Here is a 281912-nt window from a genome sequence, read left to right as displayed (position 1 = left end):
CTGAGGAATTCATGTGGAAGGCCCAAAAGCCAAAGAGGTGGACCTCTTCACAGAGCTCCAGGGCAGCAGTCACCAGGATCAGTCCCGTGCTAATCTGCTTGGCCTGTACCCCTTGGCCAAGCCAGTAGCGTGAGACATTGATGAGATACTGGGGATGAAAGTAGTAAACAGCTTGCTGAGATTCAAAATCATCCAGGACGTATTTGACCCGGATTGAGACGTCCGTGTTGCGAGTGTTGTAGAAAGCTGGCAGCAGCACAGAAGCGTTTTCATAGACCTGGAGCATGTCATAGAAAGGCTTCCTCCATTTCTCCAGCTTATGAAATCTAAAGGGAAAAGGATGCAAGCAACAGTCAAACCAGTACAAACTCAGTTTGGACCAGCAGATAAGAAACCCACAGCGGACTTTTACTGAAAAATTTCTGATACAGAGATAATTGAAATAATGTTTCAGTTAACAAGGGGAATATATTTAAATCTGTAGCTAAAACACCAGTATGAAATGTAGGGCAAAAATGCAGGGGATAAAAAAAACCACACATATTCTCCCCTTTTTTGACAATACACTCATTACAGTGGATGAACTTTGTAGACATTTCTGATTATGTCTCATTTCTCCTTTTATTATGAGAAGTATGTATTTTTTCCAAGGCTTGGTCAACTGTATAATGCACTATGCAGTGTAGGACAGTTCAAAAAACTGGCAAACACCAAAGCAGAAGAAAAACATTTCTAAATTAGAATGTCTATTTGTAACATTTAAAAGAAAACTGCAGTGCAAGCAAATGATGAAAAAATTAAATACATTTCCCCACCAAGAAAGGTCAACAGGAATGGGCCCCATGGTCCCAAACCTGTCAGCAAGGTGGTGTGAAGATATTAACAAATTTAAAACTGAAATCACCAGGTCAATCACCTGGCTCCAAAGTTTAACTGGCATTTTTGTAAAAACATATGATGATGTGTGTTTATTTAAGCATTTAGGGTGGGATCAAGTCAATTCCAACCTAATGAGTCTTAGACATTTTCCTGGGGCTTGCCAGAACCACACAGGAATTCTGGGGGAAGGATGGCTCTGCTGTTATAAATTTAGCTCATCGGCTTCCCACTTTCTATCATCAATGTGAAGGTTTAAATGTTTAACGCATTTCTTTAAGTTGTTACTGATTCCAAATAATTTCACTTCAGAATGGAATGTATGATTCCTAGTGTCAGTTCTAATTAATATTGGGATAAAAATCCTCTTTAACAGTTAGCATTTAATGAAAGGTAGATTTGGAAAAGCAATAGGAGATGAAAACACAAAGAAGTGAAATGACCTCTCTGTAATTATACTGGGATTGACAGTCACGACATCCGTCTTTACCCCAATGTCTGTGAAGTATTTCTCAGATATAGGAGGCAAATTGCATCTATAAAGGAAAAAATAGTAAGAAAGTTAAACAATTCCTTACACCTTTTCACCACTAGAAATTAGAATTGATTTAAGCATTTCTTCAACAAATCTAGAAACACTTTGAGAATTTAAAATTGTATCAAAACACATTGATACCTGGACTGTGCATTGAAGTAGCAAGTTCTTAGGGGCTGCATAAAGACCTCTGTTCTCCCCCAAGTCTGTCAGAGATGTCCTCTTTTGGCAGATGTAACCAATGTTCACTCATTTTGCTCCCTTAGTAGCAATTCAGCTATTTACTTTGGTAATTTAGAACCAGAATTGGGATGAAGCTCCAAGGACAATCACCCTCTAAAATCAAAGACTTCCTCAGCAACAGCTCAATTGTATTCCATAATTAATACATAAGCTACACTTCTAACATTGTGTTTAACGTTTTGTTTTATACCCAAGAGAATTTAGGGGATATGCTCCACAAGAGAGAAATCAATCCAGTCCCTAATTAATCCAAAACAACCTGCTTCCCCTCCCCTTCCCTTTGTAAGTATCTCCCAGCACAGTGTAAGAGCAGCAATTCTGACTGTACAGATTTGACAGTGGATGTCAGAGCTATTAGGAGCAAACGTGAACATTTGCAAAACTTGACCTTACCCTGGCCTTGACCTAGATTCATCACCTTACAAAATTTAGAGCATATTTCAAGAGATGCTGAAGTTACTGAAAAACACATTTGCACAGAAGTTTCACTCCCATAGGAAACCCAGCTAAAAAAACAAACTGCAGCATGTGTTGTCAGAGGCAACATAAGTTCTTACAGCTGGTCTTATGCTCAATTCAAGCTAATGTTAGCTATCTGCTGACATTTTCAAAATTTTTGAAGTGATCTACAAGCCAGAATAAAAGTCATCACTGTTTAGATCCTCATATCTCAAAACTACTGCTGTGCCTAATTCCCAAACACCTCCATACTTTTGAAGATCAGGGCTGAGTAGTAGAAAACCATGAAGGCATCTAGGGTAAGCAATTCTCAGTGTTTTCACAATGTTACAGTGCAGTTTCAAGCTCTCAATATATAATTTCTGTCACAGGGAGAGAGCAAGTATAGGGGAGCAGAGGAATGCATGAAAATCCTTCAAAGTCCTTTTCAGACTCAGGAGGTTCATATCTACCTCCCAGAGAGTCCTCCTTTATCAGGTCAGACATTTTTTTTTTTAAACCACCTTGTCCTCCTCATGGGCAATGTTATTTCCAGCACTTTTCTCTGCTAGGTCATGCAACATCCTTCTGAAGTTCTCTAGCATTCTCAGTTCCACCTAGCACTGAGCACTGTATTCATTAGATTATATTTGAATGAGGTTTTCAAATATTTAGCTTTAGTATTTTTAAACAGTCAACTCACAGCAGGATTAAGAAATGTTAAATTTGTTGAAGGTGATAATTCCTTATAAAAACTATACAATCTGCATAAACTACTTTTGCTCTAGAACTCCAAAAATTCATCCCTGCAAAAAGAATAGTCACATTGCAGCATGCATCCAACATTTCATCACAGATCTCCACTCTGGCCAGTAGATGGAGATAGACAATAACAACTAGTAAATGCAATTGGTGTGTGTGCATTTTATATATTCTCTTGTAGTATAACTAATTGCTATCAGAATTCATTTCATGGTGATGACCACCAGCTCCCTGATAATATAAAGACTTTCCCAGGTGTCCTGAAGGTATCGTTGAATGTTAGCAGTGCTCCATAGGCAGTGTTTGCTATTTTAAATAATCTTTTTGTTGCTGACCAAGATGGAGATTCCCAACAGTTTGGAGAACTGGTGTCAGACTGGAAAGTGGATCTGTTAAGTGGATTAAGGACACCTGTCTTTAAACACAAGCTCTACTTTAAAATTGATGACAGTAGACTTAAACTCTTAAACTCTAACACAGCTTTGTGCATAACACTGGTCCCATATGTTTTGGAGATGGTGAACCATTTTTTTTGTTGCGTGAGTACTTATGTACTTATTCATATTTCAGTTCTACTTAAGTCTCTAATAAATTCCTGATACCAAAAAAATCAAATTTCTATGTTCTGTACTGATCTGATCTGCTTTCTTTAAGCAGGTGTGGTACTGTCCAAGAAAGAGTAACAGCGGTAAGAAGGGACCTCCGCTGAAAGTTCTTATACATAAACGATGACATTTGCTGCCCATATTTCCAGTTCCACTCAACAGTTTGTCATCTCCAAGTGTAACATGTGTCCTTCATTTCAATCATACTAATAGCAGCGATCCAACACAGTAGAAAGGAATCTACCATACTTAATTAATGTATACAGTGTAAAGCAGGCTTTTAAACTGAAACAGATTATGTGAAGCCCAGACTGTTTCACAGAATAGAATTAGGACAATAGTTTAATATAAAGGGGGAACGGGAGGCAGAGACAAGGGGTCTGAAATTAATGAATAGTGAAGGTAGGGCCTGTAAAAAGTTATTTTTCATTTGATGCCAAATTAAGAATACAATGAGGCAAAATTTGGACTAATTGGTATGGTATGAAATCAGAGAAATTCATTGATTTATGAACAGTTATTTTAATCTTACAAAAATATACCTAAGATCAAAAAATGGGCCAACAGAAGTAAAAAAGATTATTTTCTATAAAACAGGTCATGAATCTATGAGCTAGCTGTCATACGCCATGACCCAAGCAAAGAACTTAATAGGATTCTGAGAAGGATTAAACATGCATATGAATAATTGTAGCGGGTTTACGTGGCAAGGTTTTGGTAGCAGGGGGCCATAGGGGTGGCTTCTGTGAGAAGAAGCTAGAAGCTGCCCCATGTTTTGTAAGGGCCCCACTGCTGACCAGAGCTGAGACAATAAGCGATGTTGTTTTCCGCCTCTCTGAGAGCATATTTAAGATGGGAAAAAAAAAAACGCTGCACCACACAGCAGCTGGGAGAGTGAGAGGAGTGAGAAACAGCCTTGCAGGCGCCAAGGTCAGTGAAGAAGGAGGGGGAGAGGTGCTCCAGGCGCCGGAGCAGAAGTCCCCTGTGGCCTGTGGTGAGGACCATGGTGAAGTAGGTTGTCCCCCTGCAGCCCACAGAGTACGACAGTGGAGCAGGGTTCCACGCTGCAGCCCATGGAGGAGACCACAGTGGAGCAGGTGGACCTGCACCGTGGCGACTGAGGCCTGCGGAGAACCCCTGCCGGAGCAGATTCTGGGCCAGACCTGTACCTGTGGAGAGGAGACCACGCAGGAGCAGGTGACCTGGCAGGAGCTGCTGCCTGTGGGGGACCCAGGTTGGAGCAGTTTGCTCCTGAGGGATGGACCCCGTGGTATGGACCTATATCTGGAGCAGTTCTTGAAGAGCTGCTGCCTGTGGGAAGCCCACGCTGGATCAGTTCAGCAAGGACTGCATCCCGTGGGAGGGACCCCACAGCACAGGGGACGAGAGTGACCGAGAAGGAGCGGCGGCGAAGAAGCGCTGTAGACTGACCATAACCCCCATTCCCCTGTTCCCCTGCGCCGCTCGGGGGGGAGGAGGTGGAAGAGGGTGGATGGGGGGGAAGGTGCTTTTGGTTTCTTTCCTTTGTTTCTCACTTCTCTAGCTTGTTAGTAATAGGCAATAAATCTTACTATCTCCCAATGCTGAGTCTGTTTTGCCCCTCACGATAATTACTGTGCGATCTCCTCGTCCTTATCTCACCCCTTGAGCCCTTTTCATCGTATTTTCTCCCCGTTCCTCTTTGAGGAGGGGGAGTGATAGAGCGGTTGTGGTGGAGCTTGGCCACCCACCCGACTAAAACCACCACAATAATAAAAAAATCTTTCCTTCATATTAAGGATGATGAAAATAGTGCTAAATTCTGTTATCCCTGATGCAAGTAATGAGACAACCCTGACCATACAACACCAGAGTAACTCCAGATACAGTGGGGAGTGCAGTGTAAAGACACCGACGCTTCAAAGTCACTTGGGTGTCTCTGCACAACCTGGAATCTATGCTACGGATCAGCAAAACATGCATTATGCAACACTTGAGCTCTGCATCCAAAGAGACTGCACCACTTCACAAACACACCTCCGAGGCACGTGAGCTGTGCGGTGTGGAGCTGTTAAGGTCTCGCCAAGATGCTTCTTATGCAGAAGAGGTCCAGAAATGTACCAGAAAATCATGGCCATGTTCACAGGACACTACGCCTGGGCTAATGTCCACAGAAGGATAAATCCACAACTTGAGTAACAGGGCAGGCTGAATGAGGACATTAAACTTTGTCAATAAATCAGTGATTAACTACATGAAGTTCAGGAGAAATAATCCTTCAAAGTGTAAGTTTAAAATAAACATTATACAGTGCAGTGTTTTCTTTGAAATATCACCACTTTGCGCAAGAAGCAGACTTGACCAGTTTGTAAATCCCAGGTTTGCATGATAGAGAGAATAACTTAGCAATCTTTTATTTGTTATTAAAGCAGAAAACAGGCAAAACAAACAAACAAAACGGTGCTGTGGTGATTACCGAAACATGAAGTCTGCGCTGTCAATCTCTCGGCCACATCTGCTGTTCTTCAGAATTCCTCCATTCCCGACCACTGCACATTTCTTAAACTGGGAGCGGTGGTAGTGCATATCCTGCAACATCACAGCAAGGAAAGTCATTCTCCTGAACCATGGAGAGAAGAAGGGATTTTTTTTCCTTTTTTTTTTGGTGCAGATGCACTAATCATAGGAAGTTGACACTGGTTCTGGCTCGTGGTATTCCCATGGTGTACATAAGCAGACAGCTTATAAGCTTTCTGTGCAATAAGAGATGCTGTGAGCAGCTAACTCAGAAAGAAAAATGCAGTAACCTCTTTTGGTCCAGACTTAATAATGGAAGAAGTCACCTAGAAGCCTGCTTTCCCTTCTGACTTTCACATGGGGACATGAACCATAAAATCAGTGCACCCAAGGCATCGCCTCCCTAGCTGCCTGCAAACTGCTGGCTGCCCAGGTGCCAATGTCCTGCTTTGGAGAAGTCTGCACGTAATCTCAGAGCAGCTAGTAAAGCCCAGGAGGTATCTCTAAATCAGATGGCACATCAGAGCTATTTATCAAAATCTAGGTCAAACTTTAGTGCTTGCCACTACTGCCTGTACTAATAGTATCGATGATTATTAAATAGCACTTGTACCACCAGCAGTGCCTAGAGCCTTTGGTAAGGCATCTTTAAGGTCTTGGATATGACTCATCTTTCTGTAATCTTTAGGCAAAATTCTGTCATAATATGCACATATGCAGCTGCTGCAGAAGCCAGAAAGAGTGAAAAAATAACATCTCAGAGAGCAGAACTGTGCCGCTGGTGCGAGAGGGCTGTGATGCAGCACTGAGCTGCACTGCACCTTATGAATATGTAGAGATGCGCTTATGTAAGCATGAGCGCTCTTTTTTGTACATACATATTTTATCAATAACTTCATACTGCAAACTACAGAGAGATGCGGTAACAGTGTGACATTTCTAGGTGATTATTTCCAGGATCTTCCCATAGCATTCATAAATCATGAGGCAAAAGGGTATGCACTTATGCCTGTTGGACAAAAGCAGCACCTGTCTAACAGAGAGGCATGACAGAGTTGTCTGTGCTTTATCCAGTGATTTCTTAACATGAAATGCCTCAGCAGTCCTGAAAGGGGATCAAAAGCCAGGTGTCCACTTTCAGCACCGAGCTTTGGCCCTTATGCTCTTGCTCCCTTGCTTTCAGCCTTGTATCTCCTATACTTGCCATGCAGCAGCCCTGCTCCTAGGCAGAGAGTGGCTTTGGCCATACAGCTGCTGCCCAGTAAATCCCAAAGGCATTTTGGCACGTGATAAACCCTGCAAAGCATCCTCGAAGCATACTTGGTGTGCTGTGTCTGGCTGGGATGGAGTTAACTTTCCCTGCAGCAGCCCATACAGTGCTGTGCTCTGCACTTGTAGCTAGAACAGCACTGGTATCACTCCAGTGTTGTGTCTATTGCTGCATAATACTGGCACCGCATCAGGACTCCCTCCAAGCCCCCAGGAGCCAGCAGGCTGGGGGTGGGCAAGTGATGGGGAGGGGACATCACCAGGGCAGCTGACCTAAACCGACCAAAGGGATATTCCATGCCATATGATGTCACACTCAGCAATAAAAGGTCGGAAAGGGGAAGGGGAGGGGGGAGGGGGGGGCTCTCGTTGTGGAAGCGTCTGTCCTCCCGAACAACCGCTGCGCTTAGTGAGGCCCTGCTTCCCAGGACGTGGCCGAACATCGCTCATTGATGGGAAGTAGAGAGCAACTGCTTTTGCTCTCTCTGTGCTTCCATGTGGCCTTTGCTTTTTTTTTTCTTTCCTTTTTTTTTTCCCCCCTCTCCCTTTTCCCTTTAATTAAATCATCCTTATCTCAACCCTTGAGCTCTTTGTGTCGTATTTTCTCCCCCTTCCTCTTTGAGAAGGGGGAATGAGAGAGTGGCCGTGGTGGAACTTGGCTGCCCACCTGAGTAAAACCACCACACCTGGATAAATACAACAACAGCTACAGGACACTCCCAGTCAAAGCACAGGCATCTTTTAGTCTTTCATGCATTCATCTGCGCAATTAGGCAGGGTTTTGAGGATCATACTCCTGGACATAGATGTACCCATTCTTTGCATATCTCCAGATGCCAAAACACTTTCCTGGATCTCAGTCCTTCCCCTGCTCTGCCCTAGTTTCCCATGTGCACATTTAGAAAACAGCACTGCCCTACCTTTTAGTTGTGATCAGAAAGCAAACAGATTAAAAGTTGTTAGACCCTCAAGGTCAACATTAATGACAGAATCCTGTGTACTGAAATTGAGTATTTTCCTCCCTTTCTGAAAGGGACAAATTGCAGTTATCCCTTACAAATACACCATTTTAAATTCATGACGTGTGCCTCATGATAAATCAGTAGTCACATAAGACCATTTCTGCACATCAGTCACAAAGTGCAGTGGGATTTACCCACCAGTTACAACATGTGCACTTTGGCCCTCAGGTCAAGGCTGAAAAGGTTTTGAATAATCTTTATGATGGATACATTTGAAAATTCTGCAGTCTGTTCACAGATAAGCTGCAAGTAGGAATAAGGATAAAAATAGTCAGTCACTGTGAATATGAATTATAAAATAATCATGCCCTGAAAAGGCAGACCTACCCCAAATTTTGGATTTATTTTATGTGAATATTGTACTTTAAAAAGTTCTGTTCACTAACTGTCTTTTTTATTCAGCTTTATTAAGTTACTTCATCAGCCACTTTGCAGATAGGTTGCTAATATTCTGCAGGAAAAGGCATGTACATTGCATACTAGACTAGATGACCATTAGAAAATAGGATAATCAATTGAAATATTGTATCAAAACTAAACATATTAAAAGTATAAGCAATGATGTCTGCAGAAATGTCAAACTGCTAATTGCTAAATGCTTGGCTATAGGATATAATCTAATGCAGCAAGTACAGTGAAGTTAAATCTGCAAATGGATAGAGGCATAAGGCACCTTTGGAAACATTTTGAAGATTTCTTGGTTGATATGGAAGATTCCACTAGTATCCACTTCATATTTCAGTTTAGTTCCCAAGGGAGTATTTTTCTGGGTGGTGAACAGAAAGGCAGGGGCATTGCAACACCTCAACAAAGTAGACCTGCAAAATGAAAAAGAGATCAATAAGATCTAGGAGCTGAGAGCATGCTTTAGGATTTGCAATTACTATTACTCCTAAGAAGGCATTTTTCAGAAGAAAAAAAAAAAGAAAAAAAAAAAGAAAAAAAACGCTATTTTTAACAATAGGTGGGGCAAAATGGTGGTTTGCTGGGTTTTCCTTTAGAAAATGTCAGGTTCAGTGAAATTTTCCTTGACTGATGAATTTATGGTTAAAAAAATAAATAAATAAACAGAAGAAATGAGACCCCTGTACCTGTCCCTCTTCTAGGCTGCAGGAAAACCATGTGAAAACTCTGCTCTGCTCTATACCCTAAATCTGAGCTTCTGCCCCCATATCCTGTGGAAACCATCCTCATGAATTAGTCCCTCTCTGCCTTAGAGGTCTTCCACTTTTTGTAAATTATTTACTCGTCAGTGGGCAGGAAACACAGGGGCTAGTCTTTGGGGATGTGGAAGCTTGGCGGAGCAGGGACACAGCAATACCTAAAGTCACTACCACACTTACTAGACTACTGTGGAGCATGGCACATTTCAATTACACAAAAACTTTAAAAGGTCTTAGTTTTGCTTTTGACCTCACATATGCACATCAGGGAGATGGTGCAGCCCTGACAAATGGGTGCCAGGCAGTCTGGTCACGGCTACAACTCCAGAATTTCAGATAAATGGCCAAAATTTCTTTGTCACTGGGATAAAATAGCAGATATTTCAATGCCAACAAGAACAGTTTTGAAATCTCAAAAATGGGATTCATGACATGAGAAAAATTCCATTCAGCTCTGATCCCCTTACCATAAGTTTCATAAGAAATGTAAATAGGAGGAGTAGCTTTCCAAATAGGGATCCATTTCCATGAAGCTTTTCTCCTTTCACTGGTGAAACTGAAAACCCTGACTTAAACTCACTCTCATGAAGACAAAGCCAAATGGCTAGATTAAGTACCTTGCCTCTGGGGTATGTGGCCTCACTAGGAATTGGAAAAATAAGCCACTCTTCTGGAAAAATAAACCACTCTTCTCTAGGGGTTTTATTACAAGAATCAGAAAGCAAATACGGAATTATGCAAGCATTTCAGTGATGTCCAGTTACTATTACATACTTGACTGAAACAGAATGACATCGTATGATGATCAGATCAAGGCAGCAACTGAGACTGAATGAGCCAATGAGTAATTTCAAGTAACTAAATCATTAAATAATGAAAAGCAGGTAGTGGGACTGAATTGTGATATTTGAGATATGAATACATTCTTCATTAGATCTGCATTAAGGAATTTGAAGAGATGTTCTTTAATCTATTGTCCAAATAGTTTTCCTGACACACATTCCTTAATGTAAATGTCTGACATCTGATGGAGGAAGACCATCCAGGAAATTGTTTGCCTTAGCCTACAGATACAAAAATCAGTGTGATTTTCATTCTTCCTCCCTCTCTACTGCTTAAGTAGCTTCCACTTGATTTTTTCTGGTTTCTCCCCATCTCACATGGTGGCCCAGAACTCACACAGTTTGAAAGCCCACAATTTAATGTTGTTAAACCATGTCCTTTTTAACATCAGAGGCACCTATTAAACTACCTCCAAACTCAGAGACTTTTTTCTGCTTTTAGGGACTACAGTATCTCCACACATCCACATACTGAAATTCTTGTCCCAAGTGACAAAACTGAAACAGATGTTGAGCTTTTTTTTTTTTTTTTCATGATTTGCAGGATTATTGTTCCTGAAGCCAGCTAATAAAAGTTAGGTTCCACAGAGGTGCCAGTGGGATTTTCTTAAGCAGTGATGAATCAGCCAGACTGGTATATCCAGTGCCAGGAGTTTGTCATCCCTTCTTTCTCTCAGTGCACTGTGTAGGATGGAGAGGGAGGTTCTTTGCTTAAAGTGCTGGTGTTACTGGCCTGAGAGTGACGGTCCTCCAGATGGTCTCTAGATGGTCATTTCTCATCGCTCCCAACTCTCAGCTGGCCTCTGTACTTCTATGTGCTCCTTGCACTCTGGGCACAATCATTAGGACACAGTTCTCTCACTCCAAGGAGTCTTTACGATAGAAGGCTCTAATCCCGCATGGCTCTTTTTTTTTTTTTTTCCCAGAATGGGCTTTGATAATTGCTCATCAAATATTTTACAGAAAAATACATTAAAAACATATGTGTGGAGCTCACATTGGAAAAAAATGTTATGAGCCTGGGACTAACAATTAGTTATTTTTAAAGATGTTAGTGACTAACTCAGCACATGCATTCTCAAATTCTCTCATTAACTCGTGCCAGCTTTTTCCTGTAATCATGAAACAGAATTTGGGAGAAATCTGTGGGGCCTTATTCTAAACAACAGATCTGAATCATTGCAGTGACTTACAGAATTAATTAGTCTATATTCCACTTTGAAATAATGCATTTTCCATAGACCTACTCAAATATGGCCCCTGAATATGCTAACACACAACATTCAAGTATTGTTTTGGCTTCATTCTATTGCCTTCACAAGACCAGTTTCACAAGCTGTATCTTGAAAGGACCATGAAGGACCTTCAGCAAAGATGAGGTCACATGAAGGAAGACAAAGTACTACAGAAACAAACTGCAGAGGTCTCAGTACCAGAAGAAACATCTGAAGATAGTTGGGGAGTAATAGCTGAGAAGCCATTAAAAAGAACTGATAAACAAGGTCTGGCAGTACCTAATACACCATAGAAAAAATCCAGTTTGAGTATTTTGTAGGCCAAATTTGCAGTATCACCATTGATACTACTATTTTACACCACCAGAGTTTGGTTGATGCATTATATATAGCTTTTAACTCTTTGCTCCAGCCTCATTTCTGCCCAAATCATACCCGGAAAAGTCTTTCCCATACCAAATTCCCTGCCTTTGTTGGGAAGACTGTCCCATATGCCACAAGAGCTCTCTTTCACCCTCCCTGCTGACCTTTTTAAAGCAGAAAAAAGTCAATATTTATTCAGAAGGATGGTACTCCAACAGTTACAGTGCTTACTCTTGCTATCCATATTGAAGGTTTGGAACAGCTAACAGGAAGCTAAACTCAAACTAAAGCAAATCTTACTCAGTCCCATTAATGCGAACCATTCGTACTTGAATAGGTTAGCTTCTGTGACATTCATCTCCTATTTGCACATCTGTAGGCTCTTCCACCTGTCAAACAATTCAGTTTGTTTCACCCTAAAAGATAAAAAGAAAGAAAAGCAAAATTCTTTATTACATGGCATTTATCTCATTCAACTGCTGTAGACAGGGTACCATGAATCAGGTGTTTGATAGGACAAACTATTCAGTCTATTTAGTGCAAAACTTAGGTGTTTTTTGTTTGTTTGTTTGTTTATTTTCCTACTCAGAGATAGCAATGCTAAGCCATATATATACAGGTACTGATATGGGGGTACTGAAGGCCAGCGAGGCCTAAAGCAAACAGCTGAAACAAGCAACTTGGGCACAACACAGGGGAATGCAGAGATGGGACTCGTCCCAGTAAGTGGTGTGGACATCTTTCTGGAAGCAAGATGGAAAGAAGCAGGGAATGAGCTGGTTTTATTGCCATAAACCCCCCGAAGATCCCTGGGGGGGTGATGTGGAGGCTGGTGGTCCTGCATCCACCCATGGCCATGCTCCCAAGCCTGGCTGCAGGGATGGCAGGACTGCAGGCAGGAGAGGATGCTCCAGGAAAGAAACTCTGGTCAGAGGAATTCGAGAAGGGGTCCAACCTCCAGTCAGGTCCTCTCTTTCCCTTTAATGAGCTATTAATGAGCTCCTGGTGTCACCGGGCAAAGGGGAGAACACAGAGATCAGATTTCTAGATATTCACACATTTTTCACCTACCGTATAATGTTCTCCGCTCCTTTACCTGCTGTTTTATAATGTGCTATTGGAAAGCTGAATCCTGCCCCTTTTTCCTTTTGGCTTTTCTTCCTCTTTCCCATCCTTTAGCAGGATGAACGTCAGTGCTCTCAGCAAGGCCAGTCTCTCATCCCCATAACAGCTAATGTCTTAACAAGAGACTTAAACTCCAGGCTGGAGAATGACTTTGAGAAGCTCTGGTCTTTGTAGCTCCTGATCCTGAGTAAAAAGCATGATGAAATGAGATATAATTAAGGGACTTTAATACGGATCTCTGGGGTAATTATTTTTATTTTAGGATTAATATGATGATTAAAAATCCACTGCATTGATCTGTTAAAGTAGGTTAAATGCTGTGGACTTCTGCTTAAATCCAGAGCTGCTTCTTGCTTTTGTATTGACTCATCTTTCCAGTGCACGGCTTTCATCTGAATTTGCCTTTGAATCAGATGCTCAGTTGAGGGCTGGCCTTTTTTTTTTCTTTTGTGAGCTCTTGTTTGGCCAGCAGGGAATAATCCTGGATTACATCAGGAAACTGCCACTATGGTAAAAGCTGTTGAAATGGTCCCGGTCCTCAGCTTCCAACCTGTTGCATGGAAGAAATCAGTAGGATTGTCCTTGCCTGCTTTGGCAAGGGAAAAATATCAGAGTAATACTTTGCTATATGCCTATATTGTGTTGGCAGAGTTCACTAAATATTGTTTTTCTAACAGCCTGACTTCCTCCCAGAGTGAGAGTCAGCTGAAGAGGTGAATTTAAAAACACTTTTGAGCCAAGAAGAACACATTTTCAAAGCTATTGAAAACTTAAACAAAGATTACTCTAGGGTCTGTCAGAGGGGGCATGTACAAAACCTCAAAGACTAACTCAGCAAGAAAGAGCAAACCTTCCTGTGCAGGCAGACTGCATTATTTGAGACCATCCTGAGACCATGTATCCCAGGTTAAAAGTTTCTTCCCATTTAAATATTTTCCCCAAGAGACAAGCTGAAGTTCACCTAATGAATCATCTCTCTGATAATACAGCTCTGTGCCCCCTCCACTTCTACCCAGAAACATTACACCAGCAAAATGACATGAATCAATCCTCGCTGAAGGGTTGTGGAGCCTGTCTTGGTTGTGGTTATTGTTTTTTCTTAGAGATGAAGAGCACTGAAAACTTCAGGAGACAGCAAAATCTTGAAGCTATATAGACAACTAAGTGTATATATGGCAAACCCACATGGGATATGGCCATCATCTGGTTGCTTGTGTAGGTTGCAATCAATGGTTGGCTTGTGTAGGGTTGGGATCATGTTGAGCTGTAGGAGCTCTGCAGAAACTTCGTGCCCTGCAGTGGTGGATTGTAGGTGTCCCGTTTACCAGCCAAGAGGTGACCATCACCCTCACTGGTGAACAGAGGTGATTAAATCCTGATTCTGATCCACAGGACACCCAGCAGCAGCTTGCGTCAGTCAGGGATCTAGGCCTATTTTTGTCCATTCAAACAGCTCTTTTTGAATATTTGGCTTAATATCTAGGCTGACTCTGCTTTCTGTACTTTATACACAACTGTTGACTCTGTATGACAAAGTCATGGTAGAGTTTTCCTAATGCCCAGCATAAAACACCTATGAAGCAAACTCTTCATCCAAAGGGGCTTGCAACCTGTGACTTATCTTTCAAAAGCACCTCTGTTATAACCTGCCATCAACTTGTTTTATCTCATTTTGAAAAAATTGGGTGCTTCCTTCTACATGTGTGGGCAGGTACAAAGCTCAGACTTCCCTGTGTTTCTAGAACAAAGTTTCTGCCAAACCCAAAACTTCTGCTTGGAGTTGTGCTACACCTGTGTTCTTGCAGAGCTCTGGCTGTGAGCGATCTCATCAGGGCCACTGCTCACCTCGGTGGCCACTGTTGTCCTGGTAATTTGGTCTTTAATTTTTGAACTGATAGGAGTTTCCTGATTTTTCTTACACTTGCTGAATGCTGTTCAGATGAAATTGCCGTGCAAAGCTTTGTATTTTCATACTTTCACTGTGCCTCATTCTTACCCTTAATTGCTTTTTCATTTCATTTCTTGTTTCTTAATTCAAGTGTACTCATTGCTCAGCAGTCCATGCCTCCCTCAGGCAAATTATGGACTTAACCTCTCATTTCTTTGAGGTGTCCTTGCCCTCCATTGCTTGCATCCATTTTGCATTTTCATCAGCCCTGCAGATAGCCACTGTCCTTCCGCGCCCTCTTTATGCAGTTAGTTTTATGCTTTAGCTCTTGTGATGGAAACCTTAAAAACAATGTCCGTCACTGTAGCTTCATGGCACTTCCCATAAGAACAAATACAGACAAGCTTTTCACAGTCCCAGATGAAAATCTTGACCATTCAACAGCATGGAAGGCTTGCACACATGGAGAGAGGGAATCTTGCCTACTCGCGTGGCTGACACAGAGTACAAACACAGTGCCTTTATCAAGCATTTTGCTTGTCATCTTCCACCCAAGCCCTTAGCACAACTGGGGCTTGGTGGTTATGTTTACACTGACGAATATAGCACAGTGTAGGGATACTTGACCCGGTAGTAAATATATCAGCTTTGGAAACTTGAGATGCAAAGGAATTAGCTTAGTCAGGTCTTTAGTGCCCTGGTGAGATTGCTTGTGGTACCCATGCTGTGTCAGGTATCTTTGCACTGTGCTATAGTCTCAAGTGTCAGAATTTGCTGGCATCTTAAAATATTTGGGATTTCCTGTGAGACTCTGCCTGGGACTTGAGCAGTCCTTTATCTTGATAAGTTCACAACCTGCTTCAGTCAACTGTTGTGGGTTTTGTGCTTCCCCTAATTGTTACAAATAATAATATTTTAATTATGAATAATTATTACAAAATGCTGATTTTCTATCACTCCTTGGATGTTTATTGTCCAGCCACAGATCAGAAAAGGAATGTTCATATTGTTTTATCTTTCTTGGGAAGTAATTTTAGATCGGGTTTTTCAGAAGTTGAATGTGAATATCTGATACAAAATTTATCCCAAATGTGAAATGTGCTGTATGAAACAAAACCTTTTTTCTCTATAATAGTGGTTACAATCCAGAAGCTTCCCACCTATGTTTCCAATTTTGCTCTTTGTGCTAGTCAAAATATACTCCTCCACCACGTTATTACTAGCATTTCCCTCCGACATGTAGAGCCAGGCTTGTCCCCAGGATAGTGCAGTATGGGCCAATGTGTGATGTAACCACACGTGCCCATTTCCAGCATCCTCCATCCATATTTACTCTTCATGGGACCCATATTATATCATATTGCTCTCTATTAATACAGTGAGTAGAAATATGAACATTTTGCTCATTTTACTGGAGAAATAAGTATTTTTTGCAGCTTGACAACTCAGATTCAAATCTGCTTCCACTGAATGCAAATGTGAGTTTTAATAAACTGTTCAAATAAGTGTTTGCCTTTCACTTCTCAGCTAATTTCACTGTCTTTAGTGACCAAGTCTTGCTCTTTGGTCAGCAAATGAGAGTTTTTGGACTCAGAGGCTAGCATACCTTGACTCTGCTGGTTTGGGTTTGATCTCAGGGTCTCATTGCTTCCTAGTGGATGCTTTACCCCTTGATATCTAGGGATTTTTGAGCGCCTCTGATGTCTTTTCAGGTGCTGGGTAAATAATCTTGCTATTTCTGGCTTGCACAGAAGACAGATTAAGATCCTTGATTTTCCTCCCAGACTCCACTTACTATCTCCATTGGCTCTTATCTTTTTCTTCATGACTGCAGCAGTCTGTCACCTTGCTGAATCCTGATATTCCCCCTTTTTTCCAACCTCCTCTACTCTCTGATCCATTTTAGTGACTGTTTTCAATCATTCTAATCTACAGGTCATTCATGCATACCACCAGTTTTGTTTTATCTTCCATCCACCCTGTGGACACAGTGAGTCACATTTTCCTTATTTTGCAGGAAAGAAGGAACTGGATCTTCAGCATGATTAATCATCTGACTTTCCTATCTCTGTGACATCCATGTTAATAGTCCAGGGGGATCACTTTCCAGTTGCAAGGAGAGTAGCAAGATCATTTAACACTGAAGTCTTCAGTTCCTCTTCTCAAGGGCACAAGGATTATGAAGTGGGGAAACTGAGGTAGATTGAAAGTAAGTGATTTTCCACTGACTTTGGGAAGCCAGTACATGGCCTTGTTTGTCAGGGCAGGGCCTGCATATGGCTTCTGTGTTTGGGGGACATGTAACAGTGTAGTGTAGCACCGTGACCAAACCTGAAGAAATATGATTGTAAAATTATTAATGGAATTAATGGAATGAAATTAAAATTATTTAATGAAATTAAATTAAAACTATCATATGGAATTAATGTATATATTATTAATTTATAACTGAAAGAGGAACCAAAATCAAAAAAGCTGGGCTTCCTGTCATGTCCCAATACTGTCTTTGCTAAGGAAAATGTATACAGGGAAGGAATGTGAGAATTGTTAGAAAGAAAGAACAGGGAAAGTAAAGACAAATAACAGAGGGGGTTCCAAAAGAAAATGCAGTAATTTGCCTTGCTCATGGGAACATTCCTGTCTTCCTCTCACCCCTTCAGAGAAGGTGCCCATAGACGACTCTGCTTCCCCTTGCCTGCCCATCTGTGGTAGACCAGCAAGCTGAGTCAGATTTCGGCTTTGCTTCACCGGTATAAAATGACATTGGTTTCTGTCCATTTTTGCTTGCCTCTGGGTTTAGTCTGCCTCTGGTAGACACAGGATGAGGGTAGTGGTAGCTATCACCTTGGAAGATGAGTGGAAATTGCCTGCTGGCTGGGATAAAATGAGATGAACTGGTGGTTTGGGGGAGTGAGTTGGCTCTGGAGTACAAGGTGCTGCTCCGTGCCCTCGCCTCACACTGCTCGTGTGATGTCCTAGACAGGCTCTAACAGGCCCAGCCATGCATAGTCTTTTGGGTCCTCTCCATTTATTTGCTGCATATATTTTGGTGAGGGTATGTTAATCCATGAGATCCTACAGAACAGCACTGTTGGTAAATTCATTGTATAAACTGCAATTGCACATGTGCAGGGATAAGCATGTGTGAGGAGAAGAGAACACAAAAAGCTCTTTACATAAGGAGCTCTCCCTCCCCCTCTGTTAATAAATATACTTTTAGCTACATCAAGCAGTGATGCTCCTAATTCCAGTAGGCTAGCAAAGGGTGACACATTTTAGGTGGTATCAATTCCAACTACTTCTACCTAACAGTTCATACACACTTTTCTGCATTTGGACAATGGATATAACAAAAGCCTTACAAACACCTAGAGGTACGCAGCAATGTTATAATATGGCTGGGAAATTTTGAAGTCTGAGAATTATTCAAGACTGATAGGTATTAATGAGTTCTCTTCAACTTTGGGGGCTTTGAATGTTCTAATAAAACAAAGACTTTTAAGAGAATTATATATTTAAAGTGAGTAGAACTTAGGATTTCCCAGGCTGTGGAAGTTAGAGGAAGGAATTAGGTCATATTGTACTTTCTGTAGCCCACCAGAGCATATTAACTTGGAAATCTTCCATTACCATAAGGGCTGACTTAGGAAATGCACCCCATCAGAAGGAAGCACATCAGAAGAATCCAGCATAGTAAAAGAGCTTAATGTCAAATGGCATCTATCACAGAAGTAAGGCTAACTATCCAACTGAGCAGGAGTCCACTGCCTTCTATGTACCATTGGAAAAGATGAAGAGAAATGAGTAATTCTTTGTACCATATAACGAGTATGCAGAAAAGCAATTCAAAACTCACCATCTTCAGCGGAACATAGGCAGAAGTGTCACATTCTCACCCCTTCTATTTATTTTAAGCACTACAAGTCAGCAGGCAGTGCAAAGTTGCTACTTGTGTTCCTTCATCCAGTACCAAATACAGAAGACAAGGACATAACCTACATTTTTTGGTGCACAAAGTCAGCAAGGGAGACATGCTCAAAATTCATGCAGACCTAGAGCAACAACTTCTATTTGCTGTGGCCTTGATCGCTTAAAGCTGTGCTCTTATACAGCTGCACTTTCAGCTGAGACCATCAGTGCACTTCACAGACCTTAACAAACCTTATGGATTGGAGGTAAGATAACTACACCACTGGTTGTAGATACAGTAAGGGACTACACATAATGTAAGCACCTAAATACAATGTGATGCTGAAAATGCAGGACAACACAAAACCATCCTGCTTTGCTTTGTCCAATCAGCTCCATGGGCAACCTTTTTTGCCTGACTTCAGCTCTATAGCTTCATGGCTACATCTCAGTCAACTCATTAGTTTCCTGATGTACATATAGCACCAAAAAAGACAAAATACAGATATTTTATGATTTCTCAGAAATGTATTTCCATACTTTTTACTGAGTGCTATTACTGAAACTCACTGCTGCAGGAAATTATTGCAGTGGGCTCAAAAGTACAAATGGGCTCAAAAAAGATCTAAACAAATTAACAAAGAGGTTTGTTGTCCACTCTGACTACTGGAGTCTAGACACCATCTACCGCTCAGAGAGACCCCATGCCAGTATTTGTTATCAGGTAGGGCTAACCATTTGGCCTCATTTCTTAGCCTTCACTACTGTCCACCGTCAACGACAGGGCATGAGTCAGTCATGAGTCAGTCTCTCTGTTCTTACTCTTCAATTACCTTCAGTAGAGGGCTTGGAATATAATATTACACATAATATTGCAAACACTATTTAATTCCAAACTGGGAATACTGGTCCTGAACAAAATGTCGCAATGTATTTAAAAGCCTCCATTTTTTTTTTCAAATAGATCTCAGATCAAATCCAAATGTCACTACTTGCCTCAGGAATCCCCGATGAGATCCCTATTGAAAGAATCTCTTGCACCTTACAACTTTCATAATTTCATCATGTTATCATTTCCATCCTGCCTGAAAAGTAACCTTTTTAGCAAACATTTATTCATACTTACATAGACAAAACCTTCACCTCAATGATGTCCTGTCGTAATTCCAGGCATTTGGTGGAGTTGTATTCCAAAGGCCCTTCATAAAACTCAAAATACCTGAAGAAGAACAAAGATTATCAATAACCCTTATACTAGAACACTTCTCTTACACTTCAACAGAAATGTGCTATAAGTTGTCATTTGTGATCGCTACCTAATGTGAGACTACAACATTTGTCCCAAGAGCAGGTTATTACTTCACAGGAAAATTGGGGCCCAGCACAAGAAGGACATGGAAGTATTAGAATGAGTCCAAAGGAGGGCCACGAGGATGATCAAGGGACTGAAGCACCTGGAGCACTGGCACAGGTTGCCCAGAGAAGCTGTGGATGCCCCATCCCTGGAAGTGTTCAAGGCCAGGCTGGATGGGGTTTTGAGCAATCAGGTGTAGTGGGAGGTGTACCTGCCCATGGCAGGGGGGTTGGAACTGTATCTTCTTTAAGGTCCCTTCCAACCCAACCCATTCTATGATTGTATGATTCAGTGATTCTGTGATTATATGAAAATACAGATGTCATTGCAAATTTTAGAACAGCCACCTATGTCCAGTTTTGTGGGGAAGGAATTCACAGGTGGCTTTGCGCTGGTTTTTTTTTTTTTTTATAAGAGGGATTTGGCTTGTATTGTCAAGAGTTTCTTCAGACCCAGCTTTTTTAAATACATGTGAAATTTCTACCCAACTATAGGTGGAGTTTCCAGAAGACTGCAGGCATCATGAGACTTGCAATGAGTTTGTGAAAGTTTGTGTCAGTCTTGTGGACTTGCAGTGAGCCACAGTCCTATGAGCCGTGTAATGTGTCTTCTATGGTATGTTTTGTGTATATATGTCTGTATGGTGCTAAACTCTGTAGCACCCGCTCATTGGAAGAAGGGCACTGGATAGTCCCTTTTTCCTGTCTCATTCAAGATCAGACACTTGTCTTGCTCCTAACCCTAAGCTCAGCTCACCACCTTGTGTTTTCCCCTTACCATGTAGAGGAAGAAGCGTCATACCCGGCCCCCTGCTTGCCCTCATCAGATATTTCTGTACCTCAGGTCCCCCGGTCTACCATTTAAAAGCTGAGTATTTTAAGCTGTTCCTCATGAGACATACCTACCATTCCTCACCGTTAGTCTTCCTGATCTCCTCTTGGATCTTACCTAACATTTGCGTGTCCTCTTGTAAATTTGGTGCCTCAGCGACAGTACGCAGTGATCCCAAAAAGGCTTGATGAGTTGGGAGGATTAGAGAGTGTTTTTATCATTTCTTTTGCTTTAGATCCCCACTCTACCTTTAAGAATTTCCTTCCAGCTGTTACATGCAGAGTGAAGATGTACAAAGGGAAAGGGGCTTTACCAAATGTTTTATTCTTCATTTCATCTCCCTGAATTTTGGCTACACTTTAGGAGAGTTAACCTCTGAGGTTACCTGCATTGATACCTGCTACTTATCAAGACTGATGCTATTTTAGTTTGTAAGTTAGTATCCAAGCTCAAAATAGCCAATTTAAATCCAATTAAAAAATTCAATTCCAACTTGGTTTTCCCACACTTCTACTCCCTCTCTCCATGCATCATTCACTGCTGCCCTTAGCAGTTAAAACATATTTTTAAGGCCATACAATTATTTTACAAGGACATTTACACTATTCTACCAGAGTCATAAAGTGCAGCAAAAAAAGTGTTAGACTATGATGCTTGGGGACAATCACAGGTGTTTATTTCAACAAGCCTGAAAGTGAAGGTGTCTTAGTCAAAGTGGGAATTTTCTCATATTTTCTTCACACCCAACTTCTACTTAGAAGTCATCACCTTGGGCAACCTCGGCTGATTAAAAACTGTCAGAGCAGTGTCGAAGGTATGGGACTCCCTGGTAAGCCACAGCACTGCATTAGCCTATAGGCATTACAGTAGAACCTACACACCCTTTGATGTCATTTTCCAAGCTGAGGGGGCAGTTTAGGATGCCAGCTCTTTCTTCAGTTCATAGTGTTTAAACCACTCCCTACCTCCCTCAGAATTCCTTCTCACCCAAAATGCCTTTACCAGAAAGTTTGTTTTCAATATAAAAAAAAAAACAAACATAAAGGTTAAAAGACACAAAACATACAAGAATAACCATCATAAAGCCTTTCACAATTTGTCATTTTTAGGTCAGAAAAACATTTGTGGTGACATGCATTGCACAATTTGGGTGGTGGGATGCTTCTGTCACATGTGCCCACACTACAAGCAACCCTGGGCTGCCTGTGCTGCTGATGGAGGGAGGCTTTGCAGCAGGGATCAGCCTCCCCTAGGGGAAGGCCAGCCTTTGATCAGGTGAATCCTTCACAAAACTAACTGTATTGAGCCAATCTACTGATTTTTAAGGACCAAGACAGTTAGCTCAGGTGGAAATGCCTGCACTGAAGATATTTGGACAATGTTGTCTTAAAAAGCTATGACAACAAGGAAGTTATGTGCACATTTCCACGGTACAGAACAAAGAAATACCTCCTGCATGCTTTGGGAGCCCTGTAGAGCTACTCCACTTTTCTGCTGTGGGAAGCAGGAGCCTTTTTTTAATGCCCCATATCTGTCCTTCTGTTGTGGTTTAACCCGGCTGGCATGGGGGAGAGAAACGGGAAAGTGAAGCCTGTGAGTTGAGATAAAGACAGTTTATTAAGACAGGAAAATAATAATGACAACAATAATAATAATAATAATGATAATAGTATTAATAATAATAATGTGTACGAAACAAGTGATGCACAATGCAATTGCTCACCACCCGCTGACCGATGCCCAGCCTATCCCCGAGCAGCTGGCCCCCCACCCCGGCCAGCCACCCCTATATATTGTTTAGCATGACGTTAGATGGTATGGAATACCCCTTTGGCCAGTTTGGGTCAGCTGTCCTGGGTCTGTCCCCTCCCAGCTCCTGCTGCACCCCTAGCCTGCTCGCTGGCAGGACAGAGCGAGAAGCCGAAAAGTCCTTGGCTTGGTGTAAGCACTGCTCTGCAACAATTAAAACATCAGCATGTTATCAGCACTCTTCTCATCCTAATCCAAAACATAGCACCCTACCAGCTACTAGGAGGAAAATTAACTCTGTCCTAACTGGAACCAGGACACCTTCTTAACTTCCTGGGCTGATAACTGCTGCCAATTGGAGTAGGGGATGGACGTGGTCTGAGAGATGCTCCAGTCCCTGTAATCAGCCAGCTGACCAAGAAACCTAGTGGGGTCCTGGATGCCCTTTCTTCTGAGCAGAGCAGGAGGGCAGATTGTTTCCTGGCTGTTCCCACACAGCCCAGCCAAGAAGTTAACTTTCGGTATTGGCAGCACCTAATGTTCACAACTCAGCTGCCAGGCTTCTGAAAACATAAAATTGGGTTAAAACGGAAAAGCTTAAAAATAACAATCAGCAAGATTCTTTTTTGTTGACTTCTGAGCTATAGGAGGGATTTGGCTTGTATTGTCAAGTGTTTCTTCAGGCCCAGCTTTTTTAAATACATGTGAAATTTCTACCCAACTATAGGTGGAGTTTCCAGAAGACTGCAGGCATCATGAGACTTGCAATGAGTTTGTGAAAGTTTAGAAGACAGGGAGTTGTGTTGGTTGTGATTTGCATTTGCTTAAAAAATATCGTCTTCCCAAATAGGGAGAAGCAGCAATATGGAGTGGTTTAGAGAAGTCATCAAATATGATAAATGATAAATCCTTTGCTAGCATGGCCAACAAATCAGAGGAAAGATCCAGTGCCCACCACATTTAACAACTATGGGAGATGTGAGGGGAAGGAATTCGCAAGTAGCCTTGCGTTGTTTGACACATCCCTGAACTAGAGATAATGAGGAAGTAAGCAGTACAAACAAGAACTTGAGCAAGGTCGAGATAAACAACTTGGCTGCAGTGTTAAAGATGAGCTTTGTGCAGTGGCCAACTGCTGGCTGGCTTGAGGTGCGTGTCCGAGGCTCTCTGACCAAGTGTATGACAGATACGGGCGTGTGAACAGCATATGGGGCTACGGGGAAAGTATATGTAGTGGAGAAAAAATGGCAATAAAGGCCTTCTGTTCAAGAACCATCGGGAGTCCGTGTCTTTCATCCCTTGGTGACCCCGACATGATCGGGAAGAGAGCAATGCTGAGAGAAGCATCTGAAGGGACCCCAGCCAAATGACTCAAGCTGACGGCAGGACTGCGGCTTTAATACCGGGACATCACCTCAAGAAGCAGGTGAGCAACTGGGGCATTAACTATGGGAGCTAATCTATCGGCTGAGGAGGAGGCAATAGCTAAGTTACTGACTCAACTCCTGGTAAAAAGAGGAGTGAAATATGACCCGTATAAAGTGAAACTACTGCTAAAGTTCTTACAAAAGAATGGGGCCCCGTCGACAGTTTTGGCGGTGTTTCATTTAAAAACTTGGGAAAATGCTGGGACAACTATATGGGACGCTGGCTTGCAGAAAACGGACTCCACAACCAGTAAGATTGTGAAGTAGGTATGTTTATTCAGCGCTGGGCAGCACAGGGGGTAGTCCTGCCAAAGTCGTGCACACCTGACGCGGCAATTTGCCTTGGTTATATGCAGCAAAGAGTTACATATGCATGACGTTTCACAATACGCCTATACATATTCATAACCTGTCCCCGCTTCATATTAAAATTAGTTCCAAGGAGTCATTTCCATAAACTCCCATCTGCGCTTGTGCAGTGTGTTCTGGTGGTGGTCGTCAGGGGTCGTGGGGATGAAGGTTGATGACTCTTCCTCATCACCGCTAGTTGACCTCTTGTCTTTGCGCAGACTCAGTTGCTCCATGGCTCTTTTCCATCCCCAGGACCAGTTTCTTAAGATAGGCTCACTCTCTTATTAGGAGACAGACCTTGGTAAGGGGCCCAAGGCTTCTTGCTTTAGTTAATTTGCACAATGCACCATAGTTAGCAAAGACACTAAGTAGCATCCTAGTTTAATGCCATCGGCACTCTGTCTCTACTTGATAAGATTCTCCTAACTCCCTCACAACGCTGCCTTGCGGGGAGATAGATACAACAGCTGCTGAGGTGATGACGACCTGGCACTTAGCGACTGAGACATTGAGATCATGGCAAGTGGATAAAAGGGAAACGACAGTGGCCACTCAGGCTATGCAGGTGGGTAAAATAAAAAGCGATGACTGCATACCGCCAGAGAAAGCAAACCTGATAGACTTGGGAATAGAGGCAGAGGCAATATCCCCACCCATGGCGGCCACTCCGCGCTCGACGTCAGCTGTCAGCTTCGGGCACCAGCCCACCGGCCCCGCCGCCGGCTGCTGCGTTTCTCAGGTTTGAGCGCCCGCCCGCCCGCACCGGACGCTGCCACGTTCCGTCCCCGCTCGCCGCCGCCCGCCGCCCGCCGCCGCCGCCGCTGCTGCCCCTCCCCCCCGGGCCGGCCTCCCCTCAGCCCGCCGGCCTCTCTGCCGCCGGCAGCTCGGCCAAGGATGTGGGTGGATCCCCTGAAAAGGCAGCCACAGATCTCAGCAGTGAAAACAAGAAACTCAATAAATTCCAGCAGCTGAAAAAGTTTTCAAAGAATGTGGTGCTGTAGGGGTTTCATTCCATGTTGGAATGTCATTAGTATCTCCAGGAACCTTCTACCTGGCTGCGTCAAGTGGTGTGGATATGACTGCAGTTCTCTTCAAACTTGGTTTCAGTGAATCATCGCTGCAATCTAAAAGGGCTGCTGGTACAAGCGCATTGGTGTTGGCATATGCTATTCACAAATTGTTTGCTCCAGTACGACTCAGCATTACTATAGTTTCTGTGCCATTTATTGTCCGATACTGCTGGAAGATTGGTTTCTTCAAACCTCCTACCCCAAATCTGTGGTAACGTCTTATTGGTTTTTACTGGCCCAACATGGGGCTCAAGGAATTTGAGATAAGGATGACAGTTGAGAGAAGTTCGGGCAAAACATGGACTGGATGTTTTTATGAACGTAAAAGTTGTGAAGAATTCAAGAAAGTTGTAATTGTGAGTGTTGTGGTTTAACCCGGCTGGCAGCTAAACACCACACAGCCGTTCGCTCACCCTCCCCCCTCCCTCTCTGGGATGGGGGAGAGAAACGGGAAAGTGAAGCCTGTGAGTTGAGATAAAGACAGTTTATTAAGACAGGAAAATAATAATAACAATAATAATAATAGTGATAATGATAATAGTATTAATAATAATAATGTGTAAAAAACAAGTGATGCACAATGCAATTGCTCACCACCCACTGACCGATGCCCAGCCTATCCCCGAGCAGCCCAGCCCCCCACCCCGGCCAGCCACCCCTATATATTGTTTAGCATGACGTCAGATGGTATGGAATACCCCTTTGGCCAGTTTGGGTCAGCTGTCCTGGGTCTGTCCCCTCCCAGCTCCTGCTGCACCCCCAGCCTGCTCGCTGGCAGGACAGAGCGAGAAGCCGAAAAGTCCTTGGCCTGGTGTAAGCACTGCTCTGCAACAATTAAAACATCAGCATGTTATCAGCGCTCTTCTCATCCTAATCCAAAACATAGCACCCTACCAGCTACTATGAGGGAAAATTAACTCTGTCCTAACTGGAACCAGGACAGTGAGGAATATGTTTCATGTTAGTGTGGTGAAGGGACGAGGGGTGGGGTGTGTGTAAATTGTCCACCTCGTTGGTGTTGTGATGATGTTATGTTTATTTTGGTGTGGGGAATTCTTTTTTTGATGTAAGTGAAGTTTGTGAAGATTGAGATAACTGTAAAGTAAAAGTATATTGTGATTATTCTTAAATATGCTTTTCACAGAGGCGAGGGGTGGAATGTAGTGGGTTTATGTGGCAAGGTTTTGGTAGCAGGGAGCCATAGGGGTGGCTTCTGTGAGAAGAATCTAGAAGCTGCCCCATGTTAGGTAAGGGCCCCGGTGCTGACCAGAGCCGAGCCAATAAGCGATGTTGTTTGAGCCTCTTTGAGAGCATATTTAAGAAAGAGGAAAAAACAACAACAAAAAAAAACAACATGCTGTGCCACACAGCAGCTGGGAGAGTGAAAGGAGTGAGAAACAGCCTTGCAGGTGCCAAGGTCAGTGAAGGAGGAGGGGGAGAGGTGCTCCAGGCGCCAGAGCAGAAGTCCTCTGCGGCCTGTGGTGAGGACCATGGTGAAGCAGGCTGTCCCCCTGCACCCCATGGAGTACCACAGTGGAGCAGGGTTCTGCGCTGCAGCCCCGCTGCCACGGTTACCACCGTGGACACCCTTTCAGCAAGAACCAGAGGGAGTGCCGGAGTGGATGCCTCCACAGTAACAGACGCCACTTTGTGGGGTACTCACGTTCATAAAATTCCATTGAACGTCAAAGGACCAAATGGGAATGACTGTAGTGTATTGCTGCTAGGACGATCAAGTACAACTTTGACCGGATTGTTTGTTTTGCCGGGGATAATTGATGCCGATTATAATGGACAAATCCAAGCTATGGCTTGGACACCGTCTCCACCATTGTCAATACCAAAGGGAACTAGAATTGCTCAGTTGATTCTTTTCTGAGCAGTAGTCTGCAGGACTTGGTTCAAGAACAACTTGAACAAGGACATATTGTTCCGACAAACAGCCATGGAATTCACCAGTGTTTGTCATCAAGAAGAACAGGAAATGGAGATTACTGCATGATTTGCGACGAATCAATGCAGTGATCGAGGACATGGGCTCCTTGCAGCCAGAAAAAAAAAAAAGAGAAAAAAAAAGAAAAAAAAGGAAAAAAAGAAAAAAGAGAAAAAAATAACAAAAGAAAAACGAGAAAAAAAAACAGTACCTTTGAAAATTGTATCGGACTCGCAATATGCTGTAAGTGTCGCTCAGCGCATTGAGAGGGCACATCTGAGACATATCCCAAAGGAAAACTTGTTTCTAAAATTTAAAGAGCTGACCCTGACTGCCCCAGTGCCTAAGGTGCTGGAGCAAGCACGGTTATCATAGAATCATAGAATCATAGAATCATAGAATATCCTGAGTTGGAAGGGACCCTTAAGGATCATCAAGTCCAACTCTTGATACCGCACAGGTCTACCCAAAAGTTCAGACCATGTGACTAAGTGCACAGTCCAATCTCTTCTTAAATTCAGACAGGCTCGGTGCAGTGACCACTTCCCTGGGGAGCCTGTTCCAGTGTGCAACCACCCTCTCTGTGAAGAACCCCCTCCTGATGTCGAGCCTAAATTTCCCCTGCCTCAGCTTAACCCCGTTCCCGCGGGTCCTGTCACTGGTGTTAATGGAGAAAAGGTCTCCTGCCTCTCGACACCCCCTTACGAGGAAGTTGTAGACTGTGATGAGGTCTCCCCTCAGCCTCCTCTTCTCCAGGCTGAACAGGCCCAGTGACCTCAGCCGTTCCTCGTACGTCTTCCCCTCCAGGCCTTTCACCATCTTCGCAGCCCTCCTCTGTACACTCTCCAACAGTTTCATGTCCTTTTTATACTGTGGTGCCCAGAACTGCACACAGTACTCGAGGTGAGGCCGCACCAGCGCAGAGTAGAGCGGGACAATCACCTCCCTTGACCTACTAGCGATGCCGTGCTTGATGCACCCCAGGACACGGTTGGCCCTCCTGGCCGCCAGGGCACACTGCTGGCTCATATTCAACTTGCTGTCTACCACGACCCCCAGATCCCTCTCTTCTAGGCTGCTCTCCAGCGTCTCATCGCCCAGTCTGTATGTGCAGCCAGGGTTTCCCCGTCCCAGGTGCAGGACCCGGCACTTGCTCTTATTGAACTTCATGCGGTTGGTGATTGCCCAGCTCTCCAACCTATCCAGATCCCTCTGCAAGGCCTTTCCACCCTCATTCGAGTCCACAACTCCTCCAAGTTTGGTGTCATCAGCAAACTTGCTCAAAATACCTTCTATTCCTACATCCAGATCGTTTATAAAAATATTGAAAAGTACCGGCCCTAAAATGGAGCCTTGAGGGACCCCACTGGTGACCGCCCGCCAGCCTGACGCAGCCCCATTTACCATAACCCTTTGGGCCCTGCCCGTTAGCCAATTGCTCACCCATCGTATGATGTTTTTATTTAGCTGTATGGTGGACATTTTGTCCAGTAGGATCCTATGGGAAACCGTGTCAAAAGCCTTGCTGAAGTCCAAAAAAATCACATCAGCTGGTTTCCCTTGGTCCATCATACGGGTGATCTTATCATAAAAGGAAATCAGGTTAGTTAGGCAGGACCTACCCTTCACAAACCCATGCTGGCTGGGACCAATGACTGCTTTGTCCCCCAGGTGAGCCTCAATAAGTTCGAGAACCATCTTCTCCATGATTTTACCAGGCACTGACGTGAGACTGACAGGCCTGTAATCCCATGCCTTTTTCCATCAATCCGCCAAAGTCTTGGCAGAACAATTCGCTATATCGATCATTGACACCAAACTGATTGTCCAAACATGTCCTGACTGTCAACAACATGTTTCGACCCAGTCTTTAATGGTAAACCATAGAGGTCTATTGTCCCTTTAGTTATGGCAGACCGACGTAACGCATATTCCAGAATTTGGTCGCTTGAAATATGTTCACGTATTGGTAGACACTTTCTCTCATGCTATTTGGGCGACGCTGTGGCGGGTGAAACTAGTCACCACGTCCAGGCTCACTTCCGTGTCGCTTTCACAGCGCTAGGCATCCCAAAGGAAATAAAAACCAACAATGGCCCCGCCTATGGTAGTCACTTCCTTCAAACCTTTTTTCAAACTTTGGATATCCGACACATCACAGGCATTCCTCATTCCCCCACGGGTCAAGCCACTGTTGAGCGCACACATCGCACCTTGAAAACACTGCCAAATAAACAAAAAGGGGAAGACACCCAGGAAACACCACAGAACAGGTTGGGAAAGGCACTTCATGTAATGAATCACCTATCATTACCCTTTCCTCACAAAGAGGTACCGCCTATAATAAAACATTACAAAAGTATGAATTCCACGCTGTCACAGGTGCCACAGTCAGTGCAGGCCTTAGTAATGGTAAAAAATTTAAATACAGGTCTTTGGGAGGGACCCCAGCCTCTAATAACTTGGGGTCGAGGGCATGCTTGTGTCTCCACAGGTCACGGACCAAGGTGGGTACCAGCAAGGGGGGTAACGCCATGGTTGGTCTCCTCCTCACAATCGCCGCTGTCATCGGTTATTGCCAGCCCTGGGTCTCCATCCAACCACGCCGCAACATCTGGGTCACCCTCGCCAACATGACAGGACAAGAAGCGATGTGCCTGTCCCGGGCTAGTGCTAACGACCCATTCACGACATGTCTGGTGTGGAACCCGGCAGATAACAAAGACTGGACTGTCTACTTACCGCAAGCGCCCCTAGAGCCACAGGAATTAGATATCCTGGGAAGTGTAACAGCAACAGCATGTGTAAGGTTCAATTACACGGGCAAAAACCAAATCATGAAACAAATGGTCAACGCCACACTTGCTCCTTATTGCAATGCATCTCTTTGCTGTAATTATACAAAACTATAATAGCATCCTTCCTTGCGCCAGGAGCCGCTCTGCTCGGCTGTAGGATCGACTGTGGAGCGGACGCCCCTAGGTGCACCCCGAGCATTTTCCTCGGAGGGGTCTCCACTCTCAGCCGCTCACCGCGGGAGTAAACAAGGACCTCCTGAAGCCACGGACAAACAGTATGTTTTACAGTTCATTAAGGGCCTGTAAGTTGTATGCGTGGCCGGGGCAGCTGGTAAATGGCGCAGAGACGTCTGGCGTGCAGCATAGTCCCTGTAAGGTAGGAGGCTTTGAGACAAAGTATTGCTGTGAAGTGAGTTACTCCACGAGGAACACGGCCAGAGATGATACAAGCAAGTTTGGTTATTTTTTTAAGTGATATAGTCTTGTGGTATGAATGAGAAGTGCAAGGGGCCTCTGCATGATTATGTGATTGTGCTGTGCAAGTGAGATGCAGCATCGCTGCGAAGCAACACCCCTAGCGCTTAGTGGCTTGTTGACTGATGGTGATTCTATTAGGCACCCTACTTTACAATCGTAATTCTGCATGTGATTTTCACTTTGTTGCTTATTGTACCTTGCTTATTGCAATGTCTTCAGTGCTTGATAGAAGAATCTATAAAAAGCGTTTGGTTGGTTGAAAATAAAAAAGGGGGAATTGAGGGGAAGGAATTTGCAGGTGGCTTCGCGCTGTTTCACATGTCCCTGAATTAGAGATAATGAGGAAGTAAGCGGTAGAAACAAAAACTTGAGCAAGGTCGAGATAAAGTAAATTGGCTGCAGTGTTAAAGATGAGCTTTGGGCAGTGGCCAATTGCTGGCTGGCTCGAGGCGTGTCTCTAACCAATTGTATGACCGATTCGGGCGCGTGAACAGCATATGGGGCTACGGGGAAAGTATATGTAGTGGAGAAAAATGTCAAATAAAGGCCTTCTGTTCAAGAGCCATCAGGAGTCTGTGTCTTTCATCCCTTCACAGTTTGTCAGTCCCTACATAGACTCAAATGCTAATTCTGAGATGTTCAAGAGGAAGCACTCAGCAGTTTCCATTTAGCTGATTTAAACTAAGTGGACAGGTATTCAAACAGCATCCAACACAATTCTCGCTTGCTTAGGCATTAATTGGCTGTGATTTCAGAAGAGTTCACCTCTCTTGTAGGCATGGTAGCTGCCACTGGAAGTCAGAGGAAAAGCACTGATTACTTAAGGTATATTGTTCCCATCCTTTGGGTGTCTGAATGTGCTGAGAATTTTAAAAACAGTTCCTTAAAAAGCTTTTCTTTGAGATGGCTTTGAGAACAAAAGGATTTGGATGCTCAGACAAATCAGATATAACAATGCTATTCTTAATTAAAATCTGACATAAATATGTGCTTTTTTAGTTGAACTCCTCTACCTCCACCATCAGACTGGAGTTAAGGAGAAATAAAACACAATGGTAGCAACCCATGTTAGGGGCCAGAGAAAGCCCAGCCTGTCCAACGAATTCTATGAGACTGTATTGAAATGACAAAGATGATTTAGCATATAAACCAAGCTCTGTACCGCTTTCATCCCATCACTGTTAGTCTGTATTAAAACCCAATACCTAAGAACGGCACATACCCATACAGCAGTTATGGGCATAATGGAGAAACACGAGTTGATGACCTGGGGGAATGGGTATCTGTCCTGGTTCCAGTTAGGACAGAGTTAATTTTCCCTCATAGTAGCTGGTAGGGTGCTATGTTTTGGATTAGGATGAGAAGAGCGCTGATAACATGCTGATGTTTTAATTGTTGCAGAGCAGTGCTTACACCAGGCCAAGGACTTTTCGGCTTCTCGCTCTGTCCTGCCAGCGAGCAGGCTGGGGGTGCAGCAGGAGCTGGGAGGGGACAGACCCAGGACAGCTGACCCAAACTGGCCAAAGGGGTATTCCATACCATCTGACGTCATGCTAAACAATATATAGGGGTGGCTGGCCGGGGTGGGGGGCCGGCTGCTCGGGAATAGGCTGGGCATCGGTCAGCGGGTGGTGAGCAATTGCATTGTGCATCACTTGTTTTCTTACACATTATTATTATTAATACTATTATCATTATCACTATTATTATTATTATTGTTATTATTATATTCCTGTCTTAATAAACTGTCTTTATCTCAACTCACCGGCTTCACTTTCCCGTTTCTCTCCCCCATCCCAGAGAGGGAGGGGGGAGGGTGAGCGAACGGCTGTGTGGTGTTTAGTTGCCAGCCGGGTTAAACCACAACATGTTGTAATACTGTTGTGGTTTAACCCGGCTGGCAGCTAAACACCACACAGCCGTTCGCTCACCCTCCCCCCTCCCTCTCTGGGATGGGGGAGAGAAACGGGAAAGTGAAGCCGGTGAGTTGAGATAAAGACAGTTTATTAAGACAGGAATATAATAATAACAATAATAATAATAATAGTGATAATGATAATAGTATTAATAATAATAATGTGTAAGAAAACAAGTGATGCACAATGCAATTGCTCACCACCCGCTGACCGATGCCCAGCCTATTCCCGAGCAGCCGGCCCCCCACCCCGGCCAGCCACCCCTATATATTGTTTAGCATGACGTCAGATGGTATGGAATACCCCTTTGGCCAGTTTGGGTCAGCTGTCCTGGGTCTGTCCCCTCCCAGCTCCTGCTGCACCCCCAGCCTGCTCGCTGGCAGGACAGAGCGAGAAGCCGAAAAGTCCTTGGCCTGGTGTAAGCACTGCTCTGCAACAATTAAAACATCAGCATGTTATCAGCGCTCTTCTCATCCTAATCCAAAACATAGCACCCTACCAGCTACTATGAGGGAAAATTAACTCTGTCCTAACTGGAACCAGGACAGATATCCACCCCTTATTCCATACCATTTATGTCATGCTCAGGTTACACTCTTTCCAATACATTCTAATTAATCACCATTTTCATCTATGATATATAGCAATTATGGTAGTGATGACATACAGTATTATATAATAATTAACATACTACAATTCAACTCATGGGCTATTCTCACCCAGTATCAAATCCCCTTGAGGTACACACCGGACTTCCCCATTCTTTTGCATTACCCACCAAGTGCATCCAGGTCCCTGAGCAAAAGCAATTCCACGAATGGGTTTAGCCCAGACTGTTTTACCCAGCATGTTTCTTACGTGCACTACAGGAACTTTATCCCCTTCTACAGTGCGTAACAGGTTTGATTGGGCAGGTCCAGCTCGGTTGGCAGATCCCCTGGTATTGACTAACCAGGTGGCCTTTGCCAAATGTGTATCCCAATTTTTGAATGTCCCAGCACCCATTGCTTTCAGTGTAGTCTTCAACAGTCCATTGTATCGTTCAACTTTTCCAGAGGCTGGTGCATGATAGGGGATGTGATACACCCACTCAATACCATGTTCTTTGGCCCAAGTGTCTATAAGGTTGTTTCGGAAATGAGTCCCGTTGTCTGACTCAATTCTCTCTGGGGTGCCATGTCGCCATAGGACTTGCATTTCAAGGCCCAGGATAGTGTTCCGGGCGGTGGCATGGGGCACAGGATATGTTTCCAGCCATCCGGTGGTTGCTTCCACCATTGTAAGTACGTGGCGCTTGCCGTTGCGGGTTTGAGGGAGTGTGATGTAATCAATCTGCCAGGCCTCTCCATATTTATATTTCAGCCATCGTCCTCCATACCAAAGAGGTTTTGACCGTTTGGCTTGCTTGATTGCAGCACATGTTTCACAGTCATGAATAACCTGTGCTATAGTGTCCATGGTCAGGTCCACCCCTCGATCACGAGCCCATCTGTAGGTTGCATCTCTACCTTGATGGCCTGAGGTGTCATGGGCCCATCGGGCTATAAATAATTCACCTTTATGTTGCCAGTCCAGGTCCACCTGAGCCACTTCAATCTTAGCAGCCTGATCCACCTGCTGGTTGTTTTGATGTTCTTCAGTAGCCCGATTCTTGGGCACATGAGCATCTACATGGCGTACCTTTACAACCAGGTTCTCTACCCGGGCAGCGATATCTTGCCACAATGCCGCAGCCCAGATGGGCTTGCCCCTACGCTGCCAGTTGTTCTGCTTCCATTGCTGTAACCACCCCCACAGGGCATTTGCTACCATCCATGAATCAGTATAGAGATAGAGAACTGGCCACTTTTCTCGTTCAGCAATATCTAAAGCCAGCTGAATGGCTTTTACTTCTGCAAACTGACTCGATTCACCTTCTCCCTCAGCAGCTTCTGCAACTCGTTGTGTAGGACTCCATACAGCAGCTTTCCATCTCTGATGCTTTCCCACAATACAGGACTGACAGGACCCATCAGTGAACAGGGCATATTTCTTCTCATTTTCCGGTAGCTTGTTGTACAGTGGGGCTTCTTCAGCACGGACCACCTCCTCCTCTGATGATATCCCAAAGTATTTGCCTTCTGGCCAGTCCATAATCACTTCCAAGATTCCTGGGCAACTGGGGTTTCCTATTCGAGCCCGCTGAGTAATCAGTGCAACCCACTTGCTCCATGTAGCATCAGTTGCATGATGTGTAGAGGGGACCCTTCCTTTGAACATCCAGCCTAGTACCGGCAGTCGGGGTGCCAGGAGGAGCTGCGCTTCAGTACCGACCACTTCCGAAGCAGATCAAACTCCTTCATATGCTGCCAATATCTCCTTTTCGGTTGGAGTATAGCGGGCCTCAGATCCTCTGCATCCCCGACTCCAAAACCCCAGGGGTCGACCTCGAGTTTCCCCAGGCTCTTTCTGCCAGAGGCTCCAGGTGGGACCATTCTCCCCGGCTGCGGTTTAGAGCACATTCTTTACATCTGGTCCTGTTCGGACTGGCCCGAGGGCTACTGCATGAACTATTTCCTGCTTAATTTGTTCAAAGGCTTGTCGTTGCTCAGGGCCCCGTTCAAAAGCATTCTTCTTACGGATTACTTGGTAGAGCGGGTTTACAATCAGACTGTAATTTGGAATATGCATTCTCCAAAACGCCACGATACCTAGGAAAGTTTGTGTTTCTTTTTGGCTAGTTGGTGGAGACATAGCTGTTATTTTGTTGATCACATCCATTGGGATTTGACGACGTCCATCTTGCCATTTTATTCCTAAAAACTGGATCTCTCGTGCAGGTCCTTTGACTTTATTCTGTTTTATGGCAAAACCGGCCTTCAGAAGGATTTGGACTATTTTCTTCCCTTTCTCGAAAACTTCTTCTGCAGTGTCACCCCACACAGTGATGTCATCGATGTACTGCAGGTGTTCAGGAGCTTCCCCCTGCTCCAGCGCAGACTGGATCAGTCCATGGCAAATGGTAGGGCTGTGTTTCCACCCCTGGGGCAGCCGATTCCAAGTATATTGGACTCCCCTCCAAGTGAAAGCAAACTGTGGCCTGCACTGTGCTGCTAGAGGGATGGAGAAAAATGCATTAGCGATATCAATTGTGGCATACCAATTGGCTGCCTTTGATTCCAGTTCATACTGGAGTTCTAGCATGTCCGGCACTGCAGCACTCAGCGGAGGCGTGACTTCATTCAGGCCACGATAGTCCACTGTTAGTCTCCACTCACCATTAGACTTGTGCACTGGCCATATGGGACTATTAAAAGGTGAATGAGTCTTGCTGATCACTCCTTGGCTCTCCAGTTGACGAATTAGCTTATGGATGGGACTCAGGGAGTCTCGGTTGGTGCGATATTGCCGCCGGTGCACAGTTGTGGTAGCGATCGGCACCTGCTGTTCTTCAACCCTCAGCAACCCCACAACAGAAGGGTCCTCTGAGAGACCGGGCAAGGTAGACAACTGTTTAATGTCCTCTGTCTCCAAGGCAGCTATGCCAAAAGCCCAGCGGAACCCTTTTGGGTCCTTGAAATATCCTCTTCTAAGATAGTCTATGCCAAGGATGCACGGAGCATCTGGGCCAGTCACAATACGGTGCTTTCGCCACTCATTACCGGTTAGACTCACTTCAGCCTCCAATACAGTTAACTGCTGGGATCCCCCCATCACACCATAAATACAGATGGGCTCTGGCCCTTTATGGCTTGATGGCATTAGAGTACATTGTGCACCGGTGTCTACCAAAGCCTTATACTTCTGTGCGTCTGACGTGCCAGGCCATCGAATCCACACAGTCCAATAAACTTGATTGTCCCTTTCCTCCCCCTGGCTGGAGGCAGGGCCCCTCTAGTCCTGGTCAGAATCTTCGTTTCTGTGTTTAAAGGACTGCCTGCTGGAAGTTGGAGCAGCAAACTTTTCAGAGAACCCCTTTTTCCCAATTGTTTTCCTTTGCAATTCACGTACCCGTGCCTCTAGGGTCGCAGTAGATTTTCCATCCCATTTTCTCATGTCCTCTCCATGGTCACGTAGGTAAAACCACAGGGTGGCGCGGTGTGTGTGCCCACCATATTGTCTTCCTTGCATAGATGAACGTTTACCCCTAATAGCTGAGACACTGGTTTGTACAGGTGGGGAGGAAAATAATCTCTCTTCAAGTTGGTGGATCTTTTCAGAAAGTTTCTCCAAAGCATTCTCTTTTAGCTGGTGGACACTGGTTCGTTCAGGTGGAGGGGAAGATAAATTCTCTTTAAGTTGGTGGACCTCTTCAGAGAGTTTCTCCACAGCCGAGACACAGGCCTGTAGGGAAGAGGAGAGATTTCCTTCGTACTGCCGGAGTAATTTAGCCACGTCATTCACTGGGGGATTCTCCTCCGCTTTCCAGGCTACTATTGCCAATGAGCTGGCATATGATGATGGTGCACTCCGTACAAACTTCCGCCACATGGGTTGTGTACACCGGACTGCATCTGGATCTGCGGATGTTTGTGCGTCGTCCAGGTCCTTATAAATGACTTCCCGTGCGGCCAATTCCCTCAGGTACTGAATTCCCTTCTCCATGGTGGTCCATTTGCCTGGTAGACATACAAGTTCTTCCTTGAAGGGATACCTTTCCTGCACAGCTGACAGGAGACGCCTCCAGAGGCTGTGAGATCGTGCTCCAACTCCAATTGCTTTGTCAATGCATGCGTCCCTAGCAAGGGATCCCAGCCGCCTGGCTTCCTTGCCCTCTAATTCCACATAATTGGCTCCCGTGTCCCAGCACCGGAGCAGCCAGGTGACAAGCTGCTCACCTATACAGCGACCAAAATCTTTTCGCACATCTCGTAGCTCACGCTGGTATAGAGTCCGGGTAGTTACTGTTGATTTTTCGACATCCTCATCCTCATCTTCAGTCTCCTGCACCTTTGATGGCCCAGCCTCGTCTTCACTATGCCCAGACTTAGCAGAAGACTGTCTGCGTTCTAAACGACCTGAGCCTCTATACCATTTTTTCACCTTGTCTACAGGGGCAACTTGCACTGCTACAGCTCGTTTCTCTGACCCAGCCACAGGGTCTGCCACAGGGGTTGGAATACCCTCTGTGGGGTCAACTTTCACTGCTACAGCTCGTTTCTCTAACCCAGACACAGGGTCTGCCACAGGGGTTGGAATACCCTCTGCGGGGTCAACTTGCACTGCTACAGCTCATTTCTCTGACCCAGACACAGGAGTGGGAGCAGCTGCAGGAGCTGGAGCTGTTGCAGGGGCTGGAGTGGCTGCGGGAGCTGGAGCTGGAGCGGCTGCAGGAGCTGGAGCGGCTGCAGGAGGTGGGGCTGGATCGGCTGCAGGAGCTGGAGCTGGAGCGGCTGCAGGAGCTGGAGCGGCTGCAGGAGCTGGAGCTGGAGCGGCTGCAGGAGCTGGAACTGGAGTGGCTGCAGGAACTGGAGCGGCTGCAGGAGCAGGAGCTGGAGTGGCTGCAGGAGCTGGAGCTGGAGCGGCTGCAGGAGCTGGAACTGGAGCGGCTGCAGGAGCTGGAGCTGGAGCGGAGGCAGGAGCTGGAGCGGCTACAGGAGCTGGAGCGGCTGCAGGACCTGGAGCTGGAGCGGCTGCAGGAGCTGGAGCGGCTGCAGGAGCAGGAGCGGCTGCAGGAGCTGGAGCTGGAGTGGCTGCAGGAGCTGGAGCTGGAGCGGCTGCAGGAGCTGGAGCGGCTGCAGGAGCTGGAGCGGCTGCAGGAGCTGGAGCTGGAGCGGCTGCAGGAGCTGGAGCGGCTGCAGGAGCTGGAGCGGCTGCAGGAGCTGGAGCTGGAGTGGCTGCAGGAGCTGGAGCTGGAGCAGCTGCAGGGGCTGGAGCGGCTGCAGGAGCTGGAGCGGCTGCAGGAGCTGGGGCTGGATCGGCTGCAGGAGCTGGAGCTGGAGCGGCTGCAGGAGCTGGAGCGGCTGCAGGAGCTGGGGCTGGATCGGCTGCAGGAGCTGGAGCTGGAGCGGCTGCAGGAGCTGGAGCGGCTGCAGGGGCTGGAGCGGCTGCAGGAGCTGGAGCTGGAGCGGCTGCAGGAGCTGGAGCTGGAGTGGCTGCAGGAACTGGAGCGGCTGCAGAAGCTGGAGCTGGAGTGGCTGCAGGAACTGGAGCTGGAGCGGCTGCAGGAGCTGGAACTGGAGCGGCTGCAGGAGCTGGAGCTGGAGCGGAGGCAGGAGCTGGAGCGGCTACAGGAGCTGGAGCGGCTGCAGGAGCTGGAGCTGGAGCGGCTGCAGGAGCTGGAGCGGCTGCAGGAGCTGGAGTGGCTGCAGGAGCTGGAGCTGGAGCGGCTGCAGGAGCTGGAGCTGGAGTGGCTGCAGGAGCTGGAGCGGCTGCAGGAGCTGGAGCTGGAGCGGCTGCAGGAGCTGGAGCTGGAGCGGCTGCAGGAGCTGGAGCGGCTGCAGGAGCTGGAGCTAGGTTGCTAGTAGCATCAATTGCAGCTCGATAGGCACAAGCCAGACCCCAGCACGCTACAGTGATTTGTGTCACTTTGGAACTGCCAGAGTCATGACACCTTTTTTTCAAGCATTCTGCCAGCTTTTTAGGATTTTGCAGTTGTTCAGGGGTGAATGTCCAAAACACTGGAGGTGACCACTGCTCTAGAAACCTGCCCATATCCTCCCACACTCCCTGCCACTCACAACTATCCCGCCTCAAGACAGATCTCTGGATGAGATTCCTAAGTAGTTGTTTAACCCTCAACAAAACCTGAAGCGCATTCAGGAGACATAACAACAAGAGCAGGCTGGTCTGAGTATCCCAAGGACATTCAACATCTCGGAGAACCACCGTAACTAGCTCGGGGGATAAGAGGGTGGTGAAGGAGAAAGGGAGAGTGAACAGGTAGGGAAACATGTCTTCCCCTGTCCCCTTCACAGATTGGCTCCCTAACGAAAACAGGCAATAGGTGTAATTGCTAATAGTTTCCGAGATATGGGTTCCAAAGTATAGAGTCGACGTCAGTGCTGAGTACAAATACCAGGTTAAAGTCGTGACCAGATATTTCATCATTTCATAAGCCATTGTTACACCGCACAGTACCATAACAATCTTAAACCAGGGCTCGGAAAGGATAAACAGTGCAACAGGGAGCACATACAGAAAGTAACGCACTATAAAACTCAATTTGGAATACAGGTACAGCAGACTGGAGATTAAGGCAATCAACATCGTGACTAGCAACTATTAAGCAGGTCCAATAGTTATACCAATTTTAGTTTAACACACTCTGGTCAAATTTGTCGATATCTCAACCCTTCGTGCCCCACGTTGGGCGCCAAAAGGACTGTTGTGGTTTAACCCGGCTGGCAGCTAAACACCACACAGCCGTTCGCTCACCCTCCCCCCTCCCTCTCTGGGATGGGGGAGAGAAACGGGAAAGTGAAGCCGGTGAGTTGAGATAAAGACAGTTTATTAAGACAGGAATATAATAATAACAATAATAATAATAATAGTGATAATGATAATAGTATTAATAATAATAATGTGTAAGAAAACAAGTGATGCACAACGCAATTGCTCACCACCCGCTGACCGATGCCCAGCCTATCCCCGAGCAGCCGGCCCCCCACCCCGGCCAGCCACCCCTATATATTGTTTAGCATGACGTCAGATGGTATGGAATACCCCTTTGGCCAGTTTGGGTCAGCTGTCCTGGGTCTGTCCCCTCCCAGCTCCTGCTGCACCCCCAGCCTGCTCGCTGGCAGGACAGAGCGAGAAGCCGAAAAGTCCTTGGCCTGGTGTAAACACTGCTCTGCAACAATTAAAACATCAGCATGTTATCAGCACTCTTCTCATCCTAATCCAAAACATAGCACCCTACCAGCTACTATGAGGGAAAATTAACTCTGTCCTAACTGGAACCAGGACATATCTCTACACAATATAAGCGGGGTACTGCAACAGAAGGCAGAGAAATGGATCACTGACGCCACATTATTAAAATATGAAGGAATTTTGATTTCCTCTCCAAAATTAACATTAGATACAACCTCCCTACAGAACCCTGCTCAATTTCTTTATGGGGAACCAAATGAGTCCTTAGGACATGATTGCCTCCGAAATATAGAAGAGCAAACGAAATGAGACCTGATCTAGAGGAGGTGGAATTACCCATCGGTGAACAGATATATGTGGATGGTTCCTCGAGAGTAGTCGAGGGAAAGCGAAAATCAGGATACGCGTTAGTAAACAGGAAAACATTTGGGATAGTGGAATCTGGACCTTTGAGCCCTAGCTGGTCTGACCAAGCTTGCGAGCTATATGCCATATTGCGGGCCCTAAAATTGTTGAAAAAGTAAAAGCGGTACAATATATACAGATTCAAAATATGCTTATGGGGTAGTACATACATTTGGTAAAATATGGGAAGAAAGGGGGCTCATCAGTTCACAAGGAAAGGGTTTAATACATCAGGAATTGATTACCCAGGTTTTACAAGCTATCAGAGAGCCCAAAGAAATTGCCGTAGTACATATAAAAGGGCATCAAAAAGGCCTCACCCCTCAGGTTAGGGGTAATAATCTAGCAGATCAGGAGGCAAAAAGGGCATCATTAATGAGTATAAGAATTATAAGAATGAGGGAAGATTGCCCAGACTGTGGGAAATACTTAATACTTATACTTAATATATAATAATTAATATAATAATTAATAATATAATAATATATAAATAATATATAATAATGCTTAATTTAATACTTAATACTATGGGAAAGACTTAAAGGAATTTCCATGTTATGATTGCTGGAAGGATTTTGGTTTTGATGCCATACAATGTAGTTGCCCGTTCTGGGAAAAGGAGGAAGGGAAAAATCTGCATTGCTACTTGCACGGGCCCATATATACATTGCTCTGCTTTACGCAGCCAGAAAAGGATAAAATGGCTCAAATGGGTATTGCCCGATGGACGGGAGATGCTCCCTAAGTCTGCAGCTTTAACAGTGCTACGGAGGTTTCATGAAAACACTCATTGGGGAGCTCAAGCACTAGTGGATCAATTTGCTACAAGGTATATGTGTACTGGAATATACAATGTAGCAAAATGAGTTGTGAATGATTGCCTTGTCTGTAGGAGAGTGAACGCCCGACAAATGAGAAAAAGAGTGTTAGGAGGTCGAGAATTTGAGCACGGACCTTTTGCCAAAATCCAGCTGGATTTCACAGAGCTTACGAAAGAAGGAAGGTACAAATACTTATCAGTGATTGTAGACCATCTCACGCACTTTGTCGAAGCTTTCCCAACAACGAGGACAACGGCCCATGCCGTGGTGAAAGTACTATTAGAAAATATTGTCCCGAGACACGGGATTATAGAAACAATTGATTCTGACCGAGGTCCGCACTTTGTATCGAAAGTGTCCCGAGAGGCTATGAAAGCTTTGGGGACAGATTGGGAATATCATACTCCGTGGCACCCTCAAAGCTCTGGAAAGGTGGAATGAATGGTGAAATTAAAAAGCAATTAACAAAGCTTATGATGGAGACAAATACCTCCTGGGTGAAATGTTTACCGCTTGCGCTATTGAATATCCGGACACAGCCCCGAGCCGATGTCGGAATCTCACCTTCTGAAAGGCTGTATGGTATGCCTTATGATTTAGAGATGCCATCTGATCACCCCCAGGTACAGGATATCCAATTAACACCTTATTTAATACAGCTTAACCGACGGAGGGAGTTACAAGCAAAAGGCTTGGTGGCTAGATATAGCAATCCATAGGATACAACCTGGAGATAGGGTTCTAATTAAGACATGGAAAGAAACGTCTTTAACACCGCGGTGGGGAGGCCCCCATGTTGTTTTACTTATCACAGAGACGGCTATCCGGACGGCTGAGAAGGGGTGAACGCATGCCAGTCGCGTGAAAGGACCGATCCAGAAAAGCGAATGGGAAGCGGTCGCAGGCCCTGATGACTTAAAGCTCACGTTGAAACGAACTTGATAAGTATGGTCTAACTGTCTATGTATCGTAAAAAAAGGGGGAGAGGGGACCCTGTTTGATCAGAAAAAGGTCGCGGTTACCCGAGAAACTCCCCTGAAGAACACTGCTGCTGCCGAGAAGAACCTGCACCTTGTAGTTCGCTGCAACCGAACTGACAAGCGAGGCAGAGAGTGAAACGGTGGGGAATTACGTGGCCAGGTAAAGAACTCCGGAAAATGGGCCCTAGCCATTTTTTTGCGATACATAGTAACGGGTGCGATTGTTTACACTGTTCCTGGGTCTGCGCACCCTCACAAACCTTTTAAATGGAGCCTGAATAGATGGGAAGATCACCAAGTTGTTCAGCAGATAACTACTGCTGGGGGACTGATCGGGGAGGCATCATCAATATAAAGAAGGAAGAGACTAAGTCCCCAACGGGTGGGACCAAATCAGAAACTGTCGGGGAGTGTTTTGAGGATTCAGCCTACACAAGCTTTTAGAATGCTAACTCCTAATAGCCCTAAACCACTGGAGGTTGCTAATAAATCAGTAAACCCGGAGTACGGGATTAGAAATGAAGGGGTGACCGGGAATAACATATGGAGAATCATGAATGCTAGTTATCAGTTGTTGAATCAAACAAATCCAGACGTGCCTAGACCTTGCTGGTTATGTCTTGATATAAGGCCCCCATATTACGACGCCATTGGGGATCTGGGAGAGACCACCCGTTCAAACGAAACCGATCCCCCACAATGCAATTGGGGAAGGGATGTAGGAATAACGTTAACGGAAGTAACTGGGAATGGCAGGTGTGTAGGCACGGTCCCTGGTGAGAAGTTCCATCTATGCAATATTACAGAAAATGTTACACAATTAGACAAAGAAAAATGGTTAATACCAGCAGATAACACTAGATGGGTCTGTTCATCGATGGGTGTTACTCCTTGCTTATCACTCAAACTCTTTAATGTGTCTCAAGATTTCTGTATACAGGTAACAATTGCGAGGATCTAAGTGAAGTAGTAATTTATTCGCGATTGCAATGGTGGGCGTCCCACAAGCAGGAGCGCACCTACTGGTTCCAAAACACAGTTTATATACTTTTTGATGACAGGACCCTCCCCTGTTTCCCCACTGAGTGGGTAATCCAGGTTCACAATCTATCTGACGCTTCACAGACAATGCATGACCTTCAGTTGCCGGCCTGTTAAATTTCAAATTTCTTTTGACTTTTTTACTGTTTGAAGTGGTAATGTTTCTTCACTTATCTGACTTGACTTAACACCGTGATTTTCACCTAATTGTTCTAAGGAGTCTGGCTGTCTGCATTTTACAAGGTCGCCTGCTAAGTTTTCTTATCACTGCAAGCATATCTCAATACCCCATTCCTTACCTTTAAACAATGTAACTCTGCAAAAACAACATTTTTATTCCCACAATTCCCCCCTTTTCTTTTTTTTATAAATTCTTGATTTTTGCAAAACTTTTCTCTAAGGTGTAATTTGGTAGATATCTTCCTCTTCTTCACCTTCTTTGCTTTCCATCTCCTCTAATATCATCACCTTATCTGAGTAAGGTGGTGGCTTCATGGTCATTTGTTTCAATAGTGCAGTTTCAATTAACCGCTGTACTAGTTCTCTTACACAGGGGATAATGCAACAACCAACGGCTGTCAAAACTCCTGCTACTACGATCAAGGATGTAAATATGCCTAATTTTTCTGCCAATTCACTGGCAAGGGTGGTAAACCCTTGCAATGCTCTAGTTACTATGCCATCTGGGGCAGTATTGTTGGGTATAAAAGTGCAACAATGGTTGCTCAGTATCACACACACACACACCTCCTTTCTCCGCAAGCATCATATCTAATGCTATTCTGTTTCCCTAAGCCATTTTGCTGGTGGCATCTAGTTGTTCAGCGATTCCTCTTATCGCATCCCTTGTATAATTTATGAATCTCTGCTGATTATACTAAATATAATTAATCCAATCCACATTTTTATTGATCATTACCCATCAGAGCAGTGACTCAAACCCTGCAGCAATTTGATTCCTGGCTTCCTGTTCATCGGGAACTCCTCTAGGCACCCCAATAGAATCTATGTACGCTCTATCATCAAATGATACTCCTAAGCTTCTTTTACTTCTTCTGGGTATTTGTGATGTTTCTCTTTCAAATGCCAGGGTGAAGGGTATAGCTAATTGAACAAGTGCACAAGTGCCACCCCAGTTAGATGGCAGGGTGGACCGTAAGATCTTCCCTCCACAGTACCACCAGAGATCTGCCCTGGAGATCTCAAGTCTTGAGCAGTTTCCCATCAAGTCCTTGGTAGCATTCAAGGTCCTCATGCACAAGGCAAATTCTCCCAGATGCCGGGTAGCACTCACACCCTGCCGTGAGAGGCAAGCTGTATGGTTACCTATAGCTGTAGAGAATGCAGGGGGAACCCTGATACTGCTATCACGCAAGGAAGGGAGCAGCAAAGAGAGAGACTTACAGGCCTCATTTCCCCAGGCAGTCTTTTCTTGGTACAATGCAATCATACATCGCATCCCCTGGGAATCCTTGGTCCACCCCAATGGGCAGGGCACTATCTGGGCAATCGGTCATCCCAAGGCACAAGCATAGCAATTGCTATGGTTGAGACTCTAGACAGTATATTTGACCCATTCTATCCAGGCATTCACATCCCCATACCCTGTTTCAATCTCAAATGTTTAAACTGCCGCATTTCAAAGAGGGCCTCCTGTTTTCTCTCCTGTTTTCTCCTTGAGTTTCTCCCTTTCTCTGATGGCAATAGAGGATCGTTTCCATACAGCTATTCTCAATCTGGCTGTTGGGTCTCTCCCAGTTATTTGTTCTCTCTGCTCAATTGTCGTTGGGCATTTTAAATCTCCACAAGCTAACACCTCACAAGCATCAAACATGACAGATTGTGGTACATAACCCTCTGTCACATTCACCCATATTTTTACGGGGTATCCCATCTTACTATTATCTGGTCATGCCTTTCCAAGTTGCCAATTGACCAAGGCTTTCTCTGAGGCCTGTTATAAGCGAGACGACGCAATTTTCTGGTCAAAGATAATTTATTAGTTAGGTAAGCAGGTACAAGCAAAACAGCGCTGGGCGGCTGGGGGGTCTCTGCTCCACCACAGCACGCAACTTTCCCTTTTCATTGTCGCCGTTTTATAGCATCCAAGTTTCGGCTTGTCAGGACTTGTTGAACCTTCTGAAGCTGCGCAGTTCCTTGTTGGGGGTCGTTGTTTTTCTTTCAATGATCATGCATTGTGCTCGTGTTCAAGGGGGAGGGTAGTGAAGCGGCAAACAGTATTTCACAGAGTCTTTGTTTTACCAAGGATGTTTATCCAATACCCCCTCCCCACTATCTACTTGCTTAGTCTTCCCCCTTAACAAGGTCGTAAATTGCAAAACCTTATCTTCTCAGCAGATTCTCTGAATTCCTTTTAAAGACAATGAACAAACACCCGCTAATTTATCACAAGGCCTACAATCACTAGAAACAAAATTAATAATTGATTTTTCCCTGTCATTATTTTTAAACCTCAGGTTTCCAAATAATTATCGATACAAAGAATAAGATGTATGTACACTACTACTATAACAAATCCCCCTTGGGAGCACTTCAATTCACTATAAGTCTGTCCTTTCTCTCAATCGCAAGTCACACTCATTAGTTACCTGTGAAAATAAAAGGTTAGTTTACAATTGTAAACCTTTAATTCTGCTCAGAGTCCACTATGAGATTTTTCTCTTCGATTTCAGCTTCCAACATTAGATGCGTTAAATACCTGACTTCTCTTTCTACATATTGTAATTTATTTTTCAATACTCCCAAGCCCTGCTTTCCCAGAAAGTTGAATAGCTTGTTAGTAGCTTCCTTCACAACTGTTTTCTCCTGTCCTGACAATAAACGATCATCCACATTTTGTAACAGTAATTCCTCCTCGGGAGGTTGGAATTGCTCCAAAATCTGTTCTAGAACTTTGCCCAAATAAATAGGTGGCCCTGTAAACCCCTGAGGTAAAACTGTCCATCTGTATTGTTGCTTCCGCCCCCACTTCAGAGTCTTTCCAGTCAGAGGTGAGTATATCTTTGCTCTCAGTGTTAGCGTAGCAACCACATAACCACCAAGTGATTATATGAACGTGCTTTATTCAGCGCTGGAAGCCGGGGCAGGTGCCCAAATCTGGCTTCAAGTCCCGTTACTTCCCAGCCATTATTTATACATTCAACATTACGTAAGGCATACATATTCATTACAGGTGGTAACATCAGCCTCGCATTCCATTCTAATTAGCTCCCCTCCCCTTTTACACATGCGTGGCGCTCTCTGGTGGTCGTCCAGATGAAGTAAGGAGTCTTCCTCTCCGCTAAACTTTTCACCTTTCTCACTCGACGCATGCTCCCTCCGCTCCTTGGTTCTGCTTCAACTCATTTCAGCACTTCCAGGCCCTTATCCAAGGTCAGGTTGTATCTGTTCCCTCCCAGGGTTCCCCTTCAAAGATTCATTTGACTGTTCAGTATACTCCCTAAGTTTCCCAGTATACATAGATTAATTGATAATATACTCCCTAAACTTCCCACTATACATAAATTAATTGATAATGTAAGTACATTTGGCAATGCTTAATTATACTGTATGACCCATCACCTAAGAGACATTAATAAAACATCCATTCGATTCTCCCCAACACTAACATTTCCCCCCTTTGAAAATACTTCACTCATACCAAGAGCAAGTATTTTCATTACTATTAGGTTGAATCAGGTTAGTAGAGGTTAGTGAGTATAACTTGATATAGAGATTAGTAAGTATAATCTTAACGCATCTTCATTAGTCTACTATCTTATTGATTCCTCTATGCCTGCTTGTTAACGCTAGTACTATAGGATGGGGGTGGAGTAAGTGGGATAGGGTGTTCTGGGTGATTCCCAGTAAGGACTCTCATTATTCGGCGATTCCATGCACTACTCCTAAGTATTTCACCCTTCACACACGAGAACATTACTCCCATTGCAAGGAATACAATTAGCAGCAGCACAATGCTTTGTAGGAGGGACTTGAGCCATCCTTCCAGATGAAGGCCTAGTCCCTCAAAAGTTGCTCCCAAGCAATTTTGCTCAGCTTCTTGCTTTTCTTCCTCTAGCTCATGTTCCACATGAGCTCATGTTCCACATGAGCTAGTTCCACATGAGCTAGTTGGGATATGTCATTTTCCACATCTGTAGTTACATTTGGAATATGTACACAGCAATGATCAATTCTGCCTTTCAAATATTCACACACCCCATGCTCTTTTAACAAAAGCATGTCCAGAGCCATTCTGTTTTGCAGGGTCATTTTGGTTGTAGCCTGTAATTGTAAGTTTAAATCTTTGAACCCCTTCTTGGTTACCTTTGCCAACCTGTTAACTTGGCCCATTAAGCTATATATTATTTCCCTATTCTGGTATGTTGCTATTGAGGCAAATAGTGATTCTATCACCCATCCTATCCTGATTGCAGTTGAGGGGTCTTGCCAATCATCATCTTGGTCTACCTCCCTTCTTATTCTAATTCGCAACTTTGTCGAACTCCCTTTAAAAGGAGATTTCTTCCAGAGCGGACACAAGGTGGGCAAGCCTAGTGTTATTTCTTTCGCTGGACCATCTAGTTCCAGGTGTGTTGTCCAAGTTCCATCATTAGCAGCCCATACGAAGTGTCCCATACTCCGTATTGTTGAATATTTGCAATTTACCTTGATTATCTTGTTGCTTTTCTGACTGGTTATATTTCCGTTGACTCGCAGTCCCCTACATGCACATCCGGTCGCTAAAGCTATTTTTACTGGGAGTAAAGGTATGGTTTTCAGGTCCGTATCGCAATTCAGGATCTGGGTGCAGTTCCACCATGGGACTGCCTTCACTCGTTCTCGACTACTAGTTTCCCTCTGATCTGCCATATATTATTGGTCCCTTTGGCTATCATTTGTCTTACCAGTCCACTGTATGCACCAGGGAGTATTTCCTCCATATTGATATCTCTGCAGTATGCTCATGGTCCATGCGCTATCCCAGCCTTCTAATTCTCCTGATTCATTTACTTCTTCGCATACCCATTTAACTTTTTCTTGTGATTTTGTACGTTGCTCATCATACTCACACCATCCTAGTCGTCTGCTCATGGTGTTTAAATTCGTGAATTGATAGTTTCTTTTCTTTTCGCATTGTGAGTAGTAGGCAATTACCTTTTCCCTATAATATCCCTCGACCTTCTCCGTTTCCACAGTCTTTTCTGCTTTGCATTGAATTGTTTTATTCCGCTCAATTTGGGGCAATGAAGATGTTATTATGCCCCATGGTATAGGGTCCCCTGCTGACTTGGGTATAGGTAAACAAGCAGTTATTTGACTCACATTCTGCATTTTTGCAAAATCCCTAATCAAACCTATCATCAGATTTTCTTCTCGATCCTTTACTACCCATTGCATTCCTGGTGTTGTAGGCTGAATTGATCTTTTCCTTCTGGTTTCGGAGACTGTAATCTTACTAAATCCTCCAGCAGTTCCATTATTATACGAACATTGATATTCTTCTAAGTTCTCCCTGGTAACTCCTCTAATTGTTAGGGTCATCTGGCCTCCCAATCCTGTATCTGTCTTGTGTTTCTCATCCTCCTCAACTGGATCGTTGTTCCTTGTCCAGCTGGTATTGGCTCTACTGTTACCCTGTAACCTACAACAATGACCAGGCCTAATTCCATAGCCCTCTTTTCCTCTCAAATTCTCACCACTTCTCACCAAGCACCTATACTTTCCTTGGTCTTCGAGAGTCAGGTTCCGGGGGTGCAGCTCTACACTTCCTTCCTTTCCTTGACATTTTTCATTTACCCACCCTTTCTTTTTCCAGCGTTCCCATAATCCCTCATGCCTGCACTTGTTGTCGTAAATTGTATCGGGGTCTTGCGGGGGGTCTCGAATCTTTTCCCATACAATCCGGGCTTTCGACAGATCTATCGGGGAATCACTTTTGACCCTGCAGATCAGAGTGGCATTATTTCCGACATATACGGTCTTATTCTCTTTCTTCTGAGGTATTTTCAGAGAAGCAGCATTTGTCTCACTATAATACGATAGTACCCACCAACCCCAAACCACTCCCAACATTTGATAAACAATCATATCAAATACTCTGGATCTTTAATTTTGTAGGGCCCAGTGGCTGTGCCTCCCAAAGTCTCGGTACTCGTTTCACTCGAGTATAATGTATCCAAGCATCTACCCCTTCTACCTTGACAGCAGTGAAGGTTACCAGTAGAACTTGGTAAGGCCCATCCCACCGTTCTTTCAAGGGTTCCTCGTTCCAATTTTTGATGTAGACTCTGTCTCCTGGCTGTATATCATGCACTGGATTCTCCAAGGCCAAGGGTCGGTTCCACACCAGAACGCTGCGTAGTTGAGCTAAAGTCTTACCAAGGGATAAAACATAATTATATACATCCTGTTTACCGGTAACATGCATATTCGGGTTCGGTTCAGGAGACTCATAAGGTTTTCCATACATGATTTCATAGGGACTTACTGACATCCCACTTCTTGGCTTTATTCTAATTCTTAGCAAGGCTATTGGTAAGGCCTGTGGCCACTGTATCTTAGCTTCCTGACAGATTTTGCTTAATTGTCCTTTTAAAGTTTGGTTCATCCTCTCTACCTGACCACTAGATTGAGGCCTCCATGGGGTATGTAAGTTCCAGGTAATTCCCAGTAACCTACTAACCTCCTTAACCACATTGGCAATGAAATGTAGTCCCCTGTCTGAAGAAATACCCAATGGTACACCAAATCTAGGGATTATTTCCCGTAGTAACCATTTTACCGTTTCCTTTGCTTGGTTGGTGCGACAGGGAAGGGCCTCCGGCCATCCTGAAAAAGTATCAACCCCTACCAATAGGTATTTATAACCTCTTGCTTTAGGCAGTTCCACAAAGTCTATTTGCCAGTAATCTCCAGGCTCTATCCCAGCTCTAGTTCTTCCCATCTCAGCATGTTTCCTTGCTACCGGATTATTCTTTAAGCAAAGCTCACATTTTGACATTACTGACTTTGCCATTGTTAACATGTGTACCGAGATGACACCTCGTTTCAAATAGGTCACCATTGCTCCTGCACCCCAGTGACATTCATTATGTTTTATTTGTAAGATTTCTCGCATTACTATAGGAGGCACTATGAGTTGTCCTGTCGTAGTCACATACCATCCGTCAGGATTCTTCTGGGCCTTCATCAAATTCGCAAGTCTCTCATCTTCTGCTGAATACTTTGGGTCTTTAGGTAATTTAAAACAAGAGAGGCCTACCTTTGATGGAATTAGAGCCATTACTTTCCATACTTCGCGCGCAACCTTCCGGGCCGTCAAATCTGCCAATCTGTTACCTTCTGCAATCTCTGACATCCCTCCTTGATGAGCTTTACAATGCATTATGGCCACCTGTTGGGGTTTCTGTACAGCTGTTATTAATTTCAATATTTCTTCCTGGTATTTTATATTAGTCCCTTGTGAGGATAGCATTCCCCTTTCTTTCCATAATGCCCCATGTACGTGGACTACCCCGAATGCATATTTTGAATCTGTCCAAATATTCACGTTCTTACCCTCGCTTAGTTCCAGGGCTCATGTCAGGGCAATTATTTCTGCTCGTTGGGCTGAAGTTCCCGGAGGTAGGGAATTTGCCTCAATCACTACCTTTGATGTAGTTACCGCGTATCCTGCGTAACGAGTCCCATTTTCCACAAAGCTGCTTCCATCCGTGAAAAGTTCCCAATCCGGTCTCCCCAGAGGCTGATCCTTTAAGTCTGTTCTGCTGGCATAGGTATGTTCACAGTATCACAGTATCACAGATTTCTAGGTTGGAAGAGACCTCAAGATCATCGAGTCCAACCTCCGACCTAACACTAAGTACTCCACTAAACCATAACGCTAAGCTCTACATCTAAACGTCTTTTAAAGACCTCCAGGGATGGTGACTCCACCACCTCCCTGGGCAGCCCATTCCAATGCCTAACAACCCTTTCAGTAAAGAAGTTCTTCCTAATATCCAACCTAAACCTCCCCTGGCGCAACTTTAGCCCATTCCCCCTCGTCCTGTCACCGGGCACGTGGGAGAACAGACCAATCCCCACCTCTCTACAGCCTCCTTTAAGGTAACTGTAGAGAGCGATAAGGTCGCCCCTGAGCCTCCTCTTCTCCAGGCTGAACAAGCCCAGCTCCCTCAGCCGCTCCTCGTAAGACTTGTTCTCCAGACCCCTCACCAGCTTCGTTGCCCTTCTCTGGACTCGCTCCAGCACTTTGATGTCCTTCTTGTAGTGAGGGGCCCAAAACTGAACACAGTACTCGAGGTGCGGCCTCACCAGAGCCGAGTACAGGGGCACAATCACTTCCTTAGACCTGCTGGCCACACTGCTTCTTATACAGGCCAGGATGCTGTTGGCCTTCTTGGCCACCTGGGCACACTGCTGGCTCATATTCAGCCAACTATCAACCAATACTCCCAGGTCCTTCTCGGCCAGGCAGCTTTCCAGCCACTCATCTCCCAGCCTGTAGCTCTGCTTGGGGTTGTTGCGCCCCAGGTGCAGGACCCGGCACTTGGCCTTGTTGAACTTCATACAGTTGACCTCAGCCCATCGCTCCAGCCTATCCAGATCCTCCTGCAGAGCCTTCCTGCCCTCGAGCAGATCGACACACGCACTTAGCTTGGTGTCATCTGCGAACTTACTGAGGGTGCACTCAATCCCCTCATTCGATGATTTCCACACAATCGTGACTGAGGTCTCCTTCCTCCGTAGTTGTTCCTAGAAACACTGCTGGGTTCAATAAGTTAGTAGTTTTTAGAATTACATCATCTTGCTCAGTTAGTATAGCTTGATATTTCATCATTCGGCTGGGCGATAGCCAATGGCCCCCCTTTTGCTCCAATACCATAGTCACCATATGTGGCACGAACACCTCAATTCGTTTCCCTAATGTGAGCTTCCTGGCTTCCTGTATTAAAAGGACTGTGGCTGCCACGGCCCTTAAACACGAGGGCCATCCAGTGCTTACCGCATCCAATTGTTTAGAAAAATACCCCACAGGTCTTTTCCAGCTCCCAAGTCGCTGGGTCAGTACTCCTAATGCCAATTGTTGTCTCTCATGCACAAACAGTTGGAAGTCCTTTGATAAGTCCGGCAAGCCCAAGGCAGGCGCCTTTATCAGGGCTTCTTTTAATTTCTTAAAGGCCTCTTGTTGTGGCTTTCCCCAGGTAAATGTACAGGCCTTTTGGGTTTCATAGAGGGGCTTTGCTATGAGTCCATTACCCACAGTCTACACCACCCGGCCATACCTAGGAAAGCCCGTCGTTCATGCAGATTTCGCGGCTCGGGGATTTCACAAATAGCTTGTATTCGGTTAACTCCCAATTTTCTTTGTCCTTGAGAAATTTCACATCCCAAATAAATTACTGTTGTGCACGCGATTTGTGCCTTTTGTTTAGAAACCTTGTACCCATTTAGTCCCAATTGATTCAAAATATCAATAGTTACCTGAATACATTCTGACTCTCCTTCGGTAGCTGTTAATATATCGTCCACATATTGTAACAGCAGGTATCGATTCTGCAAATGTATTGCCCTCTGCTCTTGGGAGTAGAAAGCCAAAGTCTACCAACAAGTTAGTTAATCACATTAAGGTGTTTAAATTGTTATCATAACAAGGCCCATCCTGTCACACTAGTACTGTTAATAAATGAACCTCATGGTTGTAGTAAATGACAAAAGGAAAAAAAATCTGCAGTTTGAAGTAAAATACATGGAAGCACAGATGAGAGTTTCCTTGGAGTTAATGTTTGTGTCCAGTTCCAGACTGAAACTGAGGGAAAATGCTAACCCTGAAAGGAATGAGATTTAGGAGAGATGAGTTAAACCTACAGGAGGCTGAAATTGAGATGAAGTAAAGAAAGGAATGAAGGGCTGTGTATCTCCAAGGCTGTTACTGTGTTGTAGGAGCCAAGCATGAGTGCGAATGGGACAATTCACAGCTCTGGAATTATTTATGTAGTTATATATCCACCCTAGGCATACAAGGGAGACTTACAGACACCTTTAATTTTAGTGGGGAAAAAAATACCCTGGCTACTGCCTCTCTTTCCCCCTTTCTGGGAAGCACAGTCAATTGCCTCACTTGCCTCTTGCCTCCTGTGCAGATGGATTTGTTCACCATCAAAGCCATTGATCTGGGCGAGCTGAAGAAGCTGCGGATCCGCCACGACAACTCTGGTGGTAGCCCAAGATGGTTCCTGGAGAGGGTAGAGATTGTTGACCTCAAGGACAGCACCATGTGAGCAGCCTGTAGCACCTTTTCTGTATGGTCAAAGAAGGGGGCACTTTCTCAGGAGACTGCAGAACTGTGGGAAGGCAGAGGAGATGCAGAAGGTCATCACCATAGCTCCTCACCAACTCACAGGGAGCAGGCATCCTACGGGAGTCTTGTGTTGTTGTGCAGTTACAGGGAGCATAGGGCCTTTCTGGGGAACCTCTGTGTGGGGTTTTGCTGTCCCAGCATCTCTGCAGTTTGGGAACCAGCTGTGTTCTGAAGGAAACCTCACTTTTTCTGTTTTTTCCTGGGAGGGATTCTCCCTCCTGAAGAGGTTCCCTCACAGAGCCTGCAGCTGCATTCCTCCTTCCAAGGCTCTGCTCTGGAAATTTCTCACCTCACATTTCCTTTCTATTTTGTACCTAATGCAAAGAGCTGGGTCACAACCAAGTGAGCAATCTAAGCAAACTCCCATGATTTTCACAGACAGAGCTTAAGCTGTTAGAAACCTTAAATACATGCTTGCCTTTGAGCTGGAACTTATTTAAAAGTTGCACAATGTGCTGGTGGGTGGGACTTCCCATAAGGACCTCATGATGGGTCCACTCTTCATAAGTATAAAATGCTTGGGAGACTGCAGTTTTCCTTGAGTTACTTAACTTCTGGAAGTGAAAAGTAAAAGGATTCGGTCATATTGGGCTGGAAACTCAGAAACAGCACTTTTCAGTAAATGCTCACTAACCTGTTTATGGATTAAGTTCCCAGTAAATAATAAACAATACCAAAGCTCAAGGATGGAAACAGATGTATTATTCAGCTCTGAGCAATCTCTTTTTTTTTTTTTAATAACCTCTTATCTGTGCATATTTCTGTTAATAAAGCCTGTGAAGTCCTGTGTAAGTGCTGGGTGCTGCTGTCATTCTTGTAGGTATTTTCCATGCCAGCGGTGGTTAGCAGTTGAGGAAGATGACGGTCAGATTGTCAGGGAGCTGGTCCCAGTGGATGAAGCATTTGTAAAGAAAGATTCAGAAAATGATAGCCAGTCTCTTGCAACGCTGGGCCTGGAACAGAAAGGTCTGTGTTAGCCTTGTATTTCTTCCAGTATGGGGTTGAAAAGGAACCAAAGTATTAGTAGTGCTAAGGGCATTGCTGGTTAGCATTCACTGGGCTGTGAGTAATTCAGCCCCAACCATGAAGTTTCCAGGTGTGAATGAAGTGTGAAGTGCATGTCAGCCAGTGAAGAGTGGACACTCCTCATTTTTAGGTGATTTAATCATCTTGCAAGATTGGACCCAAAGTGAGAAAGCTAGGAAGATGGATAACATGTTTAGTCATCATCTCTCAACTGAAATGTACGTTAGTTGTTAATATCTAAGGCATAATTCCCAGCTATTTCACATGGTGGACTGGAACAGTTAAATATTTTAACAAGAAACTAAGCAGAGAGCAAGCACAATCAGGGAAAGGGAAGAGACCTAAGTTTGTTTCATTTTCTATCTTTCATCTGTTGTCCTCCAAAATAAATTTGTCTCTATTGTACAAAATTTTACACAGAAACCACAGAACAATGATAACCTTCCTGGGTCTGATGTGGCAAGGTGCTGAGTGCCCAGCACTTCCACTGGCTTCACTGCCTGCAAAAGCTCTTAAGCTCTCCCTTAGCTTTCCCTCCAAAGGCTTTTGAATACATGAATAATTTCTACAAATTGCATAGGACCTGCTGGCTGAGCAGCATCTTGGAAAACACATATCTCACTATGGCAGAAAGGTGCTGTTTTGGAAATCTTGAGTAGGTTTTTGTAGTTCAGTGAAGGCTATATTAGACTTTTCCATATTTTGTATTAATTTACTGCACTTGCTAGATGATGGTGCAGTAGGAACCTCCCTAATGATGCTGTTGTAAAGGATGTGTTTGTGAATATGAGCTGTGTATGTCAAAGTGCGCATATGTTCTGGTATGTGTTATATGCACTTAAATTATTTGGTGCTATTAGAATAAACAGACTTCCCCCCTGCCCCTGAAATATTATTGTAGATAAAGGCAGCTTTGAGGAATCTTAGAGATGCCCAGGGAGCAAATAGGAAGGGTGAACACATTTCTCATCTGTAAATATGCAGACAATGTTCTGAATGACTGGAGCAGTAGAAGACTGTGCAACCAGATAGCCCTGCTCACAGCATATGGCAGAAATTAGAGATTACAACATGGCTGCAATCAGTCAAAATAAAACTCAAACCAAACACACATATGCAGTAAAAGTAGAATGAATTCCTGTTCAGACTTCACACTCTTAAATTAAGAAATTTTATCTGACAGCTAAATCAACTACATACACCGTGAAAGTGAAAACCAGGGACAAGAAGAATGCTGGGACAGATGCCAATGTCAATGTTCCGCACCTCTAGTACTGTGTTCAGTTTTGGGCCCTTCACTACAAGAAGGACATCGAGGGGCTCGAGAGAGTCCAGAGAAGGGCAACGAAGCTGGTGAGGGGTCTGGAGAACAAGTCTTACGAGGAGCGGCTGAGGGAGCTGGGCTTGTTCAGCCTGGAGAAGAGGAGGCTCAGGGGAGACCTCATCGCTCTCTACAGGTACCTTAAAGGAGGCTGTAGAGAGGTGGGGATTGGTCTGTTCTCCCACGTGCCCGGTGACAGGACGAGGGGGAATGGGCTAAAGTTGCGCCAGGGGAGGTTTAGGTTGGATATTAGGAAGAACTTCTTTACTGAAAGGGTTGTTAGGCATTGGAATAGGCTGCCCAGGGAAGTGGTGGAGTCACCATCCCTGGAGGTCTTTAAAAGACGTTTAGATGTAGAGCCTAGTGCTGTGGTTTAGTGGAGGACTTGTTAGAATTAGGTCACAGGTTGGACTAGGTGATCTTGGAGGTCTCTTCCAACCTAGATGATTCTGTGATTCTGTCTTCATCACTCTCTGTGGAAGTAAAGATGATACATGTATGGCTCTGTGTGATGGAAAGGGATGGCACCTCACTGATATTGTTATAAATTACTCTTTTAGCCAGAAAGAATTAGTTTATTGAGTAAGCGATCAGCAAGCAAAACAGCGCTGGGCGGCCTGGGAGTCCATGCTCCTCCAAACGGCCCGCACCCCCCCCCTTTTCACAGTCCTTATATCACTGAGTTCTTCCGGGGTTACGTAGCCCCCCTTCCTGCTACTGCGGCTGCGTCGACTGTTTCTAGGGGGTCGTCTCTGGTCCCTCTGGTGGTCGCACGGATAAAGGCCGTAGTCTTCCTCTGCTTGGTACGTGATGTTTTCCCTCCGTAGCCGGTCATGCTGTTTTGTCTTCAGATAGGACAGGTGGGTTATCAAATTTTGCAGTTATAGTATTTACACAAAGTTCTCTCAACTATCCGCCCGAGACAGCAACAGGCAGGGAGCCTCAAGGTCCTTACAGCCACCTGGCGACTCCCTTTGTTCCTTCTTAATATAGCCATGGGAAATAATGAACAAACATGCCTCAGACACCACAATCCCTCCTTTTTCTTCTAGTTAGCTATTTTGTTCATTAATTCCTGGTATGCCAGTCTGCTGAGTGTTAGAGATTCAGCATCTTCATTCGTGGTTATGGATTCGCATTTGGCACTAATATGCATCAAATGTGCTGCCTCTAAACGGTTTTTTTACAATCGCAATTACACGATTAAGAATACATGGTCCAAAAGTTAGGCTCATGTTGTGGTTTAACCCGGCTGGCAGCTAAACACCACACAGCCGTTCGCTCACCCTCCCCCCTCCCTCTCTGGGATGGGGGAGAGAAATGGGAAAGTGAAGCCGGTGAGTTGAGATAAAGACAGTTTATTAAGACAGGAATATAATAATAACAATAATAATAATAATAGTGATAATGATAATAGTATTAATAATAATAATGTGTAAGAAAACAAGTGATGCACAATGCAATTGCTCACCACCCGCTGACCGATGCCCAGCCTATCCCCGAGCAGCCGGCCCCCCACCCCGGCCAGCCACCCCTATATATTGTTTAGCATGACGCCAGATGGTATGGAATACCCCTTTGGCCAGTTTGGGTCAGCTGTCCTGGGTCTGTCCCCTCCCAGCTCCTGCTGCACCCCCAGCCTGCTCGCTGGCAGGACAGAGCGAGAAGCCGAAAAGTCCTTGGCCTGGTGTAAACACTGCTCTGCAACAATTAAAACATCAGCATGTTATCAGCGCTCTTCTCATCCTAATCCAAAACATAGCACCCTACCAGCTACTATGAGGAAAAATTAGCTCTGTCCTAACTGGAACCAGGACAGCTCAATATTAGTAACAATAAGGGTCCCGCTACTGTCGACAGTAAAGTTGTAAGCCAGGGTGAATAATTAAACCCAGATTCGTACCAATTCTGTTTAGCCTCATATTCTCGTTTTCTTTTCTCTAATCCTTCTCTGAGCTTCATCATTGTATCCCTCACTACTCCAGTATGGTCTGCATATACACAGCATTCTTCTTTCAAGGCGGCACATAATCCACCATGTTGTAAATACACCAGATCCAATCCTCTACGATTTTGTAAAACAACCTCTGATAGTGACCGTACCGATTTTTCCAGGGCAGTAATTGACTGTTCAATTCGAGTTAAGTCCTCATCTACGGCCACACGTAGGGAGGTAAACTGCTGACTCTGTCTGACCAGAGAGGCAACTCCAGTGCCCACCCCGGTACCTCCCAAAATTATTAACGTTGCCAATGTTATAGCCGTGATTGGTTCTCTTTTTGTTAAGTGGTTTTCTGTTACTGTGTGCTGTGTATATTATCACTTGTATACAGAAATCTTGGGATACATTAAAGAGTTCAAGTGATAAACAAGGAGTAACACCTATCGATGAGCATACCCATCTAGCATTGTTTGCAGGTATTAACCACCTTTCTCTACTTCCTGGTGTAACCTTCTCTATACTGCTGCATAGATGGAGCTTTTCCCTAGGGATTGTACCTACACATCTTCCATTCCCAGTTACTTCCGTCAATGTTATTCCTACATCTTTTCCCCAATTGCATTGTGGAGGGTTGGGGTGACGTGAACGGGTGGCTTCTCCCAGATCCCCAATAGCGTCATAATATGGAGGCCTTATATCAAGGCATAACCAACAAGGTTTAGGGATGTTGGGATTTGTTTGATTTAGTAAGAAATAACTAGCATCCATGATTTTCCACATGCTATTCTCAGTCATCCCTTCATTTTTGTCATATTTTTGGTCCACTGATTTGTTAATGGCCTCTAGTAGCTTAGGGCTATTTGTAGTTTGCATTTCAGAGGCTTTTGTCAAAACATTTCCTGATAGTTCTTGGTTTGGCCCCACCTGTTGGGGGTTCTTAATTTCTTCTCTCCTTATATGTAGTATCCCCCCTCTATCCGCTCTGGATTCATGCAACCTAATTCCCCAACGTAGTCCTAGGGTCCACCTTTGGTCTTCCGGATGGGTTACATTGATGTATATGAACCTGCAATTACGGTTACATCCTGGTGGCCCGTACCCCACCTTCACATACTTGTCTGCTCCAGCTCCAGGAGTCCAGTCTGTAGCAATAGTTTCACAACCCCAATAGGCACAAAAGTATTCATGTGGATCGTTACAATGCGGTCTTCCCGGGTTAAAGCTTGGGCACATATAGAAGCTCAGTTGACCAGAGCATATGTTTGCATTTTTGCCCCATGTCACAAGGTCACACAGAGCGACTTTAAAACTAGGGCCTCCGGCGGTGATTATTTGCTGTACCAGACGGTGTTCTCCCCATCTGATTAGGCTCCAACTAAAAGGTTTATGAGGGTACGCAGACCCAGGAACAGTACAAATACATACACTTATTACTATGTATCGCAAAAAGTGGATGGAGATAGGGCCCATCTCTAGGGTTTTTACCTGGTCACGCAGATCCCCACCGTTTCACTCTCTGCCTCGCTTGTCAGTTCGGTTGCGGCGAACTACAAGGTGTGGGTTCTTCTCGGCAGCAGTAGTGCTCTTCAGGGGAGTTTCTCGGTCACTGACCTCGTACCTGTTACCAATCACACAGAGCCTCCCTCCTCCCCCTTTTTACGATACATAGACAGTGACAGTATATACTTATCGAGTCCGTTTCAGAGTGAGCTTTAAGTCATCTGGGCCTGCAACCGCTTCCCATTCGCTTGTCTGGATTGGTCCCTTCACACGACTGGCATGCGTCCACCCCTTCTCAGCCGTCCGGATAGCAGTCTCTGTAGTAAGTAAAACAACATAGGGGCCTTCCCACCGTGGTGTTAAAGATGTTTCTTTCCATGTCTTAATTAGAACCCTATCTCCAGGCTGTATTCTATGGATTGCTATATCTAACGGGGGACGCTGTGCCACCAACCCTTTCGCTCGCAATTCCCTCTGTCTATTCATGAGCTGTATTAAATAAGGTGTTAATTATATGTCCTGTACCTGGGGATGATCAGCTGGTATCTCTAGATCATAAGGCATACCGTATAGCATTTCAAAAGGTGAGATTCCAACATCGGCTCGAGGCTGTGTTCGAATATTCAATAGTGCAAGCGGTAAACATTTCACCCAGGAGGTTTTTGTCTCCATCATAAGCTTCGTTAGTTGCTTTTTAATTTCCCCATTCATTCGTTCTACCTTTCCAGAGCTCTGAGGGTGCCACGGTGTATGATATTCCCAACTCGTCCCCAGGGCTCTCATAGCCTCTTTGGACACCTTTGATATAAAGTGCGGGCCTCGGTCAGAATCAATTGTTTCTACAATCCCGTACCTCGAGATAATGTTTTCTAATAGTATTTTTACCACAGCTTGGGCCGTTGTCCTCGCTGTTGGGAAAGCCTCGACAAAATGCGTGAGATGGTCTACAATTACTAATAAATATTTGTACCTTCCCACTTTTGGAAGTTCTGTGAAATCCAATTGAATTCTAGCAAAAGGTCGGTGTGCTAATTCCCGAACCCCTAATACTCTTTCCCTCATTTGTCGGGCATTCACTCTCTTACAAACAAGACAATCATGCACAATTCGTTTTGCTACATTGTATATTCCAATACACATATATTTTGTGGCGAATTGGTCCACTAGTGCTTGAGCTCCCCAGTGGGTGTTCTCATGAAACCTCCGTAGCACTCGCAGAGCTGCAGATTTAGGAAGCATTTCCCTTCCATCAGGCAATATCCATTTACCCCCATCTATTTCTTTTATGCCCATTTGAGCCATTTTATCCTTTTCTGGATGTGTAAAATACAGTAATGTATATATAGGTCCGTGTAAATAACAATAACAATGTGGCTTTTTCCCCTCCTCCTTTTCCCAGGACAAGCAACTACATTGTATAGCATCAAAGCCGAAATCCTTCCAACAGGCATCACATGGAAATTCTTTTAAGTTTTTGCCCCAGTTTGGGCAATCTTCCCTTGTTCTTGTGGTTCTCATACTCATTAATGATGCTCTTTTTGCCTCCTGATCTGCCAGGTTATTACCCCTAACCTGAGGGGTGAGGCCCCTCTGATGTCCTTTTATATGTACTACTGCAATTTCCTTGGGTTCCCTAATAGCTTGTAAAACCTGGGCAATTAATTCCTGATGTATTAAACCCTTTCCTTGTGAATTGATGAGACCTCTTTCTTCCCATATTTTACCAAATGTATGTATTACCCCATAAGCATATTTGGAATCTGTATATATTGTGCCACTTTTATTCCTTAACAACTTTAGGGCCCGCAAGATGGCATATAGTTCACAAGCTTGGGCCGACCAGCTAGGGCTCAGGGGTCCGGATTCTACTATCTCAAATGTTTTCCCATTTACCAGCGCATACCCTGATTTTCGTTTCCCCTCAACTATTCTTGAGGAACCGTCCACATATATTTGCTCACCGACAGGTAATTCTACTTCTTCTAAATCAGGTCTTAATTTTGTTTGCTCTTCTATATTTCGGAAGCAATTATGACCTAAGGGCCCATCTGGTTCTCCATAAAGAAATTGAGCAGGGTTCTGCAGTGAGGTTGTTTCTAGTGTTAATTTCGGAGACGAGATTAATATTCCTTCATATTTCAATAACCTGGCATCAGTGATCCATTTTTCTGCCTTTTGTTGCAGTACTCCACGTATATTATGTGGAGATATTACTTTAATTTCCCCTCCGAAGGTGATTTTTTGTGCTTCCTCTACCAGTAAGGCGGCAGCCACCACTACTTGCAAACAATTTGGCCACCCCCGGCTAACTGGGTCTAATAATTTAGACAAATAGGCCACAGGTTTTTTACTCCCTGCCCATTCTTGGGCCAGCACTCCGTATGCCGTGCCGTCTGCGCTGTTCACAAACAAAAAAACGGCCTCTTTAAATCTGGCAAACTTAACACTGGAGGGCGTGCTAGTTCTTCCTTTAGCTTATTTAGTCGCTCCTCGTCTTCCTTAGTCCATTTCAGCAACCCGTCTCTAGTCAGTTTTTCATAGAGAAATTTTACCTTTCCACTATAATCCTCTATCCATTGTCTGCAATAGCCTATTAGTCCCAACAGTTGCCGCACCTGTCTTTTAGTTTGCGGGGGCGTTAATGCTAATATTCCACTGATTCTGTCAGGGTCCAGCTTCTTAGTGCCTTTACTTAACTGGTGCCCCAGGTACTTTACTTCTTGTTCTACGAATTGTAATTTTGATTTTGTAACCTTTAATCCCTGTAAGCAAAGAAAATTTAACAGCCTTATGCTCGTTTGTCTAACAGCAGTTTCATCCTTTCCTGCTAGTAATAAATCATCTACGTATTGCACTAAGGTTACCCCTGGTATTCTGTCATAACCCTGCAGAATCCTTTCTAATGCTTGTCCAAACAAATTGGGGGATTCGGTAAACCCCTGGGGAAGTACTGTCCACCGTAATTGTTGTCTCCGGTGGGTATCCGGATCCTCCCATTCGAAAGCGAAATAATCTCTGCTCTTTTCCTCCAGGCGACATGCCCAAAATGCATCTTTCAAATCTATCACACTATACCATCGATCCTCCGGGTGCAAATGGCCTAGCAGGGTATGAGGGTTAGCTACCACGGGAAATCTGGTTACTGTTCTTTTATTAATTTCCCTTAAATCATGAACCAACCGGTATTTACCATCCTTTTTCTTTATTGGCAAAATTGGGGTATTAAAGGGGGACATACAGGGTTCTAATAACCCTTGTTGTAGCAATCGTTCGATCTCAGGCTTTAACCCTCGCCTGCCTTCCTCAGACAGGGGGTATTGTTTAATTCGTATCGGCATACTTGGGTTGGTTATAGTCACTTTAAAAGGTGCAATATCCAGTTTTCCCACACTGTCAGGAGTATACCAAACTTCTGGATTTATATCTTGCTCATCCTCTACTCTCAGAGGACATAATTTGACTTTCAATTCCTTATCTACTACTTCTAGACTTATACCTAATTCTACTATTAAATCCCTACCTAATAAATTATAATCTGCCTTGTGATAAATTAGCGGGTGTTTGTTCATTGTCTTTAAAAGGAATTCAGAGGATCTGCTGAGAAGATAAGGTTTTGCAATTTACGACCTTGTTAAGGGGGAAGACTAAGCAAGTAGATAGTGGGGTGGGGGTGTTGGATAAACATCCTTGGTAAAACAAAGACTCTGTGAAATACTGTTTCCCGCTTCACTACCCTCCCCCTTGAACACGAGCACAATGCATGATCATTGAAAGAAAAACAACGACCCCCAACAACGAACTGCACAGCTTCAGAAGGTCCAACAAGTCCTGACAAGCCGAAACTTGGATGCTATAAAACGGCGACACTGAAAAGGGAAAGTTGCGTGCTGTGGTGGAGCGGAGACTCCCCAGCCGCCCAGCGCTGTTTTGCTTGTGCCTGCTTACTTAATTAATAAAATATTTCTGATAGACCAAGAAATTTGTATGGTCTCACTTATAACAAATTTGGTGCCGTGACTCGGATGAAGACGGATTGACTGGGAATCCCTCTAGGGGAGGCGCCCCGCCGATTCTGGCGGCCCCGGGAACGGGAAATCCCGCTCGAGCCCTTCACCGACGAACCCAAAATTAGGCACAAGCAAATAAAACCGGTAACCCCAAGCAATCTTTGTGCATGAAGACCGAAGGAAGACCCACGGGGTGGGTAAGTATAGGCCGGTGATCCGTTCGGTTGGGGTTGGTGATCCCGGAGTGCGTCTGTGTGAGACGTCCAATTGCGGACGAAGTGAGTGCGGACTCCTCAGTAGTGCGGTTCCCACATCCCGCGAGGGACTGGGCCACGACCAGGGGGAAGCGGCTGTGTGTGTGTGAAGGCACTCCGGAAGATGGGACAGAAGAAGAGTAAGCCTTCTGGTCCCATTGTTAGTGTTGGGGAGAATCGAATGGATGTTCTATTAATGTTTCTCAGGTGATGGATTATACGGTATAATTAAATATCATTAAATGTACTTACATTATCGAGTAATCTAGGTACACTGGAAACTTAGGGAGTACATTGAATAATCAAAAGAATCGTTGGAGGGGAACCCCGGGAGGGAATAGGTGCAACCTGACCTTGGATAAGGGCCTGGAGATGATGAAATGAGTTGAAGCAGAACCAAGGAGCGAAGGGAGCATGCGTCGAGTGAGAAAGGTGAAAGAGTTCAGCGGAGAGGAAGACTCCTTACTTCATCTGGACGACCACCTGGACGACCACCAGAGTGCGCCACGCATGTGCAAAGGGGAGGGGAGCTAATTAGAATGAAAAGCGAGGCTGATGTTGCAACCTGTAATGAATATGTATACCTGACACAATATTGTATGTATAAATAATGGCTGGGAAGTAACGGGACTTGAAGCCAGATTTGGGCACCTGCCCCGGCTTCCAGCGCTGAATAAAGCACCTTCATAGAATCACTTGGTGGTTATGTGGTTGCTACGCTAACATTTTGGCGACCCAGATGGGACTGCGTGGGCACTGCTGAGGCGGATCGTGTCTCGGTTTCGCTCCAGCCGGCACCGAGGGATTCTCGGGGAGCAGTCGACCACGACCGACCTCCGCTGCTCACGACGTACCACTGGAGCGGTAAGCAAAGGTGCTTTTAACTTTGGGTATTCGGTACCGATTTGGTTGGGAAAGCCTGCCGGTCAGACGCGGCGAAAGCCACGCTCGGTTGGGCAGGGAGCTCCCGGGGTAAGCCTAGGCGCCGTCCGTTAGACAGAGCGAAAGCTCTGCAGGTTCGGCATTGGTAATTGTATTGGTTTGTGCTGAAGGGTCAGCACCAGGTATTATTGGTATGTAGAAAGCGTGCTGCTGCTGCTCCGGCAGCTTTTGGGAAAGCACGCTGCTGCTCCGGCAGCTTTTGGAAAAGCACGCTGCTGCTCCGGCAGCTTCTGGAAAGTGTGCTGTTGCTGCTCCGGCAGCTTTCGGGAGAGTGTGTTGCTGCTCCGGCAGCTTCCGGGAGAGTGTGTTGCTGCTCCGACAGCTTTTGGGTCCGTATCATAAGCTCAAAATGAAAAAGATTAAAGAAATTCTGGGAAAAGATGTACCTATCCCGCGAACATCCCCACTGGGGTGTTTGCTAGCACACTGGAAAGAGGGAGGTTTTGGTCAAGAAATGCGGAAAGGAAAGCTGATTGATTATTGTAACATTTGGTGGCCACAGTATAAACTAGAGGACCAAGAAACTTGGCCTGAGAATGGGACATTGCAATATAATACAATTTTACAATTGATGCTATTTTGTAAGCGGGAAGGAAAATATGATGAACTGCCGTATGTGGAATTATTCTTTTATTTGCGCCGAAAGCCTGAATGGCAGCATGCTTGTGGAATAATGGTGCTTGAGGTTTCAACTGAGGAACGTTGTTGTGCATGTACTAAGGAGGGACGCTGTATACAGCATCAGGCAATAGAGAATAATAAGTATTATGGGAAATGAATAATGGAAATATTGATCTGGAAGTTGCGCCGTCGGCTCCGCCGGAAGAGCCAGGACAGGGAGGGAAAAGAGAAAAGGAAGATAGCAGTAGTGATGGAGAATCCCCGACTTTAGCCTCCCCTGTGTCACATAGGACCCGGCAACAGCGAAGGGCAGGAGAAACTATAAATGAACAGGGAGGGAAAATAATCGCTCCCCTCAGGCAAGGAGTGGGGACAGAAGGACCGGTATATGTTAAGGTGCCTTTTTCAGCTGGGGATTTAATGATATGGAAACAAGCAGCCGGCACCTACAGGGAAAACCCAAATAAAGTAGCTAGGGTAATGAAAATGATAATTAAAACCCAAAATCCCGATTGGGATGATCTCCAGGTGATCCTGGATACTTTGATGGACTCGACAGAAAAAGACATGGTATTGCGGGCAGCCGGAGAGAGAGCCCGAGAAGATATACGAAATGGATTAGTGCTTGGAAATCTAGATCAAAACTTCCCCACCGAGGATCCCCAATGGGATTATAACACAGGGGATGGAATAAGGAGGCTGAAGAGATATCAAGATTGGGTACAAGTCGGGGTACAGAATGCCATGCCCCGGACCATAAATTGGTCAAAATTGTATAATGTCAGGCAAGAAAAAGCGGAATCACCTTCCGCCTTTTTAGAGAGATTGAAAGAAACTGCTAAGAAACATACAGATTTAGACATAGAGACTGAGCAAGCTAAAGCTCAATTAGCACTCATTTTCCTGGGACAAGCCCAAGAGGATATTAGGAAGAAATTGCAAAAGTTGGAAGGTGCAGATTTGAGAAATTTGGATAGGCTGTTGGAAATAGCCTGGAAAGTGTATAATAACAGAGAAAAAGAAATGACAAAAAGGCAACAACAGAACTTATTAGCAGTAATTCAAGGGAGAGAACATGCAGGATTAAGGGGCAGGGGAAGAGGAAATATTAACGGTCGGGGTAGAGGAACAAGGAGAGGCTACCCGAGCTCAGGGGGAAACCGGCTGGGTTTTAACCAATGTGCCCATTGTAAGGAGGAGGGTCATTGGAAAAACGAGTGCCCTCTCCGTGGACAGCTAACTATTGGTGGGGGAAATTTGTTCCGAAACCAAGAAGCAGCTAGGGCAATGGTTCTGGGGGAGTATAGCAGCTGACTAGGAGATCCGGTAGTAGAAACTAAAGAGCCCTTGGTAAAAATTCAAATAGGAAATAAGGAAGTAAAATTTCTAATTGATACAGGGGCCACATATTCAGTGCTCAATAGATTAAGTGGTAAAATAGGGGAAAAGAAGACTACTATTGTAGGTGTCACCGGGAAGGAGGAAATACGGCCGTTCTTACAACCCCTTGATTTACGGTTTGGAGGCAAAGAAATTACGCATGAATTTTTATATGTACCTGAGTGCCCTATTCCTCTTTTGGGACGGGATTTGCTAACTAAACTAAACGCTACCATAATGTTTGAAGATGGAGAATTGATTATGAAAATCCCGGAATCAAAAGTGGGACAAATATTAATGATTAAAGAGAAGGCTGTTCCTCATATACCAAAAGAGGTAGAAAATGCAGTAATGCCTGCTGTCTGGGAAACGGACGTGCCTGGAAAATCAAAACTAGCCCAGCCAGTAAAAATTGAACTTAAGGAAGGGGCCCGACCGGTACGGATTAAACAGTACCCGTTGAAGCTAGAAGCTAGGCTAGGGATAGTAAAGATTATAGATAAATTTCTTAGCTACCACATTCTGGAGGAATGCAAATCTGAATATAATACCCCAATTTTCCCGGTAAAGAAACCTAATGGGGAATACAGGCTAGTGCAGGACCTTAGGGCAATAAACGAAATAACAAAAGATATTCACCCAGTGGTGGCTAATCCTTATACATTGTTAACATCTGTAAAAGAGAAATATAAGTGGTTTACGGTAATTGATTTAAAAGACGCCTTCTTCTGCATACCCATTGACAAGGAAAGTAGAAAGCTTTTTGCTTTTGAATGGGAAAATCCACGGAACGGACGAAAGATGCAACTAACCTGGACAAGGTTGCCTCAAGGATTCAAGAATAGCCCGACCCTCTTCGGCAGTCAACTAGCTAAAGAAATAGAAGACTGGATTAACCAAGAACAGATCCAGGTACCAAAGGACCGATACTTGCTGCTACAATATGCGGACGATATATTAATAGCTACCGAAGGAGAGTCGGAATGTATTCAGGTAACTATTGATATTTTGAATCAATTGGGACTAAATGGGTATAAGGTTTCTAAACAAAAGGCACAAATCGCGTGCACAACAGTAATTTATTTGGGATGTGAAATTTCTCAAGGACAAAGAAAATTGGGAGTTAACCGAATACAAGCTATTTGTGAAATCCCCGAGCCGCGAAATCTGCATGAACTACGGGCTTTCCTAGGTATGGCCGGGTGGTGTAGACTGTGGGTAATGGACTATGGACTCATAGCAAAGCCCCTCTATGAAACCCAAAAGGCCTGTACATTTACCTGGGGAAAGCCACAACAAGAGGCCTTTAAGAAATTAAAAGAAGCCCTGATAAAGGCGCCTGCCTTGGGCTTGCCGGACTTATCAAAGGACTTTCAGCTGTTTGTGCATGAGAGACAACGATTGGCATTAGGAGTACTGACCCAGCGACTTGGGAGCTGGAAAAGACCTGTGGGGTATTTTTCTAAACAACTGGATGCGGTAAGCGCCGGATGGCCCTCGTGTTTAAGGGCCGTGGCAGCCACAGTCCTTTTAATACAGGAAGCCAGGAAGCTCACATTAGGGAAACGAATTGAAGTGTTCGTGCCACATATGGTGACTACGGTATTGGAGCAAAAGGGGGGCCATTGGCTATCGCCCAGCCGAATGATGAAATATCAAGCTATACTAACTGAGCAAGATGATGTAATCTTAAGTACTACTAACCTATTGAACCCAGCAGTGTTTCTAGGAACAACTGCGGAGGAAGGAGACCTCAGTCATGATTGCGTGGAGATCATCGAACATACCTATGCCAGCAGAACAGACTTAAAGGATCAGCCTCTGGGGAGACCGGATTGGGAACTTTTCACGGATGGAAGCAGCTTTGTGGAAAATGGGACTCGTTATGCAGGATACGCGGTAACTACATCAAAGGTAGTGATTGAGGCAAATTCCCTACCTCCGGGGACTTCAGCCCAACGAGCAGAAATAGTCGCCCTGACACGAGCCCTGGAACTAAGCGAGGGTAAGAACGTGAATATTTGGACAGATTCAAAATATGCATTCGGGGTAGTTCATGTACATGGGGCATTATGGAAAGGAAGGGGAATGCTATCCTCACAAGGGACTAATATAAAATATCAGGAAGAAATATTGAAATTAATAACAGCTGTACAGAAACCCCAACAGGTGGCCATAATGCATTGTAAAGCTCATCAAGGAGGGATGTCAGAGATTGCAGAAGGTAACAGATTGGCAGATTTGACGGCCCGGAAGGTCGCGCGTGAAGTACGGAAAGTAATGGCTCTAATTCCATCGAAGGTAGGCCTCTCTTGTTTCAAATTACCTAAAAACCCAAGGTATTCCGCAGAAGATGAGAGACTTGCAAATTTGGTGAAGGCCCAGAAGAATCCTGACGGGTGGTATGTGACTACGACAGGACAACTCATAGTGCCTCCTATAATAATGCGAGAAATTTTACAAATAAAACATAACGAATGTCACTGGGGTGCAGAAGCAATGGTGACCTATTTGAAACGAGGTGTCATCTCGGTACACATGTTAACAATGGCAAAATCAGTAATGTCAAAATGTGAGCTTTGCTTAAAGAATAACCCGGTAGCAAGGAAACATGCTGAGATGGGGAGAATTAGAGCTGGAATAGAGCCTGGAGATTACTGGCAAATAGACTTTGTGGAACTGCCTAAAGCAAGAGGTTATAAATACCTATTGGTAGGGGTTGATACTTTTTCAGGATGGCCGGAGGCCCTTCCCTGTCGCACCAACCAAGCAAAGGAAACGGTAAAATGGTTACTACGGGAAATAGTCCCTAGATTTGGTGTACCACTGGGTATTTCTTCAGACAGGGGACCACATTTCACTGCCAATGTGGTTAAGGAGGTTAGTAGGTTACTAGGAATTACCTGGAACTTACATACCCCATGGAGGCCTCAATCTAGTGGTCAAGTAGAAAGGATGAACCAAACTTTAAAAGGTCAATTAAGCAAAATCTGTCAGGAGGCTAAGATACAGTGGCCACAGGCCTTACCGATAGCTTTGCTAAGAATTAGAATAAAGCCAAGAAGTGGGATGTCAGTAAGTCCTTATGAAATCATGTATGGAAAACCTTACGAGTCTCCTGAACCGAACCCAAATATGCATGTTACCGGTAAACAGGATATATATAACTATGTTCTATCCCTTGGTAAAACTTTAGCTCGACTACGCAGCGTTCTGGTGTGGAACCGACCCCTGGCCTTGGAGAACCCAGTGCATGATATACAGCCAGGAGACAAAGTCTACATTAAAAATTGGAACGAAGAACCCTTGAAAGAACGGTGGGACGGACCTTACCAAGTTCTACTGGTAACCTTCACCGCTGTTAAGGTGGAAGGGGTAGATACCTGGATACATTATACTCGGGTAAAACGAGTACCGAGACTGTGGGAGGCGCAACCACTGGGCCCTACAAAGTTAAAGATTCAGAGTATTTGATATGATTATTTATCAAATTTTGGGAGTGTTTGGGGGTTGGTGGGTACTATCGTATTATGGCGAGATAAATGCTGCTTCTCTGAAAATACCTCAGAAGAAAGAGAATAAGACCACATATGTTGGAAATAATGCCACTCTGATTTGCAGGGTCAAAAGTGATTCCCCGATAGATCTGTCTAAAGCCCGGATTATACAGGAAAAGACTCGAGACCCCCCGCAAGACCCCGATGCGATTTACAACAAGGGCGGGCATGAGGGATTATGGGAACGCTGGAGAACGAAAAGGTGGGTAAATGAAAAGTGTCAAGGGAGAGAAGGAGGTGTAAAGCTGCACTCCCGGAACCTGACTCTTGAAGATCAAGGAGAGTATAGGTGCTTGGTAAGAATTGGTGAGAATTTGAGAAGAAAAGAGGGCTATGAAATTAGGCCTGGTCATTGTTGTAGGTTACAGGGTAACAGTAGAGCCAGAAGGAAAAGATCAATTCAGCCTACAACACCAGGAATGCCATGGGTAGTAAGGAATCGAGAAGAAAATCTGATGATAGGTTTGATTAGGGATTTTGCAATAATGCAGAATGTGAGTCAGGTAACTGCTTGTTTACCTGTACCCAAGTCAGCAGGAGACCCTATACCATGGGGCATAATAACATCTTCATTGCCCCAAATTGAGCGGAATAAAACAATTCAATGTAGAGCAGAAAAGACGGTGGAAACGGAGAAGGTCGAGGGATATTATAGGGAGAGGATAGTTGCCTACTACTCAGAATGTGAAAAGAAAAGAAACTATCAATTCACAAATTTAAACACCATGAGCGGACGACTAGGATGGTGTGAGTATGATGAGCAACGTACAAAATCACAAGAAAAAGTTAAATGGGTATGCGAAGAAGTAAATGAATCAGGAGAATTAGAAGGCTGGGATAGCGCATGGACCATGAGCATACTGCAGAGATATCAATATGGAGGAAATACTCCCTGGTGCATACAATGGACTGGTGAAAGAAATGATAGTCAAAGGGACCAAGAATATATGGCAGATCAAAGGGAAACCAGTAGTCGAGAACGAGTGAAGGCAATCCCGTGGTGGAACTGCACCCAGATACTGAACTGCGATACGGACCTGAAAACCATACCTTTACTCCCAGTAAAAATAGCTTTAGCAACCGGATGTGCATGTAGGGGACTGCGAGTCAACGGAAATATAACCAGTCAGAAGAGCAACAAGAGAATCAAGGTAAATTGCAAATATTCAACAATACAGAGTATGGGATACTTCGTATGGGCCGCTAATGATGGAACCTGGACAACGCACCTGGGACTAGATGGTCCGGCAAAAGAAATAACACTAGGCTTACCCACCTTGTGTCCGCTTTGGAAGAAATCTCCTTTTAAAGGGAGTCCGATAAAATTGCAAACTAGAATAAGAAGAGAGGTAGACCAAGATGATGATTGGCAAGATCCCTCAACCGCAATCAGGATAGGATGGGTGATAGAATCACTATTTGCCCCAATAGCAACATACCGGAATAGGGAAATAATATATAGCTTAATGGGCCAAGTAAACAGGTTGGCAAAGGTGACCAGGAAGGGGTTCAAAGATTTAAATTTACAACTACAGGCCACAACCAGGGGGAAGCGGCTGTGTGTGTGTGAAGGCACTCCGGAAGATGGGACAGAAGAAGAGTAAGCCTTCTGGTCCCATTGTTAGTGTTGGGGAGAATCGAATGGATGTTCTATTAATGTTTCTCAGGTGATGGATTATACGGTATAATTAAATATCATTAAATGTACTTACATTATCGAGTAATCTAGGTACACTGGAAACTTAGGGAGTACATTGAATAATCAAAAGAATCGTTGGAGGGGAACCCCGGGAGGGAATAGGTGCAACCTGACCTTGGATAAGGGCCTGGAGATGATGAAATGAGTTGAAGCAGAACCAAGGAGCGAAGGGAGCATGCGTCGAGTGAGAAAGGTGAAAGAGTTCAGCGGAGAGGAAGACTCCTTACTTCATCTGGACGACCACCTGGACGACCACCAGAGTGCGCCACGCATGTGCAAAGGGGAGGGGAGCTAATTAGAATGAAAAGCGAGGCTGATGTTGCAACCTGTAATGAATATGTATACCTGACGCAATATTGTATGTATAAATAATGGCTGGGAAGTAACGGGACTTGAAGCCAGATTTGGGCACCTGCCCCGGCTTCCAGCGCTGAATAAAGCACCTTCATATAATCACTTGGTGGTTATGTGGTTGCTACACTAACACCATGGGTGGGGTAATGCCTAGTGCTAGGTTGCCCCCTATTCCCCCAGATAGTCCACTGGGGTTAATGATTAAGAATTGGAGTGATTCCCCTTTTAGGCGGGGAAAGGATAAAGTAAAAATGATTCATTATTGTGTTGAAGTTTGGGGAGGTAGGCAAATTATTGGCCCATATTTGGGTCGTTTGAAGACTGGGTTTGCCAAGCCTTAAACATTTATGTAAATACAAAGGAACCTTTTTGTTTAGAGGGGAGCGAATATTGTTTATTTGTTTAGAGGGGAGCCTTTGGATTGGCTCAGAGAATCGAGTTAATCTGTACCCTCTGTACCCTTTAAAAGAAAAAGGAGGGGCAAAATTACAAATTGTGGAGCAAGAGATAAAGTACCTGGGTCACCAGTTAAGTAAGGGGACTAAGAAGTTAGACCCAGGCAGAATCAGTGGAATATTGGCTTTAGCGTCCCCGCGAACTAAAAGGCAGGTACGGCAACTGTTAGGGTTGACCGGATACTGTAGACAATGGATAGAAGATTATAGTGGAAAGGTTAAATTTTTATATAACAAGCTGAATAAGGATGGATTACTCAAATGGACAAAAGAAGATGAGGAACGACTGAACAAGTTAAAGGAGGAACTAGTACGCCCCCCCCAGTGTTAAGCTTACCAGATTTAAGGAGGCTGTTTTGTTTTTTTTTTTGTGAACAGCGCAGAAGGCACGGCATACGGAGTGCTGGCCCAAGAATGGGCAAGGAGTTAAAAAAAAAAACAAACCTGTGGCCTATTTGTCTAAATTATTGGATCCGGTTAGCCGGGGTTGGCCAAACTGTTTGCAGGTAGTGGTAGCTGCTGCCTTGTTAGCGGAAGAAGCACAGAAGATCACTTTTGGGGGGGAAATCAAAGTAATATCTCTACACAATATATGCGGGGTACTGCAACAGAAGGCAGAGAAATGGATCACTGACGCCAGATTATTAAAATATGAAGGAATTTTGATTTCCTCTCCAAAATTAACATTAGGAACAACCTCCCTACAGAACCCTGCTCAATTTCTTTATGGGGAACCAAATGAGTCCTTAGGACACGATTGCCTCCGAAATATAGAAGAGCAAACGAAATTGAGACCTGATCTAGAGGAGGTGGAATTACCCATCGGTGAACAGATATATGTGGATGGTTCCTCGAGAGTAGTCGAGGGAAAGCAAAAATCAGGATACGCGTTAGTAAACGGGAAAACATTTGAGATAGTGGAATCTGGACCTTTGAGTCCTAGCTGGTCCGCCCAAGCTTGCGAGCTATATGCCATATTGCGGGCCCTAAAATTGTTGAAAAATAAAAGCGGTACAATATATACAGATTCAAAATATGCTTATGGGGTAGTACATACATTTGGTAAAATATGGGAAGAAAGGGGGCTCATCAGTTCACAAGGAAAGGGTTTAATACATCAGGAATTGATTACCCAGGTTTTACAAGCTATCAGAGAGCCCAAAGAAATTGCCGTAGTACATATAAAAGGGCATCAAAAAGGCCTCACCCCTCAGGTTAGGGGTAATAATCTAGCAGATCAGGAGGCAAAAAGGGCAGCATTAATGAGTATAAGAATTAGAAGAACGAGGGAAGATTGCCCAGACTGTGGGAAATACTTAATACTTATACTTAAGATATAGTAATTAATATAATAATAATATAATAATATATAATAATGCTTAATATAATACTTAATACTGTGGGAAAGACTTAAAGGAATTTCCATGTTATGATTGCTGGAGTGAATGGGGAGTTGATGGGATTGAATGCAATTGTTCTGAGGAAGAAAGCCCGCCTTATAAAAACTGCTACAAGTGCGGGCCGACTAACTCCCTGTGGTCGAATGGACCCATTCCCCTCCCCTTACTCTGTTTCACTATTACAGAAGAAGACAAGATGACACAAATGGGGGTTCGAAAAAAACCGATAAAGGGAAATGGGTACTGCCTGATGGACGGGAAGTGTTACCAAAATCAGTAGCTATGAGGGTGCTACGGAGATTTCATGAACAGACGCACTGGGGTACTCAGGCGTTGGTGGATCAATTTGCCACATATTATATGTGTATAGGGATTTATAATATAGCAAAGAGGATCGTAAATGATTGCATAACTTGTCCCGGGAGGAGGACGAGAATTGGCACATCGACCTTTTGCAAAGATTCAATTAGATTTTACTGAACTTCCAAAAACGGGGCGATATAGATACTTGTTAGTTATTGTAGACCACCTCACAAACTTTGTTGAAGCATTCCCTACGGCAAGGGCCACAGCTCAAACCGTGGTAAAGATATTATTAGAAAGCATCATACCCAGATACGGGGTAATAGAAGCAATTGACTCTGATCGAGGCCCACACTTTGTGTCAAAGGTATCCCGAGACACGATGAAGGCTCTGGGAATTAAATGGGAATATCACACTCCCTGGCATCCTCAGAGTTCGGGAAAGGTAGAACGAATGAATGGTGAAATTAAAAAGCAACTAACAAAGCTTATGATAGAGACTAAAACCTCCTGGGTGAAATGTTTACCGCTTGCACTATTGAATATCCGGACACAGCCCCGAGCCGATGTCGGAATCTCACCTTCTGAAAGGCTGTATGGTATGCCTTATGATTTAGAGATGCCATCTGATCACCCCCAGGTACAGGATATCCAATTAAAACCTTATTTAATACAGCTTATGAACCAACGGAGGGAGTTGCAAGCGAAAGGCTTGGTGGCTAGATATAGCAATCCATAGGATACAACCTGGAGATAGGGTTCTAATTAAGACATGGAAAGAAACGTCTTTAACACCACGGTGGGGAGGCCCCTATGTTGTTTTACTTATCACAGAGACGGCTATCCGGACGGCTGAGAAGGGGTGAACGCATGCCAGTCGCGTGAAAGGACCGATCCAGAAAAGCGAATGGGAAGCGGTCGCAGGCCCTGATGACTTAAAGCTCACGTTGAAACGAACTCGATAAGTATGGTCTAACTGTCTATGTATCGTAAAAAAAAAAAGGAGGAGAGGGGACCCTGTTTGATCAGAAAAAGGTCGCGGTTACCTGAGAAACTCCCCTGAAGAACACTGCTGCTGCCGAGAAGAACCTGCACCTTGTAGTTCGCTGCAACCGAACTGACAAGCGAGGCAGAGAGTGAAACGGTGGGGAATTACGTGGCCAGGTAAAGAACTCTGGAAAATGGGCCCTAGCCATTTTATTTTTTTGCGATACATAGTAATGGGTACGATTGTTTACACTGTTCCTGGGTCTGCGCACCCTCACAAACCTTTTAAATGGAGCCTGATTAGATGGGAAGATCACCATGTTGTTCAGCAGATAACTACTGCTGGGGGACTGATAGGGGAGGCATCATCTATATAAAGAAGGAAGAGACTAAGAGTCCCCAACGGGTGGGACCAAATCAGAAACTGTCGGGGAGTGTTTTGAGGATTCAGCCTACACAAGCTTTTAGAATGCTAACTCCTAATAGCCCTAAACCACTGGAGGTTGCTAATAAATCAGTAAACCCGGAGTATGGGATTAGAAATGAAGGGGTGACCGGGAATAACATATGGAGAATCATGAATGCTAGTTATCAGTTGTTGAATCAACCAAATCCAGACGTGCCTAGACCTTGCTGGTTATGTCTTGATATAAGGCCCTCATATTACGACGCCATTGGGGATCTGGGAGAGACCACCCGTTCAAACGAAACCGATCCCCCACAATGCAATTGGGGAAGGGATGTAGGAATAACGTTAACGGAAGTAACTGGGAATGGCAGGTGCGTAGGCACGGTCCCTGGTGATGTGGGAATAGAAATGTTGTTTTTGCAGTGTTACATTGTTTAGAAGGAAGGAATGTGGTATTGAGATATGCTTACAGTGATAAGAAAGCTCAGCAGGTGACCTCCTAAAATGCAGACAACCAGACTCCTTAGAGCAATCAGGTGAAAATCACTATGTTAAGTCAAGCCAGATAAGGGGAGAAAACATTACCATCTCAAAAACAGGCCGGCAACTGAAGGCCAGGCATTGTCTGTGAAGCATCAGATAGATTGTGAACCTGGATTACCCACTCCAGTGGGGAAACAGGGGAGGGTCCTGTCATCAAAAAGTATATAAACTGTGTTTTTGGAGATGGTAGGTGCGCTCTCCTGCTTGTGGGGCGCCCGCCATTGCAATCGCGAATGGATTGCTACTTCACTGAGATCCCCGCCTGGGCCTGGGTTGTTGGCTACGGAGTGTTTCTCACAGTAAGAAGTTCCATCTATGCAATATTACAGAAAATGTTACACAATTAGACAAAGAAAAATGGTTAATACCAGCAGATAACACCAGATGGGTATGTTCGTCTCTGGGGGTAACTCCATGCTTATCTTTGAAATTGTTCAACTCGTCTCATGATTTTTGTGTACAGGTAGTAATTATACCTAGGATTCTTTACCATTCTGAGGAGTATATGTACATCCAACATGCTATGGCAAAAAAACACTTAAGGAAGAGAGAGCCTATTACGGCTGTCACTTTAGCCACTCTGATGATTCTGGGGGCTGCAGGAGCCGGAACTGAAATTACCTCTCTGGTAAAACAAAGCCAAGAATTTACCTCTCTACGCATTGCTGTAGATGAGGATTTGGCCCGTATCGAGCAATCTGTATCAGCTTTAGAGAAATCTGTACGACAAAATCGTAGGGGATTAGATGTGATTTTTCTACAACAAGGAGGATTGTGTGCAGCCCTACGAGAGGAGTGTTGTGTATATGCAGATCATACTGGAGTAGTAAGGGATACAATGACTAAATTGAGAGAAGGGTTAGAAAAACGAAAAATAGAAAATGAAGCCCACCAGAACTGGTATGAATCCTGGTTTAATTACTCACTTTGGCTCACTACACTGCTATCAACTATAGCAGGACCTTTGTTGCTGCTCATATTAACACTAACTTTTGTACCATGTATATTCAATCGAATAATCGCGATTGTAAAAAAACCGATTAGAGGCAGCTCACCTTATGCTTGTGCGTGCGAAATATGAATCTCTTGAACAGGAGGAGGATGACGCAGAAACTTTAATATTGAGCAAACAAGTGCTTCAAAAATTCATCAATGAACAAAATATGTTAGAAAAAGAAAAAGGAGGGATTGTGATAAATTAGCGGGTGTTTGTTCATTGTCTTTAAAAGGAATTCAGAGGATCTGCTGAGAAGATAAGGTTTTGCAATTTACGACCTTGTTAAGGGGGAAGACTAAGCAAGTAGATAGTGGGGTGGGGGTGTTGGATAAACATCCTTGGTAAAACAAAGACTCTGTGAAATACTGTTTCCCGCTTCACTACCCTCCCCCTTGAACACGAGCACAATGCATGATCATTGAAAGAAAAACAACGACCCCCAACAACGAACTGCACAGCTTCAGAAGGTCCAACAAGTCCTGACAAGCCGAAACTTGGATGCTATAAAACGGCGACACTGAAAAGGGAAAGTTGCGTGCTGTGGTGGAGCGGAGACTCCCCAGCCGCCCAGCGCTGTTTTGCTTGTGCCTGCTTACTTAATTAATAAAATATTTCTGATAGACCAAGAAATTTGTATGGTCTCACTTATAACATGCCTCAGGTACCAAAAGCAAAGACCCTATCCCCAATTTCGAATTAGATTCAATCAGCATTTCTTTTATAACGGGGACCCCAAACAGTTCCCCTTTAGCCCCAATCACCTGTACCTTCTCAGTCGATATATTACACCCCGGAGGCAGAACTTGGACTGTAGATCTTTCAGCCCCTGTATCTATGAGAAACTCCACCTCCTTTCGCTGGGGACCTACTTTTAATTTTATCAAGGGTTCAGTGGTATTCCAGGTCCCCAGCAAATAGAGCCCCTGACACCCCTAATCTTCCTTGAACATTTTCTCATCAGCCAACCTCTGTCGACATTCCCTTTTCATGTGACCCTTTCTATTACAGTAAAAGCAAGTCACGTCTCTCGGTCTGCGAGCAATTGACCTGTCCCCCCCCTTGCTTCCGATAAGCCACTCCAGACCCTTGTTTATGCTCAATCATCCTCTGTCCTTCTCTGACCGCTGCCACCATCATTCGCACTTGTTTTTTCTCCTTCTCATTCTCTCTCCTGACAAACACTTTCTGTGCTTCCCTTAACAACTCGTCCAGACCCCGAGCCTGCCAATCTTCTATCTTCTCTAATTTCTTCCTAATATCCGGCCAAGATTTTGCCACGAATTGAGTTTTCAGTAGGGCCTCCCCCACAGGAGTCCCCGGATCCACCCCCGAATACAGCTGCAGACTTTTACGCAGCCTCTCTAGCCACTCCGTCGGGGTTTCATCTTTTTTTTGCTGTTCGCTAAAGGCCCTATTAATGTTGTGACCTCTCGGGACTGATTCCCTAATCCCTTGTATAATAATGATTCTTAGATCCTGCATATGACCACGGTGTACGGGGTCCTGATTATTCCAATTAGGTCTCTGCAGTGGCCATTTGTGGGAATAGAAATGTTGTTTTTGCAGTGTTACATTGTATAGAAGGAAGGAATGTGGTATTGAGATATGCTTACAGTGATAAGAAAGCTCAGCAGGTGACCTCCTAAAATGCAGACAACCAGACTCCTTAGAGCGATCAGGTGAAAATCACTATGTTAAGTCAAGCCAGATAAGGGGAGAAAACATTACCATCTCAAAAACAGGCCGGCAGCTGAAGGCCAGGCATTGTCTGTGAAGCATCAGATAGATTGTGAACCTGGATTACCCACTCCAGTGGGGAAACAGGGGAGGGTCCTGTCATCAAAAAGTATATAAACTATGTTTTTGGAACCAGTAGGTGCACTCTCCTGCTTGTGGGGCGCCCGCCATTGCAATCGCGAATAAATTACTACTTCACTGAGATCCTCGCCTGAGCCTAAGTTATTGGCTATGGAGTGTTTCTCACAATTTGGGGGCTCGTCCGGGATCCAGTCACCTACCGGGGAGCCCCACCGCCGCAGCAGCAGGAAGGCATGCCGCGCTGATTTCAGTGGTCCTGTGCATCGACGGTGGCGGTTCTGCGGAGAGCTGACAGAGGGCCCGAGACTGATTAAAGAGGCAGGATCCGTGAAGTAGTGGGGAAAGGAAGAAGGTAGGCACTCCGGGTTTTAAGAATTGATCCGGTAACTCTGTGCACAGACCAAGGTAAGAAATATTAAGTATTGCCTTGGGGGTCGGGTGAGACTCTGTGTGATGTGTGATTGAGACGTACTTTTGTACGGAGCGAGTGTGGAGTCCTGATCTGCGGTTCCGTAACTCCGCGAGGGGCGCGGCCAGAGACGGATGAAGCGTGAGATAAGGGAGAGAAACGAAGAGTCTCGGGAAATTTGGTGTATGATAAGCCCTTGCACAGGGAAGTGCTTGGCAGTACACCAGGGAAATTTGGTGTGCGGTAAGCCTCGCACGGGGAAGTGCTTGGCAGTACACCAGGGAAATTTGGTGTACATTAATCCTTGCACGGGGAAGTGCTCGGAAGTACACCAGGGAATCTGGTAAACTCATAGGTGTGCGGTATCCCTTGCACGGGGAAGTGCTTGGCAGTACACCCCAATTTTCCTGAATAGGAAAAATGGGAAATATGAGTTCCAGGGGACAGGGAGATATCCCTGGGGGAGTGCCTACCGAAAGTTCTTCCTGAAGAATTATAAGAAATTGGAAAAATAATCTCAAAATTAGAGGAGATGGTAAAAAAAAAAAATGAATATGGTTAAATATTGTGTATTAGTCTGGACAAAAGAACCAATTAAGGAAACAGCAGTATTTTGGCCAAAATACAGGCCTGATGAAAATTCAGGCTTTAAATTTATGTGTAAACAATAAGATTCCTTTTTTTTTGGAGGAAGAGCCAAGTTATGCTCCCTATAATCCTAATATTGCACCGGTGGCAGCAGCAGTCGCTCCAGGAAAGGAGACAGGGACTGCAATTAACACTGTCCCTAGAGAAGAGCGTACTCTAGGCTCTGGCAAGAATTAGAACAAGGTAGAAGAGGTACTGAGAATTTTGCCTTCCCTGATACTAACAGTACTAACACTAACTGTGTATCCTCTTAAGTGAACTTCCCCCCCCTCCTTACCAGCAGAGAGGTTAGGAGTTTCCTAGGACCTAACTTATACTCTTGGGGAGGGGGAATTATGTATATAAATATGTTGTTTACAGGGAAAGAAATGGGAATGATCAGGAGGAGAGATGCTATACAAAAATGGGAAAGAGCTCATCCTCCAGGACCAGGGGTAATACCGGCATGGCAGAAATAACCACTTGCCGATCCTGGCTGGAATAATAATAGTGTGCAACACAGAAATCATATGAGAGACTTGGGGTCAAAATGAGAAAGTACTTGGGGATGAATCCTGAGGCCCTGAGAGCAAAGATATATTCACCTCTGACTGGAAAGACTCTGAAGTGGGGGCGGAAGCAACAATACATATGGACAGTTTTACCTCAGGGGTTTACAGGGCCACCGATTAATTTGGGCAAAGTTCTAGAACAGATTTTGGAGCAATTCCAACCTCCCGAGGAGGAATTTCTATTACAAAATGTGTATGATCGTTTATCGTCAGGACAGGAGAAAACAGTTGTGAAGGAAGCTACTAACAAGCTATTCAACTTTCTGGGAAAGCAGGGCTTGGGAGTATTGAAAAATAAATTACAATATGTAGAAAGAGAAGTCAGGTATTTAAGGCATCTAATGTCTGAGGGAAAACGGAGAATAAATCCAGAGAGGATTCAGGGAATTGTTGAAAACTAAGAAAGAACTAAAAAGTTTTTAAGAGAGATTTCTTTAAGGAATCAGGAGCCACGAAGTCTGAGGGAAAATGGATACTCCCTGATGGGAGAGAAATGCTGAATAAAGCACCAATGAGGCAAATATTAATCATTTTACATCAAGAGAGTCATTGGGAGGTGCAAGCAATGTGTGATGTTGTGCTAAGACAGTATGTCTGTGTAGGAATATACACTTTAGTGAAGCAAATATGCAGAGGATGTACCATATGTCAAAGGGTAAATAAAAAGGTCATCCGTAACTCACCTAGAGGGGGACGGGAGCCAGGGATTCGACCTTTCCAAAGTATACAGGTAGACTTTACTGAGTTACCTAAAGGAGGGAGATTTAAGTACTTGTTTGTCCTAGTTGACCACGTGACTGGATGGGTGTAAGCTTTCCCCTCCGTATCTGCCACTGCAAACACGGTGGCTAAGGTATCACTGGAGCAAATAGTCCCTAGATATGGGATAGCTGAAAACATTGATTCAGATCAAGGAAGTCATTTCACTTCACAAGTACTGCAAGGGTTAATGCAGGCCTTAGAGATTGAGTGGGATTTTCACACCCCCTGTCACCCCTCCTCTTCTGGGAAGGTAAAGCGAATTAACCAGACATTAAAGAAGAAATTAACTAAATTAGCGTTAAAAACCCAACTTCCTTGGGTAAAATGTTTACCTTTAGCACTCCTACAGGTTCAAACAGCACCAAGAAACGATATAGGAATTTCACCGTATGAGATGCTGTTCGGATTACCCTATCTGGGCAGAAGGGATGAGATACCACAATTCGAAACAAGAGAGTTTTCTTAAGAACTGTATTCTGGGGTTGTCCTCTTCTTTGTCATTTCTCAGGACCCGTGGGAAATTGGGTCCTGATTCAGACCTGGAAAGGATCAACTCCGGCCTGAATGGGAAGGACACTTCCAAGTACTACTAACCACTGAAACAGCCATAGGAACTGCGGAAAAAGGTTGGACTCACTATACTCGAGTGAAGGCATCTGTCGACCCTAGTACCGGGAAAGTTGTTCCTACAGAAGACTTGTTGAAAAATAAAATCAAAAAGAAAAACGTCATAGTGGACTCTGAGCAGGATAAGAGCTTGCAATTGTAAACTAACCTTTTATTTTCACAGGTAACTAATGAGTGTGACTTGTGATTGAGAGAAAGGACAGACCTATAGTGAATTGAAGTGTTCCCAAGGGGGGTTTGTTATAGTAGTAGTGTATATCTTATTCTTTGTATTGATAATTATTTGGAAACCTAAGGTTTAAAAATAATGACAGGGAAAAATCAATTATTAATTTTGCTTTTAGTGATTGTAGGCCTCAGAGAAAGCCTTGGTCAATCGGCAACTTGGAAAAGGCATGACCAGATAATAGTAAGATGGGATACCCCATAAAAATATGGGTGAATGTGACAGAGGGTTATGTACCACAATCTGTCACGTTTGATGCTTGTGAGGTGTCAGGTTGTGGAGATTTAAATGCCCAACGACAATTGAGCAGAGGGAACAAATAACTGGTAGAGACCCAACAGCCAGATTGAGAATAGCTGTATGGAAACGATCCTCTATTGCCATCAGAGAAAGGGAGAAACTCAAGGAGAAAACAGGAGAGAAAACAGGAGGCCCTCTTTGAAATGCAGCAGTTCAAACATTTGAGATTGAAACAGCGTATGGGGATGTGAATGCCTGGATAGAATGGGTCAAATATACTGTCCAGAGTCTCAACCATAGCAATTGCTATGCTTGTGCCTCGGGATGACCGATTGCCCAGATAGTGCCCTGCCCATTGGGGTGGACCAAGGATTCCCAGGGGATGCGATGTATGATTGCATTGTACCAAGAAAAGACTGCCTGGGGAAATGAGGCCTGTAAGTCTCTCTCTTTGCTATTCCCTTCCTTGCGTGATAGCAGTATCAGGGCTCCCCCTGTATTCTCCACAGCTATAGGTAACCATACAGCTTGCCTCTCACGGCAGGGTGTGAGTGCTACCCGGCATCTGGGAGAATTTGCCTTGTGCACGAGGACCTTGAATGCTACCGAGGACTTGATGGGAAACTATTCAAGACTTGAGATCCCCAGGGCAAATCTCTGGTGGTACTGTGGAGGGAAGATCTTACGGTCCATCCTGCCATCTAACTGGGGAGACACTTGTGCACTTGTTCAATTAGCTATACCCTTCACCCTGGCATTTGAAAGAGAAACATCACAAATACCCAGAAGAAGTAAAAGAAGCTTAGGAGTATCATTTGATGATAGAGCGTACATAGATTCTATTGGGGTGCCTAGAGGAGTTCCCAATGAACAGGAAGCCAGGAATCAAATTGCTGCAGGGTTTGAGTCACTGTTCTGGTGGGTAACAATTAATAAAAATGTGGGTTGGATTAATTATATCTATTATAATCAGCAGAGATTCATAAACTATACAAGAGATGCGATAAGAGGAATCGCTGAACAACTAGATGCCACCAGCAAAATGGCTTGGGAAAACAGAATAACATTAGATATGATTCTTGCGGAGAAAGGTGGTGTGCGCGTGATGCTGGGCAACCGTTGTTGTACTTTTATCCCTAACAATACTGCCCCGGATGGCACAGTAACTAGAGCATTGCAAGGGCTTACCACCCTTGCCAATGAATTGGCAGAAAACTCAGGAGCAGACACTTCCATCACAGGATGGTTGGAATCTTGGTTTGGTAAATGGAAAGGGATGGTAGTGTCCATATTTACATCCTTGATTGTAGTAGCAGGAGTTTTGACAGCCATTGGTTGTTGCATTATCCCCTGTGTAAGGGGACTTGTCCAGCGGTTAATTGAAACTGCACTTTCGAAACAAATGACCATGGATCCACCACCCTACTCAGATAAGATGATGATATTAGAGGAAATAGAAAGCAAAGAAAGTGAAGAAGAGGAAGACATCTACCAAATTACACCTTAGAGAAAAATTTTGCAAAAATCAACAAATTATAAAAAGAAAAAAGGGGGGAATTGTGGGAATAGAAATGTTGTTTTTGCAGTGTTACATTGTATAGAAGGAAGGAATGTGGTATTGAGATATGCTTACAGTGATAAGAAAGCTCAGCAGGTGACCTCCTAAAATGCAGACAACCAGACTCCTTAGAGCGATCAGGTGAAAATCACTATGTTAAGTCAAGCCAGATAAGGGGAGAAAACATTACCATCTCAAAAACAGGCTGGCAACTGAAGGCCAGGCATTGTCTGTGAAGCATCAGATAGATTATGAACCTGGATTACCCACTCCAGTGGGGAAACAGGGGAGGGTCCTGTCATCAAAAAGTATATAAACTGGGTTTTGGAACCAGTAGGTGCGCTCCTGCTTGTGGGGCACCCGCCATTGCAATCGCGAATAAATTACTACTTCACTGAGATCCTCGCCTGAGCCTAAGTTATTGGCTACGGAGTGTTTCTCACACTGGCATACACTAAAAAGCAGTTCTGCTGTCCTCTGTTCCTGCCTCTGTAACTTTGGTGCTGGCAAAGCATCCACACCATAAACCACAAAAGCTGTTTTTTCCAGCTTCTTTCAGACAGAGCCCTAACCCAATTTGGCAGGCAGATGTATTTGTACAGTGGAGAAAATTTACAGCCACGGCAAGCTGGAAGGATTTTGATGATAATTTGCTGCTTCTGAAGTTAACTCTCTCTGTACTGAGCACCTTGCTCAAAAGACAACACTGTGGTTTAGAACGTTGCCATCAAAATAAGCAGGGTCTTTAAAAAGAGCTTGTCCCCATAAAAATGCATGCGAGTAGGGGTAATAAACCAATAAACCAATGCAGAAGAAATCTAATGTTTTAACATATTCCCTTCATCACTACAAGAATGTTCTTTGGCAGCCAGTTTTGACAACAAGGCAGCATTACCATGGAGATAGAATTACACCAACCACTTCATTGTGCTGGAATTCCCCTTCATGGTGCATTCTCACTATTGCGGAGCACATGGCGCTCTCACCTTCTCCTCTGAACACTGATGCATTTCCAAAGCTGCTTCAACAAGAAGTGGATCAAAGCCCTTCTCGCAAAGCTGTCCGTGTGCAAACAGGTAATCCAAAACCTGCAGGGAACAAAACAAAGAAGTTTGCAGAGCTGCATTCACAGCACAGAGTCGTGCACCTCAATACGTGCAGAGGAACTGAGCACAACTCTGTCCCAGGCTTCACCAGGAACCGAGACAAAGCTCTTCCTACTCTATCTTGAGACGCTCTTTGTGCAAGAGCTTGTTCAAAAAAACAGCAAACAAGTCCTTCTGTCTTTGTGCTCTCCCATCAGCTTCATCTTTCACTCCAGTCAAACAGCCTTCCTTCTCTAGCCTTCCATTCTGAATCACTCAGGAGGCAGAAATTTAAGATTAACAGTGCTTTTTATACTGTGAATTTTTAAGGTGGTACCGTAGGCCAGCAATCAAGCTACATCAGCTTTTAGTTTCCTCTCAGCCAGAAGACCTAACGCAATCTGAAAGCAGTCAGCTTCTTAAGATCACCTCAGCATACTGCTGAGCAAGCTGCAGATCCCAGCTTACATGCCCAGAAACTACTGCCACATTTCTTATTCATTCTCAGCTTTGAGAGGTAGGGGTGAAAGTCTGACAGGTAGGAGAAAGGTAGTGCTAGGAATGAGATAGAAAGCAGCATGCAAATACTGCAGGATTTGAAACTGCCCTCCGAAGGGACATTCCTTCTGTTTGGCACTACAGCTCCTCACACAGATTAAAGTGCTCTTGATTTATAGGCAGGGGGCAAGCAGAGCAGCTCTACCAGCAGCCAAATCCTACACAGCACAGGAGCTACCGGAATGCTCCTCCTGCCGAGGCAACGCTCTGCGCAGTGCACAGGGAGCACGGGGCCAGCACAGAAAGCCTGGCCACGCTCCTCTGGCTTCAAAACGTTGCTTTGTTTGAAGCTGATCCAAGACCCAGAGCCACACTTCACCCTGCCACACTTTATGCTCCGTGACATGGTTTTAGCAAGCGTTTGAGGCAACACATGGCAGGAAGCACCACAGTCAGAGCACACAAAAAGTCAGTCACTGGTGCCTCACGAGCCTTTCGTGGCTGTAGTAAGCCTGCAGGGGCCCATCTCTCTACAGGGAGAGGCATCATCAGAGTAACCCCTTGTGCTCAGAACAGGGAAGGTGCTTTGCTTTTTGGTCACGCAGCACTAAAGGCATGGATCCATACCAAGCTTCCCAAGGATTGTTCTGTGACTCCTAGGAAGACTGTGCTGACTGAAGCAGATTAACGGAAAGTTATGCAGATGTTCTTTGGTTTGGGAAGACTTTTCTGCCAGGTGAAAACTTCTGGGGCAGTTCTGCAATTCACTGTTAGAATAAAGTGCCCTCCCCCTCCATTTTGCAAAGCTAAGGCTGTTTCTCAGCAGAATCAGCACCCACTCAAAGGTTTCTCTCTTCCTGCAAAAGCTCTTACCTGGTCTATGTTCTGTCCCTTCTTCTTCATGGCTTTCAGGACGTTCTCAGGCGAGTACCCCATGTTGACGACGGTCTCTACACACTGCCTCTCGCTAGCGGAGAGGGCCTGCTGTATGTCAGGAGCAGGGCCACATGACCGCTTTGCGCAGCTGGTGTTGTTGGGCACTTGAGACGCTGGGAAGTTTTGGTGCATTACCTACAAGGGAAAACCCAGAGGCTTAGGTGATGGTCATCTTTTGCATCCATGTCCCCATTCCTGGCTACTGCAGGACTAGGACACCCCACAAAATTAGGTAACTGGAGACTTCCAAGGCTGTGCTGGGGAAGTTGCTCACTGGTAGGATGAAACCAAGCACTTTATGTAGTCTGACTCCTACCACACCCTTTTTACCCTCAAAAAGACATTTGATTACCCAGATTTCTTGTTACATACCCTCTCTTACTGGCAGGACTGAAACTTTCTCACACCCAACCTTTCCAACAGTAAAGGTCCTTATGATATGGGAAAGCCCTTTACCCTGGAAGAAGCAAGGGATTGCTTCCCTCACCCTGCAGTTCACTCATCACCTATGATTTTCTGTACTCAGAGGAATGTTACCTCTGGAAACACCCCAGCAGCATTTTACAAATACCACGCAATGCAAGCACACAGCAAGGTGGGAACTTACCATAGGCATTTCTGTTTCCTTGTTGTCTGGGTGTACCTGTTGGACAACACATGAACAAGGTGATGAACATTACACACAAGCAGAGTTTGCTACAGCTGGAGAAAAAGGTTTCAGGGAAGAGACTGGGGACTGTGTCTACTGTACTGGAGAGACCTGTGGCCTGATCAGTAATCCACATGAGATGCAGAGGTTATGCAGTTGTGTGTAGTTATAACATAATCATAAGGATTGTTTGTTCTGCTCTCAAAGCACTGCATTTCGCATGCTGTATATGAGCAAAACGGCACAACGGCTAAACGCACGTGGTTTCCCACCAGCATCCAATACTGTCCCATCCCCAGCATAGGGCTAACAACACCTATCTCTGACAGTAAAAATTTGTCATGGTTTCAGCTAGGATGGAGTTAATTTTCCTCCTAGTAGATGGTAGGGTGCTATGTTTTGGATTTAGGATGAGAAGAGTGCTGATAACATGCTGATGTTTTAATTGTTGCAGAGCAGTGCTTACACCAAGCCAAGGACTTTTCAGCTTCTCGCTCTGTCCTGCCAGCGAGCAGGCTAGGGGTGCAGCAGGAGCTGGGAGGGGACAGACCCAGGACAGCTGACCCAAACTGGCCAAAGGGGTATTCCATACCATCTGACGTCATGCTGAACAATTAATATGGGGTGGCTGGCCGGGGTGGGGGGGCCGGCTGCTCAAGGATAGGCTGGGTATTGGTTAGCGGGTGGTGAGCAATTGCATTGTGCATCACTTGTTTGTACACATTGTTAGTAGTAGTACTATTATCATTATTATTATTTTCCTTTCTTTTCTGTCCTAATAAACTGTCTTTATCTCAATCCACAGGCTTCATTTTCCTGATTCTCTCCCCCATCCCAGAGAGGGAGGGGGGAGGGTGAGCGAACGGCTGTGTGGTGCTTAGCTGTCGGCCAGGTTAAACCACAACAGTCCTTTTGGCGCCCAACGTGGGGCACGAAAGGTTGAGATAACAACAGATCTGACTAGAGCATGTTAAAACAAGATTCTTATAAGCATTACATCAGTTTAACAGTTGCTAATCACAATGCCGATTTTTGTGATCTCAAGTCTGCTGTACCTGCTTTCCGAACTGAGTTATATAGCACATTATGTAGTGTATGCATTCCCTGTCGTGTTGCTTATCACTTCTGGGGGTTGGTATAGGGTTATTATTTTGCTGTGCTGTGTAACACTGGCTTACGATATGATAAAATTACCGGCCATGAGACTAATCCGGTATTTGTACTCAGCATTGCCATCAACTCCATGCTTTGGGAACCCTACCCTAGAAACTATTAATAATTACACCTTTCATGCTTTTTCTTCAGGGAGCCAATCATAGAATCATAGAATTGCCTGGGTTGAAAAGGACCTTAAAGATCATCTAGCTTCAACCCCCCCTGCTCTGGGCAGGGTTGCCAACCACTGGAGCAGGCTGCCCAGAGCCGCATCCAGCCTGGCCTTGAATGCCTCCAGGGATGGGGCATCCACAACCTCCCTGGGCAACCTGTTCCAGTGCCTCACCACCCTCTGAGTGAAAAACTTCCTCCTAATATCTAACCTAAATCTCCCCTGTCTTAGTTTAAAACCATTCCCCTTGTCCTATCACTACCAACACACGTAAACAGGCGTTCCCGCTCCTGTTTATACTCTCCCTTCAAGTACTGGAAGGCCGCAATGAGGTCTCCCCAGAGCCTTCTCTTCTCCAAGCTAAACAAGCCCAGTTCCCTCAACCTTTCTTCATAGGAGAGGTGCTCCAGCCCTCTGATCATCTTAGGGGCCCTCCTCTGGACTGTTCCAAGAGCTCTACATCCTTCTTGTGCTGGGGACCCCAGGCCTGCATGCAGTATTCCAGGTGGGGTCTCACAAGAGCAGAGTAGAGGGGGACAATCACCTCCCTCTCCCTGCTGGCCACCCCTTTTTTGATGCAGCCCAGGACATAGTTGGCCTTCCGGGCTGCAAGCGCACACTGCCAACTCATGTCCAGCTTCTCATCCATCAGGACCCCCAAGTCCTTCTCTGCAGGACTGCTCTCAAGTAATTCTTCGCCCAGTCTATATAAATACCTGGGATTGCCCCAGCCCAAGTGCAACACCTTGCACTTGGCCTTGTTGAACCTCATTAGGTTCACATGGGCACACCTCTCCAGCCTGTCCAGGTCCCTCTGGATGGCATCCCTTCCCTCTATTGTATCGACTGCACCGCTCAGCTTGGTGTCATCTGCAAACTTGCTGAGGGTGCATTCGATTCCATCTATGTCATTGATAAAAATGTTGAAGAGCACCGGTCCCAAGACCGACCCCTGAGGGACACCGCTTGTGACTGGCCTCCACCCAGACATAGAACCATTGACCACAACCCTTTGGCTGCGACCAGCCAACCAATTCTTTATTCACCTAACAGTCCATCGTTCAAATCCATACCTCTCCAATTCAGAGAGAAGATTGTGGTGAGGGACAGTATCAAAGGCTTTGCTCAAGTCCAGGTAGATGATATCCATCACCCTTCCTTTGTCCACCGATGCCATCACTCCATCATAGAAGGCCACCAGATTGGTTAGGCAAGATCTGCCTTTGGTGAAGCTGTGCTGGCTGTCTCGGATCACCTCTTTATCTCGTGCATGCCTTAACATGTCTTCCAGGAGGATCTGCTCCATGATTTTCCCAGGCACAGAGGTGAGGCTCACTGGCCTGTAGTTCCCTGGGTCTTCCTTTCTCCCTTTCTTAAAAATGAGAGTAATGTTTCCCTTTTTCCAGTCACCGGGGACTTCACCCGACAGCCATGATTTTTCAAATATCACAGAATATCACAGAATCGTCTAGGTTGGAAGAGACCTCCAAGATCACCTAGTCCAACCTCTGACCTAACACTAACGAGTCCTCCACTAAACCATATCACTAAGGGCTACATCTAAACGTCTCTTAAAGACCTCCAGGGATGGTGACTCAACCACCTCCCTGGGCAGCCCATTCCAATGCCTAACAACCCTTTCAGTAAAGAAGTTCTTCCTAATATCCAACCTAAACCTCCCCTGGCGCAACTTTAGCCCATTCCCCCTCGTCCTGTCACTAGGCACGTGGGAGAATAGACCAACCCCCACCTCCCTACAGCCTCCTTTAAGGTACCTGTAGAGAGCGATGAGGTCTCCCCTGAGCCTCCTCTTCTCCAGGCTAAACAACCCCATCTCCCTCAGCCGCTCCTCGTAAGACTTGTTCTCCAGACCCCACACCAGCTTCGTTGCCCTTCTCTGGACTCTCTCAAGCACCTCCATGTCCTTCTTGTAGCGAGGGGCCCAAAATATGATGGAGAGCGGCTCAGCAACCACATCAGCCATCTCTCTCAGCACCCTGGGATGTATACCATCTCGCCCCATGGACTTATACACATCCAATTTCCTTATGTAGTCCCAGACTTGTTCCACTGTCACAGTGGGACGGAATCTGCTCCTCTCACCCTCTCCTCGAGGTTCAGGGTCCTGACAGACATAGGAAACTTGACCACCAGTGAAGACTGAGACAAAGCACTTATTGAGTACCTCAGCTTTTTCCATGTCTGAGGAAGCCAGTTCTCCTGTCTCGTTTATCAGAGGGGGAACACTCTCCTTGGCCTGTCTCCTCCTGCCTATTTATCTGTAGAACCCCTTCTTGTTATTCTTCACATCCCTTGCCAAGTTCAGCTCCATCTGTGCCTTGACTTTCCTGATCCTGTCTCTACACATCCGGACGACACCCCTGTATTCCTCCCAGGCTACACAACCCTGCTTCCACTTCCTGTACATTTCCCTCTTTTCCCTCAGTTTAAGCTGCAGGTCCTTGCTCAGCCATGCCGGTCGCCCGTCTCCTCTGCTCGATTTCTTCTGCTGGGGGATGGAGAGCTCTTGCGCTCTCAGAAGGGTGTCCTGAAAGATCTGCCAGCTCTGTTCTGTTCCTATGCCCTCAAGGACAGTTTCCCGGGGGATCCCAGCCAGTAATTCCTTGAGCAGCCGGAAGTTTGCTCTCCTCAAGTTCAGGGTCCTGACTCTGCTTTTTGCCAGACCCATATTCCTCAAGATCACAAACTCCACCAGGGCATGTTCGCTACAGCCCAGGCAGCCTCCAGTCTTAACCTCTCTAATGCTCTCTTCCACGTTGGTGAGCACCTGGTCTAGTAAGGCTTCACGTCAGGTCGGTCCGTCTATTACCTGGACCAGGAAGTTATCTTCAACAGACTCCAGGAATCTCCTGGATTGCCTGGAACCTGCAGTGCCGCTACCCCCAGCAGATACCCAGGTGGTTGAAATCCCCCATCAGGACAAGAGCTTGTGAGTGTGACAGTTCTTGCAGCTGAAGCAAGAAGGCCTCGTCAACAGACTTCCCCTGATCAGGTGGCCTGTAGCAGACCCCAACCACTAGATGTCCTTTACTGGACGGATCCTTGATTTTCACCCACAGGCTCTCGACCTGGTCATGGCTGTTTCTCAGGCACAGCTCTTCACAATCTATCCACTTCCTAACACAGAGGGCAACTCCTCTTCCCCTCCTTCCTTGCCTATCACTTCTGAACAGTTTGTAGCCATCAACGGCCACACTCCAGTCATGGGAATCATCCCACCAGGTTTCCATGATGGCAACTACATCATAGTTTCCTACTAGCACAGTGGCTTCCAGCTCCTCCTGTTTGTTACCCATACTGCATGCATTAGTGTAAATGCACCTCAGCTGGGCCACCTTTTGGGAGGGAGAAACCCTAATACCCTCCTGACCACACTCAGGTGTTTCCATAGTTACCAACCTCTCACCAACCCTTGTGTCCTTCTTGCGAAATGTTCTGTCATCCTCATCCTTCACAAAGACACAAGACTGCGAGGTCTTGCTAGCATATTCCTCACCCAGAAGAACTGGCATGTCACATTCAGGCTCCTTTCTAGTGTCCCTGGTTCCACCCCCACCCCCCTTCATAAATCAATCAATGCAGGGGTCAGGGGAAGATGTTTTTTCCCATTTGTTCACTCTCCCTTTCTTCTCCTCCAGGCGAGTTATGGTAGCTTACCAAAACTTTGAATATCCTTGGGATGTCCAGACCAGCATGTTCTCATTGTTATGTCTCCTGAATGCACTTCAGGTTTTGTCTAAGGTTAAACAAATACTTAAGAGTGTCATCCAGAGATCTGTCCTGAGGCAGGATAGTTATGAGTGGCAGGGAGAGTGGGGGGATATGGGCAGGCATCTAGAGCAGTGTGCACCTTCATGTGCTTTGGAAATTTACCCCCGAACAACTGCAAAATCCTAAAAAACTGGTAGAGTGCTTGAAAAAGGTGTGTCATCGCCCTGGCAGCACCAGACATACACAAATCACTGCAACGTGCTGGGGCTTGGCCTATGCTTACTGAGCTGCACTCAATGCCAATATAACCCCAGTGACAGACCGTGCTGCCACTTCAACCCCTGAGACAGGCCCAGCAGTCACTCCAAGCCCTACATTGGGCCCCAAGGGTGAGCCAGGGAAACAAACTGTACCAGTGTCAGTTGCACCGGTAACCAAGATGAAAAAATGGTTCAGAGAGTCACATTGTTTAGAACACAGAAAAACTCCTGCTAAGACTAAGCATGGAGAAGACGAGGCCGGGCCATCAGAGGACCAGGAGGATGAAGATGAGGATGTCGCAAAAACAACAGTAACTACCAGAACCCTATACCAGTGTCAGCTACGAGATGTGCGAAAAGATTTTGGTCGCTGCATAGGTGAGCAGCTTGTCACCTGGCTGCTCCGGTGCTGGGACACCGGAGCCAATTGTGTGGAATTAGAGGGCAGGGAAGCCAGGCGGCTGGGATCCCTTGCTAGAGACGCAGGCATTGACAAAGCAATTGGAGATGGAGCATGATCTCACAGCCTCTGGAGGTGCCTCCTGTCAGCTGTGAAGGAAAGGTATCCCTTCAAGGAAGAACTTGCATGTCTTCCAGGCAAGTGGACCACTATGGAGAAGGGAATCCAGTACCTGAGGGAATTAGCCGTACGGGAGGTGATTTATAGGGACCTAGACAACGAACAAATATCCACAGATCCAGATGCAGTCCAGTGTACACGACCCATGTGGCGGAAGTTTGTACGGAGTGCACCATCATCATATGCCAGCTCATTGGCAGTAATGGCCTGGAAAGATGATGAGGAACCCACAGTGGATGAAGTGGCTAAACAACTCCGGCAGTACGAAGAAAGTCTCTCCTCTTCCCTACAGGCCTGCGTCTCGGCTGTGGATAAACCTTTGGAAGAGGACCACCAACTTAAAGAGAATTTATCTTCCTCCCCACCTGAATGAACCAGTGTCTCAGCTATTAGGGGTAAACGTCCATCTGTGCAAGGAAGACGATATAATGGGTACACACCCCGTGCCACCCTGTGGTTTTACCTACGTGACCATGGAGAGGACATGAGAAAATGGGATGGAAAATCTACCTTGACCCTAGAGGCACGGGTACGTGAGTTGCAAGGAAAAACAGTCACAAAAGAGGGGGTTCTCTGAGAAACTTGCTGCTCCTATTTCCAGCCAGGGGGAGGAAAGGGACAATCGAGTTTATTGGACTGTGTGGATTCGATGACCTGGCATGTCAGACGCACTGAAATATAAGGCTTTAGTAGACACCGGTGCGCAGTGTACTGTAATGCCATCAAGCTATAAAGGGCCAGAGCCCATCTGTATTTATGGAGTGATGGGGGGATCCCAGCAGTTAACTGTATTGGAGGCTGAAGTGAGTCTAACCGGTAATGAGTGGCGAAAGCACCGTATTGTGACTGGCCCAGATGCTCCGTGCATCCTTGGCATAGACTATCTTAGAAGAGGATATTTCAAGGACCCAAAAGGGTTCCGCTGGGCTTTTGGCATAGCTGCCTGTTGTGGTTTAACCCGGCTGGCAGCTAAACACCACACAGCCGTTCGCTCACCCTCCCCCCTCCCTCTCTGGGATGGGGGAGAGAAACGGGAAAGTGAAGCCGGTGAGTTGAGATAAAGACAGTTTATTAAGACAGGAATATAATAATAACAATAATAATAATAATAGTGATAATGATAATAGTATTAATAATAATAATGTGTAAGAAAACAAGTGATGCACAATGCAATTGCTCACCACCCCCTGACCGATGCCCAGCCTATCCCCGAGCAGCCCGCCCCCCACCCCAGCCAGCCACCCCTATATATTGTTTAGCATGACGTCAGATGGTATGGAATACCCCTTTGGCCAGTTTGGGTCAGCTGTCCTGGGTCTGTCCCCTCCCAGCTCCTGCTGCACCCCCAGCCTGCTCGCTGGCAGGACAGAGCGAGAAGCCGAAAAGTCCTTGGCCTGGTGTAAGCACTGCTCTGCAACAATTAAAACATCAGCATGTTATCAGCGCTCTTCTCATCCTAATCCAAAACATAGCACCCTACCAGCTACTATGAGGGAAAATTAACTCTGTCCTAACTGGAACCAGGACACTGCCTTAGAGACAGAGGACATTAAACAGTTGTCTACCTTGCCCGGTCTCTCGGAGGACCCTTCTGTTGTGGGGTTGCTGAGGGTTGAAGAACAGCAGGTGCCAATCGCCACCACAACTGTGCACCGGCGGCAATATCGCACCAACCGAGACTCCCTGATTCCCATCCATAAGCTAATTTGTCAACTGGAGAGCCAAGGAGTGATCAGCAAGACTCATTCACCTTTTAATAGTTCCATATGGCCAGTGCGAAAGTCTAATGGTGAGTGGAGACTAACAGTGGACTATCGTGGCCTGAACGAAGTCACGCCACCACTGAGTGCTGCAGTGCCGGACATGCTAGAACTCCAGTAGAACTGGAATCAAAGGCAGCCAAGTGGTACGCCAAAATTGATATCGCTAATGCATTTTTCTCCATCCCTCTAGCAGCACAGTGCAGGCCACAATTCGCTTTTACTTGGAGGGGTGTCCAATACACCTGGAATCGGCTGCCCCAGGGGTGGAAACACAGCCCTACCATTTGCCATGGACTGATCCAGTCTGTGCTGGAGCAGGGGGAAGCTCCTGAACACCTGCAATACATCGATGACATCATTGTGTGGGGTGACACTGCAGAGGAAGTTTTCGAGAAAGGGAAGAAAATAGTCCAAATCCTTCTGAAGGATGGTTTTGCCATAAAACAAAATAAAGTCAAAGGACCTGCACGAGAAATCCAGTTTTTAGGAATAAAATGGCAAGATGGACATCATCAAATCCCAATGGATGTGATCAACAAAATAACAGCTATGTCTCCACCAACTAGCAAAAAAGAAACACAAACTTTCCTAGGTGTCGTGGGGTTTTGGAGAATGCACATTCCAAATTACAGTCTGATTGTAAACCCGCTCTACCAAGTAACCCGTAAGAAGAATGATTTCAAACGGGGCCCCGAGCAATGACAAGACTTTGAACGAATTAAACGGGAGATAGTTCATGCCCTTGGGCCAGTCCGAACAGGACCAGATGGAAGGAATGTGCTCTACACCGCAGCCGGGGAGAATGGCCCCACCTGGAGCCTCTGGCAGAAAGAACCTGGGGAAACTCGAGGTCGACCCCTGGGGTTTTGGAGTTGGGCATACAGAGGATCTGAGGCCCGCTACACTCCAACCAAAAAAGAGATATTGGCAGCATATGAAGGAGTTCGATCTGCTTCGGAAGTGGTCGGTACTGAAGCACAGCACCTCCTGGCACCCCGACTGCCGGTACTAGGCTGGATGTTCAAAGGAAGCACACATCATGCAACTGATGCTACATGGGTTGCAGTGATTACTCAGTGGGTTCGAATAGGGAACCCCAGTCGCCCAGGAATCTTGGAAGTTATGATGAAATGGCCTGAAGGCAAATACTTTTGGATATCACCAGAGGAGGAGGTGGCCCGTGCTGAAGAAGCCCCACTGTACAACAAGCTACCGGAAAATGAGAAGAAATATGCCCTGTTCACTGATGGGTCCTGTCGTATTGTGGGAAAGCATCGGAGATGGAAAGCTGCTGTATGGAGTCCTACACGACGAGTTGCAGAAGCTGCTGAGGGAGAAGGAGAATCGAGTCAGTTTGCAGAAGTGAAAGCCATCCACCTGGCTTTAGATATTACTGAACAAGAAAAGTGGCCAGTTCTCTATCTCTATACTGATTCATGGATGGTAGCAAATGCCCTGTGGGGGTGGTTACAGCAATGGAAGCAGAACAACTGGCAGCGCAGGGGCAAACCCATCTGGGCTGCTGCACTGTGGCAAGATATTGCTGCCCGGGTCGAGAACCTGGTTGTAAAGGTACGCCATGTAGATGCTCACGTGCCCAAGAATCAGGCTACTGAAGAACATCAAAACAACCAGCAGGTGGATCAGGCTGCTAAGATTGAAGTGGCTCAGGTGGACCTGGACTGGCAACATAAAGGTGAATTATTTATAGCCCGATGGGCCCATGACACCTCAGGCCATCAAGGTAGAGATGCAACCTACAGATGGGCTCGTGATCGAGGGGTGGACCTGACCATGGACACTATAGCACAGGTTATTCATGATTGTGAAACATGTGCTGCAATCAAGCAAGCCAAACGGTCAAAGCCTCTTTGGTATGGAGGACGATGGCTGAAATATAAATATGGAGAGGCCTGGCAGATTGATTACATCACACTCCCTCAAACCCGCAACGGCAAGCGCCACGTACTTACAATGGTGGAAGCAACCACCGGATGGCTGGAAACATATCCTGTGCCCCATGCCACCGCCCGGAACACTATCCTGGGCCTTGAAAAGCAAGTCCTATGGCGACATGGCACCCCAGAGAGAATTGAGTCAGACAACGGGACTCATTTCCGAAACAACCTTATAGACACTTGGGCCAAAGAACATGGTATTGAGTGGGTGTATCACATCCCCTATCATGCACCAGCCTCCGGGAAAGTTGAACGATACAATGGACTGTTAAAGACTACACTGAAGGCAATGGGTGCTGGGACATTCAAAAATTGGGATACGCATTTGGCAAAGGCCACCTGGTTAGTCAATACTAGGGGATCTGCCAACCGAGCTGGACCTGCCCAATCAAACCTGCTACGTACTGTAAAAGGGGATAAAGTTCCTGTAGTGCACGTAAGAAACATGCTGGGGAAGACAGTCTGGGCTACTGCCTCAGGAAAAGGCAAACCCATTCGTGGTATTGCTTTTGCTCAGGGACCTGGATGCACTTGGTGGGTGATGCAAAAGAATGGGAAGGTCCGGTGTGTACCTCAAGGGGATTTAATACTGGGTGAGAATAGCCCATGAGTTGTAGTATGTTAATTATTATATAATACTGTATGTCATCACCATTGTGATTGCTATATGCCAATGTCCCATTAATGGTATCACAGTAACAGCCACGCAGATAATGATGAATGAATTTTGATAGAATTGGACAAGCACAGTGGTGTGATGGAACGAGAACGGGCTTCAGCATGCAACGATCCAACACCACACACCATCTCTTCTGCCCTGAAAGACTGCTGTGACAGATGGAGCCCAAAGTCAGTCATGGACTACACAAACTCTGTGGACATTGTATATACGTATCATTATTATTATTGTTTTCCTTTCTTTTCTGTCCTAATAAACTGTCTCTATCTCAACCCACAGGCTTCATTTTCCTGATTCTCTCCCCCATCCCGGAGAGGGAGGGGGGAGGGTGAGCAAACAGCTGTGTGGTGCTTAGCTGCTGGCCGGGTTAAACCACATTTCCCTTAGTAAACTTTTTGCTGGGTTGAAAAGGAGCTAAGTGCTCTTACTTCAAGAGGAACCTTAAAGTAGCCACCTCAAAGGGCTGTTTCACATCACTCATATCAAACTTCTCATATCCAACTTGGGCTGTTAATTGTTAATTAAACAGCTGGCAGAAGAAAAATAAGCAATTGGGAGCAGGCCCTTCTTTGAGAAGTTCCAGCCAGACAGCACAGAAATTACCCATTTTCAGTAGCACATCTATTTCAGAGAGGCCTCCTCTGTCCTGCCTGTTCAGTTTCCAAAACAGCCTGGCAAGGAAACCCACCTGTGTCAGGGCTGTACACCTGCTCCATTTCTGCAGAACTGGTCTGCCAAGGGGCACAACCAACCAACAACTCTATTTTACTTTGCCCAAGGTCTGCACATTTAAAATGCAGGAAGACTTAAATAGAATCGAATAAATAGAATTAGAAGAAGCTGCAAGAAATCACATCGCCAAAACCCTCAGTATATGGCCTTTCTTAATATTTTTCAGCCAACATCAATTGCTTGAAAACTTGGCCACTTCTTTCAGAAAGTCCTTCTTTGGGCCCCAAGAAGGACTGGGGGAGGCGAGGGGGTTTGTTCTACATTGCCACTCAATTTCTCTTCCAGGAGACAAAGCACAAGAAATCACATGCAGTTTGATAGACTGGTTTACCTAAGAACCTGGTCCTGATGGTCGTAAGAGGGGTTTGAAAGCTCTTCAAATTCCACCCTTCTCCAGACTCTTTTGGCAGAGCATAAAGCACTAGAATATGGGATACAGTGAAATAGGGGTCTGGAATAGCCCTAAAATCAGCTGGTTATCAAATACTCCAAATGAACGATGCTCTGTTATTAATGCAACAGCGAGAAGAACCCAAACTGTTTCTGACACCAGGGATTCAAGTCATGGTAAAGCAGCTCCTTGATCTACTTGAGCTTGATAACCTGTGCTCATGATCAAAGGACTTCCAGTGGAGGACAGAATCACCTAAAGGAACTGCAGGAGACAAAGCCAGAGCTGGCGGCCACTCAGAAGCTGTGCTCCCTTAAGACTCAAGCCTGCATTTCAGTGCCTTTCAAGAAGGCATGCAGTGCTTTCAGCCCATGCTTGCACACTGTTCCTACTTTTAGGGACTTTGTACACTATCTGGGAGCGTGTCCATTCTGAATGGTCCATCGGGAGTGTCCATCCTCCCATAACCAAATATTTCCACAAATAAGACATTCCATACAAATTCAGGTCTCTAAACGATTGTTTAATTTCAACTGGTTGTCTTCGCTAGTCATTTCTTCCTCTGCCAAAGTTGCAAAAAGTAAACCCGTGAGCTTCAAGAAATACCGCGAGGAAAAAGGGAACCACCCAGGCCAGAATCACTGCAGCAGAGAAATCACAAGTTTATTTGCATCCAAAAAACCCTTAGATCCAATTTACTGGTAAAACATGCTCCAGTGGTAACTCCAAATCCAAAAGTTATGATTTCTGAACTTGTGAGGGAAAAAACATGTATGTAAACAGCACTGTGCAACACACTGGGACAGAAGTATATTGAAGCTTTATAAAATCACCAGGCTTCTTCTCGTGCAATCTTGCAGTAGGAGGATTGTGTCCTCCTTCTGTCGGCCACATGGTTTACTCTGATTTCCTTCTCTATCCTTTTCATACTCCGAGGATTTTTGTTACGGTCCTTGCCTATACTTCAACTTCTTGCAACTCTGCTGTCCTTTTCCAGCCACTGGGACCTTATTGTGGAAATAGGAAACAAGCATATTCAGAAGCCTTGGAAATTCAATAGAAAGAACTAGTTCTGTCAACATACCTATTTCTTGGCTTGCTACTTACAAAACACACAGTTTCAAGTGATGATTTTTATTACATCTCCTAGTAAGTCTATTTGTTAATTCCTTTTTTAGTTTTTAAAACCTTTTGTACCTTCCCTTACAGCATTGTCGAGAACACACCTCCCCTCTCGGTCTTCGCTAGGATTTAATCTAGCACAGAGATTTAAGTACTTGCAGTGAGAATTTGGTTATCTTAAGGCCCATCTACCTAGTGGTAAGTGATCTTTCATGTTAATCCCTAGAGACGTCATGCTCCAAGGCTTCACCTCTGAGCCTCATACAATGAGGCAATCTCCCCTCAAACCTGTGATTTGTAACAGCAAGCACTTGCTCAGCACACCGCTGCTCCTGCCAAAGCTTACAGCATTGAATTTGCTCTAGTGATCCATAAGCACCTATTCTGCTATGCTCTGAGGGATATGCTAGTTGCCAGAATACTGCATTTCTCAAATAATACTGCATTTACTTAAGCCTGAAGAGAGATGAAAGAACAGTGGGAAGAGAAGGACCATCACCAGTTTTAGAGCACATGGTGTCACAAAAACCTACAGTACACCAGCAAGAACGCAAAACCACCGCGCACAGGACAGAAGCAGCCTTCCAAATCTCACATTTTAGAGCTAATTAGAAGATTTGGCTATACAGTTTCCATTAGAATTCATAAGTATTGGTGTCCAGATCTTAGGTTCTTTGGAAAAAAGTGCCCAAGTTCACTCAAATCTGGACTCCCACTCACAAAGCCACAACAGATGGCATCAAGTTAGGTGTCCCCGAAGTACTCTCAGAACTTGCTATAAGTTAGAAGCAACAAAGCTTCAAACTCCTGTCTCAGAGCTGTACAGCAACCAAAATCTGTAAATCTGAGATGGTCTTCAAAACTGCTTTTGGTATCCAAAAAGCAATCCTCCCATCCTCACAGGTAAGAAACCATGGAAGAAATCTTACAGTTAGCTCAAAAGGCATGCAGCTATGTATAACTATGAACAACAAGAGCTGAGAAGCTGAAAAAAGTCACCAGAATTGGTTTCAGAGATGGGAGGGGAGCAGGGAGAAGCCTGTGAGCAGTAGCCTGAGGTTCACAACTGTCAGCATGAAGACCTGTTGGGCTGATGATTTTGCCACATAAAAGAATTACTGTACATGACCTGTCCTATCTACACACCACACATTAAATGAAATTAAATACAAAGCCACGGGACATTTTAGAATCAACATTTGCCTCCACACCTCCACATCTCCCCCACAAACTCAGTTTTAATCCACCGCGTGTTTACCGTGGTCGCTGTGCTTTGAGACGATTCTTCTTCCGTACGAACTGTTGACACAGCCAGGGAAGGCAGCCTGGTTGAAGAGGATAACGTTGATGTCTCCATGCCACTGTCCTCGTTTAAAGCAGAAAGACCAACCACATGGTGTCCGTTCAGTTTGCTAGCTTTAGTCTGAGCACAGGCCTGCAAAGAGCTGAGAAAAGTGCCGTTGTGGAGACAGGTAGTGCTGTGAAAAGTGCTCATGAGCTTTGGTGATTTTTGATCACTCTCATCGGAGTCGAGTTTAGGAAAGGATAGGGATTTGATATTGCTCACTGAAGTGATGGGGGACAGGGACACTTTGGAAGACAAGGACATCTTTTCACAGTTTCCCAACTGTGGCAAAGTGATAAAGCCATTGGGTTTGTGAAGGGGCTTGAAGTCCAACGTGGCCCTTTCTATGAATGCCAGAACCTCCTGATCTTGCAACACAGACTCAGACCCTCCTTTGGGCAAACTGCTATCTAACAGCTGGGCAACAACCGGCCCAGTAGTACCGACATGGATTTCCAGAATGTTTTTTAACTCCTCCTTATCATTGATAGTTTTTAATTCCAGTTTGTCAAATGGGTCTTCTTCACTTTCAAAATCAGCTGGGTTGAAGTCTGCTTTGGGGCGAGGTGGACTAAGAACTTTCTGCTTCACAGCACTGCTGTCGGCTGGCGTGGGAGTAAGAATGTTATTGTGCTGCAGACCAGCGAGGATGGGGTTAATAGGAGGAGGCATGGCCTCAGGGCAAGGTCCCTCTGAGAACCCCATTCTGTTGCTGTCCTCTGGGGCTGCTTTTGAGTTTGCTATTGCTTCTTCTGCCTTGCGTTCAGCTTCTTTCTGGGCAGCTTGAATTTTTTTGATATCTTCAGCCCACTCGATTGTTTTCTTTTCCAGGGAGAAGTCATACTGACCAGTGGTAGAGAAGGAAAGAGGGAAAAAAATAAAGACAAGTTATAAGAATCACAGCTACTACTTTACAGCAGAAGTAACACAAGTAACACAGAGCAAGAACTACATGATTCATCACAGACAGACAATTTTTCCCCAGCATCTCTTATAACCTACAGAATGGCAAAACTAGGAGACACCAGCAGTAGTTCATTTTACCTCTTGCAGCAAAATCTGGCTATAGTCTGGATCAGAATCTCATATTTTGTGTCCATCCTACATTTAGTTTTGTTTAGAGCTACTGATGATCACAAGATCAATTTCACAACTCTCTCCCCCTCTTCCAACAAGAAAATAGATGCAGTCAGTGGAAGCCTGAAGTGTCAGTGACAGCGATGTCACACATGATGGACAGTCACACCCAGATCTGGCACCACTGAACAAGGCATTCAATACTACAGAAGAGTAATTTTTGCATCCAAAGAGCAATAAGGTATTTATCAGTTCCCCCTAAAAGATTCCTAAGGGACCTGACACTAGTTTTAGACCCACTGGTTGGAGAGGTATCAGCATTCTCATACCTGTGCTAAGGACTCATCAGCCAAAGGGGATGTGCTGGCTACTCTGACAACAACTTCCTGTAGTAGCAGATTTTGCCACTGTTCTTGGCATGACTGGATCCCACAAGCTTTTCTCATTTGACATCAGCTCCTTCAGGGTTGGGTTAGCACATAAGACATTTAGATAAGCTACTCACTACCAGCGCACAGGCCACTGTGGTAGCCTGATTGAGAGGACAAAATTCTGAACACACTAAATACATGTGAAGCTTTAATATCTTACAGAGACCAGATGCCCTTAGCGCCCTCCATATCATGACAAAACATTCAGAGAACACAGCCTACAAAGCTAAGTCCAGGGTGTAACCTACCTGTGACTCACAAGAATTACAGCCTGCTTGCCAGGATGATGTCACATAACCAAAGGGGTAATAAGACATCCTAGCTCTGAAGAGCAACAAGTCAGGAAGGTTTGCTACGCCTCTGCTGGGCTTTTCTGGGACTCACACTGTGCTATCCATCCCATAGCAGGCTCCAGAGAGAACCTGGAGACCTATCTCAACTCTATACTAAGTAGTTTTCCCTTCCTTTAGCTCTAAGAGATGGGACATATAATTTATCAGCAAGGTGATTTTGAAACACAACTCACTGGCAGAAGTGCTGGGCACTATTCATTCCACACTTTGCCATCTGAGCAGAGCTATCATAGCTGTATACATACAAACACACGTTTAGACACATGAAATACTAAGTACATGGCTTTGGTCAATTTAGCCTCAATGCACTGTTACTACTTTGAATAGCTCCCACCAGAACTGTAAAAAAGCCAAGTAGTTCTGTGCAAGGCATAGCCTACATGATCACATCATTTTATTCGAGGCGTTGCAATCCAACCAGGCGTACTGTATTTGAACCCCAGCTTGGCTGGAAAACAGAGAGAGCACAGAATATGGTCATACTTGTAGAACCCTGTTTGACGGTATGCCACAGCATGGGTGTTTCAATTATTACCATCTTTCCTCTTAGTTTAGCAACTTAGTTTACAACTTAGTTTAGCAATGTCAGGGTAGCATTTAAACCCTTACCTGTTACACAAAAACACTGTGGGTTTTTTGGAGTAGATACACTAAAATAAATGCCATCAGACTTTTTATAGTGACAAGTAGTACAAACTTTTTGCATGGCTTACAATATTATCTTCCTCTACATTCTAGCAGACTATGAAATAACAGTATAGCACAGTGAAGATATATATATATATATATAAAATATAGTTCACAGCATCGCACGTTGAAGACCTAGGGTCACAGAGGAAAGAGCAGAAGTGCACAAACCATCCTTACCTGGGCTTCTCTGACAAGCTGAGAAGAATCAGGCAGGCAGAAACCAATGGGTAATCCAACCTTCGAAGGGGTTTTAAATTTGTCTCCTATCTTAAATGGGATGTCATCGAGATAACTGAAAGGCCCTAAGATCACAAGAAGAAATTGTATCAAAAACCATACAAATTTGATGCATTCAGTTAAGTCTCATGTTTCTGTATTTGGCAGCTACTCTTTCTCTGCTACCCCAACCACACAATGTGACTCAATACAAAGGAAGTTGCGTGATAAGAAACACACTGAATATGCCTAGACTTCATTGCTTCAGTTTTGTTCTTTTTAAAAGAATATTCTAGTCCATAACTATATTTTACAACACTCCAATCGCTGAGCAGATTTTGAAGTTAATATTCCAGCATCTTAGCTTCCCTCATGACAACACTATGCCTACACAACCAGAAATTGAAGCTCTCCTGAATGTTGCGTTCTGTTAAGCCTCTATAGAAGGAGCCATCAGCTTTTGTTATATTCAAAGCAAGTTTTAAAATGACCCAGCTGTAGAGCAGCTAAGAAAAAAAAAAAGGTTTGACATACAAGTGGAAAGTAACATTTGGACAGAAGGGGTCACAAGGACAAAGTAGCCCCAAGTCCAGGAGATCTGCTTTAAACAAAACACGGTGAAATAGCTCAAGAACATTCAGTGTAGCAATTCTGACTTTCCAAACAAGGCAATCTAACTGGATCCAGTCTGATTTGTGATCACTCCAGTGAGAGGCCACAGACTTATTCCATGGTCCTCCATCTGTGCTTTACATCTGTCACTTACGTGTAGTATTTATAGTGTTTTAGGACAAAAACTTTTCAAGCACCCTGCAAACTCACTAGGCAGAATCACCAACAACTCAAGCTCCTCCAAGAAGCCAGACTAAAGTTTTTTTTTTCCATGAGCTGCTGTGAAGAAGTGCGAGAAAACCCATAACATAAATTGTAGTCAGTTTCTAGATTAACTGGTCTAACCTTCTGGAATTACATACAAGGTTTTTGACTGTATATTACTAGACAAACACTCCAAATTTTTGTTATCATTTGCAACTTTGCTCCGAATGCTACAGATCCAACAAGACATTAGTGGCAATGTAAGATGTTTGGTGACTAACCTCTTGCTCAGTGAGCTGTGACTTGCCATTTTTATGTGACCCATTTTCATACTTGGATGACAGTTTAAGTACTATTTGTGCTCCTTCACTGTTAACTCATCTACAACAACGCAGCCACAAGCTCCAAGAGGACAAGCAGCTTTTGAGAACAGGAATATCCTGTTAATTTGGAATCAAATGTTTATGTGCTGTCATCAGTTGACCTCTTGTGCTATAAACTGCATTGGCTGGTCCCAGAGCCCTGTTGGGACACAGAGGGCATTTCCTCTAGCCCTGACACCCTCAGGCTGAACAACCTACATGGCACCCATACTACCAAAACAAAAGAGCGCTCCAGGCAGAATATAATAGTATTTTCACTGGTCCTTACTGAGAAGCAGTACACAGCACAGCACTCAAACTGCACCTTGCTGGCCACCAACACCACGACACCCAAATAGCATTTGAGCTGGCAGTGTGAGAACTTGGATACAACAGTGCGTGTTTATGCAGAAGTAGCAATTGTGGCAGCCTTTGTGCTTACACTTACATCATGGCCAGGTCAGAGACAGCCTTATCTCCTCCTAAAGGCTCAGAGTCAAGCTTGCCTGCTGCTACCATGCCCTGGTTAGTCCCGCTGCTACAAGTCCAGCTCTAACTGGGATGATCCAAGCACACAAGCCAAGCACAATTACCTCTTTGCACCAATCTCACAGCCCAAATTGCTCAGTATGCAAATACTTGTCTTATTAGACCTATTGACACAGTAAGTGGGAGACACCTCCCCTTCCACAGCCTTCTTGTTTGCCTGAAATACACACTAGCCATAGAACACACTCTGTGGTATTTACAGAAAAACATCCCTTGTTTTGGGACAGTAAAAAACCTAAGTGCACCCAGACTAGATGAGCTGAACTGATGGCTGTCAGTTTAACCTCAGCACCTAGACTAAGGAATAAAAACTTTCTTGGTTCTTTCCAGTATGTTAATTTTCTAATACAATGCTATTCTATTTCTAATACAATGCTTCTCTTGAATACAATCCTGCTACAAAAACATCAAGCATGTGCTAAGAGACACCAACTGTTTTAGGACAGTTAATAGAAAAAAAAAGTGTTTCTGAAGCAAAACACTGATGCTCATAGCATTCAGCCCAATCACAACAGTACTAGTCTAGGAAAACTTGAAAACTGACCCAGAAAGTAAAGAATCCTTCACTTTTTTTTTTTTTAAATAGATGACCTTACTACCTGAATACTCAAATAGATAAAGACTCAATTTGTCTTCTAACAGTAAATTCAATACAAAAAGCAAAACCAACATATACAAAGTAACATCCAAGCCACTGTTTCGATGGTAACGTGGTGGTTTTACTCAGGTGGGCGGCTGAGCTCCACCTCAGCCACTCTCTCATAAGAGAGGGGCAGGGATGATGGGGGATAGTCATAGGCTGAACTTCAGTTTAACCAGAGAACAGGCACAGCGTTAGCAAGCAGATATGCAAGAAGGAAGCCAAGGCACTTTGTTCCTAACAAAAAAGCCAGTCAGGGGCTGAACAGATTAGTCTCGATGGCCAGGACATTACTCAGCAGCAACAGTAAGATTCATCCTACTGATAGGACAAGGATACCAAATTCCACTTACCATGAGAGTCAGACCCCAACTTCTTAGAAGCCATTTAGAACCTGAAAAACATTTTAAAATTGATTTAGCAACTTAATACATATAGCATTGCATAAGCCTACAGTCTTATCTCTGTAGTATGGGACACGCTGCTGACACTTGCTATGTTAGACAGCAAAATGTATTTTACAGCGCCAAGAATTGACCAAGTGAATAAATAACTTTGCTCAGAGTCTGACAATCCAAATAGCCAAGAAGCAGCCAGGTTGATTAGGAAAGCCATGCTGTAGATCACAGCACTCCAAGACTGCTCCTTCCCAGCCCCACTGAGCACATCCTGCCTCCTCTGGCATTAATAGCCCTTCCCACTGGAAATACCACACTGATCCTCTTCAGTTTAATCCCTGTTGCTCTAAAAAGGGATACTATGATATTGGGTATGCACAGCCAGCATGGCACTTGTCTAGATGTGCTGGGTAGTACACTGATAACAATACACAATGCTGGTACACAGTAACTGGTAGGAAGACCTCAAGTTTTCGGATATGCACAAGGAAACAATGCTAACCAGAGCCTTCATCCAGCAACCACAGAATTTAATCAACAACTTCTTTGTGTGTGTGTGTGTGTGTTTTTTTGTTTGTTTGTTTGTTTAATTTGAGAAGTCAATGCAAATCCTACATGGCTAAGATGTTAAATGCATGATTATTCAGGCAGCTCTTAACACAGAGGGCCTTCTCAGGGCTATCCTGAGAAGAGAGCTGTTTTGAAACTAGAGCGAGCTGGAGAATATTTGTTGATTGATCAGCTAAAACCCCACTACAGGATGCTTGTGGCGCACTCAATAACCTAGTCTAGCAGCTAAAGCAGGTACAAGAGCATCACAAGATCTTCCTTAGAACACCACAGCCTATTTCCCTGAATAACTCCATCTGTAAGCCCCCCTTTGACGTTATGCATAACAAAGACTCAGAGTTGCCCTTTGTTTCTGGAGCCCTCCAGCTGATTGCCTGTTGGGCAGGGCAGTCTATCTTCACACTCATGAAATTATCTGCTACACACCCACCAGCAGCAGTCAGTGCTCAAAGCACAATTTGGAGCCAATCTAACTTTCAAACCCATCACTCCCCAAATGAGGTCTTATTCTTCAGCCTCGGTGTTTCCACTGTGAATTCCAGAGGCAAATGTTACCTTCAAGGAAGGGTGTCCAGAGCCTAGGACTACATAGACAGCTTCGCTGTCCTTCCTGGCAGCAGCTGACATGGTGGGGATCAGGAAGAGAGTTTCAAGTACTTTTGGAAACTACCTTTTGCTGGGCAAAGGTCGTTTTCACCATTACATCAGAGTCAATAGCTCAATCAACACCAATGGCTAATGGGAATTAACACAGCCAAAGCTGCAAGATTTACCCAGATGCAGCCCAACTTCCTGAGGCAAAGCAAGCAGGCACTAGGCTGTGGGGAAGTGAGTCATGCTGGGCAACTCTGGACACACCTGTGAGAAACGCTCTGTAGCCAATAACATAGGCTCAGGCGAGGATCTCAGTGAAGTAGCATTTTTATTCGCGATTACAATGGCGGGTGTCCTACAAGCGCACCTACTAGTCACATAGTACAGTTTATATACTTTATTGCTCGATGACCGGGACCCTCCCCTGTTTCCCCATTGACTGGGTAATCCAGGTTCACAACCTATCCGATGCTTCACAGATAATACATGGCTTTCAGTTGCCAGCCTGTTATTTTTCAAATTTCTTTTGACTTTTTTACTGTTTGAGGTGGTAATGTTTCTTCCCTTATCTGACTCAACACTGTGATTTTCGCCTAATTGCTCTAAGGAGTCTGGTTGTCTGCATTTTACAAGGTCATCTGTTAAGCTTTCTTATCACTGCAAACATATCAATACCACATTCCTTCCCTCTAAACAATGTAACTCTGTGCAAAAACAACATTTTTGTTGCCACACACCTTACACAGAAGAGCTGCACATCACTCTGCTTGGTGTTTGTCAGGTTCCTCGCTGCATGTCTCACCCTCTCTCTCTCTCGGCATTGGACGTATGCCCCAAAGCGCTCCTCTCGGCCACTGAGCTGGCTTTGGCACCAGCCAACAGCTGCTTCTCAGAAGGAAACAATACATGGAGCCTTCAAAGAGGGAAGGAGACGGAACAGTGTTGAATTTGCCTCTCAGAGGGCATTCAGGAAGGCTGAGGGCAAAGCCACAAGACCAGACAGTACAGTTGTACGTGAACTACTGGAGTTGAAAGGGCTTTACTGGTCACAGCACCACAGAGGAGGAGATCACACTGCAGAGCATGAAGCCAGCTGCACCTTTTGGGCCCGGATCACAGGGTCAGACAAGCTGCTGCTTTGCTAGATCTCTGTGGGAGTAGCAATTAAGATGTCAACTTGATCTGCTGTTACTGAGACAGCCAGGCCACCTGTGAAGTCACACAGTTTTCACATACTGCAAGCATGTGCTGCGGCCACTTGTCCACGATGAACTGGGGCAGGGTCTCTGTGCACTTCCTTGCATTTCTCTCAACTCTGCTTTATTCTAGCTACTACCTCAGACTGAAAGCCAAGTGCTCCTCTCCTTAAGGATTTTAAAACTTGTGATGCACAGAAAAGTAGCTTCCTCACTCAGTTATCTGAGGGCAATACAGTTTATATTGCCTACCTCATTTATGAGAAGCAACTTACTCCAGACTGTACCAGTATAAGTGTGGGAATAAAAATGTTGTTATTGCAGAGTTACATTGTTTAAAGGTAAGGAATGGGGTATTGAGATATGCTTGCAGTGATAAGAAAACTTAGCAGGGGACCTTGTAAAATGCAGACAACCAGACTCCTTAGAACAATTAGGTGAAAGTCACGGTGTCAAGTCAGAGAAGTGAAGAAACATTACCACTTCAAACAGTAAAAAAGTCAAAAGAAATTTGAAATTTAACAGGCCGGCAACTGAAGGCCAGGCATTGTCTGTGAAGCATCAGATAGGTTGTGAACCTGGATTACCCACTCAGTGGGGAAACAGGGGAGGGTCCTGTCATCAAACAGTATATAAACTGTGTTTTGGAACTAGTGGGTGCGCTCTCCTGCTTGTGGGGCGCCCGCCATTGCAATCGCGAATAAATTACTACTTCACTGAGAGCCTCGCCTGAGCCTAAGTTACTGACTACGGAGTGTTTCTCACAATTTGGGGGCTCGTCCGGGAGCCAGTCACCTACCGGGGAGCCCCACCGCCGCAGCAGCAGGAAGGCATGCCCCGCTGATTTCAGGGTCCTGTGCATCGGCGGTGGCGGTTCTGCGGAGAGCTGACAGAGGGCCCGAGACTGATTAAAGAGGCAGGATCCGTGAAGTAGTGGGGAAGGGAAGAAGGTAGGCACTCCGGGTTTAAGAATTGATCCGGTAACTCTGTGCACAGACCAAGGTAAGAAATATTAAGTATTGCCTTGGGGGTCGGGTGAGACTCTGTGTGACTTGTGATTGAGACGTACTTTTGTACGGAGCGAGTGTAGAGTCCTGATCTGCGGTTCTGTAGCTCCGCGAGGGGCGCGGCCGTGTGATAAATTAGCGGGTGTTTGTTCATTGTCTTTAAAAGGAATTCAGAGAATCTGCTGAGAAGATAAGGTTTTGCAATTTACGACCTTGTTAAGGGGGAAGACTAAGCAAGTAGATAGTGGGGAGGGGGTGTTGGATAAACATCCTTGGTAAAACAAAGACTCTGTGAAATACTGTTTGCCGCTTCACCACCCTCCCCCTTGAACACCAGCACAACGCATGATCATTGAAAGAAAAACAACGACCCCCAACAACGAACTGCGCAGCTTCAGAAGGTTCAACAAGTCCTGACAAGCCGAAACTTGGATGCTATAAAACGGCGACACTGAAAAGGGAAAGTTGCGTGCTGTGGTGGAGCGGAGACTCCCCAGCCGCCCAGCGCTGTTTTGCTTGTGCCTGCTTACTTAATTAATAAATTATCTTCGACCAGAAAATTGCGTGGTCTCGCTTATAGCTTATAACAAATTTGGTGCCGTGACTCAGATGAAGGTGGATTGACTGGGAATCCCTCTAGGGGAGGCGCCCCGCCGATTTCGGCGGCCCCTGGAACGGAAAGCCTCACTCGAGCCCTTCACCGACGAACCCTAAAATTAGGCAGAAGCAAATAAAACCGGTAACCCCAAGCAATCTTTGTGCACGAAGACCAAACGAAGACCCACGGGGTGGGTAAGTATAGGCCGGTGATCCGTTCGGTTGGGGTTGGTGATCCTGGAGTGCGTCTGTGTGAGACGTCCAACTGCGGATGAAGTGAGTGCGGACCCCTCAGTAGTGCGGTTCCCACATCCCGCGAGGGACTGGGCCACGACCAGGGGGAAGCGGCTGTGTGTGTGTGAAGGCACTCCGGAAGATGGGACAGAAGAAGAGTAAGCCTTCTGGTCCCATGGGTGGGGTAATGCCTAGTGCTAGGTTGCCCCCTATTCCCCCAGATAGTCCACTGGGGTTAATGATTAAGAATTGGAGTGATTCCCCTTTTAGGCGGGGAAAGGATAAAGTAAAAATGATTCATTATTGTGTTGAAGTTTGGGGAGGTAGGCAAATTATTGGCCCATATTTGGGTCGTTTGAAGACTGGGTTTGCCAAGCCTTAAACATTCATGTAAATGCAAAGGAACCTTTTTGTTTAGAGGAGAGCGAATATGCGAGCCTTTGGATTGGCTCAGAGAATCGAGTTAATCTGTACCCTCTGTACCCTTTAAAAGAAAAAGGAGGGGCAAAATTACAAATTGTGGAGCAAAAGATAAAGTACCTGGGTCACCAGTTAAGTAAGGGGACTAAGAAGTTAGACCCAGGCAGAATCAGTGGAATACTGGTTTTAGCGTCCCCGCGAACTAAAAGGCAGGTACGGCAACTGTTAGGGTTGACCGGATACTGTAGACAATGGATAGAAGATTACAGTGGAAAGGTTAAATTTTTATATAACAAGCTGAATAAGGATGGATTACTCAAATGGACAAAAGAAGATGAGGAACGACTGAACAAGTTAAAGGAGGAACTAGTACCCCCCCCCCAGTGTTAAGGAGGCCGTTTTGTTTTTTTTTTGTGAACAGCGCAGCAGGCACGGCATACGGAGTGCTGGCCCAAGAACGGGCAGGGAGTAAAAAACCTGTGGCCTATTTGTCTAAATTATTGGATCCGGTTAGCCGGGGGTTGGCCAAACTGTTTGCAGGTAGTGGTAGCTGCTGCCTTGTTAGTGGAAGAAGCACAGAAGATCACTTTTGGGGGGGGAAATCAAAGTAATATCTCTACACAATATATGCGGGGTACTGCAACAGAAGGCAGAGAAATGGATCACTGACGCCACATTATTAAAATATGAAGGAATTTTGATTTCCTCTCCAAAATTAACATTAGAAACAACCTCCCTACAGAACCCTGCTCAATTTCTTTATGGGGAACCAAATGAGTCCTTAGGACATGATTGCCTCCGAAATATAGAAGAGCAAACGAAATTGAGACCTGATCTAGAGGAGGTGGAATTACCCATCGGTGAACAGATATATGTGGATGGTTCCTCGAGAGTAGTCGAGGGAAAGCAAAAATCAGGATACGCGTTAGTAAACGGGAAAACATTTGAGATAGTGGAATCTGGACCTTTGAGCCCTAGCTGGTCCGCCCAAGCTTGCGAGCTATATGCCATCTTGCGGGCCCTAAAATTGTTGAAAAATAAAAGCGGTACAATATATACAGATTCAAAATATGCTTATGGGGTAGTACATACATTTGGTAAAATATGGGAAGAAAGGGGGCTCATCAATTCACAAGGAAAGGGTTTAATACATCAGGAATTGATTACCCAGGTTTTACAAGCTATCAGAGAGCCCAAAGAAATTGCCGTAGTACATATAAAAGGGCATCAAAAAGGCCTCACCCCTCAGGTTAGGGGTAATAATCTAGCAGATCAGGAGGCAAAAAGGGCAGCATTAATGAGTATAAGAATTAGAAGAACGAGGGAAGATTGCCCAGACTGTGGGAAATACTTAATACTTATACTTAATACTTAATATATAATAATTAATATAATAATTAATAATATAATATATAAATAATATATAATAATGCTTAATTTAATACTTAATACTTAATACTGTGGGAAAGACTTAAAGGAATTTCCATGTTATGATTGCTGGAGTGAATGGGGAGTTGATGGGATTGAATGCAATTGTTCTGAGGAAGAAAGCCCGCCTTATAAAAACTGCTACAAGTGCGGGCCGGCTAACTCCCTGTGGTCGAATGGACCCATTCCCCTCCCCTTACTCTGTTTCACTATTACAGAAGAAGACAAGATGACACAAATGGGGGTTCGGAAAAAAAAAAAAACGATAAAGGGAAATGGGTACTGCCTGATGGACGGGAAGTGTTACCAAAATCAGTAGCTATGAGGGTGCTACGGAGATTTCATGAACAGATGCACTGGGGAACCCAGGCATTGGTGGATCAATTTGCCACAAATTATATGTGTATAGGGATTTATAATATAGCAAAGAGGATCATAAATAATTGTATAACTTGTCGGAGGGTAAATGCTCAACATATGAGAAAAAGGGTCCCGGGAGGACGAGAATTGGCACATCGACCTTTTGCAAAGATTCAATTAGATTTTACTGAACTTCCAACCTTATCTTCTCAGCAACCTTATCTTCTTATCTTCTCAACTAACTGGTTAGTTATTGTAGACCACCTCACAAACTTTGTTGAAGCATTCCCTACGGCAAGGGCCACAGCTCAAACCGTGGTAAAGATATTATTAGAAAGCATCATACCCAGATACGGGGTAATAGAAGCAACTGACTCTGATCAAGGCCCACACTTTGTGTCAAAGGTATCCCGAGACACGATGAAGGCTCTGGGAATTAAATGGGAATATCACACTCCCTGGCATCCTCAGAGTTCGGGAAAGGTAGAACGAATGAATGGTGAAATTAAAAAGCAACTAACAAAGCTTATGATAGAGACTAAAACCTCCTGGGTGAAATGTTTACCGCTTGCACTATTGAATATCCGGACACAGCCCCGAGCCGATGTCGGAATCTCACCTTTTGAAAGGCTGTATGGTATGCCTTATGATTTAGAGATGCCATCTGATCACCCCCAGGTACAGGATATCCAATTAAAACCTTATTTAATACAGCTTATGAACCAACGGAGGGAGTTGCAAGCGAAAGGCTTGGTGGCTAGATATAGCAATCCATAGGATACAACCTGGAGATAGGGTTCTAATTAAGACATGGAAAGAAACGTCTTTAACACCACGGTGGGGAGGCCCCTATGTCTCCCGACATATGTCATTGTCATTAAAAGGAATTATCTTTAAAAGTCATTGTCTTTAAAAGGAATTCAGAGGATCTGCTGAGAAGATAAGGTTTTGCAATTTACGACCTTGTTAAGGGGGAAGACTAAGCAAGTAGATAGTGGGGTGGGGGTGTTGGATAAACATCCTTGGTAAAACAAAGACTCTGTGAAATACTGTTTCCCGCTTCACTACCCTCCCCCTTGAACACGAGCACAATGCATGATCATTGAAAGAAAAACAACGACCCCCAACAACGAACTGCACAGCTTCAGAAGGTCCAACAAGTCCTGACAAGCCGAAACTTGGATGCTATAAAACGGCGACACTGAAAAGGGAAAGTTGCGTGCTGTGGTGGAGCGGAGACTCCCCAGCTGCCCAGCGCTGTTTTGCTTGTGCCTGCTTACTTAATTAATAAATTATCTTCGACCAGAAAATTGCGTGGTCTCGCTTATAACAGCCGGAGACAGACGAAGTGTGAGATAAGAGAGAGAAAGGAAATTTGGTGTATGGTAAGCCCTTGCACAGGGAAGTGCTTGGCAGTACACCAGGGAAATTTGGTGTGCGGTAGTCCTTGCACGGGGAAGTGCTTGGTATATTTGCTGTGCTGTTTGGTCAGTTTCCCAAGTATCGAGAAGGGGGGGGGGGGGCGGCCACCTGCTCCACCAGGGGCCTCTCCACAGGCCACATGGGCTCCAGTGCCTGGAGCGCCTCCACCCCCTCCTTCTGTGCTGACTTTGGTGTCTGCGGGGAGGTTTCTCACTCCTCCCTCTCCCAGCTGCTGTTGAGCAGCAGGATTTTGTTTGTTTGTTTGTTTTCGTGGATGTGCTCTCACAGAGGCACGGACTGTGTTGCTCATGGCTTGGCTCTGGGCAGCGGTGGGCCCCTCTGGGGCCGGATGAAATTGTCCCTTATCTGCCACGGGGTGGTTTCTGGATTCTCCTCGTGGGGGGCTGCCACTGCAGCGCCCCCCAAACCTTGCCATCAAACCCAATACACTGGGGCAGCTAGGTCATTACTGGCCTGTAAAGTATCAGGGATTAAATTAACTAATGAAACCCTACAGGTGACGGGGGTAGAAGGGGCTGGGATAACAGTGCCACCTTTGGGGGATACCAAGCTGAGACTAGGGGATAAAATGATCTCTGGGCAATTATTGTATGTACCCGAGGCAGGGACTAACTTGTTGGGAAGGGATTTGATGATGAAATTGGGCATTCAAATAGTAAATTGTTAGACTGGAATAACAGTGGTATTAATGGAGTGCTCTCAGGCCCTGAGAGCAAAGATATATTTGCCTTTGAGTGGAAAGACCCTGAAATGGGGGTGGAAGCAGCAGTACAGATGGACAGTTTTACCTCAGGGGTTTACAGGGCCACCGATTTATTTGGGCAAGTTCTAGAACAGATTTTGGAGCAATTCCAACCCCCCGAGGACGTGTTACTGTTACAAATATGGAGATGATCTTTTATTGTCAGGACAGGAGAAAACAGTTGTGAAGGAAGCCACTAACAAGCTATTCAACTTTCTGGGAAAGCAGGGCTTGGGAGTGTTGAAAAATAAATTACAATACGTAGAAAGAGAAGTCGGGTATTTAAGGCATCTAATGTCTGAGGGAAAACGGAGAATAAATCCAGAGAGGATTCAGGGAATTGTTGAAAACTAAGAAAGAACTAAAAAGTTTTTAAGAGAGATTTCTTTAAGGAATCAGGAGCCACGAAGCCTGAGGGGAAATGGATACTCCCTGATGGGAGAGAAATGCTGAATAAAGCACCAATGAGGCAAATATGATGTTTTACATCAAGAGAGTCATTGGGAGGTGCAAGCAATGTGTGATGTTGTGCTAAGACAGTATGTCTGTGTAGGAATATACACTTTAGTGAAGCAAATATGCAGAGGATGTACCATATGTCAAAAGGCAAATAAAAAGGTCATTTGTAACTCACCTAGAGGGGGACGGGAGCCAGGGATTCGACCTTTCCAAAGTATACAGGTAGACTTTACTGAGTTACCTAAAGGAGGGAGATTTAAGTACTTGTTTGTCCTAGTTGACCACGTGACTGGATGGGTGTAAGCTTTCCCCTCCGTATCTGCCACTGCGAACACGGTGGCTAAGGTATCACTGGAGCAAACAGTCCCTAGATATGGGATAGCTGAAAACATTGATTCAGATCAAGGAAGTCATTTCCCTTCACAAGTACTGCAAGGGTTAATGCAGGCCTTAGAGACTGAGTGGGATTTTCACACCCCCTGGCACCCCTCCTCTTCTGGGGAGGTGGAGTGAATGAACCAGACATTAAAGAAGCAATTAACTAAATTAGTGTTAGAAACCCAACTTCCTTGGGTAAAATGCTTACCTTTAGCACTCCTACAGGTTCAGACAGCACCAAGAAAGGATATGGGAATTTCACCATAGGAGATGCTGTTCGGATTGCCCTATCTGGGCAGAAGGGATGAGATACCACAATTCGAAACAAGAGAGTTTTCTTAAGAACTGTATTCTGGGGTTGTCCTCTTCTTTGTCATCTCTCAGGACCCGTGGGAAATTGGGTCCTGATTCAGACCTGGAAAGGATCAACTCCGGCCTGAATGGGAAGGACACTTCCAAGTACTACTAACCACTGAAACAGCCATAGGAACTGCGGAAAAAGGTTGGACTCACTATACTCGAGTGAAGGCATCCGTCGACCCTAGTACCTGGGAAGCTGTTCCTACAGAAGACTTGTTGGAAGCTGAAATTGAAGAGAAAAAAATCTCATAGTGGACTCTGAGCGGGATAAGAGCTTGCAATTGTAAACTAACCTTTTATTTTCACACGTAACTAATGAGTGTGACTTGTGATTGAGAGAAAGGACAGACCTATAGTGAATTGAAGTGCTCCCAAGGGGGGTTTGTTATGGTAGTAGTGTACATCTTATTCTTTGTATTGATAATTATTTGGAAACCTGAGGTTTAAAAATAACGACAGGGAAAAATCGACTATTAATTTTGTTTCTAGTGTTTGTAGGCCTCAGAGAAAGCCTTGGTCAATCGGCAACTTGGAAAAGGCGTGACCAGATAATAGTAAGACGGGATACCCCGTAAAAATATGGGTGAATGTGACAGAGGGTTATGTACCACAGTCTGTCATGGTTGATGCTTGTGAGGTGTTATTGGCTACGGAGTGTTTCTCACATAAGGAATAACGAAAGGAAAATCCAAAGGGATCATTTTTAAAGTGATAATTGATATCCCCTCTTCAGCAGGCTGCTGCAAGGACATACTAAGTTTCCCACACACTGATCTTAGCTAACTGAACACCAGGTTAGCGCGATGTTATCAGTTCACTCCAGGGACATGAACAGCAGCATGTACAAGTCCCCCAGAACCAAAGATGTGTATCTCTAGCATCCAGGGAGTTTCACAGTCATATCAGGCTGGGGCCACATAAAGCCTTGGATGTGCCCTGGATGCAAAAATACCCACATAAGCACTAAGTATTTTTCTTTTGTTGCCAACCCTGTAGTAAGATCCAAGAGGAGGCCAAGGACCTGGCATTAGTTTTGAAATGCAGGAGGAAAAACAATTCCTCTGCCACATGCAACACCTTATTTTTAAGCTACAGCAATCTATCATGAAACTGCGCTATTCACAGAGATAGTCACACTTTAGATTCAAGTAGCATTCCAGTTTAAATCTTAAAAATCTTAAAAATCTTTTAAATCTCACTAGCTCTTCCTAATGCACCGTGAGCAAACACTTAGCAAGAGACCATTCCCTGAGCCTGCAACATCAGCAAACAGCGTTGTGGAGCGCTGAACGCAGGAATGCTGGCACAGGCTGCCAGCCACATTTCGTCACCTCCTTTCTAAAGGGGGCTTAATTAAACCAGTGTCTTCTGAGTAATGAGATTTGATAAGCTATTCAGGCTTGGTCAAAGCTGTTACAGTAGACAGTAAGGGCTTGCTCACCTTTAGGGCTGATCTTTTGGAGATTTGAAGGGTTTGCTCCCAAAGCCATCCTCCAAACCAGCTAAGGACTTTTGCCTGCAGCCCTTGGATTTCCAGACACCAGAACAAGATGCTAAAGGGCATTTGTGGTTTGACGCTTCACTGTGCATTTTAAACTGACAGAAAGCCTACTCTACTGTAGGTAGAGTTTTTCAGCACCCTTCCTGGGCTAGTGAAACAAGTTGGTTCCATATTTCTAGGTCTTCTTACAGCCACCTCCAAGCTTTCTTCTATAATCATAGACCTCCTTAGCCCCATCCCCTAATTCTTGGTTCTAGCTAACCCTTTGGAAAGGGGATCAGGGCTACAGGTGCCTGAAAGTTCTAAGTAATTTTAACATCAACAGCCTAGTATGAACATACAGAGAGGACAGGAAAAGCCCACCTTTTACTTAATTACCCTGAGACAACAGTCTTAAAGCCATGCAGCCAGAGAGAGACAGTGTAGTAGAGCCCAGAGACTGAGGGACAGAAGGGGAAATAAGAGAGAAAAAGATGCAGAAGCAAAGAAGTGCCAACACAAAACTGATGACAAAAGCAACCAGCACAAAGAGATGGTGCCGAGCTGAACAGACTTGAAGGGACAGCACTGAGATGCTTTGAAGAACAAGATGAAAGAAAAGGCACAGTTGGCCCTGGAACATTTGGAGGTGATGATACCAAGAGGCTCCATGCATCACGTCAGTCCCAGACCTGGTATTAAGAGCCAATAAACACAAGCTCAGCCTCTGAAGTTACGTGCACCTGAACCATCTTCACAACTGCTCTGAGGTATTGATATTACCCAAGTTAGGCCAATCCACCCGCTACCATTTGCCATATCTGACCACAATCAGGACACGGTCAGTTTTTGAAGAAGAAAAACTACAAAAAGACAAAACAAAAAATCAAAAAGATCACTTTTATTCTGCATAGATCACATTGATGAGCTCAGCAGTGATTTTACACTGAGAAAGCAAAAAGTAGTTTGATTCAAGTGACTGGCATATCGATGTTACGTAAGACACCGGTTTTAGACAACATTTTAAAAGTTGTACTGCACCTACTAATTTCAGCATAAGGGAAAGGCTAGGACCAACGTCAGAACTCTCTATACAGCTGTCCACAGCACATACAGATGGAGGCAGTGCCTGTTGCCAGGACAAAACAAGATCTGGGTATCAGAGTAAAACCTGACCCCAGAAGTTCAGCACAGCACACAACAGGTCCAGTTTTCAAGCATTACAATCTCCAAAGAGATGACATCACCCCCAAATCCACAGCACATGCTTTTGCTTTGCCCCCTAACAACTCTGCAACCAACGATCCCAGCAAGCTGCAGAGAGGTGCTCCCCTTTTATGAAGTACAAGGGCATCAAGCTGGTAGTGACAGCTCTTTGGATAGTCACTGTAAAACTGGATTTGACATATTGCAACCACATCCTCTACAGTTAAATAAAAAAAAAAGCATCACTTTCACTAGTCTTAATGGAACGAAAATGTGAATTACTCGGGTCCTGCACCTGGGACGGGGCAACCCTGGCTATACATACAGACTGGGCGACGAGACGCTGGAGAGCAGCCCCGCAGAGAGGGATCTGGGGGTTGTGGTTGACAGCAAGTTGAATATGAGCCAGCAGTGTGTCCTGGCAGCCAGGAGGGCCAACCGTATCCTGGGGTACATCAAGCACGGCATCGCTAGTCAGTCGAGGGAAGTGACTGTCCCGCTCTCCTCTGCGCTGGTGCGGCCTCACCTCGAGTACTGTGTGCAGTTCTGGGCACCACAGTACAAAAAGGATGTAAAACTGTTGGAGAGTGACCAGAGGAGGGCGACGAAGATGGTGAAGGGCCTAGAGGGGAAGACGTATGAGGAGCGGTTGAGGTCACTGGGCCTGTTCAGCCTGGAGAAGAGGAGGCTGAGGGGAGACCTCATCGCAGTCTACAGCTTCCTCGCGAGGGGGAGTGGAGAGGCAGGTGACCTATTCTCCGTTATCACCAGTGACAGGACCCACGGGAACGGTGTTAAGCTGAGGCAGGGGAAGTTTAGGCTGGACATCAGGACGAGGTTCTTCACCGAGAGGGTGGTCGCACACTGGAACAGGCTCCCCAGGGAAGTAGTCACTGCACCAAGCCTGTCTGAATTTAAGAAGCGATGGGACTGTGCACTTAGTCACATGATCTAAACTTTTGGGTAGACCTGTGCGGTGCCAGGAGTTGGACTTGATGATCCTTATGGGTCCCTTCCAACTCGGGATATTCTATGATTACTCCAAGTGCTACTTGAAGACAGGAGATCAGGTACGTTATGGTTCTTGTTCTATTTTAAGATCATGAGCACAAACCAGACCCTCCTTGAAGCAAATGCAAACTCCATCCTGGTGTTTGATTTTCAATGGCCACTAGTTAAAACAAAGCTAATGACTCGTCTTCATCTTGTTGGATACAAGTGGCCATCCTGCAGCTAACGAAAGGCAGAGCAGGGATTGCAACGACTGCAGTAGGAGGTGTAGGGAGGCAGGGATGAGACAGCTATGCTGTGTACACACCCCACATTTCAACAACCAAGCACTCTGAAGAGAGACCTACGTTTTGAAAGACAGCCCATAACATCAAATTAATTTCGTTTGCTATTTTCAGTGCAGTGATTGAGGGGCAGAGGGACAGGAACCAATAGGGTAGTGCTTTCAAAAAACATTTCCCATTAATGGGAAGGACAGGGAGAAAAGAGCCCCCAAGGAGCAGGGCTATCTGCACATTGCATCACTGAATTACCAGACAAGGCTCTTTAGCGATGGCAGTAACATCCATTAAGGGGCTCCACATACAGCTGTGGAACGATATCTTCCTAGCAGGGACAGACATTAGGAGAAATTGATTCTTCAAGCTGTGCACTTGTTTAATGTGACAGAGCATGCAATTAGACCTTCTGCTTCAGCATGCAATCAATGGGAAGTTAAAGTGGAAGACAATTGTGTGATTTCCACACACTGCAGCTCCCATTTGTTGCCCCATATGGATTCGTTGCATTAATGTCAGACAGCTGTAGTTACATGGCTCTCCTCATGGAGTGCCCCACTTGGCTCGTTAAACACACCCCACTCAATAGAAGTGCATACTGTTTGAACCGGTTAAGGATTTAATGCTCTTACCTGATAACAGACAGTCCTACTCCTCTGTTAACATCCTGATCTTTCTTGGCCATAAAGCAACCTGCCCTAAATTTCACCTAGAAATAAGGGAAAACCCTGCAACGGCTGAGGAGATGCAGTACACTGATGCACTAGTTTTTACTATCACTGAATTGCTTATCAGTCACACAAGTTTCCAGCCAAGTTGAGGCTTATAAACCCCACAAGTCTCTAAAATTGCAGGTTTCATGAGCAAGAGCATAAGAAAACTGAAAATCCCTTGTGTACAAGCCCTGTGGTGGAAGCAGATCAGCACAAGCTTTTCCTTTGGCCAGAGTGTCTTGCCAAAGAAGCGTATGGGAAATGCACCAATTCTAAGTTCATATTTAACTACACAAACAAGGAGGTGACCTTTTTAAAATGGACTCTTTCCCAAAGAGTCTGCCACAAGAGAAAGCCATCTGCAAACAACAGGCAGGCCTGACTACCAACCCGGGCAGTAAGGGGACAGTTCAGGTTCTATCTAGGCCGAGAGCAGATGTGAATTTCTGAGCACAGCTCCTACTTCTGACTTGAAGATCAGCTAAACAGTAAAGCATAGAAAAAAAGGGGTTATTTTTGTTATTGTTGGTTCTTTAGAAGGTCAGCTTCACTAACCTGGAGAGGCTGCAATATCACCAGGAAAAAGGCAGTAAACTAGAAATAGCAGGGCCATCTTCCGCTCCTCAAGACACAACAGAACCAAGGCTAACATTTGCAGGTATGTGCCTGCAGCCCAGAAAGCCAACCGTGTCCCGGACTGCACCAGAAGCAGCGTGGCCAGCAGGGGAGGGAAGGGATTGCCCCCCTCTGCTCTGCTCTCGTGAGACCCCACCTGGAGTCACCCAGCTCTGGAGCCCCAGCACAATGAAACAGAGCTGTTGGAGCAAATACAAAGGAGGCCATGAGGATGCTCAGAGGGCTGAAGCACCTCTGCTATGGAGACAGGCTGAGGGAGAGCTGGAGGTGTTCAGCCTGGAGAAGAGAGGGCTCCAGGGAGACCTTATAGCAGCCTGCCAGTACCTAAAGGGGGCTACAGGACAGCTGGGGAGGGACTCTGTCAGGGGGTGGAGTGATAGGACACAGGGGAACGTCTTTAAACTAAAAGAGGGGAGATTTAGATTAGATATTAGGAAGACGTTCTTCACTCAGAGGGTGGTGAGGCCCTGGCCCAGGCTGCCCAGAGAAGCTGTGGCTGCCCCATCCCTGGCAGTGCTCAAGGCCAGGCTGGATGGGGCTTTGGGCAACCTGGGCTGGTGGGAGGTGTCCCTGCCCATGGCAGGGGGGTAGGACTGGGTGAGCTTTAGGGTCCCTTCCAACCCAAACCATCCTGGGATTCTATGATGTATCTCAAGTTTTGGACAGCAACTACCTACCACTTTTGAGAGCCTGAAAGCTAATTAATTTAGAAATTTCAGGTTAGTTAGCACAAGACTTGATACCACTTACGAACAAACAAAATCCTTAACAGTAATCTCAGTACTAGCTAGAGCAAAGTACAGGTATTAACTTTTGTAGCTAACTCACTTCAGAAGAAAGCAAATATTTTGATATAATCAGTCCAAGTTGAGAAGAGTAACTAGAAAGCAAGCTACCAGCTTCAACAAAATGCCTCACTTTTTCTGTTCCTTTGGTAAAGATGCATGGAAAAAAAATCTGGAGCATCCTGCATGTTTAAAATGTACGTCTGGAACCCAGAGCAACTTAAGCTAATTAAAATACTGCTGTCCTTGTAGCAATGAGATTTCAATATGCAACAAGCCAACTATGAAGTACTTGAGTATTATTAATACTGCAGACTCTTCCCAGTTATGAAGAGAGCTAGACAAACATTGCCAACATGCTGCCACCACCACAGAGCAAAGCAGCTTTTATCATTAAACAGAAGTCCATTTTTAATCAAAAAAGTGCAGTTTCAAGCTTTCTTCTTATGCTCTTTGATCAAGAGAGGTATAAAGTAGTTGGTCTTATATCAACTAAAAAGAGTTCAACACTGTGGACAATACCAGGACCTACTCTCAACACTGACACAAGAATTCTGCCCAATTATTTCACTGCAGAAGTAATTTGTGTTCTTTTGATCAACATAAACTAGGACTTAATACATTTTTACCACTACAGCAATTAAATGACTACTTAAAAATCTATTCCAAAGCAAGCTATATAACTGTTACCTTTTCCTTGTTAAACCATTTTCCTTCTGAGCTTTAATTTATTGCTAGTTATGGTCCTGGTTAATTTGGTGAAACATGAATTCTTATGGAATTACTTAAAGCAGATAAAAAAAATCCAGCAAGAAATCAAGTTGGACAAAAGCTTTAAAACCAAAACCTGCAATCTGCTAGCAGGTCAAACAGCAGTTGCCATTTCATATATTCAAACAGAACCAAGATACACATGTATTGTGCTATACAAGAATAATGGGAACACTGTTAGGCTACTAGAGAGTTATCAATTTTAATCCTTACGCTCGAGTCACATGCACTACCCACCTGCACCACACACTTCGCTTTCTGTCAGTACCATACTGAGTTTTGTTGGGAAGATGCTGTCTGTTAAATGAACCATCCCCACCTACGAATGACTCTGCCTGCCCCCTTGCTAAAACCTTGAATTTGGTGTGGGAGTTGCTGCTTCAAATCCTGATTGCACCCTCAGCCTGAGCAGTTTCAACACACGTCAGGCCACCAGAAGCCTTCTCCCACTCCCTATAGGATCTCTCCCATGATATGTGTAACACTGATGAACGTTCCCATCCACCTGACACCCCTCACTTCTCTCAGCTAGAAGTGTCACATCCTGAGGACACAAATTCCCTGTAATTTAGAAGCCACCATTCAAAGATGCCACCAAGTTCTGTGCTGTCTGTTTTTGAACAAACACCTGTACTCACCACTGGGACACAAGTTTCTCTTTCACCAAACATGCAATTGAAAATGCACAAGTGCAGAAGTTCAGTAATAGGAAACTTTCAGAAGCACCTAAGATCTTGTCACGGGGTACCTGGAAGAGCATGCTTACCAAAACACTCTTCTGCAAGTGACTGCACAGAACTGACATCATCCCAAACCTGCCTGATTTTCAAAACACACCTTATTAGACACCAGCAAGCTAAGCTTACGAGAGAAATGTGAACTCCATCTTCAGTGCTACAGATGTGACATTCTTTACACAGTGACTTGACTTTTTTGGGTTTTCGTCACTTCTTCTACCAAATCAGCATGTCACTGGCACAGCTTCAGCTCTCAGCTCATTTTCTCGTTAGCCCATAGGTACCTGTCTTCATATCCATATTCATACCCTTCATGTCCAAATAGGGCTGAATGACAGTTTAAAAAAATGGTCCAGAAGGGGAATATCATCAGTAGTCAACACTGAATTAAGTTCTGCTCCAAAGAGTCATCTTTTAAAGAAGTTCCACTAGTTTCAACAAAAAATGGAATAGGTGCATAACTGAGCATACCAAACAGGAAATAATTTTGAAGTGAGCACTTACACCTTAATTGTTTCTTGAAAAGACTTGTTAACTTCAGGGAAGACTGAAATTTATAGCAAACATTCAGTCTTGCTCTTTAAAAACCCACAGGGACAGAAGTATTGTCACCTGATATCAAGAATAAACACTCTTGACATATGAAAACAGCAACAGACACCAGAACAGGCTCAGCAAAGTGGTGGTGCCCACACTTCTGGAACTGAATTAACTGGGAACAGACCACAGGAAGTTGTCTTTCGCGAGCTTGTCTAGCATAGAGAAGTAGAAATCTAGCTTTACGCAGCCAAACTGAGCTTGCCCTCAGCGATAGCAGTTGATTTATCACAAAAATAGAATATGACAAGTCAAAGGGCTGCTTGCTGTGTATTAGAAAACTTCGTTGGCCTAAGCTCCCTGAAGGCATCGTGCTCCAGTCCTGAAACAGAAACTTCTTCCTTGCAGTCTCCTGATTTGGAGTTCCCAAACAGCAAAGGCCGCTCTATTTAGGGCTGCTTAAATGGCAATAAGGCTTAGCCTGTAGTCCAACAATGGACTACAGAGCTCAGGAAAGGAAGCCACGAGCAAGAGGCAAAGAGTGAGTACATCTGTTAAACAAGGTTCCCTCTATGTGTGCGACTGCCACAGCTGAGCTTGCTCACAGCTGAGACATAAACACATGCAAACAGCCCTCAGCCTCTGAGAAAAAGCAGAGCAACTACCTAAACCCCAGACATTTTTCAGTGATGCTCCAGTCACTAAACTCACCTTCACAAGTTGCTTCAGAAAGCCTTTCCATACCACAGGTGTAATCCCTCCCCCTCTGCTGCACAGAAGTCAGCTACATTAAGGAAAAAATACCCAGCACATCCTTAAGCATCATAAAATAACCTGTATCCACATGACACTCATCTAATATGGAAACAACTGGACTTAAGGCAAGATTTACATTCCCTCGCTTAAAAAACAACAACCTGGAAAGGTCTGCTTTCTCTCTAAGACAATAATTCAATTTGCCCTCTCAGCACTGCAGACTGACACTAGGAACAGATGAGTTTAACACTTACTGTAGGCTGGAAGCCCGCACCTCACTGTGAACACACATTCACCCTTCAGTCATAAATACACAGAACAAAATCCATAAACTCATGAGAAACTGGGAGTGACAGATGTGCAACTACAAGCCTCCCAATGATAAGAGCACATGAAGACGGAACAAGAATTTCATACTCAGGTGGAATGAGAAATGGAGAGGAACCCATAATCCCAGAAACACGCTGCTTTCAGGCGAAGCCTAAAGGGCTCTGAGGCATTCACACCACCACAAACTGAATACACTTTTTAAAAAATTTCTCATTCATAACTTTCACCCTGAGCAGAAAGCCATTTTGCCAAAACTCCCTTAAACCATCAGCACCACCTAGTTCATGCATGACACTTCAAAACAGTTTTCAAGGCACTTACCAAGGAGCAAAATTCATCCTAGTTTTGCGGGTGTAAGGAACAGGGGACAAAGATGAAACTGTATGCCCACAGTCACCCAGCTCAGCCAACAACAAAGCCAGAGCAGAACTTGTATTTCCTGATTCCCAAACCCACAGCTATTCCGAGAATATCACTGTGTTATCTCTGTTTGGTCCAATACCTCTGATCCACAATTTTCTGTATCAAATTTCTCCTATTCAGTTTTCCACTTTACTACAAAAGCCTTAAGGATATTCTTCTGGATTGTTATCATGAAACAGGATTTAGCCCAAACTTTGTTGAAGTTACTATTTCCAACACATTTAAGTTTGCAGTTTGGTTACACATGATCTCCAGTATTCCTCAGTGGTATAAACTTTTTTCCAGCCTATTAGACATTTCTTCAGAAGCACTGCTAATGAGCACAAACCCTGAAACACTTAAAGCAAGGAATAACTAAACAGAAACAGCTCATTTGACATGCCAAAGGAGTCTTCAGACATGCATTAGCTTTGTTTCCTCAGGACGTTTTGACAGATTTGAATCAGCTCCAGCAATCTAGCTTCACTTCTACATAACTAGATTGGAGTAGGTTGCTGGATGAGATTGCCACAGGACCATCCAACAAAAGTGCCCACAGCTTTTCTTCTCCAAACAGACTAACAGATCAGCAACAATACGGGACTGCTAACAACACCTGATCTATCACATTGGACCATCATTACCACTACAAAGCAGCAAGATTTTCTTTAAAAAAAAAAAAAAAGTGGAAAGACTTCGAGTAGACCATTCCTCTACTGAGATGTTAATTTCCTCCCATCATCTGAGAATCTTCCCCAGCCTCTGTTCTAACCCTTGTCTGATTCAACACAGCTTTAAAAGATAAATCTAGTGTTGCCTAATGAAAGAACAGAATCATCATGCTCACATTCCTGCGGTAACATCAAATTACAGGAGAAATGTGCCTTGAAGAAGGCCTGTAATAAAACAGATAGACAAGCTCTCTCCCAACTTGCAGGAAAAGAGAAAAGACCTTTACATTACTAGGTGCAGTCACTTTATACGGAGTACTGTGGGAATAGAAATGTTGTTTTTGCAGTGTTACATTGTATAGAAGGAAGGAATGTGGTATTGAGATATGCTTACAGTGATAAGAAAGCTCAGCAGGTGACCTCCTAAAATGCAGACAACCAGACTCCTTAGAGCAATCAGGTGAAAATCACTATGTTAAGTCAAGCCAGATAAGGGGAGAAAACATTACCACCTCAAAAACAGGCCGGCAACTGAAGGCCAGGCATTGTCTGTGAAGCATCAGATAGGTTGTGAACCCGGATTACCCACTCAGTGGGGAAACAGGGGAGGGTCCTGTCATCAAAAAGTATATAAACTGTGTTTTGGAACCAGTAGGTGCGCTCTCCTGCTTGTGGGGCGCCCGCCATTGCAATCGCGAATAAATTACTACTTCACTGAGATCCTCGCCTGAGCCTAAGTTATTGGCTACGGAGTGTTTCTCACAATTTGGGGGCTCGTCCGGGATCCAGTCACCTACCGGGGAGCCCCACCGCCGCAGCAGCAGGAAGGCATGCCCCGCTGATTTCAGGGTCCTGTGCATCGGCGGTGGCGGCTCTGCGGAGAGCTGACAGAGGGCCCGAGACTGATTAAAGAGGCAGGATCCGTGAAGTAGTGGGGAAGGGAAGAAGGTAGGCACTCCGGGTTTAAGAATTGATCCGGTAACTCTGTGCACAGACCAAGGTAAGAAATATTAAGTATTGCCTTGGGGGTCGGGTGAGACTCTGTGTGATGTGTGATTGAGACGTACTTTTGTACGGAGCGAGTGTGGAGTCCTGATCTGCGGTTCCGTAACTCCGCGAGGGGCGCGGCCAGAGACGGACGAAGCGTGAGATAAGGGAGAGAAACGAAGAGTCTCGGGAAATTTGGTGTATGGTAAGCCCTTGCACGGGGAGGTGCTTGGGAGTACACCAGGGAAATTTGGTGTACAGTAATCCTTGCACGGGGAAGTGCTTGGCAGTACACCCCCATTTTCCAGAATAGGAAAAATGGGAAATATGAGTTCCAGGGGACAGGGAGATATCCCTGGGGGAGTGCCTACCGACAGTTCTTCCTGAAGAATGATAAGAAATTGGAAAAATAATCTCAAAATTGGAGGAGATGGTAAAAAAAAAAAATAAATATGGCTAAATATTGTGTATTAGTCTGGACAAAAGAACCAATTAAGGAAACAGCAGCATTTTGGCCAAAATACGGGCCTGATGAAAATTCAGGCTTGAAATTTATGTGTAAACAATAAGATTCCTTTTTTTTTGGAGGAGGAGCCAAGTTATGCTCCCTATAATCCTAATATTGCACCGGTGGCAGCAGCAGTCGCTCCAGGAAAGGAGACAGGGACTGCAATTAACACTGTCCCTAGAGAAGAGCGTACTCTAGGCTCTGGCAAGAATTAGAACAAGGTAGAAGAGGTACTGAGAATTTTGCCTTCCCTGATACTAACAGTACTAACACTAACTGTGTGTCCTCTTAAGTGAACTTCCCCCCCTCCTTACCAGCAGAGAGGTTAGGAGTTTCCTAGGACCTAGCTTATACTCTTGGGGGGGGGAAGTATGTATATAAATATGTTGTTTACAGGGAAAGAAATGGGAATGATCAGGAGGAGAGCTGCTATACAAAAATGGGAAAGAACTCATCCTCCAGTGTTAGCGTAGCAACCACATAACCACCAAGTGATTCTATGAAGGTGCTTTATTCAGCGCTGGAAGCCGGGGCAGGTGCCCAAATCTGGCTTCAAGTCCCGTTACTTTCCAGCCATTATTTATACATTCAACATTACGTAAGGCATACATATTCATTACAGGTTGCAACATCAGCCTCGCATTCCATTCTAATTAGCTCTCCTCCCATTTGCACATGCATGGTGCTTTCTGGTGGTCGTCCAGGTGGTCGTCCAGATGAAGTAAGGAGTCTTCCTCTCCGCTAAACTTTTCACCTTTCTCACTCGACGCATGCTCCCTCTGCTCCTTGGTTCTGCTTCAACTCATTTCAGCACTTCCAGGCCCTTATCCAAGGTCAGGTTGTATCTGTTCCCTCCCAGGGTTCCCCTTCAAAGATTCATTTGACTGTTCAGTATACTCCCTAAGTTTCCCAGTATACATAGATTATTTGATAATATACTCCCTAAACTTCCCACTATACATAAATTAATTGATAATGTAAGTACATTTGGCAATGCTTAATTATACTGTATGACCCATCACCTAAGAGACATTAATAAAACATCCATTCGATTCTCCCCAACACTAACATTTCCCCCCTTTGAAAATACTTCACTCATACCGAGAGCAAGTATTTTCATTACTATTAGGTTGAATCAGGTTAGTAGAGGTTAGTAAGTATAACTTGATATAGAGATTAGTAAGTATAATTTTAATGCATCTTCGTTAGTCTACTATCTTATTGATTCCTCCATGCCTGCTTGTTAACGCTAGTACTATAGCATGGGGGTGGAGTAAGTGGGATAGGGTGTTCTGGGTGATTCCCAGTAAGGACTCTCATTATTCGGCGATCCCATGCACTACTCCTAACTATTTCTCCCTTCACACACGAGAACATTACTCCCATTGCAGCGAATACAATTAGCAGCAGCACAATGCTTTGTAGGAGGGACTTGAGCCATCCTTCCAGATGAAGGCCTAGTCCCTCAAAGGTTGCTCCCAAGCAATTTTGCTCAGCTTCTTGCTTTTCTTCCTCTAGCTTATGTTCCACACGAACTAGTTGGGATATGTCATTTTCCACATCTGTAGTTACATTTGGAATATGTACACAGCAACGATCAATTCTATCTTTCAAATATCCACACACCCCATGCTCTTTTAACAAAAGCATGTCCAGAGCCATTCTGTTTTGCAGGGTCTTTTTGGTTGTAGCCTGTAGTTGTAAGTTTAAATCTTTGAACCCCTTCTTGGTTACCTTTGCCAACCTGTTTACCGGTAACATGTATATTCGGGTTCGGTTCAGGAGACTCATAAGGTTTTCCATACATGATTTCATAGGGACTTACTGACATCCCACTTCCTGGCTTTATTCTAATTCTTAGCAAAGCTATTGGTAAGGCCTGTGGCCACTGTATCTTAGCTTCCTGACAGATTTTGCTTAATTGTCCTTTTAAAGTTTGGTTCATCCTCTCTACCTGACCACTAGATTGAGGCCTCCATGGGGTATGTAAGTTCCAGGTAATTCCCAGTAACCTACTAACCTCCTTAACCACATTGGCAATGAAATGTGGTCCCCTGTCTGAAGAAATACCCAATGGTACACCAAATCTAGGGACTATTTCCCGTAGTAACCATTTTACCGTTTCCTTTGCTTGGTTGGTGCGACAGGGAAGGGCCTCCGGCCATCCTGAAAAAGTATCAACCCCTACCAATAGGTATTTATAACCTCTTGCTTTAGGCAGTTCCACAAAGTCTATTTGCCAGTAATCTCCAGGCTCTATCCCAGCTCTAGTTCTTCCCATCTCAGCATGTTTCCTTGCTACCGGATTATTCTTTAAGCAAAGCTCACATTTTGACATTACTGACTTTGCCATTGTTAACATGTGTACCGAGATGACACCTCGTTTCAAATAGGTCACCATTGCTCCTGCACCCCAGTGACATTCATTATGTTTTATTTGTAAGATTTCTCGCATTACTATAGGAGGCACTATGAGTTGTCCTGTCGTAGTCACATACCATCCGTCAGGATTCTTCTGGGCCTTCATCAAATTTGCAAGTCTCTCATCTTCTGCCGAATACTTTGGGTCTTTAGGTAATTTAAAACAAGAGAGGCCTACCTTTGATGGAATTAGAGCCAGTACTTTCCATACTTCACGCGCAACCTTCCGGGCCGTCAAATCTGCCAGTCTGTTACCTTCTGCAATCTCTGACACCCCTCCTTGATGGGCTTTACAATGCATTATGGCCACCTGTTGGGGTTTCTGTACAGCTGTTATTAATTTCAATATTTCTTCCTGGTATTTTATATTAGTCCCTTGTGAGGATAGCATTCCCCTTTCTTTCCATAATGCCCCATGTACATGAACTACCCCGAATGCATATTTTGAATCTGTCCAAATATTCACGTTCTTACCCTCGCTTAGTTCCAGGGCTCGTGTCAGGGCAATTATTTCTGCTCGTTGGGCTGAAGTTCCCGGAGGTAGGGAATTTGCCTCAATCACTACCTTTGATGTAGTTACCGCGTATCCTGCATAACGAGTCCCATTTTCCACAAAGCTGCTTCCATCCGTGAAAAGTTCCCAATCCGGTCTCCCCAGAGGCTGATCCTTTAAGTCTGTTCTGCTGGCATAGGTATGTTCGATGATCTCCACGCAATCATGACTGAGGTCTCCTTCCTCCGTAGTTGTTCCTAGAAACACTGCTGGGTTCAATAAGTTAGTAGTTCTTAAGATTACATCATCTTGCTCAGTTAGTATAGCTTGATATTTCATCATTCGGCTGGGCGATAGCCAATGGCCCCCCTTTTGCTCCAATACCGTAGTCACCATATGTGGCATGAACACCTCAATTCGTTTCCCTAATGTGAGCTTCCTGGCTTCCTGTGTTAAAAGGACTGTGGCTGCCACGGCCCTTAAACACGAGGGCCATCCAGCGCTTACCGCATCCAATTGTTTAGAAAAATACCCCACAGGTCTTTTCCAGCTCCCAAGTCGCTGGGTCAGTACTCCTAATGCCAATCGTTGTCTCTCATGCACAAACAGCTGGAAGTCCTTTGATAAGTCCGGCAAGCCCAAGGCAGGCGCCTTTATCAGGGCTTCCTTTAATTTCTTAAAGGCCTCTTGTTGTGGCTTTCCCCAGGTAAATGTACAGGCCTTTTGGGTTTCATAGAGGGGCTTTGCTATGAGTCCATAGTCCATTACCCACAGTCTGCACCACCCGGCCATACCTAGGAAAGCCCGTAGTTCATGCAAATTTCGCGGCTCGGGGATTTCACAAATAGCTTGTATTCGGTTAACTCCCAATTTTCTTTGTCCTTGAGAAATTTCACATCCCAAATAAATTACTGTTGTGCACGCGATTTGTGCCTTTTGTTTAGAAACCTTGTACCCATTTAGTCCCAATTGATTCAAAATATCAATAGTTACCTGAATACATTCTGACTCTCCTTCGGTAGCTATTAATATATCGTCCACATATTGTTACAGCAAGTATCGATCCTTTGGTACCTGAATCTGCCCTTGGTTAATCCAATCTTCTATTTCTTTAGCTAGTTGACCGCCGAAGAGGGTCGGGCTATTCTTGAATCCTTGAGGCAATCTTGTCCAGGTCAGTTGCATCTTTCGTCCGTTCCGTGGATTTTCCCATTCAAAAGCAAAGAGTTTTCTACTATCCTTGTCAATGGGTATGCAGAAGAAGGCATCTTTTAAATCAATTACCGTAAACCACTTATATTTCTCTTTTACAGATGTTAACAATGTATAAGGATTAGCCACCACTGGGTGAATATCTTTTGTTATTTCGTTTATTGCCCTAAGGTCCTGCACTAGCCTGTATTCCCCATTAGGTTTCTTTACTGGGAAAATTGGGGTATTATATTCGGATTTGCATTCCTCCAGAATGTGGTAGCTAAGAAATTTATCTATAATCTTTACTATTCCTAGCCTAGCTTCTAGCTTCAACGGGTACTGTTTAATCCGTACCGGTCGTGCCCCTTCCTTAAGTTCAATTTTTACTGGCTGGGCTACTTTCGATTTTCCGGGCACGTCCGTTTCCCAAATCGTAGGCATTACTGCATTTTCTACCTCTTTTGGTATATGAGGAACAGCCTTCTCTTTAATCATTAATATTTGTCCCAGTTTTGATTCCGGGATTCTCATAATCAATTCTCCATCTTCAAACATTATGGTAGCGTTTAGTTTAGTTAACAAATCCCGTCCCAAAAGAGGAATAGGGCATTCTGGTACATATAAAAGTTCATGCGTAATTTCTTTACCTCCAAACCGTAAATCAAGGGGTTGTAAGAACGGCCGTATTTCCTCCTTCCCGGTGGCACCTACAACAGTAGTTTTCCTTTCCCCTATCTTACCACTTAATCTATTGAGTACTGAATATGTGGCCCCTGTATCAATTAAAAATTTTACTTCCTTGTTTCCTATTTGAATTTTTACTAAGGGCTCTTTAGTTTCTGCTACCGGATCTCCTAGTCAGCTACTATATTCCCCCAGAACCATCGCCTTGGCTGCTTCTTGGTTTCGGAACGAATTTCCCCCACCAACGATCATCTGTCCACGGAGAGGGCACTCGTTTTTCCAATGACCCTCCCCCTTACAATGGGCACATTGGTTAAGACCCAGCCGGTTTCCCCCTGAGCTCGGGTAGCCTCTCCCTGTTCCTCTACCTCGACCATTAATATTTCCTCTTCCCCTGCCCCTTAATCCTGCATGTTCTCTCCCTAGAATTACTGCTAATAAGTTCTGTTGTTGCCTTTTTGTTGTTTCCTTTTCCCTGTTATTATACACTTTCCAGGCTATTCCCAACAGCCTATCCAAATTTCTCAAATCTGCACCATCCAACTTTTGCAATTTCTTCCTAATATCCTCTTGGGCTTGTCCCAGGAAAATGAGTGCCAATTGAGCTTTAGCTTGCTCAGTCTCTACGTCTAAATCTGTATATTTCTTAGCAGTTTCTTTCAATCTCTCTAAAAAGGCGGAAGGTGATTCCGCTTTTTCTTGCCTGACATTATACAATTTTGACCAATTTATGGTCCGGGGCATGGCATTCTGTACCCCGACTTGTACCCAGTCTTGATATCTCTTCAGCCTCCTTATTCCATCCCCTGTGTTATAATCCCATTGGGGATCCTCAGTGGGGAAGTTTTGATCTAGATTTCCAAGCACTAATCCATTTCGTATATCCTCTCGGGCTCTCTCTCTGGCTGCCCGCAATACCATGTCTTTTTCTGTCGAGTCCATCAAAGTATCCAGGATCACCTGGAGATCATCCCAATCGGGATTTTGGGTTTTAATTATCATTTTCATTACCCTGGCTACTTTATCTGGGTTTTCCCTGTAGGTGCCGGCTGCTTGTTTCCATATCATTAAGTCCCCAGCTGAAAAGGCACCTTAACATATACCGGTCCTTCTGTCCCCACTCCTTGCCTGAGGGGAGCGATTATTTTCCCTCTCTGTTCATTTATAGTTTCTCCTGCCCTTCGCTGTTGCCGGGTCCTATGTGACACGGGGAGACTAAAGTCGGGGATTCTCCATCACTACTGCTATCTTCCTTTTCTCTTTTCTCTCCCTGTCCTGGCTCTTCCGGCGGAGCCGACGGCGCAACTTCCAAATCAATATTTCCATTATTCATTTCCCCATAATACTTATTATTCTCTATTGCCTGATGCTGTATACAGCGTCCCTCCTTAGTACATGCACAACAACGTTCCTCAGTTGAAACCTCAAGCACCATTATTCCACAAGCATGCTGCCATTCAGGCTTTCGGCGCAAATAAAAGAATAATTCCACATACGGCAGTTCATCATATTTTCCTTCCCGCTTACAAAATAGCATTAATTGTAAGATTGTATTATATTGCAATGTTCCATTCTCAGGCCAAGTTTCTTGGTCCTCTAGTTTATACTGTGGCCACCAAATATTACAATAATCAATCAGCTTTCCTTTCCGCATTTCTTGACCAAAACCTCCCTCTTTCCAATGTGCTAGCAAACACCCCAGTGGGGATGTTCGCGGGATAGGTACATCTTTTCCCAGAATTCCTTTAATCTTTTTCATTTTGAGCTTATGATACAAACCCAAAAGCTGCCGGAGCAGCAGCACACTCTCCCAGAAGCTGCCGGAGCAGCAGCACACTCCCCCAGAAGCTGCCGGAGCAGCAGCGTGCTTACCACATACCAATAATACCAGGTGCTGACCCTTCAGCACAAACCAATACAATTACCAATACCAAACCACCAATGCCGAACCTGCAGAGCTTTCGCTCTGTCTAACGGACGGCGCCTAGGCTTACCCCGGGAGCTCCCTGCCCAACCGAGCGTGGCTTTTGCCGCGTCTGACCGGCAGGCTTTCCCAACCAAATCGGTACCGAATACCCAAAGTTGAAAGCACCTTTGCTTACCGCTCCAGTGGTACGTCGTGAGCAGTGGAGGTCGGTCGCGGTCGACTGCTCCCCGAGAATCCCTCGGTGCCGGCTGGAGCGAAACCGAGACACGATCCGCCTCAGCAGTGCCCACGCAGTCCCATCTGGGTCGCCAAAATGTTAGCGTAGCAACCACATAACCACCAAGTGATTCTATGAAGGTGCTTTATTCAGCGCTGGAAGCCGGGGCAGGTGCCCAAATCTGGCTTCAAGTCCCGTTACTTCCCAGCCATTACTTATACATTCAACATTACGTAAGGCATACATATTCATTACAGGTGGTAACATCAGCCTCGCATTCCATTCTAATTAGCTCCCCTCCCCTTTGCACATGCGTGGCGCTCTCTGGTGGTCGTCCAGATGAAGTAAGGAGTCTTCCTCTCCGCTAAACTTTTCACCTTTCTCACTCGACGCATGCTCCCTCCGCTCCTTGGTTCTGCTTCAACTCATTTCAGCACTTCCAGGCCCTTATCCAAGGTCAGGTTGTATCTGTTCCCTCCCAGGGTTCCCCTTCAAAGATTCATTTGACTGTTCAGTATACTCCCTAAGTTTCCCAGTATACATAGATTATTTGATAATATACTCCCTAAACTTCCCAGTATACATAAATTAATTGATAATGTAAGTACATTTGGCAATGCTTAATTATACTGTATGACCCATCACCTAAGAGACATTAATAAAACATCCATTCGATTCTCCCCAACACTAACACCAGGACCAGGGGTAATACCGGCAGGGCAGAAATACCCACTTGCCGATCCTGGCTGGAAGAATAATAGTGTGCAACACAGAAATCATATGAGAGACTTGGGGTCAGAATGAGAAAGTACTTGGGGATGAATCCTGAGGACCCGGTATCCCAAGGGCTCTTGAAAGTTCATTTTGTGATTGAAGCCTGGCAAGATGCACAGAAAATGCTCCAGAAGGTGGGGGGATGTAGTGAACAGTCACTGGGGGGGCCCTCCTGCGGGAGGCCCTGAACGTGTGTGTCAAGAGGGGAGATGAGAAGGAAAAGCAGAGAGTGAAACTGATGGTATTGACAGTGTAGCAGGTAGTGAGGCAGAGGGTTGGAGAAAGAAGAAGAAAATCTTCAGGGGGAGTCAGGGCCAGGATGGAAAAGAGAGGAAGAGAGATGAAGGAATGGCAGGCAAGGAAAGCTACCTGTGTTGCGGCCTGAATCTTAGCAGGGACAGGCTTTGATGGGATGTTTTAAGTGTGGGCAGGCTGGCCACTTCAGCCTGGGAGTGAAGCTTAAAAAAGGTTATTAAAGGTGTTAAAGGTGTGGTATGTAATGTTTGACAGAGCTGTTTTTTGAATGAGTTGGGAAAGTTGAAAGAGCAGGGAAAGAGGATGTAGGCATTATCTAAGTAACAGTCTAGAAGTTTCGGTATATTTGCTGTGGTGTTTGGTCAGTTTCCCAAGTATCGAGAAGGGGGGGGCGGGGGGGGCAGCCTGCTCCACCAGGGGCCTCTCCACAGGCCGCAGGGGGCTTCGGCTCCGGCGCCTGGAGCGCCTCCACCCTCTCCTTCTGTGCTGACTTTGGTGTCTGCGGGGAGGTTTCTCACTCCTCCCTCTCCCAGCTGCTGTTGAGCAGCAGGATTTTGTTTGTTTGTTTTCGTGGATGTGCTCTCACAGAGGCACGGACTGTGTTGCTCATGGCTTGGCTCTGGGCAGCGGTGGGCCCCTCTGGGGCCGGATGAAATTGTCCCTTATCTGCCACGGGGTGGTTTCTGGATTCTCCTCGTGGGGGGCTGCCACTGCAGCCCCCCTCCCCCCCAAACCTTGCCATCAAACCCAATACACTGGGGCAGCTAGGTCACTACTGGCCTGTAAAGTATCAGGGATTAAATTAACTAATGAAACCCTAACAAGTGATGGGGGTAGAAGGGACTGGGATAACAGTGCCACCTTTGGGGGGTACCAAGCTGAGACTAGGGGATAAAATGATCTCTGGGCAATTATTGTATGTACCCAAGGCAGGGACTAACTTGTTGGGAAGGGATTTGATGATGAAATTGGGCATTCAAATAGTAAATTGTTAGACTGGAATAACAGTGGTATTAATGGAGTGCTCTCAGGCCCTGAGAGCAAAGATATATTCACCTCTGACTGGAAAGACTCTGAAGTGGGGGCGGAAGCAACAATACAGATGGACAGTTTTACCTCAGGGGTTTACAGGGCCACCGATTAATTTGGGCAAAGTTCTAGAACAGATTTTGGAGCAATTCCAACCTCCCGAGGAGGAATTCCTGTTACAAAATGTGTAAGATCGTTTATTGTCAGGACAGGAGAAAACAGTTGTGAAGGAAGCCACTAACAAGCTATTCAACTTTCTGGGAAAGCAGGGCTTGGGAGTGTTGAAAAATAAATTACAATACGTAGAAAGAGAAGTCAGGTATTTAAGGCATCTAATGTCTGAGGGAAAACGGAGAATAAATCCAGAGAGGATTCAGGGAATTGTTGAAAACTAAGAAAGAACTAAAAAGTTTTTAAGAGAGATTTCTTTAAGGAATCAGGAGCCACGAAGTCTGAGGGAAAATGGATACTCCCTGATGGGAGAGAAATGCTGAATAAAGCACCAATGAGGCAAATATGATGTTTTACATCAAGAGAGTCATTGGGAGGTGCAAGCAATGTGTGATGTTGTGCTAAGACAGTATGTCTGTGTAGGAATATACACTTTAGTGAAGCAAATATGCAGAGGATGTACCATATGTCAAAAGGCAAATAAAAAGGTCATCCGTAACCCACCTAGAGGGGGACGGGAGCCAGGGATTCGACCATTACAAAGTATACAGGTAGACTTTACTGAGTTACCTAAAGGAGGGAGATTTAAGTACTTGTTTGTCCTAGTTGACCACGTGACTGGATGGGTGTAACCTTTCCCCTCGGTATCTGCCACTGCAAACACGGTGGCTAAGGTATCACTGGAGCAAACAGTCCCTAGATACGGGATAGCTGAAAACATTGATTCAGATCAAGGAAGTCATTTCACTTCACAAGTACTGCAAGGGTTAATGCAGGCCTTAGAGATTGAGTGGGCTTTTCACACCCCCTGGCACCCCTCCTCTTCTGGGAAGGCAAAGCCAATGAACCAGACATTAAAGAAGCAATTAACTAAATTAGTGTTAAAAACCCAACTTCCTTGGGTAAAATGTTTACTTTTAGCACTCCTGCAGGTTCAAACAGCACCAAGAAACAATATGGGAATTTCACCATATGAGATGCTGTTCGGATTGCCCTATCTGGGCAGAAGGGATGAGATACCACAATTCGAAACAAGAGAGTTTTCTTAAGAACTGTATTCTGGGGTTGTCCTCTTCTTTGTCATCTCTCAGGACCCGTGGGAAATTGGGTCCTCATTCAGACCTGGAAAGGATCAACTCCGGCCTGAATGGGAAGGACACTTCCAAGTACTACTAACCACTGAAACAGCCATAGGAACTGCGGAAAAAGGTTGGACTCACTATACTCGAGTGAAGGCATCCCTCGACCCTAGTACCTGGGAAGCTGTACCTACAGAAGACTTGTTAGAAGCTGAAATCGAAGAGAAAAATCTCATAGTGGACTCTGAGCGGGATAAGAGCTTGCAATTGTAAACTAACCTTTTATTTTCACAGGTAACTAATGAGTGTGACTTGTGATTGAAAGAAAGGACAGATCTATAGTGAATTGAAGTGTTCCCAAGGGGGGTTTGTTATAGTAGTAGTGTATATCTTATTCTTTGTATTGATAATTATTTGGAAACCTAAGGTTTAAAAATAATGACAGGGAAAAATCAATTATTAATTTTGCTTTTAGTGATTGTAGGCCTCAGAGAAAGCCTTGGTCAATTGGCAACTTGGAAAAGGCATGACCAGATAATAGTAAGACGGGATACCCCATAAAAATATGGGTGAATGTGACAGAGGGTTATGTACCACAATCTGTCATGTCTGACGCTTGTGAGGTGTTAGCTTGTGGAGATTTAAATGCCCAACGACAATTGAGCAGAGAGAACAAATAACTGGGAGAGACCCAACAGCCAGATTGAGAAACGATCCTCTATTGCCATCAGAGAAAGGGAGAAACTCAAGGAGAAAACAGGAGAGAAAACAGGAGGCCCTCTTTGAAATGCGGCAGGTCAAACATTTGAGATTGAAACAGGGCATGGGGATGTGAATGCCTGGATAGAATGGGTCAAATATACTGTCCAGAGTCTCAACCATAGCGACTGCTATGCTTGTGCCTCCGGAGGACCGATTGCCCAGATAGTGCCCTGCCCATTGGGGTGGACCAAGGACTCCCAGGGAATGCGATGTATGATTGCATTGTACCAAGAAAAGACTGCCTGGGTAAATGAGGCCTGTAAGTCTCTCTCTTTGCTGTTCCCTTCCTTGCGTGATAGCAATGTCAGGGCTCCCCCTGCATTCTCCACAGCTATAGGTAACCATACAGCTTGCCTCTCACGGCAGGGTGTGAGTGCTACCCAGCATCTGGGAGAATTTGCCTTGTGCACGAGGACCTTGAATGCTACCGAGGACTTGATGGGAAACTGCTCAAGACTTGAGATCCCCAGGGCAGATCTCTGGTGGTACTGTGCAGGGAAGATCTTACGGTCCACCCTACCATCTAACTGGGGAGGCACTTGTGCACTTGTTCAATTAGCTATACCCTTCACCCTGGCATTTGAAAGAGAAACATCACAAATACCCAGAAGAAGTAAAAGAAGCTTAGGAGTATCATTTGATGATAGAGCGTACATAGATTCTATTGGGGTGCCTACAGGAGTTCCTGATGAACAGGAAGCCAGGAATCAAATTGCTGCAGGGTTTGAGTCACTGCTCTGATGGGTAATGATCAATAAAAATGTGGATTGGATTAATTATATCTATTATAATCAGCAGAGATTCATAAACTATACAAAAGATGCGATAAGAGGAATCGCTGAACAACTAGATGCCGCCAGCAAAATGGCTTGGGAAAACAGAATAGCATTAGATATGATTCTTGCGGAGAAAGGTGGTGTGTGCGTGATGCTGGGCAACCGTTGTTGTACTTTTATCCCTAACAATACTGCCCCGGATGGCACAGTAACTAGAGCATTGCAAGGGCTTACCACCCTTGCCAATGAATTGGCAGAAAACTCAGGAGCAGACACTTCCATCACAGGATGGTTGGAATCTTGGTTTGGTAAATGGAAAGGGATGGTAGTGTCCATATTTACATCCTTGATTGTAGTAGCAGGAGTTTTGACAGCCGTTGGTTGTTGCATTATCCCCTGTGTAAGGGGACTTGTCCAGCGGTTAATTGAAACTGCACTTTTGAAACAAATGACCCTGGATCCACCACCCTACTCAGATAAGATGATATTAGAGCAAATGGAAAGCAAAGAAAGGGAAGAAGAGGAAGACATCTACCAAATTACACCTTAGAGAAAAATTTTGCAAAAATCAACAAATTATAAAAAGAGAAAAGGGGGGAATTGTGGGAATAGAAATGTTGTTTTTGCAGTGTTACATTGTTTAGAAGGAAGGAATGTGGTATTGAGATATGCTTACAGTGATAAGAAAGCTCAGCAGGTGACCTCCTAAAATGCAGACAACCAGACTCCTTAGAGCAATCAGGTGAAAATCACTATGTTAAGTCAAGCCAGATAAGGGGAGAAAACATTACCATCTCAAAAACAGGCCGGCAACTGAAGGCCAGGCATTGTCTGTGAAGCATCAGATAGGTTGTGAACCTGGATTACCCACTCCAGTGGGGAAACAGGGGAGGGTCCTGTCATCAAAAAGTATATAAACTGTGTTTTGGAACTAGTGGGTGCGCTCCTGCTTGTGGGGCGCCCGCCAGTGCAATCGCGAATAAATTACTACTTCACTGAGATCCTCGCCTGAGCCTACAGACGCCTACAGAGCCTATTGGCTAGAGAGTGTTTCTCACAGTACAGCCAAGTCCCTGCACTAAATACTCCCTCTTTCAAGCATTTGTTTCCTTGAAGGAGTAGGCAGAAAGAGAATTTCTTCCTCAGTCCAATACCATAAGACACAAAGAATACCTCCTTAGACTTCTTGCACACGTGAGAACAAAGAAGTTGTTTTTGCACAGTGCTACATTGTTTAAAGGGAAGGAATGTGGTATTGAGATATGCTTGCAGTGATAAGAAAGCTTAACAAACCACCTTGTAAAATGCAGACAACCAGAATCCTTAGAGCAATTAGGAGAAAATCATGGTGTAAGGAACATTACCACCTAAAAGAGTATAAAAGTCAAAAGAAATTTAAAAAATAACAGGACAGCCACTGAAAGCCATGTATTGTCTGTGAAGCACCGGACAGATTGTGAACCTGGATTACCCAGTCAATGGGGAAACAGGGGAGGGTCCTGGTCGTCGAGAAATAAAGTATATTAACTGTAATTAACTATTAAAATATATTAACTGTAACATAACTGTACTATGTGACTAGTAGACATGCTCCTGCTTGTGGTACTCTGGCCATTGTGTGAGAAACACTCCGTAGCCAATAACTCAGGCTCAGGCGAGGATCTCAGTGAAGTAGTAATTTATTCGCGATTGCAATGGCGGGCGCCCCACAAGCAGGAGAGCGCACCTACTGGTTCCAAAACACAGTTTATATACTTTTTGATGACAGGACCCTCCCCTGTTTCCCCACTGAGTGGGTAATCCAGGTTCACAATCTATCTGATGCTTCACAGACAATGCCTGGCCTTCAGTTGCCGGCCTGTTTTTGAGATGGTAATGTTTTCTCCCCTTATCTGGCTTGACTTAACATAGCGATTTTCACCTGATTGCTCTAAGGAGTCTGGTTGTCTGCATTTTAGGAGGTCACCTGCTGAGCTTTCTTATCACTGTAAGCATATCTCAATACCACATTCCTTCCTTCTAAACAATGTAACACTGCAAAAACAACATTTCTATTCCCACAGTAGGGTGGACCGTAAGATCTTCCCTGCACAGTACCACCAGAGATCTGCCCTGGGGATCTCAAGTCTTGAGCAGTTTCCCATGAAGTCCTCGGTAGCATTCAAGGTCCTCGTGCACAAGGCAAATTCTCCCAGATGCTGGGTAGCACTCACACCCTGCCGTGAGAGGCAAGCTGTATGGTTACCTATAGCTGTAGAGAATGCAGGGGGAGCCCTGATATTGCTATCACGCAAGGAAGGGAACAGCAAAGAGAGACTTACAGGCCTCATTTCCCCAGGCAGTCTTTTCTTGGTACAATGCAATCATACATCGCATCCCCTGGGAGTCCTTGGTCCACCCCAATGGGCAGGGCACTATCTGGGCAATCGGTCATCCCAAGGCACAAGCATAGCAATTGCTATGGTTGAGACTCTGGACAGTATATTTGACCCATTCTATCCAGGCATTCACATCCCCATGCCCTGTCTCAATCTCAAATGTTTGACTAAGATCTTTTATTTCTTTAACTGTGACAACTGCCGCATTTCGAAGAGGTTCTCCTGTTTTCTCTCCTGTTTTCTCCTTGAGTTTCTCCCTTTCTCTGATGGCAATAGAGGATCGTTTCCATACAGCTATTCTCAATCTGGCTGTTGGGTCTCGCCCAGTTACATCTGCTCCAAGACCATAAGTACGGTTTGTAAGGTAATCAGCCTGACTAATTGTTATAGTTATTGGATTACATTGTAGATGCCGACAATTGGGCTGAACAGTTCCTTTAAATATGTTAATTTGTTTCTTTAACCTCATGAAGTAAACACTTGAGGTGGGCGTATGTGACCACCCTTTATGATTGGTCATCCACCATACATCAGTCCATGCTGGGCAAGGGGGTCCTTCAAACATACTGCTAGTCTTAGGTTCAGGACAGAGATATTTGTGCTCTTTGCTCAACTGTCGTTGAGCATTTCAGTCTCCACAAGGTAACACTTCACAAGCATCAAACATGACGGATTGTGGTTCATAACTCTCTGTCACATTCACCCATATTTTGACAGGATACCCTGTCTTTGCTATCATCTGGTCAAATCTTTTCCAAGTTTCCAATTGACCAAGGCCTTCTCTGAGGCCTACAATTATCAGAAACAAAATTAATAATTGATTTTTCCCTATCATTATCTTTAAACCTTAGGTTTCCAAATAATTATCAATACAAAGAATAAGATGTACACTGCTACTATAACGAACCCCTCTTGGGAGCACTTCAATTTGCTATAGGTCTGTCCTTACAAGTCACATTCATTAGTTACCTGTGAAAATAAAAGGTTAGTTTACAATTGTAAGCTTTTATCCCGCTCAGAGTCTATTACAAAATTTTTCTTTTTGATTTTAACTTTCAGCAAGTCTTCTGTAGGAACAACTTCCCCGGTACTAGGGTCGACGGATGCCTTCACTCGAGTATAGTGAGTCCAACCTTTTTCCGCAGTTCCTATGGCTGTTTCAGTGGTTAGTAGTACTTGGAATGGTCCTTCCCATTCAGGCCAGAGTTGATTATTTCCAAGTCCGAATCAGGACCCAATTTCCTGGGTGATGGTGGTGAATGGGGAATTCCAAAGGTGGGGTTTGAGCCAACAGTCCACGAACCCTGAGAGATGCTAAGGAAGAAGATAATCCAAGTACATAGTTTTTGAGAAAAATATCTTTAGTTTCAAAAGTAGGTATCTCACCATTTCTCCCCAGGTACGGTAGTCCAAACAACATCTCATATGGTGAAACTCCTACATCTTTTCTAGAAGCAGTTCGAATTCTAAGGAGTGCTAAAGGTAAACATTTTGTCCAGGGAAGCTTAGTCTCTAAAACCAGTTTTGACAGATGCTTCTTTAATGTCTGATTCATTCGCTCCACTTTCCCCAAGGAGGAAGGATGCCATGGAGTATGAAACTCCCATTTTATTCCCAAGGTTCTCATTAATCCTTTTAAAATAGATGAAGTAAAATGACTTCCTTGATCTGAGTCTATATTTTCAATAACCCCATATCTAGGGATTATTTGTTCCAGGATTACCTTTATCACCACACTAGCTGTTGCTGATGCTGAAGGAAAAGCTTCTACCCATCCTGACAAATGGTCAATTAATACTAGCAAGTATTTAAATCTACCTACTTTAGGTAATTCAGTAAAATCTACTTGGATGCTCTGAAAAGGTCGAAGCCCTGGCTCCCGTCCACCCAGAGGTTGTTTCCGCAGGGCCTTCTTATTCACTCGTTGACATGTTATGCAACTATTACAGACCTGCTTAGCTACAGTATACATGCCTACACGTATATATATTTTCTTAATACCGCATCACACATTGCCTGGACTCCCCAGTGGCTTCCTTGATGTAGAACAGCTAAAATTTCCCTCATTATTTGTTTATTTACCATTTCTGTCCCATCAGGAAGAATCCACCGTCCTTCAGACTCCTTCGCTCCTAATTCCCTAAAGATTTCTATCTCCTTTTCACTGAATATTTGCTTTTCAGGTAGAGGTTTTATTTCAGGTACAAGAAGTAACTTTGCTTCTACTTCTAATTGCAAAGCTGATTCTTTAGCCTTTTCATCTGCAATTCTGTTTCCCCATTCAACTAGTGAGTTTCCTTTTTGATGTCCTTTCACATGCACCACAGCAATCTCTTCTGGGAGTAACAGATTTTCCAAAATCTGTCTAATTAATTCTTCATGGACCAATTCCTTTCCCTTGCTGTTCACTAAGCCCCTTTCTTCCCAAATTTTTCCAAATGTGTGTACCACCCCATATGCATACCGTGAGTAAGTATATATAGTTCCCTGTTTCCCTTTTAATAGCTTTAATGCTTGACTTAATGCATATAATTCACAAGTCTGGGCTGACCAATTACTAGGCAGTTTTCCCATTTCTTCGACGTTCCCATCTGTTCCTTCAATGATGGCATAACCATTACATCTCCTTCCTTGTACCAGCTTAGAAGATCCATCTATAAACAATATTTCCCCTTCCTCTAAGGGCAGCTCTTGTAAATTTAATCTTATCTTTGTCTGGTAATTTATTAGATCTAAGCAGTTATGTTCCATATTTATTGGATCTTCAATTCCCTTTGACAAGAAGGAGGCAGGATTCAAAACGGGTTCTGTAGTTATAGTTAAATCATCCTTTTCAATTAGTATAGCTTCATATTTTAGTATTCTGGAGTCTGTCAGCCACCTTCCTGCTTTCTGAGTGAGAATAGTCTTCACTTGGTGAGGGGTAACAACAATCAGTTGTCCTCCAAAGGTCAATTTCCTGCTCTCTTCTACTAATAAGGCAGTTGCTGCTACTGCCTGAATGCATTCTGGCCATCCCCGGGACACGGGGTCTAATAATTTAGACAAATATGCTACAGGTTTCTTCTTATCTCCCCATTCTTGGGTTAACACACCCAAAGCAGCACCCTCACTTACAGTTATAAAAAGATAAAATGATTTCTTTAAGGCAGGAAGAGCTAAGACTGGTGCTGTAATAAGATCTTTTTTTAATTTTTCCATTACTTCTTTTTCCTCTTTAGTCCAGTTCAGTATATTGGGTTCTTCCTCCAATAATTTGAGATATAATTTCTTTGTCTTCTGTGCATATGACTCTATCCACAGTCTGCAATATCCAATTAAACCCAAAAATTTTCTCAACTCCTTCTTTGTTTTAGGGAGAGGAAGTTGCACAATTCCCTGAATCCTTTCAGGGTTTATCCTCCTTTTGCCCTCAGAGACTAGATGTCCCAAATACCTAACCTCTTTTTCTACATACTGTAATTTATCTTTAGATACCCTTAGCCCATGTTCTCCTAAAAAATTCAGGAGTTTGTTTGTGGCTTCTCTTACCTCTGATTTTTCTACCCCAGATATCAATAAATCATCTACATACTGTAACAACGTCACCCCTTCGGGAATCTGAAATATTTCTAAAATCTTTTCCAATTCTTGCCCAAACAAATTGGGAGATTAAGTGAATCCCTGAGGCAAAACAGTCCATCTATATTGCTGTTTCCGGCCTGTTTCTGGGTCTTCCCATTCAAATGCAAAAATATCCCGACTTTCAGGATCCAGTGGGCATGCCCAAAAGGCATCCTTTAAATCTATAACACTGAACCATTTGTGCTCATAAGGGATTTTACCCATCAGGGTATAAGGGTTAGGAACCACAGGGTGGCGCTTTCGTGTTATCTCATTAACTTTTCTCAGGTCTTGTACTAATCGGTACGAACCATCTGGCTTTCGCACTGGTAAAATTGGAGTGTTATATGGTGACATACAAGGCTCCAAAAGACCATCTTTAACTAGAGTTTGCACTATAGGTTTCAGGCCCCTTTTTCCTTCACAAGAGATAGGATACTGCCGTTGTCTCTCTCTCTCCCTTCTTGAACAGTTATCTTTAAGGGAGTTATATTAAGCCCTCCTCAATTTCCTTCCCTTACCCATACCATGGGATTTATTTCTTTCTCATCATTTTCTGCTAATAATTTCATTGAGACTGTTATTCCTTTTTTGCAGGTCTTCAATTGTAATCCTAATTTGACTATTAAATCTCTCCCCAATAAATTGGGCCCCGCTTCAGGTACATATAACAATTGCCCAGTGACAGTTTTAGTTCCCCAGTTTAATTCAGTAGTTTCAAAAAGTGACACTACCATACCAAATCCTTCTACCCCTGTTACTCGTAGAGTATTGTTAGTTAAATTGAGTCCTGATATTTTATAAGCTAAAGATGATCTGGCTGCTCCTGTATCTACTAAAAATACAACCTCTTTTTTATTAGGTCCCACTTCTAAATTTATCAAGGGCTCTTGGTGGGACCACTGTTCAAAGAACCCCTGACCCCCCTATTCAGAGTTTATAATGGCAAACAATCTTTCTTCCCTTTTCCATTCAGGACATTCTCGTTTAAAATGTCCTGTTTGCCCGCATTTATAACATCCTTCCTGTACCTGCCGTGGCTGAGAAGGAGGTGGCCACTTTGATTTCACATTCCTGTTCCCTTTTTCTTCTTGATTCCATCCCAATCCTTGTCTTTCCTGAAACTTCTTTTCCCGTCGGTCCCCCATTCTCTGCCCCACCACTTGATTCACTGTGGAGATCATCATTTTCGTCTTTTGCTTCTGCTTTTCATCTTCCCTCCTGACATACACTTTCTGCGCTTCCCTCAAAAGTTTTTCTAACGGCTCTTCGTTCCACCCCTCCAGTTTCTGAAGTTTCCTTTGTATGTCCGGCCACGCTTTCATCACAAAATTAATCTTCAAAAGCCCCTGCGCTACAGGGTCGTCAGGATTCATTCCTGAATACTTTCGCATCCTGTCCCTGAGCCTTTCCAAGAAATCACTTGGAGTTTCATCTTTACTCTGCTGAACCTCAAATGCTTTAATAAAATTCTGAGACTTAGGTACTGCTTCTCTAATTCCTCTAATTACCATTTCTCTCAAGTCTCTCATGTTAACCCTATCCTGCACATTATTGTTGTTCCAATTAGGGTCCACATTTGGAAATTTTTGCTCTGCTGGAATTACTCCATCTCCTGGAGGATGATCCTTTTCCCATTCCCGCATTGCTGCTCTTCTAATCATTCCTCGTTCTTCCCCTGAGAATAGCAGATTCAGAATTGCCATCATTTCTCCCCAGCAATATAGATTGGGTCCCAAAAACTGATCTAACTGTTCTGCTAATCCAATGGGGTCCTCAATCAGAGATTCCATTTCCTTTTTAAAATTTCGCACTTCTCTGCTAGAAAGGGGAGCATTCACATACCCTACCTGTCCAGGTCCCAGCGGCACTTCACGGAGAGGATACATAGCAGCTTCAGTAGTGTTAGTATTATTAGTACCAGGGAGTGGAAAATTCTCAAGGTCTTTTTTACATTGTTCCAATTCTTTTACCAGTTTGGGGTACCTCCTGTTCCCAGAGCTAATGTTATCTATAGTTCCTGTCTCTTCTTTCGGAGGAACTGCTACAGCAGCCGCTGCTGCTGCAGCAACTTGGGGGTTATAAGGAGGAGGTAAGTTATCCAGAAGGTCCCATTTATCACTTGTCTCTTCCTCTTTCTTTCCCTCTTTATTCTGATTTTTGCTCAAAACCAAATTTATTCCTTGTATCCAACAAGCTGCATACTCCGATTCTTCTTCCGAAAATGGAAATTTGTTATTAACATAAAAATTTAAGGCCTGACATACCCAATCTTTGTCAGACCCGTATTTTGGCCAAAATACTGCAGTTCCTTTAATTGGTTCTTTCGTCCAGACTGATACACAATATTTAACCATTTTCTTCCTATCTTTTTCCTTAGTTTTGGGGTTATTCTTCCAATTTCTCAACATCCTTCCTAAAGGACAGTCGGTAGGCACTCCCCCAGGGATATCTCCCTGTCCCCTGGAACTCATATTTCCCATTTTTCCTATCCTGGAAAATGGTGGTGTACTGCCAAGCACTTCCCCGTGCAAGGGCTACCGCACACCTATGAGTTTACCAGATTCCCTGGTGTACTTCCGAGCACTACCCCGTGCAAGGATTACCGCACACCAAATTTCCCTGGTGTACTGCCAAGCACTTCCCCGTGCAAGGCTTACCGCACACCAAATTTCCCTGGTGTACTTCCGAGCACTTCCCCGTGCAAGGATTACCGCACACCAAATTTCCCTGGTGTACTTCCAAGCACTTCCCTGTGCAAGGATTACCGCACACCAAATTTCCCTGGTGTACTTCCGAGCACTACCCCGTGCAAGGATTACCGCACACCAAATTTCCCTGGTGTATTGCCAAGCACTTCCCCGTGCAAGGCTTACCGCACACCAAATTTCCCTGGTGTACTTCCGAGCACTACCCCGTGCAAGGATTACCGTACACCAAATTTCCCGAGACTCTTCCTTTCTCTCCCTTATCTCACGCTTCGTCCGTCTCCGGCCGCGCCCCTCGCGGAGTTACGGAACCGCGGATCAGGACTCCACACTCGCTTTGTACAAAAGTACGTCTCAATCACACGTCACACAGAGTCTCACCCGACCCCCAAGGCAATACTTAATATTTCTTACCTTGGTCTGTGCACAGAGTTACCGGATCAATTCTTAAAACCCGGAGTGCCTACCTTCTTCCTTTTCCCCAATACTTCACGGATCCTGCCTCTTTAATCAGTCTCGGGCCCTCTGTCAACTCTCCGCAGAGCCGCCACCGTCGATGCACAGGACCGCTGAAATCAGCGGGGCATGCCTTCCTGCTGCTGCGGCGGTGGGGCTCCCCGGTAGGTGACTGGATCCCGGACGAGCCCCCAAATTGTGAGAAACACTCCGTAGCCAATAACTTAGGCTCAGGCGAGGATCTCAGTGAAGTAGTAATTTATTCGCGATTGCAATGGCGGGCGCCCCACAAGCAGGAGAGCGCGCCTACTAGTTCCAAAAACACAGTTTATCATAGAATCATAGAATATCCTGAGTTGGAAGGGACCCTTAAGGATCATCATGTCCAACTCTTGACACCGCACAGGTCTACCCAAAAGTTCAGACCATGTGACTAAGTGCACAGTCCAATCTCTTCTTAAATTCAGACAGGCTCGGTGCAGTGACCACTTCCCTGGGGAGCCTGTTCCAGTGTGCAACCACCCTCTCTGTGAAGAACCCCCTCCTGATGTCAAGCCTAAATTTCCCCTGCCTCAGCTTAACCCCGTTCCCGCGGGTCCTGTCACTGGTGTTAATGGAGAAAAGGTCTCCTGCCTCTCGACACCCCCTTACGAGGAAGTTGTAGACTGTGATGAGGTCTCCCCTCAGCCTCCTCTTCTCCAGGCTGAACAGGCCCAGTGACCTCAGCCGTTCCTCGTACGTCTTCCCCTCCAGGCCTTTCACCATCTTCGTAGCCCTCCTCTGTACACTCTCCAACAGTTTCATGTCCTTTTTATACTGTGGTGCCCAGAACTGCACACAGTACTCGAGGTGAGGCCGCACCAGCGCAGAGTAGAGCGGGACAATCACCTCCCTTGACCTACTAGCGATGCCGTGCTTGATGCACCCCAGGACACGGTTGGCCCTCCTGGCCGCCAGGGCACACTGCTGGCTCATATTCAACTTGCTGTCTACCACGACCCCCAGATCCCTCTCTTCTAGGCTGCTCTCCAGCGTCTCATCGCCCAGTCTGTATGTGCAGCCAGGGTTTCCCCGTCCCAGGTGCAGGACCCGGCACTTGCTCTTATTGAACTTCATGCGGTTGGTGATCGCCCAGCTCTCCAACCTATCCAGATCCCTCTGCAAGGCCTTTCCACCCTCATTCGAGTCCACAACTCCTCCAAGTTTGGTGTCATCAGCAAACTTGCTCAAAATACCTTCTATTCCTACATCCAGATCGTTTATAAAAATATTGAAAAGTATCGGCCCTAAAATGGAGCCTTGAGGGACCCCACTGGTGACCGCCCGCCAGCCTGATGCAGCCCCATTTACCATAACCCTTTGGGCCCTGCCCGTTAGCCAATTGCTCACCCATCGTATGATGTTTTTATTTAGCTGTATGGTGGACATTTTGTCCAGTAGGATCCTATGGGAAACCGTGTCAAAAGCCTTGCTGAAGTCCAAAAAAATCACATCAGCTGGTTTCCCTTGGTCCATCATACGGGTGATCTTATCATAAAAGGAAATCAGGTTAGTTAGGCAGGACCTACCCTTCACAAACCCATGCTGGCTGGGACCAATGACTGCTTTGTCCCCCAGGTGAGCCTCAATAAGTTCGAGAACCATCTTCTCCATGATTTTACCAGGCACTGACGTGAGACTGACAGGCCTGTAATTGCTAGGGTCTTCTTTCTGACCCTTCTTGTAAATCGGCACAACATTTGCCAGCTTCCAGTCTACCGGGACCTCTCCAAATTCCCAGGATCGTTGAAAAATAATTGAGAGAGGTTCCGCGATGACGTCCGCCAGCTCTTTCAGCACCCGGGGATGAATCCCATCCGGACCCATGGACTTGTAGGGATCCAGGTGGAGTAGCAAATATATACTTTTTGATGACAGGACCCTCCCCTGTTTCCCCACTGGAGTGGGTAATCCAGGTTCACAATCTATCTGATGCTTCATAGACAATGCCTGGCCTTCAGTTTCCGGCCTGTTTTTGAGATGGTAATGTTTTCTCCCCTTATCTGGCTTGACTTAACATAGTGATTTCCACCTGATTGCTCTAAGGAGTCTGGTTGTCTGCATTTTAGGAGGTCACCTGCTGAGCTTTCTTATCACTGTAAGCATATCTCAATACCACATTCCTTCCTTCTATACAATGTAACACTGCAAAAACAACATTTCCATTCCCACAGGAGTGTTTCTCACACATTTAATATCTGCAGCTGGACCTTGCTGATGCTGCTGATCCCAGATTCGCATCCCCGCTCTCCTAATCATTCCTCTCTCTTCCGAGGTAAATAAAATCCCTAATATAGACTGTATCTCCTCCCAAGTGTACACATTGGGTCCCAGAAACTGATCCACACGCTCTGCTACTCCGACGGGGTCCTCCAACAAACTTCCCATCTCTTTCTTAAAATCGCGGACATCCCCTGAATTAAGGGGGACCGCTACATACCCCATTTTGGGTTGCGGGCCTCCCATAGATATTTCTCTCAACGGATACAGCCCCCCCACGCTCTCAGGTTTCTGAGATTTCTGTTTCCGTTTTCTAATTTGAATCCTAGTTACCGGCCCCTGATCGACATCACTGTCTGACTCCCCTGAAGACTGCGGGTTCGAAGGCCCGGGGGGGGCTGGGGGGGCTGTGGGCAGGACATAGGGAGGTGGCGATACCGGGACTTCCAATTCCCGATTCTTTTTCTTACGTTTCTCCTCCCCTTTCTCTTTTAACGAATACAAATTAACACAATCCCCCCCCCCCGAGCCCAGCCAGAAACTCGCATATTCGCTTTCTTCTAAACAGAAAGGTTCTTTGGCATTCACATAAACATTTAAGGCTTGACACACCCCGTCGTCAGACGACCCATACAAGGGCCAATAGAGACTGTCGCCTTGAATCTGCTGACCTTCCCAAACTTCAACACAATAATGAATCATTTTTACTTTTTCCTTTCCCCGCCTAAAAGGGGAATCATTCCAATTCTTAATCATTAACCCTAGTGGACTATCCGGGGGTATAGGGGGCAACCTAACCCCACCCATGGGACCAGAAAGCTTACTCTTCTTCTGTCCCATCTTCCGGAGCGCCTTACACACACACACACAGCCGCTTCCCCCTGGTCGTGGCCCAGTCCCTCGCGGGATGTGGGAACCGCACTACTGAGGGGTCCGCACTCACTTCGTCTGCAATTGGATGTCTCACGCAGACGCACTCCGGGAACACCAACCCCAGCCGAACGGAACACGAGCCTATACTTACCCACCCCGTGGGTCATCGTTCAGCCTTCGTGCACAAAGATTACCTAGGGGTTTGCCAGCTTTATTTGCTTGCTGCCCGAAATTTAGGGTTCGTCGGTAGAGGGCCCGAACGGGAAGAGTCCGGGCGAGGGCCGCCGAAATCGGCGGGGCGCCCCCCTCGACAGGCTTCCCGATCGACGTACCTCTATCCGAGTCACGGCACCAAATTTGTTATAAATTACTCTTTTAGCCAGAAAGAATTAGTTTATTGAGTAAGCGATCAGCAAGCAAAACAGCTCTGGGCGGCCGGGGAGTCCATGCTCCTCCAAACGGCCCGCACCCACCCCCCCCCCTTTTCACAGTCCTTATATCACCGAGTTCTTCCGGGGTTACGTAGCCCCCCTTCCTGCTACTGCGGCTGCGTCGACTGTTTCTAGGGGGTCGTCTCTGGTCCCTCTGGTGGTCGCACGGATAAAGGCCGTAGTCTTCCTCTGCTTGGTACGTGATGTTTTCCCTCCGTAGCCGGTCATGCTGTTTTGTCTTCAGATAGGACAGGTGGGTTATCAAATTTTGCAGTTATAGTATTTACACAAAGTTCTCTCAACTATCCGCCCGAGACAGCAACAGGCAGGGAGCCTCAAGGTCCTTACAGCCACCTGGCGACTCCCTTTGTTCCTTCTTAATATAGCCATGGGAAATAATGAACAAACATGCCTCATACACCACAATATGGCTGTCTGAAAAGACAGGTCATGGTCACTTTTTGCTTCCTCAATGCCCATACCTCAGTCTTTTTTAGGATAACTTCATGTTCTCACTGTCTGCATACAACATGATAGCTGGGAGCATACCACCAGCTGCAGAACTTTGAGATGCTGATTTGCACCAGCTGCCGGTCTGAAGGCTTTAATTTCAATTACAGAAACAGCACAGTTGCCTGGGACTACATTGCTGAGCAGTGAATGTGGTGAATGATTTGCTTTCCTCAGCAGTGAATCAGCATGCTCCTGAAATCCAGCCCTGCTCTGCCTCTCTGAGTGGCCCAGAAGCATTTAATCAGCTGATGAGCTCTGTGCAGGGACTCTGGTGGCTGTGAGAGTGACAGGGAACTGGCAGGTAGGACCCATTTCCTTAGCTGTAAACACAGCACAATGGCGCTGTCCCTGGGGCACAGCCAGTGGATCCCTCAAGCAGAGATTCTTTGGGTGCAGGTGGTGATACAGGTTTGGGTTCAGAGAGCAGGAGGGACAAAGCTCATATCTTGAGATGAAAAGCCATTTTTCACGTTTTTAGCCATTTCCCTTGTTCTGCTGCTGACATTCCCAGAGGATTTGTTTCACATGCTTGTTATAAGTGAGACCATACAAATTTCTTGGTCTATCAGAAATATTTTATTAATTAAGTAAGCAGGCACAAGCAAAACAGCGCTGGGCGGCTGGGGAGTCTCCGCTCCACCACAGCACGCAACTTTCCCTTTTCAGTGTCGCCGTTTTATAGCATCCAAGTTTCGGCTTGTCAGGACTTGTTGAACCTTCTGAAGCTGCGCAGTTCCTTGTTGGGGGTCGTTGTTTTTCTTTCAATGATCATGCATTGTGCTCGTGTTCAAGGGGGAGGGTAGTGAAGCGGCAAACAGTATTTCACAGAGTCTTTGTTTTACCAAGGATGTTTATCCAACACCCCCTCCCCACTATCTACTTGCTTAGTCTTCCCCCTTAACAAGGTCGTAAATTGCAAAACCTTATCTTCTCAGCAGATTCTCTGAATTCCTTTTAAAGACAATGAACAAACACCCGCTAATTTATCACATGCTGAACAATGTCCTTTTGCATCACTGCAACAGGGATAGTCAGCCTAAAGGCCTCAAAGATTAACAAGAACAAATTTGAGCGTGGGAAGGTAGATGAGTTTACAGTGGAGTCCATGGACATTGGAGACCTAAAAAAAAATCAAGATAGGCCATGACAATAAAGGTAAGATAATCTGCTTTGTAACTTAGTATTTCTATGGGGTTCAGCACATTGCTGTATAAAATTTCTTCCAAAACTCCAAATGTAATTTACCTTTTGCTGATGGATCCTTGCTGTCACTATCTTTGCTGCTTAATGTTATTTTTTAAAAAAAGGAGAGTTTTTCTTGTTCCGCATGGAACCTACAGATTTGTCACATCTCTTTATCAGTATTTTTGTTGTCTTTGTTATCAGGTGCTAACTGCTTTTCAGACATAGATACGTTTCAGCTGCAAACAAGGGAAGCGCTGAAAGGGTACATGGATTCCTTCCTTATAGGGCACTTGGATAAGTGTCAATAACTTTCTCATTAATCCAACCAATGGAGCGAATAGCACTTCCATATGCACATCTTTAACTTGTTGCATATAGAAATAAAGTGCATTAGCTCAAATATGGCCAATCACTTGCAATGATCTTTATGATTTCTATTCCATTGGCAAAAGAGGAAAATTTATTCTTGGAGGCTTGGAAGGCAATGATTCATTTGCTGTTGTCTGTAAAGCTTTTGTGTGTTATTGCCTGTATCTCTCCAACCACAGGTAATTCAACTGGCTGGTTTCTGGAGTGGGTGGAAATTGATGCCCCATTCCTGAGCCAATTCCTTAAGTTCCCTTGTGGCCATTGGCTGGATAAATCGGAGGAGGATGGAGCCATTGAGAGAATTATCTTCTCTGTGGAACTGCAGACAACAGAATATATCTGTAATTGTCTTTGAGAATTTTATAAATACATAACATACCAGTTTCTCTAATTACTACAAGAAAGTTCCTCTGGGTGCTCTAGACTAATGTTTCCTGTATTTTCCAAATCAAAGTGTCATTGGAAGCTATGTGGCCATGTATGATCGTCTTTTTGCTCCCTCTTGTCCTTTCATCTATAAGTCCTTAGCCCATTTCATGCTGGTTTCCTCATCTCCAGTTTCCCTTTGATCTTCCTCCATGCTAATGTTGCTGTTTCTGATGTCAAAGTAGACACTTGTGGTTTCACTTCCAAGTCTTGGTCCCACCAGTGCCTTTGGCACTGTGCACCCTTCTCTTGCTGAAGGCCCTCTTCCACACTTTCTTCAGTGTAGTGCTTTTCTGACAGTGTTGCACCAGTCTGACTCTTTCAGGATTCTCCCATTTTTCCTTAATCTTCACTTCACTCCCCTCTAAATTAATGTTTAGTGTAAACCCAGTGCTGGTATCGAAAGCTACTGCCTGCAGTTACTTACTTAGATATCAGCATTTACAGCTTCCCAATCTCTCTCTTTCTGCCTGTTTCATTTGTCGTAAGTAATTGTAAGAATAACTACATAAAGACTGTTAACCACTTTTAACTCCTTTTGACTGTCAACACCATGGTTGATGCTGAAGGTCTCTTTCACACTGGCCAACTACCTGCCAATGTCCATATCCACATATCCTGCAGTCTCTAAGCTAAAATCAACTTTCTTTTCTGAAGATCTGCCATTTGTGCCTCCCCAGTGCTCTGACCAAGGTATTCCTCATGTCTGTCTTTCTTTCCCTAAACTGTCTGGAGTGGAAGAACAGACACTCTTTGCTCCCTTCCTTGCTTTCATCGGTATCCTGGAATATGCTATAGTCCTTATGTTTGAAAGAATAAATTAGTAAATATAGTGAACATGTTCATGGGAGTGAATATAAGCAAGAGACCTTGTATGTGCTTCTCAGCAGGTTCTTCCATGTTATCCCAGTCAAAATACATTTGGATGCAGATGTTGACTATATAATTTATTAATGTCCTAGTATATAACAATGATGTAATAGTTTCTGGAATACTGTGCTGTTGAGTACACAGTGTATGTAAACCTGATTTTTGTCAGCAGTCCACATTCAGCATTTGCGAATAGGCCTCTAGCAAAAAAGTCGCACCAAACTCAGCATCAGCTTAGGCAGTTTCCCCATTCAAACCATTCCCACCATGCTATTTACTGCATTCTAGTTTCCTAACTATTAACCTGGTGGTTTCAGTGTGTCAGAGGTAACTAAAATGGTTGGATTTGTTTTATGATGACTAGTGGCCGATTTGTTTCATGAAGAACGAAAGATGAAAATGTGTCATTGGCAGTCCAATTAAAATCATGCCTGTGGGGGTACTGCTTTAAAAGTGCCATGTAAATGGAATGGGAGTCTGACAACTGAAAGTTGTGCTGCTAGTGACCTTGTTACGTGCCACTTTGCTTATTCAGTTCTAAGCTGATGTTAATATTCAAACAGCAAAAGCAAGCACCAGAGATTTCAGTAGAGAAAATAATTCTTAATTCATAATGCACAGCATGTGATTTTTGGTCTCCAGGATTTTTTTTCCCTTACATATTGGAGAAACTATTCTAGTTTACGTGGAACGCAGTAGAGCAGATTTTGTTGGATTGGGCAGAAAGGATATTAAGTACCTCCAGGTTGACTCTCTGTAAAAGAAAACAACTTCATCTCTGTTCTCCTGAGTACTGTATGTAGAGAGCCTGTGTTTTTAATGAATGATTAGCCTCTGATATGCATAATCAGAGTTACTCCAATAGTAACAGATACTGTGCCAGAAACATTCACTCTACCCTAACAGAGATGCTGAATCTGAAATACAACACAAAGCACTGTTGTGTAAAGAACAGCAAGGATGACTGAAGTCGCTGCAGCGTGGGAGGGTGCAGATGACAAGCAGCTGAAAAGATCTTGGTGAGGGACATGAAATGTTGGTAAGTGGGTAGGCGGTGTATGGGAGAGGGACAGCAGGGATCCCGGTGACAGTGCTCAGTGTCAAGTGCAGTGCTCGCAGGTAGCGGTGTGGAGTGCAAAGATTATGTCTGCCCAAAGTAAGGAGAAGTCCCTGCAGCTAATAGATGGTGCCCAAGTCTTACCTGACGTTTACCATCTATAGATTTCAGAGAGGATTTAAAAGAGACAGATGTTGGACTCAGTCTGCCAAATGGCACCCCTGAACTTACATGTCCTCACAACAGCGAGTGTCTGATTTCCCACTGTTATCAATAGATGTGTCGTCATTTGCAAGTGGTGGATTTGAAGAGTGATTCAGCTAATCCTGATAAAGATGCTTGTATTTGCTTGTCTGGCTCTTTCTCCAAACTCCACTGACTTTAGTGATTACACCTCCTTTGGCTTCAAGGGAGTTTTATGCACTTATTCCATGTGTGGACATCTGAATCTTGGTTTCCTAATTTGTGAGCTGAACAGCATCTCACCTTGGAAACTGGGTGGGAAGGGATTTGACCAAGGATATTCAGCAAGTCTATAGCAGAGCCAGGGACAGAGTCTCAGTCTTATTCCTGGGTCAGTCTTGTTCCTCAGCAAGTCTGAGTCGAGTCAGGACTGAGAAGCTGTGAAGACAGAGAAGGACAAGAGGAAACATCAGATCTTGGGTAATGGGGCATTCTGGAGAAAGTAAGGGAACAGAGTCAGGAAGTATGTAGGGGCTTGATCCTTATTGTCCTGCACTCCCCGCTGATCTGCTATTTTTTTTTACCTTGTTTGCCTGGGTGTTAAGGACTATATGCTGTCAAAGAATAAGGTGGTACTAAGAGAAAACTAGATCAGAGTGGATAGCAAGGTGTTTTATTCCTTTCCCTCTAATTGATTCTTGTTACTTATTCAGTAGTGAAAGAAACGGGAGGTTGTTTGTTTGTCTTTTACAAACAAGGCTATCTTGAATATTTATATAATGTCTCCAGTTGGCTTAACTTAATCCATCTGCCTAGTTGCTAAAAAAATTGTCAAATCATGATTTGCTTTAAGACTTGAGCTGTTGAAGTAAATCCCCTTTCAGTAATTTTAGATGGCTGATATAAATATACTGAACACTTTCTGATCACGTGATAAGCCCCAAAATCTCAGTAAATGGACTTGAATCATGGTCAGTTGGCTTTATAGGGTTCAAGGAAATTCCTCTGGATTCTCATAATACTGATCAGCATGATAACTCAATGAGAAGTGTAATTCCTACCTCGTTGTCTTTAACTGTCGAGTTTTCTAACCCAGATTTTATTTATTTAAATTGTTATTAGGAACATTCATCTGCTGCTTGCTAACTTTTAAAATTATTATTTTCTGCCAGTTCCTAAACCAGTTGTTCATTATGAGATCATTGTCTACACCAGCGATAGCTTTGGAGCTGGCATAGATGCAGATGTCTTAATTGTTCTCTCCGGAAGCGATGTGATCTGCACTCAGCAGAAATCCCTGTGCCTCAACAAGAGAGAGCAAAGGATGTATTTTGAAAGGAACTCAGTGAATCAGTTCATAGTGGAGGTAAAATCAAAGATGTTTGTGCTCATCTTAGGTTGCCCTGAGGAGATTAGGAAGAGAAAATGTAACAAAGTGGGAATTTTTCCTTGTTTAAGGAAAGCTATTTGGCTCTTTTTACTCACAGAATGTGAGTTTAAATCCCTGTTCCACAACAGACTTACCACGTACTGGAGAAAATCACTTCTCATTGAGATCCAGTTAGTAGCAACTCAAAGTTATCAACATGCAGTGTCCCTGTGGCCTAATGCCACATTAAATCTTGTAAGGGCTGGTTCAGTTTTATCATGGAGCTGAGATGTACCAATGCACAGATACGGAGACTTGCCTTTCCATGTCAAGTTGAGAGGCGCTTTGGAAGGTTAGTGCATAGGAGTCTTTACATCTTCCATTTCCTAGACCATTCTTGGCATCATCTAAGTGTGTGCTGGGTTTAACGTGTCCCTCTCCTTATCACCCTTATTTGCTTGCACTTTTGCTTTCCCTCACAGTTTATAACACTTTGAAATGAACCAAATCCTTGCAGTAGCTCTGAAACTAGATGGCCTCATATATAAGTTCCCTATGCATTGTTTCACGCTCCTGTTTCAGCAGATCATGCTGAAGTGGCTAGTCCATAGTGTTCACCGCTTGCAAAGCGCTCCATTTGGGGTGGATAGTCTGTTCGTTTGTTCTAACTCAATATCATGCTGAGCATCATGCTCTCTCTCTGTTTCCTCTGACAGAGATTGCTACTTTGCTGCAGGCACCATTATTTTCTGAATACATGGACTAACTTTTTGAAAGATCTTATCAAGTGTTTACCAAAGTATTTGCACATGTATACAAATAGTAAACCACTGCATGTAAATGACTGCGCTCACTTACATCTACAGTACTCAGCAATTCCTATTCATAATATATTCCTATTGCTGAGAAGTTGTAAGAGGCAAAAATACAGGCACTTCTGCCCTGGTCTGCTCTTTTGGTACTACTTATTACACTCACCTTCATTCACTGGGTGCAAAACTGACACTGACCTTGTAGAGGGCCTTACAACCTCTCTGTGCTTTGAATTTGTTTTGTTTGTTTTTCTGTAAAATAATAGAAGGCAAATTTTAAAACAAGCTTTTTAACAAGTTAAAATGATTCCAGCTCACGTTGTTGTATGGCATGAATCATAAAATAAATCCCCAGCGTGATTCCTTAAAAACAAATAATATGACTTATTTTGGCGGAGTTCCCACCGAGATTTTCAAAACAGAGGTTCCATTAATACGTAGGTATAAATCTTAAACTGAGTGTTATTGTTATTTCTTTTTTCCATAAGATTTATTTCAGGCTTGGCAGAATGTGAAACATCAGTAGTTTTCTTATATGAAGTAAGTGAAAATGCAGTTTGTTCTCCAGATTTATAACATTATATTAATCTGTCCCCAAACTTCATTGTCTCTTCACCAGTTCCGCTTGCTGCAGCAGAGGGGGAAGATGAGGCAAAATATATTTTTTCTTTCACCTGCTTGTGTAGAGCCATAATTTGGAGTTCAATAGAACTTGTAAACAATTTGGGGATCTCAGGAAACACAAACTGAAATTTGCCCATTTGTTTTAGTGTTTTTACTCTGCCATTTTGTATTTTGCAAAAGAGGCACAAAAAGATTAAAGACTTGTCTCAGCTACATTTCAAAGTGTGATGCTTTGCTGGAGATGCCTACCAGCAGAGTAAAAAACATTTCTTCTTTAACATGAACCTTTACTGGTCACGTATCACTTCATTGCTATGTATTGATCAAAAGCCTCATTGAAAGATGAGTAGTTGGGCAGGAGGGAGGAGGAAGAATATAATTTCCCTCAAGTGTATGCCTGAGTGCATGTGTGAGGTTTTAGAAATGGATTATAAGCATTTAATTATTTTGCAATTGATGCTTGTGCTGTCTGAAGTCTTACTGAGCTGAGGAGTCTCCTAAAATTGCTGATGTCTTTACTTAAGTATAGGACAATTTTGTTAGTTGAGGAGACAAGGGAGTGGTCTCCAGTGGTGTAAATTGAGAAGTTAAATTTTGTAATGTCTCCAAGAACAAAATTTTCCAAGTCCCTATGGAAAGCTTGATGTGCTTCTCCTATGTGCAAAGGAAGCTTGCAGCCAGCTTTGGTTTTTCAAAGGCCAACTATACAAAAGCTTGCACTGGAATCACCAAAAGGTATTGCTTAGGAGCAGACATTTTCCCATTCAGGCCTTTGGAAGGAAAGTGTCTTAAATGTAATATACTAGTGACAAATTACTCCAGTAATAAGATGAGGCATAAAAACATAGTAGCCATTTCATAAGGTAGTGATCCTGTTGACTTGCTCAGAATAGCACTTGGATTCTGTAGCAGAACAAAGGAGGGAATATAAAATGCCAGGCTGTTAATATTGTGCTTTGATCTCAAGGCTATTTTCCCAGTGTTATAACCGTGCACAACCATCTAATCACATAAGTTTTTTTCAAAAGGAAAGGGATATAGAAAGAACAATTCACGATGCAGCAGCATTGCAATTCCTAAAAAATACCTTCATTCCCCCTAATACAAAGAAGCTTGAGATGCAGGAATGCTGCTGTGCAACCAAACCTATCTCATACAGGGGGGTAAGTTACGTAGTGCAAAATTCTCTTTGTTTTGGGGATAGAAGCTCAGGGAGGCCCTTTAACTAAAATACAAGTTAGGGCATAATTAGCATCAGCACTAGTATTTGCTCCCCAGGGACTTCATACAGACTGGAAATAGGAAATAAGCCTTATAAGTAGTGTCTCAAAAGTGACCATGCCATATTTTTCTTTCATTTTATTTTTTTTAGCTGGAGGATGTTGGTGACATTACTGAAAAGATTCGCATAGGACACAAAGGTGGAGGGTTGAACTCCGGATGGCATTTGGATCGTGTGGCAATTCGAAGACTGTTACCAAATGGGAAGGTAGGCTGTGAATCATGTTACTCTGGAATACACTTCCATTGGCAGCTGCTTCTATTTTCCAAAGAGGATTTTCAGTACGCAAAGTGTGATTAATAGTGAAAAATGACTCCTCAAAGTACAATGTATGTTAATTAACTTGTTCAAGCTTGGGAATCTGGGGGCAACAACCATTTATTATCATGTTTTATTCTACAAAAGTTGATTATACAGTTCTGCAATCGTTGCTTTTTAAAAAGTGCTGTTATCATCATAAATTTTGACTAGAATAGAGGTATTTTCTCCTGGCAATAGATAGGAGGAAAACAGTGATACTGCTCCTCAACCTTTGGGGGTTTTTGCTACTGTCCATCTTTTGGTGTGAAGGAGCAATCTGCCTGGGTTTGGAAGCAATGTTGTCCTGGCTATCTTGCTGGGCTGAGAGGAGAGATTGCTGAGTTTGTATCTACTGCTATGCAAACTCAGCCAAAGAACTACGGTCCTGAACAGTTGTCCTTGTGGACAACTCCACCACTGTGGCTGGGCATCCCAGAATGCCAAAGACTCGATCAGATACCTGTGTGCCATAGTCATTGTCCTGGTTTCAGCTAGGATAGAGTTAATTTTCCTCCTAGTAGCTGGTATGGTGCTGTGTTTGGGATTTAGGATAAGAATAATGTTGATAACGAACTGGTGTTTTAATTGTTGCAGAGCAGTGCTTACACCAAGCCAAGGACTTTTCAGCTTCTCGCTCTGTCCTGCCAGCGGGCAGGCTAGGGGTGCAGCAGGAGCTGGGAGGGGACAGACCCAGGACAGCTGACCCAAAATGGCCAAAGGGGTATTCCATACCATCTGACGTCAAGCTGAACAATTAATATGGGGGGGCTGGCCAGGGTGGGGGGGACTGGCTGCCCAAGCATAGGCTGGGCATCGGTCAGCGGGTGGTGAGCAATTGCATTGTGCATCACTTGTTTGTGCACATTATTAGTAGGAGTACTATTATCATTATAATTATTATTTTCCTTTCTCTCCTGTCCTAATAAACTGACTTTATCTCAACCCACAGGTTTTCATTTCTTTCTAATTCTCTCCCCACATCCCAGAGAGGGAGGGGGGAGGGTGAATGAATGGCTATGTGGTGCTTAGCTGCCGGCCGGGTTAAACCACAACAGTCCTTTTGGCGTCCAACGTGGGGCCCGAAGGGCTGAGATATCGACAGATTTGACCAGAGTGTGTTAAACAAAACTGGTATAAGTATTAGACCTGCTTAATAGTTGCTAGTCACAATGTTGATTGCTTTGATCTCAGGTCTGCTGTGCCTGTTTTCCAAATTGAGTTTTATAGCGCGTTACTTACTGTATGTGTTCCCTGTCGTGCTGTTTATCCTTTCTGGGGGCTGGTTTAAGACCATTATGGTACTGTGTGGTGTAACAATGGCTTATGAAATGATGAGATTTCTGGTCATGACTCTAACCTGGTATTTGTACTCAGCACTGACGTCGACTCTATACTTTGGAAACAGTATCTCAGAAACTGTTAACAAGCCAGTCTATGGAGGGGTCGGGGGAAGATATTTTTTCCTACCTGTTCACTCTCCCTTTCTCCTTCACCCCCCTCTTCTCCTCCAGGCTAGTCACGATAGCTCTTCAAGATGTTGAATATCCTTGGGATACTCAGACCAGCATGTTCTTGTTGTTATGTCTCCTGAATGTGCTTCAGGTTTTGTTGAGGGTTAAACAACTACTTAGGAATCTCATCTGGAGATCTGTCTTGAGGTGGGATAGTTGCGAGTGGCAGGGAGTGTGGGAGGATATGGGCAGGCATCTAGAGCAGCGGGCACCTCCAGTGTTTTGGACATTCACCCCTGAACAACTGCAAAATCCTAAAAAACTGGTAGAATGCTCGAAAAAGGGGTGTCATCACCCTGGCAATTCCAAAGAGACACGAATCACTGTAGCGTGCTGGGGTCTGGCCTATGCCTATCGAGCTGCAATTGATGCTATATAAACCTAGTGACAGACCCTGCGGCCCCTCCAGCTCCCGCAGCCTCTCCAGCTCAGCGGCCGTCCCAGCTCCTGTGATGGGCCCAGCGGTTGTTTCAACCCCTGTGGCTGGCCCAGCGTGTATTCCAACCCATGTGGCAGGCCCTGTGGCTGGGTCAGAGAAACCAGCTGTAGCAGTGCAGGTTGCCCCTGTAGACAAGGTGAAAAGATGGTGTAGAGATTCAGGTCGTTTAGAATGCAGAGAATTTTCTGCTAAGACTAAGTATAGAGAAGACGAGGCTGGGCCCATCAGAGGAGCAGGAGGATGAAGATGAGGATGTTGAAAAAGCAACAGTAATTACCCGAAACCTATACCAGCGTGAGCTACGAGATATGCAAAAAGATTTTGGTCGCTGCATAGGTGAGCAGCTTGTCACCTGGCTGCACCGGTGCTGGGACACCAGAGCCAATAGTCTGGAATTAGAGGGCAGGGAAGCCAGGCGGCTGGGATCCCTTGCTAGGGACGCATGCATTGACAAAGCAATTGGAGATGGAGCACGATCTCGCAGCCTCTGGAGGCGTCTCCTGTCAGCTGTGAAGGAAAGGTATCCCTTCAAGGAAGAACTTGTATGTCTACCAGGCAAGTGGACCACCATGGAGAAGGGAATTCAGTACCTGAGGGAATTAGCTGTACGGGAGGTGATTTATGAGGACCTAGACAACGGACAAATATCCACAGATCCAGATGAAGTCCAGTGTATACGACGCATGTGGTGGAAGTTTGCACAGAGTGCACCATCATCAGATGCCAACTCATTGGCAATAATGGCCTGGAAAGAGAATGAGGAACCCACAGTGGATGAAGTGGCTAAACAACTCCGGCAGTACGAAGAAAGTCTCTCCTCTTCCCTACAGGCCTGCATCTCGGCTGTGGAAAAACTTTCTCAAGAGTTCCACCAGCTAAGAGAGAATACTCTGGAGAAACTTGAGAAAGTTTCCAACCAACTTAGAAAGAATTCACCTGCCTCCCCACCTGTACAAACCAGTGTCTCAGCTATTAGGGGTAAACGTTCATCTGTGCAAGGAAGACAATATGGTGGGCACACAGACCGCGCCACCCTGTGGTTTTACCTACGTGACCATGGAGAGGACATGAGAAAATGGGATGGAAAATCTACCTCAACCCTAGAGCCACGGGTACGTGAGTTGCAAGGAAAAACAACCACAAAAAGGGGGTACTCTGAAAAGCTTGCTGCTCCTATTTCCAGCAGGCAGTCCCCCAGACACAGTGATGAATATTATGACCAGGATTAGAGGGGCCCTGCCTCCAGCCAGGGGGAGGAAAGGGACAATCGAGTTTATTGGACTGTGTGGATTCAATGGCCTGGCATGTCAGACACACAGAAATATAAGGCTTTAGTAGACACCGGTGCACAATGTACTCTAATGCCATCAGGCTATAAAGAGCCAGAACCCATCTGTATTTATGGTGTGACAGGGGGATCCCAGCAGTTAACTGTATTGGAGGCTGAAGTGAGTCTAACCGGTAATGAGTGGCAAAAGCACCGCATTGTGACTGGCCCAGATGCTCCGTGCATCCTTGGCATAGACTATCTCAGGGGAGGATATTTCAAGGACCCAAAAGGGTTCCGCTGGGCTTTTGGCATAGCTGCCTTGGAGACAGAGGACATTAAACAGTTGTCTACCTTGCCCGGTCTCTCAGAGGACCCTTCTGTAGTGGGGTTGCTGAGGGTTGAAGAACAGCAGGTGCCAATCGTGGTAGCATATCATGTCATGCTGAACGGTAGGGGGGCTGGGGGCAGGGGGGGGACCGGCTGCTCAGGGATAGGCTGGGCGTCGGTCAGTGGGTGGTGAGCAATTGCGTTGTGCATCACTTGTTTCATACACATTATTATTAGTAGTACTATTATCATTATTATTATTATTTTCCTTTCCTTTCTTTCCTGTCCTAATAAACTGTCTTTATCTCAACCCATGGGTTTTCATTTCTTTCTAATTCTCTCCCAGAGATATTCTCTAATCCCAGAGAGGGAGGAGGGAGGGTGAGCAAATGGCTGTGTGGTGCTTAGCTGCCGGACGGGTTAAACCATAAGTCATATAGCTTCTACAGAGCTCAAATAATGGTCGGTTTGAGTGACATGAGAGACCAAAGCTTCGTATTTTCATGAATAGGTTTGCTTTAACCAATCACAGGGAAGGAAGTGAGTGCATCATTTAAAGATAAAAAGTATTGTTGCTAAACATGAACAATAAAATTTTCATCAGTCCCCTAATTCTGGAAGAGTAAATGCAGGGAGCATTACAATGAGGGCAAGCAAAAGGCCCATCAGTGTAAGTCCCAGAATCACTCATAAAAATCATCAAGTTTGGTCACAGGACTTATGGTTGCAAATACCAACAGGGTTAACTGAGTTCAGCCAAATTGGACATCTTGAACCTGTCCACGTAAGAAGCTGTTCCTTAAGCCCTGCCTTGGGTGCTGGCTGTAGGAGCAGGAACAAGTGTGACTGTGTCCTGGTTCCAGTTAGGACAGAGTTAATTTTCCTCCTAGTAGCTGGTAGGGTGCTATGATTCGGATTAGGATGAGAAGAGCGCTGATAACATGCTGATGTTTTAATTGTTGCAGAGCAGTGTTTACACCAGGCCAAGGACTTTTCGGCTTCTCGCTCTGTCCTGCCAGCGAGCAGGCTAGGGGTGCAGCAGGAGCTGGGAGGGGACAGACCCAGGACAGCTGACCCAAACTGGCCAAAGGGGTATTCCATACCATCTGACGTCATGCTAAACAATATATAGGGGTGGCTGGCCGGGGTGGGGGGCGGGCTGCTTGGGGATAGGCTGGGCATCGGTCAGCGGGTGGTGAGCAATTGCATTGTGCATCACTTGTTTTCTTACACATTATTATTATTAATACTATTATCATTATCACTATTATTATTATTATTATTGTTATTATTATATTCCTGTCTTAATAAACTGTCTTTATCTCAACTCACCGGCTTCACTTTCCCGTTTCTCTCCCCCATCCCAGAGAGGGAGGGGGGAGGGTGAGCGAACGGCTGTGTGGTGTTTAGCTGCCAGCCGGGTTAAACCGCAACAGTCCTTTTTGGCGCCCAACGTGGGGCTCGAGGGTTGAGATATCGACAAATTTGACCAGAGTGTGTTAAACTAAAATTGGTATAAGTATTGGACCTGCTTAATAGTTGCTAGTCACGATGTTGATTGCCTTAATCTCCAGTCTGCTGTGCCTGTTTTCCAAATTGAGTTTTATAGTGCGTTACTTTCTGTATGTGCTCCCTGTCGCGCTGTTTATCCTTTCCGGGCCCTGGTTTAAGATTGTTATGGTACTGTGCGGTGTAACAATGGCTTATGAAATGATGAAATATCTGGTCACGACTCTAACCTGGTATTTGTATTCAGCACTGACGTCGACTCTATACTTTGGAACCCATATCTCGGAAACTATTAGCAATTACACCTATTGCCTGTTTTCTTTAGGGAGCCAATCTGTGAAGAGGACAGGGGAAGACGTTTCCCTACCTGTTCACTCTCCCTTTCTCCTTCACCACCACCCTCTTATCCCCCGAGCTAGTTACGGTGGTTCTCCGAGATGTTGAATATCCTTGGGATACTCAGACCAGCCTGCTCTTGTTGTTATGTCTCCTGAATGCGCTTCAGGTTTTGTTGAGGGTTAAACAACTACTTAGGAATCTCATCCGGAGATCTGTCTTGAGGCGGGATAGTTGCGAGTGGCAGGGAGTGTGGGAGGATATGGGCAGGTTTCTAGAGCAGTGGTCACCTCCAGTGTTTTGGACATTCACCCCTGAACAACTGCAAAATCCTAAAAAGCTGGCAGAATGCTTGAAAAAAAGGTGTCATTGTTAGTGTTGGGGAGAATCGAATGGATGTTTTACTAATGTCTCTTAGGTAATGGGACCTACAGTATAATTAAGCATTGCCAAATGTACTTACATTATCAATTAATCTATGTATACTGGAAACTTAGGGAGTACATTGAACAATCAAAAGAATCATTGAAAGGGAACCCTGGGAGGGAACAGGTGCAACCTGACCTTGGATAAGGGCCTGGAAATGATGAAATGAGCTGAAGCAGAACCAAGAAGCGGAGGGAGCATGCGTCGAGTAAGAAAGGTGAAAAGTTTAGCGGAGAGGAAGACTCCTTACTTCATCTGGACGACCACCTGGACGACCACCAGAGTGCGCCACGCATGTGCAAAGGGGAGGGGAGCTAATTAGAATGAAAAGCGAGGCTGATGTTGCAACCTGTAATGAATATGTATACCTGACGCAATATTGTATGTATAAATAACGGCTGGGAAGTAACGGGACTTGAAGCCAGATTTGGGCACCTGCCCCGGCTTCCAGCGCTGAATAAAGCACCTTCATATAATCACTTGGTGGTTATGTGGTTGCTACGCTAACATTTTGGCGACCCAGGTGGGACAGCGTGGGCACTGCTGAGGCGGCTCGTGTCTCGGTTTCGCTCCAGCTGGCACCGAGGGATTCTCGGGGAGCAGTCGACCACGACCGACCTCCGCTGCTCACGACGTACCACTGGAGTGGTAAGCAAAGGTGCTTTCAACTTTGGGTATTCGGTACCGATTTGGTTGGGAAAGCCTGCCGGTCAGACGCGGCGAAAGCCACGCTCGGTTGGGCAGGGAGCTCCCGGGGTAAGCCTAGGCGCCGTCCGTTAGACAGAGCGAAAGCTCTGCAGGTTCGGCATTGGTGATTGTATTGGTTTGTGCTGAAGGGTCAGCACCTGGTATTATTGGTATGTAGAAAGCGTGCTGCTGCTCCGGCAGCTTTTGGGAAAGCGTGCTGCTGCTGCTCCGGCAGCTTTTGGGAAAGCGTGCTGCTGCTGCTCCGGCAGCTTTTGGGAAAGCACGCTGCTGCTCCGGCAGCTTCTGGAAAGTGTGCTGTTGCTGCTCCGGCAGCTTCCGGGAGAGTGTGTTGCTGCTCCGGCAGCTTCCGGGAGAGTGTGTTGCTGCTCCGGCAGCTTCCGGGAGAGTGTGTTGCTGCTCCGGCAGCTTTTGGGTTCGTATCATAAGCTCAAAATGAAAAAGATTAAAGAAATTCTGGGAAAAGATGTACCTATCCCGCGGACATCCCCGCTGGGGTGTTTGCTAGCACACTGGAAAGAGGGAGGTTTTGGTCAAGAAATGCGGAAAGGAAAGCTGATTGATTATTGTAATATTTGGTGGCCACAGTATAAACTAGAGGACCAAGAAACTTGGCCTGAGAATGGAACATTGCAATATAATACAATTTTACAATTGATGCTATTTTGTAAGTGGGAAGGAAAATATGATGAACTGCCGTATGTGGAATTATTCTTTTATTTGCGCCGAAAGCCTGAATGGCAGCATGCTTGTGGAATAATGGTGCTTGAGGTTTCAACTGAGGAACGTTGTTGTGCATGTACTAAGGAGGGACGCTGTATACAGCATCAGGCAATAGAGAATAATAAGTATTATGGGAAATGAATAATGGAAATATTGATCTGGAAGTTGCGCCGTCGGCTCCGTCGGAAGAGCCAGGACAGGGAGGGAAAAGAGAAAAGGAAGATAGCAGTAGTGATGGAGAATCCCCGATTTTAGTCTCCCCGTGTCACATAGGACCCGGCAACAGCGAAGGGCAGGAGAAACTATAAATGAACAGGGAGGGAAAATAATCGCTCTCCTCAGGCAAGGAGTGGGGACAGAAGGACCGGTATATGTTAAGGTGCCTTTTTCAGCCGGGGACTTAATGATATGGAAACAAGCAGCCGGCACCTACAGGGAAAACCCAGATAAAGTAGCCAGGGTAATGAAAATGATAATTAAAACCCAAAATCCCGATTGGGATGATCTCCAGGTGATCCTGGATACTTTGATGGACTCGACAGAAAAAGACATGGTATTGCGGGCAGCCAGAGAGAGAGCCCGAGAGGATATACGAAATGGATTAGTGCTTGGAAATCTAGATCAAAACTTCCCCACTGAGGATCCCCAATGGGATTATAACACAGGGGATGGAATAAGGAGGCTGAAGAGATATCAAGACTGGGTACAAGTCGGGGTACAGAATGCCATGCCCCGGACCATAAATTGGTCAAAATTGTATAATGTCAGGCAAGAAAAAGCGGAATCACCTTCCGCCTTTTTAGAGAGATTGAAAGAAACTGCTAAGAAATATACAGATTTAGACGTAGAGACTGAGCAAGCTAAAGCTCAATTAGCACTCATTTTCCTGGGACAAGCCCAAGAGGCCTTTAAAAATTAAAAGAAGCCCTGATAAAGGCGCCTGCCTTGGGCTTGCCGGACTTATCAAAGGACTTCCAGCTGTTTGTGCATGAGAGACAACGATTGGCATTAGGAGTACTGACCCAGCGACTTGGGAGCTGGAAAAGACCTGTGGGGTATTTTTCTAAACAATTGGATGCGGTAAGCGCCGGATGGCCCTCGTGTTTAAGGGCCGTGGCAGCCACAGTCCTTTTAATACAGGAAGCCAGGAAGCTCACATTAGGGAAACGAATTGAGGTGTTCGTGCCACATATGGTGACTACGGTATTGGAGCAAAAGGGGGGCCATTGGCTATCGCCCAGCCGAATGATGAAATATCAAGCTATACTAACTGAGCAAGATGATGTAATCTTAAGAACTACTAACTTATTGAACCCAGCAGTGTTTCTAGGAACAACTACGGAGGAAGGAGACCTCAGTCATGATTGCGTGGAGATCATCGAACATACCTATGCCAGCAGAACAGACTTAAAAGATCAGCCTCTGGAGAGACCAGATTGGGAACTTTTCACGGATGGAAGCAGCTTTGTGGAAAATGGGACTCGTTTTGCAGGATACGCGGTAACTACATCAAAGGTAGTGTTTGAGGCAAATTCCCTACCTCCGGGGACTTCAGCCCAACGAGCAGAAATAGTCGCCCTGACGCGGGCCCTGGAACTAAGCGAGGGTAAGAATGTGAATATTTGGACAGATTCAAAATATGCATTCGGGGTAGTCCACGTACATGGGGCATTATGGAAAGAAAGGGGAATGCTATCCTCACAAGGGACTAATATAAAATATCAGGAAGAAATATTGAAATTAATAACAGCTGTACAGAAACCCCAACAGGTGGCCATAATGCATTGTAAAGCTCATCAAGGAGGGATGTCAGAGATTGCAGAAGGTAACAGATTGGCAGATTTGACGGCCCGGAAGGTCGCGCGTGAAGTACGGAAAGTAATGGCTCTAATTCCATCGAAGGTAGGCCTCTCTTGTTTCAAATTACCTAAAAACCCAAAGTATTCAGCAGAAGATGAGAGACTTGCAAATTTGATGAAGGCCCAGAAGAATCCTGACGGGTGGTATGTGACTGTGACAGGACAACTTATAGTGCCTCCTATAGTAATGCGAGAAATCTTACAAATAAAACATAATGAATGTCACTGGGGTGCAGGAGCAATGGTGACCTATTTGAAACGAGGTGTCATCTCGGTACGCATGTTAACAATGGCAAAGTCAGTAATGTCAAAATGTGAGCTTTGCTTAAAGAATAACCCGGTAGCAAGGAAACATGCTGAGATGGGGAGAATTAGAGCTGGGATAGAGCCTGGAGATTACTGGCAAATAGATTTCGTGGAACTGCCTAAAGCAAGAGGTTATAAATACCTATTGGTAGGGGTTGATACTTTTTCAGGATGGCCGGAGGCCCTTCCCTGTCGCACCAACCAAGCAAAGGAAACGGTAAAATGGTTACTACAGGAAATAATCCCTAGATTTGGTGTACCATTGGGTATTTCTTCAGACAGGGGACCACATTTCATTGCCAATGTGGTTAAGGAGGTTAGTAGGTTACTGGGAATCACCCAGAACACCCTATCCCACTTACTCCACCCCCATCCTATAGTACTAGCGTTAACAAGCAGGCATAGAGGAATCAATAAGATAGTAGACTAACGAAGATGCGTTAAGATTATACTTACTAATCTCTATATCAAGTTATACTCACTAACCTCTACTAACCTGATTCAACCTAATAGTAATGAAAATACTTGCTCTTGGTATGAGTGAAGTATTTTCAAAGGGGGGAAATGTTAGTGTTGGGGAGAATCGAATGGATGTTTTACTAATGTCTCTTAGGTGATGGGACATACAGTATAATTAAATATCATTAAATGTACTTACATTATCAAGTAATCTATGTACACTGGAAACTTAGGGAGTACATTGAACAATCAAAAGAATCGTTGGAGGGGAACCCTGGGAGGGAACAGGTACAACCTGACCTTGGATAAGGGCCTGGAGATGATGAAGTGAGTTGAAGCAGAACCGAGGAGCGGAGAGAGCATGCGTCGAATAGAAAGGTGAAAAGTTTAGCGAAGAGGAAGACTCCTTACTTCATCTGGACGACCACCTGGACGACCACCAGAGTGGGCCACGCATGTGCAAAGGGGAGGGGAGCTAATTAGAATGAAAAGCGAGGCTGATGTTGCAACCTGTAATGAATATGTATACCTGACGCAATATTGTATGTATAAATAATGGCTGGGAAGTAACGGGACTTGAAGCCAGATTTGGGCACCTGCCCCGGCTTCCAGCGCTGAATAAAGCACCTTCATATAATCACTTGGTGGTTATGTGGTTGCTACGCTAACATCATGACTCTGGCAGTTCCAAATTGACACAAATCACTGTAGCGTGCTGGGGTCTGGCTTGTGCCTATCGAGCTGCAATTGATGCTACTAGCAACCTAGCTCCAGCCCCTGTAGCCGCTCCAGCTCCAGCCCCTGCAGCCGCTCCAGCCCCTGCATCAGAGAAACGAGCTGTAGCAGTGCAAGTTGACCCTGTAGACAAGGTGAAAAGATGGTGTAGAGGCTCAGGTCGTTTAGAACGCAGACAGTCTTCTGCGAAGTCTGGGCATAGCGAAGACGAGGCTGGGCCATCAAAGGTGCAGGAGACTGAAGATGAGGATGGGGATGTCGAAAAATCAACAGTAACTACCCGGACTCTATACCAGCGTTAGCTACGAGATGTGCGAAAAGATTTTGGTCGCTGTATAGGTGAGCAGCTTGTCACCTGGCTGCTCCGGTGCTGGGACACCGGAGCCAATTATGTGGAATTAGAGGGCAGGGAAGCCAGGCGGCTGGGATCCCTTGCTAGGGACGCATGCATTGACAAAGCAATTGGAGATGGAGCACGATCTCGCAGCCTCTGGAGGTGTCTCCTGTCAGCTGTGCAGGAAAGGTATCCCTTCAAGGAAGAACTTGTATGTCTACCAGGCAAATGGACCACCATGGAGAAGGGAATTCAGTACCTGAGGGAATTGGCCGTACGGGAAGTAATTTATAAGGACCTAGACGACGCACAAACATCCGCAGATCCAGATGCAGTCCGGTGTACACCACCCATGTGGTGGAAGTTTGTACGGAGTGCACCATCATCATATGCCAGCTCCTTGGCAATACTAACCTGGAAAGCGGAGGAGAATCCCACAGTGAATGAAGTGACTAAAATACTCCGGCAGTACGAAGGAAATCTCTCCTCTTCCCTACAGGCCTGTGTCTCGGCTGTGGAGAAACTCTCTGAAGAGGTCCACCAACTTAAAGAGAATTTATCTTCCCCTCCACCTGAACGAACCAGTGTCCACCAGCTAAAAGAGAATGCTTTGGAGAAACTTTCTGAAAAGATCCACCAACTTGAAGAAAGATTATCTTCCCCTCCACCTGAACGAACCAGTGTCCACCAGCTAAAAGAGAATACTTTGGAGAAACTTTCTGAAAAGATCCACCAACTTGAAGAGAGATTATTTTCCGCCCCACCTGTACAAACCAGTGTCTCAGCTATTAGGGGTAAACGTTCATCTATGCAAGGAAGACAATATGGTGGGCACACACCCCGCGCCACCCTGTGGTTTTACCTACGTGACCATGGAGAGGACATGAGAAAATGGGATGGAAAATCTACTGCGACCCTAGAGGCACGGGTACGTGAATTGCAAAGGAAAACAATTGGGAAAAAGGGGTTCTCTGAAAAGTTTGCTGCTCCAACTTCCAGCAGGCAGTCCTTTAAACACAGAAACGAAGATTCTGACCAGGACTAGAGGGGCCCTGGCTCCAGCCAGGGGGAGGAAAGGGACAATCGAGTTTATTGGACTGTGTGGATTCGATGGCCTGGCATGTCAGACGCACAGAAGTATAAGGCTTTAGTAGACATCGGTGCACAATGTACTCTAATGCCATCAAGCTATAAAGGGCCAGAGCCCATCTGTATTTATGGTGTGACAGGGGGATCCCAGCAGTTAACTGTATTGGAGGCTGAAGTGAGTCTAACCGGTAATGAGTGGCAAAAGCACCGTATTGTGACTGGCCCAGATGCTCCGTGCATCCTTGGCATAGACTATCTTAGAAGAGGATATTTCAAGGACCCAAAAGGGTTCCGCTGGGCTTTTGGCATAGCTGCCTTGGAGACAGAGGACATTAAACAGTTGTCTACCTTGCCCGGTCTCTCAGAGGACCCTTCTGTAGTGGGGTTGCTGAGGGTTGAAGAACAGCAGGTGCCAATCGCTACCACAACTGTGCACCGGCGGCAATATCGCACCAACCGAGACTCCCTGAGTCCCATCCATAAGCTAATTTGTCAACTGGAGAGCCAAGGAGTGATCAGCAAGACTCATTCACCTTTTAATAGTCCCATATGGCCAGTGCGAAAGTCTAATGGTGAGTGGAGACTAACAGTGGACTATCGTGGCCTGAACGAAGTCACGCCACCACTGAGTGCTGCAGTGCCGGACATGCTAGAACTCCAGTATGAACTGGAATCAAAGGCAGCCAAGTGGTATGCCACAATTGATATCGCTAATGCATTTTTCTCCATCCCTCTAGCAGCAGAGTGCAGGCCACAGTTTGCTTTCACTTGGAGGGGAGTCCAATATACTTGGAATCGGCTGCCCCAGGGGTGGAAACACAGCCCTACCATTTGCCATGGACTGATCCAGTCTGCGCTGGAGCAGGGGGAAGCTCCTGAACACCTGCAGTACATCGATGACATCATTGTGTGGGGTGACACTGCAGAAGAAGTTTTCGAGAAAGGGAAGAAAATAGTCCAAATCCTTCTGAAGGCCGGTTTTGCCATAAAACAAAATAAAGTCAAAGGACCTGCACGAGAGATCCAGTTTTTAGGAATAAAATGGCAAGATGGACGTCGTCAAATCCCAATGGATGTGATCAACAAAATAACAGCTATGTCTCCACCAACTAGCAAAAAAGAAACACAAACTTTCCTAGGTGTCGTGGGGTTTTGGAGAATGCATATTCCAAATTACAGTCTGATTGTAAACCCGCTCTACCAAGTAACCCGTAAGAAGAATGCTTTTGAATGGGGCCCTGAGCAACGACAAGCCTTTGAACAAATTAAGCAGGAAATAGTTCATGCAGTAGCCCTCGGGCCAGTCCGAACAGGACCAGATGTAAAGAATGTGCTCTACACCGCAGCCGGGGAGAATGGTCCCACCTGGAGCCTCTGGCAGAAAGAGCCTGGGGAAACTCGAGGTCGACCCCTGGGGTTTTGGAGTCGGGGATACAGAGGATCTGAGGCCTGCTATACTCCAACTGAAAAGGAGATATTGGCAGCATATGAAGGAGTTTGATCTGCTTCGGAAGTGGTCGGTACTGAAGCGCAGCTCCTCCTGGCACCCCGACTGCCGGTACTAGGCTGGATGTTCAAAGGAAGGGTCCCCTCTACACATCATGCAACTGATGCTACATGGAGCAAGTGGGTTGCACTGATTACTCAGCGGGCTCGAATAGGAAACCCCAGACGCCCAGGAATCTTGGAAGTGATTATGGACTGGCCAGAAGGCAAATACCTTGGGATATCATCAGAGGAGGAGGTGGTTCGTGCTGAAGAAGCCCCACTGTACAACAAGCTACCGGAAAATGAGAAGAAATATGCCTTGTTCACTGATGGGTCCTGTCGTATTGTGGGAAAGCATCGGAGATGGAAAGCTGCTGTATGGAGCCCTACACAACAAGTTGCAGAAGCTGCTGAGGGAGAAGGTGAATCGAGTCAGTTTGCAGAAGTGAAAGCCATTCAGCTGGCTTTAGATATTGCTGAGCGAGAAAAGTGGCCAGTTCTCTATCTCTATACTGATTCATGGATGGTAGCAAATGCCCTGTGGGGGTGGTTACAGCAATGGAAGCAGAACAACTGGCAGCGCAGGGGCAAGCCCATCTGGGCTGCGGCATTGTGGCAAGATATTGCTGCCCGGGTAGAGAACCTGGTTGTAAAGGTACGCCATGTAGATGCTCATGTGCCCAAGAATCGGGCTACTGAAGAACATCAGGACAACCAGCAGGTGGATCAGGCTGCTAAGATTGAAGTGGCTCAGGTGGACCTGGACTGGCAACATAAAGGTGAATTATTTATAGCCCGATGGGCCCATGACACCTCAGGCCATCAAGGTAGAGATGCAACATACAGATGGGCTCGTGATCGAGGGGTGGACCTGACCATGGACACTATAGCACAGGTTATTCATGACTGTGAAACATGTGCTGCAATCAAGCAAGCCAAACGGTCAAAACCTCTTTGGTATGGAGGACGATGGCTGAAATATAAATATGGAGAGGCCTGGCAGATTGATTACATCACACTCCCTCAAACCCGCAACGGCAAGCGCCACGTACTTACAATGGTGGAAGCAACCACCGGATGGCTGGAAACATATCCTGTGCCCCATGCCACCGCCCGGAACACTATCCTGGGCCTTGAAAAGCAAGTCCTATGGCGACATGGCACCCCAGAGAGAACTGAGTCAGACAACGGGACTCATTTCCGAAACAACCTTATAGACACTTGGGCCAAAGAACATGGTATTGAGTGGGTGTATCACATCCCCTATCATGCACCAGCCTCTGGAAAAGTTGAACGATACAATGGACTGTTGAAGACTACACTGAAAGCAATGGGTGCTGGGACATTCAAAAATTGGGATACACATTTGGCAAAGGCCACCTGGTTAGTCAATACCAGGGGATCTGCCAACCGAGCTGGACCTGCCCAATCAAACCTGTTACGCACTGTAGAAGGGGATAAAGTTCCTGTAGTGCACGTAAGAAACATGCTGGGTAAAACAGTCTGGGCTACTCCTGCCTCAGGAAAAGGCAAACCCATTCGTGGAATTGCTTTTGCTCAGGGACCTGGATGCACTTGGTGGGTAATGCAAAAGAATGGGGAGGTCTGGTGTGTACCTCAAGGGGATTTGATACTGAGTGAGAATAGCCCATGAGTTGAATTGTAGTATGTTAATTATTATATAATAATGTATGTCATCACTACCATGATTGCTATATATCATAGATGAAAATGGTGATTAATTACAAGGTATTGGAAAGAGTGTAACCTGAGCATGACATAAATGGTATGGAATAAGGGGTGGATATCTGTCCTGGTTCCAGTTAGGACAGAGTTAATTTTTCCTCATAGTAGCTGGTAGGGTGCTATGTTTTGGATTAGGATGAGAAGAGCGCTGATAACATGCTGATGTTTTAATTGTTGCAGAGCAGTGTTTACACCAGGCCAAGGACTTTTCAGCTTCTCGCTCTGTCCTGCCAGCGAGCAGGCTAGGGGTGCAGCAGGAGCTGGGAGGGGACAGACCCAGGACAGCTGACCCAAACTGGCCAAAGGGGTATTCCATACCATCTGGCGTCATGCTAAACAATATATAGGGGTGGCTGGCCGGGGTGGGGGGCCGGCTGCTCGGGGATAGGCTGGGCATCGGTCAGCGGGTGGTGAGCAATTGCATTGTGCATCACTTGTTTCTTACACATTATTATTATTAATGCTATTATCATTATCACTATTATTATTATTATTATTATTATATTCCTGTCTTAATAAACTGTCTTTATCTCAACTCACCGGCTTCACTTTCCCGTTTCTCTCCCCCATCCCAGAGAGGGAGGGGGGAGGGTGAGCGAACGGCTGTGTGGTGTTTAGTTGCCAGCCGGGTTAAACCACAACACCAGGAAGTGGAAGCTCAGAATAACATCACCTCCTTCAGGAGGTGATTCAGTTCAGCTCAGAATTCTGGGCAGTAGCTGTATTTGGGAACACCTGTCCTCTGTCCTCTGCCTTGTCCTTCCTCCCCTTATTCTGAGTGGATTTCAGCTTTCATCTCTGCCCCATTGCTCAGGTATGCCCCTTCCTCAAGCAGCTTCTGATATCTAGTGTTGGTGTGCTTAGATGTGGTGAACCTACTTTTCGTCTTGTTTCCTCCTTCAAAATTTCAGGGATAGGCTTTACTCTTTGCCTCACTGAGCGACTCAAAGGTCTGCCTTGATCCTCCTTATCACACTCAAGCTTGTTCATACTTGTTATACAATTTTCCACACAAGCCAGTACTTGTTGCTTGCTTCTGATTACATTTTTGCCAGTCTGCTATCGTCAGATCCTCTACCTGTGTATTGACTAATCCTTATCTTGTATGGCTTGATTATGTTATTGAACAAGATGATGATGTGTTCTTGGTCAGAGACTAGGGAAAGCAAAGAAGGTGTTGTGCAAAGGCATGGAAACTAAGCGAAAAGAGATTCCTGGGCTCCCTATTTCTACACGTGTGGTTGACCAAACACTTTGGGAAACTCTGAGTTCAGTGTTGAGTACTCTGCCATCACCCCAGAAATGTGCTTAGGCCTGCACAGCTGTGCAGTCGTTATAGAGGTTTTGAAGGACGGACAGTGAGAAACCTGGGGAGGTGGAGGAAGGGAGGAAAGCCATGAACACCTTTAAAATGGAGAGATTTACAATTTTGCTGATCTTTTGATTATGGTATGGGAAAAAAGAAGAAAGCAGAGCACTGCATGATGCCGCTGATCAGCTGCAGGGTATTATGACCTGCCACAGGATAGCAATGTGCTGCCAATACTTCTAAAAGCTGTCCCACCTGATTAGACTGCTAAGATGTGTCTAGATATATCTGTAATGCTGCAAAAGAAAAATGAGGTCAGTAACTTTTCAGATTAAATTGAAAGCACTTGGGTAAGAAACTAGAATTGTTTCATGCCAATAAAGCTCTGTCTTGGCATGCCAATTATATCTGATCATTATATTTCATTTGTTACAACTTGGAGAAGGGCAAAGCACTGACTTTTAGCACACTATCCTACCCTGCCTCTATTTTAGGGACAGGCTCAAACTCTAATGAAACAAATTCTGTTTGGAGCTGCAAGAGGATTTTACTGTGGGTAACATAAAACAGTGCACTTAACGTCACTTAAATATTAATGCAATCACTAACAAGGTGTGGTGCAAATGCCTAAAGTAACTAGGAAAATAAAACTAACATTCACATTTTAAAGAAAATGTACAGCATTGAAGAGGCTTTCAGGGTGGGGCATAGCTGCATTACCTGAGTGTTCCCTAGGCTTCCAACCTTAGATGCTGTCGCGCTGGGGGAACCTGGTGTGCTAGCTCTAAGGAACAGTACGGAGCATAGAGTGGAGTGGAGACACCACGGCTAGGCTCTGTGACCAGGTGGGGACTCGATTGTTCTTGTGCACACCGAGACCGATAAGCCGCACTTTTTGCTACTCTGAGCCAACAACCTGTCATGTTTTGACAAATGCTGTACTCTAGTGTACTTTTGCTCATTATAATATCATTATAATACCAAAACACACCTCCATCCCAAAAGCTGCTCATCTCCAAGGTGCGACCACCCCTCACTGAGCATGCACTCTGAATTTCTCAGAGCCTATACCTTTAAACAGAGACGGGAAAACTTTTCACCAATCATAATTAAGATATGCTTGACTAGAGTCACTCAAGCTCCACCTAAAAGATAGAAAATAATATAAATTGGCCTAAGAGAGGGGGGATGTAGGGGAAGATATTATCATTAGGGAAGATACCACCGTCAGGGGAGATATCATCCCGAGGGAATACACTGTCCTGAGGACCTCCTGACTCCTGGGATCAGTCGACGGGCTGAGCCTCTCTTCCCCCCCATTGGGACACCTTTGGGTGAGATTTGAACACTTGGTTATACTGTGTGCCTCCGCGGAAACTTAGAAATCTCTATAGAGTCTTTGTGCCTTTTAATGCGTTAATTTCCAGGCTGCGCACCTGTGTATTTCATGCATGCTAGCTTGCTTTTGCAGACAGTAAATTATCGCCAGCAATCCAAAGAACCTGTGTACCTGTTGCTGTAATAAATTGCACTTGATGGCATTGTTCCTAGCTGTGATAGTTCTCATTGAACGCGACTAGAGTAAGGGTGGTTATACGTTATTGGTGAATCCGTGACCGTGGTAGTTCAGTGCTCTGAATCCAACCAGACCCATATCGGTTAATGCGTTATTGGTGAATCTGGGATTGTGATAGTTCAGTACCCTGAATCCGACCGGACCCCTAACGGTTAATCGGCTACACCCCTTAACGCGACAGAGAAATTGGCGTAGTCAGCAGGATTGCTATGGATAAACTGCTGCAAAAATGCAAATGTTTCCCTTCCCAGGTAGGGAAGGAGTGGGCCCAAAAATTTTGGAAAAATCAAGAGAAAGTGGTAGAGTGCATTGAGCAGTGTCAGGCTTCACAAAAGATCGGACAACGAAAGGGTAAAGGTGCGATTTGTGCTGTGTTAGATGCCTGTTTGTCTTGTGCTCAGCAAGAAGCTAAGGAAATTCCTGCTCCCAAACTGATTTTTGATGTGGAATATACAGCTTTGAAATCACAGAATGAGGTGTTGAAGTCATCATTGGCCTTTGAAAGGGAGACTGGAAAAACATTAGGAATCAGAGCGGATAAACTTTTGAATGAAAATGATAAACTTTTGAATGAGAATAACAGACTTGTGACTGAAAATGATAAACTTGTGAGTGAGAATGATCATCTTAAACAATTGCTGGAGAGGTTTAGTCATCTGTTAAATAGAATACAGCCTTCTGCTCCGGTTAAGCAGGTTCATAGATTGATGCATAGTGCAGACCCTGAAAGCTGGAATGGTGATTTTTGGTTTGACAGTGATGATGATGTCAAAGAGATTGCTGATTCTGAACCTCAATCGATTTCCTTGAGACCTTTGGTTAAGACTGAGACTACTGTTGATGATGATGATGAAATCCGCACTACTGTGCAAACGATTCCATGGTCACCGGCAGAGTTGGTTGAAATACAGAAGTTCTCAAGGCGGTCAGGGGAATCGGAAGTTGAGTATGTGTGGCGAGTTTCTCTTGAAGGAGGAGATTGAATTATATTGAGTGAGGAAGAGGCAGGAGGCTTTTGGGGACCTGGAGTATTTTTAACCACCACACCAGGAGACCATAATTACTCTATAATCTGCTGCATACTGGGCAGGTGGTGTAGATCCCCAGGAGAGAGGGGAACCACTGGAAATTAGAGCCACAAGCTATTCTGACCTGGCTGTAGCAGTACAGAAAGCAGCCTGCATTCAGGCGATATATGAAAGAGATGAATTCAGGAAATCCCCCATGTTAGCTCCTATTGACCCGGTTCGATTAACCCCTCTCATCCGTGGACTCCCTGATTGTCTTAAGATGTTTGTAGCAAATACCCAGGATCACATACTAGCTGCTCGTAGGGATGATGATCGTGGTTGTAGGCAAAATCCGAACTCCCCCATTCCCACCTGGAGTGAATTTGTACAAGACATAGATAAGTACGGACGCCGAATGGGCTGGATTAGTTCTTCCAGTATTAAGTCCCAAGATCACCCTCAGCAAGTCCGCAAAATCCACTCTCAAAATCCCAGATACCCCAACTTCAAAGAGCGGTTCAAATTTAATAAAGAACGGGGTGAGTTGTGGCATAAGGCCCTAGCTTTGGGTGCACCCCGACCATTCTTGCATGGTGCCTCTATGGAGGACCTCCGTACATTAGTCCAATTTCTGGATAAGAAAAATATTCCAGCTGGGGAGAATTGCCTAACTGGAAAACCCCCAACCCATAAGGAAAGTGCAACTTCTGCACCGAGCCTAATTGAGGAGGCAGAAGCTCAGCAAAAAAACTCCTATCCCTGGGGAGGGCAGTGAGCCACCCTGCTCGGCGGGTATTAGCAATTCAATGGCTCTCTAATGAACACTCTCACCCTATCATTGCCATTCCCGCTGGACCCCGAAAAATATTGGTAAATTTTCTTATTGACACCAGGGCCCAAATGTCAGTAATTACACGAGACAGCACAAACCCTGAGCATAACACCTGGTCGACAGAGGGTTAAATTCACGGGAATCGATGGTGTGGAAAAACAATGCCCCACCACAAAAATTTCACTCTGGTTGCCAGAGGAACAAAAATTAACCAGGGTAGAAGTATTAGTCAGTGCTGCACATACTAATATTTTAGGATTTGACATACCGCGTGGCCGTATGTGGAAACTCCCAGATGGAACCGTGTGGAGTTTCACAACACATCAAAGGGATTCAGGCACAGTGAGATTGAGTCTGTTACAAACATCCATACCCTTACCCCCCACTAAAATCACTGATGTTCGGCAATATTTGTTGCCAGCAGCAGCACTTATGGGGATTGATGGGGTGGTAACAGAATTGGAAGAAAGAGGCATTATTAAAAGGATTCATTCACCTTACAATTCACCGGTGTGGCCAGTAAAGAAACCAACCAGGCAATGGCATTTTACAGTGGATTACAGACAGTTAAATGCTAACACCACACCTTTGACTGCCGCAGTTCCAAACATGGCAGAGATAGTGAAAGCCTTCTGTGCATCTAACAGTAGCAATGGTGCTAACTACTCCCAAATATCCCTATACATGGGAAATCAAAGATTGCTATTTCACCCTCTTTCTAACCCTGCCGGTTGAATACAACAGAGCATATTTTATTTTCTTTTGTGTTCACAGGAATCCTGAGTGAACTGCATATGGACAGCTGGAGGATGACGAATCAACAGTTTGGATTAATAATGCTATGCTTTACCCTGACCTTGATGCAATTACAGGCCTTAAAGGAAACTTAGCTACTGTGGTTGTGCACGGAGCTGAGGTGTTTCACCGTGACATCTAACCATGCGTTGTCACGGTATAGCGCAATCACTGGAACATCTCAAAACAAAAAGGACCTAAATCTCTCTACTTTGGTTTTACATGGGAGTAAAATATTTTCAAAAGATGAATGGAGTTGGAACGATTCTCTAAGAATGGCTGAACTTCAAGCCACGTCTTGCCAGACAATACAAATCAGTTGCCGAATAACTAATGGATCTACTTACAATAGGCCAACTGAAATTAAGCACAATTTTACTTTCACCAAACCTATAATTGTGTACTGTCTTTGGGGTTACGGAGGCACAGAATTAAGAAGCCTCTGCCCCCGCAGATATTTGGAAATGTACCAACTTGGCCTCCCATTGGTCTAACTCCTTCCATCTTCAACCCTGGTCCTTACATAATTAAAAATGTGGGACAACAACAAGTTCTCTTTAACCCTAGCCAGTCTCTAAAAGGGTAGATGCAACTGGGTTATTGGGAACAGGATTAGGTATATTAAATAACTGCTACTAGAGATGACCTAAGGAAATTGGAACGACCAATAAAATCATCCTTATTGGCCTTAGGAGCAAGTCAATGGCTTCTATCAGACATTTTCATCAATTAATTGTAAATGCCCTTGGAAAAACTCAGGGCAATACCTCCCTAAGGTTAATCGGCTACACCCCTTACCGCAATACAAGGAAACTACAATAAAAACTGTGGCAATGCCATGGTGATTAACAATAATGATACAATTAACTCTTGCAGTAACTGCACATTATGCCCAACTGTGCAGGTACTCAAGTCCCTAGATGTCCTATTACCAAATAAACAGTGTTCTTATCAATGGCAAGGACAACCAACATTATCAGCTTTAAGGAGCAGTTAAAAGCTTCAGCAAGAGAAGTGACTGAAGTGGGATCTCTACTGGGAGGAGAGAGTTTCAGCACTGAAACATTGCTCTGGAAAGGCCTGTCTTCCCAAACTGTAAGTGGGGAGATAAGCACTGCAATTGCTGTTTGTTCGCTCGGCGTACAGCAAGGTAATACGGGTTACGTGGTCAGACAGACAGTGCAGAAATGAGGATGCAAAAGTAGTGGTGTGGCCAGATGTTAAGCACTGTATTTTGTTTATACAGCACAAAAAACACTTGAAAGTAAAATATTTGAAATCATCTAATGTACTGATCAGTTTTGTTTGACACTGTGTACAAGTCATGCTCCAAAACAACTTATGGGCTTAAACATTGCAAGTCTCGGGTATTAACCAGCATAACATGGAGCAGCAGAAAGGAGGAGAAATTGTGTTGTATTGACAGATTTGGGCTATCTGGGTTCAAAGGATGGTTCTGCTGCAGGCTCGAGCAAGACACTTAATGGCTGTATCACACATGCCCCTTGGGGGTGTTCAGCGCCTGCAATCCAGCTTTTCAGGGACCTGTATGATGACCTGTTCATACCAGGTTAGCAGGGACTGATCTGAGGTGCACAACCATTCCTCTCCAGTGAGCATGTCTGGGAGGGCAGGATCTGGCAGCTCAAGTCAGTGCAGTGTGGTAGTACCCAGCAATAACGATGCTCAATATCTTGGCAGAGAGAGCTCTTGCCTTCTTTTATTATATATTAACTTTTTAGTATTTAAATAGCAAAAAGAGTGAAGAAGGGGCTCTATGTCAATTTGATAAATAACCATGAGACAGTGGACAGTATTTTATATGTAAAAGCTCAGTGACAGATGGACTACTGGAAACAGCAGAAAGCCCCTGTGCTACTAAAGGAGAGAAATACTGAAGTTGTCAGTAAGGAAAGGGCCATTTTTTCATCCTTTATTTTGTTACTGTGAGCTGAAAACTTCTTTCTGTTCTGACTTGTGGGCTCTGCAAGTTGCGTGATGGCTCATGCCCATTTCTTTATGGAGACATAGCCTGGGGTGCCCAGCACAAAGAAAATCTCCTGCCTCTTACCATCTTGGAGGCCTTACAGGAGTCCGTTCTTAATGAGTAGCCTGGGACTGATTTTGTTTACTGTTGTGGTTTAACCTGGCTGGCAGCTAAACACCACACAGCCGTTCGCTCACCCTCCCCCCTCCCTCTCTGGGATGGGGGAGAGAAACAGGAAAGTGAAGCCTGTGAGTTGAGATAAAGACAGTTTATTAAGACAGGAAAATAATAATAACAATAATGATAATAGTATTAATAATAATAACGTGTACGAAACAAGTGATGCACAATGCAATTGCTCACCACCCGCTGACCGATGCCCAGCCTATCCCCAAGCAGCCCGCCCCCCACCCCGGCCAGCCACCCCTATATATTGTTTAGCATGACGCCAGATGGTATGGAATACCCCTTTGGCCAGTTTGGGTCAGCTGTCCTGGGTCTGTCCCCTCCCAGCTCCTGCTGCACCCCTAGCCTGCTCGCTGGCAGGACAGAGCGAGAAGCCGAAAAGTCCTTGGCCTGGTGTAAGCACTGCTCTGCAACAATTAAAACATCAGCATGTTATCAGCGCTCTTCTCATCCTAATCCGAATCATAGCACCCTACCAGCTACTATGAGGAAAATTAACTCTATCCTAACTGAAACCAGGACATTTACTAAGTGGAAAACACGTTCTATTGTTTTTGTTTCTTTGATGATAGAAATCATATTTGTTTCCACCAAAGTGAGTCAAAACAAAGGATCAAAAATTCAGTATTTTTGTCCTCTTAATGCACGTATGGGAATTGCGTAGAAACCAGCTTGAGTCAGAGAATTACATGGCAAAATATTGAAGTATCGATTCAGAAAAAACCCTACTGACTTCAAAGAGAATGCTGCCTGAATAAGGATTGAAGAGGGACTGCAGAGTCTCAATAAAACATAGCTTCAGTGGAAATGGTGCAGTCCTGATTAGGGGTTTGCAAGATCAAAAACTGGAACCCACAGGTATCATAGAGGACAAAGATCTACTGGGTCATGTAGCCAGTCTCATGCAGCCATTGGGAATACTGCTCTCTGCTATATGTTCAATGTTTCTTCTCAGCGTCCTCAGATATCTTCTTTCTGGAGTTTGAATGACTGAAATATTTTGTCATGTAAAGATGCACTCTGTTCTGCTTTGTCTCAACAACCATACCCATGTGGGTTGGTTGCTGCTGTGCCTACTGTCTCAGGTCTATGTATACTTACACTGGTGTGCATACATGAATTGAGTATCCTTGCTTGCATGTCAGAGTAGTATTTTCAGAGGAGGAATGCTAACTTGTGTTCACTTTATTTTGAAAAGTTTCTCTGTCCTGTTTACTTCAGGGCTCAGAAACTGTCACATTTCCATGCGAAAGATGGCTTGCGAAGTCTGAAGATGATGGCTAGATTGTCAGAGAACTGGTACCATCTGATATTTTTACTGAGAAGCTTATGAAGGACGGGACACTCAAACAGATAGAAGAGGCTGAAGACCCATTAGAAGGCAATACAATGGGTAGGAGTAGGAAGGGACCTATTTATCTGATTTTTGGGGGAAAAACTGTTTGGATGTGTAGTTCAAGCAAACGTACTACTGGTTCTACCTGTCCATATTTCTTTCTCTTCCCATTCTGTGGCCCGAAGCACTTTACACCTGAAGCACTTCTATGCAATAACACTATTGTTTTCCTGTAGGGTATTTACAAACCTACTGCAGCCACCCTTCCACACAGGCATGGTTTGCACATCTCTTTTGATGCACAGCAAATTCCCAACATCTTGACCTTGTCTTCTAGGCTCTGCAAACATCTTTGCATGTTTGCCCAAATTCACCTGTCCTGTGCACTCCATCCCTTCTTATCCTACCCTGTCAGTCTGATTCATTCTCCTATTTCCTCCCAAAGCTATTTTTACTGATGCTCTCCAGGTACATATGGACACCCTCTAAAAATTTGGCCCTAGGCAAGCACCCTCACCTCATTCAAATGCTCCTGGGGAGCAGAATAAGTTATTATCCATCTCTGTCTATTATTCCATCTTATAAAGTGTTCAGATTCAGTGTTTGACCCTCATTGTACATCAAGCAACTGAAATTGTTGTTTGTTTTTTTTTTCATAGTTCCAAAATCTTGTGCTGTTATCTTTGCCGTAGTGGAGTAAGAGGCAGAAAATGACTCTGACTAGCTTTTTGGAGGAGTCTCTTCTGTCACATGGTCATAAGTTTCCAACTTGGAGACATTTTACCTTGTTCTCTGGGACAGGTCATTAGCTGGAAAAATTCATATAGTGCATCAGCAGGGCATTGAGAGTTCACCCATAAAGAACTGGACCACACACTATTAAAAGCACAGTCCTTGGTCTGGGGAGCAAAGCAGTACTTTGCATGGCTCTATCAATACACCTTCACTGATTTTTTTGGGATTAGCAGCAGGGTCAGACAATAATCTGCCTGCATTTTCTTCCCCAGTCTTTCACCCTCTCTTCCCTTCCCAGCCTGTGAATGAAACACAGTGCTGCCCTCCTGAAAAGATCACAGAATCTCAGAATCATCTAGGTTGGAAGAGTCCTCCAAGATCACCTAGTCCAACCTCTGACCTAACACTAACAAGTCCTCCACTAAACCATATCATTAAGCTCTACATCTAAACGTCTTTTAAAGACCTCCAGGGATGGTGACTCAACCACTTCCCTGGGCAGCCCATTCCAGTGCCTAACAACCCTTTCAGTAAAGAAGTTCTTCCTAACATCCAACCTAAACCTCCCCTGGCGCAACTTTAGCCCATTCCCCCTCGTCCTGTCACCAGGCACGTGGGAGAATAGACCAATCCCCACCTCACTACAGCCTCCTTTAAGGTACCTGTAGAGAGAGCGATAAGGTCGCCCCTGAGCCTCCTCTTCTCCAGGCTGAACAACCCCATCTCCCTCAGCCGCTCCTCGTAAGACTTGTTCTCCAGACCCCTCACCAGCTTCGTTGTCCTTCTCTGGGCACGCTCGAGAACCTCCATGTCCTTCTTGTAGTGAGGGCCCCAAAACTGAACACAGTACTCGAGGTGCGGCCTCACCAGAGCCGAGTACAGGGGGACAATCACTTCCCTAGTCCTGCTGGCCACACTGCTTCTTATACAAGCCAGGATGCTGTTGGCCTTCTTGGCCACCTGAGCACACTGCTGGCTCATATTCAGCCAACTATTAACCAGTACTCCCAGGTCCTTCTCAGCCAGGCAGCTTTCCAACCAGTCATCTCCCAGCCTGTAGCTCTGCTTGGGGTTGTTGTGCCCCAAGTGCAGGACCCGGCACTTGGCCTTGTTGAACTTCATACAGCTGGCCTCAGCCCATCGGTCCAGCCTATCCAGATCTTCCTGCAGAGCCTTCCTACCCTCGAGCAGATCAACACATGCACCTAACTTGGTGTCATCTGCAAACTTACTGAGGGTGCACTCGATCCCCTCATCCAGATCATCGATAAAGATATTGAAGAGAACCGGCCCCAGTACTGAGCCCTGGGGGACTCCACTAGTGACCGGCCTCCAACTGGATTTAACTCCATTCACCACGACTCTTTGGGCCCAGCTACCCAGCCAATTTGTAACCCAATGAAGCGTATGCCAATCCAAGCCACGAGCAGCCAGTTTCTTGAGGAGAATGCTGTGGGAAACGGTGTCAAAAGCCTTACTGAAGTCAAGGTAGACCACATCCACAGCCTTTCCCTCGTCCACTAAGTGTGTCACTTTGTCATAGAAGGAGATCAGGTTCGTCAAGCAGGACCTGCCTTTCATAAAACCATGCTGACTGGGCCTAATCGCCTGGTTGCCCTGCAAGTGCCGCGTGATGACACTCAAGATAATCTGCTCCATGAGCTTCCCTGGCACCGAAGTCAGACTGACAGGCCTATAGTTTCCTGGGTCCACCCTCCGGCCCTTCTTGTAGATGGGCATCATGTTTGCTAGCCGCCAGTCGACTGGGACCTCCCCTGATAGCCAGGACTGCTGATAAATGATGGAAAGCGGCTTGGTCACCTCTACCGCCAGTTCTTTCAGTACCCTTGGGTGGATCCCATGCGGCCCCATCGACGGCGTACATCCAAGTGCTGTAGCAGGTTACCAACCATTTCCTTGTGGATTATGAGGGCCAAAGTTTTCATCCTCAACTATTTGCTTCCATGTATACCTGGCTGTTCCTAACTCTTTCTTTCTCTAGAACCTCTTTTTCCCTCACTGAGCTCCTCTGTCCTTGGGAGAGGTTGTGAACCTTCCTATTTCCTGATCAGAGCAAATTGAATGCAGCTGCCATCTTCATTCCTGGTTCTTGCAGCTGGTAACAAGATGATTCAACGGAGGAAATCATTCCTCTCTCTGTTTCTTTTATCTCAGTCTGATTTGCATTTACAGTACACCATTGTCAAGGTGGAATATATATGAATGTTAAGTGTTTTTTTACTGCCAGGGAAGTGAAGAGGTGCTTTGTGTGGTGTCTGTAGAGGCTGTTTGTATGGAGTGCAGCCTTTGCATTGCTCCTTTAGAAGAGAAAGGTGTGCTCTTTCCTCCTGTTAAGAACTACACAGTAGCTCATGTGAGATTTTTATTTTTTTTTCTGCTGGAGGAAAAGGCAGTTGTATTATCAATTACTAAGCACTATGACTGCTAGATAGCTTCATGACATACTTTAACCTACTAACTCATGTCGCTTTGCCTTGCAGTCATTACCATGTATTAACTAATCTGTGTGGCCCATTTTTTCCTCCTAAAGCCAAAGCCTTAAAACAAGTTCTACAAGACAAGCTAAGGAATAGGTGTTTCAGTAACTAAAGGTTTCTTTTGGCTGAAATCTAGGGCTAAGTCTGGGAGCTTCTGCTTTAGATATAAAATATTTGGGATGCGAATTATATCTTCTGCATCACTATGAGACCTTATACGTATTGGGCACTAACACAGTATAAATGACATCAATGGAAAATCCAGATTATGATATTCTGAGGATGGTAGTTTATATAGTGGTCTGATTTCAGTCCTGAAGGTGTCCAGAACTGGCAAGTGAAGACCAAAGAGAGATGAAGTGACTAATTAGACTGTATGCATACCTTCCTTCATTACTAATGTGGCAGTTGTCACTCAAACACAAACCTGCAACTCTATAAATATTTAGGACATATTATGAAGAGGCAAACCAGAAAACCTGGCATTGTATCTAACCTGATAAATGGTCTCAAGTGATGGTTTTGATACTTTTCTTAGAGAAATAAATAGAAATATTTCATGTACTAAAAAGCAGAATAGGCTCTGTTTTATTGGGAAAGCTAGGTGCAGAAGGAAAAGACACTATTGATATTTTCTTTGATGTTGTTAATGTACAAAGAAGAATATTAACAGCATGCATAGCAAATCTCCATGGCTAAGACTTTGTCCCTCTTCCTCATCTGTATTGCCCTGGGATTTGCAAGGAGGCATTCTCTAGGGCTTGTATGTCACCAGGGTAATCAGAGACTTGCACAGTTCCTAATTGTTTTCCTGGAGAAGATGTTCTTGATTTTTTTTCCCTGTGTAATTAGGAAAAGCGTAGCAAAATAGAAAAAGAAGCATTTAACAGGTTTATTAAAGCACATTATTAAAGATTTGATGGGGCTTTATTGGATCATCATTGAGCAAGCTAAAGAGAAAGGATACTTAAACAATACATCTCAACACTTCCTTAATTATATACTGTCTGAAAAAAAAAGGACTCTGAAACCTTTGTTCTCTTTCTGTTTGGGGAATTTATAGAGATACATGCCGTTAACTCTAGTAACAATTGCACATCAGAATCCCTGGAGTTTGTTTATGGAAGATGGAATATTAAGAATTCACAACACTGAACCACTTCTCAGATGTAGGTCCCTTGAGCCTCAGTATGAAAAGGTACTGAGTTCCCTCACCTCTTATTGACTTCACATCCAGTAATAATCATAATGATTCTTTGCATTTTTAACTATGTACTGTGTGATCAAAGCAATATGCAGACATTGATTAGATGAAAAAAGAAAGTCAGCGAATTTCAGTCGAGTGCTTCTCCAACCTTGGGATCATTATCAGAAGCCTGGAAGGATAAAGCATACAGGATTTTAACTCCCCAGGAACTCAGTAATGAGCAGAAAGACTGGGGAACACCTTCTTAGGTAAATTCAGTATCTAAGATAGACCTTGAGAATTCACCTGGCCAGAAATCACATCTCCGCTTCCTTCTGCAGTTCACACATACAAAATCAGTGTGTTCACTGGAGATATCAACGGTGCTGGGACAGATGCTAATGTTTTCCTAAATATCTATGGAGATCTGGGGGACACTGGAGAGAGGAAACTCAGAAAATCTGAAACAAACTTCAACAAGTTTGAAAGAGGACAGGTACGATTGCAACAGGTTAATAACACTTGATGTTTTGCAGTCTTTAACCTACCAACTGCATGACTGTCTTTATAGGCTGAGTTTTCCTATGAGGGATGAATTGATTGATTCCATTTACCATCTTCATTATCTCTTAAAATGCTTTGTAAGGATTGTCAGCTATGTATTACAACTGACAGGCACTGCAGCAAATGGGTAGGTGTTTCAGTGAAGTCGCTGATAGAGACCAATTTTAAGCCTGATCCATGCAAACTGTCTTGAATTTTTAGTCAGAGGTTTGAGAGCACACAAAACCTAAGGTCTCTCATTCCTCTAGCCTCTTTGCAACTGGTTTGCACATACATACTGTGAGAAACTAAGTTGTGTTTTTGCAGTAGAGAACTAATTTTCTGTATTCCAAGGTAGCTGTGTAGTCATAATAAGGAGAAACGCTAAGTAGATAAGCGGACAGTAGAAGGCCTCACTGTTGCAAAATAAGGTGGAAGCTTGAGAAAAACAGGATGAGCAGTGTGAGAACAGTAAAACAAAGATCACAAGTTCTCAAAACATAAAAAGGGAAAAAAAGGGAAAAAGGAGAAATTAAAGGGTTGAAGAAAAAAAATTGTACATATATGGTATAGAGGAGTGTCGAGTAGCTTGTGAACCTGTAGTACTCAGCCAATGAGGAAGCAGGGGAGGTGATCAGGTGTCGGGTAATAGGGAATAAAAGGTTATGATTTGTTTACTAAAATGCACTACTAATTGGCAGGACGCCTGCCATTGCAATCTCAAATAAAATAGCTTCACAGAAGACCCTGTCTGAAGAAAATTATTTGAGATTTTTCTCACAATTTGAGGGCTCGTCTGGGATCTTGTCACCTGCCGAAGATTTCTTGCCACCACAGACAGGAAGGTGCACCCCACTGATTTCAGCGGTCCTGTCAGGGTTGGTGGGTCGTCTCGGTATGGCCAGCAAAGGACCGAGACTGTTAATCTGAAGACAGGCTCTGCGAAGCTCTGGGGAGAAGGGAGGCCAGCACTGACATACACAGACACAGCCCACATATAGTCCAGCCCAGATCGGGAACAGGCACGGGGATTACTGCTGATAACCCAGACCGGGAAGCCGTGCACGGACCGAGGTAAGGGAAACTTTACCGTATCTTGCCTCGGGTTGGGTTCGGGGAGACTCTTGTGTGGAGTGTGAATGAGACGCACTTATAGTGCGAAGCGAGTGTGGAGTCCTGATCCTCGAGATTCTGTAGTCCCACGAGGGGATGAACGAAGTCCCCTCAGCTGGAGAGGGACGAAGCGAAAGAGAGAGGAGTGAAAGAGAGTCTTGGTGGTTTGGGCCCTTAGGTGTATGGTACCCCGAGCACAGTGAAGTGAGGTGCTCGGCAGTACACCCCACCTCTGTCCTAATCCTAGGTGAAGGCGTGTGGTACCCTGTGGGTGGTAAAGTCCACAGCAGCACGTCAGGAAGAGACGGGGATTAAGGGTTCCAAGAGTCAGCAGGGTGGGGGTGGAGACCCCAGGATTGTGCCTAAAGATAGTCCTTTAGGAAGAATGATAAGAATTTGGAAAAACAACCCAAAAAACAGGGAAAAAGATTAAATATATATGTTATAAATGACTGAGTCCCAAATAGGATTACAATCAAAGTTTACAATTTATTAAACGAATAGAGGCAAGCAAACAGCGCTGGGTGTGCCGGGAGTCTCTGCCCCACCAGGACGCACACCTGTTACGTAAGGAGGCTGGTTTTTATGCTCCTAGGCTAATACATATTCATTACTACTTCTAGAAGAGGCAGGGTTATTATAATTGGTTTCCCGAATCCGAAGTCCTCCCAGGTGCGCCTGCTTATCAGTCTCTGTTAGTCTCTCGGGGGCCGCTCGGACAGGGAGGCTCATATTCTTCCTCCTTATCTAGTGGTCTCTTGGCTGGCTGTCAGAAGTTACTGCATGTCCATGCAAAGTCAGCAGTTTTTCTCTGAAGAAATCCCTTTGTTCTCTTCTCACCTAAACCCAGGCCTCAATGTTAACCCTTCAAATCCCTTAGTGGCACGAATTGCTGGACCATTCCTTACAATCCCTCCCCTTCTTTTTAATATCATCAATTCGTGTCTCTTCTTCAACCTTTGTTAGTAACAATTGGATTTCATCAGTCAGTTCTCGGGGTGCCCATTTCTTAAGCATCATTATCGACACATCACCTTTTCTCTCCACCGAAGTCATCACAAATTGGGTGCTATTTATTATTCGCCATATCAACAACGTAAAGCAACGTATAAAACAAGGTATAAACAATAATGTCATTATACCACATAAAAATAAAAATAACATCCTTTTAACCCATGGTCCACCAGGCAACCATGAAAAGAAATCCCAATCCATACCCTTCCAAGTTTGTACTGGGACGTGGGCTAGCTTTTTAATTTCTTTTGTTATCTGCTTAACCACTTTTCCATTATCATCAATTTGTAAACAACAATTAGAATCGTTCAGTTTTCCACACACTCCCCCTTCTTCTGCTAGTAAATAGTCTAAGACCATTCTACGTTGAAAGATAGCATTCCTCATCTGAGTGGATTGATCAGCCAGAAGATCCAAGGTCGTCGCTGTTTGATTGGTTACAACTTCGAGGATAGCTTGCGACCTAATTATTCGGTTCAAATTATAAATAGGTTCTCGGGCTCCTGATACCAACTCATTCGGGTTCCAGGTAGCTGGCCCATAATGCTGTATGATTCTTTCAGGAGGCCATTCATCCTTTCCCCATTTTTGGGCACTATCCCCGGATAAGGAAGTATCAATAGATCGTTTTACTCTGTTCAGGTCATCATATAATCTTATTCCTAAATGATTTCCTTGTGTTTGTGACAATAAAAAGAACAAGGGTCTTATGTACCCCACATAGCATATTCCCGACCAGTTTCCGGGTAGCCTCTTGTAAGCATGTTTGCCACACACCCAATAATGTCCCTTTAGGGCCCACGTCCCGTTTGGAAAATGACCATCCCATCCATCTTTACCCTTTGGGGCGTGATAATACAGAGTGTCCTTGTTACCGAGTGGTCCTGTTACAATGTCTGCCCCGTTTGTACTCGTATATGCACGCTTCCAAGCTCCCACGTTGGGTTTCCACTTACAGTCACAATTCAGTTCTCTTTGGCGACCTGTCATATTATAAGCCTTTTTCGCCGTCCAATCTTGAGAGTGTGGGAAGCGCCTTCAATCATGGGGTTGGGCCCGCTTTCAGAGCTTGTGTTACCATTCAGCCCTTCAGGGTGATCCAGCTCCTGGAAAAACTAATCACAATTTTATTATGGGTTTAAAAGGTTCTCATGTTATTTTTCTCAGGACAAACTGATCTTGGTGTGGGAGAAGTCCGGTCGAGGCACTCTCACTCGGCGGTCAATACCCATAGGGGTTGCCTCCCTCGGTAGACCATACACGCCGCAGTGGAGGGTCCTACCCCGGTCTTGCCTTCTCCCTTTCCTCCCTTCAGCCTTGTCCTCTTTATCCAGTGCCCTTAATTCATGCAGAACCTCATTGCTGGGATATCAGTTCCTCTTTAGTCTCAGTTTCAGTTCCCCAGGAGTGGACTCAACCCTCCAGGCTTCGGTAGTTATTGGTCCTTTTATTCTGGATGCGTGGGTCCAACCCCTTTCTGCTGTTCTCACAGCTGTTTCAGTAGTAAGTAAAACAAGGTACAGTCCCTCCCATCGGGGGTTCAATGATTCTTCTCTCCAGGTTTTTATTAAGACCTTGTCTCCTGGTTGTATTTTATGAATAGCAAATCCTAAAGGTGGTGTCTGAGTCATCATCCCAATTTCTCTTAGCTCCTGTAATCTCCTTCCAATGGTAATTATGCATTTCTGGATACTATGATCCTCAACTACATTGTTCCCTAGGGGCATCCCTTGAGAATAAGGCATACCATATAACTTTTCATATGATGATAATCCAGTCTCACTGTGTGGTTTAGTTCTTATGTTTAAAAGTGCCAATGGTAAGCATTTCGTCCAGGGCAGCTGTGTCTCGATCATTAACTTAGCCAATTGTTGTTTTATTGTTTGATTCATCCTTTCTACTTTCCCTGAGCTTTGTGGGTGCCACGGAGTGTGGTATTCCCACTGAATACCTTTCAAGGGGTACATCCTTCAAATCTTTGTGGCTGGCGTATGTTCGATTATTTCCACACAATTGCGTTCCAACGGTCCTTCTTCTGGAACGGTTCCTAGAAATACTGCTGGATATAACAGGTTAGTCGTTTTCAAGGTTATGTCATCTTGTTCAGTTAGGATTGCCTGATATTTCATCATCCAGCTGGGTGATAACCAGTGCCCCCCCCCCCTTTGTTCCAAAACGGTTGTTACCATATGTGGTCCAAAAACTTCAATACGTTTTCCCATTTGAAGGCAAATAATTTTCTACTATCTTTATCAAGAGGTATGCAAAAGAAGGCATCCTTTAAATCTATCACGGTAAACCATTTATATTTCCCTTTCACAGATGTTAACAATGTGTAAGGATTAGCTACTACCGGGTGAATATCCTTTGTTATTTCATTTATTGCTCTAAGATCTTGTACAAATCTATACTCGCCATTTGGCTTCTTTACTGGAAAAATTGGAGTATTGTATTCCGATTTACATTCTTCCAGAATCTGATATTTGAGAAATTTGTCAATAATTTTCACCATTCCCGTGCCTAGCTTCTATCTTAAGTGGATATTGTTTGATTCAAACAGGTTTGGCTCCTTCCTTTAATTCCACCTTTACCAGTTGTGCCAGTTTCGACTTCCCTGGTACATCTGTTTCCCGTACTGTTGCTATAACTGCATTTTCTACTTCTCTTGGAATATTAACAAAGGGTTTATCTTTGATCATTAGGATTTGGCCTACTTTGGACTCAGGTACCTTCATTATTAATTCTCCATCCTCAAAGGTTATTGTTGCATCTAATTTGGCTAATAGATCCCGTCCCAAGAGTGGCATCGGGCATTCTGGTACATACTAAAATTCATGGGTTAGTTCCTTACCCCCAAAACGCAAATCAAGGGGTTGTAAGAATGACCATTCCTCCTCTTTCCCTGTGGCTCCAATTATTGTAGTTGTCTTAGTTCCTAATCGTCCTTTTAAACTATTTAACACTGAATATGTTGCTCCTATTACATTTACAGCCTAATTAACACAGAGAAAGAAGCTCCCATAACCAACAAAAAATTCAAGCCTCTGTCTTCGTTTCCTAGCTTTATTTCAACTAGTGGACCTGCTAGGGTAGATGCCCCAGGTCCCCATCATTCCTGACTGTTGTAAGTTTGTCCTGCAGCCTAAGACAATTTCTTTCTGATATATCAGGGGCTGATTGCCCTGGAAAGAGGCTAGCCAGTTGCCTCTCTCTCTCTTTTTTTTTTTTTTTTTTTAAGCCAGGTCCATTTTTTTTTTTTTCATTGCATTTCAAAGTTGGTCCAGAAATTCAAAAATTCCATAAATTCCATAGGGGTTTCTTTTGGACCTTGTTGGAACAGATTCTCAATTCCCAATAGCCAATTTAACCAGATTTTGTTATTTACATAATTTCCGGGGTGATTAGGGTCTCAGTGAGGGGGTCGGTCAGGGGAATGCAATCATTGACAGTTCCCTGAGCGGTCCCATTGGCAATCTGAGCTCACACAGGAACTCAGGTTGTTTCAAGAGTTAGCTGCTTTTCTGTTTCCACGACAACTCTCTCGGACCCATCAAGGTCCCCCTGCCCCAGAGGGCTCACACCCGCGATTTAGAGATCTCAGCCTCGGGTTGAGACGGAACTATTAACATTCCTACATCCTCTTTCCCTGCTCATTCAACTTCAAACAGCTCTGTTAAATACTACATGCCACACAACCTTTAACACCTTCAACAATCCTTTTAACACTTCCTTTATCTTTCTTCAGCCCGTACTTTTCTAATGCCAACACCAAAGGCTCAGTCAGGGGCCAACTTAATTCCAAACCTTTTCCCTCCAACATGCTGAAACAACATATCACTATACAACATTTCATCCTATTTTCCTTCTCTCCTCAAAAACATTAATTGCAAGACACTGTTATAGTCGATTGATCCATAAAGTGGCCATTTAGTTTATATAGTGGCCACCATTGATTGCAATACTTAGTGAAAGTCCTCTTGCTTTCTGTGCCCCCATTTCTAACAATATCCTTCCAATGTGCCAATATGCACCCAAGGAGGCTTTTTTTTTTTTTTTAGGACGTCTTTTTTTTTTGGATTTTCCCCTTTTCCTTGATTTCCCATTCCCTTTTATTTATTTATATTAGTTACTGTCCCTTGTTTCAATTTCCACGCAAACCTTTTTATTGCAGGTTTTTACTATCTTTTCCTAATCTTCTTCCCAAATGTCCCAATTCTCTGGGATTAAACTCTTCTTTCCACATACAAACTTTACTATTTCAGATTATTAATGAGCCCCATTCCAATCATAAATCCACAGGACTTCGGAAAAACACCTGAAGCACTCAGCCTTCTGTCTTCTAGACAAACAATAACACCTTTTCCACAGAATTTACATTTCAATAAGACCGAATTTCAAGCCAAATGCTAATTTTTCTCATGCACTTTGTTAGTAAGCCTACACAAAACAAGGAATCACTCCTGTGTATCCATCAAGATGGGGGTTTAAAAAGGTATTGAGGCCTAAATAAATTCGCTCTCCCCCTTTTTACCAAATTCCCAGGGCTCAGGCCCGAACCACCAAAGAAGTGACTCTCCGTTCTACCACTTTGATAATCAGTCAGCCCCCCTCCCCCGATACTTGGGAAACTGACCGAACACCACCGCGAATATACCCAAACTTCTAAACTGTTACTTAGATAATGCTCCCACCTTCCTCCTTGACACAGTCAAAACATTTAAGAACAAAACAGGATTACAAGATGCACCACCGGGGGTGGATTGTTAGGATATAGAGGTGGTAGGTTATCCAATGACTCCCATTCATCATCTTTTTCTTTTTCCTTTTTTTTTTTATTTTTTATTTTTTTGTTCTCTTCTTCGTCAAACTTCTCGTCTGCTTTTAGTGTAAATATTGAGGCTGGAAAAGGACGTGAGATCCTGATCCATAATCCTGCATAATCACTTTCCTCCTGGCTAAAAGGTTCCTTTGAATTAACATGTATATTTAAGGCCTGGCAAACCCAGTCTTCAAAGGATCCGAAAACGGGCCAAAAGACATGTGGTCTTAAAGGCTCCTTTGGCCACTCTGTCATACAATACTGAACCATTTTTAATTTACTTTTTCCCTTTTCTGGGGCCCCTATCGTTCCAATTTCTAATCATTATCCCTAATGGACTTTCTGGTGGTATGTCTGGTAATTTGCTCCCTTTTCTCTGGTCCCGGGTCTTCAATTTTGTCTGACCCATCTAGGAATTTTACTGTGGCAATTCCTACAGCCCTTGGTTGCCTTAGTGAGAGTGTCTTGCAGGGGGTTTAGGACCTATCACCCACCCACGAATCCTATAGGAATCGCTTCGGTCCTTCACCGGCCAAGTCCCTCGCGGGAGATTGGAACCGCGGTTAGAAGACCTCCACAATCACTTCGGAACTACGTTCCGTCTCAGTCACACTCACACACACACAGGCAACCGAATCCCACCCAACCGAACGGTATACGCCTTCAATACTTACGACTCCGTCGTCTTCGTTCGGATCTTCTCGCGCAGAATTACGGGCAAAATATAGTGCTGCAGCCGGCAAAGGGAGCTCATAAAAAAAAATCTAAATCTTTGCTTGCCCTTATTCAGGTTCAAGATGGCATTAGCCCCGACCTGACTCGAACAGGAGCCACCAAATGGTGGGGGCGCCCCTCCTAGATCAAGTCAGAATTCAGGAACCAAGACCATCCCGGACGAGCCCCCAATTGTTATAAATGACTGAGTCCCAAATAGGATTACAATCCAAGTTTACAATTTATTAAATGAATAGAGGCAAGCAAACAGCGCTGGGTGCGCCGGGAGTCTCTGCTCCACCAGGACGCACACCTGTTACGTAAGGCGGCTGGTTTTTATGCTCCTAGGCTAATACATATTCATTACTACTTCTAGAAGAGGCAGGGTTATTATAATTGGTTTCCCGAATCCGAAGTCCTCCCAGGTGCGCCTGCTTATCAGTCTCTGTTAGTTTCTCGGGGGCCGCTCGGACAGGGAGGCTCATATTCTTCCTCCTTATCTAGTGGTCTCTTGGCCGGCTGTCAGAAGTTACTGCACGTCCGTGCAAAGTCAGCAGTTTTTCTCTGAAGAAATCCCTTTGTTCTCTTCTCGCCTAAACCCAGGCCTCAATGTTAACCCTTCACACCCCTTAGTGGCACGAATTGCTGGACTATTCCTTACAGGGGGCACTGCCTATTTTTCCAGAAGCCTCCTCCCCAGCTGAGCACAAACCCACTTGTGATGTGCCAGGGCTGAGCACAGGCTTTGTATTCCTCCCCGCCACCCCCTGCGCGGGAGGTGCAGCTTTCCCCCTTAGAAACACCAGCAGTTGAAGTGGGGCTCTCAGGGAAGGTTGTGGAGCAACTTCTGAAAAGGTAAGGCCTGCCCTGGCAAAAGCGGGGATCTGCCTGCGGGGAGCAGCGCCCAAAAGCCACCAGCGTGTTTGGGGTGGAGCTGATAGGGTCATAAATAATAGTTGGGGCTACGAGCGCGAGGTCCCGCATTTGGTCCGGGGCAATCCTAAGCACGAATCCAGGCTGGGCGGAGAATGGATGGAGAGCAGCTCTGAGGAGAAGGGCCTGGGGGCGTTGGTTGATGAGAAGCTCGTCAACCGGAGCCGGCAATGCAATGGACGCTTGCAGCCCGGAAAGCCACCCGTATCCTGGGCCGCATCAAAAGGAGGGCGGCCGGCAAGTCGAGGGAGGTGATTCTCCCTCTCTGCTGCTGTGCTCTTGTGAGGCCCCACCTAGAGTAAGTACTGTGTTCAGCTCTGGGGCCCCCAGCACAAGAAGGACGGGGACGTACTAGAACGCGTCCAGAGGAGGGCCACGAAGATGACCAGGGGGCTGGGGCACCTCTCCCAGGAAGGCAGGCTGAGGGAGTTGGGGTGGTTCAGCCTGGAGAGAGAAGAGAAGGCTCCGGGGAGACCTTGGAGGGGCCTTCCAGTACCCAAAGGGGGGGCCCTACAGGAAAGCTGGGGAGGGACTCTTTGTCAGGGAGAGGAGCGATAGGGCAAGGAGTAATGGTTTTAAACTCAAAGAGGGTAGACTTAGACTGGATAGTTGGAAGAGATTCTTTCCTGAGAGGGGGGTGAGGCACTGGAACGGGTTGCCAGGAGAAGTGGCGGATGCCCCGTCCCTGGAAGTGTTTAAGGCCAGGTTGGATGGGGCTTTGAGCAACGTGGTCTAGTGGAAGGTGTCCCTGCCCAGGGCGGGGGGGTTGGAATTAGGTGATCTTTAAGTAAGGTCCCTGCCAAGCCAAGCCATGCTATGATTCTATGATCGGAGCAACCGTTCTGTGGAGCTCGTTTCCCAGCCGTGCAGGGCCCGGCTTCCCTCCGCGGAGCCGCCCAGCCCGTTTTCGGGCGCCCACTTCCTCCCTCCCGGTCGGATCCCTCCGCGCCCCGAGGGCACGCGACCTCCCTGAGCGCCGATAAGCACCGGGTCGACGGGAGCGGAGCCGCCGAGAGGGCGGGGACAAGGGAAGAGGGCAGGCGAGGCAGCCAATCGAGGCGCGGGAGCGGTCGGCGGCGATCTGTCGGCCCAATGAGCGCCGCGGAGGGCCGGGCCGAGTGCGGGAAGGGAGGGGGCGTTGTACCGAGCGGGCGCCGTCATGGCCGACGGGATCGTTAGGGCGCAGGCCGCCTGGCCCGGCGGCGGCGCTGCCGCTGCAGCCGCTTTCGGAGAGGTCGCCTGCAAGGGCAAGGAGGTCCCCGCCAACGTTCTCCGTGAGGATGAGCGGTCGTGGGCGAGGAGGTAGCCGCGGCGTCGTCGTGCGAGTCTTCTCTTTCCTTCCTTCCCTCGGCCGCTCGCAGGCCCTCTGAAACGAGGGCCCGTCGCGGGTCCCGGGAGTGCGGCAGGGCGGGTGGTGGCCTTGCTGCGGGAGGGAGGGAGGGAGGCAGGGAGGGACGGACGGACGGACGGACGGACGGACGGTCGGTCGGTCGGTCGGTCGGTCGGTCGGGGTCTCTCCGGCTCGTGGCGCTCTCTACTGCAGCGCCTCTAAAACCCCGCGCTTCTTCGGTGCGCGTCCCGCCTGCCCCCGGGGTGCCACGGCGCGTACTGGGTCGCCGGCGCAGTCGGTCTCCTTGGGGGTTCGGACTGCCTGCGTATAGGCAGCGAGCATCGCAGTAGTGACCGTAATCAGTCATTTCTGCGTAGCAGAAACGCAGGTCTTGATGCGCCTCGTGACAGCGTTCTAGAGACGCCCCGGCTCGGCCGTGCTAGGCTTTGGTTATGGCACCACCCCCACCGCGCACGCGAGCGCACGCTCTCTCCAAAGTGGCTTGTGAAAGGGAAGAATTGCAGCTTTTCCTAGCTTTCTTAAACATCTAGAAGCCAGTCAATCCCGCAGGCTGCTGGTCCTCACTTGAGGCAGGGGGGGAACTTAGAACTGCTTTTGGAGTGTAGTTGGCTATAGCGAATGGTCTTGAATTTGCTTAGCTCGCTGTACCGAAGGCCTGTTTCACAGTTGAGCGATGTTATAGGGGGGAGAAGTGTGAGGAAGGCTCGTAATTCTCGATTGTCGCGCAGTGAAAGGCGATGGTGAGTAAGAAGTGCAAAGCATCTGTGGAATCGAGTCTTATCGGCGCTGTTTCAGTCGCATCTAAAATAAATCAAACTGCCGGAAGTCGCTAATCTGAAGTACTCGGCTGTCTCGTTGCCCCCGTCACCTTGCGTGCTGGATCCTGCTTCTGGTGCCGTATGCAGTTTCGGTCTGCTGGTGATTTGGGGAGTTCCCTCGCAATTAGTTGCGAGTCGATGGTTTCCTACAGATCGGTGGTATTCGTGTTTCGCAGGTGATACCTTGGCCTCGGTCTGGAGGTGTCTGACGTAGAGCCGGCCGTAACGGGCTAACTTGGAATGTTCTTTCCCCTGAGTACGTGGCGTTATCGAGGACGGAGAGTTTATACAGCCTCAGCCGGATTACTCCGGGTTCTTTGAAGATGCCTTCCTACCTCTGGCCGAGGCAATATTTGGACATAACTGAAGGACAGTTAGCAATTGTTTGCCGCTTGTGTGTTTTGCGTGTAGAAGGTAGAGAACTTTGCCTATTCAAAGATCGCTTAAGAAGAATCGCTGTTTTGTCGTGCGCGTTTGGGGTACCTGATAATCTGCTTCGGTAGGACGAGTTCGGTGGGGCATAGTGATTTGCTTAAGCTGTTGCCTTTCTCTGAAGCTGACTGCGTTGTAACTGTTTACTCTTCCTCCAGCGCCTTGCGTTCCGTGATAGTTCGCCTCAGGCTCCAGTGTTTTTTCCTAGTCCTTCCTGAGAAGGCAGTTGTCCGGTTATGTGAAGCAGAAGATTCTGGCGGACCCGTGAGTACTGTGGGAGCTTTCTTTTCGCTAGGCTGGCTGTACCTGTAACTAGTTTGTAACTTCCTAGACTCTTTCCCGTCCCCTCTTTTCCTCTGGATGTTGCGGAGGGGCGCACAGTAGGCTATTTTGGGTTTTCCGATGCTGTAGTCTTTTGCCTCTAGCTTGTAATGGAGTTGAGCTTTTTGACTAAGAGCGGCGATATAAAGCGATGCTGGTCTCCGGCTACGCGCTTGTAGTGCAAAAAGCAGTGTTGTTCCGAAGTACGGTCTGATGCCCGTTTTCACGGTTTCCAGACAGCGGCGGTGGTACTTTGACTATGCAGAAGAGGGCTTGGGGTTTGGGCAGGTCAGAGGCGAGGAAAGGGAAAGCTGGTTGAGCGGCGCTGGGTGTTTGTTTCGCTGTTAGCTATGCAAGTCAAGTTCCAAGGCTTTGTGAGGCCACGCAAAAGAAAAGGCACCGTGAAGCTTTTATTTTCCGCCAGAGCGGCTTACGTTGCCCGAAGCTATGACGGGGGCTTTAACCCCCGAGACAAATTTAGCTTCTGTGACTGTTTTGTAGTCTGTTCCCGTCTAGAGGGTAATTCAAAGAGCAGCGGTTGAATCGTGAAGGATTAGCTAACCGTGTTCTGTGGATGGTTCTCCGCTCGCGTTCGTTCTGTGCGTCGTGGCACGTTATGTTAGGTAACGTTATTTCCTTTTTCCAGCTTCTTGGGCGTGTAATGGTTGTTGGCAAGAAGTGTGCTGCTAACCTGGACCTGACCAATGGATTCCGGATGGCTGTGAATGCCCACCCTCGGGCCCTTCGGGCTGTCGTGTACATCTACGTATTCTGGGTGGCGGTCAGTTGGGCCGGCCTCCTGGCTAAGGTTTTTGCACCGCAGGCGTCACTGCACGCGTACGGGTCGCCGCCGAGTAGGTTTCATATGTTGCCCGTCAATCTAGCCCCTGTTGATGTATGATTTTTTTTTTTTTTTTTTTTCCTGGACGGCTGTCTATGGAGGGTAATAAAGAGCTTTGAGCAGCATTTGCACAATAAAGATGGAGCATGGGGATATGACCTCTGTCTTGTGTGTCTTGCCGATGGAAATAGTTCTGCAAGTTAAAAGAATGTTTCGGTCTGTTGACAGTGTCGTGTAGATGGTGGTTTGCCCAGTCATTTGAAACGCGAAGATAGAAGCGCTCGGCGGTCCTGTGGGTCTCCATCTCCCTAAGACGATCTAGGATGTGCTGTGTGTTTGAGGCCTTGCTATCTTCCCCCTGCTCCCAAATAAAAGGGCGTGCTTTTATTGCGAAACAGCCGCATCGAGCACTGGCAGATGTAGAACCAGAGAAGAATAAGGTTGGAAGAAAGCTTCCAGGCATCGTCTGTTGTCTGCCCCTGTCCCGAGGAGGCAGAATAAACTCTACCCGGTGTGATTTCTGACAGGTGCTTGTCAGCCTGTTCTTGACTACCGTAGGAGTTTTGCTACCGCTTTCTTTTCAGTCGTGGGTTTCGCAACTTCGAGAAGTAATTTCTCCCACAGACGCTTTTCAAAGCGTAGAAGGCTCTGGGATGCTTGAGTCGGCTTCTGAACGTTCAAGACTCGGCTGCCGTTCCCTTTATTTTTTTGTATGTATTTTTAGAGTCTTCTTTTTTTCTAAACGAAGTCCGTTGTTCAGGAACTAGAAGAAGGATTAGCTAAAGGCACCATAAGGCGTTTAAATGCGATCACCTCTCGTGCTTTGTTAGACCTCTGGCTTTGCTGTGCTCCTTGTTTAATTGCGGTTACGTTCAAGGCTTACTGGAGCGTGGGAGCGTTAAAATGCTATTAAATATTTTTAGTGTTTGAAACTTGCTAATGAAATGATTTTTGTGACTCCGTTCCTCACAAAGAAACTCGATTCCTTAGCAGGAGGAATGATCTTTGTTACTGGATCTGTTTGCGGGGTTAACGATTGCAGCTGTGAATGACTAAAGTCTTTTGAAGAAGCTGAATGATAAAAACCAAACCGAAACAAGAAACAGCCCTTGTTCTACTCGAAGTAATATAGAATTTGCCGTTTGCGGGGTCAGATGAAAATAGTTGTGGAAGTCAACTACTTGGGGGGGGGGAGGGGAGGGGAGGGGAGGGAGGGGTGGGTGGAGGTGGAGATGCTGTTGCCCTTTCAGGGAAAGCTTCTTAAATTGGCACTTGATCAACTGTTCTGTTTCTGTATTTGTCCTTGGTCTCTTTCATTGGTCTGTTTTGTTGACGTAGAAGAGCCCATGGAACTGCTCAAAGAAACCTGTGCAAATGGACCTTGAGTAAGTATTTACGTGTTCAACTGTTCCCCAGTCGGTCTAGCTAGGTCTAGCTAATGCTATCAGCGCTTGTAGTCTTTCACAAAAGGTGTTTAATTCCTGAGAAAGTAGAGGAGGAAGATGATTGGTAATCTCTTTGCTTAATAGGCACTGTTAGACAACCGTAGAAGGCGAAGAAATTTGCCCCCGAGGCACCAATTTGACCCTTCCTTTAGCCTGTACGCTTTCAAAGAGCATATCATAGAACCATAGAATGGCCTGGGTTGAAAAGCACCTTAAAGATCATCTAGTTTCAACCCCCCTGCTCTGGGCAGCGTTGCCAACCGCTAGAGCAGGCTGCCCAGAGCCGCGTCCAGCCTGGCCTTGAATGCCTCCAGGGATGGGGCATCCAGAACCTCTCTGGGCAACCCGTTCCAGTGCCTCACCACCCTCTGAGTGAAAAACTTTCTCCTAATATCTAAGCTAAATCTCCCCTGTCTTAGTTTAAAACCATTCCCCCTTGTCCTATCGCTATCAACACGTGTATTTTTACTCCTGTATATACAGATTCGTAGGGGTTGGAAGGGACCTCAAGAGATCGTCGGGTCCAACCCCCCTGCCAGAGCAGGTTCCCTAGAGCAGGCTGCCCAGGTAGGCGTCCAGACGGGCCTTGAATATCTCCGGAGAAGGAGACTCCACAACCTCCCAGGGCAGCCTGTTCCAGCGCTCCGTCACCCTCACCGTGAAGAAGTTCTTTCGCATGTTGGTGCGGAACTTCCTGTGCTCCAGTTTTTGGCCGTTGCCCCTTGTCCTATCCCCACAAACCACTGAAAAGAGGGTGGCCAAGTCCCACTGTCTCCCACACTTAAGATACTTGTAATCATTGATAAGATCCCCTCTCAGTCTTCTCTTCTCAAGGCTGAACAGGCCCAGGTCTCTCAGTCTTTGCTCACAGGGGAGATGCTTCAGGCCCTGTATCATCTTTGTTGCCCTCCGCTGGACTCTTTCCAGGAGACCCCTGTCTCTTTTTGTACTGGGGAGCCCAGAACCGGACACGGTACTCCAGGCGAGGCCTGCCCAGGGCAGAGTAGAGGGGGAGGATCACCTCCCTTGACCTGCTGGCCACGCTTCTTTTAACGCATGCCAGGATCCCATTGGCCTTCTTGGCCACCAGGGCACGCCGCTGGCTCATGGTCAACCTGTCGTCCACCAGGACCCCCGGGTCCTTCTCCGCAGCGCTCCTCTCCAGCAGGTCATCCCCCAGCCTGTACTGATACACGCGGTTGTTCCTTCCCAGGTGCAGGACTCTACGCTTGCTCTTGTTAAACTTCATTTGGCTTCTTCCTGCCCAGCTCTCCAGCCCGCCCAGGTCTCGCTGAATGGCAGCACAGCCTTCTGGCGTGTCGGCCACTCCTCCCAGCTTTGTATCATCGGCGTACTTGCTGAGGCTGGACACTATTCCCTCGTCAAGGTCGGCGATGAAGATGTTGAACAAGACCGGACCCAGCACCGACCCCTGGGGAACACCGCTAGTCACAGGGCTGCAGCCGGACTCTGCGCCGCCGATCACCACCCTCTGAGCTCGGCCGGTCAGCCAGGTCTCAACCCACCTTACCGTCCACTCGTCTATCCCACGCTTTCTCAGCTTTGCTAGCAGGACGTCGTGGGAGACAGTATCGGAAGCCTTGCTAAAGTCAAGGTAGATGACATCCACTGCTCTCCCTCCATCAACGCAGCTGGTGATGCCATCATAGAAGGCAACGAGGTCGGTCGAGCACGATTTCCCCTTGGTGAATCCATGCTGACTACTCCTCATAACCTCCTTCTCTTCCAATGGCTTGGAGATGGCATCCAGAACAAGCTGTTCCAACACCTTTCCAGGGACGGAGGTGAGACTGACCTTTCCAAGAGCTCCACATCCTTCTTGTGCTGGGGGCCCCAGGCCTGCACGCAGTATTCCAGGCGGGGTCTCCCAAGAGCAGGGTAGAGGGGGATAATCACCTCCCTCTCCCTGCTGGCCACCCCTTTGTTAATGCAGCCCAGGACACAGTTGGCCTTCCGGGCTGCAAGCGCGCGCTGCTGGCTCGTGTCCAGCTTCTCGTCCATCAGGACCCCCAAGTCCTTCTCCGCAGGGCTGCTCTCAAGTTCTTCTTCTCCCAGTCTATAGAAATACCTGGGATTGCCCCAGCCCAAGGTCAACGCCTTGCACTTGGCCTTGTTGAACCTCATTAGGTTCTCATGGGCCCACTTCTCCGGCCTGTCCAGGTCCCTCCGGACGGCATCCCTTCCCTCTGTTGTATCGACTGCACCGCTCAGCTTGGTGTCATCTGCAAACTTGCTCGATTCCGTCGTCTGTGTCATTGCTAAAGATGTTGAAGAGCACCGGTCCCGAGGCCGACCCCTGAGGGACACCGCTTGTGACCGGCCTCCACCCAGACATAGAGCCGTTGACCACAACCCTTTGGCTGCGACCAGCCAACCAATTCTTTATCCGCCCAGCAGTCCATCCTTCAAATCCATACCTCTCCAATTTAGAGAGAAGAATGTGGTGAGGGACCGTATCAAAGGCTTTGCTCAGTCCAGGTGGCATATCCTATCCCAGGAGTGGTTTCAGCCGTAAACAACAAACAGTTACGAGGAGAGGTGTAGCTCTGTAAATATTTTTGTTGCCTTGGGTGAATTGGTGTCTGGTCGCACTGAGTGGCCCGCGTGGTAGCTGGGAGATGGCCGACGGGGAGGACTGAGATGTTAAAGCTGCCTGTGGTTGCCTGCCCCCAGCCCCAGCCCCAGCCCCGTCCCCGTGTGCCATCCCGATGGCAGTAGCGCCTGGAACCTCAAACTAAAGCGAGCGTATTCTGATGTCGTTACCCTCCAAGCCTGTCAGAGAGGCAGAAGCGCTGTGGCCTACTCAGGCAGGAACCGCGCGTGTGGGGACGGCCACGTCCCTGCCGCCGTGTCGGGCCAGTTTGAGCTCCGCTCTCCCTGGGGCTGCTGCAGGGCACCGTGGACCACGCTTGGGCAGCCTTGGGGGGCACTGCCTATTTTTCCAGAAGCCTCCTCCCCAGCTGAGCACAAACCCAGTTGTGATGTGCCAGGGCTGAGCACAGGCTTTGTATTCCTCCCCGCCACCCCGTGCGCGGGAGGTGCAGCTTTCCCCCTTAGAAACACCAGCAGTTGAAGTGGGGCTCTCAGGGAAGGTTGTGGAGCAACTTCTGAAAAGGTAAGGCCTGCCCTGGCAAAAGCGGGGATCTGCCTGCGGGGAGCAGCGCCCAAAAGCCACCAGCGTGTTTGGGGTGGAGCTGATAGGGTCATAAATAATAGTTGGGGCTACGAGCGCGAGGTCCCGCATTTGGTCCGGGGCAATCCTAAGCACGAATCCAGGCTGGGCGGAGAATGGATGGAGAGCAGCTCTGAGGAGAAGGGCCTGGGGGCGTTGGTTGATGAGAAGCTCGTCAACCGGAGCCGGCAATGCAATGGACGCTTGCAGCCCGGAAAGCCACCCGTATCCTGGGCCGCGTCAAAAGGAGGGCGGCCGGCAAGTCGAGGGAGGTGATTCTCCCTCTCTGCTGCTGTGCTCTTGTGAGGCCCCACCTAGAGTAAGTACTGTGTTCAGCTCTGGGGCCCCCAGCACAAGAAGGACGGGGACGTACTAGAACGCGTCCAGAGGAGGGCCACGAAGATGACCAGGGGGCTGGGGCACCTCTCCCAGGAAGGCAGGCTGAGGGAGTTGGGGTGGTTCAGCCTGGAGAGAGAAGAGAAGGCTCCGGGGAGACCTTGGAGGGGCCTTCCAGTACCCAAAGGGGGGGCCCTACAGGAAAGCTGGGGAGGGACTCTTTGTCAGGGAGAGGAGCGATAGGGCAAGGAGTAATGGTTTTAAACTCAAAGAGGGTAGACTTAGACTGGATAGTTGGAAGAGATTCTTTCCTGAGAGGGGGGTGAGGCACTGGAACGGGTTGCCAGGAGAAGTGGCGGATGCCCCGTCCCTGGAAGTGTTTAAGGCCAGGTTGGATGGGGCTTTGAGCAACGTGGTCTAGTGGAAGGTGTCCCTGCCCAGGGCGGGGGGGTTGGAATTAGGTGATCTTTAAGTAAGGTCCCTGCCAAGCCAAGCCATGCTATGATTCTATGATCGGAGCAACCGTTCTGTGGAGCTCGTTTCCCAGCCGTGCAGGGCCCGGCTTCCCTCCGCGGAGCCGCCCAGCCCGTTTTCGGGCGCCCACTTCCTCCCTCCCGGTCGGATCCCTCCGCGCCCCGAGGGCACGCGACCTCCCTGAGCGCCGATAAGCACCGGGTCGACGGGAGCGGAGCCGCCGAGAGGGCGGGGACAAGGGAAGAGGGCAGGCGAGGCAGCCAATCGAGGCGCGGGAGCGGTCGGCGGCGATCTGTCGGCCCAATGAGCGCCGCGGAGGGCCGGGCCGAGTGCGGGAAGGGAGGGGGCGTTGTACCGAGCGGGCGCCGTCATGGCCGACGGGATCGTTAGGGCGCAGGCCGCCTGGCCCGGCGGCGGCGCTGCCGCTGCAGCCGCTTTCGGAGAGGTCGCCTGCAAGGGCAAGGAGGTCCCCGCCAACGTTCTCCGTGAGGATGAGCGGTCGTGGGCGAGGAGGTAGCCGCGGCGTCGTCGTGCGAGTCTTCTCTTTCCTTCCTTCCCTCGGCCGCTCGCAGGCCCTCTGAAACGAGGGCCCGTCGCGGGTCCCGGGAGTGCGGCAGGGCGGGTGGTGGCCTTGCTGCGGGAGGGAGGGAGGGAGGGACGGACGGACGGACGGACGGTCGGTCGGTCGGTCGGTCGGGGTCTCTCCGGCTCGTGGCGCTCTCTACTGCAGCGCCTCTAAAACCCCGCGCTTCTTCGGTGCGCGTCCCGCCTGCCCCCGGGGTGCCACGGCGCGTACTGGGTCGCCGGCGCAGTCGGTCTCCTTGGGGGTTCGGACTGCCTGCGTATAGGCAGCGAGCATCGCAGTAGTGACCGTAATCAGTCATTTCTGCGTAGCAGAAACGCAGGTCTTGATGCGCCTCGTGACAGCGTTCTAGAGACGCCCCGGCTCGGCCGTGCTAGGCTTTGGTTATGGCACCACCCCCACCGCGCACGCGAGCGCACGCTCTCTCCAAAGTGGCTTGTGAAAGGGAAGAATTGCAGCTTTTCCTAGCTTTCTTAAACATCTAGAAGCCAGTCAATCCCGCAGGCTGCTGGTCCTCACTTGAGGCGGGGGGGGAACTTAGAACTGCTTTTGGAGTGTAGTTGGCTATAGCGAATGGTCTTGAATTTGCTTAGCTCGCTGTACCGAAGGCCTGTTTCACAGTTGAGCGATGTTATAGGGGGGAGAAGTGTGAGGAAGGCTCGTAATTCTCGATTGTCGCGCAGTGAAAGGCGATGGTGAGTAAGAAGTGCAAAGCATCTGTGGAATCGAGTCTTATCGGCGCTGTTTCAGTCGCATCTAAAATAAATAAAACTGCCGGAAGTCGCTAATCTGAAGTACTCGGCTGTCTCGTTGCCCCCGTCACCTTGCGTGCTGGATCCTGCTTCTGGTGCCGTATGCAGTTTCGGTCTGCTGGTGATTTGGGGAGTTCCCTCGCAATTAGTTGCGAGTCGATGGTTTCCTACAGATCGGTGGTATTCGTGTTTCGCAGGTGATACCTTGGCCTCGGTCTGGAGGTGTCTGACGTAGAGCCGGCCGTAACGGGCTAACTTGGAATGTTCTTTCCCCTGAGTACGTGGCGTTATCGAGGACGGAGAGTTTATACAGCCTCAGCCGGATTACTCCGGGTTCTTTGAAGATGCCTTCCTACCTCTGGCCGAGGCAATATTTGGACATAACTGAAGGACAGTTAGCAATTGTTTGCCGCTTGTGTGTTTTGCGTGTAGAAGGTAGAGAACTTTGCCTATTCAAAGATCGCTTAAGAAGAATCGCTGTTTTGTCGTGCGCGTTTGGGGTACCTGATAATCTGCTTCGGTAGGACGAGTTCGGTGGGGCATAGTGATTTGCTTAAGCTGTTGCCTTTCTCTGAAGCTGACTGCGTTGTAACTGTTTACTCTTCCTCCAGCGCCTTGCGTTCCGTGATAGTTCGCCTCAGGCTCCAGTGTTTTTTCCTAGTCCTTCCTGAGAAGGCAGTTGTCCGGTTATGTGAAGCAGAAGATTCTGGCGGACCCGTGAGTACTGTGGGAGCTTTCTTTTCGCTAGGCTGGCTGTACCTGTAACTAGTTTGTAACTTCCTAGACTCTTTCCCGTCCCCTCTTTTCCTCTGGATGTTGCGGAGGGGCGCACAGTAGGCTATTTTGGGTTTTCCGATGCTGTAGTCTTTTGCCTCTAGCTTGTAATGGAGTTGAGCTTTTTGACTAAGAGCGGCGATATAAAGCGATGCTGGTCTCCGGCTACGCGCTTGTAGTGCAAAAAGCAGTGTTGTTCCGAAGTACGGTCTGATGCCCGTTTTCACGGTTTCCAGACAGCGGCGGTGGTACTTTGACTATGCAGAAGAGGGCTTGGGGTTTGGGCAGGTCAGAGGCGAGGAAAGGGAAAGCTGGTTGAGCGGCGCTGGGTGTTTGTTTCGCTGTTAGCTATGCAAGTCAAGTTCCAAGGCTTTGTGAGGCCACGCAAAAGAAAAGGCACCGTGAAGCTTTTATTTTCCGCCAGAGCGGCTTACGTTGCCCGAAGCTATGACGGGGGCTTTAACCCCCGAGACAAATTTAGCTTCTGTGACTGTTTTGTAGTCTGTTCCCGTCTAGAGGGTAATTCAAAGAGCAGCGGTTGAATCGTGAAGGATTAGCTAACCGTGTTCTGTGGATGGTTCTCCGCTCGCGTTCGTTCTGTGCGTCGTGGCACGTTATGTTAGGTAACGTTATTTCCTTTTTCCAGCTTCTTGGGCGTGTAATGGTTGTTGGCAAGAAGTGTGCTGCTAACCTGGACCTGACCAATGGATTCCGGATGGCTGTGAATGCCCACCCTCGGGCCCTTCGGGCTGTCGTGTACATCTACGTATTCTGGGTGGCGGTCAGTTGGGCCGGCCTCCTGGCTAAGGTTTTTGCACCGCAGGCGTCACTGCACGCGTACGGGTCGCCGCCGAGTAGGTTTCATATGTTGCCCGTCAATCTAGCCCCTGTTGATGTATGATTTTTTTTTTTTTTTTTTTCCTGGACGGCTGTCTATGGAGGGTAATAAAGAGCTTTGAGCAGCATTTGCACAATAAAGATGGAGCATGGGGATATGACCTCTGTCTTGTGTGTCTTGCCGATGGAAATAGTTCTGCAAGTTAAAAGAATGTTTCGGTCTGTTGACAGTGTCGTGTAGATGGTGGTTTGCCCAGTCATTTGAAACGCGAAGATAGAAGCGCTCGGCGGTCCTGTGGGTCTCCATCTCCCTAAGACGATCTAGGATGTGCTGTGTGTTTGAGGCCTTGCTATCTTCCCCCTGCTCCCAAATAAAAGGGCGTGCTTTTATTGCGAAACAGCCGCATCGAGCACTGGCAGATGTAGAACCAGAGAAGAATAAGGTTGGAAGAAAGCTTCCAGGCATCGTCTGTTGTCTGCCCCTGTCCCGAGGAGGCAGAATAAACTCTACCCGGTGTGATTTCTGACAGGTGCTTGTCAGCCTGTTCTTGACTACCGTAGGAGTTTTGCTACCGCTTTCTTTTCAGTCGTGGGTTTCGCAACTTCGAGAAGTAATTTCTCCCACAGACGCTTTTCAAAGCGTAGAAGGCTCTGGGATGCTTGAGTCGGCTTCTGAACGTTCAAGACTCGGCTGCCGTTCCCTTTATTTTTTTGTATGTATTTTTAGAGTCTTCTTTTTTTCTAAACGAAGTCCGTTGTTCAGGAACTAGAAGAAGGATTAGCTAAAGGCACCATAAGGCGTTTAAATGCGATCACCTCTCGTGCTTTGTTAGACCTCTGGCTTTGCTGTGCTCCTTGTTTAATTGCGGTTACGTTCAAGGCTTACTGGAGCGTGGGAGCGTTAAAATGCTATTAAATATTTTTAGTGTTTGAAACTTGCTAATGAAATGATTTTTGTGACTCCGTTCCTCACAAAGAAACTCGATTCCTTAGCAGGAGGAATGATCTTTGTTACTGGATCTGTTTGCGGGGTTAACGATTGCAGCTGTGAATGACTAAAGTCTTTTGAAGAAGCTGAATGATAAAAACCAAACCGAAACAAGAAACAGCCCTTGTTCTACTCGAAGTAATATAGAATTTGCCGTTTGCGGGGTCAGATGAAAATAGTTGTGGAAGTCAACTACTTGGGGGGGGGGAGGGGAGGGGAGGGGAGGGAGGGGTGGGTGGAGGTGGAGATGCTGTTGCCCTTTCAGGGAAAGCTTCTTAAATTGGCACTTGATCAACTGTTCTGTTTCTGTATTTGTCCTTGGTCTCTTTCATTGGTCTGTTTTGTTGACGTAGAAGAGCCCATGGAACTGCTCAAAGAAACCTGTGCAAATGGACCTTGAGTAAGTATTTACGTGTTCAACTGTTCCCCAGTCGGTCTAGCTAGGTCTAGCTAATGCTATCAGCGCTTGTAGTCTTTCACAAAAGGTGTTTAATTCCTGAGAAAGTAGAGGAGGAAGATGATTGGTAATCTCTTTGCTTAATAGGCACTGTTAGACAACCGTAGAAGGCGAAGAAATTTGCCCCCGAGGCACCAATTTGACCCTTCCTTTAGCCTGTACGCTTTCAAAGAGCATATCATAGAACCATAGAATGGCCTGGGTTGAAAAGCACCTTAAAGATCATCTAGTTTCAACCCCCCTGCTCTGGGCAGCGTTGCCAACCGCTAGAGCAGGCTGCCCAGAGCCGCGTCCAGCCTGGCCTTGAATGCCTCCAGGGATGGGGCATCCAGAACCTCTCTGGGCAACCCGTTCCAGTGCCTCACCACCCTCTGAGTGAAAAACTTTCTCCTAATATCTAAGCTAAATCTCCCCTGTCTTAGTTTAAAACCATTCCCCCTTGTCCTATCGCTATCAACACGTGTATTTTTACTCCTGTATATACAGATTCGTAGGGGTTGGAAGGGACCTCAAGAGATCGTCGGGTCCAACCCCCCTGCCAGAGCAGGTTCCCTAGAGCAGGCTGCCCAGGTAGGCATCCAGACGGGCCTTGAATATCTCCGGAGAAGGAGACTCCACAACCTCCCAGGGCAGCCTGTTCCAGCGCTCCGTCACCCTCACCGTGAAGAAGTTCTTTCGCATGTTGGTGCGGAACTTCCTGTGCTCCAGTTTTTGGCCGTTGCCCCTTGTCCTATCCCCACAAACCACTGAAAAGAGGGTGGCCAAGTCCCACTGTCTCCCACACTTAAGATACTTGTAATCATTGATAAGATCCCCTCTCAGTCTTCTCTTCTCAAGGCTGAACAGGCCCAGGTCTCTCAGTCTTTGCTCACAGGGGAGATGCTTCAGGCCCTGTATCATCTTTGTTGCCCTCCGCTGGACTCTTTCCAGGAGATCCCTGTCTCTTTTTGTACTGGGGAGCCCGGAACCGGACACGGTACTACCAGGCGAGGCCTGCCCAGGGCAGAGTAGAGGGGGAGGATCACCTCCCTTGACCTGCTGGCCACGCTCCTTTTAACGCACGCCAGGATCCCATTGGCCTTCTTGGCCACCAGGGCACGCCGCTGGCTCATGGTCAACCTGTCGTCCACCAGGACCCCCGGGTCCTTCTCCGCAGCGCTCCTCTCCAGCAGGTCATCCCCCAGCCTGTACTGATACACGCGGTTGTTCCTTCCCAGGTGCAGGACTCTACGCTTGCTCTTGTTAAACTTCATTTGGCTTCTTCCTGCCCAGCTCTCCAGCCCGCCCAGGTCTCGCTGAATGGCAGCACAGCCTTCTGGCGTGTCGGCCACTCCTCCCAGCTTTGTATCATCGGCGTACTTGCTGAGGCTGGACACTATTCCCTCGTCAAGGTCGGCGATGAAGATGTTGAACCAGACCGGACCCAGCACCGACCCCTGGGGAACACCGCTAGTCACAGGGCTGCAGCCGGACTCTGCGCCGCCGATCACCACCCTCTGAGCTCGGCCGGTCAGCCAGGTCTCAACCCACCTTACCGTCCACTCGTCTATCCCACGCTTTCTCAGCTTTGCTAGCAGGACGTCGTGGGAGACAGTATCGGAAGCCTTGCTAAAGTCAAGGTAGATGACATCCACTGCTCTCCCTCCATCAACGCAGCTGGTGATGCCATCATAGAAGGCAACGAGGTCGGTCGAGCACGATTTCCCCTTGGTGAATCCATGCTGACTACTCCTCATAACCTCCTTCTCTTCCAATGGCTTGGAGATGGCATCCAGAACAAGCTGTTCCAACACCTTTCCAGGGACGGAGGTGAGACTGACCTTTCCAAGAGCTCCACATCCTTCTTGTGCTGGGGGCCCCAGGCCTGCACGCAGTATTCCAGGCGGGGTCTCCCAAGAGCAGGGTAGAGGGGGATAATCACCTCCCTCTCCCTGCTGGCCACCCCTTTGTTAATGCAGCCCAGGACACAGTTGGCCTTCCGGGCTGCAAGCGCGCGCTGCTGGCTCGTGTCCAGCTTCTCGTCCATCAGGACCCCCAAGTCCTTCTCCGCAGGGCTGCTCTCAAGTTCTTCTTCTCCCAGTCTATAGAAATACCTGGGATTGCCCCAGCCCAAGGTCAACGCCTTGCACTTGGCCTTGTTGAACCTCATTAGGTTCTCATGGGCCCACTTCTCCGGCCTGTCCAGGTCCCTCCGGACGGCATCCCTTCCCTCTGTTGTATCGACTGCACCGCTCAGCTTGGTGTCATCTGCAAACTTGCTCGATTCCGTCGTCTGTGTCATTGCTAAAGATGTTGAAGAGCACCGGTCCCGAGGCCGACCCCTGAGGGACACCGCTTGTGACCGGCCTCCACCCAGACATAGAGCCGTTGACCACAACCCTTTGGCTGCGACCAGCCAACCAATTCTTTATCCGCCCAGCAGTCCATCCTTCAAATCCATACCTCTCCAATTTAGAGAGAAGAATGTGGTGAGGGACCGTATCAAAGGCTTTGCTCAGTCCAGGTGGCATATCCTATCCCAGGAGTGGTTTCAGCCGTAAACAACAAACAGTTACGAGGAGAGGTGTAGCTCTGTAAATATTTTTGTTGCCTTGGGTGAATTGGTGTCTGGTCGCACTGAGTGGCCCGCGTGGTAGCTGGGAGATGGCCGACGGGGAGGACTGAGATGTTAAAGCTGCCTGTGGTTGCCTGCCCCCAGCCCCAGCCCCAGCCCCGTCCCCGTGTGCCATCCCGATGGCAGTAGCGCCTGGAACCTCAAACTAAAGCGAGCGTATTCTGATGTCGTTACCCTCCAAGCCTGTCAGAGAGGCAGAAGCGCTGTGGCCTACTCAGGCAGGAACCGCGCGTGTGGGGACGGCCACGTCCCTGCCGCCGTGTCGGGCCAGTTTGAGCTCCGCTCTCCCTGGGGCTGCTGCAGGGCACCGCGGACCACGCTTGGGCAGCCTTGGGGGGCACTGCCTATTTTTCCAGAAGCCTCCTCCCCAGCTGAGCACAAACCCAGTTGTGATGTGCCAGGGCTGAGCACAGGCTTTGTATTCCTCCCCGCCACCCCGTGCGCGGGAGGTGCAGCTTTCCCCCTTAGAAACACCAGCAGTTGAAGTGGGGCTCTCAGGGAAGGTTGTGGAGCAACTTCTGAAAAGGTAAGGCCTGCCCTGGCAAAAGCGGGGATCTGCCTGCGGGGAGCAGCGCCCAAAAGCCACCAGCGTGTTTGGGGTGGAGCTGATAGGGTCATAAATAATAGTTGGGGCTACGAGCGCGAGGTCCCGCATTTGGTCCGGGGCAATCCTAAGCACGAATCCAGGCTGGGCGGAGAATGGATGGAGAGCAGCTCTGAGGAGAAGGGCCTGGGGGCGTTGGTTGATGAGAAGCTCGTCAACCGGAGCCGGCAATGCAATGGACGCTTGCAGCCCGGAAAGCCACCCGTATCCTGGGCCGCATCAAAAGGAGGGCGGCCGGCAAGTCGAGGGAGGTGATTCTCCCTCTCTGCTGCTGTGCTCTTGTGAGGCCCCACCTAGAGTAAGTACTGTGTTCAGCTCTGGGGCCCCCAGCACAAGAAGGACGGGGACGTACTAGAACGCGTCCAGAGGAGGGCCACGAAGATGACCAGGGGGCTGGGGCACCTCTCCCAGGAAGGCAGGCTGAGGGAGTTGGGGTGGTTCAGCCTGGAGAGAGAAGAGAAGGCTCCGGGGAGACCTTGGAGGGGCCTTCCAGTACCCAAAGGGGGGGCCCTACAGGAAAGCTGGGGAGGGACTCTTTGTCAGGGAGAGGAGCGATAGGGCAAGGAGTAATGGTTTTAAACTCAAAGAGGGTAGACTTAGACTGGATAGTTGGAAGAGATTCTTTCCTGAGAGGGGGGTGAGGCACTGGAACGGGTTGCCAGGAGAAGTGGCGGATGCCCCGTCCCTGGAAGTGTTTAAGGCCAGGTTGGATGGGGCTTTGAGCAACGTGGTCTAGTGGAAGGTGTCCCTGCCCAGGGCGGGGGGGTTGGAATTAGGTGATCTTTAAGTAAGGTCCCTGCCAAGCCAAGCCATGCTATGATTCTATGATCGGAGCAACCGTTCTGTGGAGCTCGTTTCCCAGCCGTGCAGGGCCCGGCTTCCCTCCGCGGAGCCGCCCAGCCCGTTTTCGGGCGCCCACTTCCTCCCTCCCGGTCGGATCCCTCCGCGCCCCGAGGGCACGCGACCTCCCTGAGCGCCGATAAGCACCGGGTCGACGGGAGCGGAGCCGCCGAGAGGGCGGGGACAAGGGAAGAGGGCAGGCGAGGCAGCCAATCGAGGCGCGGGAGCGGTCGGCGGCGATCTGTCGGCCCAATGAGCGCCGCGGAGGGCCGGGCCGAGTGCGGGAAGGGAGGGGGCGTTGTACCGAGCGGGCGCCGTCATGGCCGACGGGATCGTTAGGGCGCAGGCCGCCTGGCCCGGCGGCGGCGCTGCCGCTGCAGCCGCTTTCGGAGAGGTCGCCTGCAAGGGCAAGGAGGTCCCCGCCAACGTTCTCCGTGAGGATGAGCGGTCGTGGGCGAGGAGGTAGCCGCGGCGTCGTCGTGCGAGTCTTCTCTTTCCTTCCTTCCCTCGGCCGCTCGCAGGCCCTCTGAAACGAGGGCCCGTCGCGGGTCCCGGGAGTGCGGCAGGGCGGGTGGTGGCCTTGCTGCGGGAGGGAGGGACGGACGGACGGACGGTCGGTCGGTCGGTCGGGGTCTCTCCGGCTCGTGGCGCTCTCTACTGCAGCGCCTCTAAAACCCCGCGCTTCTTCGGTGCGCGTCCCGCCTGCCCCCGGGGTGCCACGGCGCGTACTGGGTCGCCGGCGCAGTCGGTCTCCTTGGGGGTTCGGACTGCCTGCGTATAGGCAGCGAGCATCGCAGTAGTGACCGTAATCAGTCATTTCTGCGTAGCAGAAACGCAGGTCTTGATGCGCCTCGTGACAGCGTTCTAGAGACGCCCCGGCTCGGCCGTGCTAGGCTTTGGTTATGGCACCACCCCCACCGCGCACGCGAGCGCACGCTCTCTCCAAAGTGGCTTGTGAAAGGGAAGAATTGCAGCTTTTCCTAGCTTTCTTAAACATCTAGAAGCCAGTCAATCCCGCAGGCTGCTGGTCCTCACTTGAGGCGGGGGGGGAACTTAGAACTGCTTTTGGAGTGTAGTTGGCTATAGCGAATGGTCTTGAATTTGCTTAGCTCGCTGTACCGAAGGCCTGTTTCACAGTTGAGCGATGTTATAGGGGGGAGAAGTGTGAGGAAGGCTCGTAATTCTCGATTGTCGCGCAGTGAAAGGCGATGGTGAGTAAGAAGTGCAAAGCATCTGTGGAATCGAGTCTTATCGGCGCTGTTTCAGTCGCATCTAAAATAAATAAAACTGCCGGAAGTCGCTAATCTGAAGTACTCGGCTGTCTCGTTGCCCCCGTCACCTTGCGTGCTGGATCCTGCTTCTGGTGCCGTATGCAGTTTCGGTCTGCTGGTGATTTGGGGAGTTCCCTCGCAATTAGTTGCGAGTCGATGGTTTCCTACAGATCGGTGGTATTCGTGTTTCGCAGGTGATACCTTGGCCTCGGTCTGGAGGTGTCTGACGTAGAGCCGGCCGTAACGGGCTAACTTGGAATGTTCTTTCCCCTGAGTACGTGGCGTTATCGAGGACGGAGAGTTTATACAGCCTCAGCCGGATTACTCCGGGTTCTTTGAAGATGCCTTCCTACCTCTGGCCGAGGCAATATTTGGACATAACTGAAGGACAGTTAGCAATTGTTTGCCGCTTGTGTGTTTTGCGTGTAGAAGGTAGAGAACTTTGCCTATTCAAAGATCGCTTAAGAAGAATCGCTGTTTTGTCGTGCGCGTTTGGGGTACCTGATAATCTGCTTCGGTAGGACGAGTTCGGTGGGGCATAGTGATTTGCTTAAGCTGTTGCCTTTCTCTGAAGCTGACTGCGTTGTAACTGTTTACTCTTCCTCCAGCGCCTTGCGTTCCGTGATAGTTCGCCTCAGGCTCCAGTGTTTTTTCCTAGTCCTTCCTGAGAAGGCAGTTGTCCGGTTATGTGAAGCAGAAGATTCTGGCGGACCCGTGAGTACTGTGGGAGCTTTCTTTTCGCTAGGCTGGCTGTACCTGTAACTAGTTTGTAACTTCCTAGACTCTTTCCCGTCCCCTCTTTTCCTCTGGATGTTGCGGAGGGGCGCACAGTAGGCTATTTTGGGTTTTCCGATGCTGTAGTCTTTTGCCTCTAGCTTGTAATGGAGTTGAGCTTTTTGACTAAGAGCGGCGATATAAAGCGATGCTGGTCTCCGGCTACGCGCTTGTAGTGCAAAAAGCAGTGTTGTTCCGAAGTACGGTCTGATGCCCGTTTTCACGGTTTCCAGACAGCGGCGGTGGTACTTTGACTATGCAGAAGAGGGCTTGGGGTTTGGGCAGGTCAGAGGCGAGGAAAGGGAAAGCTGGTTGAGCGGCGCTGGGTGTTTGTTTCGCTGTTAGCTATGCAAGTCAAGTTCCAAGGCTTTGTGAGGCCACGCAAAAGAAAAGGCACCGTGAAGCTTTTATTTTCCGCCAGAGCGGCTTACGTTGCCCGAAGCTATGACGGGGGCTTTAACCCCCGAGACAAATTTAGCTTCTGTGACTGTTTTGTAGTCTGTTCCCGTCTAGAGGGTAATTCAAAGAGCAGCGGTTGAATCGTGAAGGATTAGCTAACCGTGTTCTGTGGATGGTTCTCCGCTCGCGTTCGTTCTGTGCGTCGTGGCACGTTATGTTAGGTAACGTTATTTCCTTTTTCCAGCTTCTTGGGCGTGTAATGGTTGTTGGCAAGAAGTGTGCTGCTAACCTGGACCTGACCAATGGATTCCGGATGGCTGTGAATGCCCACCCTCGGGCCCTTCGGGCTGTCGTGTACATCTACGTATTCTGGGTGGCGGTCAGTTGGGCCGGCCTCCTGGCTAAGGTTTTTGCACCGCAGGCGTCACTGCACGCGTACGGGTCGCCGCCGAGTAGGTTTCATATGTTGCCCGTCAATCTAGCCCCTGTTGATGTATGATTTTTTTTTTTTTTTTTTTCCTGGACGGCTGTCTATGGAGGGTAATAAAGAGCTTTGAGCAGCATTTGCACAATAAAGATGGAGCATGGGGATATGACCTCTGTCTTGTGTGTCTTGCCGATGGAAATAGTTCTGCAAGTTAAAAGAATGTTTCGGTCTGTTGACAGTGTCGTGTAGATGGTGGTTTGCCCAGTCATTTGAAACGCGAAGATAGAAGCGCTCGGCGGTCCTGTGGGTCTCCATCTCCCTAAGACGATCTAGGATGTGCTGTGTGTTTGAGGCCTTGCTATCTTCCCCCTGCTCCCAAATAAAAGGGCGTGCTTTTATTGCGAAACAGCCGCATCGAGCACTGGCAGATGTAGAACCAGAGAAGAATAAGGTTGGAAGAAAGCTTCCAGGCATCGTCTGTTGTCTGCCCCTGTCCCGAGGAGGCAGAATAAACTCTACCCGGTGTGATTTCTGACAGGTGCTTGTCAGCCTGTTCTTGACTACCGTAGGAGTTTTGCTACCGCTTTCTTTTCAGTCGTGGGTTTCGCAACTTCGAGAAGTAATTTCTCCCACAGACGCTTTTCAAAGCGTAGAAGGCTCTGGGATGCTTGAGTCGGCTTCTGAACGTTCAAGACTCGGCTGCCGTTCCCTTTATTTTTTTGTATGTATTTTTAGAGTCTTCTTTTTTTCTAAACGAAGTCCGTTGTTCAGGAACTAGAAGAAGGATTAGCTAAAGGCACCATAAGGCGTTTAAATGCGATCACCTCTCGTGCTTTGTTAGACCTCTGGCTTTGCTGTGCTCCTTGTTTAATTGCGGTTACGTTCAAGGCTTACTGGAGCGTGGGAGCGTTAAAATGCTATTAAATATTTTTAGTGTTTGAAACTTGCTAATGAAATGATTTTTGTGACTCCGTTCCTCACAAAGAAACTCGATTCCTTAGCAGGAGGAATGATCTTTGTTACTGGATCTGTTTGCGGGGTTAACGATTGCAGCTGTGAATGACTAAAGTCTTTTGAAGAAGCTGAATGATAAAAACCAAACCGAAACAAGAAACAGCCCTTGTTCTACTCGAAGTAATATAGAATTTGCCGTTTGCGGGGTCAGATGAAAATAGTTGTGGAAGTCAACTACTTGGGGGGGGGGAGGGGAGGGGAGGGGAGGGAGGGGTGGGTGGAGGTGGAGATGCTGTTGCCCTTTCAGGGAAAGCTTCTTAAATTGGCACTTGATCAACTGTTCTGTTTCTGTATTTGTCCTTGGTCTCTTTCATTGGTCTGTTTTGTTGACGTAGAAGAGCCCATGGAACTGCTCAAAGAAACCTGTGCAAATGGACCTTGAGTAAGTATTTACGTGTTCAACTGTTCCCCAGTCGGTCTAGCTAGGTCTAGCTAATGCTATCAGCGCTTGTAGTCTTTCACAAAAGGTGTTTAATTCCTGAGAAAGTAGAGGAGGAAGATGATTGGTAATCTCTTTGCTTAATAGGCACTGTTAGACAACCGTAGAAGGCGAAGAAATTTGCCCCCGAGGCACCAATTTGACCCTTCCTTTAGCCTGTACGCTTTCAAAGAGCATATCATAGAACCATAGAATGGCCTGGGTTGAAAAGCACCTTAAAGATCATCTAGTTTCAACCCCCCTGCTCTGGGCAGCGTTGCCAACCGCTAGAGCAGGCTGCCCAGAGCCGCGTCCAGCCTGGCCTTGAATGCCTCCAGGGATGGGGCATCCAGAACCTCTCTGGGCAACCCGTTCCAGTGCCTCACCACCCTCTGAGTGAAAAACTTTCTCCTAATATCTAAGCTAAATCTCCCCTGTCTTAGTTTAAAACCATTCCCCCTTGTCCTATCGCTATCAACACGTGTATTTTTACTCCTGTATATACAGATTCGTAGGGGTTGGAAGGGACCTCAAGAGATCGTCGGGTCCAACCCCCCTGCCAGAGCAGGTTCCCTAGAGCAGGCTGCCCAGGTAGGCGTCCAGACGGGCCTTGAATATCTCCGGAGAAGGAGACTCCACAACCTCCCAGGGCAGCCTGTTCCAGCGCTCCGTCACCCTCACCGTGAAGAAGTTCTTTCGCATGTTGGTGAGGAACTTCCTGTGCTCCAGTTTTTGGCCGTTGCCCCTTGTCCTATCCCCACAAACCACTGAAAAGAGGGTGGCCAAGTCCCACTGTCTCCCACACTTAAGATACTTGTAATCATTGATAAGATCCCCTCTCAGTCTTCTCTTCTCAAGGCTGAACAGGCCCAGGTCTCTCAGTCTTTGCTCACAGGGGAGATGCTTCAGGCCCTGTATCATCTTTGTTGCCCTCCGCTGGACTCTTTCCAGGAGATCCCTGTCTCTTTTTGTACTGGGGAGCCCGGAACCGGACACGGTACTACCAGGCGAGGCCTGCCCAGGGCAGAGTAGAGGGGGAGGATCACCTCCCTTGACCTGCTGGCCACGCTCCTTTTAACGCACGCCAGGATCCCATTGGCCTTCTTGGCCACCAGGGCACGCCGCTGGCTCATGGTCAACCTGTCGTCCACCAGGACCCCCGGGTCTTTCTCCGCAGCGCTCCTCTCCAGCAGGTCATCCCCCAGCCTGTACTGATACACGCGGTTGTTCCTTCCCAGGTGCAGGACTCTACGCTTGCTCTTGTTAAACTTCATTTGGCTTCTTCCTGCCCAGCTCTCCAGCCCGCCCAGGTCTCGCTGAATGGCAGCACAGCCTTCTGGCGTGTCGGCCACTCCTCCCAGCTTTGTATCATCGGCGTACTTGCTGAGGCTGGACACTATTCCCTCGTCAAGGTCGGCGATGAAGATGTTGAACAAGACCGGACCCAGCACCGACCCCTGGGGAACACCGCTAGTCACAGGGCTGCAGCCGGACTCTGCGCCGCCGATCACCACCCTCTGAGCTCGGCCGGTCAGCCAGGTCTCAACCCACCTTACCGTCCACTCGTCTATCCCACGCTTTCTCAGCTTTGCTAGCAGGACGTCGTGGGAGACAGTATCGGAAGCCTTGCTAAAGTCAAGGTAGATGACATCCACTGCTCTCCCTCCATCAACGCAGCTGGTGATGCCATCATAGAAGGCAACGAGGTCGGTCGAGCACGATTTCCCCTTGGTGAATCCATGCTGACTACTCCTCATAACCTCCTTCTCTTCCAATGGCTTGGAGATGGCATCCAGAACAAGCTGTTCCAACACCTTTCCAGGGACGGAGGTGAGACTGACCTTTCCAAGAGCTCCACATCCTTCTTGTGCTGGGGGCCCCAGGCCTGCACGCAGTATTCCAGGCGGGGTCTCCCAAGAGCAGGGTAGAGGGGGATAATCACCTCCCTCTCCCTGCTGGCCACCCCTTTGTTAATGCAGCCCAGGACACAGTTGGCCTTCCGGGCTGCAAGCGCGCGCTGCTGGCTCGTGTCCAGCTTCTCGTCCATCAGGACCCCCAAGTCCTTCTCCGCAGGGCTGCTCTCAAGTTCTTCTTCTCCCAGTCTATAGAAATACCTGGGATTGCCCCAGCCCAAGGTCAACGCCTTGCACTTGGCCTTGTTGAACCTCATTAGGTTCTCATGGGCCCACTTCTCCGGCCTGTCCAGGTCCCTCCGGACGGCATCCCTTCCCTCTGTTGTATCGACTGCACCGCTCAGCTTGGTGTCATCTGCAAACTTGCTCGATTCCGTCGTCTGTGTCATTGCTAAAGATGTTGAAGAGCACCGGTCCCGAGGCCGACCCCTGAGGGACACCGCTTGTGACCGGCCTCCACCCAGACATAGAGCCGTTGACCACAACCCTTTGGCTGCGACCAGCCAACCAATTCTTTATCCGCCCAGCAGTCCATCCTTCAAATCCATACCTCTCCAATTTAGAGAGAAGAATGTGGTGAGGGACCGTATCAAAGGCTTTGCTCAGTCCAGGTGGCATATCCTATCCCAGGAGTGGTTTCAGCCGTAAACAACAAACAGTTACGAGGAGAGGTGTAGCTCTGTAAATATTTTTGTTGCCTTGGGTGAATTGGTGTCTGGTCGCACTGAGTGGCCCGCGTGGTAGCTGGGAGATGGCCGACGGGGAGGACTGAGATGTTAAAGCTGCCTGTGGTTGCCTGCCCCCAGCCCCAGCCCCAGCCCCGTCCCCGTGTGCCATCCCGATGGCAGTAGCGCCTGGAACCTCAAACTAAAGCGAGCGTATTCTGATGTCGTTACCCTCCAAGCCTGTCAGAGAGGCAGAAGCGCTGTGGCCTACTCAGGCAGGAACCGCGCGTGTGGGGACGGCCACGTCCCTGCCGCCGTGTCGGGCCAGTTTGAGCTCCGCTCTCCCTGGGGCTGCTGCAGGGCACCGCGGACCACGCTTGGGCAGCCTTGGGGGGCACTGCCTATTTTTCCAGAAGCCTCCTCCCCAGCTGAGCACAAACCCAGTTGTGATGTGCCAGGGCTGAGCACAGGCTTTGTATTCCTCCCCGCCACCCCGTGCGCGGGAGGTGCAGCTTTCCCCCTTAGAAACACCAGCAGTTGAAGTGGGGCTCTCAGGGAAGGTTGTGGAGCAACTTCTGAAAAGGTAAGGCCTGCCCTGGCAAAAGCGGGGATCTGCCTGCGGGGAGCAGCGCCCAAAAGCCACCAGCGTGTTTGGGGTGGAGCTGATAGGGTCATAAATAATAGTTGGGGCTACGAGCGCGAGGTCCCGCATTTGGTCCGGGGCAATCCTAAGCACGAATCCAGGCTGGGCGGAGAATGGATGGAGAGCAGCTCTGAGGAGAAGGGCCTGGGGGCGTTGGTTGATGAGAAGCTCGTCAACCGGAGCCGGCAATGCAATGGACGCTTGCAGCCCGGAAAGCCACCCGTATCCTGGGCCGCATCAAAAGGAGGGCGGCCGGCAAGTCGAGGGAGGTGATTCTCCCTCTCTGCTGCTGTGCTCTTGTGAGGCCCCACCTAGAGTAAGTACTGTGTTCAGCTCTGGGGCCCCCAGCACAAGAAGGACGGGGACGTACTAGAACGCGTCCAGAGGAGGGCCACGAAGATGACCAGGGGGCTGGGGCACCTCTCCCAGGAAGGCAGGCTGAGGGAGTTGGGGTGGTTCAGCCTGGAGAGAGAAGAGAAGGCTCCGGGGAGACCTTGGAGGGGCCTTCCAGTACCCAAAGGGGGGGCCCTACAGGAAAGCTGGGGAGGGACTCTTTGTCAGGGAGAGGAGCGATAGGGCAAGGAGTAATGGTTTTAAACTCAAAGAGGGTAGACTTAGACTGGATAGTTGGAAGAGATTCTTTCCTGAGAGGGGGGTGAGGCACTGGAACGGGTTGCCAGGAGAAGTGGCGGATGCCCCGTCCCTGGAAGTGTTTAAGGCCAGGTTGGATGGGGCTTTGAGCAACGTGGTCTAGTGGAAGGTGTCCCTGCCCAGGGCGGGGGGGTTGGAATTAGGTGATCTTTAAGTAAGGTCCCTGCCAAGCCAAGCCATGCTATGATTCTATGATCGGAGCAACCGTTCTGTGGAGCTCGTTTCCCAGCCGTGCAGGGCCCGGCTTCCCTCCGCGGAGCCGCCCAGCCCGTTTTCGGGCGCCCACTTCCTCCCTCCCGGTCGGATCCCTCCGCGCCCCGAGGGCACGCGACCTCCCTGAGCGCCGATAAGCACCGGGTCGACGGGAGCGGAGCCGCCGAGAGGGCGGGGACAAGGGAAGAGGGCAGGCGAGGCAGCCAATCGAGGCGCGGGAGCGGTCGGCGGCGATCTGTCGGCCCAATGAGCGCCGCGGAGGGCCGGGCCGAGTGCGGGAAGGGAGGGGGCGTTGTACCGAGCGGGCGCCGTCATGGCCGACGGGATCGTTAGGGCGCAGGCCGCCTGGCCCGGCGGCGGCGCTGCCGCTGCAGCCGCTTTCGGAGAGGTCGCCTGCAAGGGCAAGGAGGTCCCCGCCAACGTTCTCCGTGAGGATGAGCGGTCGTGGGCGAGGAGGTAGCCGCGGCGTCGTCGTGCGAGTCTTCTCTTTCCTTCCTTCCCTCGGCCGCTCGCAGGCCCTCTGAAACGAGGGCCCGTCGCGGGTCCCGGGAGTGCGGCAGGGCGGGTGGTGGCCTTGCTGCGGGAGGGAGGGACGGACGGACGGACGGACGGTCGGTCGGTCGGTCGGGGTCTCTCCGGCTCGTGGCGCTCTCTACTGCAGCGCCTCTAAAACCCCGCGCTTCTTCGGTGCGCGTCCCGCCTGCCCCCGGGGTGCCACGGCGCGTACTGGGTCGCCGGCGCAGTCGGTCTCCTTGGGGGTTCGGACTGCCTGCGTATAGGCAGCGAGCATCGCAGTAGTGACCGTAATCAGTCATTTCTGCGTAGCAGAAACGCAGGTCTTGATGCGCCTCGTGACAGCGTTCTAGAGACGCCCCGGCTCGGCCGTGCTAGGCTTTGGTTATGGCACCACCCCCACCGCGCACGCGAGCGCACGCTCTCTCCAAAGTGGCTTGTGAAAGGGAAGAATTGCAGCTTTTCCTAGCTTTCTTAAACATCTAGAAGCCAGTCAATCCCGCAGGCTGCTGGTCCTCACTTGAGGCGGGGGGGGAACTTAGAACTGCTTTTGGAGTGTAGTTGGCTATAGCGAATGGTCTTGAATTTGCTTAGCTCGCTGTACCGAAGGCCTGTTTCACAGTTGAGCGATGTTATAGGGGGGAGAAGTGTGAGGAAGGCTCGTAATTCTCGATTGTCGCGCAGTGAAAGGCGATGGTGAGTAAGAAGTGCAAAGCATCTGTGGAATCGAGTCTTATCGGCGCTGTTTCAGTCGCATCTAAAATAAATAAAACTGCCGGAAGTCGCTAATCTGAAGTACTCGGCTGTCTCGTTGCCCCCGTCACCTTGCGTGCTGGATCCTGCTTCTGGTGCCGTATGCAGTTTCGGTCTGCTGGTGATTTGGGGAGTTCCCTCGCAATTAGTTGCGAGTCGATGGTTTCCTACAGATCGGTGGTATTCGTGTTTCGCAGGTGATACCTTGGCCTCGGTCTGGAGGTGTCTGACGTAGAGCCGGCCGTAACGGGCTAACTTGGAATGTTCTTTCCCCTGAGTACGTGGCGTTATCGAGGACGGAGAGTTTATACAGCCTCAGCCGGATTACTCCGGGTTCTTTGAAGATGCCTTCCTACCTCTGGCCGAGGCAATATTTGGACATAACTGAAGGACAGTTAGCAATTGTTTGCCGCTTGTGTGTTTTGCGTGTAGAAGGTAGAGAACTTTGCCTATTCAAAGATCGCTTAAGAAGAATCGCTGTTTTGTCGTGCGCGTTTGGGGTACCTGATAATCTGCTTCGGTAGGACGAGTTCGGTGGGGCATAGTGATTTGCTTAAGCTGTTGCCTTTCTCTGAAGCTGACTGCGTTGTAACTGTTTACTCTTCCTCCAGCGCCTTGCGTTCCGTGATAGTTCGCCTCAGGCTCCAGTGTTTTTTCCTAGTCCTTCCTGAGAAGGCAGTTGTCCGGTTATGTGAAGCAGAAGATTCTGGCGGACCCGTGAGTACTGTGGGAGCTTTCTTTTCGCTAGGCTGGCTGTACCTGTAACTAGTTTGTAACTTCCTAGACTCTTTCCCGTCCCCTCTTTTCCTCTGGATGTTGCGGAGGGGCGCACAGTAGGCTATTTTGGGTTTTCCGATGCTGTAGTCTTTTGCCTCTAGCTTGTAATGGAGTTGAGCTTTTTGACTAAGAGCGGCGATATAAAGCGATGCTGGTCTCCGGCTACGCGCTTGTAGTGCAAAAAGCAGTGTTGTTCCGAAGTACGGTCTGATGCCCGTTTTCACGGTTTCCAGACAGCGGCGGTGGTACTTTGACTATGCAGAAGAGGGCTTGGGGTTTGGGCAGGTCAGAGGCGAGGAAAGGGAAAGCTGGTTGAGCGGCGCTGGGTGTTTGTTTCGCTGTTAGCTATGCAAGTCAAGTTCCAAGGCTTTGTGAGGCCACGCAAAAGAAAAGGCACCGTGAAGCTTTTATTTTCCGCCAGAGCGGCTTACGTTGCCCGAAGCTATGACGGGGGCTTTAACCCCCGAGACAAATTTAGCTTCTGTGACTGTTTTGTAGTCTGTTCCCGTCTAGAGGGTAATTCAAAGAGCAGCGGTTGAATCGTGAAGGATTAGCTAACCGTGTTCTGTGGATGGTTCTCCGCTCGCGTTCGTTCTGTGCGTCGTGGCACGTTATGTTAGGTAACGTTATTTCCTTTTTCCAGCTTCTTGGGCGTGTAATGGTTGTTGGCAAGAAGTGTGCTGCTAACCTGGACCTGACCAATGGATTCCGGATGGCTGTGAATGCCCACCCTCGGGCCCTTCGGGCTGTCGTGTACATCTACGTATTCTGGGTGGCGGTCAGTTGGGCCGGCCTCCTGGCTAAGGTTTTTGCACCGCAGGCGTCACTGCACGCGTACGGGTCGCCGCCGAGTAGGTTTCATATGTTGCCCGTCAATCTAGCCCCTGTTGATGTATGATTTTTTTTTTTTTTTTTTTTCCTGGACGGCTGTCTATGGAGGGTAATAAAGAGCTTTGAGCAGCATTTGCACAATAAAGATGGAGCATGGGGATATGACCTCTGTCTTGTGTGTCTTGCCGATGGAAATAGTTCTGCAAGTTAAAAGAATGTTTCGGTCTGTTGACAGTGTCGTGTAGATGGTGGTTTGCCCAGTCATTTGAAACGCGAAGATAGAAGCGCTCGGCGGTCCTGTGGGTCTCCATCTCCCTAAGACGATCTAGGATGTGCTGTGTGTTTGAGGCCTTGCTATCTTCCCCCTGCTCCCAAATAAAAGGGCGTGCTTTTATTGCGAAACAGCCGCATCGAGCACTGGCAGATGTAGAACCAGAGAAGAATAAGGTTGGAAGAAAGCTTCCAGGCATCGTCTGTTGTCTGCCCCTGTCCCGAGGAGGCAGAATAAACTCTACCCGGTGTGATTTCTGACAGGTGCTTGTCAGCCTGTTCTTGACTACCGTAGGAGTTTTGCTACCGCTTTCTTTTCAGTCGTGGGTTTCGCAACTTCGAGAAGTAATTTCTCCCACAGACGCTTTTCAAAGCGTAGAAGGCTCTGGGATGCTTGAGTCGGCTTCTGAACGTTCAAGACTCGGCTGCCGTTCCCTTTATTTTTTTGTATGTATTTTTAGAGTCTTCTTTTTTTCTAAACGAAGTCCGTTGTTCAGGAACTAGAAGAAGGATTAGCTAAAGGCACCATAAGGCGTTTAAATGCGATCACCTCTCGTGCTTTGTTAGACCTCTGGCTTTGCTGTGCTCCTTGTTTAATTGCGGTTACGTTCAAGGCTTACTGGAGCGTGGGAGCGTTAAAATGCTATTAAATATTTTTAGTGTTTGAAACTTGCTAATGAAATGATTTTTGTGACTCCGTTCCTCACAAAGAAACTCGATTCCTTAGCAGGAGGAATGATCTTTGTTACTGGATCTGTTTGCGGGGTTAACGATTGCAGCTGTGAATGACTAAAGTCTTTTGAAGAAGCTGAATGATAAAAACCAAACCGAAACAAGAAACAGCCCTTGTTCTACTCGAAGTAATATAGAATTTGCCGTTTGCGGGGTCAGATGAAAATAGTTGTGGAAGTCAACTACTTGGGGGGGGGGAGGGGAGGGGAGGGGAGGGAGGGGTGGGTGGAGGTGGAGATGCTGTTGCCCTTTCAGGGAAAGCTTCTTAAATTGGCACTTGATCAACTGTTCTGTTTCTGTATTTGTCCTTGGTCTCTTTCATTGGTCTGTTTTGTTGACGTAGAAGAGCCCATGGAACTGCTCAAAGAAACCTGTGCAAATGGACCTTGAGTAAGTATTTACGTGTTCAACTGTTCCCCAGTCGGTCTAGCTAATGCTATCAGCGCTTGTAGTCTTTCACAAAAGGTGTTTAATTCCTGAGAAAGTAGAGGAGGAAGACGATTGGTAATCTCTTTGCTTAATAGGCACTGTTAGACAACCGATTGGTAATCTCTTTGCTTAATAGGCACTGTTAGACAACCGTAGAAGGTGAAGAAATTTGCCCCCGAGGCACCAATTTGACCCTTCCTTTAGCCTGTACGCTTTCAAAGAGCATATCATAGAACCATAGAATGGCCTGGGTTGAAAAGCACCTTAAAGATCATCTAGTTTCAACCCCCCTGCTCTGGGCAGCGTTGCCAACCGCTAGAGCAGGCTGCCCAGAGCCGCGTCCAGCCTGGCCTTGAATGCTTCCAGGGATGGGGCATCCAGAACCTCTCTGGGCAACCCGTTCCAGTGCCTCACCGCCCTCTGAGTGAAAAACTTTCTCCTAATATCTAAGCTAAATCTCCCCTGTCTTAGTTTAAAACCATTCCCCCTTGTCCTATCGCTATCAACACGTGTATTTTTACTCCTGTATATACAGATTCGTAGGGGTTGGAAGGGACCTCAAGAGATCGTCGGGTCCAACCCCCCTGCCAGAGCAGGTTCCCTAGAGCAGGCTGCCCAGGTAGGCGTCCAGACGGGCCTTGAATATCTCCGGTGAAGGAGACTCTACAACCTCCCCGGGCAGCCTGTTCCAGCGCTCCGTCACCCTCACCGTGAAGAAGTTCTTTCGCATGTTGGTGCGGAACTTCCTGTGCTCCAGTTTTTGGCCGTTGCCCCTTGTCCTATCCCCACAAACCACTGAAAAGAGGGTGGCCAAGTCCCACTGTCTCCCACACTTAAGATATTTGTAATCATTGATAAGATCCCCTCTCAGTCTTCTCTTCTCAAGGCTGAACAGGCCCAGGTCTCTCAGTCTTTGCTCATAGGGGAGATGCTCCAGGCCCCGTATCATCTTTGTTGCCCTCCGCTGGACTCTTTCCAGGAGATCCCTGTCTCTCTTTGTACTGGGGAGCCCAGAACCGGACACGGTACTACCAGGCGAGGCCTGCCCAGGGCAGAGTAGAGGGGGAGGATCACCTCCCTTGACCTGCTGGCCACGCTCCTTTTAACGCACGCCAGGATCCCATTGGCCTTCTTGGCCACCAGGGCACGCCGCTGGCTCATGGTCAACCTGTCGTCCACCAGGACCCCCGGGTCCTTCTCCGCAGCGCTCCTCTCCAGCAGGTCATCCCCCAGCCTGTACTGATACACGCGGTTGTTCCTTCCCAGGTGCAGGACTCTACGCTTGCTCTTGTTAAACTTCATTTGGCTTCTTCCTGCCCAGCTCTCCAGCCCGCCCAGGTCTCGCTGAATGGCAGCACAGCCTTCTGGCGTGTCGGCCACTCCTCCCAGCTTTGTATCATCGGCGTACTTGCTGAGGCTGGACACTATTCCCTCGTCAAGGTCGGCGATGAAGATGTTGAACAAGACCGGACCCAGCACCGACCCCTGGGGAACACCGCTAGTCACAGGGCTGCAGCCGGACTCTGCGCCGCCGATCACCACCCTCTGAGCTCGGCCGGTCAGCCAGGTCTCAACCCACCTTACCGTCCACTCGTCTATCCCACGCTTTCTCAGCTTTGCTAGCAGGACGTCGTGGGAGACAGCATCGGAAGCCTTGCTAAAGTCAAGGTAGATGACATCCACTGCTCTCCCTCCATCAACGCAGCTGGTGATGCCATCATAGAAGGCAACGAGGTCGGTCGAGCACGATTTCCCCTTGGTGAATCCATGCTGACTACTCCTCATAACCTCCTTCTCTTCCAATGGCTTGGAGATGGCATCCAGAACAAGCTGTTCCAACACCTTTCCAGCTGTTCCAACACCTGTCCAGGGACGGAGGTGAGACTGACCTTTCCAAGAGCTCCACATCCTTCTTGTGCTGGGGGCCCCAGGCCTGCACGCAGTATTCCAGGCGGGGTCTCCCAAGAGCAGGGTAGAGGGGGATAATCACCTCCCTCTCCCTGCTGGCCACCCCTTTGTTAATGCAGCCCAGGACACAGTTGGCCTTCCGGGCTGCAAGCGCGCGCTGCTGGCTCGTGTCCAGCTTCTCGTCCATCAGGACCCCCAAGTCCTTCTCCGCAGGGCTGCTCTCAAGTTCTTCTTCTCCCAGTCTATAGAAATACCTGGGATTGCCCCAGCCCAAGGTCAACGCCTTGCACTTGGCCTTGTTGAACCTCATTAGGTTCTCATGGGCCCACTTCTCCGGCCTGTCCAGGTCCCTCCGGACGGCATCCCTTCCCTCTGTTGTATCGACTGCACCGCTCAGCTTGGTGTCATCTGCAAACTTGCTCGATTCCGTCGTCTGTGTCATTGCTAAAGATGTTGAAGAGCACCGGTCCCGAGGCCGACCCCTGAGGGACACCGCTTGTGACCGGCCTCCACCCAGACATAGAGCCGTTGACCACAACCCTTTGGCTGCGACCAGCCAACCAATTCTTTATCCGCCCAGCAGTCCATCCTTCAAATCCATACCTCTCCAATTTAGAGAGAAGAATGTGGTGAGGGACCGTATCAAAGGCTTTGCTCAGTCCAGGTGGCATATCCTATCCCAGGAGTGGTTTCAGCCGTAAACAACAAACAGTTACGAGGAGAGGTGTAGCTCTGTAAATATTTTTGTTGCCTTGGGTGAATTGGTGTCTGGTCGCACTGAGTGGCCCGCGTGGTAGCTGGGAGATGGCCGACGGGGAGGACTGAGATGTTAAAGCTGCCTGTGGTTGCCTGCCCCCAGCCCCAGCCCCAGCCCCGTCCCCGTGTGCCATCCCGATGGCAGTAGCGCCTGGAACCTCAAACTAAAGCGAGCGTATTCTGATGTCGTTACCCTCCAAGCCTGTCAGAGAGGCAGAAGCGCTGTGGCCTACTCAGGCAGGAACCGCGCGTGTGGGGACGGCCACGTCCCTGCCGCCGTGTCGGGCCAGTTTGAGCTCCGCTCTCCCTGGGGCTGCTGCAGGGCACCGCGGACCACGCTTGGGCAGCCTTGGGGGGCACTGCCTATTTTTCCAGAAGCCTCCTCCCCAGCTGAGCACAAACCCAGTTGTGATGTGCCAGGGCTGAGCACAGGCTTTGTATTCCTCCCCGCCACCCCGTGCGCGGGAGGTGCAGCTTTCCCCCTTAGAAACACCAGCAGTTGAAGTGGGGCTCTCAGGGAAGGTTGTGGAGCAACTTCTGAAAAGGTAAGGCCTGCCCTGGCAAAAGCGGGGATCTGCCTGCGGGGAGCAGCGCCCAAAAGCCACCAGCGTGTTTGGGGTGGAGCTGATAGGGTCATAAATAATAGTTGGGGCTACGAGCGCGAGGTCCCGCATTTGGTCCGGGGCAATCCTAAGCACGAATCCAGGCTGGGCGGAGAATGGATGGAGAGCAGCTCTGAGGAGAAGGGCCTGGGGGCGTTGGTTGATGAGAAGCTCGTCAACCGGAGCCGGCAATGCAATGGACGCTTGCAGCCCGGAAAGCCACCCGTATCCTGGGCCGCATCAAAAGGAGGGCGGCCGGCAAGTCGAGGGAGGTGATTCTCCCTCTCTGCTGCTGTGCTCTTGTGAGGCCCCACCTAGAGTAAGTACTGTGTTCAGCTCTGGGGCCCCCAGCACAAGAAGGACGGGGACGTACTAGAACGCGTCCAGAGGAGGGCCACGAAGATGACCAGGGGGCTGGGGCACCTCTCCCAGGAAGGCAGGCTGAGGGAGTTGGGGTGGTTCAGCCTGGAGAGAGAAGAGAAGGCTCCGGGGAGACCTTGGAGGGGCCTTCCAGTACCCAAAGGGGGGGCCCTACAGGAAAGCTGGGGAGGGACTCTTTGTCAGGGAGAGGAGCGATAGGGCAAGGAGTAATGGTTTTAAACTCAAAGAGGGTAGACTTAGACTGGATAGTTGGAAGAGATTCTTTCCTGAGAGGGGGGTGAGGCACTGGAACGGGTTGCCAGGAGAAGTGGCGGATGCCCCGTCCCTGGAAGTGTTTAAGGCCAGGTTGGATGGGGCTTTGAGCAACGTGGTCTAGTGGAAGGTGTCCCTGCCCAGGGCGGGGGGGTTGGAATTAGGTGATCTTTAAGTAAGGTCCCTGCCAAGCCAAGCCATGCTATGATTCTATGATCGGAGCAACCGTTCTGTGGAGCTCGTTTCCCAGCCGTGCAGGGCCCGGCTTCCCTCCGCGGAGCCGCCCAGCCCGTTTTCGGGCGCCCACTTCCTCCCTCCCGGTCGGATCCCTCCGCGCCCCGAGGGCACGCGACCTCCCTGAGCGCCGATAAGCACCGGGTCGACGGGAGCGGAGCCGCCGAGAGGGCGGGGACAAGGGAAGAGGGCAGGCGAGGCAGCCAATCGAGGCGCGGGAGCGGTCGGCGGCGATCTGTCGGCCCAATGAGCGCCGCGGAGGGCCGGGCCGAGTGCGGGAAGGGAGGGGGCGTTGTACCGAGCGGGCGCCGTCATGGCCGACGGGATCGTTAGGGCGCAGGCCGCCTGGCCCGGCGGCGGCGCTGCCGCTGCAGCCGCTTTCGGAGAGGTCGCCTGCAAGGGCAAGGAGGTCCCCGCCAACGTTCTCCGTGAGGATGAGCGGTCGTGGGCGAGGAGGTAGCCGCGGCGTCGTCGTGCGAGTCTTCTCTTTCCTTCCTTCCCTCGGCCGCTCGCAGGCCCTCTGAAACGAGGGCCCGTCGCGGGTCCCGGGAGTGCGGCAGGGCGGGTGGTGGCCTTGCTGCGGGAGGGAGGGACGGACGGACGGACGGACGGACGGTCGGTCGGTCGGTCGGGGTCTCTCCGGCTCGTGGCGCTCTCTACTGCAGCGCCTCTAAAACCCCGCGCTTCTTCGGTGCGCGTCCCGCCTGCCCCCGGGGTGCCACGGCGCGTACTGGGTCGCCGGCGCAGTCGGTCTCCTTGGGGGTTCGGACTGCCTGCGTATAGGCAGCGAGCATCGCAGTAGTGACCGTAATCAGTCATTTCTGCGTAGCAGAAACGCAGGTCTTGATGCGCCTCGTGACAGCGTTCTAGAGACGCCCCGGCTCGGCCGTGCTAGGCTTTGGTTATGGCACCACCCCCACCGCGCACGCGAGCGCACGCTCTCTCCAAAGTGGCTTGTGAAAGGGAAGAATTGCAGCTTTTCCTAGCTTTCTTAAACATCTAGAAGCCAGTCAATCCCGCAGGCTGCTGGTCCTCACTTGAGGCGGGGGGGGAACTTAGAACTGCTTTTGGAGTGTAGTTGGCTATAGCGAATGGTCTTGAATTTGCTTAGCTCGCTGTACCGAAGGCCTGTTTCACAGTTGAGCGATGTTATAGGGGGGAGAAGTGTGAGGAAGGCTCGTAATTCTCGATTGTCGCGCAGTGAAAGGCGATGGTGAGTAAGAAGTGCAAAGCATCTGTGGAATCGAGTCTTATCGGCGCTGTTTCAGTCGCATCTAAAATAAATAAAACTGCCGGAAGTCGCTAATCTGAAGTACTCGGCTGTCTCGTTGCCCCCGTCACCTTGCGTGCTGGATCCTGCTTCTGGTGCCGTATGCAGTTTCGGTCTGCTGGTGATTTGGGGAGTTCCCTCGCAATTAGTTGCGAGTCGATGGTTTCCTACAGATCGGTGGTATTCGTGTTTCGCAGGTGATACCTTGGCCTCGGTCTGGAGGTGTCTGACGTAGAGCCGGCCGTAACGGGCTAACTTGGAATGTTCTTTCCCCTGAGTACGTGGCGTTATCGAGGACGGAGAGTTTATACAGCCTCAGCCGGATTACTCCGGGTTCTTTGAAGATGCCTTCCTACCTCTGGCCGAGGCAATATTTGGACATAACTGAAGGACAGTTAGCAATTGTTTGCCGCTTGTGTGTTTTGCGTGTAGAAGGTAGAGAACTTTGCCTATTCAAAGATCGCTTAAGAAGAATCGCTGTTTTGTCGTGCGCGTTTGGGGTACCTGATAATCTGCTTCGGTAGGACGAGTTCGGTGGGGCATAGTGATTTGCTTAAGCTGTTGCCTTTCTCTGAAGCTGACTGCGTTGTAACTGTTTACTCTTCCTCCAGCGCCTTGCGTTCCGTGATAGTTCGCCTCAGGCTCCAGTGTTTTTTCCTAGTCCTTCCTGAGAAGGCAGTTGTCCGGTTATGTGAAGCAGAAGATTCTGGCGGACCCGTGAGTACTGTGGGAGCTTTCTTTTCGCTAGGCTGGCTGTACCTGTAACTAGTTTGTAACTTCCTAGACTCTTTCCCGTCCCCTCTTTTCCTCTGGATGTTGCGGAGGGGCGCACAGTAGGCTATTTTGGGTTTTCCGATGCTGTAGTCTTTTGCCTCTAGCTTGTAATGGAGTTGAGCTTTTTGACTAAGAGCGGCGATATAAAGCGATGCTGGTCTCCGGCTACGCGCTTGTAGTGCAAAAAGCAGTGTTGTTCCGAAGTACGGTCTGATGCCCGTTTTCACGGTTTCCAGACAGCGGCGGTGGTACTTTGACTATGCAGAAGAGGGCTTGGGGTTTGGGCAGGTCAGAGGCGAGGAAAGGGAAAGCTGGTTGAGCGGCGCTGGGTGTTTGTTTCGCTGTTAGCTATGCAAGTCAAGTTCCAAGGCTTTGTGAGGCCACGCAAAAGAAAAGGCACCGTGAAGCTTTTATTTTCCGCCAGAGCGGCTTACGTTGCCCGAAGCTATGACGGGGGCTTTAACCCCCGAGACAAATTTAGCTTCTGTGACTGTTTTGTAGTCTGTTCCCGTCTAGAGGGTAATTCAAAGAGCAGCGGTTGAATCGTGAAGGATTAGCTAACCGTGTTCTGTGGATGGTTCTCCGCTCGCGTTCGTTCTGTGCGTCGTGGCACGTTATGTTAGGTAACGTTATTTCCTTTTTCCAGCTTCTTGGGCGTGTAATGGTTGTTGGCAAGAAGTGTGCTGCTAACCTGGACCTGACCAATGGATTCCGGATGGCTGTGAATGCCCACCCTCGGGCCCTTCGGGCTGTCGTGTACATCTACGTATTCTGGGTGGCGGTCAGTTGGGCCGGCCTCCTGGCTAAGGTTTTTGCACCGCAGGCGTCACTGCACGCGTACGGGTCGCCGCCGAGTAGGTTTCATATGTTGCCCGTCAATCTAGCCCCTGTTGACGTATGATTTTTTTTTTTTTTTTTTTTCCTGGACGGCTGTCTATGGAGGGTAATAAAGAGCTTTGAGCAGCATTTGCACAATAAAGATGGAGCATGGGGATATGACCTCTGTCTTGTGTGTCTTGCCGATGGAAATAGTTCTGCAAGTTAAAAGAATGTTTCGGTCTGTTGACAGTGTCGTGTAGATGGTGGTTTGCCCAGTCATTTGAAACGCGAAGATAGAAGCGCTCGGCGGTCCTGTGGGTCTCCATCTCCCTAAGACGATCTAGGATGTGCTGTGTGTTTGAGGCCTTGCTATCTTCCCCCTGCTCCCAAATAAAAGGGCGTGCTTTTATTGCGAAACAGCCGCATCGAGGACTGGCAGATGTAGAACCAGAGAAGAATAAGGTTGGAAGAAAGCTTCCAGGCATCGTCTGTTGTCTGCCCCTGTCCCGAGGAGGCAGAATAAACTCTACCCGGTGTGATTTCTGACAGGTGCTTGTCAGCCTGTTCTTGACTACCGTAGGAGTTTTGCTACCGCTTTCTTTTCAGTCGTGGGTTTCGCAACTTCGAGAAGTAATTTCTCCCACAGACGCTTTTCAAAGCGTAGAAGGCTCTGGGATGCTTGAGTCGGCTTCTGAACGTTCAAGACTCGGCTGCCGTTCCCTTTATTTTTTTGTATGTATTTTTAGAGTCTTCTTTTTTTCTAAACGAAGTCCGTTGTTCAGGAACTAGAAGAAGGATTAGCTAAAGGCACCATAAGGCGTTTAAATGCGATCACCTCTCGTGCTTTGTTAGACCTCTGGCTTTGCTGTGCTCCTTGTTTAATTGCGGTTACGTTCAAGGCTTACTGGAGCGTGGGAGCGTTAAAATGCTATTAAATATTTTTAGTGTTTGAAACTTGCTAATGAAATGATTTTTGTGACTCCGTTCCTCACAAAGAAACTCGATTCCTTAGCAGGAGGAATGATCTTTGTTACTGGATCTGTTTGCGGGGTTAACGATTGCAGCTGTGAATGACTAAAGTCTTTTGAAGAAGCTGAATGATAAAAACCAAACCGAAACAAGAAACAGCCCTTGTTCTACTCGAAGTAATATAGAATTTGCCGTTTGCGGGGTCAGATGAAAATAGTTGTGGAAGTCAACTACTTGGGGGGGGGGGGAGGGGAAGGGAAGGGAGGGGTGGGTGGAGGTGGAGATGCTGTTGCCCTTTCAGGGAAAGCTTCTTAAATTGGCACTTGATCAACTGTTCTGTTTCTGTATTTGTCCTTGGTCTCTTTCATTGGTCTGTTTTGTTGACGTAGAAGAGCCCATGGAACTGCTCAAAGAAACCTGTGCAAATGGACCTTGAGTAAGTATTTACGTGTTCAACTGTTCCCCAGTCGGTCTAGCTAATGCTATCAGCGCTTGTAGTCTTTCACAAAAGGTGTTTAATTCCTGAGAAAGTAGAGGAGGAAGACGATTGGTAATCTCTTTGCTTAATAGGCACTGTTAGACAACCGATTGGTAATCTCTTTGCTTAATAGGCACTGTTAGACAACCGTAGAAGGTGAAGAAATTTGCCCCCGAGGCACCAATTTGACCCTTCCTTTAGCCTGTACGCTTTCAAAGAGCATATCATAGAACCATAGAATGGCCTGGGTTGAAAAGCACCTTAAAGATCATCTAGTTTCAACCCCCCTGCTCTGGGCAGCGTTGCCAACCGCTAGAGCAGGCTGCCCAGAGCCGCGTCCAGCCTGGCCTTGAATGCTTCCAGGGATGGGGCATCCAGAACCTCTCTGGGCAACCCGTTCCAGTGCCTCACCGCCCTCTGAGTGAAAAACTTTCTCCTAATATCTAAGCTAAATCTCCCCTGTCTTAGTTTAAAACCATTCCCCCTTGTCCTATCGCTATCAACACGTGTATTTTTACTCCTGTATATACAGATTCGTAGGGGTTGGAAGGGACCTCAAGAGATCGTCGGGTCCAACCCCCCTGCCAGAGCAGGTTCCCTAGAGCAGGCTGCCCAGGTAGGCGTCCAGACGGGCCTTGAATATCTCCGGTGAAGGAGACTCTACAACCTCCCCGGGCAGCCTGTTCCAGCGCTCCGTCACCCTCACCGTGAAGAAGTTCTTTCGCATGTTGGTGCGGAACTTCCTGTGCTCCAGTTTTTGGCCGTTGCCCCTTGTCCTATCCCCACAAACCACTGAAAAGAGGGTGGCCAAGTCCCACTGTCTCCCACACTTAAGATATTTGTAATCATTGATAAGATCCCCTCTCAGTCTTCTCTTCTCAAGGCTGAACAGGCCCAGGTCTCTCAGTCTTTGCTCATAGGGGAGATGCTCCAGGCCCCGTATCATCTTTGTTGCCCTCCGCTGGACTCTTTCCAGGAGATCCCTGTCTCTCTTTGTACTGGGGAGCCCAGAACCGGACACGGTACTACCAGGCGAGGCCTGCCCAGGGCAGAGTAGAGGGGGAGGATCACCTCCCTTGACCTGCTGGCCACGCTCCTTTTAACGCACGCCAGGATCCCATTGGCCTTCTTGGCCACCAGGGCACGCCGCTGGCTCATGGTCAACCTGTCGTCCACCAGGACCCCCGGGTCCTTCTCCGCAGCGCTCCTCTCCAGCAGGTCATCCCCCAGCCTGTACTGATACACGCGGTTGTTCCTTCCCAGGTGCAGGACTCTACGCTTGCTCTTGTTAAACTTCATTTGGCTTCTTCCTGCCCAGCTCTCCAGCCCGCCCAGGTCTCGCTGAATGGCAGCACAGCCTTCTGGCGTGTCGGCCACTCCTCCCAGCTTTGTATCATCGGCGTACTTGCTGAGGCTGGACACTATTCCCTCGTCAAGGTCGGCGATGAAGATGTTGAACAAGACCGGACCCAGCACCGACCCCTGGGGAACACCGCTAGTCACAGGGCTGCAGCCGGACTCTGCGCCGCCGATCACCACCCTCTGAGCTCGGCCGGTCAGCCAGGTCTCAACCCACCTTACCGTCCACTCGTCTATCCCACGCTTTCTCAGCTTTGCTAGCAGGACGTCGTGGGAGACAGCATCGGAAGCCTTGCTAAAGTCAAGGTAGATGACATCCACTGCTCTCCCTCCATCAACGCAGCTGGTGATGCCATCATAGAAGGCAACGAGGTCGGTCGAGCACGATTTCCCCTTGGTGAATCCATGCTGACTACTCCTCATAACCTCCTTCTCTTCCAATGGCTTGGAGATGGCATCCAGAACAAGCTGTTCCAACACCTTTCCAGCTGTTCCAACACCTTTCCAGGGACGGAGGTGAGACTGACCTTTCCAAGAGCTCCACATCCTTCTTGTGCTGGGGGCCCCAGGCCTGCACGCAGTATTCCAGGTGGGGTCTCCCAAGAGCAGGGTAGAGGGGGATAATCACCTCCCTCTCCCTGCTGGCCACCCCTTTGTTAATGCAGCCCAGGACACAGTTGGCCTTCCGGGCTGCAAGCGCGCGCTGCTGGCTCGTGTCCAGCTTCTCGTCCATCAGGACCCCCAAGTCCTTCTCCGCAGGGCTGCTCTCAAGTTCTTCTTCTCCCAGTCTATAGAAATACCTGGGATTGCCCCAGCCCAAGGTCAACGCCTTGCACTTGGCCTTGTTGAACCTCATTAGGTTCTCATGGGCCCACTTCTCCGGCCTGTCCAGGTCCCTCCGGACGGCATCCCTTCCCTCTGTTGTATCGACTGCACCGCTCAGCTTGGTGTCATCTGCAAACTTGCTCGATTCCGTCGTCTGTGTCATTGCTAAAGATGTTGAAGAGCACCGGTCCCGAGGCCGACCCCTGAGGGACACTGCTTGTGACCGGCCTCCACCCAGACATAGAGCCGTTGACCACAACCCTTTGGCTGCGACCAGCCAACCAATTCTTTATCCGCCCAGCAGTCCATCCTTCAAATCCATACCTCTCCAATTTAGAGAGAAGAATGTGGTGAGGGACCGTATCAAAGGCTTTGCTCAGTCCAGGTGGCATATCCTATCCCAGGAGTGGTTTCAGCCGTAAACAACAAACAGTTACGAGGAGAGGTGTAGCTCTGTAAATATTTTTGTTGCCTTGGGTGAATTGGTGTCTGGTCGCACTGAGTGGCCCGCGTGGTAGCTGGGAGATGGCCGACGGGGAGGACTGAGATGTTAAAGCTGCCTGTGGTTGCCTGCCCCCAGCCCCAGCCCCAGCCCCGTCCCCGTGTGCCATCCCGATGGCAGTAGCGCCTGGAACCTCAAACTAAAGCGAGCGTATTCTGATGTCGTTACCCTCCAAGCCTGTCAGAGAGGCAGAAGCGCTGTGGCCTACTCAGGCAGGAACCGCGCGTGTGGGGACGGCCACGTCCCTGCCGCCGTGTCGGGCCAGTTTGAGCTCCGCTCTCCCTGGGGCTGCTGCAGGGCACCGCGGACCACGCTTGGGCAGCCTTGGGGGGCACTGCCTATTTTTCCAGAAGCCTCCTCCCCAGCTGAGCACAAACCCAGTTGTGATGTGCCAGGGCTGAGCACAGGCTTTGTATTCCTCCCCGCCACCCCGTGCGCGGGAGGTGCAGCTTTCCCCCTTAGAAACACCAGCAGTTGAAGTGGGGCTCTCAGGGAAGGTTGTGGAGCAACTTCTGAAAAGGTAAGGCCTGCCCTGGCAAAAGCGGGGATCTGCCTGCGGGGAGCAGCGCCCAAAAGCCACCAGCGTGTTTGGGGTGGAGCTGATAGGGTCATAAATAATAGTTGGGGCTACGAGCGCGAGGTCCCGCATTTGGTCCGGGGCAATCCTAAGCACGAATCCAGGCTGGGCGGAGAATGGATGGAGAGCAGCTCTGAGGAGAAGGGCCTGGGGGCGTTGGTTGATGAGAAGCTCGTCAACCGGAGCCGGCAATGCAATGGACGCTTGCAGCCCGGAAAGCCACCCGTATCCTGGGCCGCATCAAAAGGAGGGCGGCCGGCAAGTCGAGGGAGGTGATTCTCCCTCTCTGCTGCTGTGCTCTTGTGAGGCCCCACCTAGAGTAAGTACTGTGTTCAGCTCTGGGGCCCCCAGCACAAGAAGGACGGGGACGTACTAGAACGCGTCCAGAGGAGGGCCACGAAGATGACCAGGGGGCTGGGGCACCTCTCCCAGGAAGGCAGGCTGAGGGAGTTGGGGTGGTTCAGCCTGGAGAGAGAAGAGAAGGCTCCGGGGAGACCTTGGAGGGGCCTTCCAGTACCCAAAGGGGGGGCCCTACAGGAAAGCTGGGGAGGGACTCTTTGTCAGGGAGAGGAGCGATAGGGCAAGGAGTAATGGTTTTAAACTCAAAGAGGGTAGACTTAGACTGGATAGTTGGAAGAGATTCTTTCCTGAGAGGGGGGTGAGGCACTGGAACGGGTTGCCAGGAGAAGTGGCGGATGCCCCGTCCCTGGAAGTGTTTAAGGCCAGGTTGGATGGGGCTTTGAGCAACGTGGTCTAGTGGAAGGTGTCCCTGCCCAGGGCGGGGGGGTTGGAATTAGGTGATCTTTAAGTAAGGTCCCTGCCAAGCCAAGCCATGCTATGATTCTATGATCGGAGCAACCGTTCTGTGGAGCTCGTTTCCCAGCCGTGCAGGGCCCGGCTTCCCTCCGCGGAGCCGCCCAGCCCGTTTTCGGGCGCCCACTTCCTCCCTCCCGGTCGGATCCCTCCGCGCCCCGAGGGCACGCGACCTCCCTGAGCGCCGATAAGCACCGGGTCGACGGGAGCGGAGCCGCCGAGAGGGCGGGGACAAGGGAAGAGGGCAGGCGAGGCAGCCAATCGAGGCGCGGGAGCGGTCGGCGGCGATCTGTCGGCCCAATGAGCGCCGCGGAGGGCCGGGCCGAGTGCGGGAAGGGAGGGGGCGTTGTACCGAGCGGGCGCCGTCATGGCCGACGGGATCGTTAGGGCGCAGGCCGCCTGGCCCGGCGGCGGCGCTGCCGCTGCAGCCGCTTTCGGAGAGGTCGCCTGCAAGGGCAAGGAGGTCCCCGCCAACGTTCTCCGTGAGGATGAGCGGTCGTGGGCGAGGAGGTAGCCGCGGCGTCGTCGTGCGAGTCTTCTCTTTCCTTCCTTCCCTCGGCCGCTCGCAGGCCCTCTGAAACGAGGGCCCGTCGCGGGTCCCGGGAGTGCGGCAGGGCGGGTGGTGGCCTTGCTGCGGGAGGGAGGGACGGACGGACGGACGGACGGACGGTCGGTCGGTCGGGGTCTCTCCGGCTCGTGGCGCTCTCTACTGCAGCGCCTCTAAAACCCCGCGCTTCTTCGGTGCGCGTCCCGCCTGCCCCCGGGGTGCCACGGCGCGTACTGGGTCGCCGGCGCAGTCGGTCTCCTTGGGGGTTCGGACTGCCTGCGTATAGGCAGCGAGCATCGCAGTAGTGACCGTAATCAGTCATTTCTGCGTAGCAGAAACGCAGGTCTTGATGCGCCTCGTGACAGCGTTCTAGAGACGCCCCGGCTCGGCCGTGCTAGGCTTTGGTTATGGCACCACCCCCACCGCGCACGCGAGCGCACGCTCTCTCCAAAGTGGCTTGTGAAAGGGAAGAATTGCAGCTTTTCCTAGCTTTCTTAAACATCTAGAAGCCAGTCAATCCCGCAGGCTGCTGGTCCTCACTTGAGGCGGGGGGGGAACTTAGAACTGCTTTTGGAGTGTAGTTGGCTATAGCGAATGGTCTTGAATTTGCTTAGCTCGCTGTACCGAAGGCCTGTTTCACAGTTGAGCGATGTTATAGGGGGGAGAAGTGTGAGGAAGGCTCGTAATTCTCGATTGTCGCGCAGTGAAAGGCGATGGTGAGTAAGAAGTGCAAAGCATCTGTGGAATCGAGTCTTATCGGCGCTGTTTCAGTCGCATCTAAAATAAATAAAACTGCCGGAAGTCGCTAATCTGAAGTACTCGGCTGTCTCGTTGCCCCCGTCACCTTGCGTGCTGGATCCTGCTTCTGGTGCCGTATGCAGTTTCGGTCTGCTGGTGATTTGGGGAGTTCCCTCGCAATTAGTTGCGAGTCGATGGTTTCCTACAGATCGGTGGTATTCGTGTTTCGCAGGTGATACCTTGGCCTCGGTCTGGAGGTGTCTGACGTAGAGCCGGCCGTAACGGGCTAACTTGGAATGTTCTTTCCCCTGAGTACGTGGCGTTATCGAGGACGGAGAGTTTATACAGCCTCAGCCGGATTACTCCGGGTTCTTTGAAGATGCCTTCCTACCTCTGGCCGAGGCAATATTTGGACATAACTGAAGGACAGTTAGCAATTGTTTGCCGCTTGTGTGTTTTGCGTGTAGAAGGTAGAGAACTTTGCCTATTCAAAGATCGCTTAAGAAGAATCGCTGTTTTGTCGTGCGCGTTTGGGGTACCTGATAATCTGCTTCGGTAGGACGAGTTCGGTGGGGCATAGTGATTTGCTTAAGCTGTTGCCTTTCTCTGAAGCTGACTGCGTTGTAACTGTTTACTCTTCCTCCAGCGCCTTGCGTTCCGTGATAGTTCGCCTCAGGCTCCAGTGTTTTTTCCTAGTCCTTCCTGAGAAGGCAGTTGTCCGGTTATGTGAAGCAGAAGATTCTGGCGGACCCGTGAGTACTGTGGGAGCTTTCTTTTCGCTAGGCTGGCTGTACCTGTAACTAGTTTGTAACTTCCTAGACTCTTTCCCGTCCCCTCTTTTCCTCTGGATGTTGCGGAGGGGCGCACAGTAGGCTATTTTGGGTTTTCCGATGCTGTAGTCTTTTGCCTCTAGCTTGTAATGGAGTTGAGCTTTTTGACTAAGAGCGGCGATATAAAGCGATGCTGGTCTCCGGCTACGCGCTTGTAGTGCAAAAAGCAGTGTTGTTCCGAAGTACGGTCTGATGCCCGTTTTCACGGTTTCCAGACAGCGGCGGTGGTACTTTGACTATGCAGAAGAGGGCTTGGGGTTTGGGCAGGTCAGAGGCGAGGAAAGGGAAAGCTGGTTGAGCGGCGCTGGGTGTTTGTTTCGCTGTTAGCTATGCAAGTCAAGTTCCAAGGCTTTGTGAGGCCACGCAAAAGAAAAGGCACCGTGAAGCTTTTATTTTCCGCCAGAGCGGCTTACGTTGCCCGAAGCTATGACGGGGGCTTTAACCCCCGAGACAAATTTAGCTTCTGTGACTGTTTTGTAGTCTGTTCCCGTCTAGAGGGTAATTCAAAGAGCAGCGGTTGAATCGTGAAGGATTAGCTAACCGTGTTCTGTGGATGGTTCTCCGCTCGCGTTCGTTCTGTGCGTCGTGGCACGTTATGTTAGGTAACGTTATTTCCTTTTTCCAGCTTCTTGGGCGTGTAATGGTTGTTGGCAAGAAGTGTGCTGCTAACCTGGACCTGACCAATGGATTCCGGATGGCTGTGAATGCCCACCCTCGGGCCCTTCGGGCTGTCGTGTACATCTACGTATTCTGGGTGGCGGTCAGTTGGGCCGGCCTCCTGGCTAAGGTTTTTGCACCGCAGGCGTCACTGCACGCGTACGGGTCGCCGCCGAGTAGGTTTCATATGTTGCCCGTCAATCTAGCCCCTGTTGATGTATGATTTTTTTTTTTTTTTTTTTCCTGGACGGCTGTCTATGGAGGGTAATAAAGAGCTTTGAGCAGCATTTGCACAATAAAGATGGAGCATGGGGATATGACCTCTGTCTTGTGTGTCTTGCCGATGGAAATAGTTCTGCAAGTTAAAAGAATGTTTCGGTCTGTTGACAGTGTCGTGTAGATGGTGGTTTGCCCAGTCATTTGAAACGCGAAGATAGAAGCGCTCGGCGGTCCTGTGGGTCTCCATCTCCCTAAGACGATCTAGGATGTGCTGTGTGTTTGAGGCCTTGCTATCTTCCCCCTGCTCCCAAATAAAAGGGCGTGCTTTTATTGCGAAACAGCCGCATCGAGGACTGGCAGATGTAGAACCAGAGAAGAATAAGGTTGGAAGAAAGCTTCCAGGCATCGTCTGTTGTCTGCCCCTGTCCCGAGGAGGCAGAATAAACTCTACCCGGTGTGATTTCTGACAGGTGCTTGTCAGCCTGTTCTTGACTACCGTAGGAGTTTTGCTACCGCTTTCTTTTCAGTCGTGGGTTTCGCAACTTCGAGAAGTAATTTCTCCCACAGACGCTTTTCAAAGCGTAGAAGGCTCTGGGATGCTTGAGTCGGCTTCTGAACGTTCAAGACTCGGCTGCCGTTCCCTTTATTTTTTTGTATGTATTTTTAGAGTCTTCTTTTTTTCTAAACGAAGTCCGTTGTTCAGGAACTAGAAGAAGGATTAGCTAAAGGCACCATAAGGCGTTTAAATGCGATCACCTCTCGTGCTTTGTTAGACCTCTGGCTTTGCTGTGCTCCTTGTTTAATTGCGGTTACGTTCAAGGCTTACTGGAGCGTGGGAGCGTTAAAATGCTATTAAATATTTTTAGTGTTTGAAACTTGCTAATGAAATGATTTTTGTGACTCCGTTCCTCACAAAGAAACTCGATTCCTTAGCAGGAGGAATGATCTTTGTTACTGGATCTGTTTGCGGGGTTAACGATTGCAGCTGTGAATGACTAAAGTCTTTTGAAGAAGCTGAATGATAAAAACCAAACCGAAACAAGAAACAGCCCTTGTTCTACTCGAAGTAATATAGAATTTGCCGTTTGCGGGGTCAGATGAAAATAGTTGTGGAAGTCAACTACTTGGGGGGGGGGGGAGGGGAAGGGAAGGGAGGGGTGGGTGGAGGTGGAGATGCTGTTGCCCTTTCAGGGAAAGCTTCTTAAATTGGCACTTGATCAACTGTTCTGTTTCTGTATTTGTCCTTGGTCTCTTTCATTGGTCTGTTTTGTTGACGTAGAAGAGCCCATGGAACTGCTCAAAGAAACCTGTGCAAATGGACCTTGAGTAAGTATTTACGTGTTCAACTGTTCCCCAGTCGGTCTAGCTAATGCTATCAGCGCTTGTAGTCTTTCACAAAAGGTGTTTAATTCCTGAGAAAGTAGAGGAGGAAGACGATTGGTAATCTCTTTGCTTAATAGGCACTGTTAGACAACCGATTGGTAATCTCTTTGCTTAATAGGCACTGTTAGACAACCGTAGAAGGTGAAGAAATTTGCCCCCGAGGCACCAATTTGACCCTTCCTTTAGCCTGTACGCTTTCAAAGAGCATATCATAGAACCATAGAATGGCCTGGGTTGAAAAGCACCTTAAAGATCATCTAGTTTCAACCCCCCTGCTCTGGGCAGCGTTGCCAACCGCTAGAGCAGGCTGCCCAGAGCCGCGTCCAGCCTGGCCTTGAATGCTTCCAGGGATGGGGCATCCAGAACCTCTCTGGGCAACCCGTTCCAGTGCCTCACCGCCCTCTGAGTGAAAAACTTTCTCCTAATATCTAAGCTAAATCTCCCCTGTCTTAGTTTAAAACCATTCCCCCTTGTCCTATCGCTATCAACACGTGTATTTTTACTCCTGTATATACAGATTCGTAGGGGTTGGAAGGGACCTCAAGAGATCGTCGGGTCCAACCCCCCTGCCAGAGCAGGTTCCCTAGAGCAGGCTGCCCAGGTAGGCGTCCAGACGGGCCTTGAATATCTCCGGAGAAGGAGACTCCACAACCTCCCCGGGCAGCCTGTTCCAGCGCTCCGTCACCCTCACCGTGAAGAAGTTCTTTCGCATGTTGGTGCGGAACTTCCTGTGCTCCAGTTTTTGGCCGTTGCCCCTTGTCCTATCCCCACAAACCACTGAAAAGAGGGTGGCCAAGTCCCACTGTCTCCCACACTTAAGATATTTGTAATCATTGATAAGATCCCCTCTCAGTCTTCTCTTCTCAAGGCTGAACAGGCCCAGGTCTCTCAGTCTTTGCTCATAGGGGAGATGCTCCAGGCCCCGTATCATCTTTGTTGCCCTCCGCTGGACTCTTTCCAGGAGATCCCTGTCTCTCTTTGTACTGGGGAGCCCAGAACCGGACACGGTACTACCAGGCGAGGCCTGCCCAGGGCAGAGTAGAGGGGGAGGATCACCTCCCTTGACCTGCTGGCCACGCTCCTTTTAACGCACGCCAGGATCCCATTGGCCTTCTTGGCCACCAGGGCACGCCGCTGGCTCATGGTCAACCTGTCGTCCACCAGGACCCCCGGGTCCTTCTCCGCAGCGCTCCTCTCCAGCAGGTCATCCCCCAGCCTGTACTGATACACGCGGTTGTTCCTTCCCAGGTGCAGGACTCTACGCTTGCTCTTGTTAAACTTCATTTGGCTTCTTCCTGCCCAGCTCTCCAGCCCGCCCAGGTCTCGCTGAATGGCAGCACAGCCTTCTGGCGTGTCGGCCACTCCTCCCAGCTTTGTATCATCGGCGTACTTGCTGAGGCTGGACACTATTCCCTCGTCAAGGTCGGCGATGAAGATGTTGAACAAGACCGGACCCAGCACCGACCCCTGGGGAACACCGCTAGTCACAGGGCTGCAGCCGGACTCTGCGCCGCCGATCACCACCCTCTGAGCTCGGCCGGTCAGCCAGGTCTCAACCCACCTTACCGTCCACTCGTCTATCCCACGCTTTCTCAGCTTTGCTAGCAGGACGTCGTGGGAGACAGTATCGGAAGCCTTGCTAAAGTCAAGGTAGATGACATCCACTGCTCTCCCTCCATCAACGCAGCTGGTGATGCCATCATAGAAGGCAACGAGGTCGGTCGAGCACGATTTCCCCTTGGTGAATCCATGCTGACTACTCCTCATAACCTCCTTCTCTTCCAATGGCTTGGAGATGGCATCCAGAACAAGCTGTTCCAACACCTTTCCAGCTGTTCCAACACCTTTCCAGGGACGGAGGTGAGACTGACCTTTCCAAGAGCTCCACATCCTTCTTGTGCTGGGGGCCCCAGGCCTGCACGCAGTATTCCAGGTGGGGTCTCCCAAGAGCAGGGTAGAGGGGGATAATCACCTCCCTCTCCCTGCTGGCCACCCCTTTGTTAATGCAGCCCAGGACACAGTTGGCCTTCCGGGCTGCAAGCGCGCGCTGCTGGCTCGTGTCCAGCTTCTCGTCCATCAGGACCCCCAAGTCCTTCTCCGCAGGGCTGCTCTCAAGTTCTTCTTCTCCCAGTCTATAGAAATACCTGGGATTGCCCCAGCCCAAGGTCAGCGCCTTGCACTTGGCCTTGTTGAACCTCATTAGGTTCTCATGGGCCCACTTCTCCGGCCTGTCCAGGTCCCTCCGGACAGCATCCCTTCCCTCTGTTGTATCGACTGCACCGCTCAGCTTGGTGTCATCTGCAAACTTGCTCGATTCCGTCGTCTGTGTCATTGCTAAAGATGTTGAAGAGCACCGGTCCCGAGGCCGACCCCTGAGGGACACTGCTTGTGACCGGCCTCCACCCAGACATAGAGCCGTTGACCACAACCCTTTGGCTGCGACCAGCCAACCAATTCTTTATCCGCCCAGCAGTCCATCCTTCAAATCCATACCTCTCCAATTTAGAGAGAAGAATGTGGTGAGGGACCGTATCAAAGGCTTTGCTCAGTCCAGGTGGCATATCCTATCCCAGGAGTGGTTTCAGCCGTAAACAACAAACAGTTACGAGGAGAGGTGTAGCTCTGTAAATATTTTTGTTGCCTTGGGTGAATTGGTGTCTGGTCGCACTGAGTGGCCCGCGTGGTAGCTGGGAGATGGCCGACGGGGAGGACTGAGATGTTAAAGCTGCCTGTGGTTGCCTGCCCCCAGCCCCAGCCCCGTCCCCGTGTGCCATCCCGATGGCAGTAGCGCCTGGAACCTCAAACTAAAGCGAGCGTATTCTGATGTCGTTACCCTCCAAGCCTGTCAGAGAGGCAGAAGCGCTGTGGCCTACTCAGGCAGGAACCGCGCGTGTGGGGACGGCCACGTCCCTGCCGCCGTGTCGGGCCAGTTTGAGCTCCGCTCTCCCTGGGGCTGCTGCAGGGCACCGCGGACCACGCTTGGGCAGCCTTGGGGGGCACTGCCTATTTTTCCAGAAGCCTCCTCCCCAGCTGAGCACAAACCCAGTTGTGATGTGCCAGGGCTGAGCACAGGCTTTGTATTCCTCCCTGCCACCCCGTGCGCGGGAGGTGCAGCTTTCCCCCTTAGAAACACCAGCAGTTGAAGTGGGGCTCTCAGGGAAGGTTGTGGAGCAACTTCTGAAAAGGTAAGGCCTGCCCTGGCAAAAGCGGGGATCTGCCTGCGGGGAGCAGCGCCCAAAAGCCACCAGCGTGTTTGGGGTGGAGCTGATAGGGTCATAAATAATAGTTGGGGCTACGAGCGCGAGGTCCCGCATTTGGTCCGGGGCAATCCTAAGCACGAATCCAGGCTGGGCGGAGAATGGATGGAGAGCAGCTCTGAGGAGAAGGGCCTGGGGGCGTTGGTTGATGAGAAGCTCGTCAACCGGAGCCGGCAATGCAATGGACGCTTGCAGCCCGGAAAGCCACCCGTATCCTGGGCCGCATCAAAAGGAGGGCGGCCGGCAAGTCGAGGGAGGTGATTCTCCCTCTCTGCTGCTGTGCTCTTGTGAGGCCCCACCTAGAGTAAGTACTGTGTTCAGCTCTGGGGCCCCCAGCACAAGAAGGACGGGGACGTACTAGAACGCGTCCAGAGGAGGGCCACGAAGATGACCAGGGGGCTGGGGCACCTCTCCCAGGAAGGCAGGCTGAGGGAGTTGGGGTGGTTCAGCCTGGAGAGAGAAGAGAAGGCTCCGGGGAGACCTTGGAGGGGCCTTCCAGTACCCAAAGGGGGGGCCCTACAGGAAAGCTGGGGAGGGACTCTTTGTCAGGGAGAGGAGCGATAGGGCAAGGAGTAATGGTTTTAAACTCAAAGAGGGTAGACTTAGACTGGATAGTTGGAAGAGATTCTTTCCTGAGAGGGGGGTGAGGCACTGGAACGGGTTGCCAGGAGAAGTGGCGGATGCCCCGTCCCTGGAAGTGTTTAAGGCCAGGTTGGATGGGGCTTTGAGCAACGTGGTCTAGTGGAAGGTGTCCCTGCCCAGGGCGGGGGGGTTGGAATTAGGTGATCTTTAAGTAAGGTCCCTGCCAAGCCAAGCCATGCTATGATTCTATGATCGGAGCAACCGTTCTGTGGAGCTCGTTTCCCAGCCGTGCAGGGCCCGGCTTCCCTCCGCGGAGCCGCCCAGCCCGTTTTCGGGCGCCCACTTCCTCCCTCCCGGTCGGATCCCTCCGCGCCCCGAGGGCACGCGACCTCCCTGAGCGCCGATAAGCACCGGGTCGACGGGAGCGGAGCCGCCGAGAGGGCGGGGACAAGGGAAGAGGGCAGGCGAGGCAGCCAATCGAGGCGCGGGAGCGGTCGGCGGCGATCTGTCGGCCCAATGAGCGCCGCGGAGGGCCGGGCCGAGTGCGGGAAGGGAGGGGGCGTTGTACCGAGCGGGCGCCGTCATGGCCGACGGGATCGTTAGGGCGCAGGCCGCCTGGCCCGGCGGCGGCGCTGCCGCTGCAGCCGCTTTCGGAGAGGTCGCCTGCAAGGGCAAGGAGGTCCCCGCCAACGTTCTCCGTGAGGATGAGCGGTCGTGGGCGAGGAGGTAGCCGCGGCGTCGTCGTGCGAGTCTTCTCTTTCCTTCCTTCCCTCGGCCGCTCGCAGGCCCTCTGAAACGAGGGCCCGTCGCGGGTCCCGGGAGTGCGGCAGGGCGGGTGGTGGCCTTGCTGCGGGAGGGAGGGACGGACGGACGGACGGACGGTCGGTCGGTCGGTCGGGGTCTCTCCGGCTCGTGGCGCTCTCTACTGCAGCGCCTCTAAAACCCCGCGCTTCTTCGGTGCGCGTCCCGCCTGCCCCCGGGGTGCCACGGCGCGTACTGGGTCGCCGGCGCAGTCGGTCTCCTTGGGGGTTCGGACTGCCTGCGTATAGGCAGCGAGCATCGCAGTAGTGACCGTAATCAGTCATTTCTGCGTAGCAGAAACGCAGGTCTTGATGCGCCTCGTGACAGCGTTCTAGAGACGCCCCGGCTCGGCCGTGCTAGGCTTTGGTTATGGCACCACCCCCACCGCGCACGCGAGCGCACGCTCTCTCCAAAGTGGCTTGTGAAAGGGAAGAATTGCAGCTTTTCCTAGCTTTCTTAAACATCTAGAAGCCAGTCAATCCCGCAGGCTGCTGGTCCTCACTTGAGGCAGGGGGGGAACTTAGAACTGCTTTTGGAGTGTAGTTGGCTATAGCGAATGGTCTTGAATTTGCTTAGCTCGCTGTACCGAAGGCCTGTTTCACAGTTGAGCGATGTTATAGGGGGGAGAAGTGTGAGGAAGGCTCGTAATTCTCGATTGTCGCGCAGTGAAAGGCGATGGTGAGTAAGAAGTGCAAAGCATCTGTGGAATCGAGTCTTATCGGTGCTGTTTCAGTCGCATCTAAAATAAATAAAACTGCCGGAAGTCGCTAATCTGAAGTACTCGGCTGTCTCGTTGCCCCCGTCACCTTGCGTGCTGGATCCTGCTTCTGGTGCCGTATGCAGTTTCGGTCTGCTGGTGATTTGGGGAGTTCCCTCGCAATTAGTTGCGAGTCGATGGTTTCCTACAGATCGGTGGTATTCGTGTTTCGCAGGTGATACCTTGGCCTCGGTCTGGAGGTGTCTGACGTAGAGCCGGCCGTAACGGGCTAACTTGGAATGTTCTTTCCCCTGAGTACGTGGCGTTATCGAGGACGGAGAGTTTATACAGCCTCAGCCGGATTACTCCGGGTTCTTTGAAGATGCCTTCCTACCTCTGGCCGAGGCAATATTTGGACATAACTGAAGGACAGTTAGCAATTGTTTGCCGCTTGTGTGTTTTGCGTGTAGAAGGTAGAGAACTTTGCCTATTCAAAGATCGCTTAAGAAGAATCGCTGTTTTGTCGTGCGCGTTTGGGGTACCTGATAATCTGCTTCGGTAGGACGAGTTCGGTGGGGCATAGTGATTTGCTTAAGCTGTTGCCTTTCTCTGAAGCTGACTGCGTTGTAACTGTTTACTCTTCCTCCAGCGCCTTGCGTTCCGTGATAGTTCGCCTCAGGCTCCAGTGTTTTTTCCTAGTCCTTCCTGAGAAGGCAGTTGTCCGGTTATGTGAAGCAGAAGATTCTGGCGGACCCGTGAGTACTGTGGGAGCTTTCTTTTCGCTAGGCTGGCTGTACCTGTAACTAGTTTGTAACTTCCTAGACTCTTTCCCGTCCCCTCTTTTCCTCTGGATGTTGCGGAGGGGCGCACAGTAGGCTATTTTGGGTTTTCCGATGCTGTAGTCTTTTGCCTCTAGCTTGTAATGGAGTTGAGCTTTTTGACTAAGAGCGGCGATATAAAGCGATGCTGGTCTCCGGCTACGCGCTTGTAGTGCAAAAAGCAGTGTTGTTCCGAAGTACGGTCTGATGCCCGTTTTCACGGTTTCCAGACAGCGGCGGTGGTACTTTGACTATGCAGAAGAGGGCTTGGGGTTTGGGCAGGTCAGAGGCGAGGAAAGGGAAAGCTGGTTGAGCGGCGCTGGGTGTTTGTTTCGCTGTTAGCTATGCAAGTCAAGTTCCAAGGCTTTGTGAGGCCACGCAAAAGAAAAGGCACCGTGAAGCTTTTATTTTCCGCCAGAGCGGCTTACGTTGCCCGAAGCTATGACGGGGGCTTTAACCCCCGAGACAAATTTAGCTTCTGTGACTGTTTTGTAGTCTGTTCCCGTCTAGAGGGTAATTCAAAGAGCAGCGGTTGAATCGTGAAGGATTAGCTAACCGTGTTCTGTGGATGGTTCTCCGCTCGCGTTCGTTCTGTGCGTCGTGGCACGTTATGTTAGGTAACGTTATTTCCTTTTTCCAGCTTCTTGGGCGTGTAATGGTTGTTGGCAAGAAGTGTGCTGCTAACCTGGACCTGACCAATGGATTCCGGATGGCTGTGAATGCCCACCCTCGGGCCCTTCGGGCTGTCGTGTACATCTACGTATTCTGGGTGGCGGTCAGTTGGGCCGGCCTCCTGGCTAAGGTTTTTGCACCGCAGGCGTCACTGCACGCGTACGGGTCGCCGCCGAGTAGGTTTCATATGTTGCCCGTCAATCTAGCCCCTGTTGATGTATGATTTTTTTTTTTTTTTTTTTTCCTGGACGGCTGTCTATGGAGGGTAATAAAGAGCTTTGAGCAGCATTTGCACAATAAAGATGGAGCATGGGGATATGACCTCTGTCTTGTGTGTCTTGCCGATGGAAATAGTTCTGCAAGTTAAAAGAATGTTTCGGTCTGTTGACAGTGTCGTGTAGATGGTGGTTTGCCCAGTCATTTGAAACGCGAAGATAGAAGCGCTCGGCGGTCCTGTGGGTCTCCATCTCCCTAAGACGATCTAGGATGTGCTGTGTGTTTGAGGCCTTGCTATCTTCCCCCTGCTCCCAAATAAAAGGGCGTGCTTTTATTGCGAAACAGCCGCATCGAGGACTGGCAGATGTAGAACCAGAGAAGAATAAGGTTGGAAGAAAGCTTCCAGGCATCGTCTGTTGTCTGCCCCTGTCCCGAGGAGGCAGAATAAACTCTACCCGGTGTGATTTCTGACAGGTGCTTGTCAGCCTGTTCTTGACTACCGTAGGAGTTTTGCTACCGCTTTCATTTCAGTCGTGGGTTTCGCAACTTCGAGAAGTAATTTCTCCCACAGACGCTTTTCAAAGCGTAGAAGGCTCTGGGATGCTTGAGTCGGCTTCTGAACGTTCAAGACTCGGCTGCCGTTCCCTTTATTTTTTTGTATGTATTTTTAGAGTCTTCTTTTTTTCTAAACGAAGTCCGTTGTTCAGGAACTAGAAGAAGGATTAGCTAAAGGCACCATAAGGCGTTTAAATGCGATCACCTCTCGTGCTTTGTTAGACCTCTGGCTTTGCTGTGCTCCTTGTTTAATTGCGGTTACGTTCAAGGCTTACTGGAGCGTGGGAGCGTTAAAATGCTATTAAATATTTTTAGTGTTTGAAACTTGCTAATGAAATGATTTTTGTGACTCCGTTCCTCACAAAGAAACTCGATTCCTTAGCAGGAGGAATGATCTTTGTTACTGGATCTGTTTGCGGGGTTAACGATTGCAGCTGTGAATGACTAAAGTCTTTTGAAGAAGCTGAATGATAAAAACCAAACCGAAACAAGAAACAGCCCTTGTTCTACTCGAAGTAATATAGAATTTGCCGTTTGCGGGGTCAGATGAAAATAGTTGTGGAAGTCAACTACTTGGGGGGGGGGAGGGGAGGGGAAGGGAAGGGAGGGGAGGGGTGGGGTGGGTGGAGGTGGAGATGCTGTTGCCCTTTCAGGGAAAGCTTCTTAAATTGGCACTTGATCAACTGTTCTGTTTCTGTATTTGTCCTTGGTCTCTTTCATTGGTCTGTTTTGTTGACGTAGAAGATGGAACTGCTCAAAGAAACCTGTGCAAATGGACCTTGAGTAAGTATTTACGTGTTCAACTGTTCCCCAGTCGGTCTAGCTAATGCTATCAGCGCTTGTAGTCTTTCACAAAAGGTGTTTAATTCCTGAGAAAGTAGAGGAGGAAGACGATTGGTAATCTCTTTGCTTAATAGGCACTGTTAGACAACCGTAGAAGGCGAAGAAATGTGCCCCCGAGGCACCAATTTGACCCTTCCTTTAGCCTGTACGCTTTCAAAGAGCATATCATAGAACCATAGAATGGCCTGGGTTGAAAAGCACCTTAAAGATCATCTAGTTTCAACCCCCCTGCTCTGGGCAGCGTTGCCAACCGCTAGAGCAGGCTGCCCAGAGCCGCGTCCAGCCTGGCCTTGAATGCCTCCAGGGATGGGGCATCCAGAACCTCTCTGGGCAACCCGTTCCAGTGCCTCACCACCCTCTGAGTGAAAAACTTTCTCCTAATATCTAAGCTAAATCTCCCCTGTCTTAGTTTAAAACCATTCCCCCTTGTCCTATCGCTATCAACACGTGTATTTTTACTCCTGTATATACAGATTCGTAGGGGTTGGAAGGGACCTCAAGAGATCGTCGGGTCCAACCCCCCTGCCAGAGCAGGTTCCCTAGAGCAGGCTGCCCAGGTAGGCGTCCAGACGGGCCTTGAATATCTCCGGAGAAGGAGACTCCACAACCTCCCCGGGCAGCCTGTTCCAGCGCTCCGTCACCCTCACCGTGAAGAAGTTCTTTCGCATGTTGGTGCGGAACTTCCTGTGCTCCAGTTTTTGGCCGTTGCCCCTTGTCCTATCCCCACAAACCACTGAAAAGAGGGTGGCCAAGTCCCACTGTCTCCCACACTTAAGATACTTGTAATCATTGATAAGATCCCCTCTCAGTCTTCTCTTCTCAAGGCTGAACAGGCCCAGGTCTCTCAGTCTTTGCTCACAGGGGAGATGCTTCAGGCCCCGTATCATCTTTGTTGCCTTCCGCTGGACTCTTTCCAGGAGATCCCTGTCTCTTTTTGTACTGGGGAGCCCGGAACCGGACACGGTACTCCAGGCGAGGCCTGCCCAGGGCAGAGTAGAGGGGGAGGATCACCTCCCTTGACCTGCTGGCCACGCTCCTTTTAACGCACGCCAGGATCCCATTGGCCTTCTTGGCCACCAGGGCACGCCGCTGGCTCATGGTCAACCTGTCGTCCACCAGGACCCCCGGGTCCTTCTCCGCAGCGCTCCTCTCCAGCAGGTCATCCCCCAGCCTGTACTGATACACGCGGTTGTTCCTTCCCAGGTGCAGGACTCTACGCTTGCTCTTGTTAAACTTCATTTGGCTTCTTCCTGCCCAGCTCTCCAGCCCGCCCAGGTCTCGCTGAATGGCAGCACAGCCTTCTGGCGTGTCGGCCACTCCTCCCAGCTTTGTATCATCGGCGTACTTGCTGAGGCTGGACACTATTCCCTCGTCAAGGTCGGCGATGAAGATGTTGAACAAGACCGGACCCAGCACCGACCCCTGGGGAACACCGCTAGTCACAGGGCTGCAGCCGGACTCTGCGCCGCCGATCACCACCCTCTGAGCTCGGCCGGTCAGCCAGGTCTCAACCCACCTTACCGTCCACTCGTCTATCCCACGCTTTCTCAGCTTTGCTAGCAGGACGTCGTGGGAGACAGTATCGGAAGCCTTGCTAAAGTCAAGGTAGATGACATCCACTGCTCTCCCTCCATCAACGCAGCTGGTGATGCCATCATAGAAGGCAACGAGGTCGGTCGAGCACGATTTCCCCTTGGTGAATCCATGCTGACTACTCCTCATAACCTCCTTCTCTTCCAATGGCTTGGAGATGGCATCCAGAACAAGCTGTTCCAACACCTTTCCAGCTGTTCCAACACCTTTCCAGGGACGGAGGTGAGACTGACCTTTCCAAGAGCTCCACATCCTTCTTGTGCTGGGGGCCCCAGGCCTGCACGCAGTATTCCAGGTGGGGTCTCCCAAGAGCAGGGTAGAGGGGGATAATCACCTCCCTCTCCCTGCTGGCCACCCCTTTTTTAATGCGGCCCAGGACACAGTTGGCCTTCCGGGCTGCAAGCGCGCGCTGCTGGCTCGTGTCCAGCTTCTCGTCCATCAGGACCCCCAAGTCCTTCTCCGCAGGGCTGCTCTCAAGTTCTTCTTCTCCCAGTCTATAGAAATACCTGGGATTGCCCCAGCCCAAGGTCAACGCCTTGCACTTGGCCTTGTTGAACCTCATTAGGTTCTCATGGGCCCACTTCTCCGGCCTGTCCAGGTCCCTCCGGACGGCATCCCTTCCCTCTGTTGTATCGACTGCACCGCTCAGCTTGGTGTCATCTGCAAACTTGCTCGATTCCATCGTCTGTGTCATTGCTAAAGATGTTGAAGAGCACCGGTCCCGAGGCCGACCCCTGAGGGACACTGCTTGTGACCGGCCTCCACCCAGACATAGAGCCGTTGACCACAACCCTTTGGCTGCGACCAGCCAACCAATTCTTTATCCGCCCAGCAGTCCATCCTTCAAATCCATACCTCTCCAATTTAGAGAGAAGAATGTGGTGAGGGACCGTATCAAAGGCTTTGCTCAGTCCAGGTGGCATATCCTATCCCAGGAGTGGTTTCAGCCGTAAACAACAAACAGTTACGAGGAGAGGTGTAGCTCTGTAAATATTTTTGTTGCCTTGGGTGAATTGGTGTCTGGTCGCACTGAGTGGCCCGCGTGGTAGCTGGGAGATGGCCGACGGGGAGGACTGAGATGTTAAAGCTGCCTGTGGTTGCCTGCCCCCAGCCCCAGCCCCAGCCCCGTCCCCGTGTGCCATCCCGATGGCAGTAGCGCCTGGAACCTCAAACTAAAGCGAGCGTATTCTGATGTCGTTACCCTCCAAGCCTGTCAGAGAGGCAGAAGCGCTGTGGCCTACTCAGGCAGGAACCGCGCGTGTGGGGACGGCCACGTCCCTGCCGCCGTGTCGGGCCAGTTTGAGCTCCGCTCTCCCTGGGGCTGCTGCAGGGCACCGCGGACCACGCTTGGGCAGCCTTGGGGGGCACTGCCTATTTTTCCAGAAGCCTCCTCCCCAGCTGAGCACAAACCCAGTTGTGATGTGCCAGGGCTGAGCACAGGCTTTGTATTCCTCCCCGCCACCCCGTGCGCGGGAGGTGCAGCTTTCCCCCTTAGAAACACCAGCAGTTGAAGTGGGGCTCTCAGGGAAGGTTGTGGAGCAACTTCTGAAAAGGTAAGGCCTGCCCTGGCAAAAGCGGGGATCTGCCTGCGGGGAGCAGCGCCCAAAAGCCACCAGCGTGTTTGGGGTGGAGCTGATAGGGTCATAAATAATAGTTGGGGCTACGAGCGCGAGGTCCCGCATTTGGTCCGGGGCAATCCTAAGCACGAATCCAGGCTGGGCGGAGAATGGATGGAGAGCAGCTCTGAGGAGAAGGGCCTGGGGGCGTTGGTTGATGAGAAGCTCGTCAACCGGAGCCGGCAATGCAATGGACGCTTGCAGCCCGGAAAGCCACCCGTATCCTGGGCCGCATCAAAAGGAGGGCGGCCGGCAAGTCGAGGGAGGTGATTCTCCCTCTCTGCTGCTGTGCTCTTGTGAGGCCCCACCTAGAGTAAGTACTGTGTTCAGCTCTGGGGCCCCCAGCACAAGAAGGACGGGGACGTACTAGAACGCGTCCAGAGGAGGGCCACGAAGATGACCAGGGGGCTGGGGCACCTCTCCCAGGAAGGCAGGCTGAGGGAGTTGGGGTGGTTCAGCCTGGAGAGAGAAGAGAAGGCTCCGGGGAGACCTTGGAGGGGCCTTCCAGTACCCAAAGGGGGGGCCCTACAGGAAAGCTGGGGAGGGACTCTTTGTCAGGGAGAGGAGCGATAGGGCAAGGAGTAATGGTTTTAAACTCAAAGAGGGTAGACTTAGACTGGATAGTTGGAAGAGATTCTTTCCTGAGAGGGGGGTGAGGCACTGGAACGGGTTGCCAGGAGAAGTGGCGGATGCCCCGTCCCTGGAAGTGTTTAAGGCCAGGTTGGATGGGGCTTTGAGCAACGTGGTCTAGTGGAAGGTGTCCCTGCCCAGGGCGGGGGGGTTGGAATTAGGTGATCTTTAAGTAAGGTCCCTGCCAAGCCAAGCCATGCTATGATTCTATGATCGGAGCAACCGTTCTGTGGAGCTCGTTTCCCAGCCGTGCAGGGCCCGGCTTCCCTCCGCGGAGCCGCCCAGCCCGTTTTCGGGCGCCCACTTCCTCCCTCCCGGTCGGATCCCTCCGCGCCCCGAGGGCACGCGACCTCCCTGAGCGCCGATAAGCACCGGGTCGACGGGAGCGGAGCCGCCGAGAGGGCGGGGACAAGGGAAGAGGGCAGGCGAGGCAGCCAATCGAGGCGCGGGAGCGGTCGGCGGCGATCTGTCGGCCCAATGAGCGCCGCGGAGGGCCGGGCCGAGTGCGGGAAGGGAGGGGGCGTTGTACCGAGCGGGCGCCGTCATGGCCGACGGGATCGTTAGGGCGCAGGCCGCCTGGCCCGGCGGCGGCGCTGCCGCTGCAGCCGCTTTCGGAGAGGTCGCCTGCAAGGGCAAGGAGGTCCCCGCCAACGTTCTCCGTGAGGATGAGCGGTCGTGGGCGAGGAGGTAGCCGCGGCGTCGTCGTGCGAGTCTTCTCTTTCCTTCCTTCCCTCGGCCGCTCGCAGGCCCTCTGAAACGAGGGCCCGTCGCGGGTCCCGGGAGTGCGGCAGGGCGGGTGGTGGCCTTGCTGCGGGAGGGAGGGACGGACGGACGGACGGACGGTCGGTCGGTCGGTCGGTCGGGGTCTCTCCGGCTCGTGGCGCTCTCTACTGCAGCGCCTCTAAAACCCCGCGCTTCTTCGGTGCGCGTCCCGCCTGCCCCCGGGGTGCCACGGCGCGTACTGGGTCGCCGGCGCAGTCGGTCTCCTTGGGGGTTCGGACTGCCTGCGTATAGGCAGCGAGCATCGCAGTAGTGACCGTAATCAGTCATTTCTGCGTAGCAGAAACGCAGGTCTTGATGCGCCTCGTGACAGCGTTCTAGAGACGCCCCGGCTCGGCCGTGCTAGGCTTTGGTTATGGCACCACCCCCACCGCGCACGCGAGCGCACGCTCTCTCCAAAGTGGCTTGTGAAAGGGAAGAATTGCAGCTTTTCCTAGCTTTCTTAAACATCTAGAAGCCAGTCAATCCCGCAGGCTGCTGGTCCTCACTTGAGGCGGGGGGGGAACTTAGAACTGCTTTTGGAGTGTAGTTGGCTATAGCGAATGGTCTTGAATTTGCTTAGCTCGCTGTACCGAAGGCCTGTTTCACAGTTGAGCGATGTTATAGGGGGGAGAAGTGTGAGGAAGGCTCGTAATTCTCGATTGTCGCGCAGTGAAAGGCGATGGTGAGTAAGAAGTGCAAAGCATCTGTGGAATCGAGTCTTATCGGCGCTGTTTCAGTCGCATCTAAAATAAATAAAACTGCCGGAAGTCGCTAATCTGAAGTACTCGGCTGTCTCGTTGCCCCCGTCACCTTGCGTGCTGGATCCTGCTTCTGGTGCCGTATGCAGTTTCTGTCTGCTGGTGATTTGGGGAGTTCCCTCGCAATTAGTTGCGAGTCGATGGTTTCCTACAGATCGGTGGTATTCGTGTTTCGCAGGTGATACCTTGGCCTCGGTCTGGAGGTGTCTGACGTAGAGCCGGCCGTAACGGGCTAACTTGGAATGTTCTTTCCCCTGAGTACGTGGCGTTATCGAGGACGGAGAGTTTATACAGCCTCAGCCGGATTACTCCGGGTTCTTTGAAGATGCCTTCCTACCTCTGGCCGAGGCAATATTTGGACATAACTGAAGGACAGTTAGCAATTGTTTGCCGCTTGTGTGTTTTGCGTGTAGAAGGTAGAGAACGTTGCCTATTCAAAGATCGCTTAAGAAGAATCGCTGTTTTGTCGTGCGCGTTTGGGGTACCTGATAATCTGCTTCGGTAGGACGAGTTCGGTGGGGCATAGTGATTTGCTTAAGCTGTTGCCTTTCTCTGAAGCTGACTGCGTTGTAACTGTTTACTCTTCCTCCAGCGCCTTGCGTTCCGTGATAGTTCGCCTCAGGCTCCAGTGTTTTTTCCTAGTCCTTCCTGAGAAGGCAGTTGTCCGGTTATGTGAAGCAGAAGATTCTGGCGGACCCGTGAGTACTGTGGGAGCTTTCTTTTCGCTAGGCTGGCTGTACCTGTAACTAGTTTGTAACTTCCTAGACTCTTTCCCGTCCCCTCTTTTCCTCTGGATGTTGCGGAGGGGCGCACAGTAGGCTATTTTGGGTTTTCCGATGCTGTAGTCTTTTGCCTCTAGCTTGTAATGGAGTTGAGCTTTTTGACTAAGAGCGGCGATATAAAGCGATGCTGGTCTCCGGCTACGCGCTTGTAGTGCAAAAAGCAGTGTTGTTCCGAAGTACGGTCTGATGCCCGTTTTCACGGTTTCCAGACAGCGGCGGTGGTACTTTGACTATGCAGAAGAGGGCTTGGGGTTTGGGCAGGTCAGAGGCGAGGAAAGGGAAAGCTGGTTGAGCGGCGCTGGGTGTTTGTTTCGCTGTTAGCTATGCAAGTCAAGTTCCAAGGCTTTGTGAGGCCACGCAAAAGAAAAGGCACCGTGAAGCTTTTATTTTCCGCCAGAGCGGCTTACGTTGCCCGAAGCTATGACGGGGGCTTTAACCCCCGAGACAAATTTAGCTTCTGTGACTGTTTTGTAGTCTGTTCCTGTCTAGAGGGTAATTCAAAGAGCAGCGGTTGAATCGTGAGGGATTAGCTAACCGTGTTCTGTGGATGGTTCTCCTCTCGCGTTCGTTCTGTGCGTCGTGGCACGTTATGTTAGGTAACGTTATTTCCTTTTTCCAGCTTCTTGGGCGTGTAATGGTTGTTGGCAAGAAGTGTGCTGCTAACCTGGACCTGACCAATGGATTCCGGATGGCTGTGAATGCCCACCCTCGGGCCCTTCGGGCTGTCGTGTACATCTACGTATTCTGGGTGGCGGTCAGTTGGGCCGGCCTCCTGGCTAAGGTTTTTGCACCGCAGGCGTCACTGCACGCGTACGGGTCGCCGCCGAGTAGGTTTCATATGTTGCCCGTCAATCTAGCCCCTGTTGATGTATGATTTTTTTTTTTTTTTTTTCCTGGACGGCTGTCTATGGAGGGTAATAAAGAGCTTTGAGCAGCACTTGCACAATAAAGATGGAGCATGGGGATATGACCTCTGTCTTGTGTGTCTTGCCGATGGAAATAGTTCTGCAAGTTAAAAGAATGTTTCGGTCTGTTGACAGTGTCGTGTAGATGGTGGTTTGCCCAGTCATTTGAAACGCGAAGATAGAAGCGCTCGGCGGTCCTGTGGGTCTCCATCTCCCTAAGACGATCTAGGATGTGCTGTGTGTTTGAGGCCTTGCTATCTTCCCCCTGCTCCCAAATAAAAGGGCGTGCTTTTATTGCGAAACAGCCGCATCGAGGACTGGCAGATGTAGAACCAGAGAAGAATAAGGTTGGAAGAAAGCTTCCAGGCATCGTCTGTTGTCTGCCCCTGTCCCGAGGAGGCAGAATAAACTCTACCCGGTGTGATTTCTGACAGGTGCTTGTCAGCCTGTTCTTGACTACCGTAGGAGTTTTGCTACCGCTTTCTTTTCAGTCGTGGGTTTCGCAACTTCGAGAAGTAATTTCTCCCACAGACGCTTTTCAAAGCGTAGAAGGCTCTGGGATGCTTGAGTCGGCTTCTGAACGTTCAAGACTCGGCTGCCGTTCCCTTTATTTTTTTGTATGTATTTTTAGAGTCTTCTTTTTTTCTAAACGAAGTCCGTTGTTCAGGAACTAGAAGAAGGATTAGCTAAAGGCACCATAAGGCGTTTAAATGCGATCACCTCTCGTGCTTTGTTAGACCTCTGGCTTTGCTGTGCTCCTTGTTTAATTGCGGTTACGTTCAAGGCTTACTGGAGCGTGGGAGCGTTAAAATGCTATTAAATATTTTTAGTGTTTGAAACTTGCTAATGAAATGATTTTTGTGACTCCGTTCCTCACAAAGAAACTCGATTCCTTAGCAGGAGGAATGATCTTTGTTACTGGATCTGTTTGCGGGGTTAACGATTGCAGCTGTGAATGACTAAAGTCTTTTGAAGAAGCTGAATGATAAAAACCAAACCGAAACAAGAAACAGCCCTTGTTCTACTCGAAGTAATATAGAATTTGCCGTTTGCGGGGTCAGATGAAAATAGTTGTGGAAGTCAACTACTTGGGGGGGGGGGGGGGGAGGGGAAGGGAAGGGAGGGGAGGGGAGGGGTAGGTGGAGGTGGAGATGCTGTTGCCCTTTCAGGGAAAGCTTCTTAAATTGGCACTTGATCAACTGTTCTGTTTCTGTATTTGTCCTTGGTCTCTTTCATTGGTCTGTTTTGTTGACGTAGAAGATGGAACTGCTCAAAGAAACCTGTGCAAATGGACCTTGAGTAAGTATTTACGTGTTCAACTGTTCCCCAGTCGGTCTAGCTAATGCTATCAGCGCTTGTAGTCTTTCACAAAAGGTGTTTAATTCCTGAGAAAGTAGAGGAGGAAGACGATTGGTAATCTCTTTGCTTAATAGGCACTGTTAGACAACCGTAGAAGGCGAAGAAATTTGCCCCCGAGGCACCAATTTGACCCTTCCTTTAGCCTGTACGCTTTCAAAGAGCATATCATAGAACCATAGAATGGCCTGGGTTGAAAAGCACCTTAAAGATCATCTAGTTTCAACCCCCCTGCTCTGGGCAGCGTTGCCAACCACTAGAGCAGGCTGCCCAGAGCCGCGTCCAGCCTGGCCTTGAATGCCTCCAGGGATGGGGCATCCAGAACCTCTCTGGGCAACCCGTTCCAGTGCCTCACCGCCCTCTGAGTGAAAAACTTTCTCCTAATATCTAAGCTAAATCTCCCCTGTCTTAGTTTAAAACCATTCCCCCTTGTCCTATCGCTATCAACACGTGTATTTTTACTCCTGTATATACACATTCGTAGGGGTTGGAAGGGACCTCAAGAGATCGTCGGGTCCAACCCCCCTGCCAGAGCAGGTTCCCTAGAGCAGGCTGCCCAGGTAGGCGTCCAGACGGGCCTTGAATATCTCCGGAGAAGGAGACTCCACAACCTCCCCGGGCAGCCTGTTCCAGCGCTCCGTCACCCTCACCGTGAAGAAGTTCTTTCGCATGTTGGTGCGGAACTTCCTGTGCTCCAGTTTTTGGCCGTTGCCCCTTGTCCTATCCCCACAAACCACTGAAAAGAGGGTGGCCAAGTCCCACTGTCTCCCACACTTAAGATATTTGTAATCATTGATAAGATCCCCTCTCAGTCTTCTCTTCTCAAGGCTGAACAGGCCCAGGTCTCTCAGTCTTTGCTCATAGGGGAGATGCTCCAGGCCCCGTATCATCTTTGTTGCCCTCCGCTGGACTCTTTCCAAGAGATCCCTGTCTTTTTTGTACTGGGGAGCCCAGAACCGGACACGGTACTCCAGGCGAGGCCTGCCCAGGGCAGAGTAGAGGGGGAGGATCACCTCCCTTGACCTGCTGGCCACGCTCCTTTTAACGCACGCCAGGATCCCATTGGCCTTCTTGGCCACCAGGGCACGCCGCTGGCTCATGGTCAACCTGTCGTCCACCAGGACCCCCGGGTCCTTCTCCGCAGCGCTCCTCTCCAGCAGGTCATCCCCCAGCCTGTACTGATACACGCGGTTGTTCCTTCCCAGGTGCAGGACTCTACGCTTGCTCTTGTTAAACTTCATTTGGCTTCTTCCTGCCCAGCTCTCCAGCCCGCCCAGGTCTCGCTGAATGGCAGCACAGCCTTCTGGCGTGTCGGCCACTCCTCCCAGCTTTGTATCATCGGCGTACTTGCTGAGGCTGGACACTATTCCCTCGTCAAGGTCGGCGATGAAGATGTTGAACAAGACCGGACCCAGCACCGACCCCTGGGGAACACCGCTAGTCACAGGGCTGCAGCCGGACTCTGCGCCGCCGATCACCACCCTCTGAGCTCGGCCGGTCAGCCAGGTCTCAACCCACCTTACCGTCCACTCGTCTATCCCACGCTTTCTCAGCTTTGCTAGCAGGACGTCGTGGGAGACAGTATCGGAAGCCTTGCTAAAGTCAAGGTAGATGACATCCACTGCTCTCCCTCCATCAACGCAGCTGGTGATGCCATCATAGAAGGCAACGAGGTCGGTCGAGCACGATTTCCCCTTGGTGAATCCATGCTGACTACTCCTCATAACCTCCTTCTCTTCCAATGGCTTGGAGATGGCATCCAGAACAAGCTGTTCCAACACCTTTCCAGCTGTTCCAACACCTTTCCAGGGACGGAGGTGAGACTGACCTTTCCAAGAGCTCCACATCCTTCTTGTGCTGGGGGCCCCAGGCCTGCACGCAGTATTCCAGGTGGGGTCTCCCAAGAGCAGGGTAGAGGGGGATAATCACCTCCCTCTCCCTGCTGGCCACCCCTTTGTTAATGCAGCCCAGGACACAGTTGGCCTTCCGGGCTGCAAGCGCGCGCTGCTGGCTCGTGTCCAGCTTCTCGTCCATCAGGACCCCCAAGTCCTTCTCCGCAGGGCTGCTCTCAAGTTCTTCTTCTCCCAGTCTATAGAAATACCTGGGATTGCCCCAGCCCAAGGTCAACGCCTTGCACTTGGCCTTGTTGAACCTCATTAGGTTCTCATGGGCCCACTTCTCCGGCCTGTCCAGGTCCCTCCGGACGGCATCCCTTCCCTCTGTTGTATCGACTGCACCGCTCAGCTTGGTGTCATCTGCAAACTTGCTCGATTCCGTCGTCTGTGTCATTGCTAAAGATGTTGAAGAGCACCGGTCCCGAGGCCGACCCCTGAGGGACACCGCTTGTGACCGGCCTCCACCCAGACATAGAGCCGTTGACCACAACCCTTTGGCTGCGACCAGCCAACCAATTCTTTATCCGCCCAGCAGTCCATCCTTCAAATCCATACCTCTCCAATTTAGAGAGAAGAATGTGGTGAGGGACCATATCAAAGGCTTTGCTCAGTCCAGGTGGCATATCCTATCCCAGGAGTGGTTTCAGCCGTAAACAACAAACAGTTACGAGGAGAGGTGTAGCTCTGTAAATATTTTTGTTGCCTTGGGTGAATTGGTGTCTGGTCGCACTGAGTGGCCCGCGTGGTAGCTGGGAGATGGCCGACGGGGAGGACTGAGATGTTAAAGCTGCCTGTGGTTGCCTGCCCCCAGCCCCAGCCCCAGCCCCGTCCCCGTGTGCCATCCCGATGGCAGTAGCGCCTGGAACCTCAAACTAAAGCGAGCGTATTCTGATGTCGTTACCCTCCAAGCCTGTCAGAGAGGCAGAAGCGCTGTGGCCTACTCAGGCAGGAACCGCGCGTGTGGGGACGGCCACGTCCCTGCCGCCGTGTCGGGCCAGTTTGAGCTCCGCTCTCCCTGGGGCTGCTGCAGGGCACCGCGGACCACGCTTGGGCAGCCTTGGGGGGCACTGCCTATTTTTCCAGAAGCCTCCTCCCCAGCTGAGCACAAACCCAGTTGTGATGTGCCAGGGCTGAGCACAGGCTTTGTATTCCTCCCCGCCACCCCGTGCGCGGGAGGTGCAGCTTTCCCCCTTAGAAACACCAGCAGTTGAAGTGGGGCTCTCAGGGAAGGTTGTGGAGCAACTTCTGAAAAGGTAAGGCCTGCCCTGGCAAAAGCGGGGATCTGCCTGCGGGGAGCAGCGCCCAAAAGCCACCAGCGTGTTTGGGGTGGAGCTGATAGGGTCATAAATAATAGTTGGGGCTACGAGCGCGAGGTCCCGCATTTGGTCCGGGGCAATCCTAAGCACGAATCCAGGCTGGGCGGAGAATGGATGGAGAGCAGCTCTGAGGAGAAGGGCCTGGGGGCGTTGGTTGATGAGAAGCTCGTCAACCGGAGCCGGCAATGCAATGGACGCTTGCAGCCCGGAAAGCCACCCGTATCCTGGGCCGCATCAAAAGGAGGGCGGCCGGCAAGTCGAGGGAGGTGATTCTCCCTCTCTGCTGCTGTGCTCTTGTGAGGCCCCACCTAGAGTAAGTACTGTGTTCAGCTCTGGGGCCCCCAGCACAAGAAGGACGGGGACGTACTAGAACGCGTCCAGAGGAGGGCCACGAAGATGACCAGGGGGCTGGGGCACCTCTCCCAGGAAGGCAGGCTGAGGGAGTTGGGGTGGTTCAGCCTGGAGAGAGAAGAGAAGGCTCCGGGGAGACCTTGGAGGGGCCTTCCAGTACCCAAAGGGGGGGCCCTACAGGAAAGCTGGGGAGGGACTCTTTGTCAGGGAGAGGAGCGATAGGGCAAGGAGTAATGGTTTTAAACTCAAAGAGGGTAGACTTAGACTGGATAGTTGGAAGAGATTCTTTCCTGAGAGGGGGGTGAGGCACTGGAACGGGTTGCCAGGAGAAGTGGCGGATGCCCCGTCCCTGGAAGTGTTTAAGGCCAGGTTGGATGGGGCTTTGAGCAACGTGGTCTAGTGGAAGGTGTCCCTGCCCAGGGCGGGGGGGTTGGAATTAGGTGATCTTTAAGTAAGGTCCCTGCCAAGCCAAGCCATGCTATGATTCTATGATCGGAGCAACCGTTCTGTGGAGCTCGTTTCCCAGCCGTGCAGGGCCCGGCTTCCCTCCGCGGAGCCGCCCAGCCCGTTTTCGGGCGCCCACTTCCTCCCTCCCGGTCGGATCCCTCCGCGCCCCGAGGGCACGCGACCTCCCTGAGCGCCGATAAGCACCGGGTCGACGGGAGCGGAGCCGCCGAGAGGGCGGGGACAAGGGAAGAGGGCAGGCGAGGCAGCCAATCGAGGCGCGGGAGCGGTCGGCGGCGATCTGTCGGCCCAATGAGCGCCGCGGAGGGCCGGGCCGAGTGCGGGAAGGGAGGGGGCGTTGTACCGAGCGGGCGCCGTCATGGCCGACGGGATCGTTAGGGCGCAGGCCGCCTGGCCCGGCGGCGGCGCTGCCGCTGCAGCCGCTTTCGGAGAGGTCGCCTGCAAGGGCAAGGAGGTCCCCGCCAACGTTCTCCGTGAGGATGAGCGGTCGTGGGCGAGGAGGTAGCCGCGGCGTCGTCGTGCGAGTCTTCTCTTTCCTTCCTTCCCTCGGCCGCTCGCAGGCCCTCTGAAACGAGGGCCCGTCGCGGGTCCCGGGAGTGCGGCAGGGCGGGTGGTGGCCTTGCTGCGGGAGGGAGGGAGGGAGGCAGGGAGGGACGGACGGACGGACGGACGGTCGGTCGGTCGGTCGGTCGGTCGGTCGGGGTCTCTCCGGCTCGTGGCGCTCTCTACTGCAGCGCCTCTAAAACCCCGCGCTTCTTCGGTGCGCGTCCCGCCTGCCCCCGGGGTGCCACGGCGCGTACTGGGTCGCCGGCGCAGTCGGTCTCCTTGGGGGTTCGGACTGCCTGCGTATAGGCAGCGAGCATCGCAGTAGTGACCGTAATCAGTCATTTCTGCGTAGCAGAAACGCAGGTCTTGATGCGCCTCGTGACAGCGTTCTAGAGACGCCCCGGCTCGGCCGTGCTAGGCTTTGGTTATGGCACCACCCCCACCGCGCACGCGAGCGCACGCTCTCTCCAAAGTGGCTTGTGAAAGGGAAGAATTGCAGCTTTTCCTAGCTTTCTTAAACATCTAGAAGCCAGTCAATCCCGCAGGCTGCTGGTCCTCACTTGAGGCGGGGGGGGAACTTAGAACTGCTTTTGGAGTGTAGTTGGCTATAGCGAATGGTCTTGAATTTGCTTAGCTCGCTGTACCGAAGGCCTGTTTCACAGTTGAGCGATGTTATAGGGGGGAGAAGTGTGAGGAAGGCTCGTAATTCTCGATTGTCGCGCAGTGAAAGGCGATGGTGAGTAAGAAGTGCAAAGCATCTGTGGAATCGAGTCTTATCGGCGCTGTTTCAGTCGCATCTAAAATAAATAAAACTGCCGGAAGTCGCTAATCTGAAGTACTCGGCTGTCTCGTTGCCCCCGTCACCTTGCGTGCTGGATCCTGCTTCTGGTGCCGTATGCAGTTTCGGTCTGCTGGTGATTTGGGGAGTTCCCTCGCAATTAGTTGCGAGTCGATGGTTTCCTACAGATCGGTGGTATTCGTGTTTCGCAGGTGATACCTTGGCCTCGGTCTGGAGGTGTCTGACGTAGAGCCGGCCGTAACGGGCTAACTTGGAATGTTCTTTCCCCTGAGTACGTGGCGTTATCGAGGACGGAGAGTTTATACAGCCTCAGCCGGATTACTCCGGGTTCTTTGAAGATGCCTTCCTACCTCTGGCCGAGGCAATATTTGGACATAACTGAAGGACAGTTAGCAATTGTTTGCCGCTTGTGTGTTTTGCGTGTAGAAGGTAGAGAACGTTGCCTATTCAAAGATCGCTTAAGAAGAATCGCTGTTTTGTCGTGCGCGTTTGGGGTACCTGATAATCTGCTTCGGTAGGACGAGTTCGGTGGGGCATAGTGATTTGCTTAAGCTGTTGCCTTTCTCTGAAGCTGACTGCGTTGTAACTGTTTACTCTTCCTCCAGCGCCTTGCGTTCCGTGATAGTTCGCCTCAGGCTCCAGTGTTTTTTCCTAGTCCTTCCTGAGAAGGCAGTTGTCCGGTTATGTGAAGCAGAAGATTCTGGCGGACCCGTGAGTACTGTGGGAGCTTTCTTTTCGCTAGGCTGGCTGTACCTGTAACTAGTTTGTAACTTCCTAGACTCTTTCCCGTCCCCTCTTTTCCTCTGGATGTTGCGGAGGGGCGCACAGTAGGCTATTTTGGGTTTTCCGATGCTGTAGTCTTTTGCCTCTAGCTTGTAATGGAGTTGAGCTTTTTGACTAAGAGCGGCGATATAAAGCGATGCTGGTCTCCGGCTACGCGCTTGTAGTGCAAAAAGCAGTGTTGTTCCGAAGTACGGTCTGATGCCCGTTTTCACGGTTTCCAGACAGCGGCGGTGGTACTTTGACTATGCAGAAGAGGGCTTGGGGTTTGGGCAGGTCAGAGGCGAGGAAAGGGAAAGCTGGTTGAGCGGCGCTGGGTGTTTGTTTCGCTGTTAGCTATGCAAGTCAAGTTCCAAGGCTTTGTGAGGCCACGCAAAAGAAAAGGCACCGTGAAGCTTTTATTTTCCGCCAGAGCGGCTTACGTTGCCCGAAGCTATGACGGGGGCTTTAACCCCCGAGACAAATTTAGCTTCTGTGACTGTTTTGTAGTCTGTTCCCGTCTAGAGGGTAATTCAAAGAGCAGCGGTTGAATCGTGAGGGATTAGCTAACCGTGTTCTGTGGATGGTTCTCCGCTCGCGTTCGTTCTGTGCGTCGTGGCACGTTATGTTAGGTAACGTTATTTCCTTTTTCCAGCTTCTTGGGCGTGTAATGGTTGTTGGCAAGAAGTGTGCTGCTAACCTGGACCTGACCAATGGATTCCGGATGGCTGTGAATGCCCACCCTCGGGCCCTTCGGGCTGTCGTGTACATCTACGTATTCTGGGTGGCGGTCAGTTGGGCCGGCCTCCTGGCTAAGGTTTTTGCACCGCAGGCGTCACTGCACGCGTACGGGTCGCCGCCGAGTAGGTTTCATATGTTGCCCGTCAATCTAGCCCCTGTTGATGTATGATTTTTTTTTTTTTTTTTTCCTGGACGGCTGTCTATGGAGGGTAATAAAGAGCTTTGAGCAGCACTTGCACAATAAAGATGGAGCATGGGGATATGACCTCTGTCTTGTGTGTCTTGCCGATGGAAATAGTTCTGCAAGTTAAAAGAATGTTTCGGTCTGTTGACAGTGTCGTGTAGATGGTGGTTTGCCCAGTCATTTGAAACGCGAAGATAGAAGCGCTCGGCGGTCCTGTGGGTCTCCATCTCCCTAAGACGATCTAGGATGTGCTGTGTGTTTGAGGCCTTGCTATCTTCCCCCTGCTCCCAAATAAAAGGGCGTGCTTTTATTGCGAAACAGCCGCATCGAGGACTGGCAGATGTAGAACCAGAGAAGAATAAGGTTGGAAGAAAGCTTCCAGGCATCGTCTGTTGTCTGCCCCTGTCCCGAGGAGGCAGAATAAACTCTACCCGGTGTGATTTCTGACAGGTGCTTGTCAGCCTGTTCTTGACTACCGTAGGAGTTTTGCTACCGCTTTCTTTTCAGTTGTGGGTTTCGCAACTTCGAGAAGTAATTTCTCCCACAGACGCTTTTCAAAGCGTAGAAGGCTCTGGGATGCTTGAGTCGGCTTCTGAACGTTCAAGACTCGGCTGCCGTTCCCTTTATTTTTTTGTATGTATTTTTAGAGTCTTCTTTTTTTCTAAACGAAGTCCGTTGTTCAGGAACTAGAAGAAGGATTAGCTAAAGGCACCATAAGGCGTTTAAATGCGATCACCTCTCGTGCTTTGTTAGACCTCTGGCTTTGCTGTGCTCCTTGTTTAATTGCGGTTACGTTCAAGGCTTACTGGAGCGTGGGAGCGTTAAAATGCTATTAAATATTTTTAGTGTTTGAAACTTGCTAATGAAATGATTTTTGTGACTCCGTTCCTCACAAAGAAACTCGATTCCTTAGCAGGAGGAATGATCTTTGTTACTGGATCTGTTTGCGGGGTTAACGATTGCAGCTGTGAATGACTAAAGTCTTTTGAAGAAGCTGAATGATAAAAACCAAACCGAAACAAGAAACAGCCCTTGTTCTACTCGAAGTAATATAGAATTTGCCGTTTGCGGGGTCAGATGAAAATAGTTGTGGAAGTCAACTACTTGGGGGGGGGGGAGGGGAGGGGAAGGGAAGGGAGGGGAGGGGAGGGGTAGGTGGAGGTGGAGATGCTGTTGCCCTTTCAGGGAAAGCTTCTTAAATTGGCACTTGATCAACTGTTCTGTTTCTGTATTTGTCCTTGGTCTCTTTCATTGGTCTGTTTTGTTGACGTAGAAGATGGAACTGCTCAAAGAAACCTGTGCAAATGGACCTTGAGTAAGTATTTACGTGTTCAACTGTTCCCCAGTCGGTCTAGCTAATGCTATCAGCGCTTGTAGTCTTTCACAAAAGGTGTTTAATTCCTGAGAAAGTAGAGGAGGAAGACGATTGGTAATCTCTTTGCTTAATAGGCACTGTTAGACAACCGTAGAAGGCGAAGAAATTTGCCCCCGAGGCACCAATTTGACCCTTCCTTTAGCCTGTACGCTTTCAAAGAGCATATCATAGAACCATAGAATGGCCTGGGTTGAAAAGCACCTTAAAGATCATCTAGTTTCAACCCCCCTGCTCTGGGCAGCGTTGCCAACCACTAGAGCAGGCTGCCCAGAGCCGCGTCCAGCCTGGCCTTGAATGCCTCCAGGGATGGGGCATCCAGAACCTCTCTGGGCAACCCGTTCCAGTGCCTCACCGCCCTCTGAGTGAAAAACTTTCTCCTAATATCTAAGCTAAATCTCCCCTGTCTTAGTTTAAAACCATTCCCCCTTGTCCTATCGCTATCAACACGTGTATTTTTACTCCTGTATATACACATTCGTAGGGGTTGGAAGGGACCTCAAGAGATCGTCGGGTCCAACCCCCCTGCCAGAGCAGGTTCCCTAGAGCAGGCTGCCCAGGTAGGCGTCCAGACGGGCCTTGAATATCTCCGGAGAAGGAGACTCCACAACCTCCCCGGGCAGCCTGTTCCAGCGCTCCGTCACCCTCACCGTGAAGAAGTTCTTTCGCATGTTGGTGCGGAACTTCCTGTGCTCCAGTTTTTGGCCGTTGCCCCTTGTCCTATCCCCACAAACCACTGAAAAGAGGGTGGCCAAGTCCCACTGTCTCCCACACTTAAGATATTTGTAATCATTGATAAGATCCCCTCTCAGTCTTCTCTTCTCAAGGCTGAACAGGCCCAGGTCTCTCAGTCTTTGCTCATAGGGGAGATGCTCCAGGCCCCGTATCATCTTTGTTGCCCTCCGCTGGACTCTTTCCAAGAGATCCCTGTCTTTTTTGTACTGGGGAGCCCAGAACCGGACACGGTACTCCAGGCGAGGCCTGCCCAGGGCAGAGTAGAGGGGGAGGATCACCTCCCTTGACCTGCTGGCCACGCTCCTTTTAACGCACGCCAGGATCCCATTGGCCTTCTTGGCCACCAGGGCACGCCGCTGGCTCATGGTCAACCTGTCGTCCACCAGGACCCCCGGGTCCTTCTCCGCAGCGCTCCTCTCCAGCAGGTCATCCCCCAGCCTGTACTGATACACGCGGTTGTTCCTTCCCAGGTGCAGGACTCTACGCTTGCTCTTGTTAAACTTCATTTGGCTTCTTCCTGCCCAGCTCTCCAGCCCGCCCAGGTCTCGCTGAATGGCAGCACAGCCTTCTGGCGTGTCGGCCACTCCTCCCAGCTTTGTATCATCGGCGTACTTGCTGAGGCTGGACACTATTCCCTCGTCAAGGTCGGCGATGAAGATGTTGAACAAGACCGGACCCAGCACCGACCCCTGGGGAACACCGCTAGTCACAGGGCTGCAGCCGGACTCTGCGCCGCCGATCACCACCCTCTGAGCTCGGCCGGTCAGCCAGGTCTCAACCCACCTTACCGTCCACTCGTCTATCCCACGCTTTCTCAGCTTTGCTAGCAGGACGTCGTGGGAGACAGTATCGGAAGCCTTGCTAAAGTCAAGGTAGATGACATCCACTGCTCTCCCTCCATCAACGCAGCTGGTGATGCCATCATAGAAGGCAACGAGGTCGGTCGAGCACGATTTCCCCTTGGTGAATCCATGCTGACTACTCCTCATAACCTCCTTCTCTTCCAATGGCTTGGAGATGGCATCCAGAACAAGCTGTTCCAACACCTTTCCAGCTGTTCCAACACCTTTCCAGGGACGGAGGTGAGACTGACCTTTCCAAGAGCTCCACATCCTTCTTGTGCTGGGGGCCCCAGGCCTGCACGCAGTATTCCAGGTGGGGTCTCCCAAGAGCAGGGTAGAGGGGGATAATCACCTCCCTCTCCCTGCTGGCCACCCCTTTGTTAATGCAGCCCAGGACACAGTTGGCCTTCCGGGCTGCAAGCGCGCGCTGCTGGCTCGTGTCCAGCTTCTCGTCCATCAGGACCCCCAAGTCCTTCTCCGCAGGGCTGCTCTCAAGTTCTTCTTCTCCCAGTCTATAGAAATACCTGGGATTGCCCCAGCCCAAGGTCAACGCCTTGCACTTGGCCTTGTTGAACCTCATTAGGTTCTCATGGGCCCACTTCTCCGGCCTGTCCAGGTCCCTCCGGACGGCATCCCTTCCCTCTGTTGTATCGACTGCACCGCTCAGCTTGGTGTCATCTGCAAACTTGCTCGATTCCGTCGTCTGTGTCATTGCTAAAGATGTTGAAGAGCACCGGTCCCGAGGCCGACCCCTGAGGGACACCGCTTGTGACCGGCCTCCACCCAGACATAGAGCCGTTGACCACAACCCTTTGGCTGCGACCAGCCAACCAATTCTTTATCCGCCCAGCAGTCCATCCTTCAAATCCATACCTCTCCAATTTAGAGAGAAGAATGTGGTGAGGGACCATATCAAAGGCTTTGCTCAGTCCAGGTGGCATATCCTATCCCAGGACTGGTTTCAGCCGTAAACAACAAACAGTTACGAGGAGAGGTGTAGCTCTGTAAATATTTTTGTTGCCTTGGGTGAATTGGTGTCTGGTCGCACTGAGTGGCCCGCGTGGTAGCTGGGAGATGGCCGACGGGGAGGACTGAGATGTTAAAGCTGCCTGTGGTTGCCTGCCCCCAGCCCCAGCCCCAGCCCCGTCCCCGTGTGCCATCCCGATGGCAGTAGCGGCTGGAACCTCAAACTAAAGCGAGCGTATTCTGATGTCGTTACCCTCCAAGCCTGTCAGAGAGGCAGAAGCGCTGTGGCCTACTCAGGCAGGAACCGCGCGTGTGGGGACGGCCACGTCCCTGCCGCCGTGTCGGGCCAGTTTGAGCTCCGCTCTCCCTGGGGCTGCTGCAGGGCACCGCGGACCACGCTTGGGCAGCCTTGGGGGGCACTGCCTATTTTTCCAGAAGCCTCCTCCCCAGCTGAGCACAAACCCAGTTGTGATGTGCCAGGGCTGAGCACAGGCTTTGTATTCCTCCCCGCCACCCCGTGCGCGGGAGGTGCAGCTTTCCCCCTTAGAAACACCAGCAGTTGAAGTGGGGCTCTCAGGGAAGGTTGTGGAGCAACTTCTGAAAAGGTAAGGCCTGCCCTGGCAAAAGCGGGGATCTGCCTGCGGGGAGCAGCGCCCAAAAGCCACCAGCGTGTTTGGGGTGGAGCTGATAGGGTCATAAATAATAGTTGGGGCTACGAGCGCGAGGTCCCGCATTTGGTCCGGGGCAATCCTAAGCACGAATCCAGGCTGGGCGGAGAATGGATGGAGAGCAGCTCTGAGGAGAAGGGCCTGGGGGCGTTGGTTGATGAGAAGCTCGTCAACCGGAGCCGGCAATGCAATGGACGCTTGCAGCCCGGAAAGCCACCCGTATCCTGGGCCGCATCAAAAGGAGGGCGGCCGGCAAGTCGAGGGAGGTGATTCTCCCTCTCTGCTGCTGTGCTCTTGTGAGGCCCCACCTAGAGTAAGTACTGTGTTCAGCTCTGGGGCCCCCAGCACAAGAAGGACGGGGACGTACTAGAACGCGTCCAGAGGAGGGCCACGAAGATGACCAGGGGGCTGGGGCACCTCTCCCAGGAAGGCAGGCTGAGGGAGTTGGGGTGGTTCAGCCTGGAGAGAGAAGAGAAGGCTCCGGGGAGACCTTGGAGGGGCCTTCCAGTACCCAAAGGGGGGGCCCTACAGGAAAGCTGGGGAGGGACTCTTTGTCAGGGAGAGGAGCGATAGGGCAAGGAGTAATGGTTTTAAACTCAAAGAGGGTAGACTTAGACTGGATAGTTGGAAGAGATTCTTTCCTGAGAGGGGGGTGAGGCACTGGAACGGGTTGCCAGGAGAAGTGGCGGATGCCCCGTCCCTGGAAGTGTTTAAGGCCAGGTTGGATGGGGCTTTGAGCAACGTGGTCTAGTGGAAGGTGTCCCTGCCCAGGGCGGGGGGGTTGGAATTAGGTGATCTTTAAGTAAGGTCCCTGCCAAGCCAAGCCATGCTATGATTCTATGATCGGAGCAACCGTTCTGTGGAGCTCGTTTCCCAGCCGTGCAGGGCCCGGCTTCCCTCCGCGGAGCCGCCCAGCCCGTTTTCGGGCGCCCACTTCCTCCCTCCCGGTCGGATCCCTCCGCGCCCCGAGGGCACGCGACCTCCCTGAGCGCCGATAAGCACCGGGTCGACGGGAGCGGAGCCGCCGAGAGGGCGGGGACAAGGGAAGAGGGCAGGCGAGGCAGCCAATCGAGGCGCGGGAGCGGTCGGCGGCGATCTGTCGGCCCAATGAGCGCCGCGGAGGGCCGGGCCGAGTGCGGGAAGGGAGGGGGCGTTGTACCGAGCGGGCGCCGTCATGGCCGACGGGATCGTTAGGGCGCAGGCCGCCTGGCCCGGCGGCGGCGCTGCCGCTGCAGCCGCTTTCGGAGAGGTCGCCTGCAAGGGCAAGGAGGTCCCCGCCAACGTTCTCCGTGAGGATGAGCGGTCGTGGGCGAGGAGGTAGCCGCGGCGTCGTCGTGCGAGTCTTCTCTTTCCTTCCTTCCCTCGGCCGCTCGCAGGCCCTCTGAAACGAGGGCCCGTCGCGGGTCCCGGGAGTGCGGCAGGGCGGGTGGTGGCCTTGCTGCGGGAGGGAGGGAGGCAGGGAGGGACGGACGGACGGACGGACGGACGGTCGGTCGGTCGGTCGGGGTCTCTCCGGCTCGTGGCGCTCTCTACTGCAGCGCCTCTAAAACCCCGCGCTTCTTCGGTGCGCGTCCCGCCTGCCCCCGGGGTGCCACGGCGCGTACTGGGTCGCCGGCGCAGTCGGTCTCCTTGGGGGTTCGGACTGCCTGCGTATAGGCAGCGAGCATCGCAGTAGTGACCGTAATCAGTCATTTCTGCGTAGCAGAAACGCAGGTCTTGATGCGCCTCGTGACAGCGTTCTAGAGACGCCCCGGCTCGGCCGTGCTAGGCTTTGGTTATGGCACCACCCCCACCGCGCACGCGAGCGCACGCTCTCTCCAAAGTGGCTTGTGAAAGGGAAGAATTGCAGCTTTTCCTAGCTTTCTTAAACATCTAGAAGCCAGTCAATCCCGCAGGCTGCTGGTCCTCACTTGAGGCAGGGGGGGAACTTAGAACTGCTTTTGGAGTGTAGTTGGCTATAGCGAATGGTCTTGAATTTGCTTAGCTCGCTGTACCGAAGGCCTGTTTCACAGTTGAGCGATGTTATAGGGGGGAGAAGTGTGAGGAAGGCTCGTAATTCTCGATTGTCGCGCAGTGAAAGGCGATGGTGAGTAAGAAGTGCAAAGCATCTGTGGAATCGAGTCTTATCGGCGCTGTTTCAGTCGCATCTAAAATAAATAAAACTGCCGGAAGTCGCTAATCTGAAGTACTCGGCTGTCTCGTTGCCCCCGTCACCTTGCGTGCTGGATCCTGCTTCTGGTGCCGTATGCAGTTTCGGTCTGCTGGTGATTTGGGGAGTTCCCTCGCAATTAGTTGCGAGTCGATGGTTTCCTACAGATCGGTGGTATTCGTGTTTCGCAGGTGATACCTTGGCCTCGGTCTGGAGGTGTCTGACGTAGAGCCGGCCGTAACGGGCTAACTTGGAATGTTCTTTCCCCTGAGTACGTGGCGTTATCGAGGACGGAGAGTTTATACAGCCTCAGCCGGATTACTCCGGGTTCTTTGAAGATGCCTTCCTACCTCTGGCCGAGGCAATATTTGGACATAACTGAAGGACAGTTAGCAATTGTTTGCCGCTTGTGTGTTTTGCGTGTAGAAGGTAGAGAACTTTGCCTATTCAAAGATCGCTTAAGAAGAATCGCTGTTTTGTCGTGCGCGTTTGGGGTACCTGATAATCTGCTTCGGTAGGACGAGTTCGGTGGGGCATAGTGATTTGCTTAAGCTGTTGCCTTTCTCTGAAGCTGACTGCGTTGTAACTGTTTACTCTTCCTCCAGCGCCTTGCGTTCCGTGATAGTTCGCCTCAGGCTCCAGTGTTTTTTCCTAGTCCTTCCTGAGAAGGCAGTTGTCCGGTTATGTGAAGCAGAAGATTCTGGCGGACCCGTGAGTACTGTGGGAGCTTTCTTTTCGCTAGGCTGGCTGTACCTGTAACTAGTTTGTAACTTCCTAGACTCTTTCCCGTCCCCTCTTTTCCTCTGGATGTTGCGGAGGGGCGCACAGTAGGCTATTTTGGGTTTTCCGATGCTGTAGTCTTTTGCCTCTAGCTTGTAATGGAGTTGAGCTTTTTGACTAAGAGCGGCGATATAAAGCGATGCTGGTCTCCGGCTACGCGCTTGTAGTGCAAAAAGCAGTGTTGTTCCGAAGTACGGTCTGATGCCCGTTTTCACGGTTTCCAGACAGCGGCGGTGGTACTTTGACTATGCAGAAGAGGGCTTGGGGTTTGGGCAGGTCAGAGGCGAGGAAAGGGAAAGCTGGTTGAGCGGCGCTGGGTGTTTGTTTCGCTGTTAGCTATGCAAGTCAAGTTCCAAGGCTTTGTGAGGCCACGCAAAAGAAAAGGCACCGTGAAGCTTTTATTTTCCGCCAGAGCGGCTTACGTTGCCCGAAGCTATGACGGGGGCTTTAACCCCCGAGACAAATTTAGCTTCTGTGACTGTTTTGTAGTCTGTTCCCGTCTAGAGGGTAATTCAAAGAGCAGCGGTTGAATCGTGAAGGATTAGCTAACCGTGTTCTGTGGATGGTTCTCCGCTCGCGTTCGTTCTGTGCGTCGTGGCACGTTATGTTAGGTAACGTTATTTCCTTTTTCCAGCTTCTTGGGCGTGTAATGGTTGTTGGCAAGAAGTGTGCTGCTAACCTGGACCTGACCAATGGATTCCGGATGGCTGTGAATGCCCACCCTCGGGCCCTTCGGGCTGTCGTGTACATCTACGTATTCTGGGTGGCGGTCAGTTGGGCCGGCCTCCTGGCTAAGGTTTTTGCACCGCAGGCGTCACTGCACGCGTACGGGTCGCCGCCGAGTAGGTTTCATATGTTGCCCGTCAATCTAGCCCCTGTTGATGTATGATTTTTTTTTTTTTTTTTTTTCCTGGACGGCTGTCTATGGAGGGTAATAAAGAGCTTTGAGCAGCATTTGCACAATAAAGATGGAGCATGGGGATATGACCTCTGTCTTGTGTGTCTTGCCGATGGAAATAGTTCTGCAAGTTAAAAGAATGTTTCGGTCTGTTGACAGTGTCGTGTAGATGGTGGTTTGCCCAGTCATTTGAAACGCGAAGATAGAAGCGCTCGGCGGTCCTGTGGGTCTCCATCTCCCTAAGACGATCTAGGATGTGCTGTGTGTTTGAGGCCTTGCTATCTTCCCCCTGCTCCCAAATAAAAGGGCGTGCTTTTATTGCGAAACAGCCGCATCGAGGACTGGCAGATGTAGAACCAGAGAAGAATAAGGTTGGAAGAAAGCTTCCAGGCATCGTCTGTTGTCTGCCCCTGTCCCGAGGAGGCAGAATAAACTCTACCCGGTGTGATTTCTGACAGGTGCTTGTCAGCCTGTTCTTGACTACCGTAGGAGTTTTGCTACCGCTTTCATTTCAGTCGTGGGTTTCGCAACTTCGAGAAGTAATTTCTCCCACAGACGCTTTTCAAAGCGTAGAAGGCTCTGGGATGCTTGAGTCGGCTTCTGAACGTTCAAGACTCGGCTGCCGTTCCCTTTATTTTTTTGTATGTATTTTTAGAGTCTTCTTTTTTTCTAAACGAAGTCCGTTGTTCAGGAACTAGAAGAAGGATTAGCTAAAGGCACCATAAGGCGTTTAAATGCGATCACCTCTCGTGCTTTGTTAGACCTCTGGCTTTGCTGTGCTCCTTGTTTAATTGCGGTTACGTTCAAGGCTTACTGGAGCGTGGGAGCGTTAAAATGCTATTAAATATTTTTAGTGTTTGAAACTTGCTAATGAAATGATTTTTGTGACTCCGTTCCTCACAAAGAAACTCGATTCCTTAGCAGGAGGAATGATCTTTGTTACTGGATCTGTTTGCGGGGTTAACGATTGCAGCTGTGAATGACTAAAGTCTTTTGAAGAAGCTGAATGATAAAAACCAAACCGAAACAAGAAACAGCCCTTGTTCTACTCGAAGTAATATAGAATTTGCCGTTTGCGGGGTCAGATGAAAATAGTTGTGGAAGTCAACTACTTGGGGGGGGGGAGGGGAGGGGAAGGGAAGGGAGGGGAGGGGTGGGGTGGGTGGAGGTGGAGATGCTGTTGCCCTTTCAGGGAAAGCTTCTTAAATTGGCACTTGATCAACTGTTCTGTTTCTGTATTTGTCCTTGGTCTCTTTCATTGGTCTGTTTTGTTGACGTAGAAGATGGAACTGCTCAAAGAAACCTGTGCAAATGGACCTTGAGTAAGTATTTACGTGTTCAACTGTTCCCCAGTCGGTCTAGCTAATGCTATCAGCGCTTGTAGTCTTTCACAAAAGGTGTTTAATTCCTGAGAAAGTAGAGGAGGAAGACGATTGGTAATCTCTTTGCTTAATAGGCACTGTTAGACAACCGTAGAAGGCGAAGAAATTTGCCCCCGAGGCACCAATTTGACCCTTCCTTTAGCCTGTACGCTTTCAAAGAGCATATCATAGAACCATAGAATGGCCTGGGTTGAAAAGCACCTTAAAGATCATCTAGTTTCAACCCCCCTGCTCTGGGCAGCGTTGCCAACCGCTAGAGCAGGCTGCCCAGAGCCGCGTCCAGCCTGGCCTTGAATGCCTCCAGGGATGGGGCATCCAGAACCTCTCTGGGCAACCCGTTCCAGTGCCTCACCACCCTCTGAGTGAAAAACTTTCTCCTAATATCTAAGCTAAATCTCCCCTGTCTTAGTTTAAAACCATTCCCCCTTGTCCTATCGCTATCAACACGTGTATTTTTACTCCTGTATATACGGATTCGTAGGGGTTGGAAGGGACCTCAAGAGATCGTCGGGTCCAACCCCCCTGCCAGAGCAGGTTCCCTAGAGCAGGCTGCCCAGGTAGGCGTCCAGACGGGCCTTGAATATCTCCGGAGAAGGAGACTCCACAACCTCCCAGGGCAGCCTGTTCCAGCGCTCCGTCACCCTCACCGTGAAGAAGTTCTTTCGCATGTTGGTGCGGAACTTCCTGTGCTCCAGTTTTTGGCCGTTGCCCCTTGTCCTATCCCCACAAACCACTGAAAAGAGGGTGGCCAAGTCCCACTGTCTCCCACACTTAAGATATTTGTAATCATTGATAAGATCCCCTCTCAGTCTTCTCTTCTCAAGGCTGAACAGGCCCAGGTCTCT

The 281912-nt window shown here is 47.8% G+C and overlaps 11 protein-coding genes and 2 long non-coding RNA genes across 23 annotated transcripts in view; 11 read left to right on the top strand and 2 right to left on the bottom strand.

Moving 5' to 3' along the window:
• LOC310888896 (alpha-2,8-sialyltransferase 8E-like) overlaps positions 1 to 19993 on the bottom strand; it is a 21091-nt gene extending 1098 nt beyond the window's left edge. The window contains exons 1-7 of one of the 3 annotated variants that reach the window (XM_083852529.1): positions 18719 to 18925; positions 12921 to 17193; positions 12179 to 12265; positions 8920 to 9064; positions 5915 to 6027; positions 1320 to 1412; positions 1 to 326 (exon numbers count right to left, since the gene is read on the bottom strand). The exon at positions 1 to 326 is cut by the window's left edge and continues 1098 nt beyond it. In XM_083852529.1, coding sequence (XP_083708655.1) covers positions 1 to 326; positions 1320 to 1412; positions 5915 to 6027; positions 8920 to 9064; positions 12179 to 12207 — 706 coding nt within the window. In that variant the 5' untranslated portion in view covers positions 12208 to 12265; positions 12921 to 17193; positions 18719 to 18925. Of the gene's footprint in view, positions 327 to 1319; positions 1413 to 5914; positions 6028 to 8919; positions 9065 to 12178; positions 12849 to 12920; positions 17194 to 18718; positions 18926 to 19897 lie in introns of those variants that run through there. The other 2 variants (XM_083852530.1, XM_083852531.1) reach the window with 2 other exon arrangements.
• Positions 19994 to 52172: 32179 nt separating this feature from the next.
• On the bottom strand, positions 52173 to 153320 carry LOC310888893 (ubiquitin-associated protein 1-like). 5 transcript variants are annotated; one of them, XM_083852524.1, is made up of 8 exons: positions 153013 to 153320; positions 107162 to 107202; positions 104403 to 104527; positions 101588 to 102517; positions 87744 to 87779; positions 87074 to 87271; positions 85604 to 85705; positions 52173 to 53956 (listed from the first exon to the last, which is right to left on the bottom strand). In XM_083852524.1, the coding sequence occupies exons 2-8, from the start codon at positions 107193 to 107195 to the stop codon at positions 53732 to 53734; spliced, it is 1650 nt and encodes a 549-aa protein (XP_083708650.1). In that variant the 5' UTR covers positions 107196 to 107202; positions 153013 to 153320; the 3' UTR covers positions 52173 to 53731. The 5 variants fall into 5 exon arrangements, with proteins under 5 accessions (XP_083708650.1, XP_083708652.1, XP_083708648.1 ...); XM_083852526.1 differs by having other exon boundaries at positions 53832 to 55034; positions 153013 to 153316; XM_083852522.1 differs by lacking the exon at positions 52173 to 53956 and adding an exon at positions 56478 to 57273.
• On the top strand, positions 65486 to 73821 carry LOC310888921. Its single transcript, XR_014576259.1, has 2 exons — positions 65486 to 68067; positions 68792 to 73821. It is a non-coding gene; the product is annotated as an uncharacterized lncRNA (long non-coding RNA).
• A 48-nt stretch (positions 153321 to 153368) lies between the features above and the next one.
• On the top strand, positions 153369 to 188167 carry LOC310888919. 2 transcript variants are annotated; one of them, XR_014576254.1, is made up of 4 exons: positions 153369 to 154106; positions 154831 to 154960; positions 162073 to 162189; positions 186461 to 188167. It is a non-coding gene; the product is annotated as an uncharacterized lncRNA (long non-coding RNA). The 2 variants fall into 2 exon arrangements; XR_014576255.1 differs by lacking the exon at positions 186461 to 188167 and adding an exon at positions 183046 to 185604 and having other exon boundaries at positions 153376 to 154106.
• A 13084-nt stretch (positions 188168 to 201251) lies between these two features.
• LOC310888915 (adenosine 5'-monophosphoramidase HINT1-like) lies at positions 201252 to 204051 on the top strand. The gene is made up of 3 exons (XM_083852556.1): positions 201252 to 201432; positions 202890 to 202995; positions 203699 to 204051. The coding sequence occupies exons 1-3, from the start codon at positions 201290 to 201292 to the stop codon at positions 203951 to 203953; spliced, it is 504 nt and encodes a 167-aa protein (XP_083708682.1). The 5' UTR covers positions 201252 to 201289; the 3' UTR covers positions 203954 to 204051.
• Positions 204052 to 209673: 5622 nt separating this feature from the next.
• Positions 209674 to 212448, top strand: LOC310888925 (adenosine 5'-monophosphoramidase HINT1-like). The gene is made up of 3 exons (XM_083852561.1): positions 209674 to 209854; positions 211288 to 211393; positions 212097 to 212448. Exons 1-3 carry the CDS (start codon positions 209712 to 209714, stop codon positions 212349 to 212351), a joined length of 504 nt encoding a protein of 167 aa, XP_083708687.1. The 5' UTR covers positions 209674 to 209711; the 3' UTR covers positions 212352 to 212448.
• Positions 212449 to 218071: 5623 nt separating this feature from the next.
• On the top strand, positions 218072 to 220830 carry LOC310888926 (adenosine 5'-monophosphoramidase HINT1-like). The gene is made up of 3 exons (XM_083852562.1): positions 218072 to 218252; positions 219670 to 219775; positions 220479 to 220830. The coding sequence occupies exons 1-3, from the start codon at positions 218110 to 218112 to the stop codon at positions 220731 to 220733; spliced, it is 504 nt and encodes a 167-aa protein (XP_083708688.1). The 5' UTR covers positions 218072 to 218109; the 3' UTR covers positions 220734 to 220830.
• A 14050-nt stretch (positions 220831 to 234880) lies between these two features.
• Positions 234881 to 238433, top strand: LOC310888899 (adenosine 5'-monophosphoramidase HINT1-like). Its single transcript, XM_083852540.1, has 3 exons — positions 234881 to 235072; positions 236498 to 236603; positions 237307 to 238433. Exons 1-3 carry the CDS (start codon positions 234930 to 234932, stop codon positions 237559 to 237561), a joined length of 504 nt encoding a protein of 167 aa, XP_083708666.1. The 5' UTR covers positions 234881 to 234929; the 3' UTR covers positions 237562 to 238433.
• Positions 238434 to 242902: 4469 nt separating this feature from the next.
• LOC310888901 (adenosine 5'-monophosphoramidase HINT1-like) lies at positions 242903 to 250027 on the top strand. 4 transcript variants are annotated; one of them, XM_083852543.1, is made up of 4 exons: positions 242903 to 243512; positions 244934 to 245039; positions 247273 to 247319; positions 248625 to 250027. In XM_083852543.1, exons 1-4 carry the CDS (start codon positions 243370 to 243372, stop codon positions 248704 to 248706), a joined length of 378 nt encoding a protein of 125 aa, XP_083708669.1. In that variant the 5' UTR covers positions 242903 to 243369; the 3' UTR covers positions 248707 to 250027. The 4 variants fall into 4 exon arrangements, 2 of the variants coding, with proteins under 2 accessions (XP_083708669.1, XP_083708668.1); XM_083852542.1 differs by lacking the exons at positions 247273 to 247319; positions 248625 to 250027 and adding an exon at positions 245743 to 246868 and having other exon boundaries at positions 243332 to 243512; XR_014576245.1 differs by lacking the exon at positions 244934 to 245039 and having other exon boundaries at positions 247273 to 250027.
• Positions 250028 to 251757: 1730 nt separating this feature from the next.
• Positions 251758 to 255301, top strand: LOC310888911 (adenosine 5'-monophosphoramidase HINT1-like). The gene is made up of 3 exons (XM_083852552.1): positions 251758 to 251941; positions 253363 to 253468; positions 254172 to 255301. Exons 1-3 carry the CDS (start codon positions 251799 to 251801, stop codon positions 254424 to 254426), a joined length of 504 nt encoding a protein of 167 aa, XP_083708678.1. The 5' UTR covers positions 251758 to 251798; the 3' UTR covers positions 254427 to 255301.
• Positions 255302 to 260155: 4854 nt separating this feature from the next.
• On the top strand, positions 260156 to 263706 carry LOC310888904 (adenosine 5'-monophosphoramidase HINT1-like). The gene is made up of 3 exons (XM_083852546.1): positions 260156 to 260343; positions 261769 to 261874; positions 262578 to 263706. Exons 1-3 carry the CDS (start codon positions 260201 to 260203, stop codon positions 262830 to 262832), a joined length of 504 nt encoding a protein of 167 aa, XP_083708672.1. The 5' UTR covers positions 260156 to 260200; the 3' UTR covers positions 262833 to 263706.
• A 4858-nt stretch (positions 263707 to 268564) lies between these two features.
• On the top strand, positions 268565 to 272134 carry LOC310888908 (adenosine 5'-monophosphoramidase HINT1-like). The gene is made up of 3 exons (XM_083852549.1): positions 268565 to 268747; positions 270197 to 270302; positions 271006 to 272134. Exons 1-3 carry the CDS (start codon positions 268605 to 268607, stop codon positions 271258 to 271260), a joined length of 504 nt encoding a protein of 167 aa, XP_083708675.1. The 5' UTR covers positions 268565 to 268604; the 3' UTR covers positions 271261 to 272134.
• A 4860-nt stretch (positions 272135 to 276994) lies between these two features.
• Positions 276995 to 280552, top strand: LOC310888910 (adenosine 5'-monophosphoramidase HINT1-like). Its single transcript, XM_083852551.1, has 3 exons — positions 276995 to 277175; positions 278613 to 278718; positions 279422 to 280552. Exons 1-3 carry the CDS (start codon positions 277033 to 277035, stop codon positions 279674 to 279676), a joined length of 504 nt encoding a protein of 167 aa, XP_083708677.1. The 5' UTR covers positions 276995 to 277032; the 3' UTR covers positions 279677 to 280552.
• Positions 280553 to 281912: the final 1360 nt, after the last annotated feature.

This window comes from Anser anser (genome assembly GCF_964211835.1).
Source record: "Anser anser genome assembly, contig: SUPER_W_unloc_3, whole genome shotgun sequence".
In the NCBI taxonomy this organism is placed as follows: Eukaryota; Metazoa; Chordata; class Aves; order Anseriformes; family Anatidae; genus Anser; species Anser anser.
This window is presented reverse-complemented; position numbering and strand designations above follow the sequence as displayed.

What these genes read in the sequence shown, in the direction of transcription:
- LOC310888915 (XM_083852556.1), top strand. Translation starts at nt 201,290, where the DNA reads ATGGCCGACGGGATCGTTAGGGCGCAGGCCGCCTGGCCCGGCGGCGGC. An exon ending in GAGCGGTCGTGGGCGAGGAG is followed by an intron (nt 201,433 to 202,889) that starts GTAGCCGCGGCG and finishes CTCTTCCTCCAG; the next exon opens with CGCCTTGCGTTCCGTGATAG. An exon ending in CAGAAGATTCTGGCGGACCC is followed by an intron (nt 202,996 to 203,698) that starts GTGAGTACTGTG and finishes TCCTTTTTCCAG; the next exon opens with CTTCTTGGGCGTGTAATGGT.
- LOC310888910 (XM_083852551.1), top strand. Translation starts at nt 277,033, where the DNA reads ATGGCCGACGGGATCGTTAGGGCGCAGGCCGCCTGGCCCGGCGGCGGC. An exon ending in GAGCGGTCGTGGGCGAGGAG is followed by an intron (nt 277,176 to 278,612) that starts GTAGCCGCGGCG and finishes CTCTTCCTCCAG; the next exon opens with CGCCTTGCGTTCCGTGATAG. An exon ending in CAGAAGATTCTGGCGGACCC is followed by an intron (nt 278,719 to 279,421) that starts GTGAGTACTGTG and finishes TCCTTTTTCCAG; the next exon opens with CTTCTTGGGCGTGTAATGGT.
- LOC310888908 (XM_083852549.1), top strand. Translation starts at nt 268,605, where the DNA reads ATGGCCGACGGGATCGTTAGGGCGCAGGCCGCCTGGCCCGGCGGCGGC. An exon ending in GAGCGGTCGTGGGCGAGGAG is followed by an intron (nt 268,748 to 270,196) that starts GTAGCCGCGGCG and finishes CTCTTCCTCCAG; the next exon opens with CGCCTTGCGTTCCGTGATAG. An exon ending in CAGAAGATTCTGGCGGACCC is followed by an intron (nt 270,303 to 271,005) that starts GTGAGTACTGTG and finishes TCCTTTTTCCAG; the next exon opens with CTTCTTGGGCGTGTAATGGT.
- LOC310888901 (XM_083852542.1), top strand. Translation starts at nt 243,370, where the DNA reads ATGGCCGACGGGATCGTTAGGGCGCAGGCCGCCTGGCCCGGCGGCGGC. An exon ending in GAGCGGTCGTGGGCGAGGAG is followed by an intron (nt 243,513 to 244,933) that starts GTAGCCGCGGCG and finishes CTCTTCCTCCAG; the next exon opens with CGCCTTGCGTTCCGTGATAG. An exon ending in CAGAAGATTCTGGCGGACCC is followed by an intron (nt 245,040 to 245,742) that starts GTGAGTACTGTG and finishes TCCTTTTTCCAG; the next exon opens with CTTCTTGGGCGTGTAATGGT.
- LOC310888926 (XM_083852562.1), top strand. Translation starts at nt 218,110, where the DNA reads ATGGCCGACGGGATCGTTAGGGCGCAGGCCGCCTGGCCCGGCGGCGGC. An exon ending in GAGCGGTCGTGGGCGAGGAG is followed by an intron (nt 218,253 to 219,669) that starts GTAGCCGCGGCG and finishes CTCTTCCTCCAG; the next exon opens with CGCCTTGCGTTCCGTGATAG. An exon ending in CAGAAGATTCTGGCGGACCC is followed by an intron (nt 219,776 to 220,478) that starts GTGAGTACTGTG and finishes TCCTTTTTCCAG; the next exon opens with CTTCTTGGGCGTGTAATGGT.
- LOC310888904 (XM_083852546.1), top strand. Translation starts at nt 260,201, where the DNA reads ATGGCCGACGGGATCGTTAGGGCGCAGGCCGCCTGGCCCGGCGGCGGC. An exon ending in GAGCGGTCGTGGGCGAGGAG is followed by an intron (nt 260,344 to 261,768) that starts GTAGCCGCGGCG and finishes CTCTTCCTCCAG; the next exon opens with CGCCTTGCGTTCCGTGATAG. An exon ending in CAGAAGATTCTGGCGGACCC is followed by an intron (nt 261,875 to 262,577) that starts GTGAGTACTGTG and finishes TCCTTTTTCCAG; the next exon opens with CTTCTTGGGCGTGTAATGGT.
- LOC310888899 (XM_083852540.1), top strand. Translation starts at nt 234,930, where the DNA reads ATGGCCGACGGGATCGTTAGGGCGCAGGCCGCCTGGCCCGGCGGCGGC. An exon ending in GAGCGGTCGTGGGCGAGGAG is followed by an intron (nt 235,073 to 236,497) that starts GTAGCCGCGGCG and finishes CTCTTCCTCCAG; the next exon opens with CGCCTTGCGTTCCGTGATAG. An exon ending in CAGAAGATTCTGGCGGACCC is followed by an intron (nt 236,604 to 237,306) that starts GTGAGTACTGTG and finishes TCCTTTTTCCAG; the next exon opens with CTTCTTGGGCGTGTAATGGT.
- LOC310888893 (XM_083852522.1), bottom strand. Translation starts at nt 107,195, where the DNA reads ATGGCTTCTAAGAAGTTGGGGTCTGACTCTCATG. An exon ending in CTCAAAGCACAGCGACCACG is followed by an intron (nt 87,780 to 101,587) that starts GTAAACACGCGG and finishes GTTGTCCAACAG; the next exon opens with GTACACCCAGACAACAAGGA. An exon ending in ATCAGTGTTCAGAGGAGAAG is followed by an intron (nt 57,274 to 85,603) that starts GTGAGAGCGCCA and finishes TCCTATCTGAAG; the next exon opens with ACAAAACAGCATGACCGGCT.
- LOC310888911 (XM_083852552.1), top strand. Translation starts at nt 251,799, where the DNA reads ATGGCCGACGGGATCGTTAGGGCGCAGGCCGCCTGGCCCGGCGGCGGC. An exon ending in GAGCGGTCGTGGGCGAGGAG is followed by an intron (nt 251,942 to 253,362) that starts GTAGCCGCGGCG and finishes CTCTTCCTCCAG; the next exon opens with CGCCTTGCGTTCCGTGATAG. An exon ending in CAGAAGATTCTGGCGGACCC is followed by an intron (nt 253,469 to 254,171) that starts GTGAGTACTGTG and finishes TCCTTTTTCCAG; the next exon opens with CTTCTTGGGCGTGTAATGGT.
- LOC310888925 (XM_083852561.1), top strand. Translation starts at nt 209,712, where the DNA reads ATGGCCGACGGGATCGTTAGGGCGCAGGCCGCCTGGCCCGGCGGCGGC. An exon ending in GAGCGGTCGTGGGCGAGGAG is followed by an intron (nt 209,855 to 211,287) that starts GTAGCCGCGGCG and finishes CTCTTCCTCCAG; the next exon opens with CGCCTTGCGTTCCGTGATAG. An exon ending in CAGAAGATTCTGGCGGACCC is followed by an intron (nt 211,394 to 212,096) that starts GTGAGTACTGTG and finishes TCCTTTTTCCAG; the next exon opens with CTTCTTGGGCGTGTAATGGT.